The sequence below is a fragment of the Eptesicus fuscus genome, chromosome 5 (assembly GCF_027574615.1).
Source record: "Eptesicus fuscus isolate TK198812 chromosome 5, DD_ASM_mEF_20220401, whole genome shotgun sequence".
NCBI classification, from domain to species: domain Eukaryota; kingdom Metazoa; phylum Chordata; class Mammalia; order Chiroptera; family Vespertilionidae; genus Eptesicus; species Eptesicus fuscus.
In genome coordinates, this window is record NC_072477.1 from 3,325,284 (window position 1) to 3,610,852 (window position 285,569).

At 48.0% G+C, this 285,569-nt stretch overlaps 6 protein-coding genes and 1 pseudogene across 17 annotated transcripts in view; 5 read left to right on the top strand and 2 right to left on the bottom strand.

Annotated features, from left to right (window-relative positions):
* BDKRB2 (bradykinin receptor B2) overlaps positions 1-15,832 on the top strand; it is a 21,859-nt gene extending 6,027 nt beyond the window's left edge. Inside the window, exons 1-3 of one of the 2 annotated variants that reach the window (XM_054715743.1) lie at positions 4,085-4,268; positions 11,750-11,866; positions 14,723-15,832. In XM_054715743.1, coding sequence (XP_054571718.1) covers positions 4,168-4,268; positions 11,750-11,866; positions 14,723-15,830 — 1,326 coding nt within the window. In that variant the 5' untranslated portion in view covers positions 4,085-4,167 and the 3' untranslated portion in view covers positions 15,831-15,832. Of the gene's footprint in view, positions 1-4,084; positions 4,269-11,749; positions 11,867-14,722 lie in introns of those variants that run through there. The other variant, XM_008154790.3, reaches the window with a different exon arrangement.
* A 365-nt stretch (positions 15,833-16,197) lies between these two features.
* Positions 16,198-37,025, top strand: BDKRB1 (bradykinin receptor B1). Of its 3 annotated transcripts, none has more exons than XM_054715745.1 (2): positions 16,198-16,245; positions 35,488-37,025. In XM_054715745.1, the coding sequence occupies exon 2, from the start codon at positions 35,498-35,500 to the stop codon at positions 36,563-36,565; it is 1,068 nt and encodes a 355-aa protein (XP_054571720.1). In that variant the 5' UTR covers positions 16,198-16,245; positions 35,488-35,497; the 3' UTR covers positions 36,566-37,025. The 3 variants fall into 3 exon arrangements, with proteins under 3 accessions (XP_054571720.1, XP_054571721.1, XP_054571719.1); XM_054715746.1 differs by lacking the exon at positions 16,198-16,245 and adding an exon at positions 27,751-27,851; XM_054715744.1 differs by lacking the exon at positions 16,198-16,245 and adding an exon at positions 27,783-27,970.
* An 8,921-nt stretch (positions 37,026-45,946) lies between these two features.
* On the bottom strand, positions 45,947-116,807 carry ATG2B (autophagy related 2B). Of its 2 annotated transcripts, none has more exons than XM_054715748.1 (42): positions 116,235-116,807; positions 108,424-108,586; positions 104,779-104,931; positions 103,802-103,904; positions 102,396-102,558; positions 101,013-101,136; positions 96,593-96,607; positions 95,454-95,639; positions 93,765-93,919; positions 93,572-93,677; positions 92,626-92,887; positions 90,966-91,116; positions 90,137-90,229; positions 89,817-90,005; positions 87,914-88,187; positions 86,706-86,808; positions 84,980-85,175; positions 84,553-84,695; positions 79,363-79,520; positions 78,799-78,971; positions 78,237-78,387; positions 76,735-76,934; positions 76,494-76,574; positions 74,452-74,558; positions 74,201-74,293; positions 73,317-73,387; positions 72,870-72,946; positions 72,422-72,592; positions 70,369-70,510; positions 67,660-67,862; positions 66,061-66,287; positions 64,999-65,107; positions 64,004-64,198; positions 62,828-62,929; positions 56,661-56,739; positions 55,914-56,121; positions 51,584-51,653; positions 51,159-51,241; positions 50,413-50,534; positions 50,018-50,172; positions 48,520-48,669; positions 45,947-47,185 (listed from the first exon to the last, which is right to left on the bottom strand). In XM_054715748.1, the coding sequence occupies exons 1-42, from the start codon at positions 116,394-116,396 to the stop codon at positions 46,955-46,957; spliced, it is 6,099 nt and encodes a 2,032-aa protein (XP_054571723.1). In that variant the 5' UTR covers positions 116,397-116,807; the 3' UTR covers positions 45,947-46,954. The 2 variants fall into 2 exon arrangements, with proteins under 2 accessions (XP_054571723.1, XP_008153010.2); XM_008154788.3 differs by having other exon boundaries at positions 96,593-96,689; positions 100,957-101,136.
* Positions 116,808-116,947: 140 nt separating this feature from the next.
* On the top strand, positions 116,948-131,457 carry GSKIP (GSK3B interacting protein). 5 transcript variants are annotated; one of them, XM_054715749.1, is made up of 4 exons: positions 116,948-117,021; positions 122,642-123,030; positions 124,454-124,712; positions 129,695-131,457. In XM_054715749.1, the coding sequence occupies exons 2-4, from the start codon at positions 122,681-122,683 to the stop codon at positions 129,854-129,856; spliced, it is 771 nt and encodes a 256-aa protein (XP_054571724.1). In that variant the 5' UTR covers positions 116,948-117,021; positions 122,642-122,680; the 3' UTR covers positions 129,857-131,457. The 5 variants fall into 5 exon arrangements, with proteins under 5 accessions (XP_054571724.1, XP_054571726.1, XP_054571725.1 ...); XM_054715751.1 differs by lacking the exon at positions 129,695-131,457 and adding an exon at positions 128,454-128,574; XM_054715750.1 differs by lacking the exon at positions 129,695-131,457 and adding an exon at positions 125,752-125,848.
* Positions 131,458-136,148: 4,691 nt separating this feature from the next.
* On the top strand, positions 136,149-176,303 carry AK7 (adenylate kinase 7). Its single transcript, XM_054715440.1, has 18 exons — positions 136,149-136,294; positions 140,087-140,275; positions 142,274-142,382; positions 147,695-147,789; positions 149,359-149,469; positions 152,279-152,359; positions 152,887-152,975; positions 154,346-154,436; positions 155,870-155,947; positions 157,138-157,287; positions 159,082-159,210; positions 160,422-160,557; positions 163,915-164,043; positions 164,481-164,549; positions 166,706-166,903; positions 170,656-170,876; positions 174,428-174,586; positions 176,114-176,303. The coding sequence occupies exons 1-18, from the start codon at positions 136,193-136,195 to the stop codon at positions 176,150-176,152; spliced, it is 2,175 nt and encodes a 724-aa protein (XP_054571415.1). The 5' UTR covers positions 136,149-136,192; the 3' UTR covers positions 176,153-176,303.
* Positions 176,304-186,144: 9,841 nt separating this feature from the next.
* Positions 186,145-245,386, top strand: PAPOLA (poly(A) polymerase alpha). 4 transcript variants are annotated; one of them, XM_054715753.1, is made up of 23 exons: positions 186,828-187,061; positions 200,118-200,153; positions 201,816-201,989; positions 202,987-203,053; positions 204,138-204,219; positions 208,062-208,171; positions 208,619-208,672; positions 213,575-213,686; positions 214,323-214,412; positions 214,503-214,641; positions 216,639-216,711; positions 218,042-218,162; positions 219,089-219,173; positions 225,273-225,326; positions 225,851-225,970; positions 227,272-227,381; positions 231,283-231,404; positions 232,679-232,821; positions 233,917-234,038; positions 234,507-234,727; positions 239,329-239,391; positions 241,211-241,285; positions 243,231-245,386. In XM_054715753.1, the coding sequence occupies exons 1-23, from the start codon at positions 187,054-187,056 to the stop codon at positions 243,324-243,326; spliced, it is 2,277 nt and encodes a 758-aa protein (XP_054571728.1). In that variant the 5' UTR covers positions 186,828-187,053; the 3' UTR covers positions 243,327-245,386. The 4 variants fall into 4 exon arrangements, with proteins under 4 accessions (XP_054571730.1, XP_054571728.1, XP_054571729.1 ...); XM_054715754.1 differs by having other exon boundaries at positions 233,920-234,038; XM_054715755.1 differs by lacking the exons at positions 186,828-187,061; positions 200,118-200,153 and adding an exon at positions 186,145-186,290.
* LOC129149093 (60S ribosomal protein L19-like) lies at positions 198,905-199,458 on the bottom strand (annotated as a pseudogene).
* Positions 245,387-285,569: the final 40,183 nt, after the last annotated feature.

The following is a 285,569-nucleotide window of genomic DNA, read 5'->3' on the forward strand; positions in this document are numbered from 1 at the left end:
CATGCATTGGAGGAGGGGTCTCTCAGCCAGCCTGCCCCCTCTCACAGTCTGGGAGCCCTCAGGAGCGGGAGGTGACCTGGTGATCAGGGAAAGGTGACGCCCCCATCACACCTCTGCTGCTGCCACTGCTGGCAGTGTAAGCCTCGGCTGACCCTGGTTACCTGAGCCTCGGCCGGCCCTGGTTACCTGAGCCTTGGGCAGCCCTGGGTGGCTGGGCAGCTGCCATCCGAGGCTTGCCTGCACCTCGGGCCGGCCCTGGGCAGCTGGGGGCTGAGGGCGAGTCCGGCCACATCGTGTGCCTGCCACCCCTCCAGCGAGGCTGAAAGGACTAGGGGACTCTGGTGGGGCTGAAAGGACTGGGTGCCACCATCTTGTGGCTATGGGTGCCACCATCTTTGTGACGGCATGATGGTCAATTTGCATATTCCTTCTTTATTAGATAAGATTATATTACTTTGTACTTCACAAGGAATATACATGCTAAAGAATATATAAAACCTCAGTAAGTTCCAAATGTAAAATTCTTACAGGCTGCATTATCTGACATTACTATAGAAAATATCAAACATAGAAACTAAACATCACAAACCACTTGAAAATTTTAGAAAACAATCTTCCTCACAACTCTTCCATCAGAGATCATCAAAACTGAAATTATAGATATTTGAGAAGTGATTGACTATGAGAATGCTACAAATCAAATTCATGGGAGGCAGCCAAAGTTGTACTCATAGGACAACTCATAGCATTCATTTATTATTATTATTATTATCATCATCATCATCATCATCATCAAACAACAAAGATGGCCAATAAATAAATAAAATTTTCAATTTAAAAAGCTAAATAATAGACAAAAATAGTAGAAAAAAGAATAAAAGAAAAAGAGGTAGAAGAAAGAAGAGTGATGACAAAACAAAATGATTAATTAGAATCAGTAGTCCATCTAAGGAAAAACCGAGAGCTGGCTCTCTGATGCTAGGGGAGATGAAGGGAGTACCAGAAAGCGATGTGTGCTGCGCAGAGAACTACAATCAGATGCTGGACAGAGAGCTCCGGGCGGCCACTTTACTCGATGGTCAAGTGCCCCGGGCAGCCACAGTTGAGCCCAGCATCCCAGCCTTTTCATGGGCATGCTGTGGGGGGGAGGCTCCATCAGCCCCAGAAAGGTCTCCTTTCCTCCTGGCCCCAATTTCCTGGGTGTGTCCTGTGTCCCCGAGCAGAAGATGCCTCAGCTACATAAAGGCGGGTAGCATAGAGCTAACACTCCTGCCCAGGCCAGAAAAGAAAATCCCGCAGCAGGGAAGAGAAAGGCAGCCCCTCCGCACAGCCGACTCTGGGGGTCAGACTATAACATGGGCTGCAGAGTGCCTTAAAGACGGAACAGCTCCCAGGCCTGGAGCAGGGACATCCAGCAGTGCACCTGAAACCAGGAGGGAGGGCCGGACTCTCCTGAAAAAAGAAAGGAAAAGCCAGCATGAAACAGGACAAACTGAACGGCCAAAGGTGCTGAGCACACAGGCTCACACATATAAATACACACACATATACACACACCCATACATACGTGCATACACACATATACATCAATGCACATACATACACATACCCCATACACACATGCAGACACAGCACCCATCTAAATATATAAAAGCCTAATATGCAAATTTTCCCCTCGGGAGTTTGACCAGGAGACTGGGAGTTCAATTGCTCGCTGTGACGTGCGCTGACCACCAGGGGGTGGTGCAGAACGAAGGAAGGCCCCTGCTGGCAGCCGGAAGGCCCCGATGGGCCCTGATCGCAGGCCAGGCCTAGGGACCCTACCCGTGCACAAATTTAGTGCACTGGGCCCCTAATGTGTATACACACACACACACATACACACACACACACACACAGCCTCTCTGCAGCCTGCATGTCCCCATGGCCAGCTTGTGACACATCTAGAACGTCCACGTCCAAATTGTCTTTGTGGGCAGGTTTCGAGTTTTTTCTCCTGAAGGACCAGGGAAAGCGAGGGTGGGTCCAAATAGGGAGGGGGTGCAGTGGGGTGGACAGGGCGCGGGACTGCCCAGTGCACACAGAAGTCTAGCTCAGCCTCACCTCTGGGCAGCTGTGCCACCCGAAACTGCCCAAGTACCCTCTGACCAACCAGCTAGGCAGGGTGGTGTTCCCACGTGAGAGTCGAGGACATTGGCTCCAGGGTGAGACAGGGAGTCGGAGGCTGAGCTGGCCTGGGACCTGGGCTGGGTCTTCCCAGGAGGACACTGCACCTGCCCGACAGGTTACGGTGTAGCTGGGACTCCTGAGGGTGCTCAGGCCGGTGCGGAGAGCAGCCTGGCTGCTGCGGAGGGAGCAGGAGGGGCTGGGGCTGGAGATGCTGCGGGAGCCTGAGCTCACTGCCCGATGGACGCCTCGTGTGCCCCCGGCAATGGGTTTAAACGTGAGATAAACATCAGGCACTGGGACATTCCTTGCAAGTGGCCTGGGGATTTTTCCAAGAGCCTGTTTGGACTGTGGTGGCTGAGGGCCTGGGGTCACCCGGGGCAGTCACCCCACAGAACAGTTTGTGGGTTTGGGGAGAGTGGAGGTGACCGTTAATCCTGAGGCAGGGAAGGGATCTGAGGGCTAGCGAGATCCTGGGAGCCAGGGGGAGAGGGGTCTCTCGGGGTCCTGGCCACCACCTGCAAGCTGGCAATAATGCTCCCTGTCCTACAGGTGGGGAGACCTCAGGGAGGTGCCCCTCAAAGTCACGTTGTTAACCAATGGCAGCACCGGGATCTGAACGGCCCCGTGTGATGGCTCACCCAGGCTCTTTTGTTACGCAGCAGGCCTGACTGGGTGGCCAGGGAGGCGGCTGGATAAACCAGAGGTGGGGGGCGGGGAAAGCGGCAGGCATCAGACGAAGGAAGAAACACCAGCCGGCTTCGGGGTTTCTGCAGCAGCAGAGACTTCAGACCCCAACAGGGGCACCGGCAGGCTCAGCAGAGAAACAGGGGTGTCCCTGAGTGGCCCTTCGTGAGGGGGGCAGCAGAACGGTGCTCCCAGGGGAAAGGGCTCCAACCTGTCGTCTCTGTCACCATCAGGAAAACCTCTCGGGGACCGAAGCCGGGCCACGGCGGGTTGGCTTCTGCCCCTTCCTTGGTTTCACGGGGACCCCCACATCCAGCTCGAACCCTGGGACCAGGCGTGGCGTCTGCAGCCCCGCGGGAACCCGCCCCTCCCCCAGCTCCCTCTGCTTTCCCCCGCTGAGTCCACCTGCGCAGGGCCCGGGTGGTCCGGTAAAACAGAACACCACTGCAGAAATATTCATAAATACTTCAGCGTTTCCCCTGAAATGAAAACAGGATTGTGCAAATATTTACCGGTTTTTCCTGTAAGCAAGCCCTTTCTTGGCGCAGGAGTTGGCTGATTACCGTTCTTACATAAACGAGCCCATATTTCATTCCCTGTTCTCGAAAAATCGGAGAAAACACTTGGCTTATGTACACATTTTTATTACAAAAGTAATCCGTGCTCGTCATAGGAAAATCGGAGGCCACTGCAAAGAATTAAAAAAAAAGAACAACGAAAAGCCCCCGCCTCCCAGGCTCGAGGCGACCGGTGAGAGCAGTCCTCGGGCAGGCTGCCTTCCGGAGTTTTCCCTGCCTCGTCCTCCCTGTAGCTTGGTGCCCGGCTTTTTTTCACTTGACGCGGTACCAGACGTGTTCTCCGCCTTTTGGCGAATTCTTTGGAGCGTCATTTCCCACGTATGCAACCAGTTCCCTGGCTGCAAACATTTCGGGCTTTCTTATTCCCCTCATCTACGAGATGCTAAGCGGCTCTCCGCATTCCCCTGTCCTGTGGATTCTTTTCAGAAAGACCAGCCAAAAAGGAAGTGGCGGGTGTTTTTGTTGTTGTTGTTGTTTTGTTTTGTTTTTGAGGTCCTTGATTTGCTTCAGGGAATTATCCAAAAATTGAATTTTCTGGAGACAGTCTTGGGGGGCACTCCACCCTCCCCCGTCCGACCCTCTTCAGAGAGGACGCCTGGCAGCCGCCGCGGGCTCCGCGGGCTGTTCCGGCCCGTAGCGCTTGCTGACCAGATGGTTTTCCTGTTGTCTGGGTCCCGTGGGCTCCGGCAGGAACCGGGCTGGGCAGCCAGAGGCTGGAGCCCGGAGCTGGCGTCTCATGGGCCACAGGCTCCTACTAATTGTAATGATCCCTGACGTTGATCGGGCACCTGCGAACCATCTACCCATTTCGCCGCTAGGAAACGGAGGCTCCGAGAGGTGAGGGGCCCTTTCCCAGCTCCCCGCTTCCAGCAGAGCCCGTGGGAAGGGGAGCAGCTTGGCACGGCCTCTGCCTGGCACTGAGTCACGGCGGGCCAAGTGGGCCCCTCCGAGGCTTTTGTTTCTGGTCCCCAAACTGAAAGGCAGGAGCTCAGCAAGCCCGAGCAAGCCAGTTCTCCTCCACCCCCGCTCAGGAAGCGGGACCCCACCTGCCTTCGCACAGAAACCATCTCCCCGGGCCCTGCACCCCAGGCAGGTCCGTGAAGGCCTCAGAGCCCTGTGCCCGCGGGGCGGCAGCGGGGTCCTCTGCAGGGCACAGCTCTCCTGCCCCAGCCGGAGGAAGGCGGGGGGAGGGGGGAGGGTAGGAGGGGGCCTCCATACACACCTGGGCTGAGGCCAACCCTGCGCTGCACAGCGGGCTGGCCTGCTGGCTCAGGGACCTTCGGAACTTCACTTTCCAACCTGAAAAGGGAGGGGCCCCGCCCAGTAACCCTCGTGCAGTGCTGCCCGGGAGTGAGGGGTTCTCGGGTCTGTAGGGCTCCTGACAGGCAGTCGGCATCTCCGGTGCCTTTGCATCAGAGGAACTCAGTATTTGTGTCCCGAACCAGGAAGGCTGAGGGGTGAGGTGGGCAGCCACATAGAGGCCTAGGCCTTAAATCCGGAGGATTTAAGGAATCTTGGTCCAAATTCACCAGAAACATAGCCCAGACTCTATTTGAACACTTCCGGTGACGGGGAGCTCACTACTGCAAAGCGCACGCGATCCAGCGGCCATGCAATGAGCAGCTTCGCTGGGCCGGGTCCTCAGAAGAGTAAGGACCTCGCCTGTGCCCGAGGGACCAACACTGTGGCAACCGGGGTGGGAGTAGAGAAAAGAAACGTGTGTGTGTGTGTGTGTGTGCATGTGCGTGTGTGTGCATGCATGTGTGTGTGTGTGTGTGTGTGTCTCTGTGTGTGTCTGTGTGTGTGTCTCTGTGTGTCTGGTGTCGGTGTGTCTGTGTGTCTGTGTCTGTGTGTGTGTCTGGTGTCTGTGTGTCTGCGTCTGTGTGTGTCTATGACTGTGTCTCTGTGTGTATGTCTGTCTGTGTATCTGTGTGTGTGTATCTGTGTGTGTTTGTGTGTGTATCTGTGTGTGTGTGTCTGTGTGTGTTTATGCTTGGTGATCACACGGGTCCCCATTTAGGAGTCTGTGACCTTGGATGAATCGCTCTCTGACCCCTGGTCTGTACAATAGACATAACAGGCCCAGGAAGGACAGTCACCTCGCCCTCCGTCCCCAGCCCCCCCTCCCCGCACCCCCTTCCTTCACAGAAAAGATGAACTCCATTTTGCCCAGCGGCTGAGGCGCCTGCCCCAGCCACCCAGCCAGGGCCCGCCCTGCGGGGCTCCCGGTCCAGGCATGCTGTGGGCCCCTGTGCTGGGACTCAGGGCCTCCGCTTCTCCGGTCCTGGAGAGTCCGGCCCGTCCCTGGGCAGGTCAGCTCTCAGACACACGCGCGCCCCCCCCCCCCCCCCCGCTTCCTGGAAAAGGCAGAGTGTGGGCAGAACCGAGAGCTCTGGAATCAGAAGGATGACTCCCTGGATCCCAACCAGCTCACCTTCCGCGGCAGAGCTGGGCAGAGGCCGTGGCCACGGGGCTGCTTTGACTTGACTGTGGCTTTGACTCGGGCAGGCCTGACCGGGTGGGGCCGGGACCTGGGATCCTTGGAGCTTTCGGGGCGCAGGGCAGGGAGGCTGAGCCACTCCCCATGAAGGGGAACGTGCTAAGACGCATTCCGCCCATCTTAAGAGTCTCTGGGTGCCGGTGAGAGAGGACATGAACCCCGGGAAACACAGCACGCCAATCCCATTGCTTCTGCTCGCGTGCTTCTCAGGACGGGAGCTCGCTGCTTCCCCGTGCAGCGTGTTTTCTCTCCAGGGACCTGCTCGGGCAAAGGTCTCCAGCACCAGCTGTGACAACTGCTCCTTCTCCCAGTGACGGCCCCGAGATGTCGAGGCCTTTATCCGGGCCCCACCTGGAACTCAGTGATGGAGGCAGGCCTGGCACCGGGGCTCTGAAGCTCAGACAATACTCCTTCCACCTCTTTGCTAGAGAGTCTCAGACGAGGGAGGGATCTCTGCTAGCCGAGAGGTCAGGGAAGGCTCCCCAGAGGAGGTGACAGTAGAGATGGCCCTTAATGACGGCACTAGGATGTGGCTTGATGGCCCAATTCGTTGTGTCCAGCCCGCCACGTCTGTGCTCTTTCCTGCTCTGCCTCACAGTGAGCATGGCAAAGGGGAATATACGCTAATTGGATGGATGGATGGATGGATGGATGGATGGATGGATGGATGGATGGATGGATGGACGGACGGACGGACGGACATGTGGGTGGGTGGATGGATGGATGGATGGATGGATGAATAGATGGATGGATGGATGGATGGATGGATGGATGGATGGATGGATGGATGGATGGATGGATAGACGGATGGATGGATGGATGGATGGACGGACGGACGGGCAGGAAGGCCACCCCCAGAGGCGAGCAGGCAGTGGGAGAGGTCCCTTCAGAGCCGAGGGCATCTTGTGAGGAGTCTTAGGTGCCAAACATTTCTGGCCCCACGGCTTGTTTTGCTCTGCAGCTGGCTCAGAGTCTCCGTTTATTGTGTCTTCCCCTGTTGTGTAAACCAGGCTGGGTGACCAGAGGTCACGGCACACACTTGCGTGTGGCCGAGAAGCCGGGCCGGCCGCCAGCTTGGCGGAGGCCCCTGGCCGGCTGCCCTCTCCTCCCACCCCAGCAGGGCCCGTGCCTCCCCCGGCCCCCCGCCCTCCAGGGAGCGGGGCATCTGCGGCTGGGGCGCGCGCTCTTCAGCACACCCAGGCCTGCGGGTCCCCAGCGGCCTCTTGTCTGGCAAGCACTCCCGCTGGACCCGTGACTTTGGCTTTTGCTCCTTGCAAGAACATTTTTTTTTATTGTTGTTGTTTTTTTTTGTTTGTTTGTTTTTTTTTTTGATATTTTTATTGATTTCAGAGAGGAAGGGAGAGGGAGAGAAAGAGAAACATCAATGATGAGAATCATTGATTGGCTGCCTCCTGCACGCCCCCTGCTGGGGATCGAGCCCACAACCCAGGCATGTGCCCTGACTGGTCCAGGAATCGAACCATAACGTCCTGGTTCATAGATCGACGCTCAACCACTGAGCAATGCCAGCTGGGCACAAGAATTTCTACATCCTCCTCCTTCTAAATTATTTACTTGCTTGGGACAGAAACCCTGGGGCATGCAGGAAAGCGGGAAGAGGACATCTTTGCCATCCACCCAAGGCAGAGGCTCTGAGGGTTTCAGTGATGCCCACCTCGGCCTGGCATGGGCGGCGGGCATGGCGCTTGGGGTATAACCACGTTTATAGCCGGATGTTAGCACACGGCTCTGTCTTCCGCACGGGATGGGGGCAGGTGTAGGATGATAAAATGAAAAAAAAGCAGGGGGTCTGGGTACCAGGATTCCAGGACCTGGGCTCAAGGCGGGGCTCTGCCACGCGCTGGCCGTGTCCTGGGAGAATGGCCACCTCTCTGGGCCTCGGCGTCCCCATCTATGAGGGAACTGATGCAAGTGTCCAGAGCTTCCCAGGTGGCTACCCAGGGTCCTGGCAGGGTGGCCAGGGACAGCCCTCAGGCGAGAGGAAGAGGACAGTGCCTGGACAGGAACCCCACCCTTCCCTGCCCTTACGACGGCCCCTCGCGCTCGGCCCTCAGCCGCTCCAGGCCTGGAAGTGCCCCCCGACCCCAGTCACCTCTGACCTGGACCAGAGCCGACTAACCACTGTGCTACATCGGCCAGGGCAGAACTCTGGGAGATTTTAATATGTTTAAATGCTCTTTAATGAGGTCATGTTATCTTTTAAACCCAAAGGGGAGACGTTTTTTTTTTTTTTAAGGGGAAGGAGTGGTGTCAGGGTGTCAGATAAAGTTGCTCATTCATTAAAACTACAGAACCCAAAGCCGGGACAAGACACAAAACACACTGAACGGAGTAGCCTACCCACAATGCACAGGGACGAGGGACAGGGGACGAGGGGCCCGGGGTACTGAGGGGAGCAGGTCGGGGAGGCTGCTCTGACCTCTGGTGGGGAAAGCAGGTGAGTGAGTGGCTCTGCCCGGAGGTCCCCCCGTGCCCCCCTGCAAATGTTTCCAACACCCCAGGCTCCTGGTGTCCAAATGCTGGAGGGCCCACGCGTGTGGGAGGTGGAACGGAGCCCAAGCTCTCGGTTCCGGGACCCGAGCTCACGTCCCAGGACCCGCCCCCTCCCCAGGCAGCTCAGGTCTGTTTGCAGAGCCAAGGACCCCGGGGAGCTGCGCGGAGGCCGCACTCCCCCTCCTGAGGCTGATCCGGGACCGGGGCCCCTCCCTGCCCCACCTGTACTCGCTGTGGCCTGAGGGTCACCCTTGTGGCCACCCACAGAGAGGGGTTTTAGAGCAGCCCCCACTGGCCAACCCCCACGGGAAGCCAGGTGGCAGAGAGCCCAGTGGGGCCCCCGCAGGGTCCGCGGGGCGCGGCCTGACCAGGGGCAGCCCTCAGCAGCTCTCCACGGAGGTCCTGCCCCGCGCACCCACGCAGGCAGGAAAACATTTATCCTGGGAGGCGTTGGGAAAGGGTCCGGAGCCATGAGACAGCTCCGCGGCCCCGTGTTTATGTGAGCCCGCGGAGGGAAGCGTGTTTAAGTGAGCTTCTTGGACAGAATTCCGAGGGAGGTGGTGTGCAGTGAGTCAGCAGCTGTGAGTTCCTTCCAAAGCATCGGCTTGAAAAATGAGAGGGAGGACCGGCTGGGGCCACCGCCTCCCCACGCCCACCCCGGCCAGGGCTCCGGCCAGGGCCTGCCCAGGCCCGGTGGGTGCGGAGAGCCAGGGGGGACAAAGGGGCTCACTCAGGGTCACACACACAGGCCCCCCTCCCGACCACCGTCACCCCACTGTGCCCGTGTGCCCGCCACGCCACGCCACGCCACGCTCCCCCGCCAAATTCCTTTAAATGCTTCTCCTACACCTGACCTGATAATCCCAGGATGCACGAGTCAGGGTCCCAGGAGGAAAGAGAGGCACCCTGGGTCCTGTGGCCGGTGGTCACAGAGGGCCTGCTGGCAGGTGCAGACAGCGGGCGGGCAGCCCAGGTCCCACTCCGCCCACACTCCCTCCCGCCTGAGGCCTGAGCTCGCAAGAGGTGGCCTCACCAGCCCGACAAGGACCCTGACAGCCAGCCCTGGAGGCCCCAGGGAGGGGGCTGAGAGGCAGCGGCCCTCCTCACTCTCCTCCCTCCCTCAGCCTCCGGCCGGGCCCCCACTGGCCAAACCCCAGGGGAAGCCCAGTGGCCCTACAGGGTCTGCAGGGAGCGTGGCCTCAGCAGCTCCCACAGAGGTCCTGCCCCAGGGCACCCACGCAGGCAGGCAGGCATGCACACACGCACATGCACAAACACGCACATGCACATATACACACACGCGCACACACGCACATGCACGCATGCACGCACATACCTCCAAACAGACACAGAGAAACCCTAGAATGGCCTCCGCCTCCCACTTCCCCGGGTCCTCACCCCTCCGGCCTCTGGGCAGCTGGGAACTGAAGGCCTCACCTCTGCTTTGAAAACGAGAGCCATGTTTGCAGCCATTCGCAAGCAAGTAGGGGCCAGCTCGGCTGATTCCCCAAATCTGGGGTCCCCCCGCCAGGTCCACCCCGTGGGGAGCCCTGGGCTCCTGTGGCTCCAGAGCAGTGTCACTGTCCTCGAGGGGACGGGAGGCCCTGCCAGCAGCTGAGGCCCGTGGGCCAGAGGGGAGCCCCAGGGGGGCCGGGAGGCCTGGCTTCCCTCCGCCCCCTGGACCTCAGCACCCAAAACACTCAGTCACCGTCACTGAGGAATGAGTGACCACAGCACCTGACCCCGAGCACTTCCTCTCCGGGGGCAGCCCGGCCCCCCGAACGGTGACACCTGCCGGCCTCTCCCTCCGGGGCCGCCTCCTCGGGGATCAGGACGCGGCTCTCAGGCGTCCGTCCACTCCCAGGCGTGACCTCGGCCCGGCTGGGGGCTCCTGCCGACGTTAACGAGAGCCCACTGACTGCGTTCCCTCACTTCCTGCGTGCCAACCGGGCTTTCTGTTTCTGACGAGTCCCCATTTCCTGAACCAATTTCCACGGCCTTATCGCCTCCTCCCACAGCTGAGCTAGGACAGCTGTGCGCGTTCGCAGACCCCTCGCCGAGGAGGGCTGAAGGGGGGCGGCAGATCGGGGTACACCCGTGCACACGCACGTGCGCCCTTGCACCCAGCTCTGCACACCGCCCAGCTCTGCACACGGCCCCGCGGGATCCTGGCGAGAGCCCCAGGTGTGGCCCCGGGAGGGGGTGAAGCCCCCCTCCAGGTTTGCCAGCAGGGGCTCGGGGCAGGAGGCCGCACCTCTCTGCACCCCTGTCCTCCTCGGTGGGGCCGGTGTGCGGCGTGCCTCCCTCCCGGGGTGCGGCCAAACGGGGGGGCAGAGACAGGCTCTGGCCCCGGGAGCCCCACTGGGCAGAAGGGCTTACACCTGTGACTGGGACGCAGGTGAGGCACGTGGTGGCGGCAGCCACAGGTTGAACCCACCTCTGCACCCACCTCCCTCCTCACACTCTAAGCGCCTCGTTCCGTCAGAGTTCCCGTCTAATTCACCCCCGTCACATCCAGGTGAGCCTGCGTGCACGCCAGGCCCTGCCCTGCGCACAACTCACACCCGCACCTGCCCACCTGCCCACCTGCCACACCTGTCGCACCTGCCGCACCTGCCACACCTGTTGCACCTGCACAGAGCACCTCACACCCGAAGGGCCAGGTCTGAGCGCCTGATCCTGTGTCTCCACGTCAGCCACCCCGTCTCCCCTTCCCAGGAGAGGGCAGCCCCTGGGGGACAGGGCGGGGGCTGGGCACCTCCTCCCCCTCCTGCCCAGCCCCTCCGTTTCCAACCTGGCACCGGGCATGTCAGTTCGTCTCTAAACGCCCCTGGAAGCCTCCTCCTGGGCCCCCCCACCTGGGCCTCAAGGAAGGGCTGCGCCCACTCCCGGGTCTCCCTGCGTCCACGCTGTCCCCTCCCACCCACTGCAATCCCGACTCCCGCAGCCACGGGCCCGGCAGCATCCACACCGGCTTCTTCCTGCCGGGCCTCTGCTGGGGCTCCTCCCGCCCAGACATCCTCCTCGCACCCAGTGCCGCCGTCACCGTCCACTCCGCCACCCTCGGGTCCCGTCATCACCGCCGCGTCCCCTGGGCCCGTGCTGCGTGCTGTGCTGGGGCCTTTAGATCATGGACTGTTCAATGACGATTGAGTAATATCCGCTTCTCCAGGCGCTGGGCTTCCTCGTCCCCGCACCCAGCGCGGGGCAGACCTGCTGCGGGGAGGAGCCCGGCTCCCGCCTCAGGGAGTGTGCGTGTGTGTTCGGGTCCCCCGCCTGCCACTTACCCCTCTTTCTCTTCCAGTCGGCACAGGCGAGGCCTCGCTCACGTCCCGCTCGGAGCCCAAATGTTCTCTCCCTGGAAGAGGCCCGTTTTCCTGTCTGTCCATGACGACCCGGTGCCCACCACGGCCTTCTTCAGGTGAGTCAGCGACCCCTCCACTCCCATTCCCCGGGGGCGGGGTGCCCCTGGGGGACGCTCAGGGCCGGACAGGGCAGCCCTCCTCTCCTGGACCTCAGGGGAAGCAACAGGTGTTGCAAAAGCCAAAGGAACCCCTCCCGGGGCTGGGAGGCCGGGGATCGCCTCCCCCTGGGCCTGCGGGGGTGGGGGGTCAGTGGGCGGCTCTGTGGGGTGAGGGCAGGGGTGTGCAGGAAAAGGACCCATTTCTGGGGGTCATGCGTGAGCTATCCTGGATGAACTTGGACATGAAGATGGTGAAACTAAAGTCAACACCCAGGAGTCCCAAGGAGATGCGCCAGGTCGCCATGGAGACGGGATGTGGCCAGCACCTGGCTGGCATCTGGCGGAAGGCCAGGACCCTCGAGAGAGAGGACATGGGGGAATCTGTCCCGAGTAGAAGCAGCAAAAAAGGAGGGTCAGTCCTGAAGGGGAGAGGGCCTTCTTGGCCGGGGCCTGTAGCTGACTCCCACAGACGCCCTCCAGGCCACCTCCTGACCGTCCTGCAGCTTCCCCGAGCCCGCCCGGCCAGGGCCCCCCTGCTGGCTGAGGCCTGTCTGTGGAGCGCTCACAAGTAGCCTCTGGGGGACCCATGTCTGAGCTGGGCCTGGGGAGCCCACTCCCTGTGGGGCTGCTGGGGAGGCAGGTCCCCGTAGCTGCAGGGATGGGCCACGGCTGGACCGAGGGGCTGTCCCCCCGGGAGCCTGCCTGTTTGCCCAGGGCAGGAATGTAAGGACCCGGTGACCCTCGTCCCTGCTCCCTGACGTCGGGGCCTCAGCCGGAAGGCTGAACGGCCGGTGTTCCCGGGGTGAGCCACTGCGTCCACGTGGAACCGGACAATCCACTACTCGAGCCAATTCAGCAGAGACAGGGTTGAATCATTCTGAGCGTTTATCCCAATCCTGCGGGCAGCATGGGAGCAGCAGGTCATCCACAGACATCTGCTCTGCATCCCCCCCCCCCCGCCCCCCCATAAGCAGCTGCTTCTATTGGGTAGAAGGACAGAGATTCCAGAGGGAAGGAGGCAAAGGGTGTGCCACATGGGCAGTTTACAGGGAATGGGGATTTGCAAAGGCCTGTGGGTATGCAAGGCCGGGGGTGGGGGGGTCTTCAAAGGGCTGGAGGCTCTGGTTTCTGGTTTCCTTGAACATAGGCAGGTCCCGGATGAGGACAGATGGGGAGGACAGGGTGCATGTCCAGGTGAGCTCCCCGGTCCAGGCTAGAATGCGCCTCCTCTAACCAGAACAAAACCATCGTGGCTCACAGAGCATGGCTGATATTTCTTACCATCACAGCTGGCTCCCAGTGTTCTAGCTCTGGCCCTGTCGCGAGGATGGGTCTCTGGTGCCACGCACTGTCCCACCTCTGCCACCAGGGCTGGGAAGCCGGTCTGAGTCCTGTGCCCTCACGGAGAGAGAAACTGGACCCCCCTTGAAGGAGGCGTACCAACACATTGTCGGGCTATGAAAACCGCAGGGACAGTCTCCCCAGGGCGCATGTCCCGCCCCCTCCCTTCCTCAGCGCCCGCTGTGGCCCCCTCGCTCGCCTCTTCCCACCTCTAACAGCTAGTCTGCCTTCCAGAACATGCCAGCGGCTCCCCCTCTGGCCTCGGCCTGGCCTGGCCTCTCTCCTTCCTGTCTCCTTCCTCATCCCCCGACACCCAGCTTCAGAGTCACCTCCAACCTGCTCCCCTGCCCCCGTGCTGTGTCCCATGCCCCTCGTCCCGCCCCTGGGCACTCATCCGATCCCCTCTGGGCTCCTACAGCCGGGGCAGGGCATGGCTCAGAGAAGACACTCCAGACTCGTGGAAAGGGGAGGTGCATGATGAGTGTCAATCACAGGTCTCCAGTCCGGGAAGCAGAGGGACTTTTTCTGGGAATCCCAGAGCCAACCAGCAAGCTCTTTCCCAGGATCTGTTGCTCAAGGCCTCCCCCTGAGCCTGCCCAGCAATCACCCGCCCAGGAAAAGCCCCTCTCCTTCTGCCTTCCCTCCCCACCCCGGGGCAGTAGGCACAGGCCTCATTAGTCCTGCCCTCTGGGCTGTGTGTTCAGCTTCCCAGCGGGTCCTCGTGCCCACGCTTGCATTCGAATCTTGCAACAGCCGTGCAAGGCAAAGAGCACAAACTGGAAGCTCAGGAAGGTCCACAATGGTAGGTCGTTGAGATTCAGAGAGGTTAATCCACTTACCCAAGGTCACACAGCTAGTGAATGAGCCAGGATTTGAACCCGGGAGGACCGTCTGGCCCCCACCCCCTGCCCTCCCTCTCTGTTACGTAAGCTCCGGTCACTATCAGCGCTGATGGAGGAACGGCAACCTGATGTCCCCTCTACCAGGAGAAAGGGCGGGCAGAGGGGCTGTGGTCTGAGCCCGGCTGGACTCCCCCTGTCTGGCATGATATCATGTTTCTGTTCTAATAAACTAATTACCTGTGGCCAGACCACGCGAGGCTGAGCGGTGACCGGCCTCTGGGAAGGGCCCACGCAATACGGAAGGAATGTGCTCCGGATCCTCCCATCACGGAAGCTCCACGGAGGCCCCGGTCCAGGCCTCATGATGGTTGGTGCTGGGGATGGATGCTGGCCCAGGAAACATCCCCTCGGAGCCGCGAGACCAGGAACAGGGGCCGTCCGTTTAGGCGGGAGGCGCCCCCGAGGCCCGGGAGTCTGAGCATGGTCGGCGGCAGAGAGGGCCCCATTCACCCCAGACTGCGCCTTCCGCCTTCCGCAAGCTGTCCGAGGACTGCCCCTCCTCCTGCGTCCATCGTCCCTCCTCCCTCCTGTGACCTGGAGGTGTAACCGCCCCCCCTCTCCTTTCTTCCAGCGCTGACATGCTCAACATCACCTCGCAAGCCGTGCTGCCGGCCAACGGGACCCCCGCGCAGGGCGGCGGCTGCGTGCACGAGGAGCTGTGGGGCTGGCTCAACAGCATCCAGGCGCCCTTCCTCTGGGTCCTGTTCGTGCTGGCGCTGCTCGAGAACGTCTTCGTGCTCGGCGTCTTCGGCCTGCACCAGAGCCGCTGCACCGTGGCCGAGATCTACCTGAGCAACCTGGCCGCGGCCGACCTGATCCTGGCCTGCGGGCTGCCCTTCTGGGCCGTCACCATCGCCAACAACTTCGACTGGCTCTTCGGGGAGGCGCTGTGCCGCGTGGTGAACACCCTGGCCTACATGAACCTGTACAGCAGCATCTGCTTCCTCATGCTGGTGAGCATCGACCGCTACCTGGCCCTGGTGAAGACCATGTCCGCGGGCCGGCTGCGCGGCGTGCGCTGCGCCAAGCTCTACAGCCTGGTGATCTGGGGGTGCGCGCTGCTCCTCAGCTCCCCCATGCTGGCCTTCCGCACCATGAAGGACTACCGGGACGAGGGCTACAACGTCACGGCCTGCGTCATCACCTACCCGTCGCGCACCTGGGAGGTGTTCACCAACCTGCTCCTGAACCTGGTGGGCTTCCTCCTGCCGCTGGGCGTCATCGGCTTCTGCACCGCGCGGATCATGCGGGTGCTCCGCCACAACGAGATGCAGAAGTTCAAGGAGATCCAGACGGAGCGGCGGGCCACGGTGCTGGTGCTGGCCGTGCTGCTGCTGTTCGTGGTCTGCTGGCTGCCCTTCCAGGTCAGCACCTTCCTGGACACGCTGCTGCGCCTGGGCGTCCTCTCCGGCTGCCGGGACGAGCACGTGGTGGACGTCTTCACGCAGATCTCCTCCTACGTGGCCTACAGCAACAGCTGCCTCAACCCGCTGGTGTACGCCATCGTGGGCAAGCGCTTCCGCAAGAAGTGCCGGGAGGTGTACCAGCGCCTGTGCCGGCGCGGCGGCTGCGCGGCCCAGCCCAGCCCGACCGAGAGCTCCATGGGCACGCTGCGCACCTCCATCTCCGTGGAGCGGCAGATCCACAAGCTGCCACGCTGGGTGGGGAGCAGCCAGTGAGCGAGGCCGCCGGGGCCGCCGTGAGTGGGGGAGGGTCTCGGACAGTTGCTCCTCCGGGATGTGCCTTGCGGGTGGCAGCCACCTCGCCCGCCGTGAGCCGGGCAGCGGGCCGGTGTCCTGGCGGCCCCGCAGGGAGCGCAGCTGTCAGGATGGGCGACCCCACCCACCCGCAGGCCTCCGTGCACACGACGGCATTACCGTTCTTCCTCGCTGCACCCCTGGGCCCGTCTGCTCCTTCCCGGGAGTGGAGGGGCCCGGGGCCAGGACAGGGGTGCCTGAGCTCTCCTCCCTGCCCCAGCGTGACAGCTCGGGGCTCCCGGAGAACCGGTGCCCGGCTGAATTCTTGTCTGGGCTGAATTCTTGTCTGGGGTCTCTTTCGCCCACTCGGCTGGGACTTCGCAGGAGGATTTCTCAGGTTAGTGAAGGTGGACCTCGGAGAGTCCCTGGCGAGGCCCCGGGAGTCAGGACTCGGTCACTCCCCTTGCCCGTGGACAAGGAGGCCTGTGCCCTAGAAGAACCCAATAAGCGCTAACCCAGCGCCTACTGTCTGCGCGGCTTGAGCCCCGCAGCCCCGGGGAGGACGGAGAAGGCGTGGCCTCCCTCTCAGAGGAGCTCACAGCTTCGCGAGGGGACCACTGAGCACTCGGCCACCGCAGGCTGCTCTGCGGTGACGGGGTCAGGCAGAGCCCGTGGGCGGCGCAGAGAGGACAGGGAGGAGCCTGGCGCCCCAGCGCTCCCACCACCCGTCACCCATCCCCTTGTCCCTGCCTCGGTTTCCCGCTCTGTGACACGAGGTGGTGAGGATTCAAGGAGGGGACCGGCACAGAAGGACTTTGGAAAACAATGGTGCTACGTAAATGTGAGGTGTCGTTACGCACAGAGAGCGGGGTCTGGGGCAGCCGGAACCCGGGGGGCCAGGAGGATCTGAGCCCACAAATCCTGCGCCATCCAGCTGCAGACTTCACGACATGAAGGACCAGAAAGATTCCCTCCCCCTCCCAGCCTTGCCCCTGCCGGCCGCCGCCCTCTGCCCAGGAAACATACGCACTTGTAAATGGAGTGAGAAGGAGCGACCATTCTGTTAGCGTGACGCTAAGCCACGCGTGTATTGCGAGTGGAAGGAAAGGAGACCGTGCTTGGCCAAGCGTGGCCCCCACGTGTCCATGGGTGCGTGGTGGTCGAAGGGGCTCCTGTGAGCAGAGCCGCGTCACAGCCCCGGGCCCCTAATGGACAGTTAGACCACGTGTGGTCCGAGCAGCGGTCATCCTACGGGAGGGAGCCGCCCTGAGGGGCGTGTTGCTACCTCGCTAAAGAACCTCTGTCCCGGGAGAGGCCCCGAGAGCCGTTAGTTTGTAAAGAGGCGCATTTCACACACAAGGAGAGAGGGGTGGGCAGTGTCAGCGTGTCTGTCTGTACGCGTAATAAATGGAGCAGTGTTTGCAGAGTTCTTTCTTTCTTTTGTTTCAGCTCCCGAGCCCCTGAGCTTCCTCGGGGACACAGGCGGTCGGAAGGAAGCCGTGGGGTTTCCATCTATTTCCGCCGAACCTACTTTAGGGCGTTCGTCCTGTAGATCAGCTTTTGAGGTTGCATATCCTTATAAGTAAAAGAATTTTAGTTACTTATACCCAATACGTACACTTATGAACACATATTACAATGTACACTCTGAAGTACACTCAAGTAGAAATTTAAGGGAGCCTAATGGGATTGGGATATTGGCCCCATCCTGCATTCCTACGCTGGTGACTCATTACCAAGCTCCTGCCAGGTGTCTGTGGGGCCCGAGAGGCCCCAGAATCACAGAGATGCAGTGACGCCAGCGTTCATGTGTGTAACACCTATTTATATTATATAAATTTTTGTATGTATTATATATTTACTAGAGGCCTGGTGCATGAATTTGTGCATGGGTGGGGTCCCTCAGCCTTGCTGGCAATCAGGAGGTTGGCCCACCACTGGAGGTTGGCTGTGGGAGCGCAATGACCACCAGGGGGCAGCTCCTGCATTGAGCGTCTGCCCCCCGGTGGTCAGTGCGCATCACAGCTATCTAAGTGAGCTGGTCGCGGTCACTTAGGCTTTTATATATATAGATGCCTTTCATGTAATCTCCCTGTCACATCAGGAGTGTCCTCTACATTGTCCAGATTACACAGTTGCCTAGCCACTACTTGCACACTCCCAGTGATGGGGAACTCATTATCTATTCCATTTGGGGACCTCTTCATTATTCATGTATTCATTCATTTGCCCATTCATTAAGTGAAACCTGCATTTTGTGTCTACAGAAACAGCACTGCCCCATCTACACATCCATCCCTCCACCCACGCCAGACACCTGGGCTCATCGGGGCAGGCCCCTCTCCTGCATCCCTTTCCCCTAGTACCGTGGTCAGCAAACTCATTAGTCAGCATAGCCAAATATCAACACATTTTTTAAACTTAAACTTCTTCTAACACCACTTCTTCAAAATAGACTCGCCCAGGCCGTGGTATTTTGTGGAAGAGCCACACTCAAGGGGCCAAAGAGCCGCATGTGGCTCGAGAGCCGCAGTTTGCCGACCACGGCCCTAGTAAATCTCAGATTCCACCTGTTGCCTGAGGCATCTTCTTTTTCTATGTCTAGCCATCATCTCTATGTGTCTCCCCACCTCCAGTGTTAGCCACCCCCGTCTCCCAATGCTCAGTCTCTACTCGGCAGCCAATGACGTCCTTGAAGAATGCAAGTACCACGGTAGAGCGGCTTTCACTGTAAAAAGGCCGTGTTTAGGAGCTAAGGCTTTGGGGCCAGGCAGGCCTGGATTCCAGCTCTGGTTCTGGCTCGGGCTCTGATTTGCTGTGTGGTCTTAGGTATCTCACTCATCCTTTCTGAGTCTACATTTACATCTGTAAAATGGGGATGGTAACAATGGCATCTACCTCAAAGAACTGCTAACAGAATTAGTGTATGAAAGTGTTTGGCATCGTGCCTGGTACAGAGTTGGCACTCAACATGTGTGAGCTGTCATGATGGTGATGACAATGGTGCTGGTGCTGGTGATGATGACGATGGTGATGATGGTGATGGTGATAGTGGTGATGGTGATGATGATGATAGTGGTGATGGTGATAGTGGTGATGGTGATGGTGGTGATGATGGTGATAGTGATAATGGTGGTGATGGTGATAGTGGTGATGATGGTGATAGTGGTGATGGTGATGGTGATGATGATGATGATGGTGATAGTGGTGATGGTGATAGTGGTGATGGTGATGATGATGATAGTGGTGATGGTGATAGTGGTGATGATGGTGATAGTGATAATGGTGGTGATGGTGATAGTGGTGATGGTGATGGTGATAGTGGTGATGATGGTGATGGTGACGATGATGATGGTGATATTGATATGATGGTGATAGTGATGATGGTGATGTGATAGTGGTGATGATGGTGATAGTAATGGTGGTAGTGGTGATGGTGATGACAATGATGATGGTAATAGTGGTGATGATGGTGATGGTGATTATGGTGATGTTGATGGTGATTATGGTGATGGTGATAGTGGCAATGATGATGATGATGATGGTGATAGTGTTAATGATGTTCATAGTGATAATGGTGATGATGGTGATGGTGATACTGGTGATGATGGTGATAGTGATGTTGACAATGACGATGGTGATAGTGGTGATGATGGATGGTAATGTGATAGTGGTGATGATGGTGATGGTAATGGTGGTAGTGGTGATGATGATGATGATAATGATGATGGTGATGGTGATGATGATGACAATGATGATGGTGATGGTGATTATGGTGATTGTGATAATGGCATGATGGTGATGGTGATGATGATGATGATGGTGGTGGTAATAGTGGTGATGATGATGATAGTGATAATGGTGATGGTAATGGTGATGGTGATGTTGACAATGACAATGATGATGGTGATAGTGGTGATGATGAATGGTGATGATGAAGATGACGGTGAGGGTGGCAATGGCGCCCTCTAACAGGAAACCTTCAGTACTGCTCCACTTCTCTTGAGATAAAGTTCCACAGCCACAACGTGGCTTGCAGGAGCTGCCATGAGCTGAGCCCTGCCTGTGTCTTCCCCTCTCTCCGCTTCCTGGCTCATGCTCTCCCCCCAGCCACATGGACACAAACGCCTGGACAGAGTCCGGCAGAGATTCCACTCCGCTCCCGTGCCCCACTTCCCACCAGCTGCGCCCCTCAGCATCAGCCTTGGGCTTGGAGAAAGTTGCCCACAAGGGCTCCAGGGAGCCCACTCCTCAAGGGACTTTGTTCACAGCCACGAGACTTTCTCCAGGGAGTCTGCAGCCCAGAGGGAGCTGCGCCTGGGGGTCTGAGCAGGTGGGAAGGGCTGGGAGGGCCTCCCTCTCGCCTCCCCCACCCCAGCCAGGCAACATTGACGGCCCGCGACTCCGGCCCCTCTTTGGTCCCAGCAAGCTGGTGCGATGGGAGAAGCCCAGGTGGGCCTCTGGTGGACTCAGAACCGAAAATGGGCCCAGCTCCCGGGTCTGCACCACTGGAGCCAGCGAGGCCTGGGCAGAGGTGCAAACTGAACACAGGTGACCCGAAGGGAACTGGCGAGTGACGGGGCTACCGTCCAATCACGAAGCCCCTTGGCACAGTCCCTGGGATTCGGGAGGTGACGTCTCTATGCATCACCCCAGCAGAGTGCTTCCCCATCTCCCGTTACTCAATCCCTGAGCCGCTGCAGAGGCTCAGACAGCTCTGGCCTCGCGCCACCCCCGGGAGGATGTGGGGATCAGGGGTGAGCAAGGAAGTCGTGGTTTAGCAAGAGCCATGATTGAGTGGTTAATGGTTTGTTTGTGGGTTTTGGCTGCGGTGAAAGGGGCCCCATCAGAATGTCTCACCCTCAGCTGAGCTCTTTTAGTCTTGACCCCCACAGTCACTCGGGGGGGGGGGGTAAGTGAGGCCCAGCGAGGGTGCCCTGGGAGCCCGCCTGCTCTCAGAGGTCGTGCCTTACCAGAGGGACGTGAACCTCTGAGGCAGCGCTCCAGGTGCCCTTCAGCTGTTTGCACCCCGACAGGCGGACTTGGCATCTCCTGGGCCTGGTTGAGCGTGAGCGCTCGCTTCCTGCGGAGCCGCCTCCCCGGAGGCTGCGGCACCCCCGACGCTGAGATTTTTTAAAGGCGCTTCATGGCGCTACGAGTCATAAGCGGGGGAGTGCGCCAGCGGCGTTGAGGATGCACAGGGCTGTCTCGCTCCAGGACACATCCGTCTCCCCAGGCGAGACCCCACAGCCTTCCACAGCCACTCCATTCCTCCCTCCTCACCGCCTCCTCTGTCTCCAGCTCCGCCTGTTCTGGACGTTTCACGTTGCTGGAATCACTCCCTCTGTGTCTGGCTCCTTTCCTCCGGCTTACACCGAGATGCAATGTTCGATGGCGGGGGAAGAACCCTGGAGGCCAGGCCTTGAGTCCCTCCCATGCCACCTACTCACCATGTGATCTTGGCCAGCCACGTGACTCATCTTCCCCCACCCCTGGCCTTTGGCCTCCGTTTCCTCATCTGTAAAATGGGCAGATGATACAGTACGTATGCCTATCTCACCCGGAGCTGATGGCTCTGGAGAGGGGGCTTCGTGAACTCCCAAGACAACACCAACATGACCGGCTGCCCCGGGCTGGGGCCAGGTGCCCGCTCTCACCCCAGCTCCGCTGGTCCTGGCTGTGGGGATTGGGACAAGGCCAGTTAACTTCCCTCGGCGCCTGGTGTCCTGCCTGTACACTGAGGATCCAGGTGTCAGGAAGAGAAAGTGAGATAGAGGTGTTCTCACGGGTTGGATACTGCTCCCTCCGCCCCTCCCCCCACTCACACCCACGTGGAACCTCAGGATGGGCCCTTATTTGGGAACGAGGTCTTGGCAGAAGTAATTAAGCGAAGCTGCGGCCACACTGGATGAAGGTGCACCCCCAATCCCATGACTGGGGTCCTTGTTAGAAGAGGGGAGGCACTCAGAGACACGGGGAGAGATTGGAGGGCGCTTTTCCCAGCCAAGGGGCGGAAGGGCTGCTGGAGCCCGGAAGCTGGAGAGAGCAGGGACCCAGGCCGCCCTCGGGCCGCCGGGAGTGTGGACTTTGGCCTCTGGCTCGGAGAGTGAATGCCTGTGGTTTCAAGCCTCCCCATGTGGCCCTTTGAGACCAGGCGGTGTTTTGCTAGTCTCGGGTGCTTCCCCTCCCCCCAGGTTGCCACCTCCCCTCCCGCACACACACCCCCCCCCCCCACCCCTCTTCCCCGTGGAGAGAGGCCCAGTGCTCCCTCAGGTCCCTGACGGCCACAGCTGCCAGCGGGGCAGGCGACTTCCTGGGAGAGAGCGGAAGGGCATCTTACAGGGTTCCAGAGAATTCTTTCAGGAGCCACGGCCTCTCTGAGGTCCCGGGCACGTCCGGGCCAGGCTCTCGGAGGGTGCACCACAGGCCGGGGCAGCTCACCTGCCATCTGCTGTCCGGCCGGGCTGCCCTCCCTCTTCCTCCCCAGGCCTGCGAGCCAGGGAGACTCAGACAGGTTCGGAGGAGGCCGCGGGCCCAGCTCCTGCCTTCCGGACAGCCAGCCACAGTCCGCCTTGGGAGGGTTGTCTGTAGACCGCCCTGCGAGCCGGCTCCCTCCACGCTGAGTCACCCGTGTGGCCCCTCAGGGGGCCAGCCATGCGCCTGCTTCCTCTCTCCAGGCCTGGCCACAACAGAGGGCGGCGTAATCCCACCCTGATGACCCCCACCCTCCCGCCCGCTGTGTTGTGGGGTTGAGTGCTGGCTGCTGGCCTGGCCCAGCCACAGCTCCCAGCATCCCCTGTGACCCCACTTGGAGAAGGTTAGGAAACTAGGGATCCACGAGGTGGAAGGAGACCCTGTGATGGGTTTAAACCCTGGTGAGGTGGCTCTGCGGCCTAGACCTGCCCACTGTGACGTCCAGACCAGACCAGACCCTCAGCTTCCTGCTTTGGAATCTCCAAGAAACGGTGGAAATCATCATGAGCGTGTTCAGCCCCTGGGCCCAGCCCTGCGCTCCTGGCCGCGCTCCCGATCGTGGGCACCAATGTGACTTACGCTCACGAGGACGGACGCGCAGCCGCTCCATCCGTGAGCTGCTGTTTCTAAGGAAAACTAACTTCAGTCCTTCCCTCCATGTTTGCTGTCCGCACGGGCCAATGAGGCCTCTGAACAAACTGATAAGAGGTTTTCCATGGGGCCCCGTGCGCCAGACTGCACAGAGAAAGGCCACCAAACTGGGAAAGGCTACCTCAGCACACACATGCTCCTGCTGTCCTGGGAACCTCTGCGTCCACACACGTACTTATCTCCTCAGCAGCTCACAGCAGGCAGGGCAGGTGCCCGGGTGAGGAAGCCGAGGGCACACGGAGGTCAGAGTACTCCCAGGACTGCCTGGCCCCAGCGCCCTCTCCGAGTGCCATATATATATTAGAGGCCCTATGCACGAAATTGGTGCAAGATAGGCGTTCACAGCCGCAGCTGCCTCGGCCCTCGCAGTCACAGCGTGCAGCCCCGGCTTTGTCCAGAAGGTCGTCCAGAAGGTTGTCTGGACGGTTGTTCTGCTGTTCAGTCAATTTGCATATTATGCTTTTATTATTATACTAGAGGCCCTGTGCACAAAATTCATGCACGGGTAGGGTCCCTAGGGCTGGCCGGCGATCAGGGCTGATCAGGGCCTTCCATCTGCCAGCCGGGGCCTTCCTTCATTCCACGCCGCCCCCTGGTGGTCAGCACACATCATAGCGAGTAATCAAACTCCTGGTCTTCCAGTTGAACTCCTGAGGGGACACTTAGCATATTAGGCTTTTATCATATAGGATATATGTTGTTGATTTCAGAGAGGAAGGGAGAGGGAGAGAGATAGAAACATCAGTGATGAGAGAGAATCATGGATTGGCTGCCTCCTGCACGCCCCCCATTAGGGATTGAGTCCACCACCCAGGCATGTGTCCTGACCAAGAATTGAACTGTGACCTCCTGGTTCATAGGGAGATGCTCAACCACTGAGCCACGCCATCAGGCTCTCCGGGCGTCTGACAGACGGGCCGGCTCCCTCTCTCCACACCGGCCTCTCAAGAAGGCCTGGCTTGCGGCTGGAACTGAGCCACCTGCCCTGGCCCCAGCTCTGTTAGCTCAGCACTTTCCTAGGAGTGGGGTCTGGGGAGGCCACTGCCCGGCTGAGAAAGCCTTCAGCTTCCAACACATGGCCCCGTGGGGACAGAGATTACAAACCCTCCTGGTCCTTGGAAGCGCGGGCCCGGCCGAGAAGGCCACCCAGAGCCCGTCTCGCAGTGAACGGCCGCGATGCCGCCGGGCAGCGCCCGCAGCTGCCTGCATGCCCAGCTCTCACTCAGGTCGGCCACTGTCCCCTGCAGACGGCAGGTGTCGGGGCGGTGTGAAACCGTCCCTTAGGGTTTTATTTTCATCCCCTCGCATCTTGGCGCCTCCCTCGCGCCCAGCCTGGCCCGCCCCTCCGTGCGTGCTCCTCCACGGTGGCCTTGCACACTCGGCTGCGAATGCTTGCTGGCTCTCCTGCCTGGGCACCAGAGTGTGCACAGCCCCGGGCGTACCCCGAGCCTTCCTCCTGCCCCAGGCGCCCAGCCCTCACCTGGCCCACGCAGGTGCTCCCTCCGTGTTCGCAGAATAGAGGGATGCCAGGGACCTGGGCTCCGAGGACAGAGGGGCACCCCATGTGGGACGGGCGTGGTGGGTGGGCATTCGGCGGGGAGAGGAGCGGGCAGGTCGTTCTAGCCAACGCTCTCAGGAGGGCGGGTGCGGACGCCTCGGGAGCCCGGGAGCCACCCTCTCGGCCGGAGCAGAGGACCCAGGTGGAGGGTGGCTCTGGGGGTCACAGCAGGGCCCTGGAGGAGTCTGGGAATTTGCCATTGTCCTGTCAAATGGCAAAATCCAGGGGCTTCTGGACTATTAATCCAGCACAAGGACAGACTGAGGGGAAGTCACAGAGCAAGGAGATGGGGCCCCGGGCCAGTCTGGCTCAGTGGATGGAGCGTCGGCCTACGGCTCAAGGGTCCCGGGTTCGGTTTCAGTCAAGGGCATGTACCTTGGTTGCAGGCTCCTCCCCCACCCCGGCCCTGGCCAGGGCTCAGGCAGGAGGCAACCAATCGATGTGTTTCTCTCACATCGATGTTCCTCTCTGTCTCTCCCTCTTCCGTCCACTCTCCCTGCAAATCAGTGGGAACGTATCCGCGGGGGAGGGTGAGCAAGATAAAGCGAGCGGGCGGTGGGGCTGGAGCTCTGAGCAGACCCACTTGTACGCGCGTCTAGAACCTGCGAGGAAGGGAGGCCGGACAGGCGCAAGGGCGCGAGCTGGGCCGAAAGGAGAACGCAGCCTCGATCCTCAGAGAGATGGCCGCTGGGCCCTGCCTGTCCCGAGCCCTTCACACTCCAGCTCAGCTGCCCTTGAACACGCGTGGAGCACAGTCCGAGGCAGGCGCCGGGGGAGCCCCACGCCGTAGCATTAAGCACAATCCCAGGGCAGCGGGCTGCCCCACCCAGCTGGCCGGGCGCCCTCCTTCCTGGACAGCACCCCTGGGTCCCCCCCCCCAGACCCCCTTCCTGCCTCCTAACCATCTCTGAGCTGCCGTGTTCTCCTCACTCGCTTCCCCCAGGCCCCCGCGCCCAGGGGACTTCAGTCACGGTTGTCCCTCGTGGACAGGGGGCTGTCGTCCTTCAGGCCCCAGAGTGCAGGTGCCAGCTCCCCCTCCCGCCCCCGCCCAGGTCTGCTGCCCATTCCCCATCCCCGTGAGCAACCGTGGGAGCATCCGTGTCCTTACTCATCGACGTTCCTTTCCAGTCCTCCCACGGGTGGGCCCCCGCGGCCCTGGCCAGGCTGCCACAGAGTCATCTCCCCGAGACCGGCTGACTCAGCCTCTCCACCGGCCAGGGGCACGCGGGCACCCACAGCCCCGCACACGGCCGGCCTCGCTCACGAAGCCCAGCCCAGCCCTGCACCCCGGCCTCCTGGCAGCCACCCCGTCCAGCAGCAGCCGGTCCCCGGTCTCTGCAGGGAGTGCTGCCTGGGAGGTGGGTCCCCTGATTTCCCTGGGGGGAGTGCGTGCCTGGGAGGTGGGTCCCCCGGTCTCCGCGGGAGTGAGTGCCTGGGAGATGAGTCCCCCGGTCTCCGCGGGGGAATGTGTGCCTGGGAGGTGGGTCCCCCGGTCTCCGTGGGGGAGTGCTGCCTGGGAGGAGACACCGCCTGGAGCAGCACCTCCCGGATCCCGTCCAGTGTAAGCTCACGTGGGAGGCGGAAAGCCCACCGCCTTCTGCAGGGGCTGGCTGGCAGGACCCCAGCCTCCCAGCCTGCAGTGCTGACTAGGAAATCCCGGGGTTCAGAAACTTTCTCCGCTTAGAATCAGCCCCTGCAGGATGGCTGGCACTCGCCGAGCATCTGCGTGACCACAGAAGTCCCAGGTCGCTCCTGGCCTGAGGGACCTTCTGCAAAGAGAAGTCCCAGTTTCCTTCCTAAGTCACATCTGCTGTGGGTCCTTGAAATGCTCCTTCCCCGCCCGCGCCCCCCACCCGCCCCTCCCCTCCCCCCGCTGCCACAGGAGAAAACGGCTAGAAAATCCAAAAGTATAATCTGTGCCCACGGGGGTGTCGGAAGAGGGAAACGCCACGAGAAGGCCCGATTCTGGGACACAGGGGACATTTTCTGCTCCACGCATGTTGGGGTCACAGTGACACCAACAGTGCAAATCGAGGGTCCCGGAGTCAGGACCAGGTGTCGGGGACCTGAGATTTGGGGGCATCACCTCTCCGGAAGCCCTGGTGTGGATGCCTCTGCATTAAGGAGGAAGCTTGAAATGTCTTACTCTTTTTTTTTTTTTTTTCAAAGTGGGCTTATTTTTTATATATATTTTTATTGACTTCAGAGAGGAAGAGAGAGAGAGGATCATTGATCGGCTGCCTCCTTCACGCCCCCCACTGGGGACTGAGCCCGCAACCCGGGCATGTGCCCTGACCGGGAATGGAACCGTGACCTCCCGGTTCATGGGTCGACGCTCACCCACTGAGCCACACCGGCCAGATGAACCGTCTTGCCCTTTAGGAGCCAAAAGAGAAGGGGTTCCGTGAAAGGATCTCAAGGCTTGGCCCTCAAAAACAGCCCGAAATGTCTTACTGCCCCGGACACGAGGCCTTGAGTAGCTCAACTTGAAGGATGGATGTGGCCTCGCCCGAGGGCGGCGTGCGGCTGCCAGGAGGCTGGGGAAAGCGCATCTGATCTTGCTCAACCGGCGTGAGTCAGACCGCCCCGGGCTCGCGGTCTGTTTGAGGGGGTCCCACGGATGGATTCCTGGCCTGGATCCCGCCAGCCCCAGTGCCAACGGGACTTTCCAGTGGGCGCCCCCCCCCCCCCCCCGACGCCGCTGCAGAACCCCAGCCCTCGGAGCCACCCCTCAGCGCCCGCGGACACCGGAGGCTGGCGGGCCCGCGGAGATGCCAGCGTGCCGTGTGGTCGGCGTTTGGGGAGTGTGGTGTCCTTGCCTTTTTAAAGGTGTTTTCCATCTGTGTTTCGGTGGCAGTTGGCATCCAGTATTCCAGGCGGCCACATAGGGCTTCGCCATGCGCATGCCTGCCCGAGCGAGCGCCCCAGTGTGGCACCGGGCACAGTTGTTACAGGATCGCTGACTCTGTCCCCGGCGCCCGCTGAGGGCACGCCGGCCAGTGCGCCCTTCGTGGCCAGGGTGGCGGCCGCCCCCGGGGTGGGGGGGCAGGAGGTGAGGAGAGAGAGGGAAGCTGAGTCATCTCTCGCCAGCTCCGAAGTGCAAAGCAATTTTTCTTTCAAAACCACAGCTCGCTTCCCCCGTCTGAAACACTCACTTTTTTCGGCAACCCCTCCAGTGACGTCACCCGAGGGAGCAGAGGTTATATAAGTTGAGGCCACCCCGTTTCCAAGCGCTTCCCAGAACAGACAACACCTCCGGAGGCAGCCGTCGCCGTCCGTCGGAAAAGCCAGCTGAAGTCGCGCTCCGGCTCTCTTCCTGAGTAAGTAAACGCCCAGCTTTCTTTTCCCGACGAGAGTGACATGTAGGAGGAGACGCACGTCTCTTAGAGGAAAAAATCGTCCTTTTACAGCTAAATATTGGCAACATTTTCAGCCTTCTGTAAGTGTGTATATATTTTTTTAAAAACCACGTAATTCTAAATCACTGTAAGAGACTGTCTTCCATGCCTATTTTGGGTTTTAGTTGCTTTGCCAGAGGAGGGGGAGGAGGAGGGAGAGCGGTGGGAGGTGCTGGCAGCTCTCTCTGCCCAGGTCCTAGATGAGGGGCCTGCCCACGGCCCTCGGAGCCCCGCGTGGACGCTGGCCCGTTCCCGCCTGCAAATCCGAGTCTATTCAATCAAACCAGTCCCGTCGGGCTCACGTACAGGGTCCCATAAGGCCCACACTGGCTGGGTGCTTTGTGGTTGAAAACGGCACGTCGTTGTGGGACGGGCGGACATTCCTTAATCTATCCAGTGCCTACCAGCACCTCACGTGACCTGCGATTCCTGTGAACGGCGCTCGTTTGTTGGAGAAAGTCCCCGAGTGCCACGTGCCAACGTCAGAAACGACCAGAATCCAGGCGGTGCCACCTGGAAAGCACACGTGGCGTCTCGAGCAGACTCACCTTCGAGTTTTTCCAACGGGACCAAATGTTACTAATGAGAACAGCGGCTGCTGTTTACCGGACGCCGACTCTGTGCCAGGCGCATATCAGAGCTGGAACGAAGAGCCGGGAAGGAATTCTCTCCTCTCTGGCCAACTCTGTGTAAAGGCAGCCGCGGCGTCAGATCAACCCCTTTACAGATAAGCCCGCTGGGCAGGCCCGTAGGTCCTTAACGGAACCATCTGCAAAGTCCCTTTTGCCATGGAAGGTAAGAGCGCACTTACAGGTGCTAGGGCCTGGGATGTAGGCATCTTGGGGGGCCATTATTCTGCCGCCCCTCAAGCCCACAGCCCGGCTCACCCTTGGGTCCCGTGGTGCCTGGGCAGCTTCTGCCTGTCACGGACCTTGGGGTCTCCTAGGAGGACACGGGAGCCAGGCCTCTCGGCTGTCTACCAAGAGCCACCCTTTCCTGCCCAGGCACCCCCACTTCAGAGGGGACATAGATCCCCTCCCCGAATGGCCAAGGATCCCGGAGAAGGAAAGGGAGAGGAGCTAAGGAGACATCCGTGGGCTCTCGCGGCCTCCATCATGACTCACCCCCTTTCTGCGGTCCCTCTCACACTCCTGGCGGTTACGCTCCCCGGTGGCAGATAAGAGGGAATCCCGAGCCCCAGGCCCTCCCGGATCCCAGCTTCCGGAATTCAGGGCCTGTTCCCCAGTGCACCGGGTCCCAGGGCATCCCGGCCTGCTCCACAGTCAGGAGGAGCCACAGAGGGGTCTCCTGGCACCTTGCAGCCTCCTGGGGCAGCACCGGCCGCCTGCCCGCCCGCCCGCCTGCAGGGAGCAGAGGCTGCTGTTATGCCCCTGTTACTCCTGCTACGGCTGCTGCCTTTGCTGCTGTGGCGCTGGCCATGGTGGGAGCCTGCGACTCGACACTTCACAGCCCCCGAGGGGCCTTCATGCGAGATCTCAGTCAGGCCTCACGGCAACTTGGCAACACGCACCCTTATTCCCACTTGACAGGCGAGGAAAGTGAGACTCGGGAAAGTCCCTCCCCTGCCCAGACTCACAGAGGCCGGTTCCCGGGTCCCCTGGCTCCAGGCCCCGTCTCTTTAGAGTCTCAGCATGAGGTGTACAAGGGGCCTGGGCCCTGCGGTGGGCCGGGGAAAGCTGTGTACAGAGGGCCTGGCTCAGCTTGCCTTGTGGACTTGGGCAGGTCATTTCACTTCCCTCGCCTCAGTGTGCCCACCTGTACAATGGGCATGAGGACACTCAGCCTTCCTCCCAGGCACGTCGTCAGGATCAGTTACCCAGAGCCCAGCGCAGTCCCCGAGCCTCAGCACATCCACCCCAGGTGTGTCAGGGGTCAGGTCTGGGCCCCGGAGCTCATCTGGGGAGGACAGGGGCTGAGCGAGAACTTCCCCGGCCCGGGCAGAGGAGGGCCTGGAAGGAACGCGCGAGCCCCATGGCAGTCTCCGGGAGCAGCTCGCACCCCTGTGTGCAGCATAGGGGGCTGCGGGCACCCCGGCATGTGAGGGGGTAGGTGTGCTGGTGTATTTGTCTCCTGTGGCTGCCGTCACCGATGACCACAACCTGGGTGTCTTAAACAAGTGGGCTGTGTCATGTTGATGGAGTTGTAAAGTAGTTCAAGTCAAAAACTACTTTCAAAAATATCATCTATTTAACTGTATATACATATATACACGCCCCAACAAATTGGTTACATTATATTGATAGATTTCTAAAGTAGTTTTGGTCTACAATTTTTTCAAAAATATTATGCCTCTAAAAGTATATGCATCCACATATATTAAACAAAATAAACCCTTTTCTTTTTTTTTTTTTATATTTTTTTATTGAGGTATTATATGTGTACATATCTTACCATTACCAACCCCTACCTCACACCCACACATGCCCTCCCCCCCCAGAGTTTTGCGTCCATTGTTTATGCTTACATGCATGCATACAAGTCCTTCGTTTGATTTCATAACTCCCCCACCTCTCCCTAACTTTCCCCCTGTAATTTGAAAGTCTGTTTGATGCTTTACTGTCTCTGTATCTATCTTTTTGTTCATCACTTTATAATGATCTTTACTATCCCTAAATGAGTGAGATCATGTGGTATTTTTCTTTCATTGACTGGCTTATTTCACTTAGCATAATGTTCTCCAATTCCATCCAGGATGCTGCAAATGATGAGAATTCCTTCTTTTTTATGGCAGCATAGTATTCCATTGTGTAGATGTACCACAGTTTTCCGATCCAGTCATCTGCTGATGGGCACCTAGGCTGTTTCCAAATCTTAGCTATGGTGAATTGTGCTGCTATGAACATAGTGGTGCATATATCCTTTCTGATTGGTGTTTCTAGTTCCTTCGGATATATTCCCAGGAGTGGGATTACTGGGTCAAATGGGAGTTCCATTTTCAGTTTTTTGAGGAAACTCCATACTGTTCTCCACAGTGGCTGCACCAGTCTGCATTCCCACCAGCAGTGCACGAGGGTTCCTTTTTCTCCGCATCCTCGCCAACACTTGTCGTTTGTTGATTTGTTGATGATAGCCATTCTGACAGGTGTGAGATGGTACCGCATTGTTGTTTTGATTTGCATCTCTCGGATAATAAGTGACTTTGAACATGTTTTCATGTGTCTCTTGGCCTTCCTTCTGTCTTCTTTTGAAAATATTCTGTTTAGGTCTGTTGCCCATTTTTTTATTGGATCATTTATCTTCCTCTTATTAAGTTGCATAAGCTGCCTGTAGATGTTGGAGATTAAACCTTTATCAGTGATAGCATTTGCAAATATGTTTTCCCATGCAGTGGGCTTTCTTGTTGTAGCCCTTTTCTTTATGTTAATTAACTGAACAGTGAAAAGTGACATAAGCAAAATAATTGTCCTTGGTCCATAGCCACGGCCATAGTCGTGTCTGAGGCGTGCACTGACGCTGTGTGTCCCTGTGTTCATGGCCATAGCCGTGTCTGAGGCGTGCACTGACGCTGTGTGTCCCTGTGTTCATGGCCATAGCCGTGTCTGAGGCGTGCACTGATGCTGTGTGTCTCTGTGTTCATGGCCCATAGCCGTGTCTGAGGCGTGCACTGACGGTGTGTGTCCCTGTGTTCATGGCCATAGCCGTGTCTGAGGCGTGCACTGACGCTGTGTGTCCCTGTGTTCATGGCCATAGCCGTGTCTGAGGCGTGCACTGACGCTGTGTGTCCCTGTGTTCATGGCCATAGCCGTGTCTGAGGCGTGCACTGACGCTGTGTGTCCCTGGCATCTTCCTGAGGGTATCTCTTTCTTTCCTTGCGATTTTGTATTTTCAGTTGTTCCATGTAATTGCTGAGGTCTTCTTCAAGCTTACAGTTAACACATTTAAATCAATGCCTTCCATGTATGCTTTCCTAGACCAGAATATATTTAATTAAGAAAGTGTTCCCTCTGCAGATGCCGAGGGGCCTGGTAAGCTCTGAGCAAATTCTGGGCAGAGATGCTCAGGCCCAGGGCTTTGCGTGTGGAATTATGTAAATACTAGAGGCCCAGTGCATGAAATTCGTGCACTCGGTGTTGGGGGCGGGGAGGGTCCCTCAGCCTGGCCTGTGTCCTCTCATAGTCCGGGAGCCCTGGGGGGATATCCGACTGACAGCCCCGTGGGGAGCGGGCCTAAGCTGTCAGTCGGACATCCTTAGCACCGCTTCAGACTCCCGCCACCGCCGCTGCGCTTGCCAGCTGGGAGCCCAGGTCAGGGCTTCTGGCTGAGCGGCACTCCCCCTGTGGAAGTGCACTGACCACCAGGGGCCAGTTTCTGCATTGGGTGTCTGCCCCCTGGTGGTCAGTGTGCATCATAGCCACCAGTTGTTCTGCCATTTGGTCGATTTGCATATTGGCCTTTAATATATAGGACTAGAGGCCCAATGCTCAAAATTCGTGCAAGAGTAGGCCTTCCTTCTACTGGCTTCCCTCTGGCCACTGGCAGGCACCCAGGACCCAGGCTTCCCTCACAGCTCCAGCTTCATCTGGAAGGTCATCCAGAAGGACGTCCAGAAGGATGTCTGGTCTAATTAGCATATTATGCTTTTATTATTATAGACTAGAGGCCCAGTGCATGGATTTGTGCACTGGTGAGGGGCATGGCCTGTGGGGATGGCCCACGGTGGGAGTGCCACTCATCCCGGTCAGCCAAGCGGCTGTAGACCTGCCCTCTAAGTGGCTGCTCCTGCTGTGGGAGCAACATTCATCCCGGTCAGCCAAATGGCTGCTCCCGCTGTGGGAGAGCCCTGACCACCAGGGGGCAGCTCCTGTATTGAGCATCTGCCCCCTGGTGGTCAGTGCACGTCATAGCGACTGGTCGACCGGTCGTTCTGGTTGTTCCACCATTCGGTCACTGGGCTTTTATATATATAGATTTCAGTCCAGATGTGGTCACTGGGAGCTGCCTTTACGCCTTAGTTCAGAGTTCCTTTCTTCAACAGATAGATTTACCAGAGGAAAATCTTCAAATACGTTGTAGCTATCTATCATTTTTTAATGCTTTATTGAATTTGGATGCCACAAATCACAGACTTTCTCAATTCCGTCTCTTTTCTGTGTAGCATACGAGTGGATCCCATTGAAAAAATTCTGCCCTACAAATGGAGCTGTTCCAAAGCTCATTAGGGAATTTGATTACAGGATTTTAAAATTAAATCTTGTGTGCCATTTGGGCTCTCATCACTTAATTTGATCATTTTCTCCCTTGCTCTTCCGGCAAAACAAAATTTTAATTATTTTCTACCTAAAAGCGTTGTTTCCGAGAGCGGCGATCTGCTAAGAGCCCTAAGCACGGGGCCTTGGCACTGCGGTCACTGAGGACCTCGCTTAGAGGTTTCCGGTTGATTTGGAACGAAATGCAGCTACTTAGAGATCAGCTGGAGCAACCAGTCTAATCACTTGGTAGGGCTCTCAGCCTCCACGCCTCCTCACACTCACTGAGGATGGGCAGCGGGAAAGGAAGCGCATGTTGTGTTTCTCTTTGAATCCGCCATCGACTTCACCACAGAAAGGCTGCCGTCCCGGCGCCGTGCTTTACCATGTTGTCACGGTTGGCCACTCCAGCCCCCTCTCAGGCGGTACCATATCGAAGCGCCTTGGTGTGCAGTGACGACGAGTGTGCGTGCGCCACGGCCTGTTCCAGGCCCATGGTGCGTCATCGCTCTCCTGTGTCAGCAAGCACAGCAGTGTTCCTGTGACACGGTGCCCACCAAAACGTGCGTGTGTGCGAGCCCCACAAAAGACAGCCCCAGCCCTGACCCATTTGGCTCAGTGGATAGAGTGTCGGCTTGTGGACTGAAGGGTCCCGGGTTCGATTCCAGTCGGGGGCATGTGCCTTGGTTGTGGGCACATCCCCAGTGGGAGGTGTGCAGGAGGCAGCTGATCGATGTTTCTCTCTCATCGATGTTTCTGGCTCTCTATCCCTCTCCCTTCCTCTCTGTGAAAAAATCAATAAAATATATTTTATAAAAAAGACAGCCCCGTTATCTCCAGTGTGGACAATGCTAACTGGCCTTAGACCAGCAGCCCCAAAATCTTCGCCAGAATAAACTTCTGAAATTTTGCTTCAATTCCATGAACCGGATGAAAGCATTGGATCACGGTTGCAGTTGACCCATTATTTTTTAAATATGTTTTTTATTGATTTTAGAGAGAAAGGGAGAGGAGAGAGAGATAGAAATATCGATGAGAGAGAGACATCCATCGGCTGCCTCCTGCATGCCCCACGCTGGGGATTGAGACCACAAACCGGGCATGTGCCCGGGCCAGGGAATTGAACCGTGACCCCCTGGTTCACAGGTCAACGCTCAACCACTGAGCCACGCCGGCTGGGCCAGTACTTACATTTTTGTTAAGCCATCCAGTCCTGTGGCTTTAAATCCCACCTATGAGATTACAGCTCCCACCTGTGTCTCTGAACACCTAACCTGTCTTGTGTATCCAATCGCCCCCTGGACATCCTCACTAGATGTCCGACACACACCCCCACCCAGACGTGTCCAGAAGGGAACTCCTGACTGCTCCCCCTCCTCCCCGCAAAGAAGCCTCTCCATCCTCTCTCTGGCAGCTCCATTTCAGTGGATGAGCTTTGTACCTCCCGGTGCTCAGACCCAACATCTCCTCCTCGCACAGCCGATTTCCAATTGAAAACCACGGTGGTACCACCTTCGAAATACATCTAGGCTCTGACCCCATCTCGCCATCTGCCCCACTCACATGTTTCTTCAGTGGGTGCACTGTTATTGACCCTCTCCAGGTCTGCGTCTAGGCCGTGAGCACCTTCGGGCTGGGGCAGTGGTCAGCAAACCGCGGCTCGAGAGCCACACGCGGCTCGTGAGCCGCAGTTTGCCGCTCTGTTGACGAATGAGTTTACTAACCACTGTCATAAACTACCCTTTACCTCTTTGCACACAATATGCCACAATTGCCTAATCCTCACAGCTTCCAGCTACACGGTAACATTTAGTCTAGTCCAGTGGTTGCCGACCACTGGGCTGAGGGCCGCTCTGTCCTGTTCCCTGAATCCCCAGCACCCGGCAAAGTGCCTGCACAAAGGTAGACGCTCATTTAATGTTTGTTTGACTGTGAATAACAACAACATGGTTGCTAAAAAGACTAATTGCCACCTTCCGTGGAGTGCTTCCTCCAGGCCAGGCAGCCGTGCTAAGCAGGATGCAATGAGCTCTGGTTTTCAAAAAGAAAAAGAAAAGTCAGTGGGTCTAAGTGGCCCACACCCAGGGGTGGGTGGTGCCAGGATTTGGACTCGGGTTTCAAAGCCCTGGTCCTTTCCTTTCTGCCAGGAGTTGGAAAGCTTTTCCTCTTAAGGGAACAGGTGATCATTGTGTTCAGCGCCGCGGGCCTCGCAGTCTCGGTTGTAACACAATAAGTCAATGCATGGGTGTGGCCGTGTCAGTGAAACGTTATTTTCCAAAACCTGGGCCAGCTGGCTGCAGCCGGGAGCTGTTGTGGAGGCTCCCGCGTCAGCTCCGTGCTGTTCCTTGCAGGTCCCTGTGGATGGCATCCCGGGCCCTCCTGGCGCTCCAGCCCTCCAACCAGAGCCAGCTCCTGCCGCCCAACGCCACCTCCTGCGAGGACGATGCTCGGGAGGCCTGGGACCTGCTGCACAGGGTGCTGCCCCCCTTCGTCGTCACCGTCTGCTGCTGCGGGCTGCTGGGCAACCTCTTCGTGCTGTCCGTCTTCCTCCTGCCCCGGCGGCGGCTCTCCGCGGCCGAAATCTACCTGGCCAACCTGGCCGCCTCGGACCTGGTCTTTGTCTTGGGCCTGCCCTTCTGGGCCGAGAACATCTGGAACCAATTCCACTGGCCGTTCGGGGCCGCCCTCTGCCGCGTGGTCAACGGCGTGATCAAGGCCAACTTGTTCATCAGCATCTTCCTGGTGGTGGCCATCAGCCGGGACCGCTACTGCGCGCTGGTGCACCCCATGGCCAGCCGGAGGCGGCGGCGGCGGCGGCTGGCCCAGGTCACCTGCCTGCTCATCTGGGCCGTGGGGGGCCTCCTGAGCGTCCCCACCTTCCTGCTCCGCTCCGTCAAGGTCGTCCCAGACCTGAACGTGTCGGCCTGCGTGCTGCTGCTGCCCCACGAGGCCTGGCACTTGGCGAGGATGGTGGAGCTGAACGTGGTGGGCTTCCTCCTGCCGCTGGCCGCCATCGTCTTCTTCAACTACCACATCCTGGCCTCCCTGCGCGGGCGGGCCGCGGTCATGGTCAGGGGGGCGCGCTGCGGGGGCCCCGGGGAGGGCAAGCCCACGGCGCTGATCCTCACGCTCGTGGCCGCCTTCCTGGTCTGCTGGGCCCCCTACCACTTCTTCGCCTTCCTGGAGTTCCTGGGCCAGGTGCGGGCCGTCCGCGGCTGCCGCTGGGAGAACGTCACCGACCTGGGCCTGCAGTGGGCCAACTTCTTCGCGTTCATCAACAGCTGCCTGAACCCGGTCATCTACGTCTTCGTGGGCCAGCTCTTCAGGACCCAGGTGTGGGAGCTCTATAAGAAGTGCGCCCCGGGGAGTCTGCCGGCCATGTCCTCGTCCCAGAGGAAAGAAATCCCCCAGCTCTTCTGGCGGAATTAAGGCAGCCGGGAGCCGAGAGGCGTGGCTGCCGGACACCATAGCTACTGTTGTACGGGGCTGGCAGGGGCCCCCACGTAGCCAGGGCTGCGGTCCCGGGGCCCGGGGAGTGCTTTTATGGGAACAGGGACTTTGCAGACGCAACTCAACCACGGGTCTTGCGATGGGGCGATGGGCCTGGATTATTGGGGATGGCCCGGTGTAATCACGAAGGTCCTTTGAAAGGGAAGCGGAAGAGTCACAGAGGGCGATGTCACAACAGAAGCCAGAGGCTGGGCCAACGCAGGGAAGGGGCCGCAAGCCAAGGGCTGACGGCGCCCTCTAGAGGCAGGAGCAGGCCAGGGGACGGATTCTCCCTGGAGCCTCGGGAAGGAAGCAGCCCGGCTGACCTCCCTTCGACGGCCCCGTGGGGCTGAGGTCGGATGTCTGGCCTCCAGACTCATGAGATAATAAATGTGTGTTGTTTTACGTCAAGGAGTTTGTGATCCTTTGTTCCAGCAGCAACAGGAAACGAACACACGTTTCTGATAAGGATCTCGCGCTGCCTTCCCGCAGTTTCCTAGGGTGAGCACTAGGCACGCGGAGAGGCTGTAGCTAGGCAGCCTGCCCCCGGGCACGTCCATCGCGGGACATAGTTACAGTGTGATGAAGAGAAGGAGAGCGCACATCCGCACCCTGAGTCCTCCGAGGGCCGGAGGAGGGTTCCTCCTGAGGGTTGTCAGAAGGATGTTGTGATGGAGAGAACGGTGAGCCGAGTTGCACAAAGGGCGGGTCTGGTGCGTGGAGAGGGGAGAAGGGCCGGTGGAGGCCTGACCGAGACACACGGTAGGAAAGCGTGGGCTACGCCTGAGAGAGTGCTTACGGAACTCCGTGCAGCGGCGTTCTTCTCGCCGCGAGACCCAGTGGTGAAGCTGAAAGTCTGCCTTCAAGGGGCTCAGGGCAACAGGGACAGTAACTAGGAGAGTGTCCCCATCGGGGCAAGAGCAGGTGAGCTGAGAACACAGAGAGGGGTGTCCAGCCGGGTGCCTGGGAGGGACGTCAGAGAGGTTTCCCAGAGGAAGAGACGTGCGCGCTGAAAGGAGCGGTCCAGGTAGAAGAAACAAGCCAGAGGCAGGCGAGCTCATAGTCAGGAGGGGGGAGGATGAAGGGAGGTGTAGTATGAGGCAGCGGTAGAGGATGGAGGATGGAGGAGAGTGGAGTTGTTGGGAGGCCCGACAATGGCCAAGGGCAGAGAGGGAAGCAGGGGTGTCCCGGGGGCTTTGAGGGCCCGGCTGAAGCTAGAAGCCATGAATTTGGTGTGTGAATTGCTCAGTTCACACTGGTGAATCTTGGGCTATATTAATAGGAGTAGAGCATCTAACATGAGGGAGGTGATACCCATGTAGCTTAGTGTTGTACAGGGTACCTGAGGAGTATTGTGTCCATCCCTTGGCTGACTCAGAAGAGGTTTTTCCAGGTGGAAGGTCATAGCTCAAGGCTGTTGGGGTATCGGTGAGCCTATGAGGAATGGCTGGATATAACGCTGGTGGGCTTGATCTGGCATCTAGAAGGGTTCAGGAACCTGGAGAAGGGGCTGTGCGTAAATTAAACAAGAGTCCAGAGATGAAACATAATTTTGAAAGGCATTTGCAGGGGGAGGGGCAGAGGAGCTTGGCTGAAGAAACCAAGTTCTCCTCGGCTCAGGACCCCTTGCTTTTTATTAACACAAATTGTCCTAAGGCAAGGTGGAGATATACACATCAAAGGGTAGGGTTTCGTACAGAATCCATTGTCAGATTGGGGAATTACCTCCGGCTGTTCAGGTGTTTGGCCAGGAGGAGGCAATAACATGTAGATTAAGATGCCCTGAGCTGTCTGGCAGCAAGCAATCATCCTTTTCAGTTTGGGGAAATGCCTTTAGCCATTCCCAACAGGCGATAACATATGTGTCTCAGCCCTTGTTGAGTCCCCAAGTTCCATCAACCTTTCGATGAAACTCTTGCTGGAATTGGCTTCCGGCATGGATGAGGAAAGGAAATGGACATTAGGAGGTGAGGGAAGCCGAGTGACGCTAATATGGTTGAAAAACAGGCGTAGTGGGAGCACCTAGGTCCTAGGTGCTGGAGCAAGGAAAACAGGAGGGTGTGGCCACAGAGGAAGAATGTCTGCCCGGAACCCTCCAAGGTGGAGCCATCCCAGCAGGGGACAGGGACCAAGCGTGGCCATGGCATTGGGTGGGTGGGGTGGAGGGAAGGAGAACGTCATTGGAGACAAGACAGTAAGGAATGGAAAGGTGGGGGATGGGTGTCCACTGGCGCCCTGCAGGCAGGCAGGGCTGGAAAGACCTGGTGAGGAGAGAGCCTCGGGCCAGGGGCCAAGGTCCGCCTCCAGGGAGCGGGGGGGGGGGGGGGGGGATGAGCAGCCTCTACAGCTGAGTGGGAAGGGCCGGTCCTCACGGGAGAGCAGCCAAGACCCAGATTCATTCGAGACACGGGAAGGAGGCAGCGTTCCCGGGGCCCGCTGATGGGTCTGAGAGGTGGCAGGGGCGGGGCCAGCAGGTGACAATCTTTGGGTCAGCGCTCCAGCCCCACAGGTTCCCTGGAGAGCACAGATGTCCAGACGGCCCGGGCGCAGGTCCACAAGCAGGGTACGGCCTGCGCACGTGTTCAAATTGGACCTCACGGGGTTGGAAGGAAGTGTTTGTGAGGTGGCCACCGATATTACATCTCACGTAAGAATCCAGATTCCGGACTTCCCTTGAACATTTGGAAGCTCTAGTAACAGAGTCTGCTGCACCCTCCTGCTCGGCCCCTGGCAGCAGACCCACCAGCTGGCTGGCTCCGGACAACAGGCGCCTGAGTAACCCCAGCCCAGCCCCGCGGAAGAGCCGCCCCGCTGAACCCAGCCAGCCCAAGGGGCCATTACAGAGCTGGGAGCTGAGGCGGTTCTACATCACCCATCCATTTAGCTGGTATTTACTGAGCATCTACTTGGTGCCGAGCGCTGTGGTCGGGACTGGGCACACGGCGCCTGGTCCTCTTGCAGGCGACCTCCAGGGCACCGGTTAGTGGGCGCCGAGTAGCTGTGCCCCTGCCAACAGGACAGGCACCCCTTCACTGGCCACAGCCCCCTCCCCGGGGACCGTGGCTGGAGTCACCCGCTTGCTTGCCCCCACTGCCTGGGAAGAAATCCAGTGAGCAGTGACCCTGTCACAAAGTGGCCAGACAGGCAGGAGGATGAGGCAGGGAGAGAGGGTTGGAAAGGGACAGTCACGCCCAGTCTCTCCCCTGCCCTGCATGAGCTGACCCCGACGCGCCCTCTTTCCTCCTTCCTCGCCGCCGCATTGCATTGTGGTTTACAAAAACCCCTTCTGGGGTTGCCAAACCCCCACATGCTAGCCAAGTGTGCTGGCTGGGAGCCAGAACATTGCTCAGAGCTGTGGTTCGGCAGCAGATGGCCACCTGGCCCCTGATTTATGGGACACAGTGACATCACCAAAGCCCAGCGGCGGCCCCACGGCGGGAGAGAAATTGGCACCACCCTGACCCCCCGCAGCAAGGATTCTGTCCCCCTTCTCTGGGTAGGTAGTTACTCATGTGCAGAGGGGAGCTCTGGCTTTGGTTAAAAGGATCGGTGCTGTGGGAGAGGTTAGTATTTTGAGTCCCCCCGGGCCTGGTAGATGTGCCCACCTGACGGAGGTCACAGCTGGGGCCAGGCCCAGGCCTGCCTCGGAGAGCTGAAACGTGGCGGAGGTCACAGCTGGGGCCAGGCCCAGGCCCTTCTCGGAGAGCTGACACCTGGCGGTGGTCACACCTGGGACCTGGGGCCAGGCCCACCTTGGAGAGCTGACATGTGGCAGAGGTCACAGCTGGGGCCAGGCCCAGGCCCTTCTCGGAGAGCTGACACCTGGCGGTGGTCACACCTGGGACCTGGGGCCAGGCCCACCTTGGAGAGCTGACACCTGGCGGGGGTCACACCTGGGACCTGGGGCCAGGCCCGCCTCAGAGAGCTGACACGTGGCAGAGGTCACAGCTGGGGCCAGGCCCAGGCCCGCCTTGGAGAGCTGACACCTGGCGGAGGGAGCAGTGAGCAGAGTCTCCCAGCCGCCCGGCTCCAGCGCGCACATGGGTTTCCATTTCCTCTCTGAGATGTGAAGCTCCTTCTCCCATCCCTTCCCAGATCCCAGCCCGTTGGGTGAGCCCACAGCTGCCCGCCGCTCCCCACATCCACCTCCCCCGCATCCGTCACGGGCTCTCCAGTGGGGAGACTCCGGGGTGTTGCAATGGACGAGGCAGCCTCGTGTTCACCGGAGATGAGTCACGGGCTTGATGAGGAGCAGGTGGGAGTCTTCTCCTCCGAGCTGGAAGAGGCTCGAAATGTCATCAGAATGCGTGCGTGCCACGCGGTGCCGTCTGGATAAAACCTGGAGAATCACACCCGTGTCCGTGTCCTGGCTGTGATCTCGTTCCATCCTTATGCCAGACGTTACTGTTGGGGGAAACTGAGTAAAGAGTACAAGGGATCCTTCTGGGAATCCAATAAGAACAGTTTTAAAAAGAGAAAACGTGCCGAAACCGGTGTGGCTCAGTGGATAGAGCGTCGGCCTGCGGACTCAAGGGTCTCAGGTTCGATTCCGGTCAAGGGCATGTACCTTGGTTGCGGGCACATCCCCAGTAGGGGGTGTGCAAGAGGCAGCTGATCGATGTTTCTCTCTCATCGATGTTTCTAACTCTCTATCCTTCTCTCTTCCTCTCTGTAAAATTCAATAAAATATAAAATAAATAAATAAATAAATAAAATAAAAAGAGAAAACGTCAGGCTTCGTTCCTGCATTCTACAGATGAGGAAACTGAGGCTCAGAGATGGGCAGAGTTTGACCAAGGTCACCCAGGGAGCTGGACTCGGGCAGGGCTCTGGCCAAATGCAGGGCTGCTCGCTAGAATGTGAGGTCAGGGAAGGGGCCTGCGTGCCAGGGATCCCACCTGAGTCCCCTGGAAGGTGGCAGAGATGCCCGGGGCTGGGGTTGGAGTTCAAGCAGCGAGCAGGAAGCCAGGCCCCCTTTCCAACAGCTTCAGGGGACAGAGAAGTCTCCGAAGGGATGGACAGGGCTCAGCAACTATGATGAGGAAGACGCTTCAGGGTTTTAGTTGACAGGGAGCTCAGTGTGGGCTCTGGCTGCCAAAATAGCTGCTGGCTCTAGGGCCACATTAATAGGAGCATAGCATCTAAACTGAGGGAGGTGATATCCCGTTCAGCCTTGCGCTGGACAGGGTACATGAGGAATATTGTGTCCAGCTCTTGGCTGATTCAGAAGAAAGGAGAAGGAACTCAGCATCATACCCTCTGTGACCCACTTGGGGCCCGAGAGGGCTTACCTGGTGAAAATAAGACTTGCGGGGAGAGAACAAATGTATTTTGTGTGGCTCCAGTAGGACCAAAGAGGGGAAAAGTCCTGAGAACCACATCCCGGCTTAATTTGAGGAGGATCTTCCTCATACGCAGAGCCGTCCCACAGAGAACCCCAGGAGTGTTGTCCCAGGATGGAACTGGGGGAAGGTGGATTCCCTGCCCCTGGAGGTGTCCCAGCAAAGCTGCGGGGGCTGCATCCGGGATTCTAGACGCCTCTTCAGCACCTAATCTCCCCTTGAACGCACTGCAAGCCGCGGGGGAGATAAGGAGAGGTGACTTCTCAGTAAGAGCTGCGTTGTGTAATCACGGCTGACAGAGTCCGCCAGGGAAGGGTTCAAGAAGGAAGGGGGAGCAGGGGAGGTGGCCCGCGCTGGGCCTTGGCCTGACCCAAGTTCTCAGCCGGTGAAGTCCAAGGCTGGACGGATAATGCCCAGGCTCAGAGGTGACCGGTCCCGATGGGCCGCGGGAGTCAGCCAACTCAGGTGGGAGAGCAGTGTCCTCGGAGCCCTGGTCCTCCTCCCTCACTCAAGGCACTCGGATTGCAAACAGCAAACGCAAAAGCTGGACGGTGAGATGCCAACCCGATTCCTGGGAGAGTTTGCACAAAACCCTTAGTCACGTCTTGGCGAGCTCGGAATGGCGGTTCTTGGCGCCGGGGACACCCGGGGGCAGGCAGCTCTTTGCTGTGGGGCTGGTCCTGGGCACTGCAGGGCGCTCAGCGGCCCCGGTCTCCACCCCTGGACGCCAGGAGCAGCCGCTCTCCTCTGGGGATGGCGACCAGTGTGCCCCCTGACGTTACCTACTGTCCCTGGGAGCAAGGCCGGCCCACCCCCGGCTGAGGACGCACTGTGGCTGGTCTGGCCTCCAGGAAGGCCGGGGTCTGGGGACTCCTCGGAGGTGGGGGCCTTCGGCCCTGGAAGGGTTGAACATAACGGTTCGGGGAAGCCCTGGGGCTGGGGAAGCAGGCGCTGCAGGAGGCGTGGAAGCAGGACACAACACGGCGATGGCAGCGGCAGACGGCACAAACCGCAGTTGCAATGATTGATTAGCCAAACAGAAAACCACCCCAGCCACCGCTGGACCCACAGGCACCCTGTGCTGGCATCAGGACAGCGGTCTCCCCCCCACACACACTCCCGCCGCACCCCCAGGCTGGATGGTGACATCCGTTTGAGCAGCTGGCCGCTGTTGACTTTGGCGCCGTTCCCTGGTGTGTAACAGCGATACCTCCCGCCAACGCCTGTGGCTCCTCCCGTGGTCATCCCCCTTCCTCCTCCGGTAGCCAACCTTGTGATGGGGGGGGGGGGGAATAAGGTGGGAAAAGGCTGAGCCAAGGAAAGGAAGAATGAGATGCATGCACCATGAACAAACAAAGTGTAGTATGCAAATTGTCCCCTCAACTGGGAGTTTTCCAGGAGTTCGACCAGGGGGGCAGGGCCGGCTGGGGTAGGGAGGGAGTATCCGGCCGGCGGCCCGCAGCACTAGGGACCCTACTGGGCCTCTAGCGAACAAATAACATTGTAAGTAAAAAAAGAACCAACAGGACCCGACTGGGCGGCAACTGAGCTGCAGGGTGGATCCCATCTTTATTTAAAATATTGATGTTTTGCCCGGCCGGCGTGGCTCAGGGGTTGAGCGTCAACCTGTGAACCAGGAGGTCAATGATTCAATTCCTGGTCGGGGCACATGCCCAGGTTGCGGGCTTGATCCCCAGTGTGGGGTGTGCAGGAGGCAGCTGATCTATGATTCTCTCTCATCATCGATGTTTCTCTCTCTCCCTCTCCCTTTCTCTCTGAAATCAATAAAGGTATATTTTAAATGTTGATGTTTTGTTCAGCTTGGGTGTTTTCACATCAACTTTACTTTTTAAAAAAACATCGCATTGTTATTGTTTCTCTTGATGACTGATGCGCCCGTGTCCACCCTCCTTTGATGGGGCCCAGGCCGGGGGCTCCCTCGCCTCACCTGGCCCGGCCCTGGGTGGCAGGGCTAGGGCTGGGGCTGCCTGCCTGCCAGCAGAGAGCTTCGTCAGGCAGAGCCGCCTAAAGCGGTTCTGTGTCAGACTCACTTTTAATTACCCCACGGGGAAAACACAACAAAAGATCTCTATCTGGATATAAAGCACACTCCTATCATCTCACGTCCCAGCTATTCCATTATCAGCGTGCTGTGAGAACCCGCCAGGAGCAACTTTCACTGGCGTGTGTTACCACCCAGACCAGTAATTACAGGAAGACATTAATCGTGAAGTAAAGCAGCATTTTTAGTTTGAACGTAAGCAGTGTCCTCGACTAAGAGGAAGCCGCCACAGGCCAGTCTTGTGAAAAGGCTGGGACAGTTAGGATTTTCCCAAAGGCTTCCCACAGTGCGAGAGGTCAGACTTTGCGCAGGCTCAGTGTGCTGCCTGGGCTCTGTCGGGGCAGGGGGCGCGTACGCCAGAAGGAAGTTCTGCTCAGGAAGGGAGCGGCACCCCCTGCTGACACTGAAGAGGGACTGCTCATCCCCAGAAAAGATCCTACACCAGTTTCCCAAACAAGCCTCGACACGGGTGACCACAGATCTGTCCCAAAGGGTAAGAGAACGTGGGCCAAGGCAACGACCGCTTGCCGGTGGGTATGTCGGTACAGCTCCTACGAGAAGAGAAATGGCAGGAGCCACCGCATTTTAAATGGGTGTCACGTACCATTGTTCGGCGTCTCCCTGGGAGCAACCTATCCAACAAGCAATCACTGAAAAACAGCCGTGCAGCCAAGGTCGGCAGCTGCCCAAGGTCAGGTTTGCCGAGTAGTTAGCTGGGTCCCTAGGATCACACCTACAAGGTGTGTTTGCCACAAGGCTACATCGTAGGGATACGATAATAACGCAGGATAACTAACGCAGTGATTCACATCCAAAAGGGGGTCGGAGTGGCACATGCTAACCGCGCTCACCTACACATCCCGGCAGCTGGGAGCAGGCAGATACACCTGCCATCAGCGGGCCGGGGCTGTAGGAACACCATTTCCCAACAGCAGGATCTGACATAGGCCGGCCTCTCACCCCCCGAAAACAGTGTGTACTTGGGAAGCGTTCTTGGTGGACAATGGTGTTTAAAGCCAACTCCAAAGAGTAAATATTTTCATTTTCTTACAAGAGTATTCTTCATTTCATAGCATTTTACACAGTCACACTGACAAGCTACATGTCCACAAAAACACCCGCACAGCGTCAGTACTCACAGCCAGAACGGCCTGGATTCGGGAGATTAGGAACCAGAGCAACGATGGGCTTTGTCGTGAGGAACCCCTTCGTTCACGGAGGGACACGGAGGTTGGAATGTCCTGGCCCAGGTCCCCGCTTGGTAAGTCACAGGCCTGGCAACCCCAGGGTCCTGCCCGACTCCCTCCTACTCTGTCCCTGCAACATAAAAGTCTGACGGGACACTTTCAGGAAAGAAAAAAATTAAGGATACTAACAACGCGGAAGTGCTCAAAAACAGACTCATAAGCATCTGCAGGGCAGAGCATCTGTGAAACGGCCCGGGACACGGGCTCTTCCTGCAGCAGGCGGCTTCTGGGCACAGATCCCGCCACCAGCGGCGCAGGGGCAGGGCGGGGCAAGCCGGCGTCACACTGTGAAGGGGCCCAATGGGCTTATAAACCTGGCTTGTCCGATGGGCCACCTGCAGCTCATAGTGTGGAGATTATTCCTCCTGAACATCAATCATCGCACTTAAAGAATCAGTGTCGCTACGGGAGACATATTTAAAAGCGAAAGATTTGTACTTTCCGGTTTGAGCAAGTGGTTTTTCAGTCTGATTAATCGCCATGGATAACATAGGTGGTGTGATCGGCGGTTAATCGAGATGGAGACGGTGCCCACCCAGGTCCTCCACTCCCATAGCAACCAAAAGTGATGCTGAGAAAGGCTGCAAGAGCATAAGGGGTAAGTCATGGGACTGCACCCGTGAATACCGGTGTGCTCGAAGAGAACCAAAACATTCATGGAAGCATGCAATTTCACCTTTAAATAAAAATACTTTATTCATTCCTGACAGGTTATCAAAATGTACACTGTTCACCAGGTAAAAACGGTACTTCCAAGTCACTGAGCAGGGCTACTTAGAGGACGTTTGGTTAATATGAAAAGCATAAAAGCCACTTCCAACCTCCCTTCCCACACACCCAACAGGCTTGCACTTGCCTGCTAAAACGGAACACATGAACACTTATGTGGGCCCCAGCTCATCACAGAATGCACATTTTCATTTACACTTCAAATAAATGGAGATTATTATACCAGAATTACCTTCTTTTGCCAAAAACTTTCAGACTGACTCTTTTTGTATGTTGTATGACTTCGTAAATTACATAAAGAAGACAGCACATGACTCGTATTAATCCAAACACACACATACACATACACGGGATAAAGTGCAACATAACGGGACACGTCTGGACATCCCCGTGCTCGGCTCCCACGGGGGACTTTCTGAGTATGTGGGAACAATGTGTTCTCAGGGCGTGAACACGCAATCCCCAGGCTGGGTGACTTATGCCTCATAAGCACATGGACAACCCCGTTGGCTTGCTTGGCCTGCGGCTGGCGCGCTCTCTCTCTCTCTCTCTCTCTCCCCGGGAGGGTTTGGAAGCTGGGATTCTCTCTAAACCTCAGCGCTCCCTAAGCTGAGCCCTCTCCTGCGAGAGGTTCCCAAGGACAGCGCGCCTGGACCGGGAGCAGCAGAGTCGGGGTAACAAGAGCAAGCATTCCACTCACTTGGCAGCAACTGCTTTAGAGAGCTTTGACCCCAGCCACCAAACACTTCTATAGGCAAGTACCAAACTAGCCCTGAAGTGACAGAAGTTTTGGTTGCATGTTTTTGTGATATTAAATTATTTAACTAAGAAATGCTTTTGTTCCTGAGATGAGCACAATAAGATGAAATGAGTTCCCTCTCCAACGGCCCAGGGACACTCAGCCCCTTAGTCCCGCCCTCATCACCGTGGAAGAACCGTGTCTGCAGTGTCAGTCTTCCCCGTGGCGCCACTTCTGGGACTCGTCTTGCCGAACATCCGGTCTAATTTGGTTTCTCATGCCTCCCAGCACGTTCGATGTTGCCTCTGTGGCAACGATCAGCGGCTTCACCACGGCCGGAGGGATCTGGCGCAGGACTTCGCCCACCGCCCCGGTGACCCCCCGGCTCTCGTGCTCTCGAGCTGCGGTCTCATAAATGGTGTGAGCCGTGTCCGTGATGCCCTGAGAGGGGAGACGGCGGAGAAGGGAGTAAATTACTAAACCACCCTACAATACACACTTCAATACAATTACTCAACGTTATGTTTGTAAGTAGACAAACAACTATGCTTTTGAGATAACCCAGGATAACAGGTCTACTGATAACGGCCCAATCCACTGTCTGCAGGGACAGGTCTGACGGGCAATTGTCTCTCTTTATTCTCCCGACTCCCTTACTTTTTTAGGGTGATCAGCGGTGTCGCCTTGATTTACCCACTAAACATTTCTCGGGGGCCCTGCTCAGTGGTCTTCCACTGTTTGGGACCACAGGGGCTACTCCGCCGCTGAGAGGCTGCCCTAGGCACTTCTGCGCACCAGTATTTGTGGGATATTTTTAATGAAGTTCTGGTAGGAGAATCGTAAGTAAATGACCTCAAACTTAGTGTCATATTAAAAAAGAATGTCAAAAATGACTAACACCGGGAATGGCCTGACAGCCACAGAACCAGGGTCCCTGTGCAGGGCTCACTGTGCAGTGGCAATGGTTAGCAAATGTCAAGGTTACAAATCACCAATCCCACCTTCACAACCTGCACATGTGAACAAAGGGACTTTTACATGAACACTCCTTTTACATGTCCAGCTGATGGCTTAGGCCCGTTCCCCCTGGGACATCCCCTGAGGGCTCCTGGACTGCGAGAGGGCGCAGGCCAAGCTGAGGGACACCCCCCCGCCCCAAGTGCGGTGTTTTAGGGAAGAATGGAAAGTGTCCACCAGTAGCAAAATAAGTAAACAGTGAAACACTATTCAAGTTACATGTACATACATCAACATGGATAGATCCTGAAAGGCATGTTACAGATCGATGCACATACCATTCATGCTAACTTGTAAAATACAAACAACAGCATGTGTTGCTTATGAGTACGTATTTGTCCAGCAGAACTAGGAGACATGCACAGAAAAGGCTGCACCACCTTCAGGACAGTGACGGCAGGGAAATGGGATTGGGGGAGCAAGCCACCGGAAAACGTGGATTTCTTAACAGATCTGAGGCAAATGCAGCAAAGCACAGCCACGCACTGGACCCAGTGGGTGAGTGCCTGGGGTCTATGTCACTCACGTCTGCGGGGAAAGAGAGTCCATCTCCACTGGATCACTGCTCCTCCCGGAGTCCACCAGTCCCCACACGCCCTGTCCTTACCCGACGCACCCATGTGCCCCCGCTGCTGGGAGCAGCCCCAAGCCCACTCCCAGGGCCTCCTGGGGATGAACGACAACCACTGAACGCTCTGTGGGTGACAGCCAGGAAGCACGGGAGGAGTGCTGGCTCGTCCCACCCGAGGACCACCTACCTCCTTCACGACACTGTAGGCCTTGGCCACACCTTCCCTCAGGTCGACTGGCTGGTGGGCTGAGCGATGGTGAGGAAACCTTCTGCTCTTCTTGGGCTCAACAGAAAGGGGACCAGGGGACACCATGTCGTAAGCAGTCTCTGCCGCTGCCTGGCCATTTCACACAAAGTAAGAAATGAATCAGAAGAGAGTCTGGGGTTTGCCCCAAGGTACACTTCCCACAGGGACTGAGGAGAAGCAGAGGGACTCAGGTGCCCAATGTGAACTCCTTACAAGAACGTGTTACTTTTACAATAAGAACATGAAGGTGTACGTTCAAAACTAGCACCATCTGATCGAGCTGATTTCCTCAGTCCCTCCTCAGTCCTCTGAGGACATTCTCCACGTCACCAGGTTAGCTGACAATGCACAGAACTGTGGGAGCTTAACACTTCGTACAACAAACCTAACACAACTACTGTTTGATCTGCAATGCTTTCTTTACATTTAGCTACGATCTTTTCATATAAATGTGGTGAAATAACCCTTGGGTAATTTAATGGTTATAATTTACCTGAAATAGGCAAACAAATTTGACACTGGATTCCACTGCTTTATTCTATTAACTATAGGCTCAGTGCACAAAATTCGTGCACTTGGGGCGGGGGGGTGTCCCTCAGCTTGGCCTGCGCCCTCTCGCAGTCCAGGAGCCCTCAGAGGATGTCCCAGGGGGAACGGGCCTAAGCCATCAGCTGGACATCCTTAGCACTGCGGTGGAGGCAAGAGAGGCTCCCGCCACCACGGCTGTGCTCGCCAGCTGTGAGTCCGGCTTATGGATGAGCAGCGCTCCCCCTGTGGGAGCACACTAACCACCAGGGATCAGCTCCTGCGTTGAGCGTCTGCCCCCTGGTGGTCAGTGCATGTCATAACGATGGTCGTTCCACCTTCGGGCCGAAACCAGCTCTCCCACATCCCCCGAGAGGTCTCGAAATGCAAGAGGGCACAGGCCAGGCCGAGGGACTCCACTGGTGCATGATCAAGGCCAGGGAGGGACGTGGGAGGTTGGCCAGCTGGGGAGGGACCGCGGGAGGGTTCGAGGGCGTGTCCGGCCCGTTTCACTCAGTCCCGATCGGCCAGACCCCAGCAGCATGCTAACCTACCAAAGTGTCTGCCCCCTGATGGTCCGTGCACATCATAGTGACTGGTCGACCGGTCGACTGTCTGCCCCCTGGTGGTCAGTGCACGTTATAGCGAGCAGCTGAGCAGCCTTAGCGTATCATTAGCATATTACGCTTTGATTGGTTAAACGGCTGACTGGACAACCAGACACTTAGCATATTAGGCTTTTATCATATAGGAGGATTACTTGACAGTGGATAACCAATAAAAAAAGCATGAGAGTATGAATAAAATAGCTTTCCTCAACATTTTCACAATATCATTATAAAACAAAATGGCTGAACGATTCTGCAACAGCTCGTCCTCTCTGCATAGGTTCAGGCAGCCTACAGAAAGGTACCTGTATGGTTTGAACCATCCTGTTGGTGAGTTCCAGGGCAGCCATGGCTGTCGAGGTGCCAAAGGAGGCAGCGCCCCTCTGAAACCCTCTGACGATGCGGCCATCCTTCCGGTACTGCTCTATTGGCAACCAGACCAAGTCCTTCAGGCCTTGCACTAGAACAAGTCAATACAGAGAGGTCAACAGCGGTGCTGGAGCTCAGGTCTCGGCTCCATTCCAACCTGGGGCTTTTAACCCCTGAAATGGGAAGCAAAGTTTGTGTGTATGACTGCCAATGTAGGTTTTCTAGAAAGATGGTCCTCACACAGACTCTAAAGGCATCCATAACCCAAAAGGGGTGAAGAACCACTGATGAGGTAAAATAACTTACATTCTGATTAAAAAAGAAAACTCACCTAATTGCACTAGTGAGTGCATAGGCCCAACACCTCCCAGGATTCCTGGTAGCTGGTTCTTCTTAATGTCAGTAAGCCATTCAGTGATTGCATAGGAGAATAATTTGTCAACACCTAGCAAACTAAGCAAATGACTGTTAGTATACAGGAAGGAGAAAGATGTATAGCTTTAGGTATGTTTGGGGAATTTTTTACTTAAGACAAGAGAAAACTGACTACAGCTTAAGGATAAAATATTATAGATGTTCAATCTGAATATATACATACATGTAAATATAAATAAATGTACATACATACATATGTGTGTGTGTGTGTGCATCCCAGTTTGATGTTAATAATTTCTATAAGGCTTAAGCAGTATGTATAAGTTGTTTTAACACTGCTCTTATTTCTTGAACATCTAAAGCTCTGGCATAGGATTAACTCAATGTCTACAAATTGCCACACAGTTCTTAGCTACTTAGTGAACTTCCCGTTTTCACTAAATAAGCTGATTTACAACTTTGGGAAATTATTACAAATATCATCACGATATTTGAAAAATACTACTCTGTTCCAATTACTTCTACTTTCTCTGAATCAAACCTAGCCCTAGTCAGTAAGGATCCTCTGAAACTAAGTCCCAATGGTCTGCAAACAGTGCTGTCCATGACTAAGATGCGCGTGCTTGCTCAGAAAACCCTGCTTATATTTGCTGTACTAACTTCAGTGACCACAGCGTAAGGCCTCCCTAATGAATGGCTCACCCGTGCCGATAGAAGAGCCTCTTCAGCTTCAGTTCAGAGCAGTTCAACTGGGCCAGACCAATCAAGATCCCAGCTAGTGTACCCTTAAAAAAAAATAAAGGCCACATTAGTCTGTAAATTGAGAGACTCGTCATTTAAAATAGTTATTGTCTGGGAAAGTCAAAGCAATATTCACTAAGGAAGCTAAAACAAAATATTTACAGCAAAACAACACATATTTTATAATAGGTAGGACCCAATTTATATCAAATTTTACTCATGGGGTCTTAAGCAAATGGTATTCAATTTACTTTAAAAACAATTACACTTTAAAATCTTGCACTTTCATATATAAAACTATGACAAAAAAATTTTTTTAATTGAGTCCATTAGAAAAACCAATGAGATAATTTTGTGGAGAGTATATTTATATAAAATTTCCAAACCTGATCCATTGATACGTGTTTGCCATGATAATCAAGCCGAATAGGAACTTCTGATGTGAATCTGAATTCCCTGAAGATAAAGAAAGGAAGGGATATTTATATTCAAATTACTAATAGTTGAAATTAGCTATAAACTAATTAGTTAAACTGGAGAATAAAAACAAAACCACAAAATGAATAAAAGAGAATGACTTAGCATTATATTTTCTAAAGATAATATAACTAACCCAAATGTTAATAATCTTATAAATTTTATTTATTATATTTAAAATTTCTCTCAAAAAACTTTTCCTAGTTTACTTAATAATGTTCAACTTAAAAAATTTATTCAGGCAGATATTTCTCAGTTATATAGGATGCAATTACAGGCAAGTCACTTTACCTCTTTCGGTCTAAATGTCTTTGTGAATAAATTTTTAAAATGCCACCTGCACTGGTGAATTTTAGTGAGCATTCCTGAGATGAATGCTTGTAAGCAGGATATCGGAACACAAATATTGGGAATTCTTTGAGGATGGAATTACACACTGATGGCACACATCACACACAGGAGCTCCCAAAGGCTGAACTGCAAACGGAAACCGGAAACACATGTGTTCTACAGAATCAATGTTGGTGATCATAGCCTAAGCCATCCCACAGAGACCACGTAACCTCAGTAAAATGAAAATGCTGTATTCACATCATCACCGCAAGAAGGTCATCTTCCATCTTCTGAACACTATCTCCATTTGATTCTCTGGGCAACAGCCCCTCAACACCTGCCGCTTCCTTTCTTATGTTTTTTTCTCCATGGCACAAAATAGTATCCTTTGGTTATTTTTAAGTTCGTTTAAAAAGGGATTTTTCTCTACTTTGTTCACTGTGCCAAGAATAAAATGTGGTATATATATATAGCAAATGTTCAACAAGTATTTGTTGAGTAAGTAAATGTTGAGCAAATATTGGGGAGAACTTATTAGGCCATCACTTGGAAAAAGCACTGAGTTCGGGATTAAGACCTGTATTCCAGTCCTGCCTCAGCCACTAACTGTGTGGTTTGAGCAAGTCAACTCACCTCCCTGGGTATTAGCTTCCTCTTTTCCACAGTGAGTAACTGGACTCTACCACTAATTCCCATCCCAGGGCCCTGGACCCTCTAGGAGCTTTTGAGAGTAGAAATAGAAATCTATAAGCTATCTGACACAGTCTAATGAAAAAACAAACATTTACTGGGTAAGTAAGGCTACTTACTATACTGCGGGAAGCCACAGCTTTCCAATACCATCATGAGAGTGCACCAAGGAACGAGGAAGGCTGATGGACCTTGAGCGTTACCAGGGCTGACGCTAAGCACTGACTGTTCGTGCTGAGATAGTGGTGGCTCGAAGCAATTTCCTAACCTGATAGCCTCCAAGTAAATGTTTACTGGACTTTACTAATCTTTACTGACCTTAGAGACGGTCTGTCTGTTTGCTGTGCTTTACTGAGAGCAAGATGTGTATCTAAAACTGAATAAAAAGCAGATAAGCCCAGGTTTCAGCGTGTCTTTTCAAGAAAGAGGCTCTAAATTCATATTTCTTGTATAGTACTTTCATTTGTGCATCGGCCCCTCCTTCAGATCCTGAACCCCGCCACGAAGGTCGCGGCATCTGGTGCCATGAACAGAGCCTGGAGGAGAAGATTCGCCTAAGCGAAAAACTAAGTGAAAAAGGAAAAGTGGAAATTCACCAGAAAGGTGGGAAGTTCACTGCGCACAAAGCTTGTGCCAGCTTCAGAGTCGAGACCATAAGTGGATGGGGATGTTTTTAATCAGCCAGGTTATAATGGGGAAGAATTCGAGTAAAAGGCAAAAACATCACAGTAAATTTTTAGCTTGCACGCTCAAGGATAAAGGAATTAAGGTGTCAAAAAGTACTCTCTTAAATCAGGCTCAAGGAAAATGAATGCCCTTGTCATCTTTAACTATGTGGGCTCTTGTTCGAACTGCATTATGCCCACTTCGTATTGAGGATCAAAAGTCTGTAACACCTAAGGCCCTGGATCCTCCACCTCTAGTGTGGGAAGGCTCATCAACTAGAGAAAATGAGGCTAGCAGTTCTTTTACAAAAGGACTCTTTAATGTTTTGTCTGAAAATTACCATATGACGCCTTGGGACTGGCAGATTTTAGCTAAAACAACTTCAGACGCCAGTCAGTGCTATGGAGAGCAGAATACAATAAGATCTGAGAATAACAGGCTGAGATCTAGACTGCATTCTGGCTTTAAGTCCCAGGCAATGTAAAACATCTGAAAGATCCATGAAAAGAACTCTGATTTATTAAGTCTTGTCTATGTGTTATGCGCTCTTGTAAATATTGTATATAGGAGTGTCTGTTAATTGTTGTTTTATCTGTCTTTGTTGTTTGGTTTAATTTGTTTATTGTTAGTCTATTAAGCATGCCTTCAATTTATTTTAATAGAAAAGAAACAGTAGATGGCCAGGCCATTACTAAATTTCCCCAGAACAAACAGAATGTGGGGGAGGGGAGAAAGAATATGAGCAGTACACGTGGCCAATAACACAGGTCCTAGGAAAAATCCTAGACAAAGGGAGGTAACTAAAAAAAGCCCCGGGAATTAATTACTAGGTCTCTTGGTGATCCTATAAAATGGACGCCTGCTCTCGGGAGTGTTCTTAAGTCTCATTTTTGTCATGTTTTTGTTTCCCAGTCCCTCATTTGAAATTTGAATAAACCAAGCCATTTATCACAGTTTGGAGACTTCTATGGGACTTCTATACCCATGAAGAGAAAAAGGCTAGCTTAAGAGAAGGTGCGCTCCATCTGATTTCGGGTGGCCTCTTGGCCTAAGCCCCATCTCTTCATGGATGCTATAGAATAGGCCCCAGAATGTTTTTCTTTGGGAGATGGTGACAATGACACAAGGAAAATATACAGGCTGGGTTTGGGCGACAAAATTAGTGTTTCCATAATAATGGGTAGTTCTTGAATAATAATAGACCACATTCCCAGGTTGCCTCCCAGGTCCTGGGGGCGCTTCTGTTTTTATAAAAAAATAATAATAATAAAATAATACTTCAACATTAAAGCCACTGAAAGCCAGTAAGTTATCTCTGTTACAGAATTTGACAAGAAAAATGCCTTGGGTAATAATTGGCTTTAAAATCTCAAAGTTGTTAAGGCAAAATATATATAACTAAAATGAAGAGTATATGGTAAAAAATCTTTTTCAGTAGTAATTACATATTTGTTCATCAGCCCGGCACTATACAAGCTAAAAAGTGTCAAATTGCTTTCAGTCCAGAATTTTAACAATTCAATTTCTTTTATATCCATTATCCAGTATTCACAAAAACAGATAGTTTACATGTGATTCACATAAAATGAGAATTCAATTTATTACTTAGAATACACAAATTTTAGTAGAAAAGGTTTTTTAAAAGATCAACGTGGGAAAATAACAAGTGAAGTCATTGTTTTGTGGTGGAAAGGTTTGGAATCAACAGAGATCTATTCCTGGATCTTCCCAATTCCCATATTCCATTTTTTTTTAATCTTTCAGCAGTATACATAATATTTAGAACATGAAGTTTAATCTCAGAACTCAGAGAGAAAGACAGAGTTTGGGGGCCACTGAAGCCATGGGAGAGGAGCACAGAGAACCAGGGAAGGAAGCTCACTGTGCCTCACAACACAGGTGGGTTGGATCTTCACCCTTCTTCCTTCCTACAGAGCCAGGCTCCTCCCTACCATCAAGGGTCAGGAAGGAAGGAAGATGGGGAAATGAATGGGTCTGGAAAGGAGGGACACACTCCATATGTACAGCAGGGCAGTAGTCCGAGCAGACAGCAGCAGCACAGGGACCTGGGCTTCCTGGTAGTGCCAACTTAGCCAGGAAGGGCAGGACAGGAAAAGACACAACAGTGATGGGGGAGGGCAGACAGAGAAAACTAGATAGAAAATTCCCATAAGGAAAAGGGGAGGAGTGTTGGAGTCGAGGTGAGTAAAGGAAAAGAGAAAAGGACAGCACCGTGTTTGAGAAGGAAGAAGCCATTTGGTGACGGGAAAGAGGGACAGGAGGAAACGAGGAAGAAGCTAGGAGGAAAAGGAAACTCCTGCTACAGAACCAACAGAGAGATGACTCCTGAGCCAGGGTTACCACATGTAAAATGGGAGATGGAGGTTGGTGGGACAGAGATAAATAAATACACAATAAATAAATACACAGCTGATGATTTGGCAGTGAGGAGAGAAGCTGATTCAACCTCATGACTACCCTACACAAGCGTATTAAAGAACCATCTTCACAACTCTAGAAGAACTTTGTTATCAAAATTAAACGACTTACCTAAAAAACACAGGCTGGTCACTAAATGACGCTTCTTCAGCCACGAAGTCCTTCTCTTCCTCCCCGTTCGCCACTTCCGCTGAGTTGGCACTGTCGTTTGGGGAAGGTTGCTTTGGCCCAGAGAAAGAAAGCACGAGACTTGGCTCCTTGGAGGTACTTAGGCGCCTTGGCACACTGCAGGTGACGTCAGCGCCGGGAGACTTCTTCACTGAAAGTGTAATGCGCACATTGGGAACATTGGGTATGCTTCCGTGGAGCAACGGTACATCAATCTGGCTTTAACTTGTTTTGCTACATTTCATTTAAACCTACCAGACCTGAGGCCCTGAACCTAACTGTCCCCTATACCTGGGCTCCTGAGCATTAAAGAGAAAAAATCAACATGATATAGAAAAATGTTAGTTACATGCAAACAAGTGGTTAGAATAAGATGGAACTTGGAGACATTGTAGAAAATAGATCTAGGCAAAGTACCGAAAATTAGGAGTCACCAGAGATTCGGAAATTACCGAAAAATCGGTACAGCAGTCTGGTAGGGTTAATGAACACAATTAACTGCTACAGAGAAAAATGACTTTCACCTTTTAAACTACTTTTACATAAACTACATTTGCATAATTTAATAAAAAATAAACACAACTCATTTATATAAATGAAAATGAAGACTATATAAGTACATTCTCAAAAAGGCCTCTTAACAGTCAATCCAAGTACTTGTTAGAGACTTTTCAACTACACGTCTAGTACCTTCTGGATCTGGAGCCATTAGAAGCTCTACTTCTGCAGAAAGACTTGTGAAGAAATCCTTCAGGAAGAACAAGGCATCCTAAAATTGAGAGGTGTAGTTATAAGTAAAAGGAGTGGAAAAGCTACATCTATTTCTAAATCTTTGAAACAAAGGATCTTAAAATCCCATACTTTAACTAATTATTCATATACAGCTCTAATTACTGAGTCCTTACTATATGTTCCTATTCTCATTCTCTCTCTCTCTCTCTCACACATTCCCACACACTTCCTTGTTAGTTCTCACAACTCTATTAGAAAATAGTTGTAGATGTGAAAATTAAGACACAGAAGTTAAATTGACATAATGACTTCTAAATCAAAGTACATTTTCTTTTTCTTAGAAATACAGCATCCTCTCATTCCGCATCAGTTCTCACTCTACATTGGTGGTGGTAATATTACTATCAATAATACCAGCAGCAGCCTGTCCTGGATACTTACGCATACCTTAAAAATTCTCATTGTCTTATTTCTACTTTTACCACTATGTTATATTGGTTAATACATTTTCTTCATTGGGCATGATATTCAAAATTAAAATGAAATAAAATCACCCATTCAGTTTGGTCTCTTCTGAAATTATAAAATTACAAACTACAATGTATGAGTCTAACTTGATGCTGTCTAGGCAAGCCATATTTGCCCATTATCAGCAGCTTCATTTTGCCTACCTCATTCAAACTGACAAATCCATATTGAAGATTAAAATTAAATATCTCAGCTGTTTTCCTTTATCCTTCCCTTCCACTTAAAAAATTCAAAATTAACATAAAGTTTTAATGTGGTACCAAAATTAAGTATGAAGGTAAATTACAGGGTTACAATATTTGGTAGCACACAAAAAATTAGACTGGCAATTCCAAAGAATCTGACTGACTACAGATCACACTTGTAAGAAGTCTAAATAACCAAAGTTAGGAAGATATTTTTCCAGGTAACATGGCAGATGGGACTGAAGAACAAGCAGCTGGTTCAACAGAACTGGAAATAGCAACACTCTGGTTCTGCAGTAGGGTAGTGGGTTCATGCATTGTTCATTAGATTATGCATTACACTTACATATTTTATACATTATTTACAGGACATATACTTACATATTACTATATATGTGTATATCTCTATATCTCAAGTATTAAACTGTTAATAGTATATGAAATTTATTCCTAGGCCACTAGGTGGGGATATTTTAATGCTATAATTTTTAAAATATGACTGCCTTCAAAAAGCAGAGAAAATTAATAAATGTGCTCTTTAAAAAAATAAAGACTAAGAGACAGTGATTTACCCATTTTTACTACAAATGCACAAAATACCAGACAAAGGGATACTAATCGAGTCTTTTAAAATGTCCTCAGAATTTTTTTTAGTTATTTATGCTAACCTCTCTAAAATTCGTAAGTCAAACCACCCAATTTTATAACTAGCAACACAGGCCCAGGCCAGGTGGCTCAGTTGATTAGAGTGTTATCCCGTGCACCAAAAGGGTTGTGGGTTCGACTCCCAATCAGGGCACATACCTAGGTTGTGGGTTCGATCTCCGGTTGGGGCATGTACAGGAGGCAACCGATTGCTGTTTCTCTCTCTCATATCGATATTTCTCTCTCTTGCTTTCTCTCTTCCTTTCTTTCTAAAGATCAATAAAGACATATTCTCGGATGAGAATTAAAATTTAAAAAAAAAACTAGCAACCTGGCCTTGGAGCCCTCTGCTGGTGGGGCACCTCATCCTAAGCCGACCTTTATCACCTGTAGTCCCCACAGGTGCCAAGTCATAGTTTATGTTGGTCTCGCCATACCACACAGAGACCTTTGGGAATAAGATGTTTGTTCATCTTTGTACTCCCGGCATCCTAGTACAGAACCTGGGACGAGGCTACATTCAGCAAATGACTTGGAATTAATTAGCAGATTTCCAGGCGGTACAATACTAAAATGAATACTAGACTAAGAGTCAGGAAATCTGGCCCCTTCATATTTTGGACGTCAAACTGCCTACTTCTATAACCTTCATCATCTATTTACCCCCCTAGATGGAGATCACCCCATCTGCCTAATTTCCTGCCTACCCCATGGGACCACTGAGCTTTGGAGGCAATTGCATTGAACTCCATCAGCAATGCAGCTTTTTATTTTTATTTTTTAAATATATTTTTATTGATTTCAGAGAGGAAAGGAGAGGGAGAGAGAGATAGAAACATCAATGATGAGAGAGAATCATTGATCAGTTGCCTCCAGCACGCCCCCTACTGGGGATCAAGCCCACAACCTGGGCATGTGCCCTTGACCAGAATTGAACCTGGGACCCTTTAGTCCACAGACCAACACTCTATCCACTGAGCCAAACCGGCTAGGGCAGCAAAGCACCTTTTTAAAAACAGGAGAAAACAATGTGTTGCTTTCATACTTACTATCTATGAGTCAGCGAAGATAAATAAAAGAGATATGCTTGGTAAGAAAAATATTACTCAAAGCATTATCATTCATCAACTGATTTGTTTTCAAAAGGAAACATGAAGAACACAAAGATTTGGTTTTCTATTCCGACGATCATTTGCTATCTCAAAATACAGTGTATCAATCTTAGAAGCTGCAAACTAGGAAGGCTTTTTTTAATCAATAACATACCCCCTGAGGCTTACATATTTGTAGCATGGCTCTGTTTCCCAGGCTTCAGAGCTTGGGGAATTATTCCCCATTCCTACTCAGTTTAGTTATAGCATTTATTTCCCTGACTGTCTTCTCTAAGATTAATATTTGCCCACTTTAAAATCATAATGCATTACAGTTCTAAAGAAGAAATTAAGCTCAATATTAAAGAGAAAAGTCTATTAAAGAAAACTGGGCGCCGAAACCGGTTTGGCTCAGTGGATAGAGCGTCGGCCTGCAGACTCAAGGGTCACAGGTTCGATTCCGGTCAAGGGCATGTACCTTGGTTGCGGGCACATCCCCAGTAGGGGGTGTGCAAGAGGCAGCTGATCAATGTTTCTCTCTCATCGATGTTTCTAACTCTCTACCCCTCTCTCTTCCTCTCTGTAAAAAATCAATAAAATATATTTAAAAAAAAAAAAAAAGAAAGAAAGAAAACTGGGCTTGCTAAGTCTGGTGAAGTCGTGCCAGAAAGATGTACCTTGCTCAAATCCGTGCTCACATGTGATTTCCATAGATGAAATTTCCCATAAATACTTCATCATATTCCTACTAGTCACTGTATAGATAAGTTAAATTAAAATATGGGTACCAAGAGATATTATTCTCATAATGAGAAAGCATAAATCTAAAGTTCTCCTTGGTAAGTCTGACCCAGCTCAGAAGCTATAAATATTAATGAAAAGTTATGCTAAACATATGTTTCACATTTCCTCTAAGATATGTCTATATTTGGTTTACAATATAAATATTATTTAAGCTTATTCCTAAATACGTTACTTAAATTAAAAAATCAACATTACTCAGTCAATATTAAGTGAACAAATAATGCTACCATCCCACACATACTCTACATTCAAACCTGAGCTTAACCCAATACAAGGTATAAAAGGAGGGTTTGGCTAAGTGGATAGAGCGTTGACCTGTGGAATGAAGGGTCCTGGGTTTGATTCTGGTCAGGCACATGCCCAGGTTATGGGTTCAATCCCCAGTGTGGGATGTGCAGGAGGCAGCTGATCAATGATTCCTCTCATCATTGATGTTTCTATCTCTCCCTCTCCCTTCCTCCCTGAAATAAACATACACACACACACACACACACACACACACAAACACACTAAAAAAATAAAAAGGAGGGTTTGTTACTTCAGAGGCAGATTCTTTTTGAAACCCCATTTATTTTCTTCAGTTGTTATATGATCTTTAACATTCTGTGCCAGGCACCAAGCAAAGCATTTCACATGCACTAGTCTCATTTAATCCTCTTTGTTTAAAATATGAAGCTACATGTATTACTATTGTATTACTATTTCTTCAGTTTTATTAATGAAGAAAATGAGGCTTGGAGAAGTTAAGTAGCTTAGCCAACGCCACACAACAGGTAAAAGAGAGCTCAGATTTAAACCCAGGTCTGACTCCAACCCTATGCTCTTCACCACTACAATGCACCACTACAAAGCATCATTTTGTTGTACTACAGGCCCAGGACACAAAATTCGTGCACAGGTAGGGTCCCTAGCAGCTGCCGGCTGCTGGCTGGAGCCTCCCTTCATTCCATGCTGCCCCCTGGTAATAAGCGCACGTCATAGCGAGCAATCAAACTCCCGGCCCATCGAACTCCCGAAGGGACACATTGCATATTAGGCTTTTATATATATAGACTAGTGACCCAGTACACGAAATTCGTGCATGGAGGGGGGATTCCCCTCAGCCCAGCCTGCACCCTCTCCAATCAGGGACCCCTTTGGGATCAGGCCTAAACCAGCAATCAGACATCCCTCTCCAATCTGGGACTGCTGGCTCTCCTAACCGCTCACCTGTCTGCCTGCCTGCCTGCCTGATCACCCCTAATTGCCCTCCCATGCTGGCCTGATTTCACCCCCAACTGCCTCTGCCTGCCTGATCACCACTAACTGCCCTCCCCTGCCGGCCTGATCTTGCCCCCAACGGCCCTCCCCTACCGGCCTGATCTCGCCTCCAACTCCTCTCCTGTGCCGGCCTGGTTGCACCCCAACTGCCCCCCCCGTGCTGGTCTGATCTTGACCCCAATGGCCCTCCCCTGCCGGCCTGATCTCACCCCTAATGGCTCTCCCCTGCCGGCCTGATCGCCCCTAACTGCCTCTGCCTGCCTGATCACTCCTAACTGCCCTCCTCTGCCGACCTGATCTCGCCCCCAACTGCCCTCCCCTGCTGGTCTGATCTTGTCCCTAACTGCATCTGCCCACCTGATCACCCCTAACTGCCCTCCCTTGCCGGCCTGATCTCGCCCCCAAATGCCTTCCCCTACAGGCCTAATCTCACCCCCAACTGCCCTCCTCTGCCGGCCAATTTGGTTCTGATTGGTCTGTTTCTACGACAGTCAGCATAAAAACGCTCTGCCTCCTAGGCAGCCATTGGCTCCTCACAGTTCATCCAGATTTGGTTCTGACTGGTCAGTTTCTATGCCAGTCAGCGTCAAGAGCTCCACCTCCTAGGCAGCCATTGGCTCCTCACAGTTCACCCAGATTTGGTTCTAATTGGTCAGTTTCTATGCCAGTCAGCGTCTCCAGGCCTATCTCCGGGCCTGATCAGAGAGGCAGGGCTGATCAGCAACCCCCGAGGAGGCCCAGAGAGAAACAGAGGCATGGCTGTTGGCAAAGCCCGGAGAGAAAGAGAGAGGCAACGGCTGATCAACAGCTGCCACGGAGGCTGCAGATCAGATCCTGCCTCTCTCTTCGGGCCTCTCTCTGGGCCTGATCCGTAGCCTCCTCAGCAGTCAGTGCTGGGTCACTGTGCCTTCAGTGATGGCAGTCAGTGCTGGGTCACCACGGCAACCCAGCACTGACTGCAGGACTGACTTACAGTGTTCGGTCGAGCCTTTGGTCGAGTTGTTACAGACCCTGGTTTTTTATATAGTAGGATACCTTGAATAAAGTCTGCAGAAGAGGCACCAACTATGTTTTTAACAGCAATTTGGCCGAAAGCAAAACCTAGAATAATTTGATGGGATGCTTGTTAGAATATGGGAAAGTGGATTTACGTCTTTCCATCAATCTCTGTTGTCTGTGACCTGTTTAGGTGCCAATTTACTAATTTGTCATTTTACCCAGAGCAGAGGAACTGTCTTCCAGGTTCTGCGAGTAAAACACAATCCTTTATATCTTTCAGTTGTATCTCAGGGCTTCCTTTAAGACTCTCTGAAAACACCTGCACATCTGAATTAGAAGTGTGTCCATAACAATTAGAGTAAGAAGCAGGTTCAAGGGCTATGTCATGCAGACTCTGAGGAGGAGACCGGAGATAACATCTAGAATGATTACACGCCAACAGTTCAGATTCCAAAAGCCTAATAAATCTGCCCTGTTCTTTACCAGCAGAAGTCTATATTAATTATCCAACTTTCATAAACGTTAAATAAAAGGCATTTGATTCTTAAGTCTCTCATTCCGAATGTGGGATGTGTATTTCACTGTAGTCCCATGAATTGAGTGTAGTACGTACCTGGTCGATATTGAGGCGAAGTGGCATCAGTGACACTCTTAAGCAGCACTCCTGAGGTGACCTGCCTGACTCCGGGCGCACGTGTAATGCTTTAACTGTCAACTACAAGAAAAAAGGGAGAGAATATCCCCAATGAGATTAAGACATTGCTCTCACTTTAAAAAAAAGAAAGGAAAAAAATTATATTTCTAGAACAGAAAGTGGAACTGTTTACCCTCTTTCCTTAAAGCCTGAATCAAACTTTTCTGGGTCACACACTCCCTCAAGAATCTGAAAGGTATGGATGCTTTTTAGAGAGAAAGAGCACATGGTGCTGCTGTGCAGTCACAGGAGGCTACAGGCCCCGGAGCTCAGCCCAGTCCATAGTCCAGAGCCGGCTCCATGACGCTTTCTCCCAGGAGTCCTCACTCATCATTTCTATTCCACTACACCTTTTAAAGTGTTAGAAATCTGAACCCTTCAAGCAATCCTAACTACTCTGCAGATCGCTAGGGATTTCCGGTTTCCCTCAGCTATCATGATGTTGACAATTTTAGTGAATGGACTCTAGAAGTAACAAGCAAAATAATTTTTAGACTAAAACTTTAAGCAGCATATTTAAAAGGGGTTTTCATATTAAATTGGGTAAAGATACCCGGTAATTTCCCCCAATCTAAATCTTCTGCAGTTATCTATATAATAAAAGCCCAGGACCATTACAGTGGAATGACAGGTCGCTATGACGTGCACTGACCACCAGGAGACAGATGCTCAATGCACGAGCCCTGGTGGTCAGTGCGCTCCCACAGTGAGAGCATCGCTCGGCCAGAAGCTGGACTCACGGCTGGCGAGCTCAGCAGCGATGGTGGGAGCCTCTTCCACTTTCGTGGCAGCACAAAGGAGCGGCGAGCCAAGTTTTAAGGAGCAAGCAGGCGGGTGGTATGGAGCGGGCAAGTCAAGTGGTAAGAAATGAGTGGGCAGGTGGTAAGGAGCGAGCAGGCAGGTGGTTAGGAGTGAGCAGGTGGGCAGTTAGGAGCAAGGGGTCGGATATCCCCGGAGGGGTCCCGGATTGTGAGAGGGTGCAGGCCAGCCTGAAGGCCCCCCCAACACACAAATTTTGTGCATCGGGCCTCTAGTATATAATAAAAACACTTTTCTAAACTTCAGATAACAAAAATATCAGGTTTCCAATCTTACCATGTTGGAATGAGCTTTGCGAGGCATTTCCTTGCTGCAATACAGGTACAAGAACTTATTCATCTGTGACGTGGCCAGCCGGTCTCGAATCTCAAGGTCCTGCACAAGGAACACCTGCCGGGAGACTGGGTGCTCTAAGAGGCTGGGGTCGCACTCCGGCTTGCATGGCGGGTAGACTTCATGCTGAAACTTCACCTTCACAGACAGAAAAAGGAACACAGGGCCATCTTGACATTTTATTTAAATTAGATGTTCTCTTTGCAATGCAAAATACCACTCATCTTATTCTTTGAATTTTCAGCTTTCAATTCCACTTTCATAGAGTGTCCCGTTCCTTCATTTATTTGCTCACTTATGTACCGATCTGTATGTACCCTACCACACAAGGATAAGCTTGACTGACATTTCCTATGTGACCTTGGCAAAATCCTCATCCTTTCCAAGCCAAACTCTCAAGAGGAATAAGGCATACAATTATCATCTTGTGCTTATGAAACTGCCTGAAAAGGATCAATGGCAGCAGAGTTGAAGTTCCAAAGCGGGCAAGGATACAATTAGACACATGGAATTGGCATCATTATATATCCACGTAAAGCACCCTAATATATGACACTCAGCACAATCCCAGACAAGCTGACAGAATTAAATGCATACAGTCATTGGGGGCCCGGCCCTACTGTGTAGGTCCAGACGCTCACAGAGGACCTGACATGTGCTACCCAACGCAGGCCTTCTCAGATAGAGACTCCCAGTGTGGCATGGCTCCCAGTGTGGTCCTGGGGAAGCAGATCAGATTCCCTGAGAACTCATTAAAAATGCATGTTCATGGGCCCTACCTCAGATCTACCAAAGCAGAAACTTTGGGGCCCAGCAACCTGTTTTAACAAGCCCTCACGGGGGTTCTGATGCTTGCACATGTGGGGCCGGGGCGCACTAATGAGCCCTCGCTAATGCTCCCACTCGAGTGGAACTTTCCCTTCAAAATGCCATCTTACCTTGCTTAACTGTATTTCCATTAAAAAGTCATGGTTTCGTCCTTTGCCCCCACATACCATATTACGTCCATGTCTTGTGGGCGTGTGAGAAGGTGAACTGTGGGGACTGCTATAATTAAAAAAGAAAAACATTCTGTTACAGGAATATTCAAAGAAAGATAATGAATAACCACAGGAAAAATAACGAGCTGAACAGAGAGTAAGATACACAGCTGCCAGAACACTGCCACACACTGTGCGACTATAAACCAGAAGCACAGCTTTTATACTCTGGAGACTGCGAACATGCACTTTATTGTACTGCCCTGACGGCAGTCGTCTGCCAGCTAAACAGGAAAACCTAACTATGATGCTGGTGTTCACATCACAGGACAGTCTTGGAAATGAGACTTCCTTATAAGTTCCTGGTCACTTCAGAAACCCCTGACAGTTAGAGTACAAGTCCTAGAAATCCCAATGAATAGACAAAAGAATTACAGTAAATTCACAAGTGTTTAAAAATTACCTTTAAATAGAAACAGTCACTACACTGTTGTGCCAAGGTTACCACCTCCTGGCGCTTTTTCTCTCCTCCCGCCCCATGAGCATGCCTGCCCGCTACCTAGTCCTCTATGCAGTTCTCTAGCTCGACCAACTGATGCACCCGTTTAACAAGAACTCAGGAGCATCGACACCGCTGTGTCCCGAGCTGGGTGCTGGAGATTCAGGGGCATGCACGGTCCCTACCTCCTGATGCACACCCTTCACTGCCTCAGTTGCTCACACAACTATCTCTCCATTTCGAACCCAGGGCAGGGTCGGGTCACACTCATTTTAGTGAGCGTGCCCCTAACACAGGTTCTGGCACATGGGAGGTGCCCGAAAAATTTTGCTGACTGGAAAGCACTTAGGTCACCACATTTTAGTAAATATACGAACACCGCATAAGTTTACAAAATGGCAAACTCTAACACTACCATTTACAGAGTAATACAAATTGAAGATTTTTAATACTACTTTATTAATAATTCTTCAAACGATAATCCTGCCAAACAAACTTATGTAGAAATGAATTTAACTTACGTGTAACTTTTAGCTGGAGAAGTAGGAGGGGCTGTTCCAAAATCCTTTCCTCCATAAAGATGCCAAACAAGAGAGACTTCTTTAACAACGTACCGGACGACGGGAACGGGGAAGTGCAAGGGGGCTCTGCTCGCATCTGTCTTCTTAACGGGCAGACTGAAGTAATTATCTCTTATCACAATTGCATCTTCAGCCATTATTTTTACAACTGGCTCTTCTTCCTTCTCCTGGAACAAAGAAACAGATAACACATATTGTATTAGCCAAGTAAAAACCACTGATTATGCTGCCTGTCTCAAAGGGATGTGTTGATCTGCATCCTTTCTAGTGATTTCAATACATAAAACAGAATAACAGTCCTGACATTAATCATCACAGAAGATATTTTGCATTATTATCCATAATGTGGACTCTGTTCTATGCAAAGTACTCCATAGGATTTTTTATCTTCTATACTAATAGAGGAATATGCAAATTTCCCGGGACACCGTCACAGTAACAGTAACGACCGAACAGCAGGCAGCAGGCTGCATGGGGCAACAAGGCGTCAGGAGGGGGGGGAGGGGCAGTTGGGGGTAATCAGGCCAGCAGGGGTTGCAGTTAGGGGTGATCAGGCTGGCAGGCAGAGGTGGTTAGGGGTGATCAGGCTGGCGGGGGGGGAAGTTAGGGGCAATCAGGCAGGTGAGTAGTTAGGAGCCAGCGGTCCCAGATTGTGAGAGGGATGTCCGACTACCCACTAAACTGGTAGTCAGACATCCCCCGAGGGGTCCCAGACTGGAGAGGGTGCAGGCTGGGCTGAGGGGATGCCCCCCTCCATGCACAAATTTCATACAGCAGGCCTCTAGTAATCTATAGTTTGGCTTTTACTATGTGACTGGCAATGAAAAGGCAGATTGTGTGTGTGTGTGTGTGTGTATAGTTCTTTAATTCAGAGTCAATATTGCATTCCAAATCTGACCTACTTCGACATCCTGACCAAATTATTATGTTCCTCATAATGAGATTATCATGAATTTGACTGCTTTCACTTTTTTTTTAATTCCCCAGAACTTAGTCAAATACACTCACCTACTAAGTTATTAGTAGGCAGTTTAAAACCTATATGCACTAAATAGTGATGCATTTTGAATGGGGTTCAATTCTAGCACCAATGCTTAACCATTTTGGTTAGTGAACTGTGGATTCAGTAGAAGCAGACCATGCTTTTTAAATGTGAGCATGACTCTAACATGGAAATTACAGCAACCAACCACCAGCCTTCACACAAAGCACATCTGACCTCTCCCAGGTCTTGGACTAGCAACTCTGTGCAGCACCCCTTTCTGCCATGAAATTCCCCAGCCTTACTACACATGACATCTGTAGTTCAATTAACTATGGAGGAGATTTTGCAAATATAGAGCATTCTTCTCTGAGTCCTTGAGAGATGTGTCCCAGAAATAGTAAAGCATAATAAACATTTACATAGCAGAAATAGTAAGTTACAAACCAAAGTAATTCTGAACAATAAAGTTAAAATCTAAAGAATCTTTTTGGGCCTTTGATCAATCTGACTTTTAGCGCTATCTTAAAGCCTCAATTATGCTATCAATTTATTACCTGAACAGTTGCCCTTGGTGCAAAGAGAATGCAAAAGTCGTCGTTTTCAGTGGGCACGCCTGGCACTGTGTCACTAATCAAGTGGTGGGTGAAGGAGGCATAAGTGGGGCCGGGCTCCTGGGACACATTCCCACTCTCATCTGGAAACAGGAAGAGGTCTGAACAACATGGCTCCTGAATATGACATTTTTCATCCAAAACACCTAGGCAGAAAGATTACAGTGCTCAGTTTTGGCACATTCTGAAACATCAATAATAACAACAAAAATAAGCATTTTAACCGTCAGAGACGCAGTATGTTGAATGCTTTCACCTGCAAAATCTCCTTTTTTCTTACAATTACCCTGTGACTGCTGATAAAAAGACTAAGAATAAGTTTGAAGCTCCCTAAGAAAAGAGGAAACGATGGGCTCATGAAGCGGCAGTCTCCTCCTAGCTACCTGTGCTGGAGAAGCTCAGGAATTCGGCAGCAGGGTTCAGTGGTGACTGGAGTTTGGTTTTAGCCAGAGTCTCATATTGACAATTCTGTCCTGTGGGTAGAGCTCTGCAAGAAACCCATCTGACAATATTGCAAGAGCAGGGAAACCAATGTACCCAGCAACGTCACCTAAAACTACAGGAACTCTCTGCTATGGACGGGCGGGGGGAAACAGCAGTCAGGCAGGTCTCCAAGTGACTCTGAGCCACAAAAAGACAGCTTCTTGGGGTGCCGGACACCCACATGGGACACCTGTTCTCAGGTAGCTCTTGGTATGAAGTTCACAAAAGAGTGCATTTGCACCAAAATCTCTATGTAAACATACATTTTTATACAATTTATTTCATATTAGAGTCACCAAGTCTTTCTCTATTCAGTCATTCAAACCAACCATTTAATATGGACTGAGAACACTAAGATGGATAAAGGGACATTTAGCCTCTGGAGGCTCACAGACTAGACTTTAAATTCTTCTATGGCAACCCCTTGAACTTACACCTCCTTGAGTGCCTAGTACGGAACCTTGTATATTGAAGTTGCTCAGTCTTTACATATCCATTCCCACATTAAGGTCAGCTGCTAATATGTATTACACATAATGTAATAGGTGCTAGGAAGCTGAAGGTTCCCATTTGCTTCCTTAGTTCTAATTTAGAATGAAAGCAATACGTAATGCTAAAGACTTATAACATCATAAAGTTATTTTTAACAATTAAGAGTTCACAACATATAGAAACAGTTAATTTCATCCAGTCAGAAAAAATGTATTTTTCAGAGACATGCTTCAAAATATTTAGATGCTTCACATCTGGTTCCTCCTTCTTGCCTATCCAACTTTATCGTTTACTTCTTTTCAATACTAGTGACCCGGTGCACGAAATTCATGCACATTAAAAGGGAATTAATTAGAGGAAATATTTTAATATTTCTATTTGCCCTTTCTCTATAATAGAAGTGTCAGAGATGAAAGCAAATTAGTAAAATGTATATGAAAATCTTCCTCCTGTCAGAGTCTGGGGTGTGCCAAGGGAACCAGAGTCAAGTCCCCGCCTACCCACATGCGTCTCAAAATCACACGAGACCCAGACCCAGCCAGCCCCACCCCCATTGGGCTAGATCCAGACCCAGCCGGCCCCACCCCCTTCAAGCCCTGCTGGGTAGAGGGCGCGGCCTCAGATCACCTGGCCTGGTGCCGGGGCGTAGTGCACAGCCTGAGGTCCCCCATCAAGCCCTGCCAGATGGGGGGGCGTGGCCTGAGGTCCCCTGTCAAGCCCCGCCAGGCAGGGGGCACAGCCTCAGGTCCCCTGGCCTGGCACCGGGGCAGGGTGTGTGGCCTGAGGTCCCCTGTCAAGCCCAGCTGGGTGGGGGGTGCGCCCTGAGGTCCCCTGTCAAGCCCTGCCGGGTGCAGGGCGGGGCCTCAGGTCACCCGGCCCAGCACCAGGGCATGGGGGTGCGGCCTGAGGTCCCCCAAGCCCCACCAGGCAGGGGGGTGCAGCCTCAGGTCCCCTGCCCCGGCCCAGCACCACACAGCCTAAGGTCTCTGCTAACTGCTTAAGGCTCATTACGGGAACTCGGCCTCTGCTGTGGGCGAAGCCATCTTGTGTTACGGAATCCCTGCCTCCACTGTGGGTACAGCCATCTTGTTACAGTGTGACAGTCAGTTTGCATATTCCCTCTTTATTAGATAGGAATAGGGACCATTTGCTACATAGTAGCCTGAGCTGCTAGGTGGGCAGGGCTCCTCCGCCTTTGTCAGTGTCTCTTCATGTTAATGACCTTGCCAAGATATCTTCTCTCTCCCTTTGACATACCTAAGTCCTACCCACTGTTTGAAAGCCAACTCATCACACTTTCACTGAAGTCTGATGCACCGATTCCAACCCGTTCTGAACAATATTTACAGTACGTAACACATTCTGAAGTGTTTCTTCCCGTTATCATTTCTGAACCACTCTGTCCCATTTAGTGCCAGTTTGCTTTACTAACCTATAAGCTCCCAGAAAACATGGCTGTGCCTCCCACTTGATCTGCATCCCCCCACAGCATCCTCGTCGGTGTTATTTATCCACCAGATACTCTATAAACAAAGCTGACTGACTAATAAACATCCACCAAAACTCAGACTTGTTTTCTCTTTAAGGAGTTCCTTGTTGAAGAACTTACAGGAACACAAACAATGTACGCCTCGGGGACAACACCAGGCTTCCAGAGGAAAGCCCCGTCTGCCTTACCGTTAGGCTGTGGTTTCACGGAGGAACTGGCCTGGTGCACTTCAATCTCCTCCATAGCATCGCTCATCAAATCTCGTAAAATCTGCTGATCTGCTTCAGGAAGTACCGGGCCTCGTGAGGACGACTGACCACCGAAATCTACCTACAGTCAAAGAAACTAATTAAAAAGAACTGAAATCGCTCTACAAAGCAAGCTATTTAACATTCTTTTGTCCCAGAAATACACTGCATTTTACAAAAACACCAGCAACAGGAACATACTAACTTTTCAATATTCTGCCCAGCAGCGGCTCCAATTTAAGTTTTTAGTGTCATCGTCACCCCAACAACTACTGGCACCACCTCAAAACCAGACCAGAGAACTGGGATCGTGAAGAGGCAACACGGGAGAAGAGAGAGAAGGTGGGCAAGTGCCATAAAGCGGGGCGGGGGGGATCTCGCTCTGCAGAGTCTGATCTGGGCAAACCTGCCGGCTGCCAGGGCTTCCACGCCTTCGAGACAGTCGTGGCTCACAGCTCACTTCTTAGAATGAACAGATCCATCAGGGCAGTAGGGGAATGCACAAGAGGGAAATGGGGCTTCATAGGTTCAATTCCAGCCCTGATACTTAACCACTTCGGTCTGTGAGCTGTGGATTCATTAAATCCACACTATGATTTTAAATGTGAGCAAGACTCTAAAATGGAAAGATCCTATGGCAATTACCAGAGGGAAGGGGTATGGGGTGAGGAGAAGAGGGTAAAGGAGAGAGAAATGGTGATTGATGAGGGAGATCTGACTTGAGGTGGTGAACACACAATACAACATACAGATGATGTATTATAGAATTGTACACCTGAAACCTATGTAATGTTATTTAGGTTTGTCACCCCAATAAATTCAATAAAAAAGTAAAAGATAAAAATAAAACGAAAAGATCCGATTTGAAAGGGACAATTTAAAATAACTTTTCATGAACTGGAGAATGTTTCCATGAAGAGTCAACAGTAGAGAGGGAGTGTCGTAAGTCACTTATTAGCAGTAAGAACAGCGCAGCAGGAAGGAATCAAAGCGGCAGTGTAACACGAACGAGTGTGAGATGGTCCTGAACGGAGGAATGCCAGCCAGCCCGCCCTTCTAGAGGCTCCTAACCTAAGGGCGCTGAGAGCTCTGTTCACAGAAGAGGTGTAAAAACACAGTGAAAAATTTAAAAGAAAGCTAGACAAAGTGGACACTGGTCAATCTGGACATAAAAGAGGGCAAAGAGGTGGTCCATTGAACCAAAATAGCTTAGTTGTATAGCCGTTTCTGCTATTAATGATGGCAAATCACCTCAATTCTCTGGGTCTTATTTATTCACCAGTAACACTGATAATAATCTCTAACCTCTGTATCGCACTGGTTAATGAAATCACCTGAGAAAGTATCTACAGTATCACCCCGTTTTCAGTATAACAAACACGGGAGTTAATATTATGTAAGTGCTGTAAGTCTCCTGGTAATAATCTGTTTTCTCATACAACTTTTTACATACTTGCATATAACAAGCTCTTACATGACAAATGTTTTCTTTCTCTCTCCAGGACAGGTGAAAATAACAAGTTAAAAAAGTGTTATGCCAAAACTGGTCTGGCTCAGTGGATAGAGCGTCGGCCTGCAGACTCAAGGGTCCCAGGTTCGATTCCGGTCAAGGGCATGTACCTTGGTTGCGGGCTGTGCAAGAGGCAGCTGATCGATGTTTCTCTCTCATCGATGTTTCTATCTCTATCCCTCTCTCTTCCTCTCTGTAAAAAATCAATAAAATATATATTTTTTTTAAAAAGTGTTATGTTGGTTGAGAAGATCAATAATGTTCTGAAACAAATAATATCAAGCAGTAAGATAATTTTCCAAAAAAATCCATGGAAGCCCCTTTCCAGACCCCATCCTGTGAAGGTAACTAATAGAGAGATGACGTTGTGTTTCTTTTCTGCCTTATGCCTGTCGTGAAGGCCTTGCTGATGTAAACATGTCACTCGTGCGACTGGAATGGGGCAGAAGGAGTTCGTTCTAAAAATGGCGTGGCTGACTGTACCGTGGTCTTTCTTTGCGGGGCTCCTGGCTTCACCTCCGCCTTGTTGGCTGCATGTAAGTCGCCGTAGCTTGCAATGTACTGAATGAGATTCATTAAAGCAGCACAGGAGTCTGAGCACGTTCTGATATGGACAACGTCACTGGAACAGTGTAACTCAAAGCGTGAGTCAGTCTAGACACGGCACAGGAAAAAAGGATGAAATGTTTTCCAAACAAGAGGCCAAATTTTCCTTTTTTGTATAGTTTTACATTAAATAAAATATAACAATTTGTCTTATCAAAGGAAATGTGTACTTATAATAACTCAGTCTTCATTTTAAAATATTTTATCTACTTTTGTCCAAAATTAGGGTACGTGAAAAAATAATTCTACAGCAAAGTCAATGCTCTTTCAGTCCCTCCTATAAAAAACAAGACAACTAAAACTTCCAATTATTTTAATAACTTACTTTCTCTCCATCAGAATCAGACTTCACTGCAGTTATGGTTAATTCTAAAAGCCCCATATCCATCACACGAACATAATCTAAAGTTTTAAAAAAGAATTAACAAAATGTTTGAGTATAGCTTTTTAAAAATGCTTACCCAACACCTAATAAAACTAGCATCTCTATAATTCATGGCAGGCAGTGCTAAAAATATTTATAATGCAACAGATATATAGTTCACCCTACAAAAATCCTATAACTTATTTTAGTTAGAAACAAAATTTCTTATATTAAATAGAGTATATATAATTTGATGAACTTAAGGACATTACAACTTCAAACTGATATTTAATAAAATCCTTAGTTCCCTGGCATTTTCCCCAAGTTAAATGCTTTAAAATAGTCACACACAAAAAATGAAAATAAAAAAACATTCCTCTATTCCATATTTTGCTTTTTCACTGTTACCTCTATTCAGATTTACAGTGACAGTGTTACACTTGTCAGACAGATGTAAAGCAGCTTCATCCAAGATTATTCTGAGGGGGGAAAAAGATAAACTCAGTATCTAAAACACTAACCTCAAATATATGCACTTGATCACTATATATGTTAGTTGTATCAATCTTTCTGACATAAATATTATCAAAGTCACATGTAGCTTCTAACTTAATGTCATGTCACTTTTTTTTAAAACTCAGTGCCAGAAATATTTAAATGGTGTAAAGAATGAGATTAAATCATCTGCTCAAATTAATTCTGAATTTTTTTTAAATAGATGTCCAAATTCACAAGTTTCAAATTATGAAAATGAAGTGTACCCGGTATTATGGGAGATTTATATATCTACTTTAAAAATTAAACTAACAATCTCGAGAATTATTTTCTCCCTGAATAGAAAAGGTGGGACAAGCCCTAGCTGGCTTGGCTCAGTGGATAGAGCATCGGACTGCAAACCAATGGGTCCTGGGTTCAATTCTGGTCAACGGCACACACTTCGATTGCAGGCTGCTACCCGGCATGGGCCCTAGTCAGGGCTTGTGCAGGAGGCAACCAATCAATGTGTTTCTCTCACATCAATATTTCTGTCTTTCCCTCTCTCTCCCACTCTCTCTAAAAATCAGTGGGAAAAATATCCTTGGGTGAGGATTAACAAAAGAAAAAAAAGAAAGAAAAGGAAAGGTGGGATGAATCATTTGAGAAAAAACTGAAAACGGGGAAAAGGGACATGACTATTAGTAAAAGAATGCTGATTTTAACAAAAAACTGAGAATCTAATCAAAGGGTTTACATAAAACAGTCAGTATGTTTTGAACAGCTGCATTTAGTGACAAAGAAGTTCACACAGGTACCTGAGTGTAGAAGACGATTTATCCAAGGCAACACTACTTGAAACGCTGAATGTTTCAACAGTAAGAAGAGACCGGATTGGCAAGTAAAGAGGCCTACCACAAAAAGAAACATCAGAACATCAGTCTGCTGCAACAACAGAAACTCCTCTTAAAGAGTATTTTGAACCTTAATTCTACTGAATTATGCATTTTTCCCAAAACTTAGTACATATTTGAAATAAAATTTTACTTTGTCCCATTTATGAACTAACCTATAATCAAGTGCACAGCTCCAGAGATGAACATGAAAAGTTGTAAGCGAAGTTGGAGGATTATATCCCAGAACAGGTTCATCAGCAATGTTCAGGAAGTATAAAATCTATAATCACAAAAATATAAAATTCCCTGCTTTAGAAGAAAAAAAAGTGTCGATATGGTATCATTAAGACCAATGTAAGACAAAATATCTCACACAGAAAGCAACCATATATTGGAAAATCATAATTCTAAAAGGAAAAAAATCATCATTTTGAAGAATTTCATTTAAAAATTATTTACAAAACTAGAATTTGAAGTAAATAGGCCCATCCAACAACAGCAATGCTACAGAAATCTTAGGAAAATCATATCTTATGAAACTAACGAAGCATGTATAAATTGCTTTCACATTATTTTGTTTGGAACAAGTCCTGAAAAAAATTTTTTTCCTAAAGACTGCTTAAAACTGTCCCATCTGGTTTTCTAAATAATCCATTGCTAGGAGAAGTTTTTTATCCTTAATTTATACCTAGCTGAATCTGAAAACCAGTCCCTCTCACTAATATCTTTTCTCACATATTTCTAATCTAAGAAAACAAGGAGGTTAAGGCTAAATCTCTCCCTTACAGCTAGTTCAGTGTTCATACTAACCATTTCTCTACCCGCACTTTACAGATGTAGATAAACAGATGTAGAATAGATATTCTAAAGAATATCTCCTCATATTTCTATAGATAGATAGGTAGATAGACTATCTTATTTCCCATATGCTTTTATTAAAAAAGCCTTCTATAAAAACATTCAAGTTTAAAATAAAAAGTTCCCCTTTCTAAGAAAAATGAACAGGAATAAGTACACTATTTTTTATTCTCACAGAGTTAACTTCTCATCCCAAGTTTCCTATGAAAAAATAATCAACTATACTTCATTAAGCATATACAATTATTAAACTGGAATTACAGAAATTCTTATAAATGCCTCAAGCCATGTTAATTGACTTAGAGAATAATTCTGAAATTATGGCACTTAAAGGACACATGGTTATACGTGCAAGTCAACACATCCTTTATTGATCCACTAGTGGCTTGGTGCACGAAATTTGTGCACGGGGGGGGGGGGGGTGTCCCTCAGCCCGGCCTGCACCCTCTCCAATCTGGGACCCCCTCGGGGATCGGGCCTAAACCAGCAGTCGGACATCCATCTCGCAATCCGGGACTGCTGGGTCCTAAACGCTCACCTGCCTGCCTGCCTGATTGCCCCTAATCACTCTGCCTGCTGGCCTGCCTGCCCCCAACTGCCATCACCCCCTCCAGCCTGCTCGCCCCCAACTGCCCACCCTGCCAGCCTGGTCACCCCGCCTGCCCTCCCCGCCGGCCTGCTTGCCCCCAACTGCTCCCCTGCTGTCCTGTTCACCCCAAACAGGCCCACCGCCCCTGCCCTCCCTGCCGTACTGCTTGCCCCCAACTGCTCCCCTGCTGGCCTGCTCACCCCAAAGAGGCCCCCCCCGCTGGCCTGATCGCCCCCAAATGACCCCCACTGATGGCCTGCTCACCCCAAACAGGCCCCCCTCCGCTGGCCTGATCGCCCCCAACTGACCCCCACTGATGGCCTGCTCGCACCCAAGGGCCCCCCACCGGCCTGATCACCCACAACTGCCCTCCCCTCTTGGCCCCTAACCGCCTCTTCCTCAGCCCCGCCACAATGGCTTTGTCCAGAAGAATGTCTGGAAGGTCTCCCAGTCTAATTAGCATATTACCCTTTTATTAGTATACATGTGCCAGGCGCTCTACAGGTCCTGGGATGAAGGGTCCCTTCCCTTTGATGGCGTAAAGGATAATTCTGTGTTTGAAATGTTTGGGGACCAAACTTTGAGGTAAAAGACCAATCACATTCTGGAGTGCTGACAATGTTCTATTTCCTACCCTAAAAGGTGGTTATGCAGGAGTGTTCGCTTCGTGATAATTCACTGAGCTGAACATCTGTGGTTTGTGAAATTTTCGGTACACATATGCCAACATAAAATAAAAAAGACTGCTACATGTACACAGCCTCTTACCTGCTCATGCCAGCTCAGCCCGGAGGGGAGTACTCTGTGCTGGAGAGTGGCTCCTTTCAGCCCCACAGCAATGAGAAATTCCTAAACAGCAACACAAAGAGTTACACTCACCACCTGCACACCCTCTAGTTCAAAACCGGAAATCTTCCTCACAAAATCAATGTGTTGCCTTTTATGCAATCATTTTAGCTAGTACTCAAACCAACAGCAAGTATTTGGTATGAAAGTATAAAATACAGACCTTTGTATTGGACTCTGACTTATCAGACAGTATTTTAACAGCAGCAGAGAGCATGTTCAACGTGTCTCCTCCAACACCCTCTGAAGAAGCTCTACTGAGGCCATTTTCTTCAGAGCAATAAATGGTGGGTTCCAGCCAGTGTGGGCGCGTGGCACTGGGCAGCCGTACTTCTGTAGGAAGAATCACTCCATCCACTATGCCTACATCCAAAGGGAAGTGAAAACATAAAAAAAATGATTACTTGAAATTAGCTCACAGACTTCTGTAACTGAAAACAAAAGCCATGTACTTCCACTGAATACAACATGATTCTGGAGGCAAAATGAGCAAGAACCGACTTGGCATTAACAACCCATCCCTCCTTACTAATGTTCATATGCCTGATAGTACCCAACTTCAAAAACATTAAGATTTAAAACGCTAGGATAATTCAATTTAAATGGGAAAATCTGGTAAACGTTAAGAATATACAAGGATCTCATGTCTATTTACAAGGGAACACAGGAAATGTGCTCAAAGAATGGTAAATTCTGTGTCTGTTACCAAAAGGAAATACTGCTTGAGAATAAAGAATGCAAAGTCCCATCAACTGATCAAAAATAGATAATAAGATATGGTACATACACAAAATGGAATATCATTTGGCAATAAAATGAATGAAATACTGATACACCTTGATAAACCTTGAAAACATAATACCACAGTACGTGCTAATCATATATTGTAGATTTGATTCATAGATAACATCAGGAATAAATCCATACAGACTAAGTGGAGTAGTGGTTGCTCAGGGCGGGGAGATGGGAGCTTCTGGGGGTTCTAGCTAAAGGGTACAGTTTCCTTTGGGGGTAATGAAAATGTTCTAAAGTTTATTGTGATTATGGTCATACAACTCTGTGAAATATTAAACACTACTGAAATGTATACTTTAAATGGGTGAATTGCATATGATATGTGAATTATATCATACTAGAGGCCGGGTCCACGAAAATCGTGCACTTGCAGGGGCGGGGAGCCCCTCAGCTTAGCTTGCGCCCTCTCAGTTAGGGAGCCCTTGCTCCTTACCGCCCACCTGCTCACTGCTCCTTTCCACTCGGCTCACTGCTCCTTAGCACTGCCACGGAGGCGGGAGAGGCTCCCACCACCACAGCTGTGCTCCCCAGCTGTAAGCCCAGCTTCTGGCTGAGGGGCGCTCCCCCTATGGGAGTGCACTGACCACCAGGGGGCAGCTCCTGCATCGAGCGCCTGTCCGCTGGTGGTCAGTGCGCATCATAGCGACTGGTCATTCCTTCGTTCGATTTGCATTATTATTAGCCTTTTATTAGATAGGATTGCAAAAAAGAACAGTCAACTTCTAATTCACAATAAGTATTACTTTGCCAGTGGAATCGAACACCCCACAGAAATCATTTCTAATATCAGAGTTGTGTTCTCAATAGATTTTCATTAAACAAAATTTGAACATGTCTAAACAGAAATGAAACGCTTAACATTTGTCCTACCTTTGTGGTACAGACTGAAGGTGCTGGAATGAAGGCAGATGTAGTGCTTGTCATCAAAACCTTCATATTTTGTAACACAAAATAATGTACCACTACTGAACTCTAACCAGAATTCACCATGCTTGTTTTCCAAAATATCTCCATTATCTTGCTAATAAAAAGATGGGAAAACACAAATGTCATTATTTAAATACAGAAACCCTCGGACAGAATCTCTCAGGATGCAGCCAAGTGGTCTGACTCTTAAGCCATCTGACATGGTGATGTGAAAAACTGAACAAGGAAATGGGCCTCTTCTGTCAAACGAGCCCCCTGTACTCCCTACTCCTTCACAGTGGACAGATTACTAGTTATCATCTCGGGAGCAGAACAAGCATGTTGCCCAAAAGAAGGGGTATATAACGTTTGTCTTCAGAGTCGCTGTCACCAGGACCTGCCTCAGAAAGCGGGTCTTCTTCAGTGGCTGAAACCACTCCCAACTCCCTCAATTACAGGATGTGTCATCGTGGCAGATTTAAGTAAGGTGCACTTGAAGGAACACTTGATATTTGTAAATCTTTACCTTTACGTCTGTAAACACTGCCATTAATCCGTGATTAATACTCAGAAGAACGGAGAGAAAACTTTGTGAGTTCTTATTCTGAGAGTCAAGTTTTTTTTTCCTACGGGAACGATAGTTGGGATCAAGAGTAGAAAAATACTGCAAAGTCTCCTCCTCTGATCCACTTTCCTCATCTGTGAGAAATAAAGGTCACAATTACATGGTTCTGACAGCTTCTTTAAAAAAATAGCAACCTGAACATTATCATAAGAATATTTATTTTACAGCCTGGTCCTTTTTACTCAGAATCTGGTATGACAATAAAAATGTACATGCTATGTTTTTTCACTTTATCACTGAACTTCAGACAATGTATATACTATCACTATAAAGATAATATCATTAACTAATAACAACATTCTCAATATACAGAGAGAAGTGGAAAAATATAAATTATTAAAAGATATTATAAAATATAAATGAAAAACATCATCAAAGAAAGATTTTTTTAATCCATCAACTGAAAAGGCTACTACTTTATTGCTAACCAGGCAGTGACATCAAAACAAATTTAAGACATATTACCATAGTGAACTGTAGATCTGAATGGACTAAAACTATCCTTGTTGAAGGTATTGATCAGTTGACTGGCTACTGACAGCCCAATACCATACGAAATATTTTCAAATGTCTCCACTGGTGAAGGAGCTGTTGGTTCCCACAGTAGCAAGTCATTAAAGATCCTATAAAGACAAAACTGGAAAATAAGTACATAATTCCTAGTTCAACTAAAGGCAATCTAAACTACATCCCTTTAACAGGTCGCATGAATAAGAATTTTCTAACTGCTGAAACAGAAATTAAATCTTACAAAAGTTTTTACTTAAATATCAATTATGTTCCTAAAATGGAAAAATAACAGACATGGCTATAATGCAGGGCATTGAGAAAAGAATCTGTACAATTAGATAGCTAATTAGGTGCCTGCCTACTTTTACCTGTGTTACATGCATTAAATAACATACATCTAAGTGCACTTTAAAGAAGGAAGTTAAAATTTTTTGAAAAAACATGAGAACAGAAAGAAGACCGTTCACACACACGAGAGTACTCTGTGAACTCTAACAGATCATGCATTGCCTCACTTGACCCTCCCACTAATCCTGTGGGCAGCCAAGGGAGACTCCTTACTCTCATTCTGCACCTGAAGACCTGCCTCATAAAGGCTAAGTGACCTGCCAGAAAGCAGATTCATTGGGAAGATGGCGTGAGATGAAGAATGCATGTGGAACAGGGAACAGAGAAAGGAAATCTTTCTAACTAGCAGGCTAGCCAAGTCAATACTGGTGACTAATGGGGTGACTGATGTCAAGCTAGGCTACTACAAGATCCTACTTTTTAAAGAAATATGTGTCACTACTCAGATGTCCTTCTGCCCTTACCCTCCCCTCATCACCATGTCTATGTTTTTTCATGCAAACAAAGACTTCACAGAGTCCTCTAAGAGGCCTCTGGTTAGATTTGGACCTGCAGCATCTCCTTCACACACACGATTCCAACGCAGCACTTATAACATGCTACTGTACTTTCCTGTTTCCTAGCGGTGGCCCTCAGAGAAGGGCCTGTGTCTTGGTCATCTTCATACATGCCCAGCACAGTGCTCTCACAGAGCAGACAGTGCTGATGAAGGGACCAGTGCGTGACTCACAGGGAAGGATGCCAGAGGCAGCCTCATCGTAAAGCCTAGTGTGAATTCCAAGCAAGGTGCCAAGCGATGAGGTAGCCCGGGCCCCCTCCTGTGAGAAGCCACTTGTCTAGGAACGTCCCGGGCCAATTCCCGAGCTTCTGAAGTCCTAGAAAGTATAAACCAGGACTGAGCGCTGTGGCTCACAGGGCCTGGAATCCCCACCCAAAAGGACCCTTTCTGGAACATCTCTAGGTGGAAGACACCGGGGACAGCAGACAGAACTATCTCAGACACACTGACTGCTGTGCCCCAGAACTGTGTGGGCTCGCGGCTTCTTGGGCATATTTATTTAAACAAAAGAGTTTAAATCCAGACCTTATCTACACTCCTATACGTATAAATAATGAAGGTATAAAGTGAATTTTCTCAGGAAATGGTCTTCCTTTCCTTATTCCCTACAACTATTCTCTTATCTGCATAGATTAAAGAGAAACTATTACTTAAAATAAAACCTGGAGTTCACAGTATATAAATAAAACTTCATAAGATTTTACTGTTTTTCTTATTTATATTTTGGTGGTGTTTTTAATAACAAGGAAGAAAACACAAGGTATTTAAGGATACATGATTCTGTGGCTATGAGCCTGAGATATAATAGAAGCTCAATAAATACTTAATAAAACCAGCTAGAATTCTTTTTTTTATTCTACTAGAGGCCCGATGCATGAAGATTCGTGCAAGAATAGGCCTTCCTTCCCCTGGCTGCCGGCACCACCTTCGCTCCGGCCAGAGCCGCCTTCTGCCTCTCACCTTGTCACATCAATTTGCATATTCCCTCCTCATTGACTGTGGGCGCCGCCATCTTTTGTCGTGGAGTTATGGTCAATTTGCATATTCCATCTTTATTAGCTAGGATTCTAAAGGACTATTAGCACAGAAAAAATTCTCACGTACCTCAGACTGACACTATCTTTTTTAAAAAGAGCTAGTTGACCAAGGTATTAAATGAATAAACCAGTATTTTAAATGTATGAAGTAAAAATACAGCTGGTTATAACTCCGGTTCAGAGAAATGTTTTTAAATGTTATATATATGTTATATACACATAGACATATATATGTGCATAAGGGTGTGTGTGTGTGTGTGTGTGTGTGTACATTATGGAGATACTGGCAAGCCTTGAACGGGATCTGAGGACTAGATGGTAGCAATGTATACTATATATGCCCTCGTTTTGGTTGGTGAACTGTGGTTATGAAGAAGATGTCCTTGTATGTGGGAAATATGCACTCAAGTGCTCAAAGTTGAAGGGGCATTAGGGCAGCAACTTACTCTCAAATGGTTCAGGGAAAAGTGTTTTCCTGTACTTGCAATTTTTCTGCAAGTTTAAGAATGTTTAACATTTTAAAAAATAATATTAATTTTTAAATGTATAAATATATGCAAAGCTAAGTAAGGGGCAAAGAATTCACACCCAAGGAACTTCCATGTCTGACTTACATGATCCACAGGGGGGAGGGGCACTTGGAGTTTACCTAATCCTAGGGCCTGAGAGGCCAAGTGGGCAGAGTAAAATAGAACAGAACTCTCTTAAGTAACCCTCATTTAACCCACTCCCAGATGGACAGGTCCTCTCGAGTTCCCTATTTAAGCAAGTCCTCTGACACACTTATGATGGATGTCCCACATGCTGACTGCTGGCTGCTGGGACAGACCACTCCCTAGCGCAGCTGAGAGCTTCTCCCACCAGTTGAGCCCTATGTTTTGTCTCTTCACCACAGGTCAGTGGTGTTTGGCCTCAAGTTTGCTCATCCCAGCTGTATTTATTATTATAAGTACAGTTTAGTTAAATGTGCTAACTGATGACTTTTAAGTATACAGACTGAGGTGGAAAAACTCAAAACCTAGAAGGACTCTGCACTAAAATTGTTTTGAAACTATCTTTTTTTCACTCCACTTCAAAGAAACTGAAACTGAAAATTGTAGACAAAGCCTTCTGGGTACACATTATGCAAAAATTCCAATCAGTGACTCATACTAATAAGCCTTTTCCTATATTTAAAAAGAAGTGGTAAATAAACATATATTTATAAATTGCAATTTAAGGCATGTATCACGGTTCTAATGTCCCAATTTAACCAACAACCAATTAACACCGAAAGGAAAAAAAAAAGTGAATTAAGCCCTCTGCCCTCCGGGCTAGGCTTGAGCTGGTCATTTCACTGTGCTCAGTTTAGCCTTGCACACTGCAGGCTCTCAGAAGACATTCCTCAAGTATAAAATAAGAACAGTCTAGAGATCAGTAGTTTCCAAACTTCAGATCATCTGTAAACCCTACATTAAAAACATTAGGAAAGCTCTCTAATGTGAATTTATAAGTTATATGCAACTTTTTATAAATTATGCATATCTAATCTAATAATAGACAAATATGCAAATTGACCGCACCTTCGCTACACCTAAGCCACGCCCACCAACCAAGCCACTCCCACCAACCAATCAGGACGAGTATGCAAATTACCCCAACAAAGATGGCGGCTAATTTGCATAACAAGACAGTGTCGAAAGAAGCCAAGAGCTGCAAAAGGGAGTAAAGCTTCGAAGAAGCAAGCAAGCCAGGGGGGCGGGGGGAGGAGAAGGGAGGAGCGAAGTCAGGGCCATGGGCGAAGGGAAACGCGGGCGGGCTGGAGGAGAAGGTGGGGCCGGCGGCAAGGGCGGAGCGGAGGCGGGGCCGGGGGCGAAGGGAGACGCGGGCGGGCTGGAGGAGAGGGCAAGGCGGGCGGCAAGGGAGGAACGGAGGCGGGGTAGAGTGCAGCAGGAAATCCTATTGCAGGATTTTTCCTGCAACGGGAAAGCTAGTTATAAAATAAATATAACATAAAGTTTTAACCGTTTTTTTAAAAATTAAATAGAAGCACTAGTATTTTCTTCCTATAGTCAATGGACTGTGCTGTGAATCTCATCTTCAAGACAACTGAACTACAAAGGTCATTCTGAAACTTAATTTTCTGATTCTAAGACCAAGAGTCCTGGTCACTGGTAGTCAGTGAGGAGAACCAGAGCTTATCATTAACAGTTCAGGAATAAAGAGCCAGAGATACTTGATACCAAGCAAATCTACAGCTGAAACAACAGTCTGAAGTTTCTGAAGATGAACGGAAATTAGAACCAGGTGGTTCCATGTGGGAAGCTAGTGGTGATGGACACTGAGACGTCTTCCTCCAGAACCCGACGTGACCACCTGCAGGCGAGCTACAGAAGAGATTCCTCAGGAAGGGGAACAATGGCATCATCATCATCTAGAACCCCACGTGACCACCTGCAGGCGAGCTACAGAAGAGATTCCTCAGTGGGCAGGAAGGGGAACAATGACAGATGACTACTGAGTGCTTTCTATGTGCCAGGCACTGTTCCCACCACTTCCCAAGTGTTGTACCATTTAATCCTCCCAACAACCCACTGAAGCCGACACAAGTATCACCCTCATTTACAGATGAGGAAGCTGAGCTCATGACGCTAGGTAAATTGTCCCAAGTCTTCATAGTCTATGACCTTCAACTCTAGAATGCCATTTATTTCAACGTATTTTCTGGATATATATGTTTAAGAGACTTTAAACATAATACATTTTAATTTTCATACAGAAGTTTATGTGAGAGTTGATCATTCTAACAAGACCCTGTTTTGGACTTTGAGAAGGGATACTTCTGAAACAAAGACTCTAGGATTCTGACTCCACCTCAATACTGCTGGCCCTCTAGACAGGTATCTCCCAGCTCTTTTCGTGTCACTGCACACACAGAATGGCATTTGCTCAGTACCTATGGTAAGTGACAGACGGCAACCTGCCAACGTGAGGGCAAAGGGACTAAATATCTCACACACAAGTGACGCAGCTGCCAGACACACTGGCTAGGAAACTGCTGCGACGACAGCACACCCTCACAGTAACATTCTACAAGCAGCACCACACAAGGTTCACCGAGGTGGAGACAACATTAAAGCCAGGAACGGAAAGGGGGAGCAGGGAGGCAGAAAGGCAGTCAGGCAAAAGATCCATCCCATTCAACTAGTGTGCTTCACTCACCTATTATAAAGCTTCTCATAAAAGCTTCTATTAGGTAGTGTCATGTGAACATTGGGTAACGTCAGTTCCAGGACATAGTGAGAATTGCTGATTGCTTTATCCTGAAATTCTGTCATTTCTACAGGGTCTCCTGGCATCACCATCTAAAACATGATAGTTTAATACAAAAAAATGCATTAAATAACCACTGTACGTTTAAGATAGTAATTGCATCTTCTTACTCTAAGCTTAGGACTTGGTATGTCAGCAAATAAGTAAGCATATAACTTTTCATTTTAACCAAGGAGGAAACAAAGATATGATTCAACCGTGGAGTTAAAAACCTAGCACAAACAGTATATTAAATATTTCTTAAAGAAAAAGAATTAAAGCATTAGTACATGATCAAGGATAATTTCTTCATGGTTTGCTCCCACTTTTATTTTACCTGTTCGTTTTCAAACATTACTCTCCGAGAAGAAAAGGGAGAGGGGGCGGGTCTTCTCAGATCACACACGTCTTTCAGGGAGTGAGCACCTCCTTCTTCCTCTTCCTGATAGTGGCCATCACTCTCCTCTTCTTCCTCCGCTGCTATTCTCTCCAAAATGGAATGCATGGCTAGTGGATTTATTTTCAGTACAATTCTGATACCAAGGACAATTTTAAAAATCAAGATCCATGTATAAACTGCAAAACTTTAACTTTTATGTAAATTAATACAAAAACCACTGACTGAATCATTAATGGTGGGATTTACCTTGTCTACAAAGTCTAGTTATATCTAATCTACCCCATTTCTCAGCATCTTATAAACTTAAAAGTGTAGAATTGATAAAACAAGTAAACCAAAGAGAGGGATTAACATTTTATTCTTAGCTAACTGAAAATCTGACCTTTTGAGGATACCAAGATTTGTTTTTAATTTCACTAAGAATTCTATTTATTCTCACTAACCCTAATTATTCTGCACGCAGTCTGTTTTGCCATTATGGAATACTTGCATATCTAGGAAACCTTGTGTCATAAAATATGTTCAAATGGAGGAGGAGAGATTGGCTAGGGAATATTTTCAGAACTGCAACAACAAAGTCATCTTCCCTTTGGGATTTTCAGTAATGAAAGGATTGTGTTCTCCTCTGTGGGCCATCGCGCCAGCACAAGGCTGTGCAGCCTCTCCTTTGTCACATCAGCCCACTGTCACGACGAGGCATGTCCCCCAAACAAGACAGGCATCTGTGTCCCATCCAGAATGGCTTTTTCTTTTTTACTACGTATGTAGGTGGTACCAGTTGGTTCTAGTTATAAAGTTTCACAACTATTTCCTAATTTATAGTTATCCTAATGGAAATTGTGCTTCCAAATTACATAACTGAAGTAGATTCATTTCTTATGATGAAAACTCATGCCCTAAACTCCTGCGGCTTTGCAGGCTGTACTGATAATGTCAGTCCTAAGAGTCTGACAGGCCTGATACACAGGTGGTGGCGTGTAAAACAAGGCAGGAAGGAAAATGGCACCAAAAAGATCACCTTTAGCGAGGCTTCAAATACTTACTTTTTAATATAATAATGGATCATTATTTCAAGTAAATTATTTCAAACATAATCCAAGCCCACTATCAGGCTAATTTAAACTAACGAATGGTCACCCAGCCTAAGGAATCCTGAAGCTGTGGTTCTCTAAGTCCACCTGCACACTGGGATCACCTGGTGTGTCTTTTAAACTACACTGATGCCCGGGCTCCAGCCGAGGATCCAAGGGTGGGGCCCAAGAACCAGGATTTTGTAAACGCCCCCCAGATTTGAAAATCACTCCCCCAAAGCATCAGTGACCAGAAAGTTCACTTGACGACTAACCAAATGGTGCCCTACGACCTCTCTTCTACTGCAGCCTTGAACTGTTTTGAACATGGCCAATGACTCTTTGGTTCTTCCACTTAGACCAGAGCACATCTTACGCTTCCACCTCTCACAGTACCTAACAGACACTTTCATAGAACAGCACTCAAAACACAGTTTTTATTTCATTTGTCCATCTTCCTCTGCGTTCGCTCATCAAGGCTGGATATTTTTAGCTTAAATTTAATAGCCAAAATGATGGTTAAAAAGAGCACAGTAATTTTTTTAAAGGAAAATCTCATTAAATGTATGTATCATATCCATCTGCTCACTCACCGTGGCCAGTCAAAGTCATCTGACGATGTTGTATCTCCATCTACTCCACCAGACACGTGGAGAAACTTAATAGATGGCTCTCCTTTATCTTCCTGGAATGACCCTAATAAAACAAGACTGATTAATCGAAATGCATGTCTTCTCAAGGGCTGAAAGGTGCTGTCCTCCGTAAGGGAGCAAAGATTCTCTACATCAGGAACATGTGCAACATTAAGTTCTACAGACGGCCAAGAGACATATGAAAAAATGCTCAGTCACTAATCATCAGAGAGATGCAAATTAAAACCACAATGAGATACCACCTCACACCTGTCAGAATGGCTATCATCAATAAATTAATGAACAGCAAATGCTGGCGAGGATGGAGAAAAGGGAACTCTAGTACACTGCTGGTGGGAATGGAAAACAGTATGGAGTTTTCTCAAAAAATTAAAAATGGAACTTCCATTTGACCCAGAGATTCCACTTCTAGGAATATATCCTTAAAACTCCAAAACACCAATCAGAAAGAATATATGCATTCATATGTTCATAGCAGTGTTATTTATAATAGATTTGGAAACAGTCCAACTGCCCACCAGTAGATCAATGCATAAAAAAGCTGTGGGACATTTACACCATGGGATACTATGCAGCTGTAAAAAAGAGGGATCTCTTCAGGACTGCATGGATGGACCTGGAGACTACTATGCTAAGTGAAATAAGCCAATCTGAGAAAGACAAATATCACATGATCTCACTTATTTGTGGAATCTAATGAACAAAATGAATTGACTAACAAAATAGCAACTGAAGCAATGGAGGCATAAAACAGACTCAATGTGGGGGTGAGAGGATGAGGAGAGATAAACCAAAGAACGTATATACTTATATGCATAGCCCATGGACACAGAGGGTGGTAAAGACCTGGGTGTGTGTGTGTGTGTGTGTGTGTGTGTGTGTGTGTGTGTGTGTGTATGGTAGCTGGGCAATGAGGGGGTAAAGGGAGACATCTGTAATACTGTCAACAATAAAAATATATACATTTTAAAAAACTGACTTATCTTACATATTTGTATACAATACTGGGAAAAGGTTGTTACTCTTGTTCTCTAACATAACGTTGTTTAATGGTATGTTTTGCAGTGTCATGTACTTTTTCACGCTCTAGGCTTCAGCAGCAGTTGTCTGTTTACAGTCTGTACCTTTACAGGCATGTGCAATCTTACCAGATAGTTCTCTAAAGGTAAGTTCCAATTTAATTTGTTCTGGGGTTGATCCTCCTATGAATTCAGTCTTAAATTCTAGATCTGTGAATGCTAAATGAAGAATCTCCTTCTGAAGTGACTTCTTAAACCACGGTCCTCTTTCCTGATCTGATCGAAGATCGGGTATTGGGAAGCGAACAGAAAGGTTTAATGCTGGTGTGGCAACTTGTACCGATATTCGACAATTAGCAGGATTATGTGAGTCATCTAGAAACACTTCAGTGAAAGCCTTGTGCTAAAACAAAACATCAAAATATAGGCCAAATGTTAAATTAAGTAAATAAACAAGTGACATTAGTATTCAAATATTCAACATTACAGTATGTATAATCATATTTCCTCATTCAGTATAGTACATTAAAATACAATTCAAAATAACCACTACCATATTAGTTTAGTGTAATGAAATTCTGTAATCCAATAGCCACTGATAAAAGCCAGAATACTGGCAACAGGTAAACCCTCATATAAAATAAATAAAAATAAAAACTGAACCAAAGTGAAAACACAGTCATATATATTTCACTACAGGATTAAAAAGAACATGTAAATTAGCTCATCAACAAATTCAATAGTTAAAAATCACTATAGTACCCAGTATTCAGTTTGAAGGATTTACCTACAAATATGCTACTTTAAAGACTCAATATGAATGTGAAATCAAATGAATTATGCCAATTGCAAAGGACCATCCCTGCCTCATTTCCTGGACTAAGCCCAGAGCCTGGCACATCACAGGTTCTAGATAAATATCCAGTAAATGACTCACTCTGTGTTCCCATCCAACCCAAGGATATGATTCCAACAAATGGCTCTTAGAAACCAAAATACACATGCACCATTTACTGAAGCCATGTTACAGTAAAAAGTCCAAAGAACATGCCCTTCAGATAAAAGCCTGTTTCTTAGTCCAGGGTGCACCATCATGAATCAGTCTCTAATCTCCCAGATTATAAAGTTCCCTTTTATGCTAGATTTGGATTTTTAACAAAGCTATTCTTTCTCTTCCCATTTGACTTTCCAGTTCTAACTCTTACTTCAGCAAAAATAATACATCTATAGCTAACAGCAAATAGAGACATTAGTCCCACAAACTTAAAATAACAAGCAACTGGTGACAAAAATAAAGAATGCTGATTTAATCTGAATACCATCACTAAGTGAGGGAGAAGGAAATAAAGAAAAAAATAAAATACATTTTCCTTTTCTTTTCAACCAAAGTTATCTCTGTTCCTGGTCCTACAGCTCCCAAATTCCTAACAGATTTCTTGCAAATCTAACTTAGTTAATTTGCTTTTGAAAAGACACCTGCAACCAGATTTAGGTACAAGTCACATAATGTGATGCTCAATAACACTATGAAATAAGTATGTTCCCATTTTCAAAAATATACCTTATCTTATATGGGCTACATTTTATAGGTGGCTCAAGTACTTTGTGAAATGTGTGAGTAGCTAAAATTTTGTGAAGATATTATAATCACAGTTTGTAAAATTAAGAAAAGGAAAGGAAATCTAATTCTATTCCTCTAACAAAATCAATACTACCAACTGGTGTATTTCCCTTCACTCTTTTTCTATACATCAATTTTATTCACACCTTTGTAATGCAAGTTTACTTCTTCACGAGCCTTCTTCACATTGCTGACCATCTTCACAACCATCATTTAAAATGGGTGCATAGAGTTTCACCCAGTATATTAGCAAAACTTATTTAGCTATCTAATATCGACATAAAAGACGTCTCCATTTTTCATTATTACCAATAATGTTAATTTAATAATACTTAAGTTCAGAAATAATCCAAATAAGCCTATGAGCTTATTAATAATTCTGATTAGCATTTGCAACTTTTGACTACTTACCAGACTAATATGCTTATTATATGAAGTATACATGTGGGATGCCATCATCTCTACTGTAGTAAGTTTCTGTGGTTGAAGCAAGGAATTTAACCTGTCCACAATACTGATATCCAGCTCACAAAATACAGGATTTAATTTAATTTGTAATTCTGCCTTCTGAGGAACAGAACTAAGTCTTGCTTGATTACCCTTTTAAAAGAAGAAAAGCATTAATGTGATCACGAACGATACTATAAAACTAAGCTAAAACCTTCCATTTGTGACAAAATATATGTCAAATAAAAACTTGCAGGTGGTAATCACAGAAAAAGATCTCTTACCTGGGGCCCTTTATTCTCAGAATGCTTATAATGAAGCTGAAGACACACGGGGGGGTGGGAATCAGTTTGTTCTTTGGAATGGAACATTAAAAGCTTAAAAGACAAAGATGAAAATAAATTAAAGGCCTGATATCAAGCTATAATTAATCACATGAGTTAACAGATGTGCTAACATACTGGGAAGAAGTTTTTGGAGTCAGAAAACTTTGTTTTCATTGTCACTTACTACCAATGTGAGTCTTGACAGGTTAGTTAACTTTTGTGATACTTAGTATCTCTCATCTGCAAAATGTAGGGGAGGACTCAAGTAAATAAATGTCCAAGAAAGTGCTTTGAAATAAAATAATACATGAGGGCAAAGTAAAAGCAACACATGTCACTCTGATAGCTTAGAAAAGTGTCTCTAGGACACACTATTAGGATAGGAATAAAAACAGATTAATAATAAATAAATACAAGACATTGCACTTGTCTTCAGCAGTGACTGAACAGTGCTTAGCACACAGCAGCTATTAGTTGAATAACAGAATTCTCCTGAAATTAAGAGTGCTTAGAAAATGAGTGAAATGAAGTCATTTGCCCATAACCTGTCAACTCTAAATTAAACATTTTAACAGACCTTTATTGCCATGAAAGCCATACTTAAAAATCTGTTTCAACAAAACACAAATGTTCACACACACACACACACACACACACACACACACACACACACACCTCTTCCTATACTACTTCCTATCCCTCAAGAAAATCACTTCTGTTCATAAAATTCTTAAAGAGCAGGACAGACTTAAAGAATAATCATTAAGGGAAAGTATTTAGCATTTACCTCTGTATAGTGAGGAGAAACAGAATGAAAATCAGTTGGAAACAGGCACTCCAAAAGTTCCATTTGACCAATAGACATATCAGTACTAAAATACCTGGAAGCTGATCTTTGTCTCTGTTCATAGGATACTTTGATGCCAGTGCCTATGAATCTATGATAAGAAATGCAGCATTTGAGAGTATGCATTAGATTCTAGATTGAACAATGTGTCAAACAGTACACAAGTATTAATGAAGTATAACAATGACCTACCTATTCTGATAAATTCAAATTGTAACTAATATTCCTAAGGATATTAACTAGAAATAATATTTAAAATTTCCCTGATATAAGATAAAGAAACCAGTTCGGTTGACAGGAAATTATCCAGGATATATTTATTTCCCAACACCACCCTTCCTTCCTCCACATTTTAAAATGCACACTGCAGTGGATAAAATCTTTAAAACTATAAAATACTGTACATGTATGTAATAAGTTCTTAAAATTATCTAAAAGCATCATGTAATATTTTTAAAACTTCAGTGGAGCTCAAATGAAGGTATTCCTCTAGTTTTTATTGCTTTTGTTGTATTTCCTACTGACAGATATTTGAAACCTTATCAAAAACTGGAAGAGCCCTAGCCAGTTTGGCTCAGTAAACAGAGCTTCAGCCTGCGGACTGAAGGGCTCCGGGTTCGATTCCGGTCAAGGGCCCATGCCTGGGTTGCAGGCTCAATCCCTAGTTGGGGGCATGCAGAGGCAGCTGACCAATGATTCTCTCTCATCAATAATGTTTCTAACTCTCTCTCCCTTCCCCTCCCTCTCTGAAATCAATAAAAATATATATTTTTTAAAAACAAAACAGGAAGAAAAAAAATTTTTTTGTAGTCTGTTATAAATAGATACTATGGTTCTAACTTGCAGAATTTCTTTTGCTAGGTTAAAAGCTAATTTGCATATTAATTTTAATACTTAAAAAAATTACTTAAAATAAAAGCCCAAAATATTTTCTAAAAAAATTAATATATTGCATAAATCATTGTATAAAATAACATGACTCGATAATTTACAGGTCACTTTCATGTTAAAATAAATAGCATGTACACATTAACAATATTATACTTACAAATTTAATTATCTCATCTATTAGAACTCAACCCATGAAGAGATCATTGACTATTTAGACAGTTTTCTAGGTAGAAGGTGAAAATGTAGCTTCAAGCTCCACCAGCCTCAGTATCATTTCCTCATGGCCAGTGGCATATGGATCATTTCCAAGTTCCTTCTAATAAGTTTATTCTACTCTCACCACCACTGCCATCTCTGCTAAGCCAGTAAAAAAAACAACTATTTTTATTATTGTAATGGTGTCAGTAGGTATGATGGCATAATGTGGTCAAATAAATTTGACAAGAGCAGGGCAGAGAGCTAAACAAAAGATAATCTCCAAACTCCAGATTATCTACAGCTTATATGTGAATGTTTCACATCCTAAATAACCTGACTGAGAGAGTCTGTGATAAACATCTTTGCAGCAGTGGAGGAAAATCTCCTTCATTCCACTCATTTACAAATAAAATGTGAATTAGAAAAACAAATGGAGTGAGGTAGACAGATAAAAACAAAAGTCCACTTTGGTTCTTTTTCAAGGATTGTTAATAAACATGAGAGCATTTACCTAAGGTGATCATGTGAGCAAGCTTCTGCAAATACTGTTCTGAAAGATTTAAAATCATCTGTTGAAAATCTCGCTGGATCTATCTTTTCTATACAAGAAAAGAAAGCTATCGCCAGAGGTGTCAATGGATTAAGGTTCAATGATGTTTCAGGTGGAGACAATGGATCAATGTGAAGCACAGAGACTGACAAAGTTCCCACAGCTAGTCGAAAAATGAGCTCAGGCCTGGATTCATCCATTGAGACAGATCTAGAGGGGAGAGCTGAAATGCATGTGTTCTAATTATACACATAAAATTTAACACTTAAAAACAATCTATTATATCAAAATTATAAAACACTTATTCATGTATTCATTTTCAAAAACACAAGGTGATTACACAATAGTTTGAATGATATTAAACAAGTAAAATAAAATAAACTGTTATCTTTCTGCATTTCACATGCAGGATCCTTGGTCCCTGAAGTACAAAGAAGTATGCTACAATAGGAAATGTGTGAACAAAGCTTGCATTAATAAAACTGTACTGGAAAAGTCAGAGATGAACCCAAGCTGCTCACTAAATTTTCCTCCAAGCCTTGTGTCTACTCCAATTAAATTTTTCAGGGAATAAACCTGAGGTTCTCTTTCAAGGAAAGCATAAACAGTGAAACAAGAATCAGATGGTTGGTTGAGACTCCTCAACTGCAATAATATGAAACTTATGGTGAACTTTTTACTAAAAATATTTAAGTACTTAAATACCCAAAGAATACAGGAAATGTACAGCTATATTAAACACTTCACAGTGAATTGTTCAGCAATGCTTCATATATATATATATATATATATATATATATATATATATATGGAGGAAAAGAAAAGAAGCAGGATGGCATTTTTTTTAATTTTAAGTTTTTTAAAATCCTAGCAGAAACCATCGACAACGATCTTATTTGTCACTTACAAGTCTTCTGTAGAGACGATGGGTGAACTAGGTTGGAGGGCAGTGTTGACCCTCTTACTGGCTGTTCTTTATGATGATCAAGGAAATTTCCCCAGGTTGGCTGAAGCTGTAAAAGAAATGTTTAAAGCAGATGCATAAAATATTGAATTATAGAAGATTTCAAGAATAGAAGAAAAATTAAGTAATACTTTACCACAGTAGCACTTAATGGAGATCCTGCTGGGGTATTTGTATATGTGCTAGTTAATGATAACTCAAGGTCCATATTTGGGGGGTCCCCAAGGGGTGGAAGAGAAGAGAGACTATGGGACATGTCCATATCAGCCATGGAGAAGAAAACTTCTTCTTCTAGAGAGAATTAAACTTTGTCAATTGTATTGTAATTCCACAAATCTGCATCTTTAAGTTAAGTACATATACACTTAATATAGTATTCTTCTTTCAGATTACCTGAGATACAGGATACCCTAAATGTTATGTTACTTCCAGTGAGGTAATTTATTTGGATCTAAGACATAAATTGCATAGTAAAAACTCAACTGAACATAAGTCAACCAAAGGTTATGCTATACTGTTGGTGAACTTTTTAAAAAATATATGATGCCCTAGCTGGTTGGCTCAGTGGGTAGAGCGTGGGCCTGCAACTGAAAGGTCCCAGGTTTGATGCGGGTCAAGGGCACATGCCCAGGTTGTGGGCTCGATCCCCAGTGTGGGCGTGCAGGAGGCTGATCAATGATTTTCTCTTATCATTGATATTTCTATTTCTCTCTCCCTCTTCCTTCCTCTCTGAAATCAATAAAAATATATTTTAAAAAAATATATATATATGATATGTAGTGTTACCTGGTATGTTTTTAAGTGCTGTATTACAATTTAGAAGTTAAAATCCAGTTGTTAAAATTATATATACAGAGAGTGCCCCAAAAAATGTATACACACATCAATTATAAACAGTGTTTATTAAAATATATTTTATTTTCAAAATTGAGCTGTCAGCTGTTAAACTGTGTATACATTTTTGGGGGACACCCTATATATATCTTGCAACCTCTGGTATCATATGGATACTGCTATTTCTTTAAAAAGAAAAAAGAGTGACATGTATTATTTCAAATTTATTTACATTTCACTTCTATCTTTCTGGAGATTGTTTTACCTTCATGCAAATAAAATTTGTCATAACCAACATTTCTTAAGTTGACTTCAATTTTTTATTTAGTTCAACATCCCATACTTAAATTGATTCTTATTATTTTGGATATTAGTACTCATACATTCTGAAACACCTCAAAATGCCAAGTAAACTGAATAAAGATTACATTTAGCCCTAGCTGGTTTGGCTCAGTGGATAGAGCGTCAGCCTGCCCACTGAAGGGTCTCAGGTTCAATTCCAGTCAAGGGCACATGCTCGGGTTGCGGGCTAGATCCCCAGTAGGGGGCATGCAGGAGGCAACTGGTCAATGATTGATTTTTCTATCTCTCTCTCTCCTTCTCCCTTCCTCTCTAAAATCAATAAAGATATATATATTTTTAAAAAGATTATATTTACATATAATTGATAGATTAATAGAGAAAGGTTCCTATTTAAAGTAATCTATAAACTATGTGATCACTTAAGAATTTGACAGATGAAGAATTATCCCCCCTTTAGTTCTCAAGTAAATGGATATTTTTATAAACTGACTTTCCTTAGAATAAATCATGATTTATGTAAACTACACAATCGAAAAAGGATACTATAGCATGTCACTATAATGGTGTGGTTAGAAATTTAAACCTTACAATAAGGATCTTTTGTTCAACCCCATTTACAGCAGCCAAAGTTCACTTTGCCCTACAATAATAACATATGATTCTGGTGTCAACTTTTTGAGTTGCTTACCACGGCTAGAAGGTGTACGAGCCGTTTCTGACTCATAAAAGCTTTGCTCTGAAGATACACCCACAGAAAGGGAATCTTTTCTCAAATAATAGCGGTTTAATTCCATCTGAATGCGATATTCTTCTTCCTGCTGCATGGGTCGATTCTTTCTATCTTTATTAGCTAAACCTAATTTGCTAGAATTTTCTATAAGTATACAAAAAGAAAAGCAAAATAGTAATTAAACTTGGAGTTACTTATCATTTCTCTCCCAAAACACACTTATCCAATACCAATGGCCACATTTTTGTAAACTGGCTTTCATAGGAATAAATCATGATTTATAAAACAAAAGTACAAAATCAAAGAGCGATTCTATAGCATGTGTACCACTACTGTGGTTATCACTGTAATGCAGTGGTTCGATCAACTTAGAAATGTAACCCTTCTCACAGGATCTTTTGTTCTTTCCTTACTAACTCCATTTCCCAGCAGCCTTCATACCACAGCAACGCGATGACACTGCCAGTGTTAAACCACCTGTTTTATATGAACTGGAAATCTAAGCAATAACTTCAAGCATATAGTTAGAAATTACAAAAATCTTATCTTTGAAAAATAAGTCATTTAAAATGTGTGCTACTTACTGTGTTAAAGAACTATACTTTCTCAGTTATGTGAAATACTATCGCCAACCAAGGAAGTAAGCCAGACAATTTTTAATCTGAATGCTAATTTGTGCCATGGTAACACAATTTAAAAGATCCAATCAGCCCTGACCAGGTGGCTCAGTTGGTTGGAGTGTCGTCCTGTACACCAAAAGATTGTAGGTTCCGTTCCTGGTCAGAGCACATACATAGGTTGAGGGTTCAATACCTGGTAGGAGCACCTAAGGAGGCAACTGATGATGTTTCTTTCTCATTTATTTCACTCTCTCTATTATCAATAAAAACATACCTTCAGGTAATGATTTAAAAATAAATAAATAAACAAATAATCCAATCAAGTTTAACTGTTTAGGATTCTTACTTACAATACATCTTTCTTATTTACAATACATTCACACATTCCTCTATAAGAGAATGCCTTATATGTATGTTGTATATTTTAACTAAAAAGTTTTAAAGAATTAAAAATAATAACAACAGAGTTCTACTTGCCTGGTCCAGCAATAGCTGCTAACATATCCAAAAGCAAGTGTACCTGTCTTGGAGACAGGAATAGATGAATAGAGTCTATCTGTCCATCAATATCCAACTTCAAAAAAAAAGAAAGAAAAACATTCAGAATGAACACTGTCTATAATCTTGTCACCACAAATCCCAGTAAACTTTAATACACTGAGATGGATACTGATTATTTAGTCTTGGATTTCTTCACCTAAGATTCTCTCAACTAATTCACACAATCTACAGTATAAGATTTAAAGATTGCCAGACTTGTTCTATGAGGGAAAATCCTCCTGAAAAGTTCGTGTTGGCAAGTCCAATGTCATACTTTTTGCCTTAAGTTTCGAGTATTTAAGGTATTTGAGGCCTTAAGACATAGTCTCCAAGAAAGAATGTTAAGACAGCAGTAGTATAATATTCATTTCCATCATGGCTTCAAAAAACTCCAATCATAATCCTTAAAGCTTGATTTAAATCAAGAGCAAACAGAGTTGGCTTTCATGAGTTTGCCTGTAGATAACACTCCTTAGTAGCGCATGTAGGAACTTTTCCTGCCAATGGGGTGCCTCTCCAAATGCCCACTGTGTTCCACAAAGCCCGCTCCCACCTGGGCATGGGAGTGAAAGCCACATCAGAAATGGCAGTAGGCCCAGCCAGCGTGGCTCGGTGGTTGAGCATCAACTTATGAATCAGGTCACAGTTCGATTGCCAATCAGGGCACATGCCCGGTTGCGGTCTTGATCCCCAATGTGGGGCATGCAGGAGACAGCCGATCTATGATTCTCTCTCATCACTGATGTTTCCATTTCTCTCTCTCCTTCTCCCTTCCTCTCTGAAATCAATTTTTTTTTTTAAGCCAGGGCTGTCTTTTTTTTTTTTTTAATATATTTCATTGATTTTTTTTTTTTTAAACAGAGAGAAAGGGAGAGGGAGAGAGTTAGAAACATCGATGAGAGAGAAACATCAATCAGCTGCCTCCTGCACAACCCCCACTGGGGATGTGCCCGCAACCGAGGTACATGCCCTTGATCAGAATTGAACCTGAGACCCTTCAGTCCGCAGGCCGACGCTCTATCCACTGAGCCAAACCGGTTAGGTCAATAATTTTTTTTTAATGCCGATGGAAGGATGCTTATGTGGACTTCCCTTCTCTTTTCCAGCTCTCTAATTTTCCTTCTAAAAATAAAAGCCCCATCCCACTCTCATCCTGATTTCTTCTGTGTTTATTCTGAAGAAAAAAATTATTCTACTCTGCATATCACATTCTAAAGAGTTGAATACGCCTGCTTTACTTTTCATTCACCTCCTCAGTTCTAATGCTAACACTGACTCCTACTGCAATTTTATAATAAAACATTTATATTTGGAAAATGGCATCTTCCCCAAGAGAAAAACAAATTTCTTCTGATTCTAGAAATAAAAGGAATTACACAGTGATTTTGAGAGATGTTCATGATCTAACCAAGAATTCTCCAGCCCTAGCCAGTTTGGCTCATCGGATAGAATGTCAGCTTCGGACCAAAGGGTCCAGGGTTCGAGTCCAGTCAAGGGCATGTACCTCGGTTGCAGGCTCCTCCCCGGCCCAGACCCTGATGGGGCTCATGCAGGAGGCAACCCATGGATGTGTTTCCCTCACATCGATGTTTCTCTCTGTCTTTCCCTCTCTCTTCCACTCTCCCTAAAAATCAATGGGAAAATGTCCTCCAGTGAGGATTAACAAAACAAAAAAAAGAATTCTCCAATCATCATCATCATCATCATCATCATCATCACCTCCCTTTGTTAGCATCAGGGCACTATCCTGGGTGTTTTTATTGTATTTCCTCTAATTCTTAGTACTCCTGCTGCTTTACAGATGAGGAAGCAGCTCACAGAGATCAAAGGATTTTCACAAGGCTATCTAACAGATCCAGAGCCAGGATTCTAACCTGTGCTGACCCAGATGGAAAGTCCCCATTCCTTCCATTCTGTCCATAGAGGTGTGGACCAAAATGGGGTTCTACAGAAAGTGAACTCATAGGGTGTACTGATCATAAACTCCTAACTGGGCAGGTCATGGTGGGCAGTCACACCCGGCCATGTAACTTCTTTACTGAGAGCATGTAATCTTAACTATCTTGTAATCCAATCCCCACCTTCATATAATCCTTAGTTCCCTCAATTTCAAATGTACAAAAGAAACAAAACTGCCATTCTCAGAAGCAGTGGACACCTCCCTTCCTGGAAACTGCTGTCAGTTTTGGCTCAGATAAACTCAGAAACTCTACACAGGTTTGGAAGTTTCCTATGTCAACAGAGGACTTGTTTTATGGAGCTCCTTACTGACTGCTGACATTGCAGGCCATAAATCAGCAAGAAGTTCGGTCTGGGGGCAGTGGGGAAAACTCTCTTTCTGATTATATACCCCATTTTTTAAAATTGCTTAATTTGTTTGTATTGAAAATGTTATTAAAACTATAGAATGTAACACTAAAATAAATTTCAAGCTCAATATAACATGGATATGGAAACAAAATGTGTATAAACACAACAGGCAGTTCCCTGTTTTCATATATAATGCATTCCTAGAAAACATGCTAAAACTGAGTATGAGAAACACCAGATTCTACACTATTTGAGGTGGACACCAGTCTCAGAACTAAAAAAACATGAAATCTTTCATAACATGTTGAACCCACAGTGTGAAGTCTAATGAACATCAGAAAGAGACTAAAGATACAACACTTTGAGCATCCTAATTAATGCCATCTGGTCTATACTAAGTTTATGAGATCTATGTTTCTCAATGCTAATCTAGAACTTTTATTTTTCCATTTAGTATTCATTTTCACCACATAAGAACAAAATAAAAAATAAAGAAAGAAAGAAAGAACAAAATATACTCAAATACTCAGTTATTACACAAAAACTAACACCTGGGCAAGGACAGTACTATTTCCAAATATTAAATACTGGCTGGCAAACAATGCCACCATGCAAAAGTTCCCCATATTCATTTGTCACCTCATACACAGATGTCCAAAAGTAACATCAGAAAGGCATTTATGCAAATCAGTACGTAACGTGCAAAAGTTTGGGTTAACACTAATATCAAATACACCAATGCTGAGGGCTATCTGTAATTAGTCAGAACAGAGCCATAAAAGTTATTGCGATGGTTCGTGGAGAAACAGCAAAATTCCCCAGAGGCATGTGTGTACTGGTTTCCCAAGCATGTTACCAGGCAGGGGATTCCCTACAGTGTCCCACATACCGATGGCTTTCTGCTGCATTAACACCCCCTCCTGCTATTTAATAGAGAGGCTTAAGACCTAATGAGAGGATTTCGAACCACCCGAGGTAGGACAGAGCAGTACACAGAAGGCGAGGGGACAATCAATAACATGGGTGCTGCCATTCTAATCACTACCCTCCTCCTCCTCCAATTCCAGTCAGGTGTTCCAATCCAAGGAAGGACCTCTGGGAGCCTTCAATCCTCTGAAAACCTTTCTGTGTACACTCACGTGTACTCAGGGGCTCCCGCCTCCATGTTCCCAAGGCAATTTCTATCCCCCAAAGCATAGCTTTCATTAAAAGGCAAAGACTGAGTTCTACTCCTCTCTGCACCGATCTCAAGAGCTTGCCAGCCTGGCACAGAGCAGTCACTCAAACGTCTGGAGCTAGACAGACCAGTGAGCACACCAATGAGAAAGTCCCCATATCTTCTCAGTTGGAACTACATTTTATAGAGATTATACAGAAAATGTGTTTCCAAAGTCTGAAAATAACACTTGACAAATACATGTTTAACTGACTGAATAAATGTATGTTTCCTGATTCTCCAACAGACTGTTCAATATTGTTCCCTAAGAAACGAATTCAGTTGTCTTTACAGTCTTCAAAAAGCCTGAGACAAAAAAAAAAAAAAAGCCTGAGACATCATGAAAAAAATCACTCTTTTCATAAATATTATACAGCTATAAAAACAGTCATCCAGTTAAAAATATACATCAGCTGAATAGTCTAACATATAATTAAACATCTTCAGTCAGCTGGCTTTCCAAATCTCTCCTCCTTTAAACTTTATTTTGTGAAGCCAGAAAGGTATTCTTGCATAGTCCATTCCTAGTTATCTGAACCAATGAATGTTTCTGAGCTGGGAGAGTGGGGGAAAGCGAGTGTGAGCTACAGCAGGAGGGCACAGGTATTTGTGACCTAATTGCACAGGCACAGCTGAGAGCAAAAATGCTGACTCCAGGACAGTAGGTCCCCTAGTTCCAGAGTCACCTACAATAACCATCAGGGGGTCACTGGAGAGACTACAGAATACTTGTTTTATTTCATTTCTTACTACAGAAAGTAAAACAAATACTAACCTTAGCTCCAGGAAGCACTTCATTTTGTTTCAGCGTGAGACTCAACTCCAACCTACCAATTAGCCCTCCAATCTGCACTGGGTCAGAGGGTGCTACTTCTGGTAAAGTTCTAGTTAGCTGTGGGTGTGGCTCATAAACAATTTTAGGATTCCAGCTAGGTGACAGCTTTGGCTCAGTTTCCTACAAGAAGGTGATAAGAATAAAGTACACTGTAAATAAATCAAACTGCAAAATACAAATGTCAATTTAAGAAGAAAATATTTGACATGCAAAACCGTATTACGTTACAATAGATAAACTGGAATCTTATAGCTATTATGAAGCACAGTACCTTGGTAATGAAGACTAATAATGGGAAAGGACTTTATGAAAAAAAAAAAGCACAGCATCTGTTCAAATTACAGTAATAAGAAAATTTAATAGATGGTCTATAATTAAGAAAATCTGATTTGTGAAATAACGAAAGATAAATTATAGAACTGATTTTGATACATAAAAGGAGGAATAAAAAACTCCTTAACTATAAACCTTCTTTAAGATACAATTTGTAAGATAAATTTTCAGCAATACAATCACTATGTAAGGTAAATGTGAACATTGCTTGATTTCCTGCATTTATTGTATAAGGACAATAGTTATTAATATACCATTGCTCCCCAAGACACAGTAGCCAATGTTTCTCTATCTAATTAATACACAGCAAAAAGGAAAGGCATCTATAATAATAAAAGAATATGCTAATTAGACTGGACGTCCTTCTGGACAACCTTCTGGACGAAGCCGGGGCTGCAAGGGAAGCCCAGGTCCCAGGTGCCAGAGGAAAGCTGGTGCCGGCAGCCAGGGAAAGGAAGGCCTACTCTTGCACAAATTATGTGCATCAGGCCTCTAGTCCTATATTATAAAAGGCTAATATGCAAATCGACCGAACGAAGGAATGACTGGTTGCTATGATGTGCACTGACCACCAGGGGGCAGACGCTCAATGCAGGAGCTGCCCCCTGGTGGTCAGTGCACTACCCCAGGGAGCACGGCTCACCCAGAAGCCAGGCTCACAGCTGGCGAGTGCAGCAGCGGTGGCGGGAGCCTCTCCCACCTCCTTCGCAGTGCTAAGGATGTCCAACTGCCAGCCCCCTCACCCCGGGGAGCGGGCCTAAGCCATCAGTCGGACATCCCCTGAGGGCTCCCAGACTGTGAGAGGGCGCAGGCCAGGCTGAAGGACCCCCCGCTCATCCCGAGTGCACAAATTTCATGCACTGGGCCTCTAGTTAATTATAAATATGAATGTTTTAAAACCTCTGAAATATGTCCCCATTACTCAATATTTGTGTTAACTTCCAGATCGAATGGAAACTCATTAACACATTATATATTCTAGCAAAATAGCTCCCATTTAAATCTTTGAAAAATCTATGATTTAGTTTTGGTTTTGTTTTCCTTACCACTGGTGCAGTTGAACACACTGGGGAAGATTTTGCTGATGCAGAAAACTCATCCCAGAAGAGAGACACTCCAGAGAGCTGGAGTAACTTGTGAGCAAAAGCTGTAGGCTGATGGACATTAATTCCTGAGGACTCGTCTGCAGTTTCGTCACAGTATACAGTTCTGAAAGTTAACACCAAAAAGGGCATTAGCGTAAAACTCCTAGGAAAACCTACTTGTAATGATAAGAAATTCACACAGCTTTTTAAGTTAAAGGGATTTTTCAAGTGTTAGCACCTTAGGATGTGTCTATAATGTGGGTGAGCATTACCATGCTTTACCACAGTAAATATTTCATGAGGAGACCTTACCCCCCAGTAAGGATAACTTTATGAGGCTCCTAAATTTGGGGGGGAAATCAATAACTTTCTAAAGTTAGCTTCAAGGAAAACAGTTCCTGAGTACCCTCCAAACACCTCTGGGGAACAGTGAGACGGCATTTGACTCCCGGTCAAAAGCCTGACATAAATGACATGTCTTGAATTCTTATAACTATGCTATAAATTCTTGATTAATCTTCAGTTTAATCAAAATAAAGTAGTTCTAAATGCATGAGATTTTAGATATTATTTAACATACCATTTAAGGTAGGGCAACCTAATTTCAAAAATCTTTGAACAATAACTGATAGGTATGTTTTGTGAAAAGACAGAACCCATAATATATCTGCTTAAAATTTGGCAAAGGTCCCTCACAGATCCATATACAAGTATCGTTGGAGCTCAGTGTACATACTTCATTCTGCTTATTTCTGCGGGCAGTTCTCATGGCACTACGACAGGTGAACAGTCAGTAACTCTAATCAACACCCATGAGATGTAAGTCAATCCCTGCTGAGAGCTATTTACAGGGTCCAAGTGGGCATACACGGAAAACCAAAAGCGATGTTTATATCTGTTTACGTAAATCACTACTACACATGTTGACCTTGTAATACCCTCATAGAATCCACAAAGAAAACAGAAGTCTTACCTTTCTCACCAAAGCAGCAAAACTGCTGCTCACATTAATGAGACGCACCTAACGAGTGCACTGCTTATGTGCAAAACCGGACACTCCCCAGCGGGAGTGCCTTACGTTTAGCAGCCCATTGTTTTGACTTGACAGTAACTAAAAGAGAATTCCTTGCTTTGAATTGGACATAGTATTATATATAATTATACCCCAACTGGTACTTTACGTTTTCCATAAAGGGACCGGAACATAGCTTGGAGAGCAGCACTTTACTCCGAAATCATGCAATACATTAATTAAATATCATTACTTCTCACCTCCAAAAGCATTCTGAAGTCTAATAAGAGTTAGAGTATGTTCTTGATTAGAAAACAGAATAGGGTCATATTTTTTCAGGTATAAAAAGTCTTACCTTTCTATTCGAATTTCAAGTGCAGTTCCAGTTTTGGAGTTTTCTGGCACATGTTCAATTCTCAAGACGGTGTCTATAAAAGTGACTTTTACTCTTCTTAGAACTAAAGTAAATAGGTAACCATCAACATAAGAGACAAATAAAAACTTCGAATGAAAGAACAAATACTAAATTTATTTAATATAAACTTACAAAATAAAACTGAACTCCTTTCCTTAAAAATCCCAAACTCTTGAGTTCTGAGCGCTTCCCCCTTGTTACATCTCATGGATACTTGGGCAGTGACTAACACTCTCTGTTGAATTCAGTCCCAATTCTAAGCATAATAAAGTAAACCCAAGGAGAAGTAGACTACAAAAGAACATGAAATTAAATTGAATGCAATATTTAAATAACCGCAATTCTAAAGTTCTGAAGGGAGAACAGTTGATTTAAAAGTCACTTCAGCCCTAACCGGTTTGGCTCAGTGGATAGAGCGTCGGCCTGCGGACTGAAGGGTCCCAGGTTCGATTCCGATCAAGGGCATGTACCTTGGTTGCGGGCACATCCCCAGTAGGGGGTGTGCAGGAGGAAGCTTGATGGATGTTTCTCTCCCATAGATGTTTCTGACTCTCTATCTCTCTCCCTTCCTCTCTGTAAAAAATCAATAAAATATATTTTGCCGAAACCGGTTTGGCTCAGTGGATAGAGCGTCGGCCTGCGGACTGAAATGTCCCGGGTTCGATTCCGGTCAAGGGCATGTACCTTGGTTGCAGGCACATCCCCAGTAGGGGGTGTGCAGGAGGCAGCTGATTGATGTTTCTAACTCTCTATCCCTCTCTCTTCCTATCTGTAAAAAAAAGAAGTCAATAAAATAAAATATATTTTAAAAAATAAATAAATAAAAGTCACTTCAATGACTTTTCCTTACACAAGGCTTACTAAACAAAGGTACTAAATGAAATCGATTTTTAAAAAAATACTCAAAAATACCAAACCTGTTTCAATAGTTTCAGCAAACTTTTCAAGTCCTTCAAAAGGCTGGGATCCTTCTCCTTGTTCATCTGTTAGTTTCTGGCTAAGACATTCTTTCGCCAACTGCATACTGCTGGTCATGAAACTTGACCAATACATAGGCTCAGATCCAGTTGCTGCAGAAAATATAGATTAATCCTAAATAATTTTTCATTGTTACCACAATCCATTTCTTAAAATAACACATTTCAAGTAGATAAATTATTAATCCTCGACAAGATATTTAGCATCAGGGTGTTGCGTAGGGATACAATATTCTACAGAAATTACCCCTTAGACTTAAACACCATCTTATAATGACTGAGGGGAGGGGATAGAGATTTTTGCTCTGGTCACATGCTATCTATCTGCCAAATACTAACTCATGTGCTCATTCAATGGGTACTTTACACACCCAGGAGCTGTTCCGAATACTGGAGAGCAGGAGTTGACAAACTTTCTGTAAAGAGTCAGATAGTAAATACGTTAGGCTTTTGGGGCCATGTAGTCTCTATCACAACTACTCAACTCTTTCACTCCAGTACAAAAGCAGCCAGAGAGAATGAATAAATGAAGGAATATGTTGGTGTTCCAATAAAAATTTATTTACAAAAACCAGATTTGGCCTACCGGAATTAGTTAACTGACCTCCAATACGGGTAGAAAAATAAAATAATCATTAATTCTGCCCCCAGAGAGCCTATAGCATAATAGAAGAAATGAGAGAAGATTAAAAAGAATTAGTAGGCAACTATTAAGTTTCAACAGAAAACATTATGACAACTAAGAGGTGAATTCCTCTAGCTGAGGGAATTGACAGGAAAACAGGTGCAGGTAGAGTTGACGTAGGCTTTAGAAGGTTAGTATAAATGTAGACAAAACAAAAGAGCAACCTTTGAGGAAGAAACACAGGAACTGAAAAATCCTTTCTAGCGCTTCCCCTCATGAGAGGATTCCACCACACTTCCTTTTGTTATTCAAAACAACGGGCAGAGATTACTAGAATTACTGTCTTCCAAATCAATGGTAAAAGCCCTTCTAATAGAACGTTTTTAAAGTAAGAAGAAAATATTTGACTTTCCATCAGAAAGTATTATTATATGTACTCATAGTTAAAAGATAAAATATTCTTGTTAATTAAATACCGGGTTATTAAGGAGGATTTCCATGCATAGATTACCAATTTTCAAAATACAGGCATTATAATTCTACTAAGCATAATTTAAAATTGGTGATTCAGACAGCACTGGAAATTATGATTCTTCAAATATATGCTTAAAAACATCACTTGTCACTGAAAAAAGGAATTTAAGTTCATAATTTAAGATGACTTACCATCGTAACTTAACTGGTTCTGAAAATGTGCACACACATATAAATACACACTTTGTAGTAGAAAATCTGAGATACAACATAGCATTGTGGTTAAGAACAAGGACTCCAGAACTAGACTGGCTGAATTCAGATCCTCTCTTTTCCACTTAACTAGCTATGACCTTGGATAAATTATTAAACTTATATGTGCCTCAGTTACCTGTTCTGCAAAATACAGATAATAAAAAAATATCTATTTCAAAGAGCTATTGTGAGGATAATATTTGTAAAGCACTAAGTATAGTATCTGGCATGCAAGAAGCACTATATATGCTTGATTAAGTCAGAAAACATCATGTGCAAGTAAAGCTACCACACACATATACTTGACTTGTAAACAATTACTTACTACAAATTTAAAGCTTTTCCTTCCAAAAGTTTTTGCCCACTTACCCAATCCTAGGAAAGAGATGAAATAATTGAACAATGAACACCTGCATGCCCTTCACCTAGATTCATCAAGATTCTATTCTCTCTCTCTCATACTTTTGCTGAACTATCTGAAGATAAACTGTAGACATCATAACACTCACTCCTAAATACCTCAGCATGTAACTCCTAAGAACAAGAACATCCTCCTGCAAAATACACCCAAGAAATATAACATCTATATATAAAAACCAAAGCAACTGGCTGACCGGCCTACCGGCCAGTAGCTATAACACACACTGACCACCAGGGGGCAGGTGTTCAACACAGGAGCAGAAACCACAGGCATGGAAATATGGAACAGACTGTTGAATCTCATAGGGTAGGGGAAAGGGGGGAGGGCAGGAAGAGATTAACTAAAGATATTATATGCATACTAGAGGTTCGGTGCACGGATTTGTGCACCAGTGGGGTCCCTCAGCCTGGCCCGTGAGGACAGAGCCAAAACTGGCTCTCCGACATTCACTGAGGAGTCCAAGATTGCAAGAGCATGCAGGACCGGCCAAAGGACCCCACTGGTGCACGAGTCTGTGCACCAGGCCTCTAGTTAATATATAATAATCTTATGTTTCTTATCCAAATTTCCCGCTATCCTGATAACATCCTTCATAGAAGCAAATAAATAAACAAAGACACGATTATATACCAAAATTAGTTATTCATGTCTTTAGCCTCCTTTAATCTGGAACAGTTCCTCCATCCTTCTCGTCTTCCATTACATTGACATTTTTAACAGTACCAACCACTGACTTTATAAAATTCCCCTTATTTTGGATTTGTCTGACTGCTGCTTTATAATTTAGCAGGAATAGTAAGTACAACACTGATGTGTGTCCTTCTCAGTTGATTACATCAGGACACACATATGCAGTCAGTTATTTGTGGTGGTGACTGTCAATTTTCTCCAACATGAAAGTAACTTTTGCCTTTGTAAAAAATATGTAGCCCTGGCCAGGTGGCTCAATTGGTTGAAGCATTGTCCCTTACACCAAAAAGATTGTGAGTTCGATTCCTGGGTCAGGGCACATACCTAGGTTGTGGGTTTGATCCCTGGTCAAGGTGCTTAAGGGAGGCAACCAATTGATGTTTCTCTCTCTTCCTCTCCCTATACATAACCTCCGGTGATGATTAATACTAATGATAATAATCTATAAGTCAGTGGGAGATAATCTGATACTGTCTAAATATTAAACTCCTCAACAACCCTTCACCAAATGGTATTAGCATTCATTGATGATTCTGTTCTGTATCAATTTTTATTATGGTGGCCAAAAGAATGGTGAATTCTATTTTTGTTGTTTATAAGTAGGTATTCTACTGCAATAAAGATCTTTCCCTTCTCCCTATCCCCATTACATATTTATTTATTTGCATCAATATGGACTTAGGGCATTTTTTTTAATTTAGCATGTTATAATTCATTATTGTTATCATTATTTTTCATACTCAAGCTTTCTCAGATCTGGCTAATGGGAGCCCCTTCAAGCCTAATCTTGTGTCCTTTTAACAATTCTCCATCAATTTTTGAGCACTTGCTTGCTTTCTGGCACAGTACTTTGAATCTTTAGAACACAGTAAGTAAGTGGTAATAAATAATTACATCAACTATCTACATACTAAAGTTCCTGTGGGCAAATAGGCAGAGAAATAACATTAAAGATACAATCACACACACACACACATACACCCTACACTGACACATTTTATCTACCTCACAAATACAATGCAAAGTAATAAATTAAATACTAAATATAATGCAATTAGATTACTTTCCCAATCTCTGGAAAATAAAATAGAAACAATCAGAACACATGAGATACACCTACCTAGGCGAGGTCTAGGTCGGAAGACCATTTCTAGCCCTTTCACTTCCAGTGCACAATTATCCTGTAGCAAGGAGCCCCATGGAACTGACAGAGAAATTGACTGTATGAATCCTTCAGTGACTTCTAAAGGCGCATCTGCTGACTCCAGGATCTCATTGAGACACTAAAGAGAAAAATCAAGGGCAATTTTAAATCACGAGAACTTAAAATTGTTAGCATATTCAGATGCTGAATATGCTCCTATCTGTGTCAGGCACTAGGATAGAGGAAGCAGAGACCTAGTTAAAGACATCCCTCGTCCTCATAAGCTTACAAAGATAGCTTACCATGAAAGACACACGTAATTAAAGTGTGATAAGTTGCACCCAGCCGGGGTGGCTCAGTGATTGAACATGGATCTATGAACCAGGAGGTCACGGTTCGAATCTCGGTCAGGGCACATGCCCAGGTTGTGGGCTCAATCCCCAGTGGGGGGGTGCAGGAGGGAGCCGATCAATGATTCTCTCTCATCATTGATGTTTCTCTCTCTCCCTCCTTCTGTGAAATCAATAAAAATACATTATGTTTAAACAGTGAGATGAGTTACATGACAGAGGAAATGCATTGTGCTATTTGAGCAGGTAAAGACCCTAACCTGGAGAGTCAAGGCAGGCCAGTTGAGGAAGTGCTATTTAAAGCTGAGACCAGAAGGCTGAGGAGTTAACTAGGCAAAGTGTTCCAGGCAAAGACAAAGATGTGTGGAAGGATTTAAAAAAAAAAAAGCAGAGGTCAGAGAGGGCAAGCACACGTATTTGAGATGCAAGAGTACCTGAAGAGAAAAGGCACTGTAGCTTTAGTGTACTGTGTCAGGGTGATGAGCCAGAGATAAGGCTACAGAGATAAGAGAGAGGGGCATCCAAAAGAACCTTGTAATTCATGTTAGAGTCTGAAATTTATCTCAAGGGCAAGCTGAAACCATTGAAAGATTTTCAGTTTCCATGCCATGACGGGACTGGAAGGTTTAGAGGGCCTCTCCTGCAGCCAGGTAGAGCATGAATGAGAAGAAAGCAAACTTCAAACAGAACGGTCGTTTTGAGTAGAAGCTAGAAAAATTGGTTTGGCAAGGAGAGCAACACTGAGGACAGTGAGAAGCGGATGGATTGTTGCAATATGTTAGAAAGCAAAGTTAATGGCCATCAGGAGGAATGAAGAATGACGACCGGTTGCTGGCTTGGGCCACTGCTTAAACATTTACTGAGAGAGAGAAACCTGGAGACGCTGGTTAGGCGAAAGATGAGGCGTTCAGACATCCAGGTGGAGATGTCTAGGAAGCGGCTGGAAATTCCGGTCTAGAGCTCAAGAGAGTCATCTGGGCTGGAGACAGAGAAGAGCATTGTAAGCTCAGAGGGTAAATGACGCCCCAGGGGTGAGGAGAGACGACCTTTAGGAACTTATGTGGAGGAAAATAACAAGAGGCCGAGGACAGAACCCTGGTAAACACCAATATTTAAGAAACACATTAAGAAAGAGGAACCTGCAAAAGGCAGAGAGGAGAAGGAAAATCAAGAAGGCTTCATTTTCCAGAAAATCATGGAAAGACAACATGAAAGAAAAGAGTGGGCAAGTGCAGCAAAGGAGTTAAAGATTTTTAAGTGTCCCCTGGACTTTAAGTGATATTTAGGGTATAGGTGATGCCATTGAGAGAGATTTCAGTAGAGCGGGGAGGCAAGCCAGATTATAACAGAAGGTTGACAGAATGGATGTAAATACAGTTAGCAGAATAATTAAATGCATTTTTGACAATGTATTTTTAAACTAGAATAAGTTATTAAATGCCAGTTTTGTGTAGGGTACTTCCTGAAGGCCATGTTGCATAAGGGTGGAGTCATAATTCTTGGTCTACAAGCCTAATGCTGAGTATTCAGACAGATGGAGACGGGCTCAGTTTTACCAGGTTACCACTGAAAGGCTTTCTTCACGCTGGGGCTTGTGTAATCATTCAGACTTTCTAAAACGTACAAGGGCACGGGTGGTCTCAAGGTACAAACACGCAGATCCTCACTCTATAAAGATATTCTTTCCCCAAATAGACCTTCCTCAGAAGAGTACTTAACAGCAGTGACGTCAAGTTGGGTCTGCTTTCCCATAGCCCTTCCTGTAACCCACTTCTCCCACTTACCTTCCTGAATCCTCCCTTATACACTACCTAGCATATAAAAATCTCCAGGCAGGGCCAGAAACTTAAGTTTTCTGGTCTTTCCCTATCTTACACATATTTTTGACATAACACCAAAGAAAAGCAAAGAAGTAAGTGATATTGCTACTGCAAGTCCCTTCGGTTCTCATCCACTTATTTATGATATCAGTGTTTCTCAAGCTTATAACTATTTTAAAAATTTAGAATGAGCCCTGGCCAGCTGGCTCAATAGGTTGAAGTGCTGTCCCTTATACCAAAAAGGTTGAGGGTTCAATTCCTGGGAAGGGCACATACCTAGGTTGTAGGTTTGATCTCCAGTTGGGGAGCATACAGGAGGCAATTGATTGATGTTTTCCTCTCTCTCTCTTTCGCTCTCCCCTCCCCCTTCCTCTCTCTCTGAAATCAATAAAACATATTCTTGGGTAAGAATTAAAAAAGGAAAATTTATATAAAAGCACCCAGTACTATATACACATACACACACACGTGTATGTGTGTGTGTATGCATGTGCGAGTAGTGGTTAATAAATGGTCACTATTATCTTCAAAAGCAAACTGAAATCCCCTACCTTGATGCCATGCCCCTCTAGTCATCAACCTCATTTCTCTTTCTTTCGTCAAGGGAGCTATTTTCTCAAACCACAAACTACTATCTGCCTTCTAACACTCAGCTCCTTTGAAACTGCTCTTAACTGCCAATAAACTGACAAATGCAATGAAAAATGTTCGGTCCTCATCTTCCTTGAATTCTCATCTAATTCCTTTTTTGAAATGTTAACTTTTCTTGGCTTCCATGACACACTTCACGCTGAGTCTTTTTTCCCAATTCTTTACCACTTAAAACGATGATACTCCTCTAAGTTTCATCTTCAGCGTTTTTTGTTTCTCAACTAATCTACAACTGCTCATGCACTTTATGCCATTCCAGTGTTTCAGTTACCACTGATATTCTGAAAACTCCCAAAACTTATCTCCAACTCCTCCTCAAATCCAATACTATATAGCATACAGCATTTTGATCACTTCAATGGGAAAAGAACTCATGAACTCCTCCCTCCCCTTCAAACCCCTTGAAGTAGTAATCTCTAAAATGTATCTATCCCAGAGATAACAGATGATCCAATAGAGCAGAAAAATTAGACATTCTATATTAAATTTTTCACATTTTTATACAAAGGGCATGGGCACCCTCACTCCAGCCATATATCAGACTGTACAAAGAGAAGACCAGCCCTAGCAGGTTTGGCTCAGTGGATAGAGCATCGGCCTATGGACTGAAGAGTCCCGGATTTGATTCTGGTCAAAGGCACATGCCCGGGGGTTGGGCTCGATCCCCAGTAGGGGGCATGCAGGAGGCAGCCGATCAATGATTCTCTCTCATCACTGATGTTTCTATTTCTCTCTCCCTCTCTCTTCCTCTCTGAAATCAAAGATATATATATATATATATATGTTCAAAGAGAAGACCAGTAGTTATACAATGGGGAAGAGTTAAGAATGGTGCCCTCAGTTGGATGTTCCATTTCAACACAATGAAACTTACCTGAGCATCATTCTACACAATAAAAACAGACCTGTATCCCTGGCGGGGTGGCTCAGTTGGTTGGAACATTATCCCATACACCAAAAAGGCTGTAGGTTCAATTCCCTGTCAGGGCACATGAGTAGGTAGTGGGTTTGATCCCCAGTTGGGGCTTGTATGAGAGACAACCAATGTTTCTCTCTTTTCCTTCTTCTCTAAAATACACACACACACACACACACACACACACACACACACACATATATATATATATATATATATATATATATATCCTTGGGTGAGGATTAAAAAAACCCAAACAGACTTTTAAGCAACAGAATCTTTGTAAAAAGACAGAAAATCTTTCTGATTTCCTGGCTTTTCTTATGGCCAAATATTTAAGAGATGATTTTAAAGATGAAAAGCAATTTTCTTCTGTACAGAGGAATTCTAAATATGTGATGACCACCTATGTGATGACAAATAGTTATCAGTAGTATATGCTACCAGGCAGGTATATTCCAAAAACCAAAACATACTATATATTTTCAAAGTAAAGATACCATTTTAGTAATAAGTAAAAAAGTAACTACTTTTCAAAGGATACTTGTACTATGGGGAGAATGTTTTGAAAAATCATATTTGGGCCCTAGCCAGTTTGGCTCACTGGACAGAGCATCGGCCTGGGGACTGAAGGGTCCTGGGTTCAATTCTGGTCAAGGGCACATACCTGGGTTGTGGGCTCGGTCCCCAGTAGGGGGCCTGTAGGAGGCAGCCGATCAATGATTCTCTCATCATTGATGTTTCTATCTCTCTCTCCCTCTCCCTTCCTCTCTGAAATCAATAAAAATATATTTTTTTTAAAAAGAAAAATTATATTTGGGAATGTATCTGTCCTACCTAATAATAGACAAATATGCAAATTGACCGCACCTTCGCTACACCCAAGCCACACCCACCAGCCCAACCATGCCCACCAACCAATTAGGATGAATATGCAAATTACCCCAACAAAGATAGTGGCTAATTTGCATATCAAGACTGCATAGAAAGAAGCCAAGAGCTGCAGAAGGGAGCAAAGCTGCAGAGAAGCAAGCAAGCCGGGGGCGGGGGGGGGAGGGAGGAGCGGAGGCGGGGCAGGGGGCAAAGGAAGGAGCGGGCGGGCTGGCGGAAAAGGGAGAAAAGCAGGCAGGCTGGCAGAGAAGGCGGGGCGGGGGAGAAAGGAGGAGAGCAGGCGGGGCGGGGTAGAGTGCAGTAGGAAACCCTATTGCAGGATTTTTCCTGCAAGGGGAACACTAGTTGTTACATGATTTTGTTGCTGAAATAATGTCTATTAAAAAATACTATCTTTTTTAAAGTCATTATCTATACAAGTTATAAAAGATTTGAACATATAGAAAATTATCCCAATGAATCTAAGTCTTGCTTAAGAGTTTTTTGAATTTATATATATATAAATATGCAACACCTTCCAATTAATTAGCAAGAATAACTGATTGAGATCAAGGAAGAAGGGAATGTCACTGCCAATTTCAGCATAACCCTGAGCAGAATTGATGGTTGGCAATTGAAACATTAGTGATGTCGCCAATTATGCAATTCTTCCATTTGTATCTATGATTCTGTGAGGTATCTTTTTTTCAGTAATGAAAGTCATTCGAATGAAGTGTCAAAAGTAACTGAATTTGGAATCAGAAGTTTGAATAGCTATATTTAAGTGTCATATCAAGATTTATCCTCAACAATGCTAGCCAGTTTGGCTCAGTGGATAGAGTGTTGGCCTGTGGAATGAAGGGTCCTGGGTTCAATTCCAGTCAAGAGCACATGCCCAGGTTGTGGGCTCACTCCCCAGAGTGGGGAGTGCAGGAGGCAGCTGATCAATGATTCTCTCTCATCATTGATGTTTCAATCTCTCTCTCCCTCTCCCGTCCTCTCTGAAATCAATAAAAGTATATATATATTTTTATAAAAAGAGTGATTATTAAAATAGCTTTATTAAAAGATTTATCATCAACAGAAAACACTATAATTAATAAATAAATAAACAGCCCTAACCAGTTTGGCTCAGTGGATAGAGCGTCGGCCTGCAGACTGAAAGGTCCCAGGTTCCATTCCGGTCAAGGGCATATACCTTGGTTGCGGGCACATCCCCAGTAGGAGGTGTGCAGAAGGCAGCTGATCGATGTTTCTCTCTCATCGATGTTTCTAACTCTCTATCCCTCTCCCTTCCTCTCTGTAAAAAAATCAATAAAATATATTTTAAAAATAAATAAAAAGTAAATAAATAAACAGTAACAGCAAATGTTTACTGGATGCTTTATTTGACATTATCATTTTGGCTCGGCATATCCCTTACCTTCAAGGAATAGGACAAAAAAATCTTCAGAGTAAGTCTAGCCATAAATCACTCTACCAATGATTCTGAAGTCAAGCTGTAAAATTAAATATCACCACCTTTGATTTTCCATGAGGATTACATAATCCACACAAATTAAGAGTGCCTAGCACAGCATCTTTAATACAGAAGATGCTCAATAAACATTTACTTTCCTTTGAAGCCATAGGATTCATAAAGAAATAATGGCCTTAGGAATTAGACAGGTTTGAGTTCTCACTGTACCACTTGTTGGCCGTGTCACTTGGGATATTTAACTCCATCTGTAAATGGAAATAATAATATCCACCTTATAAGGTTAAGGTGAAAAGCCATTAATGAATAATGTATACAAAATCATTCAACCCACAAAAGACAGTTAATAAATATACAACCCTCCTCCTTCAAGATAGCCTATTCATAACTGTACTGAAAGTAGGGACTCATGGGTCATTAAATTTATTTTATTTTTTAATGGGTCATTGAACTTTAAAATACCCACCACAATCCCTATCTTCTGGTAAGAATTACAGTAATACAGTACCCTGCCCAGTGCCTGACATGGAGTGGATAGATACTCCATTCATGTTATTACGGGTATTCATTCTAGTGCAAACAATTTAAGGGTCATAATGCAGAATTGTCATTTTGAGCTTTTCGAGTTTCTATGGCTAAGAAGTCATTACTTTGTTAAAATGCTTTTACATAAAAGGAAAAAGCACAGCTTTTTACACAGCTTAAATTAAGAGAAAAAAAGGTTTCCTTTTGCTCTTGCACAACTATCACAGGAAAGTCATCTACATTTATGATGCCCTACATGGAAACCGTTTAGGATTGCTTTTAGAATAGTAAAACTCTAGAACGGTACAACCAATTCAAACTGTAAGCAGCGGACTCTGGCGCCTTAAGTAAATGGCTGGGGGCAGGGGAGAGGGGAGAGCCACTTGTCAAACCCAAGGCGGCGTGTACTACTTTCAGTAAAACACTACTCAGCGAGCATACAAATGCAAGTGCAACTGCATGTGCTGAGCTGAGATGCACCTGAGGCACCTGTAAGACGCAAGGAGTCGCCTCGCAGCCTCTGGATGGCAAGCAGGAAACAGGACTTTAAATGCCTGAGAGTCGCAGCCTCAGCGCTTTTGCAACACCTGCGTTGACGCTCGGTCACGTGAAACCACCCGCGCTCCCGGGGCCATTCACAGGCTGGCCTTGCAACATGTCAACAAGCAAAAGCAGGCAAACCGGCGGGGGCGGCCCTCACCCAACTTTCCCCGGCTGGCAAACGCTGTTCGGAGTCCACGCTGTGAGAGGAGCCGACCCCCGATGCACAGCCGAAAGCCTAAGGGTGCAGACATCCCAAAGGTCCTCCCCTCCTCCTCTCCCCCGGGTGTCACCCCCTGAAACGGGGTCTGTTTGCCACAGCACCCCCGCGACCCCTTCGAACTGAAGGGGCAGCACGGGTCACCTCCCTCCATGGACCCCTTCCCAGACCCCAGCCACCGACCCAACCGATTCCCACCGTGAAGACTCCAATCTCTCCGTTACGTTTCTGGGACACGTGCTGTGAGGGCGCAAACTTGCTAGAAAGAGATGAAGCAACCCTTTCAACACATTTATCAGAGCCCTCAGCACTGCCCAGGGAGGGGCCGCATGTCACCAATGTTGGGTGACAGTCCTTCAAATCGCCCTAAGCAGGGGACCGAGGCCCGCCCGGCCGGCCGCCCGCCGGCAGCTCTTACCCATTTGTCCAAGGGGACCTGGGCGAGGGAGCCGGTGCCCTGATACAGGTCCAGGCTGAGCTGCTCCAGGCTCAGCTTCTCCTGCAGGAAGTGGCCCAGGTACCTCTGCAGGAGGTACCGGCAGGCCCTCTTCTTGATGGACTCTGAGAACGGCCACGGCATGATGAGGGCTGGCGGCGGCTGCGGGCGGCGGCGACTCCGGCCTCGCGGCTCAGGCTCCGGCTCCAGGCCGCGGCCGCGGCGCCTCGGGTTCCGGCCGGCGTCCCCAGGCCGCGGCTGGGCCTAAGCCCGGGGCGACCCCTCCATGCCCGCTGGCACCGGGCGTCCGTCAGGGCGACCCCATCTCCCGCGCCACGCCGCTAGCTCTAGGCCCGGCGCACCGGGACGAGGGGCGGAAGAGTCCTCGTCGCCCCTGACCCCGCGGGGTCCGGGGGATCCCCGTCCACACAGGGAGAGGGTGCCGGAGAGGCGGCGGGGAGGCAGCGAGGCCTGAGGCAGGGGCTCAGCGGACACCTCCGCCGCCGCCGCGCGACGAATTTGTTGTCATCTGGGGGCGCGCTCCCGGCTCTGGCGACGCTCCCGGCGCGTTCGCGAGACCTGGACTCCCTGCGCGCGGCCGGACGTGTCCGGAAGTGACGTCACACTGGGACTGGCGGAGGCGGGGAGAAGGGCCCGGAAGCGAGCGATTCCGGCTCCGAGGGGGCGGGGCGAGGGGCGGAGGGGACGGCGCCGCAGGTCGGCTCCTGACGCCCGGGGTGGGGAGACCCGGAGGACGGCGGGCGCGCAGGTGAGCGGCCGCTGGGATGGCTGCGGGCGGGAGGGCGGCCGCCGAGAAGAGCCACCGGGAGGGGAGGGGAGGGGAGGGCAGGCCGGGGACCCTCCGAGCGGGACGCGGCGCCGCGGGCCGGGCCGGGAGGGGCGGTGGCTGGAGGAGCCGGAGACGGGTCCGGCCTGGGCGGTCCCGGGCATCTCGGACGCCGGCCCCGAGGGGAGAGCTGCGGCCGCTGTCTCGCACCCGCGCCCGCCGCCCCGGGTATTGCCCGGCGTTGGTCATGGTCAGCAAGTTCATCGTCGCCCGACTCGTTCAGGTATTGTTTCCAAAGCTTCCTTTTCGCTCCCGTTGGGCGGCGGGCAGCCCGCGGAGCGCGCTCCTCGTCCTGGGGGCGCTGCCCCGGGACCGGGAAACTTGAGTTTTCGAGGCATTTGTGGGCAGAGCTGCTTTCTCTGACCGGTCCCTCCCGACCTCGCGGGAACGTGGGCGAAGTGCTCGGTCCGGAATCTGCGCCGTCGTACGTCTGCCTTGGAGGAGGCAGCTCCTGCCGAGGCGGCACTGGCTCGTGGGCGCCCCGAAAGGCCTGCGCGGGGGTTCGCCGGCCTGGAAGCCAGGCGCCCTGGGTTGCAATCCGGACGCCGCCGCCTAGCCCCGCCACGGTGAACCGGCACTGCCCTTTGCGCCTTTGCCAAATGTGAGCCATTTGACATCTGCTCTCGAGGATTGTTGTGAAAATTAAACGTGACGAACGAACCTAAACAGAGTCCTGCTCCTTATAGTTTAATTAAGGTAGTAAACGAAGACGACCTGTTTAAGGAGATTTTATTTGTTGGCAACTCATGAAGGCCTTACAAATACTAGCACAGCCCCCCAAAAACTGTCAGGTAGAGGGAGCTCCGGTTCCCTTTCACCTTAGAACCCGTGTGCCCTCCGGAGTGTGTAGTTGATCGGATTGTTGGTGCCCCGCTTTCCTTGCAGACTTGTCCCAAGCGTCCTCAGTGTCTTCCAACTCCCTTGCTCTTCGTTCATGCAAAAATACTGGTTCAGGGTCCAGGAAGTGAAAGTGTTCCCAACTGGAAAGGCGAAAATAAAGGTTAAATAAGAATGAGGCAGAACCTTCAAGGAACTTAGGTTCTGCAGTGAAAGAGCCAGTCCTTGACTCAGTAAATCCTTACTGATTTCCCGCTTGAGCCAGGGACTGTTCTAGGTGCTGGGGAGACAGCACTGAGCCAGCTAAGGCCCTGCCCTCCTGGAGCTGGCCTGTCATTGAAGGCGGAGGAAACAAACAATAAATAAATAATGTCCCTCGGCGCTCTCCCTACAGGAAGCATGCCCATGCCATTCCCTTCCCCTCTTCTTCCCCCACAGGCACCTATCCCCTAACTGTCTAAGGGACCCCATGGTATTTTTTGCTACAGTCAATACTTGCTTGCTTTTCTGCAAATAATGTGCCAGCCCTGACCGGTTTGGCTCAGTGGATAGAGTGTCGGCCTAGGGACTCAAGGGCATGTACCTTGGTTGCAGGCACATCCCCAGTGGGGAGTGTGCGGGAGGCAGCTGGTCGATGTTTCTCTCTCATCGATGTTTCTGGCTCTCTATCCCTCTCCCTTCCTCTCTGTAAAACATCAATAAAGTATATTTTTAAAAATAAATAAATAATGTGCCATATGGTGATATGTGCAGTAGGAATAAGTAAGTAAATAGATAAATAAATAAAGCAATGTAACCCTGGCTGGAGTGGCTCAGTTGGTTGGGCGTCATCCCTTGCGCCAAGAGGTTGCCAGTTTGATTCCCATCAGGGCACATGCCCAGGTCATGGGCTTAATTCTGGTAGGGGGCATGCAGGAGGCAACTCGGTGGTGCTTCCATCTCACATCGATGTTTCCCTCTCCTCCTTTCCTCTCTCTCTAAAAATCATTTTTTTTAATCTTTAAAAAAGATAAAACAAGATAAAGAGAATGGAGAGGAAAGAGATTTAGCACTTATATAGAAGAGAAGGGTAAGGAACGACCTCTTATTTAATAGGGTGACATTTTAGCAGAGACTTGGAGAAAGCTAGGTAGCAAGGCACATGAGTACCTGGAGTTCTTTTCCAGGCAGAGGAGCAGCAAGGGCAAGGCCCTATCCCGAGGGAGTGAAGGGCTGAGGGTCAGGTCATGCAGTGCATTGTAGGCCATTATAAGAACACTAGTAGCCCTGCGCACCAATCCGTGCAGAGTAGCTTGCTGCTGCTTGCCTCAGCTGGTAGCTCTCCGCCCTCCTGGAGCTCCCCCTGCCCCCACTCTCCCCCCCATAACTTGCTGCCCTGCCCCCTCCTGTAGCTCTCCGCCCCCTGCTTGTAGCTCGCTGTCCCATCCTCCTGCTGATCCGTGATCTGGTCATCATTCCATTGGTCGTTACACCTCAGGGCGTAACGGATAATTAGCATATTCCTCTCGTATTATATAGGAGGATTATATAGGATTGGCTCTCTGGGTGAAGGAGTTTGAGGAGAGGAGTGACCTAATCTGGCCTGTCTTTACTAACTGCTGTGTTGAGAATAGACTTGGTGTGGAACTAGAGTGGTGGCAGTGAGGATGGTAAGAAGCAATTGGATTCTGGACATATTTTGAAGATAATAAGACATGTTTGTGAATAATAATAGTAATACTTGCCATAAAAGGAGTGTAAACAGAGTGGTATGGAAAGCTGTCTCATCTGGCAGGGAATTAGAATAGGCCTTGGGAGGTTTGAACTGAACTCTTGAGTAATAGGTACTATTGACTTATTTCAGGTTCACATGATAAGTAGTAAGTGATTTCTTTTGAAATATAGAATTACATTTAGGCTGTTTATAGAATGCCTGAAATTTCAAATATCAGAAAAGGAAAATAAAATCGGAAGATTTTATAGCAAACATACTCCTTTCACTGATTTTGTCTCTCCTATATACAGTACTACATCAACTTGAATATCTTACTGGTTCCTTCATTCATGAGTTAAATACATTTTGACAACATGATTACTATAGGTATGTGTCAATTAACTTGTATTGTTAGGAGTGACTAATTCTGCAAAGGAAAAGATTAAGTGAAGTGGAAGACACAACAATAGAAACTATTGAAAGTGAAACAGAAAAGAAACTGAAAAAATTAACAAAGCTGTGAGGAATAGGGTAGCTTCACTTGGACTCATATTCATAAAATTGGAGTCCCCAAAGAGTGGAGGGACAGATAATAATAATGACCAAAATTTGTTGAAATTTATTGAAAACTATAAACCCACAGGCAAGTGGTTCAATGAACCCCAAGCAAAAGAAACAAGAAAAAATATATATACCAAGTGGAACAAAGATAATGGCATCAGGTTTATCATAGGAAACGATGCAAGCAAAATGGTAATAGAGTCTTGAAAGGGGGAGGCAAACTGTCAACCTAAGGTTTTTATACCCAGCAAAAATATCTTTCAAAATAGAAGGTGAAAGGAAGTCTTGTTCAGATATACAGAAGCTGAAAGAATTTAACAGCAGCGGATTTATACTGCAGGAAATGTTGAAGGAAACTTGAAATAACAGAAGGAAAATTATACAGGTTATAGACCCAGATGTAGATCAACACAAAGGCATGAGGGGCACCAGAAATGGTAACTGTATGGTTAACTATAAAATGCCTGTGCGGTGATGATGGTGCTGGAGTTACAAGCATGAAATCTATTGTTAAGGAACCTTTCCAAAGGAAACAGTGAACTTGACAAGTACTCTGGGCCTCCTTTTAATAGAACTATGTAAACTGCCTGCTTATATTGCCCATCCAATATATTAATTGACTTTTCCAAAAAGCAGAAAACGAAGTCTCTTCAGCTATCTTAACACTGTTTTTCCTGCCGATAGAATATGGACACTGTGGTAGAGAGACTGTGCCTTCCACCAATGTTGCCCATGTCCTAATCCCCAGAAACTGTCAACATGTTACCTTAAATGGCAAAAGGAACTTTCTAGATTTCTCACCTCCAGAATTGTAAGAAAATAAATTTGTGTCGTTTTAAGCTACTACATTTGTGGTAATTGGTGACAGCAGCAATGCAAACTAACATAGAAACATATTAATATTCAAATTCTACAAAGCTTTCTACAACACTTTCTATATGACAGGTACAAAAATATCATTAGGTTCCATTTTTTTTTTTTCCTCATCCTCTTCTATAAAGCTGTTGAAGAGCTAGACCAATCATTGCCTTATATTTTGGGTCGTCTCCTAAGTCAGTTAGGATACTTTCAGTTGCCAGGAAAGTAGCTGGAATTTATTTGCTCCAATGACTGAAAAGTGCAAAGGTTAGGCAGCCATCAGAACTCTGGCAGCGTTTCTCAGTCAGCCTTTTGGCGCTGTTCTTTTCCCACTTTCAGCACTGTCTTGGCCCAGTTTCTCCCATCTCAGGATGACTGCCAGGAGGAGCTGAGCTCTGTGCTCTCTTCTGGATTAAGGTGACCAGAAAGAATTTCATGTATTGTTAGTTTAGGGCACTCTGTTACTGGGCGGGGGTCAGTCTCATCCAAATTACTTTACTCAGTAGGAGAAAGGGGCATTATGATTCACCTTGGAAAATCTGGGTGCTATTAGGACGGGGAAAGGATATTGATAAATAAGAGCATGTTATAACCAACAAAAAAAGAAATTACAATAATATCTTTTAAAAGTAAGTCTCAAATGTTATCAATTTGTGTAATGCTTCAAAAATTCTTTTTTTATTTGTGTATCATCATCAAAAGTTCTGAATGTCTGCTTTTTTAATCTGTTTTCAAAGACATTTTAGAAAAATAATCTTCAGTCTTAGGTGTCTTTCTTTTTTTTTTCTTTCTTTTGCCCCTTGATGCTAATTAGTACACAACAATTTGATGACCTACTTCCTGACCTGTGAGAATTTCTTCCATCCTAGTATTGAATTCTTCATCTTTCCTTAAGGTCCTAATTGCAATTAACTAGACTCTTGCTTTAAAAACTTTATATACTGCCATACTGTCTCATATAAGCATCTTTTTCACGTAATGGTTATTATTGCTTCTGACATCCCTAATTGAGATACTGGATTGAAGCCAAATAAAGATGTTTGGTATTCATGATGTTAAGAGATTTATAGTGGACAGTCATGTTTCGAAGTCTTCAAACTAGCTGTAAATAAATAAAATGAGCTCATTTTCTATATATAAAACCAAGCATAAAGGAATATAATGATTGTTTTTAAAGTAGAAATTTTAGAAAACAAATATTTTCACTATCTCATACAGTACATCAGTATTAGATTTCAGTTATCTGACAAATGGATCCAACAATAATTGGTAAATTTATAATTAACTTGTATTGTTAGGAGTGACTAATTCTTAAAAGTTCTATACGAGACTAAATAAAGGATCTTTAAAGCATATCATCTATCTTATATCTATCTCCTATCTTATTATTATTTATTTTTTATTTTATCTAAATAAAAATGTAAATGTTCGTTTGTTCAAAATCTTAAATCTCCGAAAGTTCTTCACCGATTGCTTTGAAATTTTGACACAACGTTGCATTCGAATACGCGCGTGTTTTTATATACCTTATACCTACTATTATATAGATGTCACACCTGTGACAGGTAAAAACATGCTTTTTTTGAAAAACAGCGCCATCTGTTGGACGATCTGCTTTAGTTCATCCAAGTTATGCCTCGCAGAAGATCAAACCTAGGTCGTCGTACTCGCGGAGCGGAAGCAGTGCGACGAGTAATTGCACATCAAACTGAGGAAGAACGGGCAGCAGCGAACGAGCGAAACAGACAAAGAATGGCTCAAGTACGTGCCCAGGAAACAGCAGAGCGACGTGCAGCCAGACTTGAGGATGCACGGCTGCGAGCACGGCGATCGCGTTCTGCAGCGTCAGGTCTGCTTCGTTCTCAGCAGAATGAACGCGACAGGCTCAGAGTGGCTGCAAGACGTCAACGAGAAGCAGCAGATCAGCGTCCAACACGACTCCGTGCTCAGCAGTCACGCGATTACAATCGCCTTGCATTCCGGTACAACCCAGCGGATGATTGTAGTCTGAGCCGGCATGTTCTCATCGGCACTATTAGGAACGTGCGCTTTCTCTTCTCTTTCTTTTCCATTTAACCAGACTGAGCCACAGCAACGCCTGGCGGGTACAGCTAGTTAGTTTCAGTAGGACTGAAGGGATGTATTATTTGTACATTTCTGTGTGAGTTTTTAATAGCTTTACATAGTTTATTATAAATTGCCTTTGGCAAATAGTTTTGACTTTTTAAAAATATATGTTTTTCTTGCTTTTTTAGAGAGAGAGAGAGAAACATCAATTAGATGCCTCCCGTACACATCCCAACCGGGGATCGAACCCAAAACCTAAGCATGTGCCCTGAACTGGTATCAAACCAGCCACCTTTCAGTGCCTGGGACAGCACTCAATCAACTGAGCTCACCGGCCCGGGCATAGTTTGGACTTTTATAATAAATGACAGCAGCTATAGGAACTCTAGCTCCTTAAGATTGTTGCTAATAGTTTAGAGTTGACTGTATAGTGGAATGACCCAGAAGCTCTGAAAAAATACCCAAAATAATTACCCAGATATTTTTTATTCAATATCTCTGAGGTGGGGGGGGAGGAGTGAAGGGGTGTCAATGGCTGAGGACATCCTTCTTTGCCTCTCCAATTGGCAAATATTAAAAAGTATTGAAAAGAATGTGGAAAAAACAACAGAAGATAGCCCTGCATAGTCTCTTGATGGAGTTTAAATCAGTACAGCCTTTTTTTTTTTTTTTTTTTTTTGAAGGGTAAATCAGCATTATAGCATTATCTATTGAAAGTTAAAATGAGCATGTGCTTTGACTCAGCAATTACAGTTTTAAATATCCTAGAAAAGTAATTACACATTTAAAAAGATGTACTAAGCCATAGCCGGTTTGGCTCAGTGGGTAGAGCGTCGGCCTGCGGACTGAAGGGTCCCAGGTTTGGTTCCGGCCAAGGGCATGTACCTTGGTTGCGGGCACATCCCCGGTAGGGGGTGTGCAGGAGGCAGCGATCGATGTTTCTCTCTCATCGATGTTTCTAACTCTCTATCCCTCTCCCTTCCTCTCTGTAAAAAATCAATAAAATACATTTTTAAAATAAAAAAGATGTACTAAGATTTTTACTGAGGCATTGTTTGAAATAACTAAAAATTAATATTCTCAATTCTTATCGATATGGGAGCTACCTTTTTGGGAAAGTGGAGAACAGAGGCTCTTTTTCTGAAAATCTATAGGTGCCTGTATAATTTTGCTGTGAAAAACTATTAGAAATGGTTTTCAACAATATTTTCCAGAAAGTTGCTGACTAGTTCATGCTTTCTACTAGGTAGCAATAGTGAGGCATGTCAGGCATTGTTTTAATCAAACAATAATATCTGGAGTGTCTTTCTGTAAAGATTTATGTCTACGTTTTTGCAGGATGGAGACGGATTGTAATCCCATGGAGCTAAGCAGCATGTCAGGATTTGAAGAAAATGCAGAGCTTAATGGTTTTGAAGGGACTGACATGAAAGACATGAGGCTAGAAGCTGAAGCGGTTGTAAATGACGTTCTCTTTGCCGTGAACACCATGTTTGTCTCAAAAACCCTGCGCTGTGCAGACGATGTGGCCTATATCAACGTGGAAACGAGGGAAAGGAACAGATACTGCCTGGAGCTCACCGAAGCAGGGCTTAAGGTGAGTGCCTTTTCTTTCTGGAAAAAGAGCGTATATCATTTTTAAAATATATATATATTCTTATTAATTTCAGAGAGGAAGGGAGAGGGAGATAGAAACATCAATGATGAGAAAGAATCACTGATTGGCTGCCTCCTGCACACCCCCTACTGGGGATCGAACCTACAACCCAGGCATGTGCCCTTGAGAGGAATTGAACCGGGACCCTTGAGTCCCCATAGGCCGATGCTCTATCCACTGAGCCAAACCAGCCAGGGCAGGAATTATTTATATCTTTACCACTTTATCAAAGAGGGGCCAGGGAGTGGGAAGGAGTGTTAAATGAGATCTCAACACTCAGCAGCTAACAGGAGTTTTTAAAGGAAAACTTTTATCTAGGAATTTTTAGTAATACTCAGGTCTTTCACTAACATGCGGAAATGGAATTTTTTTTAAAATTTGATTGGCAGTATTATTTGTGTTAATGATCACCCCCAAAATTAAATTATTATCTATGGTTAAATATGTGCACCAGAATTAAGCATTCCCTGCATTGGCTGAGTATTAGGCATTGTATTGAGAGGATCTTCTTCCACCTCTTACAAATGTCTCTTCTACGAAAAGAACACACTTGACTCCACTGCTCCCTAGCTGTTAAATCAAAGTCACATCACAGCAGACAGTTGCACCTCTGAATCTATTGGCTCTTTATTACATGTGAGCTGTTCTAGGCAGTGACCTTAAATCCTTTATACCAGAATCCTGAGTTTAGAATGGTAGAAAGTACCACCTAAAACAAACTTTTCATTAAAAAAAGACACACAACTATTATAAAAATTTTGACCTGCTGAACAAAGGAGTAGTATTAGAAACTCCAAAATTTAGTTGTAACTTGACTAATTAATTAATATTCAATCTCAATCAAAGATCTCTGACTTTTCTGTTTCTATTCTGTTTCAAAAGTTGCACAGAATCATAAAGTAGAGGCCAAAGCCTAAGCAGGTGAGAATGTCATGTAATGATATGTTCAAAGACTATATGAACCGCTCTATTTCACTAGATTCAGTTCCTTAAGAAGCAGATGAGCCACGTGTTCCGCGTACTCCTTGTTAAGGATCACTTGTACTGAAGCAAATTGCAAAGCCAGAAGCTTGACTACTCTCAGTTCCCTCAAGCTGCCATGCAGGTAGCTGCTTAGCTTAGAGAGTGAAACTTGAATTAACTAATTTTGTACACTCTTTTCCCAATCCCTAAATTTGTACCAAAAGCTTATACTCTTCAGAAATGGATCCTAAATAGAAGTAGGTAAATCAAAAGTAGAGATATATGACCCTGGATAAGGTAATTATATTTTACATTGATAATTCTAAGGTAACTGTGGTGAAGTACAACCGGTTCTGATCAGAGTCAGAAGTCTTATATGTGAATTTGAATGATTTTGGGTAAGTTAGTCAACCTTTAGGAGTTTGATTCTTTATCTGTAACCTGGAGATTAAATTTAAAAACCACAAGGGATTGGAAGATGATTATATGAATAAAGTATAGAGAAAGAACTATGTCAGTTATAAAGCTTGACATGTGGGTACTTAAATATTTTTTCAGTCTCATTCGGTTAACATTCATTGAGCAACTATCCTGTGTCAGGAATTGTAAATGAAACTATGAATAAGATATGATCCCGCCCTAGCTGGTTTGGCTCAGTGGATAGAGCGTTGGCCTGCGGACTGAGGGGTCCCAGGTTTGATTCCAGTCAGGGGCACATGCCTGGGTTGCAGGCTTGATCCCCAGTGTGGGGCGTGCAGGAGGCAGCCAATTAGTGATTCTCTGTCATCACTGATGTTTCTATCTCTCTCCCTTCCTCTCTGGAATCAATAAAAATATATGTTTAAAAAAAAAAAAAAAAAAGATATGATCCCTATCCTACTAGGAAGACCAGACTTACAGGAATCTGAAAGGGGCAAACAAAACTGTAATACAGCCCAGCTGGTGTGGCTCAGTAGTTGAGCGTCGCCCCATGAAACAGGAGGTCACAGTTCAATTCCTGGTCAGGGCACATGCCCAGATTGTGGGCCCAATCCCCAGTGGAGGACATGCAGGAGGCAACCAATCAATGAGTCTTTGTCATCATTGATGTTTCTCTCTCTCCTTTTCCCTTCCTCTCTGAAATCAATAAAAAATATCTATACTAATAATAGATGAATATGCAAATTGTCCAGGATGCCATCACATTAACAGTAACTACTGAACAGCAGGCTGCGTGGGGCGACCAGGCCAGCAGGGGGGTTAGTGAGGGATGACCAAACGACTGACCAGCAGGCTGCGTGGGGTGACCAGGCCAACAGGGGTGGGGCAGTTGTAGGTGACCAGGCCAGCAGCGGGGCAGTTAGGGGCAACCAGGCCAGCAGGGGGGTCAGTAAGGGGCAACCAGGCCAGCGTGGGGGGGGGGGGGGCGCAGTTAGGGGCAACCAGGCCTGTGGTGAGGGGTGGGCAGTTAGGGGTGATAAGGCCGGCAGGCAGAGGCAGTTAGGGGTGATCAGGCTGGCAGGGGGGGCAGTTAGAGGCCATCAGGCAGGCAGGCAGGCAGGTGAGTAGTTAGGAGCCAACAGTCCCAGATTGTGAGAGGGATGTCCGTCTGCCGGTTTAGGCCCAATCCCTGGGATCAGGCCTAAACCGGCAGTCAGACATCCCCTAAGGGGTCCCGGATTGGAGAGGGTAGGCTGGGCTGAGGGGACCCCCCTCCCCATGCACAAATTTCAAGCCCCAGGCCTCTAGTGTATGTGTGTGTGCATATATATATATATATACATATGTATATATATATATATATATATATATATATATATATATACACACACACATATATGTATGTACATATATATTTATTTATTTATTTAAAATCTCCTTACCTTTAAAAAAACAATTATAATACAATGGTCCCCCCTTATCCACATGTTCATTTTCCACAGTTTCAGTTACCTGTGGTCAACCATGGTTTGAAAATATTCAGTGGAAAATTCTAGAAATAAAGAATTTATAGAGGGGTGGGCAAAAGTAGGTTAAATTATCAGCCATCATTATGTAAAAGATAAATTATAATTAAGGATACAGCCCTAGCCAGTTTGGCTCAGTGGATAGAAGGTATGCCTGTGGACTGAAGTGTCTGAGGTTCAAGGGCACATGCCCGGGTTGTGGGCTCGATCCCCAGTAGGGGGAGTGCAGGAGGCAGCCAATCAACTCCCTCTCATCATTGATGTTTCTATCTCCCTTTCCTTTCCTGTCCAAAATCAATAAAAGTATATTTTTAAAAATATATAAATAAGTAAGGATACAAAATAATAAGAACGAGACAAATAATACAAATAAATTAATAATACAAGAATAAACTTTCGGGTACTCACAGCTGTGAGCCTACTTTTGCCAACCCCTGGACATTTTAAGTTGCACACCTTTCTGAGTAGTATGGTGAAATCCCGTGCCATCTTGCTCCGCACTGCCCAGGACATCCCTTTGTCCAGCACACCGTGCTATATACACTACTCGCCCGTTAGTCATTTAGTAGCCGTCTCAGGTACTAGACCGGTTATCAGAGAGAGCACACTTACACAACCTTAACTACAGTATATTGTTATAATTGTTCTATTTTATTATTAGTTATTAATTTATCTCTTACTGTTCCTAGTTTATAAATTAAACTTTATCATAGGTATGTATATATGGGAAAAACAAAGTACCTATAGGGTGTGGTGCTATCCGTGGTTTCAGGCATCCACTGGGGGTCCTGGAACATCTCCCCTGCGGATAGGCGGCTGCCGTGCTCTGTGAAAAGCGCTGCAGTAACGCATGGTTCTGAAGAGGCGTGTCATCTTCCTCAGGCTGCTGCCTCTGCTTTTCAGTAATCTCCCCCCCCCCACTTCTCCTTCTAACATAAACTTGCATCTTCTACGGTTTGAATAGATGGCACAACAATTTAGCGCTTACAGAGGGAATTCATAAGCTTTAGTCAAGTCAACAAAAACTAAAGTAGCCTAACCGGTTTGGCTCAGTGGATAGAGCGTCAGCTTTCGGACCGAAGGGTCCCAGGTTCGATTCCGGTCAAGGGCATGTACCTTGGTTGCAGGCACATCCCCAGTAGGGGGTGTGCTGGAGGCAGCTGATTGATGTTTCTCTCTCATTGATGTTTCTAACTCTCTCTCCCTCTCCCTTCTTCTCTGTAAAAACATCAATAAAATATATTTTTTAAAAAAAACAAACTAATTTTGCCCTGTACTGTGCTGGCGAACTGTGACATGTCTTACATAATCTTGGTGGAGAGAAAAGCTTTAGCTGCATTTAAAGAAAAATAAATAAAACAGTAACATTCCCTTTTATCTCACTGAGTTGTGCATTCATTTCCCTGTTAGATAAGTAATGTATTAGTAATGTGAAATGGCCTTTCAGATTACTAATCATAAAGGAGGATTAAAAAAAGGATTAATGCTATAAATACTTTCTAGAATTCTTTATAAAGAAAGAGTTCAAAGGATTAATTCTAAGGGAGCTCTGGTGAAGTATGGCCGGTCTAATCAGAGTCAGAAGTCTTACATATGAAGCTAAGTAAATAGTGGCTATATTATCTATTATAGTGCTTTTATATAGCGGGCTTTCAATACATGTGGAATTAAATTGAAGCATGTTTTATTTTTTTAAAGCATGTTTTAAATTATGAAAATGGAACACTGCTTTTGATAGCTTTTTAATTTTTTTCTCTATTTTACATTTGTTTTAGGACCAGGAGTTGGTAAATCAAACCATTAAAATTCTGAAAAACAAAATTATAAAGAGAGTGTTTTGCAGGGGTTATTCCTATAAGTTGTAAATTGCTTAAATATTAAAAAATTATATTAAAATATGCACATTTTAACTATTTATTGAAAAAAGTGTCATTAGAGAATGACCCAGGTAAACCATTGGTTTTTGCACTGTCATGATGAAATCTAATTATTGGATTCCCTGTTCTCTTGTAGATAGTAGGTTATGCTTTTGATGAGGTGGATGATCATTTACAGAGTCCCTACCACGAAACAGTCTACTCCCTGCTGGACACGCTCAGCCCCGCCTACCGGGAGGCCTTCGGAAACGCGCTCCTTCAAAGACTGGAAGCTTTGAAAAGGGATGGACAGTCATGACTAAGCTTTTTCCTTTTAGAGGGCGTGGCTGCTGATACAAAATGTTGATGTAAAGCTTGAAATTCTTGCATATGGTCATAGAAAATGCATCTTTGATTTTGTGTCTTTATCTTTTCTTGCTTCAAATTTGGCTTTTGACTTAGAACATTTTTGAGTAATGAATCGTCTTTCTTAGTTCCTGATTCATGAAGGGAATTGCTGTGATACCATCATTAAGACTTTCCAATTTCTTCATGTAGTATCTCTGCATTTCAAAACCAAATCAGTGTTTCATTTGTTACTCCAGGACTTCGATTGCTGCCAGCACTCTCTATCACATGGGAACTTCTGGATTTGCACAGAAATGTAGGATTTAAAAGACCTACATGCAAACTTTGATTCAGCTCGCTAAATCAGGGGTTTACTCCTAGCTTGGACTAACTTTGTAATAATTATTTTGGTACTAGCCTTACTGGAAACAAATTATCAACCAGTTTCCCCTGCACAAAATTTGAAATTCACGGAATCACTTAATCTATTTATATTACTGATATGGACTGATAAAGATGAATTAAATATATATTACTTAGCTAGTATTCAATGAACAACAGGGACTGAGATAGCTCTGTATTCTTTGTTTGCAACAGCCAGCGAAGTAAGAGGACAACCGTTAGCAAATGAATGTAATAACTTTTTCCAAGGTGTTTAAGCACATAAGCAAATATAGGAACAGGCTCCATTCTTTTTCTTAACAAAAAGCATCTTCAATGTGTGGGATTTAAAAGAAAGAAGATTCTGATTTCCTAAACGATCTTTTGGCCTGTGTTGACTCTTATTATGAATGTTTGTTTACATGATGTACAGTATATATTCAGAAAGTATTTTTGCCTCAGTGTTTACTTTCTATACTGTAGTACTTTGGTATTCCCACAGCACCCTCCTTTCCCAGCAGATGTGCAGTGTTTTGTCTCAATGCTAAACCCACAGTGTAATCTGAGTGCACTGTGTGGGTTTGAAAACCAAAGGATGAAGGAAGCATTCCGAGACTTCATATTTGAAAAAGGGAGAAATCTGTATTTTATATTTTATTACAGGTACTAAGGTTTATAAACTTAGTAAACTATACCATGCTGCTATGTGTTTTCAAGAACATGTTGAATAGTAAGGATTGGGGAAGTTTTTTTAATGCTAACAGTCAAAAGCAGCAGCTGTTAGAAATGTTGAACTAGAATTCTGCATTTAAACACTCCTTCGGAAATTTGTCATTTGCAGGCTTTATTTTCTGTCATTATTAAGTAATAAGTACTTTCAGGCTCTGAAGTTTTTGTAGACCAGAGCGAGTTAGAGTTTGGTTCCAGTCACTGTTTATTGCAAACCTCATTGGAATGCTTTCATTATAGTTGATAATGCATATTCATTTTCAGCTTTGCTTTCAGATGCTTAACTGTTTGGGCAGTGAAGTCTAACTTCAGGTTGAACAATCTCAGGCTAACTGTAAAGGATCTTTGTAAAGTTTGAATAAAATTCTATCTGTTCATTTTGAGTTAAGTATGCAGAAAACAAATGATTGTATGTTTGAAAGTTGAAATTGTTCATTTTGTGATAAATGATTGATTTCAAGAGCTTCTGTTTCTTTTCTTTTTTTTAAATAGAATTAGAAGAGTTTATAAAACCTGGACTTTTCACTCCAAAGTCTTGCCACAATGGTGTTGCTTGAAAGGTTAATCAATGCTTAGTGACATAGAGCTCTTAAGCTGTGACCTTTTGCAATGAGATCTGGGGAGTAAGCCAGTGCAATATCATTTCCATTTTTGAATTCAGTATTGTTACATTTTAATGTGAGGTGAGTTGCTCTTTTTATTACTATGAAAGAGGAACAGGAAGAGAAGACTTAGTAAAACACTGATAATAAAACCTCCACTAGATTGTGAAACCTCAATTTTACCTAGATTGTTTAAAGCAGATAACTTAAAGCCTTGATTACACTTCCAAAGGAAAAAGGAAAAATAACTCTAAGTAAATTTAAAAAAAAAATGAGAATGGGCAAATGATATTAAAAAAAAAAAAAAATACAGATGTCCATTAGTAACTACTTGAAAGATATTCAACCTGACCAGTAATTCAAGAAAGGTAAATAGATTTGGCTATGTTGGGCCATTTCACCTAATCATTTAATAATTTCTCTTATCTATATAACTAGAGGCCCGGTTTACCTCAGCCCCCTCCCCCCCCAGTGCACGAATGTTGTGCACTGGGCCTCTAGTATAGCATAAAAGCCTAAGCAACCATTACTGCGGAACAACCAGAATGACCGGTCACTATGATGCGCACTGACCACCAGGGGGCAGATGCTCAACACAGGAGCTGCCCCCTGGTGGTCAGTGCGCTCCCATAGGGGGAGCGCCACTCAGCCAGAATCCGGGCTCACAGCTGGCAAGCACAGCGGTGGTGGCAGGAGCCTTGCCTGCCTCCACAGCAGCGCTAAGGAGCAGTGAGCTGAGCCGTAAAGAGCAGTGAGCAGGCAGGCGGACATCCCTCAAGGGGTCCCGGACTGCAAGCGGGCGCAGGCTGGGCTGAGGGACCCCCTCCCCACTCCAACCCCCAGTGCACAAAGTTCGTGCACCGGACCTCTAGTTTAAATATAATGATACCAGTAAGGCTGAAACCAGTTTGGCTCAGTGGATAGAGTGTCAGCTTGTGGACTCAAGGGTCCCAGGTTTGATTCTGGTCAAGGGCATGTACCTTGGTTGCGGGCACATCCCCAGTAGGAGGTGTGCAAGAGGCAGCTGATCGATGTTTCTCTCATCGATGTTTCTAACTCTCTATCCCTCTCTTCCTCTCTGTAAAAAATCAATAAAATATATTTTAAAAAAATAATGATACCAGTAAGGATTTAATGAGAGGGCACTCTTACCTCTGTTGGGGGATATTCTGGCACAACCTTTCTGGCAAACATTAGTAGTAGAGCCTTTACAAAGTTTATAAATTCTGTTCTGGTGCTATCCTAGCCAGTTAGCATGGTGAGTGATTCCCAGGACGTATACTGCAAGGATGTTCATTTTCTCTAATGAACCATTGGAATGGCTCTAAAAGTGATTAAGTTATGCCACATTGATGGGAAAATGTACAGCCATTAAAAATCATCAGGCGGGGGTTGGGGGGCGGAATGACAATAGGGAAAATTAAGCTATGTGAAAAAAAATGAAACTAGCCCTAGCCAGTTTGGCTCAGTGGATAGAGCATCGGCCTGCAGACCAAAGGGCCCCAGGTTTGATTCTGGTCAAGGGCACATGCCCAGGTTGCAGGCTTGATCCCCAGTGTGGGGCGAGCAGGAGGCAGCCAATCAATGATTCTCTCTCATCATTGATGTTTCTATCTCTCCCTCTCCCTTCTCTGAAATCAATAAAAATATATTTTAAAATGAAACTAACTTATTTTGGAAAACACTCATCTATGTGAACAGGAAAATGAAATAAAATATTCTACATGTTCATAGTCGTCAGCAGGTGGTAACATAGGTAGTTTTCATTTTCTCTATACTTTTTCACATTTTCTACATTTGCTTGTATATACTAACTAGAGGCCTGATGCACGAAGATTCATGCAAGAATAGGCCTTCCTTTCCCTGGCTGCCAGCACCACCTTCACTCCAGCCAGAGCCGCCTTTCCACCTTCCCACACTGCCCAGAGGCCTGGAGCGGCTGGGGTGGTGTGGATTGCCTGAGTCCCACCCCTGGCCACTCTGCACCTGTGTATGCAAATTAACCTGTCATCTTTGTTGGGTTAATTTGCATACTCACTTCTGATTGGCTGGCAGGCGTTGCGAATGTATGGTCAATTTGCATCTTTCTCTTTTATTAGTGTACATTGAAGGGGGAAACAATAGATTTGGGATTCAAGCTAGCTGAAGAACCTTTCTAGGAAAAGCACCAAACTGTGTTAAGTTGTGTGTTCTCCGAGGATCCTCATTCCCCGTGGTGACCCCGTTCCCCCCTTTCCCCTGGGTCCAGAATCAATTGTTACACTTCCAACAGAGCGAATCGAATCAGTGTGTGTGGGATCATGATCATAGCTCTTCCATCGCACACTGCACCATTCTCCAGTATTCAAAAACAAAATGTGTTGATTATCACGGGAGAACCGGTTAGGAGAACACTGAGAGTCTACGTGACATGTTAACTTGGGAACTCTGCCTTCCACCCCTGGGTGATAACAGAGCTGAGACTTAGATGGAGGGACGTGGATAGCAGCCCACCTGTGAGCAGTAGAGTTGGGGAGAACACGGGTCTTCTGACTCCACAGCATAACCCACAGTGCATGTTAATAAAAGCAGCTCTGAACTCTGGTTGTACGAGAGCTGGTTTTAAAAGAGGGAAGGAATAACAATAAAAGATGTGTTAATTGGTATAACAGAATTAACAGAACCTCCCAACCTACCGTATGTAAAATTCTCTGGAAGCAATCCCCTTATAACTCTGACACTAACACATTGACCCGTTATCAGTAGTGTGAACTATGAGAAGGAAACGAAGGTGAGATATTTTATAGTAGCATGACCAGTAAATAACTTTCGAAGTACTTACCTGTTAAATTTCATATCAGTAGGGACAAACTAAAAATCTGGAAATGAGGCATCTAGGGAGTTCTAGAATATTTGCTCTAACAAGCCATTTGAAAGGATGGTGGAAAATATCCCATCGAGTTTTGCACTGGTCGTGCATGAATATTTTTATATTTAAGTTGACAGCATTTTACTGATAATCTTTTAGAAAGAATGTTACTATGAGCAATCTTTTCCAAAATTGAGTGCAAAATGTCAGAGAGTTAATTATTTTATCAAAACAGAAGCTTGAATGAAACATATAAACAAGAAACATAGGTGAGGACCAAAAAAAAGGAATGAAAAGCTCCTATTTGGAACAGTGAGCCTTAGGCTTACAGAACAAAAGCAACCGCACCTTTGGAGACCGGTTCAGAAAATGCTTTCATGCATGTCTTATTTAATCCTAACAGCCCTGCAGGCTGGTGGTTTCACCCCTGTTTTACAGCTAATTAAACAGTTTGGGAAAGGTTAAAAGATGGGTCCCAGGCTCCAGCAAAAGGCTGCAGAGCTGTAACTCAGCCAAATCTGAGTGCCTGACAGCCCAGAGCCTCCCAGTTTCCTGGCGCTCCCCGGCCACCTGCATTTTTTGAGGCAAGCAGTATTTTAAAAAAATAAATAAAAATTGCTGCATGTGTTAAGTATTTACTAGTACATTTAGCAAGCCAATGTTTAAAGCACAAAAATAGTCCAATAAAATCAGGCTATTCCAAGATAACAAATGGCAAGATGTAGTTGTCCTAAGTGGAATGTCACCTTTTCACTTGTCAGTTTATGTTGGCAACTGCATGTGCAGTCTTATTTGGAAAGGTCAAAACCTGAATTCCATCCCTTAGTGAATGTGGGCGATTGGGTCCCCAGCCCATGGCCTCGGGCTGCCTCCACCCCACCCTCTTTCCGAACTGTTAGGAAATGACCCCTCAGCCAGCGGAGCCCCACGGACCAAGCCGCACTGGCTGCCCCCGGGGGTGGGGGTGGGGGAGCACCCTTGCTGTCCAGAACCCGAAACTCCAGGGCAACGGCTTAATCCTCGTCGTTACAGTTGAGGATTATGCCAAGTCCTCCTGGTCAGACCATTTCACATTAACTCCAACATTTCAGGGGAGGCCTAGGCCAGTGGTCGGCAAACTGCGGCTCGGGAGCCACAAGCGGCTCGGGAGCCGCGGTTTGCTGCTCTGTTGACTAATGAGTTTGCCGACCACTGACCTAGACTCTCGATTCCAATAATTACAGGCTGTCGTTGTTCCTTGTGATTAAGCCCCTATGCGGCAGGCTTAACCTTCTCATCAGGTTAATTTTAGGCTTCCTAGGCCTCCTAGTCCTCCCTGCCAAGTGGACACTGAGCGTGTGTCGGAAAGAAAGAACAGAGGTCGCGCCCTGCCCGAGGGCACACGGCGTGCAGCGGGGCTGAGGGGGACCCGGGCTGCAGGCACAGCGCGGAGAGCTGGCTCCCCAGCGGGGCAGAGCCCAGCGAGCGTGGGGACCCAGGGCCCCGCCCACCCGTGGACGCCCCGCCCAGCGCCCTGGGCTCCGCCCCCGGAGAGAACTCAGCGAGCGCGGGAACCCAGTGACCCCGCCCACCCAGCGCCCTAGGCCCCGCCCCCGGAGAGAGCCCAGCAAGCGCGGGGACCCAGTGGCCCCGCCCACCCATGGACGCCCCGCCCAGCGCTCTAGGCCCAGCGAACCGGAGGCCTTGACCTCGCCGCCTTGGCAACCAAAGGGACGCTTTCCCCTTAGCTACCAGAGCGGCCCCCGCCATGGCTGAAGACGAGGAAATTGGCCGGGCAGAGAAAGTTATCCGGGTCCAGAGGGTGTTTATAAACCTGCTGGACTCCTACAGCAGCGGAAACATTGGGAAGGTGAGCGGCGGCGGGACCCTGGCCCCCAACTCCATTCCACCGCCCCCGGTCCCGAACCCTGAGAGGCCCTGTGCCACGGGCTTGCTGTCCGGGCCCCTCCTAAGAGAGGGTCCCTCCTCCTGGGCACAGCCAATGCCCCCAGCACCCCAGTCCGAATCCAGGCTAGACAGCCACCCCACCTGGAAGTCCTCTTCCCCACCCCCACCCCCCGAGATCGCGGGTCCAGCCCTGGGTCCTCCCCTGTGAATGAGGGGAAACTGAGGCTCAGCGGAAGGAAGGGACCTGCCCAAGATCACATAGTGAGTTGGAGGCAGAACCTGGAAATAGAACCCAGGTCTCTGACCCCTTAACTGGGGTCTGTTTCCACTCCACCACCGCATCTGAAGCTAGCAGCTGATAAGAATATAAATCCGATTAGCCACGGGGACGGGGGCACAAAGTACCCAGCATAGGGATTACAGTAAAAAATACTGCAATACTATGGATGGTGCCAGGTGGGTACTGGAAATGTCAGGGGAACACTTTGCAAAGTATATATTGTCTAACCCCTATGCTGTGCACGTGAAACTAATACAAACTAATATTGAATGTAAACTGTAATTTAAAAAATTCACCCAACGGTTATATCACCCGCAAAGTACTTTCCATTCAGCCATCCTTCAACCTACGGTTTGAGCGTCGGTTATGTGCTAGGCACTGTTTGGGGTCCTGAGGGCCACTAAGCTTTTTCACCCTTTTCCATCGTTCACCGCTGGGACATGAAGACATGCAGAAAGAAAGACATGCTCAGCCATAAAAAGAAAGCCATGATTGTGTCGTTTCCCCGAGGAGGTCTTAGTGATTTCCTAAGACTGTGGTAACAAATGACCACAAACTGGGTGGTTTAAAACAACGGAACTCCTTCTCTCCCAGTCGGAAGTCCAGAAGTGGAAACTCAGCGTCAGCAGGGTTGACTCCTCCCGGGGGCCCGAGGGAGGGTCTGTCCCGGCTTCTCTCTCAGCTCCTGGGGCTTCGGGGTCCTGGCCATCCCCTTGGCTTGTAGGATGGTCACTCTGAACTCTGCCTCCATCTTTGCACAGTCTTCCCCCTTTAGTGTCTCGGTGCCCAAAGTTCCCTCTTCTGATTAGGACACCAGTCACTGGATTAGAGCCCACCCTAACCTGGCATAAGTTCATTTAACCTGATTACACCTGCAAAGAACCTATTTCCAACTCTGGTCAGATTCACACGTTCCGGTGGACAGGAATTTGTGGGGAAGGGGACACTGGTCAGCCTGGTACATCATCTAAAGTGGATCAGGCAAAAATATATAGACTTAGGTATACAATTTATATGTAAGAATAGTATCTCTTATACAGCACATCATTATCTATGATATACAATGTATTGATATTATATGTATTTATATAATAGACTAGACGCCCGATACACGAAGATTCGTGCAAGAATGGGCCTTCCTTCCCCTGGCTGCCGGCACCGCCTTCACTCCAGCCGGAGCCGCCTTTCCTACTTCCCATGCTGCCCAGAGGCCTGGAGCGGGTGGGGTGGTGCCGAACACCTGGGTCCTGCCCCCTGCCACTAGGTACCTGTGTATGCAAATTAACCCACCATCTTTGTTGGGTTAATTTGCATACTCACTCCTGATTGGCCAGTGGGCGTCATGAAGGTATGATCAATTTGCATCTTTCTCTTTTATTAGTGTAGATATGTCCTAGAAGAGACTGAAATCACATGACCAGAAAAGGGGGGAAAGAAGGAACAAGGACAAACAAAACTAAAAAAAATACAATAACCAAATTTAAAATATATATATATATATATATATATATATATATATATATATATTTATTGATTTCAGAGAGGAAGGGAGAAGGAAAGAAAGATAGAAACATCAATGATGAGAGGGAATCATTGATCACCTGCCTCCTGCACAGCCCTACTGGGGATTGAGCCTGCAACCCAGGCATGTGCCCTTGGCTGGAGTCAACCTGGGACCCTTCAGTCAATAGGCCATCGCTCTATCCACTGAGCCAAACCGGCCAGGGCTAACCACTTTTTTTTAAAGAAAAGAAGGATTGAAAAGACATGTAGTATGTACTTCTGTGTTTCTTTAAAAAAAATAGATATAGAAAAGATCGATTGATTGATAGATATTCTATACACAGAAAATGTCTCAAAGGATACACAAGCAACTAGTGTCACCTCTTTGGACGGGATTCACTCATGCTCACCTACACAATGGCAGGCAACAGAGAATATCACAATGAATAAGATAAAAAAAAAAGATGGTTGCCCTCATGGGCCCTGCATCTCCAAGAAGACCATCACTAATATTTAGAATAAACAAAATATTTCAGTGCATGATAAATACTCTGCAGGCCAGAGGACCTCACACGTTGACTGGTGGGCGAGAGCAGCAGCTTCACACAGAGTTGCACGAAGGGGCTCTTTAATCTGGCCCAGGGTGAGGAGCAAGCTCCAGGAACTAGTTCTCAGAGGTCACGACAAGGGCAAAGGCCCTGAGGTGGGTCAGGTTGGCCTTCTCAGAGGACAGAGTGGCCCGGGATGGGCAGTGACCCGCAGCAGCTCCAGGGTTGACTCATTGGTGCAGCAGACAGTCCCCCCAGGAGACTTTGGGGCCCACAAAAATGTCCCCATTTCTTTGAAAATCAGAAGGAAGCAGCTGAAATTTAAGGGTCAAATATTATGTTTGTCTTTATAGCAACACACATGTAAAGTCTAATTTTTAATGTTTTTGTTTATTTGTTTGTTTTCAAAATCCTTCAGCTCAGAAGTAGCAGAGTTAAAATTCAATCCCAGGTCTTCTCTGAATCCAAAGCCTGAGCTCTTTTTTTTTTTTTTTTTTTCTTGTTTATTGATTTCAGAGAGGAAGGAAGAGGGAGAGAGAGATAGAAACATCAATGATGAGAATCATTGATCGGCTGCCTCCTGCACGCCCCCTACTGGGGACAGAGCCTGCAACCCCAGCATAAGCTCTTGGCTGGAATTGAACCTGAGACTCTTCAGTTCGCAGGCCGACGCTCTATCCACTGAGCCAAACTGGCTAGGGCTTAGTGTTTTTTTGTGAAGGACATCCCTCTCGCAGTCCGGGACCCCTCGCTCCTTACCACCTGCCTGCAGCAGAGGCAGGAGAGGCTCCAACCACTGCTGTGCTCGTCAGCCATGAGCCCGGCTTCTGGTTGAGCAGTGCTCCCCCTGTAGTAGCACACTGACCACCAGGGGGCAGCTCCTGCGTTGAGCATCTGCCCCCTGGTGGTCAGTGCACATCATAGCGACCGGTCATTCCGCCATTCAGTCGATTTGCGTATTATGCTTTTATTATATAGGATTTTTTAAAGTCAAGGAAAGAGCTTCTAGACATGCAAATAAGCTAAGTTATTCTTTAGCCATACATGGTGATGCTCATTTTAAAGAATGTACTAGTATTTTCAGCCCTGGCTGGTTTGGCTCAGTGGATAGAGTGTTGGCCTGCGGACTGAAGGATCCTGAGTTCGATTCCAGTCAAGGGCTCAATCCTCAGTTGGGGAGCAGGGAGGATGTGTAGGAGGCAGCCAATCAATGATTCTCTCTCATCATTGATATTTCTGTTTCTCTCTTCCTCTCCCTTCTTCTCTGAAATCAATAAAAATATATATTTTTTAAAAATGTATTTCATTTTCATGTGTGGCACCTCTAGCAACCCTAACTAAAGGAGGTTCTTAGAATCATCATTCATTGACTGCCCTTACTCCAAGGTGTTCTTAGCATTGGGAAATCGCTCTTGTCTTGCAGTTTCTATCGAACTGTGTGGTCGGGGCTTCACTTGAAGAAATGACAGAAGAAGAGGAAGAGGATGATGAGAGTAAGTCAGCTATGCCGGATGCCTCCTCATCCAAACTGAAGGAAGGCACGTTCCAGATCGTGGGCACGCTTTCCACATCCGGAAAACCCTCGCCCGACTTTGCCCTGGAGACGTACTCTGTAAGTCCTGGTGGTTTCTGCTGAGAGCAGTCAAAGGGAAGCGTCACCTACCTCCCCACAAAACCCCCCCTTAGCACATGTCCGTGCTCTGCTTCTCATTCCCCACCTCTGCACATGTGTGGGGCCTGGGAAGGTGAGGGGCAAGCTGGGGGCTGGTCTTTGTCCTTTATTTTTATTTTTATTTATTTATTTATTTATTTTTGGTCTTTGTCCTTTAAAGGAAATTAACTACCATTGTTGAGACTTTAACAAATTTAAATTAGCCCTAGCCAAATTGGCTCAGTGGATAGAGAGCATCAGCCTGAGGACTAAAGGGTCCTGGGTTCGATTCCAGCCAAGGGCACATGCCTGGGTTGTGGGCTCATTCCCCAGTAGGGGGCGTGCAGGAGGCAGCCGATCCATGATTCTCTCTCATCATTGGTTTCTATCTCTCTCTTCCTCTCCCTTCCTCTCTGAAATCAATAAAAATATATTTTAAAAAATAATAATTTAAATTAGATATTCTTGGAAGTATGAGCCTCATTTGGATTTTCAGACTCCTCAAATTCTCTCTATAGACTGTATTTAGAATGTACTCTGCCCTGCATGATCCCAACACACCCCGGGCCATGGTGGGCGCTATCTGTGAAGGGAAATCTCCTTTGGAATAGCGTGCCATTATATTGCTGTCTTGTTGGGAAACACTGTTGCCCCCACGTGGCAAATGCAAGTGCTGGTTTGGAAATGCATGGTCCTTGTGGTTATCTTATTTTATTTTTTTTTAATATATTTTATTGATTTTTTACAGAAAGGAAGGGAGAGGGATAGAGAGTCAGAAACATCGATGAGAGAGAAACATGGACCAGCTGCCTCCTGCACACCCCCTACTGGGGATATGCCCGCAACCAATGTACAAGCCCTTGACCGGAATCGAACCCGGGACCTTTCAGTCCGAAGACCGACGCTCACTTGTGGTTATCTTAATACCCACTCTGGATATTGCTCTACTCCGAAATGCGCTATGTGTGGGCAGCCACACAGCGAGGAATAACGAGTTACAACACGATGATCACCCTGGCCCGTGTGGCTCAGTTGGTTGAGCATCGTCCTCTGCACCTAAAGGTAACTGGTTCGATTCCCGGTCAAGACACATGCCCAGGATACAGGTTCGGTCCCCAGTCAGGGTGTGTATGAAAGGCAACTGATCTCTCTCTCTCTCTCTCCCTTTCTTCTTCTTCTTCTTCTTCTTCTTCTTCTTCTTCTTCTTCTTCTTCTTCTTCTTCTTCTTTCTCCTTCTCCTTCTCCTTCTCCTTCTCCTTCTCCTTCTTCTTCTCCTCCTCCTCCTCCTCCTCCTCCTCCTCCGCCGCCGCCGCCGCCTTCTCCTCCGCCTCCTCCTTCTCCCTTCCTCTCTTTCTAAAAATCAATAAAAACATGTTAAAAAAACAAACACATGATCACCCCAGTTACTTTTGTCTAATCTAAGAACTTTATATTTCTAACCATTTAAAGTTTTTGTATTTTTAAAATATTCCCAACAGTCAACTGTAATAAGATACCTTACATCTAGAAAGAGAATGGATTGGTCCCATCTCGAGGATGCTGAAACAATCCCCATAAATCACTCATCAGCACTTCTGAGTGACTCAATATATACAATCACTCAAATAATCTTGCAGAGAGTTTGAGTGAGTTTTAAATGCCTCCCCCGTTTCCCCCCCCCCGCCCCCTGCAGTGTGTGCTAATTCTTCCCTTCTGAATTGGGGTGTAAACAGCATACCTAAGATCATTCTGCAACTTTTTAATCATCTGTTCCCAGCTATTTCCATAAGCGTCTTTGTTATTTGAAAACCACCCACAGAAGAGAGCCAACATTTCATTTGAAAAGGAACCCTTCTTCTGCAAATGTTTTCCGTGGGATTCTTGCGCGCAGGATATCTCATTGGGAAAGTGTCATTCCGTCTAAATATCACGGATCCTTTGTCAGCTTCTTGAACAAATGACTGCCGGTTCTCTTCCCAGGACATTTCTCGAGAAGAACTCCTCATGCGCCTGCTGGAGTGCGATGTCATTATTTACAACATCACTGAGGACCCCAAGCAAGCGGAGGAGGCCCTCTGGGCAGTGTCTGGTCAGTGAGGGGACCCTTTTATCTCTGGGGACACCGCTTTGGTGTAATTTACTTAAGAGGAGTCATCCAATTAGGACCATTAGAAGAAGTGAGACCTACTAAACACAGAATGAAATCAGGCTAATGGATATGCCTGTGATAAGCAAAGGCATATTAAAATGTGTAAGAGTTTGAGCAAAAATCAATTCAAATTAGGTAGTGCCAACCTGGAGGCGGGCAGGAGTGCTCCATCCACAGGAGCTGGGGGAAGTCTTGTATAGAGAAAAGCAGGAAGCAAAGCAAAGAAAGTATCCTATCCCAAAGAACAGAATAGTCTTAATCTTTATTTATTTTTTTTAATATATTTTATTGATTTTTTTACAGAGAGGAAGGGAGAGGGATAGAGAGCTAGAAACATCAATGAGAGAGAAACATCGATCAGCTGCCTCCTGCACACCCCCTACCGGGGATGCGCCCGCAACCAAGGTACATGCCCTTGACCGGAATCGAACCTGGGACCCTTCAGTCCACAGACGGACTCTCTATCCACTGAGCCAAACCGGTTTCGGCTAGTCTTAATCTTTAAAAGAAAGGAAGCATTAACTTCCAGAATGTGACCTTGATTCATTCTGCGGGCACTGCTTAAGGAGGTGCGGTTGCCTGTATTAGGCAGATACGAAACAAATAAGAAAAAGACTGTGCCCACCAGGCAGTGGGAGGCCTAAAGAGAGCTGAGGAACACACGAGAAACTCTACCTCGGGATAGGGAATGGCACATTCACCAGAAAGGTACCACAGGAGGTGACTTTGAGAGGAGAGGAATTACTTCTAACTGTGAGGGTTTGATTCAGGCCAGCAGCTGTCCCCTGAGGGCAAGAGGTAGGGAGGGCTGCGGGGAATGCTTGCAGCCTTTAAAATGCTTTGGGAAAGTGATGAACTCTGGGGGCCTCAACTCTAAAAGGACGAGGTGCTGTTCAGCAATTTGGTGCTTTGTGATTTATCTCCTCATTAAGTCAGGGGCAAAGGAGAAAGCAGATCAGCTCATCTAAATGGTTGTTCTAGACTGGGACTGCCAGGAAGACACAGCACACCTTTCTTTCCAACGCTTTTTGCACCGCGTTATCTTTGCTTTAGACTGTTTAGATCCGCGGTCAGCAAACTCATTCTGTGAAGGGCCAGGTAGTAAACATGGCTGGCTTTTCAAGCCAACTACTCTGCCGTCACAGCCAGAACATAGCATAAACGATATGTAAACGAATGGTCTGGTTCCAATTAAATTTTATTTTATTTTTTAATGTTTTTATTGAGTTCAGAGAGGAAGGGAGAGGGAGAGAGAGCGAGAAACATCAATGATGAGAGAGAATCATTGATCAGTTGCCTCCTGCACGCCCCCCGCTGGGGATCAAGCCCACACTGGGGGCTTATCCTCGTCCCCCGCCCCCCCACTACCACTGGGAATCAAAGGTGACTTTCTAGCTCATAGGTCGATGCTCACACACTGAGCCATGCCAGTTGGGCAATACAATTTTGTTGTAAAAGCAGGCAGCGCTTTTACCCATCCCTGATCATATCAACAGCAAAGCCACACGTTGGCTTAAATGAAAGAAATGGAACAGAGCCTCAGGAATGAGTCTACCTATTCGGGGAAATCATGATGAAAAAGTGCTTCCGTGGGCGCATGGGATTCTTCGGGAGCTTAAAATGATTGATTTCCCTCCCCTTTATCACTTTGGGCCTACATTTCATTCCCTAAGATACAAATCAAGAGCGTGAACATTGTGCCATCTTTCAGGAACAGAGCTCTCTGGAAGCCTGCTGTGGGCACATTGTCCCTTGGCAAATACACACAGATGATGGATAACGGCACCTTCTGAAGTAATTGCACCGCCTACAGTAGCAATCAGAGATAATGTGTGTTGAGTTCTTATTTTGTGCCAGGCTTTGGAAATTGATTTTTCTGTGTAATGAATCCTTGCAATTTTCTTAAAATTTTTAATATTTCTCCCCCCTGAAGTTAAACCGAGACATGGTTTGAAAGTTTAAGCCAAAACCTGTTTGGCTCAGTGGATAGAGCGTCGGTCTGTGGACTGAAAGGTCCCGGGTTCGATTCCGGTCAAGGGCATGTACATTGGTTGCGGGCACATCCCTGGTGGGGGGTGTGCAGGAGGCAGCTGGTCGATGTTTCTCTCTCATCGATGTTTCTAGCTCTCTATCCCTCTCCCTTCCTCTCTGTGAAAAATCAATAAAATATATTAAAAATAAATAAATAAATAAATAAATAAAAGCACAGTCCTGGCCTGGTAGCTCAGTCGGTTGGAGCATCACCCTGATATGCCGGGGGGGCGGGTTCCATGCCGGGTCAGGGCACCTACCTACAAGGATCAGCCAATGAGTGCATGTGTGGGTGGAGCAACAAATCAAGATTTCTCTCTCTCTTTTCTTTTCTCTCTCTAAAATCAATAAATAATCTTTTAAAAGGAAAGGGAAATTAAAAGGCGCAGGAGGGCTTAGAATAAAAAGCAACATTTCCCTGCATTTTCTTCCCATCCTGTCCCTACTCCCTAAAAGGAACCTCTTTAACTGCCGTGTTCCTTTTAATACATAAAAATGCCTGCACTGCCCTGGCCGGTGTGGCTCAGTGGATAGAGCCTCGGCCTGCGGACTCAAGGGTCCCGGGTTCGATTCCGGTCAAGGGCATGTACCTGGGTTGCGGGCACATCCCCAGTAGGGGGCGTGCAGGAGGCAGCCGATCGATGTTTCTCTCTCATCATCGATGTTTCTGACTCTCTCTCCCTCTCCCTTCCTCTCTGCAAAAAAATCAATAATAAAAAAATTGAAAAATGCCTGCACTGATGTCCTGTGATTGTGAATTTCAGACACTGACCACTGACTTCCTGCTATGACGGGTGACCTTTGACCCCTCATAGGGCTCCCCAACCAGTGCCCCTCAAGGGAATGTAGTTGGTTCTTAAACTTTGATCATGGCATTTTCTCTCACGGGGTTCAAGTGCAGCGTATGTTTTATGGATCCCTTCTTCATTCTGATAAGGAGCTTCATATAAGTATGAAAATATTACCTCTCTATTGAGTAGAAAGGTGGTGACAGTATTACCTCATTTTTGAGATATAGAGTGATTGTTTCTGCAAGGAGGTATAGTCAGAGGCCCTTGGACTGCCTTCAGGGTCACCTGGGGGCAGGGGGTAGGTGGGGCTGTGGAGAAGGGGGGGTGGGGGTGGGGTGGGACTTTGTTGGTTTACCTGAGGCACATTCTTAGATTTGAGGGTTTTGTTTCATTTTGTTTTTGCAATGGATATGTATTACTTCTTAATAATGTTTTATTAAATTACTAGAGGCCCGGTGCACGAATTCGTGCATGGGTGAGGTCCTTCCACCTGGCCGGTGATTGAGGCCTATCGGGGAGCCAACTGGCAGGGAGGAGAAACCACGGGAGGTTGGCCAGCGGGGGTGGGGGGGTGGGGCGGGTAGGGGCTGTGGGAAGTTGGCCTGCCAGTCCCCACAGCCCCCCAATCGGGGTCCGGGGGGAAGGACTGTGGGAGGTTGTCTGGCTGGCTCCCCAATCGGGGCTGATGGGGGGAGCTGGCGGGGGGACGGGAGGTTGGCTGTGGGAGTGCACTGACCAGCAGGGGGCAGCTCCTGCATTGAGAGTCTGCCCCCATTGTGGTCAGTGTGCATCACAGTGATTGGTCGTGGTCGACGACCAGTCATTCCGGTTGTTCCAGTCGTTCGATCCTAATGGTCACTTAGGTTTTTATACATATAGATGTGAACATTTTAATATAAAAGAATTCTCCTGCCTTGCCTTTCAGATACTGTCAAAGGAAGGTAAAAGGACAGAGGAGAAAGGAAGACAGTGTTAGAAATGAGAGAAAGCATTTGCGCACGTGGGTGAAATGTGCTTGTCCACAGCGACCACGCAGATCATTTTGACCCATTAAGATGATAAATCCAGGCGACAGCCCAGTTAGGGCGGCTCTGAGGTGCCGGCATCCACAAAGTAGGCCAGACGAAACCACCAGAGAGAGAGGCTGAGAGAGCAAACGGAAGAGGCCGTCTTTGTTAATAAAATCAAGACAGGAGCTGAAATGAACACCCTCGTGGGATTAACGTGCGGACCCGGCACGCTCTTAGATTTAATCCCAGGATACTTTCTCATTCGGTGGGAATCCGCCCACTTGGTAAATTCAGGATGTGGGCGGTTCCTCGTTTTGCTCGTCGTTTAAGGAATCAGCTCGTGAGAGGACACCATGACTGATGGTGTCACTTAGGTCCCCTGACAATTTAATCAGCCTTCACTTTAGATTTCTTTTCTGGGAGTTTACACACCATCAAAAATATTTTAGTGGAGCATATGAGCCTAACCAGCGGTTAAGGACAACAGGGGGGTGGGGGCATGTGTGGGGAGGGGTGTGGGCTGGGAATGGGGGGATGAGGACAAATATGTGATACCTTAATCAATAAAGAAATTAAAAATAAATAAGTAAGTAAATAAATAGAAATATTTTAGTGGAATGGCATGCGCAAGGTATCCAAGGAGAGTCGGTGCTTAGATGTGCGGGGAGCCCCCCCCTCGGAGAGTGGCAAACCCTTTGGAAATCAAATGCTCCCCCTCCGCCCACCGTGTCCTAAATCCGCATCCTGTACCCCCACACCCCCCCAGCCCCCAGGGCATGGCGCTCTCCCCCACCCAGGGTAGTGGGAAGGGCTCACACCCCAAATTACTTCCTTCCACAAGGGCTGAGGCTACATCGGGCTGCTCTGTGTGAGTTCCCAAGAGGGCCTTCCCTTCTGCTTTGGGGCGCCCACAGCCCCCATCCCCAACCTTGCTGGGGCCTCCCGCTCCTTCCCCTCGCAGCTGGGCCCACAGCCTAGAGAGAGAGCACAGGCCTTGCAGCCAGGCGGCCTTCCTCCCATGTTCTGGCACACGGGACCTCCGTTCCCTCCCCTGTAGAGCAGAGGGCAGGGCAGTACCTATTTCATATGGGGAGCGTTCCACAAAGCCCAGGAGTCGTGCCCATCCACGTCCGCCATGGCTGTCTCCATCCCTGGTCCTCCTAACAGGGGAAGGCACACACCTGCCGGCTCGGGGAGGGAGGGAGGGAGCGCAGGTTCTCAGCTGGGCGCAGAGGAGGTCAGGGGGCTGCAGGGAGGACGCCAGGGATGGGACACACAGCCGAGAGTCAGAGGGGACGCCACCCTGGCGTTAAGCTGGGAACAGGAGTAGCTTCCAGTCCCGCTAACAGTACACACGGCTTCGCAAGTGCACACGCTGTTCTGCGTGGATCCAAGTAACGCTGGCTTTTTGGCCCCACAGCACTGAATGAGGAAGTCGGCCACTTTGAGAAGCGAAAGGTGTTCATTTTGGTTTCCACGGTGATGACCTGGGCACGATCCAAGCCCCTGGACCCTGTAAGTAGTCTGTCTCCGTCTCCCTTCGCGCCCGTTCTCCTCCGAGTGGGCTTCTCCCCTCCTTTGGGTCCTGATCAGCTCCCAGGCTTACATCCTAGTTTCTCCTTCAATCCGCTTCCCCTTTGGCCAGATCCCGTCTCGGGGCTGCAGTGCGCTGTTTGTCCAGGTCTGCGGTCACTGTGGCCAGCGGAATGCAGAGCTCCGATTGGTCACACTGGGATCACATACCCACTTCTGGAGGGATGATCAGCCCCGTAAACTAGATGGGCTGAGGGTGGAGAAGAGGCGGGGCGATGGCACTGGTGTTAGCCCCTGCGTCCTGGCGCCCCCCATCCTCTCCCTGAGGTTTTAATTTGCATTTCCCTCACGGCTCACGGTTATTTTAAGTCCACGATTATTACGGTGTCATTTACACACCGTGAAATTGGCCCTCTTTATTGTGTGGGTCCAATGCACCCCATACAGTTGTGTGGCCACAGCAATCAGCTACAGGACATTTCCCGCATCCCCTAAGATTCCCGACCTCACACCACACGGCTCTCAGGGCTGTGCAACTGGTACCTGTCATCACCTCCGCCAGCCCGTCTCCAACCCGCCTCCAACGAACCGCCTGAGTGGCCTTGTTCCGAACTCACACCGTCTGATAGTCCTGCTGGAAGCCCCAAGGCCTTCCCACGCCCCTAGGATAAACCTGAAGTCCTCCACGCGGCCCCCAAGCCCCGATGACCCGCTGTCCCCCACCTCAACCTCGGCCAGTTCCCAGCCTGGCTCCAATCCTTTGGGGCTTCTTCCCATTTTTCAAACCTGCCAACAGTTGTGCTTCCTCGGGGCCTGTTCCCTCTGCCCCCTGATTAATTTCACGTGAGCCTTGTACGCAGCCACTGTGGGCTGGTCCTTTAACGGAGACCGACTGGGTGTGAGTGCAAGGCTTCTCACCGAACACTACATTTTATTTATTTATTATTTTACCAAGGAGGGAGAATCTCCTTTTATTTTATTTTTAATTCTTTATTGTTTAAAGTATTGCCTAAGTCTCTTTTCCTCTCCCCCGCTCCCCATTGACCTCTCCCCGGCCATCCCCACCCCCGAGCAGTGAACACTGCATTTTAAAATCCTACTTCACGTAGGGCCTCTAAGTCTGATGGGCCTGGGGGAGATCACTCTGAAATAAATAACCTAGAAATAGAAAGAAATGCAGCCCTAGCCGGTTTGGCTGAGTGGATAGAGCGTCAGCCCTCAGACTGAAGGGTCGTGGGTTTGATTCCGGTCAAGGGCACGTACCTCGGTTGCAGGCTCAATCCCAGGCCCGGTCGGGGCGGGGGCAACCAATCATCGCTTTGTCTCTCTCACATTGATGTTTCTCTCTCCATCTGTCTCGCCCCCTCTCGTCCACTCTCTAAAAATCAATGGAAAAATAACCTCACGTGAGGATTAACAAAAAAAATAAATAAATGAGAAGCAGTTTTCAGAATACTTTATTTGGGCTTAAAGGAACAGTCAAGCTACCAGGTCTGGGCTGAGTTCCCCGTGGCTCTAACACATCGAGTTTGGCCCTGTTTTCTTTCATAGGAAGATTCTGAGATTCCGTTTACTGAAGAGGATTATCGAAGAAGAAAGCACCATCCTAATTTTCTGGATCATATAAATGCTGAAAAAATGGTCCTCAAGTTTGGAAAAAATGTAAGTCTAAAGTAGTAGAGCATTTTGGGTAAGAAAAGTTCTGGATTTTGTACACATTTCAGGCCACACTTTTAAAACAAAACAAAACATGCTTTTATGGATTTCAGAGAGAGGGAGGGAGAGGGAGAGAGGGATAGAAACATCCACGATGAGAGAGAATCATTGATCAGCTGCCTCCCGCACGCCCCACACTGGGGATCGAGCCTGCAACCCAGGCATGTGCCCTGACCAGGAATTGAACTGTGACCTCCTGGTTCATAGGTTGACACTCAACCACTGAGCCACACCAGCTGGGCAAGGAAAGTTGTTTTTTGAGGCAGCGTGCAATGGGCATGGCCAGGACCGGCCCGCGTGCTTTTTATACGTCATCTCAACTCATTCAACATCTGTGTTCCGTCTCCTCGTCCTGACACCCGCAGATTTCTGAGCTTCAGGCTCCCCCCAAGATGCACCGTCCTGACCCAGGTTCTGGTCCAGCCCCCTAAGTTGGAAACTTGTATGGGGTCCCCACAAAACGCAAGCTCCTACCCACCAAGGAGTCTGTAGGTCCAAAGGGCTGCTCAGCCCAGAAGCAGCAGATAGCTCAGAGCTGGAGCGGGGAGGGAGGGGATGGTTTGTTTCGGACAGCTCTGCGGAGTGCATATTAACCTGGTGTGACAAATGAGACAGGCCTCCTGGGGGTAAGGAACTTGCTCAAGGTCACGCAGGCAGGGTTGACTGAGCACCCTTCTGAGCACCGCCTGGCCTTGTCTGACCCGCTCCTCACAGCAGAATTGTAGGCGTGCGTCATCCCCCCCATTTCACAGATGTGGACGCCGGGTAGGCGGGGTCAGGCGCCGGAGCTGTGATTCAAATCTAGATCCATCGGCCGGCAGGTTGGGTTGGGTTTGGTTTCTGACTCCAGAGCTCCATCGTTCAAGAAAGTTGATCTCCGCACATCCCGGCCCCCGGTTACCAGGACACACGCATAGCTGGGAAGTCCATGTCAACAGGAACAGGAGCTGTATTGGCCGCCTGTGGCAGCAGCATTGATCATATATATAAATGAAATTATTTTGTTTCTCTTCTAGTTTATGGAGATAGATGACAGGGGTGTCCTGCTGTTGAATACATAATCTAACAGCTAACATGGCAGGCTTGTCAGTGGTTGCCAGGAACTGTGCTGTTTTACTTAGGGTACCTCATGCCATCCTCCTGTATCTCTCACATATAATCCTCAAAATTCGGGGAGCTAAGTGCTCTTATCAGCATTCTCACTGAGCTTACTTAGGACTTAAACTAGAGCCCTAAACCCCTAAAGATTCCTTCCACTGGCTTTTCCCCATTAGCTGAAGACCTGCCCAAGTGGTATATAATAATAGCTCTAAGGTGACACCTAGTGGTATTAGGGGATATTACATTAGGAACTTGGTGTCCAAGTTCAAGGTCTGTCCTACTATATTATATATATACTAGTAGCCCGTTTGCACGAAGATTCGTGCAATAGACCTTCATTCACCTGGCTGCCTGCACCAGTTTTCTGCCGGCACCAGGGACCCAGGCCTTGGCTGTGGCCACCGCCTTCTGCCTTCTTTCAGGATCCGGGCTTGGCCCTGGGCGGTGGCCTTGGGCTCGGCTGCACCCAGCGTCCCTGCTACCCGATCAAGGCTGGGAAAGCCTAGGGCGGCTTTCCCCGGCCTTGGGCTCCGCCATACCCCAGCTTCCCTGCAACGGTTTCCTGGTGGGCGTGGTTGATGGGCGTGGCTTGGGTGTAGCGAAGGTGCGGTCAATTTGCATATTTGTCTATTATAAGGTAAGATATATATATATATATATATATATATATATACATATATATATATATATATATATACATATATATATATATATATTTTTTTTTTTTACTTTGGCAATACAAACACTGTGGGCATAAAATATCTGAAGGAAACCACACGGGATTAGAATTTATAGCCACTTTCCTACCCATTAATGTATAACCGTAGCCAAATTATTAAACTTTGGGGGTTAAAATAAATAAAATAAAGGGGTGAGATAAGACGGGCTAAATTTCTTCCAGTTCCAAATCCTATAACTGTAGTATTTTGCTAAACATTGGACATTCCCGCCTAATAGAAAAATCCATGATTTTTAAAAATTATTATTTATATGATTCACTAATTGAAGGGTCCTGGGTTCGATTCTGGTCAAGAGTATATTCCTCGGTTGCAGGCTCAGTCCCTGGCCCCAGTCCGGGCATGTGCGGGAGGCAACGAATCGATGTGTGTCTCTCACATTGATGTTTCTCTCTCTCTGTCTCTCCCCCTTCCCTTCCACTCTCTCTAAACACCAATGGAAAAATATCCTCATGTGAGAATTAACAACAACAACAAAATCTCTCTTTTTTTTTTAAATATATATATTTTATTGATTTTTTACAGAGAGGAAGGGAGAGGGATAGAGAGTCAGAAACATCGATGAGAGAGAAACATCGATCAGCTGCCCCCTGCACACCCCCCACTGGGGATGTGCCCGCAACCAAGGCACATGCCCTTGACTGGAATCGAACCTGGGACCCTTGAGTCCGCAGGCCGACACTCTATCCACTGAGCCAAACCGGTCAGGGCAACAACAAAATCTCTTATTCTTCTACGTAAATCTCAGACAATTCTTCTTCTCCAGATAGCGTAAGGACTCTGCCCCCAGCACTCGGTGGGGAAAGGGACATGACGTGAGCCTTCCTGAAGTGCTCATTTTTAACCACAGAAACAACCCGGTTCAATGGGATTGATAGTATCACACCTCGCTTTTTTCCCTGTATTTTGCCTCATAGATCAAAAAATTCGCGACGTACGTAGTTGCTACCGGACTTCAGTACGGAGTGGAAGGAGGCATCTTACATTTCTTTTTCAAGGTATGACTTTCAATGACTGTGAGGATTTTAAAAATTCCACGGGAAGGTGACACCATTGGAAGATATTCCTGGTTGCTTCTGGGCGTGGCCGTGCCAGTCTAGTAGCCGAGAGCCCGGGGAGATAAGGGTGTGGACCATAGCCACCTGCTTTTCTTTCCCACTTGGCCCTTGTGGTCACCACCCTCAGGACAGTCAAGAGTGAAGCGGATCGCCTTCCATTCAAAGACAGGGTGCTCGGGTAGGCATTTCTCTGCACGCAGGCCACAAGCGGTTGACTATTAAAGACAGCTGATGGGATTGTGGGTGTTTTTGAAAAGTATTTCAGCTCTTCAGTTGCACTTTATTTCTCTTAAATGGGATTTGATCAATCTCATCAGAACTGATCGACCAAACCTCTCCCTGAGGCTTCCTCTGAGGACCACGGCATCAGGCAGACGGTCCCTCGGGGGCCTCTGGCTGCAGCGTGCGGGTGAGCTGCAATAGCCAGGTGCCGGGGAAAATATGCTTTGTGCTTGTCTTCCTTTCAGCTGGCTTGGTTGGGCGAGGTCCCTGCATTGCCTGTTTTTGGAGATGGAACCAATGTAATCCCAGCAATTCACGTGCTTGACCTAGCCGGGTAAGTATTCGCCTCCCGGGGGCACCACTGCCCTCGAATCCACGGACGAACATGCTGGTTTGTGCGCTCATTTGTCGAGCACTCACCGAGGGCTAAGACCCGGCCATGTGTCGCCGTGTTTATTCTTCACAACAACGCGGTGCGGGAGGTTCTGTTGTTATCGCCATGTGCATCCGAGGAACCAGTGTCCACCCTCTAAAAGCCACACGCTTCCCCTGCCAAGTTCAGGTTCACCCTTTCAACGCCCGATCGGCAGGGTGAACATCTCTGGAAAAGGAAGAACGTGGCATGGGCATTCTGGGGGCCTAGTTCCCTCTGCTTTTGTCCCAGGTGAGAGGCCCAGCCCACCAGTTTACATCCCAGGAGTCAGGTAGCAAACGCTAAAGCGGAAGTGGGTTGGTTTTGGCAACTGCAGGTAAACTGAACACATGGGTGTGTGTGCGTGTGTTTTTCAAATATATATATTTTTATTGATTTTAGAGGGGAAGGGGGGAAAGAGAGAAACAGCAATGATGACAGTTGGCTGCCTCCTGCACGCCCCCCACCGGGGATCAAGCCCGCAACCTGGGCGTGTGCCCTGCCCGCAAATGGAGCCGTGACCTCCTGGTCCGTAGGTCGATGCTCCACCACTGAGCCACGCGGGCCGCGCTTACCGTGTTTTTCACACTCAGAGTTTCCCAGCTCTGTGCTCCAGTCAGGCCTGGAGACCCGCTCCAGCTTTGCAGGCCCCGACTTAAACACGGGCCAAAAGATGGCTCACTTTATTTGTGGTTCGTCGGGTTTTCATGTTGGGTTCCACGGCCTTGATCCTGCCACCCCTCTACTCATCCCCCTGCCCCCGCACCTCTTCCCCATGAAGGGACAGTTACAGCTCTTCCCTGAGGTTCTGGCTTCCAGATTGCACTCTCACTCTCATCCACTGGCCACTAGAGAATTGGTCCCAATCCCAGATTTACTGGGGGAAAATGAAGCTTTAGGACCCCTCCCGGCAGGGGTCTCCTCCAAGGCCCTAATCTTTTTTTAAAAATATTTTTTCTTTATTGATTAAGGTATTACATATGTAATTGCCCCATTGCCCCCCCCCCCGCCCCCCAAAGGCCCTAATCTTAAGTTGTATTATTTTTCTAAGAGAAGCATCCCCTGAATCCTATAAGCTCCTACTCCCGACAACACCTCGCCAGCTGCAGCCAGCGTTTACGCCAGGCGCGGAGGGCTGAGTGCGCCCGTCCGTCCTGCAGAGGTTTTACCTGGCTGCGTTATCGGTTCTAAAGATGTGAAGGAATGTTCTACATCATTTGCACGAGCCCGGCTGGCCTGTTTACCGCCTCTCTTGTCTTTTCTCCCCCGGGACGACCCCTGGCGCTCTGCAGCGTGATCCAGAACGTGATAGACCACGTGCCGAAGGTCCGTTACCTGGTCGCCGTGGACGACTCTGTCCAGACCCTGGAGGACTTGGTCAAGGTACAGCCCTGGTGTCCCCCGCCTGACGGCATGTGATTTCCCACGTCCCGCGTGGTTCGGGGTTCAGGGTTCGGGATCTGGAGAAGGGGCCGCATGCAAATAGAAGAGACGAGACAAGAAACAATAATTTGGAAATATTGGGGGCCAGGCGGGAGCCCAGCTCAAGAGGAAGGACTTCACCTGAGCTCCAGCCTCGCCATCCTTTTATTCAACATGGGACACACCTATAGCCCTTAGGCAGGCGATTTCCAGTAACAGGCAGACTATCTTATCAGTAAGGATTTACACGACTTTGTCTGGTGGGGAAGTTGTTTCAGCTGCCACTGTCTGGACTAAACAGTGGGTGTACAGCCCTGACCTTTGCCAGGGCTCAAGGGTCACCAGCCTTCCGGGCTCCTTGTCCACACCTCTCTGCTCGTGAAGACAGTGGGCGGTTTCCCACAATGGCATTTCCTATCCCAGGCAGGGCACACGTCTTACCTCTAAGTATAGTCAGGGAAGCAGGTGTGCTAACGAGGCTGGGGCCTCCTCATGTAGAGCACCCTTAAAACCCAGCCCCCCGCCTGCACCTGCGGTCCAGGTGCTGGGGAGACACAGCCAAGTGGCCTTCCTCCAGGAGCTGCGTGAAGGGCCGCAAGGAAGGCCACTGTGGGCTGGACACACACAGTCACTCACGAGAACACGGACATGTGTCTGTGGACACGCGCCTCATCGATGTATTTTTAAAAAGTACATTTTTATTGATTTCAGAGAGGAAGGGAGAGGGAGAGAGAGATTGAAACATCAATGATGAGAAAGAATCATGGATCGGCTGCTTCCTGCATGTCCCACACCGGGTTGGAGCCCACAACCCGGGCATGTGCCCTTGACCGGGAATCAAACTGTGACCTCCTGGTTCAACCACTGAACCACTGAGCCACGCCGGCCGGGCCGCCTCAGTGTATTGAAGGTCACGTTCTCCAAACCTCCCGGCCGCTTCCAGGAGCTCTGGGTCTGTGGAGCCTCCCTCCCTAGTCCGGGCTGCCCCTGCCAAAGCCACAGGGCACCTGGGAGCCATGCCGGCCCGCTCCCCGCGCCCCCCACCTTTAACATCCGGCTCAGAGACCTTCCTCTGCACTCTCCCCGCCTCCTCCCTGCCTCCCTCACAGGCCAGAAGTTTCCCCAGCACCCCCTTTGCCAGCTGCAAACAGTACACATCCGTGCACACAGAGCCGGGCCTTTCCCATGCTCTTCTCCATCCTGGCATGCCGCGGGGATGGTGAAGCACACAAACAGAGGCCCCCCCCCCGTGCCGCCGAGGGGTGCCCTCCGTGCACGCCCCTCTGTTGTGCAGTATTTTTTTATGGGCATTCGGTCACGTTTGCATTCATCTGAGGACTTGTATATTACCACCCGGCAGGTAAACCAAATAACACGTCCCCTTTCTCCCGCAGTGCATCAGTAAGAACACCGGCCCCGGGAAAATCCAGAAAGTGCTCAAAGAAAACGCTTTCCTAACCAAGGACCTGACAGTCAGTATTTGAGGTTCTCTTTCTCTCCCCCTTTCCTGGGTGGCGTGGTGCCTGAGGGGTTTGGGATCAGGATGCCTGGCTCCCAGGCTCCTCCCTCTGGGCAGCCAGCCGTCTGCCCTAAAGCAATGCTCTCCCCTCCTTCCCCTCCCCTCCCCTCCCCTCCCCTCCCCTCCCCTCCCCTCCCCTCCCCTGCCTTCCCCTCCCCTCCCCTCCCCTGCCTTCCCCTCCCCTCCCCTCCCCTCCCCTCCCCTCCCCTCCCCTCCCCTCCCCTCCCCTCCCCTCCCCTCCCCTCCCCTCCCCTCCCTTCTCCTCCCATCTCCTCCCTACCCGAGCCTGTTTTCTGTCTTGAACTCTCCGAGGCCGTGGCCAGGAAATGTTCGCCAGGGGCAGTGGTGTTCAGACACTGGGGTCACCCTCTCTGGCCTCTTTCTAAACTTCACGGGAGGCGGCGATTCTGATTCCACCCCCGCGGGAAACAATGCAGCTTCCGCCCGCAGTGGGCTCTTCGGATGCAGCTTTAGGATGTAACCTTTTAGGAATGAATGGATCAAAATCGCCTTTGAGGGTGTTTCTGAAGCGCTGGCATCACTGGGGGAGCAGAGGTGGGTGGGTGGCCACAGCGCCCAAAGGGCCATTTCCCTCTGCTTTTGTTTTTGGGGAATTTTTAAAAATGTATTTTTATTGACCTCAGAGAGGAAGGGAGAGGGAGAGAGAGAGAGAGAGAGAGACATAAATGATGAGAGAGAATCATCGATCAGCTGCCTCCTGCATGCCCCATACCTGTGATGGAGCCCCCAACCTGGGCGTGTGCCCTGCCTGGGAATCGAACCGTGACCTCCTGGCTCACAGGTTGATGCTCAACCACTGAGCCACGCCAGCCGGGCTGTTCTCAGGGGTTTTGGAACGATGGGATTGCACTGTTCAAAAAGGAGGGGCAGTTAAACATTCTTACGGAGAAACTTTGTGCTGGCCCTTTCAGCATCTTCCTGCTCCGAGCGGCTCGCGTAACGACAGGCGGCTGCCGGTCAGGAGCGGGCAGGCAGGCGGGCGCTCCTCCGTCCATTCCCAGCGCGGCGGGGCGGGCTGTCCTGTGTGGTGGGGTACATGTTTTGCTCTAATAATAACAGATTTGGGCCTGTTAGAGCCATCAACAGAAAGAGACAAACCTCTAATGTGCCTTTATCTCCCAGCAAGACAGCATTGACCATCTCCTGGTCAACCTGCGCATGGAGGCGCTCTTCGTGAAGGAGAACTTCAACATCCGCTGGGTGTCCCAGGCGGGCTTCGTGGAGAACATCAGCGGCATCCTCAAGGAGTACAAGCAAAGCCGGGGACTGCTGGTGACTGCAGCCGCGGCCACGGCCGGGAGCCTGTCCTTCCTCCCGCGCCCACGTTTCTCAAGTCGAGTTCTTTTTCCAGTGTTGACCCGTTTGTCCAGGTCTTAGCACCTACATGTGCATTATCTCAGTCCTGTCAGCCGGATAGTAACCATTTTATTATTTTTTATTTTAAAAAATATATTTTATTGATTTTTACAGCGAGGAAGGGAGAGGGATAGAGAGTTAGAAACATCGATGAGAGAGAAACATCGATCAGCTGCCTCCTGCACATGCCCTACCAGGGATGTGCCCACAACCCAGGTACATGCCCTTGACTGGAATTGAACCCGGGACCCTTCAGTCCACAGGCCGACGCTCTATCCACTGAGCCAAACCAGTCAGGGCCAGATAGTAACCATTTTATTTTATTTTATTTATTTATTTTTTAAAAAAATATATTTTATTGATTTTTTACAGAGAGGAAGAGAGGGATAGAGAGTTAGAAACATCGATGAGAGAGAAACATCGATCAGCTGCCTCTTGCACACCCCCTACTGGGGATGTGCCCGCAACCAAGGTACATGCCCTTGACTGGAATCGAACCTGGGACCCTTGAGTCCGAAGGCTGACGCTCTATCCACTGAGCCAAACTGTTTTCGGCCAGATAGTAACCATTTTACAGTTGACATAGATGATGACTGTTATGCTCGACGCACATGGAACATGATAGTAAGTTCGAGACTGACTGCCACAGGGTTGTCTTCGTCACGAAAAGAAATCTAGTGTCTTACTGTCGGGCTGCTTCAGTCCCAGGTGTACATATGGGAGGGGGAGGGGAAGGAGGAGGGGGGGGAGCAGGGCGGGGGGGAGGTGGGAGAAGTCTGATTCTCACTTCCATCCTATTGGCCAGGAGCTTGGCTGGTCATTTTCATCATCACAACTGTTGAAGGAAGATATTCTTATCTCCATAGTATGGATGTGAAAACCTAGGCTCTGAGAGACAAGCAACTTCTTCAAGGTCACATGGCTAGTTAGGGATTCATCCGAGCTGGGCCGTGAGCTCAGCTAGAATGGCCTACGGACCATCCGCCCTCTCTGAAGCAGCACATTTATTCCCTGGAATAAAGCACTACAAAGGTGACAGTGAACATTACATGAGAAAATGTTTTTTTTTGTTTTTTTTGGTTGTTTTATTTTTTAATCCTCACCTGAGAATATTTTCCCAGTGATTTTTAGAGAGAGTTGAAGGGAGGGGGAGAGACAGAGACAGAGAAACATCAATGTGAGAGAGACACATTAATTGGTTGCCTCCTGCACCCCCCGCCCCCCTCCCCTTACTGGGGATGGAGCTCACAACCCAGGCATGTGCCCTGACTGGGGATCGAACCGTGACCCCCTGGTTCATAGGTCAACGATCAAGCACTGAGCCACAGCTGGCGGGCTTAAAACTAGAGCAGATTGTGTGTGTGAAAAAGGAACGTATGATTAAAGACCAAGCTCAGTCCAGACACAATACTCTCGAGGCAATGACCTGGGCACTGTGCACCCGAGAGCAGAAGCTCGGCCCTGTCTCTTGTCTTCCCCGCACAGCAGCACAGCTGTGAGACCGCAGCGGGTTACCCGCACTTTCTCCCTCAATGCTCAGGGCCTCTTCCCGCGCACGCACCTGAGTGTCGCGCTCCCCACGCCCGGTCATGCTCACTCCGCACGTGGAGGAAGGGCCGGAGGGTTAGCCTCGCAGGGTCCGAGACTCTGAGGCCCTCCCTGGCGGGACCAGTGCCCAGCTCGCGAGTGACCCTCCCTCTCCTCTCTCAGCCCATCAAGGTCTGCATCCTCGGCCCTCCCGCCGTGGGCAAGTCCAGCGTCTCTGAAGTGCTGGCCAAGTACTACAAGATCCATCACATCAAGCTCAAGGAAGTCATCTCCGAAGCCATCGCCAAGCTGGTACCGCTTTTCACGACCTTCCGGGGAATTGCCCTGTTTTAGAAAGCGCTCCCCTTAGCCGTGCGCTAAGGAAGCCACTGGGGGTGCATGACAGTCCACACAGGGGTCTGTTGCCCCCCGGGGCGGTTGTCATCGGCCGGGCTGTGAAAACTCCGAGGCCCACGGGCTCTGCTCCGAGAGACGGAAGCCACTTCCAGGGGTGGCCCTGGGGTGTAGTCTGTCCCGGCTGCTGCTCAAAGTACATCTTCCATTCTCCCTGTTGAGTGGGAACTTTATTTACTTCCTTACTAAATTGATTGGGGTGACATCGCTCAACATGAACATACAGGTTTCAGGTGTGGGTTTTTTAAAAAATATATATTTTATTGATTTTTTTAGAGAGAGGAAGGGAGAGGGATAGAGAGTTAGAAACATTGATGAGGGAGAAACAACATGAGAGAGAAACATCGATCAGCTGCCTCCTGCACACACCCCCCCACCACCACCACCACTGGGGATGTGCCCAGAACCAAGGTACATGCCCTTGACCGGAATCGAACCCGGGACCCTTCAGTCCACAGGCTGATGCTCTATCCACTGAGCCACACCGGTCAGGGCTGGGTGTGGGTTTCTATGTTACAAGAGCTGCGCCCTGTGCCATGGGCCCACCCCCAAAGTCACATCTTCTCCCATCACCGTACGTTAGGACCCCCTCCTCCCCACCCCTTCCCGCGGGCAACCACCACACTGCCGTCTGTGTTCTCGAGTTTCCGCTTTATGTCCCACATAGGAGTGAAGTCCTAGGGTTCTCAGCCGTTTCTGACTAATTTCTCTCCGCACATGCTCGCAGGGCCCGTCCACGTTGCCGCCAATGGCGCTGTCCCACCCTTTCCCACCGCTGAGTCGTGTTCCCCCGCTCCTGCAGCGCCTCTCCTTTACCCGGTCCTCCGTCCCGGGGCACTTGGGTTGTGCCACCTTTTTAAGTTTTTTCTTTTCTTTTATTCTTGATGGATGTTTCTCAGGGCATTATCAGCTTATGTACTGAACGCGCTTTTAAAGGAAGGCTTTATTTCCTTGGAGCAGTTGTAGGTTCGTAGCAAAACTGAGAGGGAGGTTCAGAGATTCCCCATATGACACCCCCCCCCCCAGGACCCCGCCCCCCCGTGGCAGGTGAGTAGTGAGTAGCAAACCAGTGGAGGGCACCGGCCAACCGAGGGCCCTGTGGTGTGCAGGAGGCCATCGTGGCCCCCAAGTTCGGAGTGGAAGGAGGGGAAGAAGACGACGAGGAGGAGGAGGAGGAGGAGGAGAACGTGGACGATGCGCAGGAGCTGCTGGACGGCATCAAGGAGAGCATGGAGCAGAACGCAGGTAACCCGCCCGCACGGGGCCGCGGGCCTGTGGACGGGGCTTTTTTGTTCGCTTTTCCTCCAAGTAAACAGCACAGCATTTTAATTAATTAATTAATTAATTAATTAATTTTTCTAATTTGGTCTGGGAGTCTTTCCAATTCCCTTTCTTTGTAATAAGAGACGATTTGTTTGCTATTATAAGTTAAGTATAGAAATCATGAGAACCACAAAGAAATTTCATTTATAATCTCCCCTCCCAGGGGGGAAAACAAAGTCACCACTAATATTCTGGTGAGTGATCGTGAGATGGGAAGGGCCCTGGCTGTGTGGCTCAGTGGTTGGGTGTGGTCCTGTGCACGGAAAGCCTTCCCGGTCAGGGAACATGCCCAGGTGGCAGGTCCATCCCCAGTTGGGGGCGTGCAGAAGGCAGCTGATCGATGTGCTACCCTCACATCGATGTTTCTCTTTCTCCCTCTTCCTTCCTCTCTTGCTAAAAATCAATAAAAATATTAAAAAAAAAAATAAGATGGGAAAGAACTATCTATGTTTAAAAAAATGAAACGTATAGTCATAAATCTTTTATAAGCACCGAAAATCACTGATTAATGGGCAAAAAAACAAACCAGGAAAAAAATACTTGCCACCAATATGACAGAGTTAATAATCTTTTTTAAAAATATATTTTTATTGAATTCAGAGAGAAAGGGAGAGGGAGAGAGAGATAGAAACATCGATGATGAGAGAATCATTGATTGGCTGTCTTTTGCATGCCCCCTTTTCACGACCTTCCGGGGAATTGATCCCCTACTGGGGATCAAGCCTACAACCCGGGCGTGTGCCCTTGACTGGAAAATAATCTTTAGTATTTAAAATACTCAGGCAGCCCAGCCAGCATGGCTCAGTGCTTGAGCATTGATCTATGAGCCAGGAGGTCATAGCTGATTCCCGGTCAGGGCACATGCCCAGGTTGCAGGCTTGATCCCCAGTGTGGGGTGTGCAGGAGGCAGCCCATCAATGATTCTCTCTCATCATTGATGTTTCTATCTCTCTCTCCCACTCCCTTCCTCCCTAAAATCAATAAAAATATATTTTAAAAAAATAAAAACATAAAATAAAATACTCAGGCAAACTAGTAAGAAAATCATTAAATCCTTAGTAGAAGAAAATGGATGAACGAGGTGGACCCATAGTTAATGCAGGAAGGAATACAAATCAATGGGAAAATATTCCTACTCATGTTTGGACATAAGAAACATCCAAACCTGTGGAGAATTTTTATGAGTCTGAGCCAAACTCTCATGAGGCCATATGCCGAGGAGCAAGACCTCACATGCTCCGGAGAGGAAGACACCCCAGAGAAGGTATCCCACGGCGGGGACCCCGTGGAAGGAAATCGGACCGGGCTGCATTACAGGGGGAGGAGCATTTGAGATCTTGCTTCCTGACATGGCATCCGTTTGGCTCAGATAAACTCATAAAATTTTTCTAAAAAATATAAAAAAATGAAAGGTGGGAGACCTGAATTTTTAGGAATCCACGGGTGTACGTGGCCATGTGTACACACACTTGGAGCCCGAGGTGTAAGGACAGAAAGAGAACGCTGGGACTGGTGATGGATGCCGCCCCCAGGAGAGAGGCAAGAACTGCTGGTGTACAAGCTCAACGATGAGACAAGCCCTGCGCGGTGTTTGCAGACGGGGACTTAGATCACAGGTCCCCACGAGGGCCCCGCAGTCTGGTCCAGGACTTCCTGTAACCGCACGGTGTGAGGCACCAGCCGGGCTCTCTCCCTGCCCGCTGGGTGACCGTGTGGAAGAATTACAGCGGAGACAGCGCCAAGTTCAGAACAGTCACTGCATTGCCGAGCTCAAGAAGGGCCTGTCCTTGGCCTTGGCCTGAGACTGTTCCTCCCAGATGCAAGAGGCCCGTCTGGCTCAGCAGCCTCCATCTGGAGGCGCCCTGGAGGAGGGCAGAGGGCGAGTCTGCCCTCTGGGGGCGGGAAAGTCTTCAGAACAGCCAGCCTCCCCTTCCCTCCCCCCTCTCCCCAGCCACCCACCCACGTCCTACAAGATTGGAGATTTCCTCAGTCCCCTCTAGTTTGTCCAAGAATCCTTCCTCGTCGTATTTATCAGAAACTAGAACGTGGGCCTTGATTATGTTTGAACAAAACAAGACCTTGGAGCGCACGGCACAGACCCACATGGAAATTTCGCAGCATGGGGACACACAGGTGAGCGCGCGTGTCCCTAACATGACCACGTTCGTGACTATATGACTCTAATGATTCCAGCATGACAGATGTCGCAAACCCCGCCGTGAGGCAGCTCCACGTCCTGTTCACACATAATCCCGCCCCCCTCCTCCCTGACAGTGCAGCCAGGTCGGGGACATGGTTAAATCTCCGGCGCACCAGTTAGATTCCTTTTGCTCACTTCATATATTTCAAGTGTTGGGGGGTAAGAAGGTATTTTTATTGATTTCAGAGAGGAAGGGAGAAGGAGAGAGTTAGAAATGATGAGAGAATCATGGATCGGCTGCCTCCTGCACGCCCCCTACTGGGGATGGAGCCCGCAACCCAGGCATGTGCCCCAACTGGGAATCAAACCGTGACCTCCTGGTTCACAGGTCGAAGCTCAACCACTGAGCCACGCCGGCTTAAAAGAGAAGGGTGCCTTTGAGGCTCCGCTCAACCTTGATTTTTATTCAAATGCAGCAGCTGTTTACTGGGCACCGAGGAGTGATAAGTCACGTGCTAACAGCACACATGAGTACCATGTCAATTCATACAACAGACGCGTGTACCAGTCTGTATAAGGCTACCGAAGTATCCTGTCCAAATAGAGCTGAGTAAACCCTCCTGGTAAATGGGAGCGCCCTGGGTTTCTCCACTCACGTCATGTCCTCCTACACCCGGGAGCTGTGACCACAGGAACATTCTGGAAATGCCAGCATCCGCATCTGCCTCTGTTCTTTCTCGGCAGCAGGCTCACCGGGTGCTCCTGTTTTATTGCGCGTTGCAGTTCACGTGTCGTGTTCGAAATCCCAAACCACCTGTTTTTCACTTGAATGGAAAAATAAGGGGCGGCACCAGGGGTCCTCAAACCTTTTAAACAGGGGCCAGTTCACTGTCCCTCAGGCCGCTGGAGGGCCGGACTATCGTTTAAAAAAAACTATGAACAAATTCCTATGCACACTGAACATATCTTATTTTGAAGTAAAAAAAACAAAACGGCAAAAACACCCGCATGTGGCCCGCGGGCCGTGGTTTGAGGACGCCTGGGCTGCACGATAATTTCTCAGGTGACGGTAGTGTGTAACCCCTATGCAGAAGGTGACCCCACAATCATATATGTGTGTTTTTTTTTCTTTTTATTAGGCCGCCTGGAAGATCAATATGTAATTCGATTTGTAAAAGAAAAGCTGAAATCTATGCCTTGCAGGAATCAAGGTTACATCCTGGATGGATTCCCAAAGACCTATGACCAAGCCAAAGACCTGTTCAACAGTGAGTCCGCGTGCGCCCTCTGCTTCCAATGTCCACATTCAGCTTCAGACAGGGCGCAAGTCTCCTGCTCAGAGTAATAGCCACTCAATTAAAATGAGTGACTGCTAGTTACATTTTTGAACAATAAAGATTTTTAAGAAATAAAAAAAATAGGGTTTTTTTTTTTTTAGCTACCCATAATAATAATAATAGGTAGCAAACACGACGATGTATTTTTAAAATCTTTATTGTTGAAAGTATTACAGATGTCCCCTGTTGCCCCAATGACCCCTCCTAGGCCCCCCTCCCCCACCCCCCTGCCCCAGGCCCTCACCGCCCTATTGCTGCGTCCCTGGGTTATGCATACATGCACACAAGGTCTGTGGTTGGTCTCGTCCCACCCACCCCCGCCCTCCCGTAAGTATGACAACGATGTATATATTTTTTTGTTTTATTAGAAGACGAGGAGGAGGAGGAGGAGGAAATCAGAGGCAAAATGTTTCCCTTTGATAAAGTAACCATCCCCGGTAAGTTTAAAACATTTCTCCAGGGTCACATTTAAAGGAATGCCATCGGATATCTCTTTTGAACCAGAACAACCTTTTTGATGTTAATAAAGTAGGGTTTTCTTCTTTTAGAGAAGCAGTCAATTGATACACTGAACATCAAATTTCCAAAAGGAAGACTGCATTGGGGGTGAATATGAGGGACATTCCGTTTCTCCGGGAATGTTTATTTCCGCTGCTCGCCCCCCACCCCCACCCCAACGAAGCCGCCAACGTGGCCAGTCTGTTGATGCCCAGACTCCCGAGTCCCTTGGCGAGCCCCCAGGGACCGGGTCACGGCCGCTGCCACCAGTTTCCGGGGCCAGCGATGCCCTCACCTTCTCCAGGAGACATGCAGAACCCAGCTCTGAGCGGGGCAGGCAAAACGCCTTCCGGTTCTCAGCGAACTCGGCTGCTAGTCTGTCCTATCAGATATTTGCCCAGAGATTTCACATTGTGCTCTTGAAAGAGAGGCATACACAATGTATCCCAAGGAAAACGAGTTGCTGAGCAGCTAGCAGCCATTTCTTCTGACCTTGCCACGAACTTGAAAAGGTGTTATTTTTCTCTCTCTCTAAAAAAAAAAAAAAGAAAAATCAGTTTGGCCCAGCCTGTTTGGCTCAGTGGTTGAATGTTGACCTATGAACCAGGAGGTCATGGTTTGGTTCCCAGTCAGGGCACATGCCCCAGGGAGGGGTGTGCAGAGGGCAGCCAATCGGTGGTTCTCTCTTATTAGTGATGTTTCTACCTCTCTCTCCCTATCCCTTTCTCTCCGAAATCAATAAAAATATTTTAAAAATAAAATAAAAATAAAAACTCAGTTTGTATGAACTGTAATCATAGGAGATCATTGTTGGCCAAGTGGTAAAGACAAGCTATTTTCAACAACTTGGTACAAGGGTTGTGTCTCAGAGGGTGAGAATCCCCCCACCCTTCTTTAGTTCTTACAGCTGGACTAATCCTATATAATAAAAGCATAGTATGCAAATTGTCCCCTCGATGGGGAGTTCGTCCGGGAGTTCGACCAGGGGGTGGGGCTGGCCAGAGGAAGGGAGGGAGGCCCAGACGGCAGCTGGCAGTCACTAGGGACCCCACCAGTGCATGAATTTCATGCACTGGGCCTCTAGTAATAAAATAATAGAATGGACACAGACTAGATTAACAGGAGAAAAACCAATCGAATACACTAGCATGGGGCTGGGGGAGGGGAGGGGAACTCACAATAAGATGCCCAGAACATAAAATGAAAGTCAAAGAAATGATCTAATACTTTTTAGACAAAAAAAAAAAAAAAAAGGATGAGAAATTGGCAGAAGAAAGAAAGTGCTCATTCAAAAGGAATCTACGAGAGTTTTGGGTTTGAGCAGTAAACTGGCTCTCACAGGTAGGAGTTCCCATTTATGTTGATTTGGCGAATCAGCCACTAAAGCGTTTCTCTCGTAGTCACCGGTCTCTCTGGGGCTTGACGGGGAAGCTGATGATGGGTACCACAGGGTTAGTAGAGATTTGCTATTTACAATCTCTGCTGCTTTCATTTTAGTTTACTTATTTATTTTTGTTGTTCATCTTCACCCAAAGGTATTTTTTTCCATTGCTTTTTTTTTAGAGAGAATAGAAAGGAGAGTGAGAGACAGAGAGAGAAACATCGATGTGAGAGACACATCGATTGGTTGCCTCTCACACTCGCCCCGACCAGGGCCTGGGATTGAGCCTGCAACCGAGGTACCTGCCCTGGACTGGATTCGAATCCATGACCCTTCAGTCCGAGGGCCGAAGCTCTATCCACTGAGCCAAACCAGCCAGGGCTCAGCTGCTTTTATGAAAGGAAGGAAGGGAGGGAATGAGGATGGAAGGAAGGGGGAAAGGAAAGGAGGAAAAGAAAAATAATAGATCCTTCAATTACCGGCTGGTTGGACCTCGCAGGGTAGTGTCTGAAAATGTGCCTGGTTTGCATGTATTCAACCTCCAGCAGAGGCAGCAAGAAGCCAACTTGCCAGGCCATTTGCAGCAACAGGAGGTCTGAGCTGCCAACCAGGCGTTTTCCTGTCACCCTCCGCCCCCCCTCGCCCCCCCGCACCTGCTGGTTGGGTAACCTGGGCAGCCACGGGGTTAACCCCGGCGCCTCTTCTTCCCCCCAGAATTCGTCTGCGCACTGGACGGCTCGGACGAGTTCCTGAAGCTGCGGGTGATGAACCTGCCCGAGAGCGTGGTGGCGGGCACCCACTACAGCCAGGACCAGTTCCTCCGGTCGCTGAGCAACTTCCGCGACCTCAACACCGAGGACGAGACGGTCTTCAACTACTTCGACGAACTCGAAATCCACCCCATACACATCGGTACGAAAGGAGCCCCTGGAGGGGATGGGAGTGGAGAGCCTCTCCAGGTGTCGGACCCCCCAGCCGACCCCCCGCGCAAGCCCACGGCAGGGCTGGGGGGGATGGCGGGTGGCAACGTCGCGGGACAAACAGGCCCTGCTCCTGGGGAGTCCTGCGTGAGGATTTGGCGGTGGAGTGTAGTTATGTGAAAACACATGGGTAGGTTATGAAGTGGAATACCACACTGTTATTTATTTTTTATTTATTTATATATTTTTTTATTTATTTTTAGAGGGAGAGGAAGGGCGAGGGAGAGAGCGAGAGAAACATTGATGAGAGAGAAGCATCATTGATCGGCTGCCTCTTGCACACCCCCTACTGGAGATCAAGCCCAAAACCCGGGCATGCGTCCTGACCAGGGATGGAGTCAGTGACCTCTTGGTTCATGGGTCAGCGCTCAACCGCTGAGCCACACGGGTCAGGCTGGAATACTAATTTTTTTTTAAATATATTTTTATTGATTTTTTTTACAGAGAGGTAGGGAGAGGGCTAGAGAGTTAGAAACATCAATGAGAGAGAAACATCGATCAGCTGCCTCCTGTACACCCCCCCACTGGGGATGTGCCCGCAACCAAGGTACATGCCCTTGACGGGAATTGAACCTGGGACCCTTGAGTCCGCAGGCCGACGCTCTATCCACTGAGCCACACGGGCCTGGCTGGAATACCACATTTTTAAAGGGCATTTCAAAGACATGTGTTTGCTGCTGGCTGCTGGGGGCCGTTTCCCCAGCTGCCTGGGGGCCGGCGTGTCATCACAGGAATGCTGTGGCCACACAGCTAGACCGGCCAGCTGAGCCCCGTGGCTACTCAGCAAAGCAAATAGCTCTTCCCTGCATGTCTGTGTTTCCTCTAAACACGACTCGGAGCTCAGCTCCCAGCAAACACCCAGGAACATGCTCTCATCCCCCTCCCCCTCCCCATCACGGTGCGGGCTCCAAACCTCAGCTGGCACCGCTGTTTCCACCCGCCTTGGCTGGGGGAACCCCTAAACGTCCTTTCTGGTTTTCTGGGCACTGATACTTCCTCTTTTGGGGAGAAAGCCTGAGCTGGGTGGGACCTTAGTGGCCAGGCCGACCCCTTGGGCCTCCCGAGGCCTCTTCTTCACCCCCAAGAGCCAGACGGGGCAGCATTCGGACCCTGGAGTATAGGGAGGCTTAGAGCTACTGTCGGCAGGAGAGCCCATTCCAGTTCTGAACCCGCCTCAGTTTCCTCATCTGTGAAACGGGACAATAATCCCTGGCTTGTAGAGTTGTTCCAAGTAGTAGCCGTAAGAGATAGGAAGTATCTGGCTCATTGAAGGAGTTCTAAAGCGGTAACTTTGTTTTTACTCCCAACGCTAAGCCATCAAATGGCCACTAAGAAATTAAAAGGTGACACTGCTTACAAATCTGCACCCCTCTGTTGCGCATCCTCGGAAGGGACTGGGTTTTGCCCTCACCGACCTGTGTCTGTGCATATTGGACGTATTTCACATATTTCATACGTAAGGACTTGACACCTACTAATTTGGAAAGGCCTCTGCCCTATTTATTAGAGAACGAGGGAAAATGGCGCGCACATTTCACAAAAACAGCCATTGTCTTCTCCGCAAAACCCCAGAAATTATTTATGGAGAGATCAGGAGAACCCCAGGGAGAGACCTCGAGAGAGACACAGTGATGGCGGGGGAGGGAGTGAGCGGCCATCGCGTTCCTGTCTGTTCCTGTCTCATTCTGTGCCCGACACGCTGTCCCCATCTGCACGCCGACAATCAGGAGATGGGGACAGCAAAGGGGAGAGGCGCGCCGCCTGGAGGGGCGCGAGGCGGTGGCAGGGTCCCGGGAGCAGCCTGGCCTCGGAGGGTCTGGCGGGGCCTGGACAGATGCTGGCACCGCGTTCCGTCTCTGCATCTGCCTCCCCTTCTCGCTCATGCCCCTTCCCTCTCTCGCTCTTTGGACTAGAAGCTCTCTCTCCTCTGTGGCTCCCGTGGCGGCCGTGGAGGCCAGAGTTTCCGGGTCACAAAGGAGCCAAGCCTAGAGCTGGACGTGACTCTCAGTCGCGATCCACATTCCAAGAAGGGCACGTCAGAGGCCACGCGGTGCCCCTGTGCCAGGCGCCCCTCCCCGCCCAGCCGGCAGTGCCCGGGGTCAGGGCAGAGTAGCGCTGGGGGCAGCACTGTCCTCTGTGAGCCTCCCCCCCTCCCCTCCAGAGGGAGCCTTTTCAAAGACGTCGCCTCAGGCACAGCAAGGCTGTGATTGCTAGAGGAATCAGGGAAAATACATTTAAATGTCGGCGTGTGGGCACCGGCACACGTGAGGTTTTGTCTCCTTTTAACGTACTTTTTTTATTGATTTCAGAACGGAAGGGAGAGGGAGAGAGAGAGAGATAGAAACATCAATGATGAGAGAGAATCATGGATCAGCTGCCTCCTGCACACCCCACACTGGGGATCAAGGCCGCAACCCAGGCCTGTGCCCGGACTGGGAATCGAACCCTGACCTCCTGACTCAGGTCGACCCTCAACCCCTGCGCCACGCCGTGGGGCTGCCTTTTTCCTCTTTTGGTTTGTTTGTACCCACTAACTGATAAACTGTCCCTGTCCTGCCCCTCTTCCCAGGCCTGCACCGGCGGTGCCTCTTCCCCAGGTCAGGGGGACAGTGTGTAACCATGGGTGGGGCGGGGCCATCACCGGGGTGTGCGTGGGGGCAGGGTGGGAGGCTCCCCGGGAGGAGGGTGTGGAGGGCTGAGTAGTGAATGCACCCACGGCGCACCCTTCGGGGCAGACACCTCCCAGGAGCACCAAGAGCAGGCTGAGGATTGGCTATGCAGTGACAGGGGGAGGCGGGGGGGGGGGGGAGACTCGTATTTACTAACAAGCCTTTCTCTCTCTTTTTCTTTTTATATTTTATTGATTTTTTACAGAGAGGAAGAGAGAGGGGATAGAGAGTTAGAAACATCGATGAGAGAGAAACATCGATCAGCTGCCTCCTGCACACCCGCTACTGGGGATGTGCCCGCAACCAAGGTACATGCCCTTGGCCGGAACCGAACCTGGGACCCTTCAGTCCGCAGGCCGACGCTCTATCCACTGAGCCAAACCGGTTTCGGCTCTCTCTCTCTCTTTTTCTCTCGGTCCTGATATCAACCTTAGTCAGGCAGTCCGCAGTTGGGACGTTTTTCCTCCTCTAGTAGGCTAACTGAAGTGGTTTAACTTTTAAAATCCATGAAAAACATGTCCCGAAAGAACTGAGTCTCAGAAACAGAAAGCAAAGGGAACCTGGAGGTCACCCAGCCCGGCCTCCAGCAGAGGCAGGACTTCCTTCGGTGGAACCCCCGGCCCGCGTGCTCCCGTCCTTGAGGAAGTCCACCCCCCCCCAGCCACCCCCACCCCACCCGGCCACCCCCCACCCCCCCTGTCCACCCCCCCCCCCCCGCACCCGGCCACCCCCCCCCCCCCACCCGGCCACTTACATCGGCAGTGACTGTCGGAGGCCGGCGGGAGCCCCCTCTCCCGCCCTGTGTGTCCCAGGACCGGCCTGATACTGGCCAGGGAGACAAGAAGTCTGCTCTGTGCCGGCCACTAGAAAAGGAGGCCCCAGGTGGTCATTCACTTAACTTCCCCCCACACGTTTACGGCTGAAGAATTTTCCCGAACACGGGCTCAGAGCGTGCTGCAGGTGGGCCCAGAAGGTCGCGTGTGCTGATCGCCTTCCTCTCTCCCGGTGTTTAAAGATGTAGGAAAGCTGGAAGACTCTCACAACAGGCTCACTATCAAACGGCTCATCAAAGAGATCGGGGCGCCTCGAAACTATGGGTTAACGGACGAGGAAAAGGCCGAAGAGGAGCGCAAGCTCGCCGAGGAGCGCCTGGCCCGGGAGGCTATGATGGAAGCGGACCGGGAGCACAAGGAAGCCGTGGAGACGGCGGAGAAGATTGCTCGCTGGGAGGAGTGGGTGAGTGTGTGTGTGTGCATGCATGTGCAGGCTTGTGTGTGCAGGTGCATGTATGCAGGCTTGTGTGTGTATGCATGTGTAGGGTTTGTGTGCATGTGCATGTATGCAGGCTTGTGTGTGTGCGCAGGCTTATGTGTGTGCATACGTGTGTAGGCTTATGTGTGTGTAGGCTTGTTTGTGTGTGCATGTGTGCAGGCTGGTGTGTATACATGCATGTGTGCAGGCTTATGTGTGTGTGTGCATGTGTGCAGGCTGGTGTGTATACATGCATGTGTGCAGGCTTATGTGTGTGTGTGCATGTATGCAGGCCGGTATATGCGCATTCCTGTGCAGGCTTGTGTGTGTGTATGTGCACGGGAACCTGTGTAGGGGGCCTCTGGCAAAGCCATTTAGGCCAGTTGCACTTCCAATCCTGCTAACAGAGAAATGTCACAGACATCCCCAAGTAAGCTTTGTTTATTAGTTTATGTGTCATATGTCCCATTTAAAAACGATGTCCATAACCTTCTGCTCAGTATAAATCACAACAACTATAACGAGCCATCGCCAGCAGTATTAACAACACACATCCTGCCCCGTAACGTTCTGCTGCGTGGCCACCTTGTGGTTTCAGTCATTTCCCTCCATTTCCCCCCCTGCCCTGGGGGTCAGCCTCATTCCACCGTCCTCGTTCCCCACTCTCACCGACGCTGCTCTGACAGCAGCTCCGAGCCTCGCAGCTCTCACTCCTCAGGGGGCAACGTGTCCTACCTGGGTTGTGGGCTGTGCCTTCCCGCTGGTCTCCCCAGCTCCGCAGGCGACCTTGCCTCTCCATCCCTTCAGGCAGCCTCCTGAAGTGCAGGTGCTCGGGGCCATGCTCCGCTCCCCCTCTTCACAGGCTCACCATCGCCTGAGACGAAAGTCCAAACTCCTATCGTGGCCCCCAAGGTCCTTGGGGCCCGGCTGCTTCTAAGATTTCCCAGCGCATCTAAACACGCGCCACCCGCACGACACACTTCTCACCTTTTAAAAAAATCTCTATTCAAAGTCATCTTTCCAATGAGCCTTTCCTGGACACGAGCCATATTTAAAATTCAACCCCTGCCCGGCCCTGGCCGGGTAGCTCGGGTTGGAGCATTGGCATGCTACACCAATGTTGCAGGTTCAGTGATGAGAGAGAATCACTGATCGGCTGCCTCCTGCAAGCCGCCTGCTGGGGATGGAGCCCGCAACCTGGGCAGGAGCCTGACCAGGAATCTAACCGTGACCTCCTGGTTCGTAGGTCGATGCTCCACCACTGAGCCACGCCGGCCGGGCCATCGGTTGATTCTTGTACGTGCCCTGGCCTCCAAGCCTGCTTTCTCGATTCTGAGCACACACCCCACTCTGAGAAACAAAAACTGATCTCATTGTTCATGTCTCCGATCACCAGCTTAACGACTTTCCCTACGTGAGGACGTCACATTCCTTCTTACGTTGCACGCTTTCCCTGCCCATGCTTGAGCTGTGTGTCTTCTCCTTATTATTTTGCAAGAACAACTCCTGATCAGGTTGTGCGAGAGAAACAGGAATGGCCCCGGAGACACCGGTATCCACGTTGTCCGGACCCGGCTCCGCTCTCTGTGGGTGGCCCTGTGCGTGTCGCTCTGTGTCCCAGTCTCTCCATGTGGAAGATGAGGGTGGTGATAGCACCTGCTTCATAGAGTCACGGTGGTGATGAGAGAGTTAATATGTGTGCAAAAGTGCCAACAATTGCCTGGCAAACAGTGTGCACTGCACTGCCATCAGATCTAGCTTTTTATAATATGTTGCAAATAATTCTTTCTCAGCTCATCCGTCATTGATCTGTTAACATCATGTACAGTGTTTCTTCTGGTCATAAAATATTGATGTTTAGCCTGGCCAAGGTGGCTCAGTGGTCGAGCTTCAACCTATGAACCAGGAGGTCACGGTTTGATTCCCCGTCAAGGCACATGCCTGGGTTGCGGGCTCGATCCGCAGTGTGGGGTGTGAAGGAGGCAGCCGATCCATGATTCTCTCTCATCATTGATGTTTCTATCTCCCTCTCCCCTCCTCTCTGAAATCAATATATGAAAAATATAGTGACAATATTTATGTTTAGATGCAGTCAAATCCATTAGTCTTCTCCCATTTTGATTCCTGGGTTTGCTATCTTGCTGGGAAAGACCTCTTTAAAAAAAAAAATCAGTTGGGATTCTTTACCTTGCAGGTGACAGAAAAGGGAATTTAAAATGTCTTAGCAGCCCTAACCGGTTTAGCTCAGTGGATAGAGCAGGGGTCCTCAAACTTTTTAAACAGGGGGCCAGTTCACTGTCCCTCAGACCGTTGGAGGGCCGGACTATAGTTTAAAAAAAACAAACTATGAACAAATTCCTATGCACACTGCTAAGTCGGCTGCTAAGCAGGACAGGCAGCGGCGGCAAAAACACCCGGCGGGCTGGATAAATGTCCTCGGCGGGCAGGATGTGGCCCGCGGACTGTAGTTTGAGGACCCCTGGGATAGAGCATAGGACTGTGGACTGAAGGGCCCCAGGTTCGATTCCGGTCAAGGGCATGTACCTTGGTTGCGGGCACATGCCCTGTAGGGAGTGTGCAGGAGGCAGCTGAATCGATGTTTCTCTCTCACCGATGTTTCTAACTCTCTATTCCTCTCTCTCCCTTCCTCTCTGTAAAAAATCAATAAAATATATTTTTAAAAATGTCTTAGCAATAGAGAAAAGGGATGGATTCATGTAGCAGAAAGCCCGGGGGAGGGCTGGCTTCAGGCGACGCTTGGTATAGGGCTCAGAAGGCACCAAGGACCTCGCAGCCCTCTCTCTGCTCCCTGGTCCCTGTCTGTGTCACCTTGGGCTCTTCCTAACGTGGCCCATGCACAGGAGGGGGGCTGGAATGATGGGCTTGCGTCCCATCTAAACCACTAGGCCCGGGGTCCTCAAACTTTTTAAACAGGGGGCCAGTTCACTGTCCCTCAGACCGTTGGAGGGCCGGACTATAGTTTAAAAAAAACTATGAACAAATTCCCATGCACACTGCACATATCTTATTTTGGAGTAAAAAAACAAAACGGCAAAAGCACCCGCATGTGGCCCGCGGGCCGTAGTTTGAGGACGCCTGCACTAGGCTGAGAAGGAAGGGTTTTCAAAGGAAATATGGAATCATTTTTCCCAAGGGAGGGTGGCTGTATGCTGAGCACGGAATAGCATGTCCACCAGACCAATGCCTTCTAGATCTTCTATTGTCACTTCTAGGACCCTCCCTCCTTCTCTCCCTCCCTCTCTCCCTCTCTCCCTCCCTTCTTTTCTTTATCTAGACAGCTAGACATGATTTCTGTTTAAGAAGTGAGGTAGAGACCCAGCTTGCTGTTTCCTAAATGACTGGCCCATTGTTATTCCACCGTTTCTATCAATGCTCTGCCGGTTGGAAGGCCACCTTTATAATAACGCGGTGAACATTTCTAGCATGCTCCAGATCTGATGCGTTGTGGGGTGAGTCGTGTGACAGTGTTCTCCCATTTCTGACTCTCTACCCCCACCCCCATGTTCTACTTGTAGAATCGACGGCTAGAAGAAGTGAAAAGGGAAGAAACCGAATTGCTCGAGGCCCAGTCTGCTCCCCTGAGAAACTACTTAATGACCTACGTTATGCCAACACTCATGCAGGGTCTGAATGAGTGTTGTAAGGTCAGACCAGAGGACCCTGTGGATTTTCTGGTAAGAGATTGAGGGAGTTTGTTTTTTTACTATCAATTTGAAAATAAAATATACCTGCATCTAAATGGGGAGCCAGTTGACAGAGAGAAATTGTGTGCTGGCATTTGGGAAGCCTCTAATGCCTTCGCAGTTTATAGTAAGATTAGAGGCCCAGTGCACAAAATTTGTGCACGGAGGTGGGGGGGGGGGGCGTGTCCCTCAGCCCAGCCTGCACGCTCTCCAATCTGGGATCCTTCTCACAATCCAGGACTGCTGGCTCCCAACCTCTTGCCTGCCTGCCTGCCTGCCTGATTGCCCCTAACCACTTCTGCCTGCCAGCCTGATCATCCCCTAACCACTCTCCTGCCAGCCTGATTGACGCCTAACTGCTCCCCTGCCGGCCCAATTGCCTCTAACTACCCTCCCCTGCCAGCCTGGTCACCCCTAACTGATCTCCCCTGCCAGCCTGGTCACCCCTAACTGCCCTCCCCTGCAGGCCTGGTCCCCCTCCTACAACTGCCCTCCCCTACAGGCCTGATCGCCCACAACTGCCCTCTCCTGCTGGCCATCTTGTGGCAGCCATCTTGTGTCCACATGGGGCGGCCATCTTTGACCATATGGGAGCAGCCATCTTTGTGTTGGAGTGATGGTCAATTTGCATATTACCTTTTTAGATAGTATTTTTTAAAAAAAATTTATTGAATTTATTGGAGTAACATTGGTTAGTAAAATTGCATAGGTTTCAGGAGTATAATTCTAGAACACATCATCTGTATACTGCATGTGTGTTCCCCACCCAAAAGCAGGTCTCCTTCTGTCACCATTTATCCCCCTTTCCCCTCATCTACCTCCCCCACACCCTGCCCCTCCTGTAATCACCATACTGTGGTCTGTGTCTATGAGTTATTTTTTTCCTTAATCCCTTCCCCCTTTTCACCCAGCCTCCCAGGCCCCCTCCCTTCTAACAGCTGTCAGTCTGTTCTCTATCTATGAGTCTGTTTCTATTTTGTTTGTTTATTTTGTTCATCAGATTCCACCTATAAGTGAAATAATATGGTATTTGTCTTTCTCTGGCTGGCTTATTGCACTTAGCTATAAGAAGATTTTTATTACTCATTTGGAAGTAAAAGGTTTGTACACTTTTATTTTTAAACTAGAGGCCCGATGCACAAAGATTCGTGCAAGAATGGGCCTTCCTTCCCCTCGCTGCCAGCACCGCCTTCGCTCTGGCCAGAGCCACCTTTTTGCCTTCCCACGCTGCCCAGAGGCCTGGAGTGGCTGGGGTGGTGCGGAATGCCTGCGTCGTGCGTCCCGCCCTGCCCCTGGCCGCTCAGTGCCTATGTATGCAAATTAGCCCACCATCTTTGTTGGGTTAATTTGCATAGTCACTCCTGATTGGTTGGTGGGCGTCACAAAGGTACGGTCAATTTGCATCTTACTATTTTATTGGTGTAGATTGTACACATTAATAGTACAAATATATGACCCATAAATATCTTGAAGTACCTTCTAATTGCTGGCTTGCCTTTATTCTTTCTTCACTTGTAGGCAGAGTATCTCTTCAAGCACAATCCCGCAACCCTGTGAAGCTGGACGGACCCCGAGCCATAGCCCTGCCCGGAGCTGGAGATGACGCTGACATTGTAACTGACATTGCAGTTTGAAAAATTGTTTTAAGATATGCTTCCCCAGTTTTTGGAAAATTCTTTACTCCCCACCCCCCCCCCCCCAGAAGCAAATATTTTATGAAGTAAAATCATTAGGAAAAGCTACATGGCAATGAGCGACTCCTTCATTAAAATGGTATTTGAAAGGTGCGTTTGGTCAGGTGTCTGTGACAGAGCTCACGGACAGGCAGCGATTTGGGAGTTCAGTCTTAGTCTCCGCAGTCTGCACGCTGCTGTTTGTAGTGACTGATAGTGTGGGGAACGTCAGACCACCTACTATTTGCATGAGTAGGCTGGTGAATTTACACAAGGTGTTATGTACGGCCCAAGCACCAGTGGCGCTGGACACGGAAAGGGACACGGAAGTAGTGAGGACGTGGATGCTTTGTGAGTCGCAGTGAGTCAGAGGGGCCAGCCTTCCCCCAGGCTGCTTTCTGAGATCAGGGCCAGGGCCCGGCCAGTGAGTCGGAGAGCACGAGGAACCTCTGCAGAAACACTCGTGTAACTGAACAGATAATTCTATTATCTGTGATCACCAGAAAGTGGCCGAACATTTTTAACCAACTCACTGTACCACGTAGGCCTGAGCAATCAACCGTCCGGGCTCTTCCCGTCCCAAAGGCCCTGTACTTCCCAGAATTACACCGAATGAGAAGTTTGTTTGGGTTGATTTTAACCGTGTATCTATTTCATCCCTTTAGATAATGTAATCTGAATATAGCCGGGCTATTTTCTTACTGTGATAAATACACAGAACATAAAATGTATCATTGTAACCATGTTACCGTGTACAGTTCAGTGACACTAAGTATGCTCCGTGTTGTTCACTCACCACCACTGTCTAGCTCCGGAACCTTTTCCTCACCCCAAATGGAAACCATGTCCCCATGATCTCTCTGCCTCAGCTCCTCGCACAGGGTTAGGGAACCTTTTTTTCTGCCAAAGGCTATTTGGATATTTATAACATCATTCACGGGCCATGCAAAACTATCAACTTAAAAATTAGCCTGGCCCTAGCTCATTTGGCTCAGTGGATAGAGCATCAGCCTGTGGACTGAAGGGTCACGGGTTCGATTCCAGTCAAGGTCACAGGCCCGGGTTGCGGGCTTGATCCCCAGTGTGGGGCATACAGGAAGCAGCCGATCAATGATTCTCTCTCATCATTGATGTTTCTCTCTCTCTCTCCCTTCCTCTCTGAAATCAATAAAAAAATATATATTTAAAAAAAATGTAGCCTGCTATGTTTGGTCAAAAATTTAATTAACTCACACCTGATGCCTTGGCAGGGCCAGACCAAAGGATTTCATGGGCCTTATACGGCCCGTGGGCCGATGTTCCCCACCCCTGTCCTAGCAGCCGCTAATCTGCGGTCTGTTTCTATGGATTTCTCTATTCTGAATACTTTATAAAACAGACTCATACAAGCTGTGCCTTTTGGGTCTGCTTCTTTTACCCGCCATGTGTTCAGGGTCCGGCCAGGTGGAGCAGGCGTCAGTGCTTCATTCCTTCTTATGGCTGAATGGTATTCCAGTGTGGATTCACCATACTCAGTTCAATCATTCACTTGCTGATGGACATCTGGGCTGTTTCACCTTTAAGTGTTGTGAATACAGTACGGCTGCGATGGACATTTGTGTACAAGTTCTTGTTTGGACACCTGTTGTCAGTTCTCCTGGGTAGGAATCCAGGAGTAGAATTGCTGTCATATGGTCACTCTACATTCGACTTACTGAGGAACTGCTGAACCGTTTTCCACAGGCCCGCATCGTTTTACATTCCCAGCAGCAATATCTGAGGATTCTAATTTCTCTGCATCCTTATCAACACTGGTTATTGTGTGTGTGTGTGTGTGTGTGTGTGTGTGCTGCCTAAGCCAGCAGTCAGACATCCCCTGAGGGCTCCCAGACTGTGAGCGGGTGCAGGCCGGGCTGAGGGACCCCCCTCCCCGAGTGCACGAATTTCGTGCACTGAGCCTCTAGTATATATACATTGCTGTTGGGAGTATAAATTGGTACTCTCCCTTTGATAACCATTTGGGAGTATTACCAAAGCTAAATATAGATATACACATGATCCAGTAATTCCACACTTGGGTATATACCCAAGAGGGATGAGTGCTTATGTCTACAAAAACACAGGTACAAGAATATTATTCACAGCAACATTCCTCATAAAAGCCCCAAACGGGAAACAACCCAAATCTCCATCAATAGGTGAAAGATACATTGGAGCAGTGGAGAATACTACGTAACTATAAAAAAGAATGAACCATTACCTCTGTCCACATGAGGACTGATTATCACAGACACAAGGCTGAGCAAAAAAAGTTGGGTGCAAAGGTAAATACTGTATGACTCAAGGTACATGAAGTTGAAAACAGACAACTAATATAGTGATGGAGGTTAGAAAAGCCGTTACTGGGTGATGGTGGTGATGGTAGTGGTGGCGGTGGCAGGGCTGACAGTGATAGAGGGCTGTCCACTGGAAGGAAGCCTGCCTGGCTACTGGACATGTTCTATATGTTCATTTAAGTGACAGTTACATGGGAGTACACATAGATAAAAATTCCTGCAGCTCATAAGGAGTGTTACAGCAGTGGGAGACAAGCATAAGGCCTTAATGTTTGTATATTTTACCATATAAGTTGTACTTTAATGATCTTTTAAAAATAAGCTGGTAGTCTACCTTAAAAAATAGTAAAGTATACCATGTGTCTTTAAAGCTAAAAAACCTCCTTAAAATGTGAAACTGTTCATTGCCATAGAAAAGAAAATTACCATTTAAATTCCTATACAAAGTGTAGTTTTTTATGTTAAAAAAAAAATCAAGGGGGGCGGGGGTGGCCCTGGCCAGCATGGCTCAATTGGTTGAGTATCTTCCTGTGTCCTGAAAGGTTGCCAGTTTAATTTCTGGGCAGGGCACATGCCCAGATGGTGTGTTTAATCCCTGGTCAGAGTGTGTGGAAGAAGCACCACTTGATGTTTCTCTCTCACATCAATGTTTCTCTCTCTCTCTCCATCTCCTTTTCTCCCTCTCTCTAAAAAACAAAACAAAAACAAAAATTAAGGGGGATGGTAGGAGAGGATAAAGGGGGAATAATGGTGATGGAAGGAGAGATGAAAGGAGACTTGACTTGGGGTGGTGAACACAATATGATATGTAGATGATGTATTATAGAATGGTACACCTGAAACCTGTGTAATTTTATTAACCAATATCACCCCAATAAATTCAATTAAAAGTGAAAATTAATCAAAATGTGATCCAAAGTCTTTATTTAGTGTATGTGGGTATAGTAAAATATTAGGTGTTACACAAGATTTAGTTGGTGTGGTAGGCCACCTGTAAGATGGCCCCCAGTCATTCCTCCCTGCTGGTACCTTTGCCTTTGAGGGTAGGCGGAGCCCATGATCTGCTTCTACCCAATGGGATTCAGCAAAGCTCAGGTCACGTGAGGCTGTAGATGAGCTGATGGGAGCAGGCTCTCGTTTTCCCCACTTACATGCCCTGATGAAGCAAGCGCCTATATTGGAGAGGCCCCCTTGGCCAGGGACTGAGAGACCAATTAGCAAATGGCTAGCAAGACACTGACACCTTCAACCCACCAGCTTCCAGGACCTGAATCCTGCCCACAAACCGGTGTGGAAGGGAGTCCTTCCACAGCCCAGCCGTCAGAGGAGACCCCGTCCTAACACCAGGAAGGCAGCCTTGCTGAGAGACCCTGAAGTAGAGGAAACACCTAAGCCATGTCCGAATCCCTTACCCACAGAAACTGTGTGATGATAAATGTGTGTTGTTTTAAATAGCTTAAAGCTTGTGGCAGTTACACAGCAAGCAATACATAACTAATATAAATAAATAACTAATAGGCGTTATTACCTCCCAGGAGTTAGCAATCTGGGAAGATCACTGTTACGGACTGAATGTTTGTATACGCCAAAATTCATATTTGGAAGCACTAGCTTCCCCCCCCCCCCCCCGCCGCTGCCATGTGACTGTATCTGAAGCTTCTAAGGAAGTAATTAAGGTTAAGTGAGGTCATAAGGGTGGGGCCCTGATCCAACGGGATCAGTCTCCTTTTATGAGAAGAGACACCAGAGAGCTTGCGCAGGATCAAGCGTGCAAGACACAGTGACAACGCTGCAATCTACAAGCGAGGAAGAGTCCTCACCAGAAACTGGCCATGTTGGCACCAAGATCTTGGGCTTCCCGGCCTCCAAAACGGTGAGAAATTAGATATCTGCTATTTAACCCACCCCACTCGTTCTGTGCTATTTTGTTACGGCAGCTCATGCGAAGGTAATTACCAACTGTTATCTTGTTCCTTTTAGCCAGATTAACAGCAGAATTGAAATGACTGAATGGAAATACTGAACCCATCTAAGTTGTCTTCAAAGAATCAGTAATGGTTTCATTCTTTAAGGGCCAATGTGTGCCAGGCACTGTTTTGTGCTTTGGGCTTTGACTAGTATTAACAATATAATCAGGGCCCCTACCTTCGTGCAGCTTATATTTTAGTGAGGACGACAGAATAAATAATTTAAAAAAAATAAACAGAAAGTTCTGGTTACGTGATAAGGACTACCAGTATAATGTAAATAAACCAAGATTAGATAAGTGGTCTGGGAAGGCCTGTATGAGGAAGGTGACATGGAGCTTTTGACTCACTGGAGAATGAGTCAGCCATTGAACTAGGCAGTACCGCAGGCTGGGACGAGAGTGGAGGCACAGAGGCAGCAAGGAGCTTTGCTTGTGGAAGGAAAAGAGAGGCCAGGCCCGGCTGGCGTGGCTCAGTGGTCGAGCGTCAGTCTGTGAGCCAGGAGGTCACGGTTTGATTCCCGGGGCATATGCCTGGGTTATGGGCTCAATCCCCGGTGGGGTGTGTGCAGGAGGCAGCCTATCCATGGTTCTCTCTCATCGTTGATGTTTCTGCTCTCTCTCCCTTTCCCTTCCTCTCTCAAGTCAATTAAAATACTTTAGAGAAAAAAAAGAAGAAGAAAAAGAGAGGCCAGGAGGGCTGAAGCAAGCCAGGAAGGTGAAGAGTTTGAGATGAGGCTGGAGAGAGAACTAAGAGCCAGATTATGCAGGGCAGGGTCTTATAAACCTTTGTTAAGCTTGGTTTTATTCTAAGAGCAATAGGAAGCCATGACATTTGGGTTTAATGCAGGGGGTGATAAATCTGGAGCATGTTCAGAAAACCCAGCTACTATATGGAGAATGGTCTGGAGAGAAGCATGAGAGCAAGTGGGAGGGGTACCGAGCCTCAGTAACGGTCTAAGACAGTGGTTGGCAAACTGCGGCTCTCGAGCCACATGCGGCTCTTTGGCCCCTTGAGTGTGGCTCTTCCACAAAATACCACGGCCTGGGTGAGTCTATTTTGAAGAAGTGGCGTTAGAAGAAGTTTAAGTTTAAAAAATTTGGCTCTCCAAAGGAATTTCAATCGTTGTACTGTTGGTATTTGGCTCTGTTGACTGATGAGTTTGCCAACCACTGGTCTAAGAGAAGACAGTGGCTGAGGTTGGGGTGGTGGCAGAGGAGGTGGAGAGAAGGGAATGGATCTCAGAAGGATGTTGGAGGTGGCATCAATGGGACTCGATCAGAGTTTGGCTATGGGTAGTGAGGGAAGGAAGGAGTCACGGAGACTGATCGGTGCTTTGGCTCGACTACTGTGCTGTTGACTGAGAGGCAGAAACTAGAGGAGGCAGAGGTTTGGGGCAGGTTCTGATCCACATGCTATTGTGGTTCTCTTCTCTTGCATGCAAATGGCGGAAGGCACATCATCCTTCAAAGCATAAACACACATCTAAAAGGGGAATGAGAATTTAAAGAAAAGACTGCTTACGAGTAGCAGTACTCATTCGATGAACGTGCTAATGTTATTTTTACTTTAGTGACTCACAAATCTGGTTTTTAACTAAACTATTTTACAAAGTGTGTGCCAGTAAACAGCCAAATGAATCACTGTGCTTCATTATTGGGCTGAGAATCTCCATCTCACCCAGTATCTCCAATGATCACCCCCTCAGTGACACTGAATCACAAGCCAGGTCGCTCCCAGCACGTGAAGAGGTTCTGCCAAGAACCATGTGTGCATTTTTTGGATTCGAATGCACTGTGAACCTGAGAACCAGTTTAAGAATTCTTCCCTCTATGGACGACATTGCAATCGGAACGAAACTTAAGATGCTGGTTGAAAACATCTCCCCGCTTCTGAGCAGCTGGTAGAAACGGCGCTGGGGTGGGCCAGGGCTGGGGTGAAGGGCAGGCAGTGGCAATGGAGACAGGAAGCAGCTGGAGGGAGTGGGCAGAGGCTCTGAGAACAGGCACCGCAAGGCTACACTGTCTTAACCACAGACTCGTAATTGGCTTTATCTCACTCTCCACTTCCCTTGGCTCAAGTTTTATCCTTACTTGGGACCTAAAAGTTGGGGATGTGTGAATACCTAGCTCATTACCCATGTGTAAAATTTTAGTTGCACTAGAGGCCTTGTGCACAAAATTCGTGCATGGGTAGGGTCCCTAGGCCTGGCAGGCGATCAGGGTCGATGGGGGCCTTCCAGCTGCCAGCTGGGGCCTTCCTTCATTTCGTACCACACCCTGGTGTCAGCTCACGTCATAGCAAGTGATGGAACTCCCAGTCTGCAGGTTGAACTCACAAGGGGACACTTTGCACATTAGCCTTTTATATAGATAGATTAGGTTGCAGTGACTGGGTGTATGTTTAGATCCTTTCCAGAACGGAAACATGATTCCAAAACAGCATTCTTGCTTTCAGAGTTCATAACCTCTATCTCCAGCCCCGGCTTCTCACCTCAGCTCCTAAACCATGTTTCCAATCGCCTGTAAGACCCAGTTATCTTCCTGTTTCTTGTTTCATTTACTGGTAGCTCCATTCATTCTGTCACCCTCCCTGGAACCTTTGTAATCATTTTTGTCTTCTTCCACTTCATCACCTCCCACAACCAGGATTAACGACCCTGCCTAAATCTCTCTCAACCTGGTTCCCTCTTTACTCCTTTATTTCAAGCGTCATCATCTTCTACCTGAACCCTGGCAAGACTCTTCAACTTGAAAATCTCTCCCAGTTCAAATTCATTCCCTATCCTTTTGAGTGATTTTTCAAAACATATAAATGTAATCTCGTTCAGTTTTAAACTTTCAGGGCTTCCCCAGCTATATAAAGATGATAAAATTCAAATCTCTCAGAATGGCTTCAGGCCTCTCAGCTCAAAGGTCAGCATCTCCAAGAGGGCTTGTCTGGTCACCCTTTTTCTTTTCTTTTTTTAATATATACTTTACTGATTTTTTACAGAGAGGAAGGGAGAGGGATAGAGAGCTAGAAACATCGATGAGAGAGAAACATCGATCAGCTGCCTCCTGCACACCCTCTACTGGGGATATGCCCGCAACCAAGGTACATGCCCTTGACTGGAATCAAACCTGGGACCCTTCAGCCACTGAGCCAAACGGGTCAGGGCTGGCCACTCTTTCTAAAGTTGACCTCCCCATAATTCTAACACCTAATTTATCTCTTTCATGGTTCTTTTTTTTTTTATTTATTGATTTTTTTTTTACAGAGAGGAAGGGAGAGGGATAGAGAGCTAGAAACGTCGATGAGAGAGAAACATCGACCAGCTGCCTCCTGCACACCCCCCACCGGGGATGTGCCCGCAACCAACATACATGCCCTTGACCGGAATCGAACCCGGGACCCTTTAGTCCGCAGTTCGACGCTCTATCCACTGAGCCAAACCGGTTTTGGCTCTTTCATGGTTCTTAATCACAAACTGTAACCCCCACCTCTGATTATGGGTTTATTATTTGGTCCAAACCCCCAGAATGTAAGGTCTAAGTGGGTCAGAGATCTTCACTGTATTTTTCATAGTGAAAAGTAACCCCAACTTAGCACGTTTTTGCTTTATAATTTTCCCTCTACCTGATATGCTCATCTACTAATCAAATATTGTTTTCTATCAAGATTTCTTTTCCTTCCCCTTCCTGTTGTCATCTTTTTAAAAAATATATTATTTTTAATTTTTAAAAATATTTTTTTAGTTATTTCAGAGAGGAAGGGAGAGGGATAGAGAGATAGAAACATCAATGATGAGAGTGAACCATTGATTGCCTGACTCCTGCATTGCCCTTATTGGGGGATCGAGCCTGCAACCCAGGCATGTGCCCTGACCAGGAATCGAACTGTGACCTCTATAGGATATTTTTCCATTGATTTTTAGGGAGAGTGGAAGAGAGGGAAAGACAGAGAGAAATATCGATGTGAAAGAAACATCAATTGGATGCCTCCTGCACGCATCCTGACCAGGGCTGGGGCTGGGGAGGAGCCTGCAACCGGAATTGAACCCGGGACCCTTTGGTTTGCTGGCCAACGCTCTATCCACTGAGCCAAATCATCTAGTCTTAACTTTTCTATCAGGATATTTCTAAAGTCACCTCCTATGTAAAACCTTAACTCCATCTGCAAATACAGTTCCTTTTAATTGTCTTGAGCAAGCAACATCTATGATAATAAAAGCATTATATGCTAATTAGACCAGACAGCTGAACGACCTTCCGGACATTATTCTGGACGTCCTTCTGCATGAAGCTGCTTCGGCAGGGGCCAAGGCAGAGGCAATTAGGGGAGATCAGACAGGCAGGTGAGTGGTTAGGGGCAATCAGGCAGGCAGGCGAGTGGTTAGGAGCCAGTGGTCCCAGATTGTAAGAGGGATCCCGGGTTGTGAGAGGGTGCAGGTCCCGCTGAGGGACCCAAACCCTCCCACCCCCGCCCCCGTGCATGAATTTTGTGCACTGGGCCTCTAGTTACAAATATTCCTCAGTTGTGCTGCCTTAGCTGCATCAGTCTATGGAAGGCTGAAACCAAAGTGGTGCGGGGCAGCTCCAGACTGATGTCCAGCTGATGTCCATCTCTCCTTTTCGCTGAGATGCCCGGCAGAGGACAGCCCTGTGCTCAGGAAGTTTCCATTCTTGAATTCAAAAAGCCCATCATCAGTGCCATCTTTATGAGCGAGTTTTAAGACCACTGCCTTAATATTTTATTTGTTTCTCTGGATCTCAGATTTCCCAACTTTTAAGGACACGTTTGCTCTTGTGTCCTTAAGCAAGGTGACAAGAGGGTAAGAAGTAAGCAGAAGACTTGAGAATCAAATGCAGGTCTGTCTCCAGGCAGTGCTGTTCAGCAGAAATGACGGACGCACATACAATTTAACATTTCCTAGTAGCCACACTTTAAAAATATGGAAAAAGGAACTGCTGAAATTAACTTTCCCAATGCTTTCTTTAATGCCACACATCCCAAACAATATGAAATAGCATCAATGAGGCAGCTCACATTCTTTTTTCATACCATTTCGGAAATCTGTGTGTACTTGGCGGTTACATCACTTCCTTGCGAGCACGCAAAAGCCCCAGGTGGTAGGTAAATGGCTATCATATTGGATGACGCAGGTTTGGACTCTGCATTTTTCCCACTGAGCCGTCAGTCCTGGAATGCTAGCCCCACTGGATGTTCTGGGGGGGAGGGGTAAGGGGCATCCTTTGTTAAATTTCCGCTGTATAGTTAAGGAATTTAAAACTTTTTAACTTCAAGGGTTTTAGTTCCTTCCTGCCCTGCCCTTCCATCATAAGGCGTTCCGATTAGAAGATGGGAGGAATATTGGAGTCGAGCCTGGCTCAGGCTGGGTTTCTCACACTTTTGCTGGGGGTGGGAGGGAAGGATCCCATCCCCCACCCTAGGGAGGAGTTAGGGCTGGGACGCACAGCCTCAGGGAAACTGAGGCGGATTTGATAGGATCAAAGGGCAACAGGATCCGCTTATAAAGCCAACGGTTGTCACCGTCCAATTATCTTCTGAGCGACAGCTTGATCAGTCCGTTCCGTCGCTCGTTGCGGAGTAAAATGAGCTCGAGTAACAGAACGGGCGGTCACCGTCCTGCCCTGCGACCTTATTCATTCAACAAACACTTCTCAAGAGCCCGCGTAGGTGCATCCGTGGACAGAAGAGCCGAAAAGCGCTGGGTCCGGGGAACTCCGGCTAGGGGAAGGTGGGTCCCAAAGACACCTCTGCACCCCTCTTTGCACGACCACTTTCAACAAGAATGAGGTTGGGTCTCACTATGCATAGCAGTAGGAAGCAGTTGGGTAACTTGTTACAACCGCAAGGCATCCCCCCACGTGGCCGCGTTCTGCGCCCCGCGCTCGCTCGGTACACAGGGCACCCGTGGGCGCCTCGGTCCCCTCCCAGCGCCCCCACAGGCACCGCGACCTCGGGCGACGAGAACCGCGGGACCTCACAATGCGCCGGAAGCGGCCCCTCGCGGTCCCGGTGTCTCTCCTCGCCCCTCCTCGCGCCGTCCGGGCCGCGTCGCCCCCGTCGTCCCCGGGAACATCTCCGCTAGACAGACCTCCCGCCACCCGGAGCCCCCGCACCACTCCCTCACACACACTGCACTGCTCGCGGAGGCGTGTGGGGATTGCGGCGGAAATTGCTCGGCCGTCCGCCGCCTCAGGAACTACACTTCCCGTGAGGCTTCGCGGCGCCGGGCGGCCTCTGCGCAGGCGCGCGCACGGCGTGCGTGGCGGCGTCAGTGGTTCTAGAACGTTGCTGTGGTAGCGCTCGGGCGCCATGTTAGGACGAGGGGGAAGGAGGAGAAGCGCTTAAAGCGGCGGGAGCGGGTGCGGGAGTGGGGTTGGACCCTGGGCTGCGGCAGGCCCCCCCCTCCCTCCCGCCTCAGTGGATCATGCCCAGGGCGGCAGCGGCGGCGGTTGCGGGGGGGAAGTGACTGGGCGGTGCCGGCGCAGGAGACGATGCCGTTGTAAGTCATTTGTGTTCTGTTTCCTTTCGCATGCTGGCGGGGCCTTGGGGGCGTCGGGGCCGGAGGGGAGGGTGGCGCGCGAGCCGGGCCCTCGCCCCGCGGGGGAGGTCGGCGGGACTGGGGTTCTTCCTGTTTCCTCACCCACTCGCTGCCGCACTTCCCCTGGTGCTCGGTCCCCACTTCCCCCACCCCTTCCTGGCCTGGGTCGCCGGCGGGCCGGGGCCTTCCCCTTCCGGGAGAGCCGGGAATCTAGCCCCACCACTCCCGCTTCTCCGCCCCGGCCCCCAGACCCAAACAAAACCCCAGCGGGGCCCGCCGGCGGCGGCGGGCAAGGGAGGCCCTGCTCGCCGCGGGTCTGCGCGCGCCTCCGGAGCATTTTGCTGCTCCTGGTCCCCGTCTCCCTCCGCTGCGCCCCTCTCTCCGCGCTTCCTGGATGCCCAAGCCGTGCCCCAGCGTTAACCCCCTTTCCACGTCGGAGGTTGCTGGGGCACGAGTTCAAAGCCCGGTTTGGAGCGTGGGGCCCCGCTGTTTGAACCCCGCCTCCCCCGCCCGCCGCCGCCCGGAGAGGGGCGCTAGCCGGGGTGCCCTCCGACACGCGTCAGCTTCCGTGTCGCTCGCCCCGGTTTGTTTTGATGGGATTTGCACGGGCTTGCAGCATGCTTCCTTCTCCCTCCACCTCTTCGTGATACTTTGTGGTTTCCTGATTGTAGACCTAAAACAGTCCCTTTGTGCCTTCTAATCTCGTAGGCCTGCCTTTTATACTTTTAGAAAGTTTCCCCCTTCTCATGGAAAGAAGGAGATGTAATCTTAGAAATCGTGGTTGGGATAGAAAGGTTACAGCTTATTTTCTGCGTTTAGACAGCCGTGTCGAGGCCTAAATAGTGAGACTGCATTTCTTCCCGTTTTGAAGACTTCAGAGTAAGAGTGCCCCTTTCAGACCGGGGAGGGAGGAAGGTTGTTTCTTTGTAGCGCCAAAACGAAGTATGTCATTGACACTCGAATTTTTACTTAAATGCAAAATAATGGTTTCTAGACACCTATGTTTAGAAACGTCATGTGTTTTTTTTTTTTTTAAGTAAAGACAGTTTCTTTTTCGCACCTATCAATGATAGTTTTACAGTTTTATTTAGATAGGGTGGGGCAAAAGTAGGTTTCGAGTTGAGTATGAGAAACAGTTTATTCTACAGTTTATTCTTGCATTATTATTTATTAATTATTGTATTCCATACAAACAACTGTAAATCTGCCCCCTCTCCCTGTATGTGAGTGTATGTATATGTGTGTGTATATGTGTGCATGTCTCTCCACAGGTGAGGCTCTACCTTTGCCACAGGCTTTAAAGACAGCTGCTGCTTTTGACACAATAGTTTAAAAAGGAATTGCATACTCCTTTTTTCCCTCACACACTCATTTTGTTAAGAGGCTTAGCAACATATTTTGGAATGAGACTATTTGTTAGTTTTAATTAAATATACAGACCTAAGATCTTAGAATCTGCAGGATCCCTAATTGATGCATCCTTTCCTGGAACGGTGAGAAGAGGCGCCAGGAGAACCGCGTCTGAGCAAGGTTTTTGTAGCCTTCAGTTCAGCAGCACTTAAACCTAAGTGTTCGCAGCGATGTCCTGTGACTTCTTTGTGTGAGCTCACATTTGGTTGCTGCTTTTGAAAAGGGACTTCTCTGATAGTCATGTCTGTATTTAAAAATTGATCAGTGATAGGATATGTATGCATTAAAAGGCTTTAATGAGGAAATAGCTCAAGTAATAATTTGTCTTTCTAGAAAGGAAAAGTCCATTTATACCTACTTTTCCCAAACTTTCTTTGAGGAGGGATGTATACATTTCCTTTGAAAACCTAGGTGCTTCAAATTCTTTGACAGTAGTTCAAATGTTTAAGATGGAAGACAGAGTCAAGACAGCAAATTTATACGGGGTTATTGCCTTTCCAGTGTGCTGCTTGAAATGTGAACAATATGGCACGTTTTTCATTAGCTAACCCTCTCATTTTTAACCCTACGTGTACAACAAAAGACCAAATCTGCCTAGTTAGATAGACCTTTTCCCTCATTAATGTGCTTTGTTTTTCATGTTCTGGTGTCAGCTGTCTTTAATTTTTGTTCCTTTGAAGTTTTGAATTGTGATTTCTAGGCTATATTAGGTTTGACTTTCACTTTAATTTTTGGTATGCCTGTCCTGTGTATATGCCTTGGGTGGGTGGGTAGGGTTGAGGCATAGACCACTGGTGAGTTGTCAGACTGGACCAAATCAAAATAAATTATTGAAGTTTAGGTCATTATACAACATTGTGAACAAGCCTATGTTTTGTCTAAAATACGTATATAATTGCATATATATAATTTTGAAAGGTTCATATGATTTAAGAGCCATGGTGATGAAAGCTTCCAACAATTTTGATGGTAATGGGGTTCATTAATAGAGTTTCTCACATTTTGGGCTGTATAATTGCTTCCATGGGGCTGTCCTGTGTATCTTAGAGTGTATGACAGCATTCCTGCCCCTCTACTTGCTAGGTTTCAGCAGCCCCACCTTCCCATCTTCCTAGTAGTGACAACCAAAAAAAGACTCTAGATGTTGCCATATGTACTCTGGGGCAAAATCTTTTTGTTGAGGACCACTGCGTTAGTACAGAGTATAATGCCCTCATGGAAACTATATTCCAATTTCTGTGCTGGTCAGATCATTATTTGCATCAGCTCAATTCTGGCTGTCACACTTAAAACACTTCATGGAGAGTCACCAGTATCAGTGACCTAGCATTTATGCCACATTCATAGACTGTTGTGAAAGTTACTGGAAGAGATATTTAGCAAGAAACTTGGAGGATACAATAGCTTTTCTCCCAAATATGTGTGGGGCTGTCACAAAAAGGGATTGGAGTAGTTTCATGTGGTCATCGCGGTTGGAACTGGGACATGTCGGTGGGTACTAATATTGTTTGTAGCAGTGGTTCACAGAGTGATCTGTGGTAGCCTTGGGGTGTGGGAGTTCCTGAGATCCTTTTAAGGAGTACATAAAATCCAAACTTTTCATAACAGTGGTGAGATATGTTTTTATACTCTACTGACAGTTGTACCAATGGTGCAAAAGAAATGATTGCTAATTATTGAGGACTTGGGAAGAATCAAGGCAGAGTTAGCATTGTACTAGTAGTCATTGTATTTCTTCAACGTACACAAGTTTTTAAAAAGTCCTTGATGAATCAGTAATGTTCGTTTTATTAAATCTTTACCCTTGAGTTTGTCTTTTCAACATTCTGTGATAAAATGGGAATTACACATAAAGCTATATCTAAAAAGTACAATAGCTGTTTTTTGAGAAGGACACATGTATGATTGTTTGATTTGTGAAGCACTAAACTAGTGCTTTTCTCATGAACCTCTGTTTTAACCTGAAAAAACAAAAAACAAAAAACAAGTGATGAGCTGTGGGTAACCATACTTGACTATTTAGCATTTACTTGAAAATGAAGTGAGCCTGCCTTTTTAAGGAAAATAACAGTATTTGTGGTCAATGATAAAATTTGAGCTTTCAAGCCAAAATTAGAATTTTGGAAAGCTTGTTTCTGCCATTGTGATGCTTGAGAGCCTCTCAACAATTAAACATGTTTCTGATTTGATTAGTGGTGATATTAATCCGTATAGTTTTTTGGATAGTGTGTAATAATGTGTCAGCATCTGGAAGCTATGTACAATTCAGTGAGCCCACATTTTCCAAATCACCAATCATGGTGTAATAAAATCACTTGTGGGTAAAAGGTACATTCAAAGTGCAAGGTAGACAAATGGATTTTAATGCAACGAAGTACAAAGGATTTATTGGTCTGGTTTCAGCTTTCATACTATAATATGAATGAAATAAGCACTTGTGGAGTTTTGGTGTAGTATCCAAGAAGAATATCCACAATTATTTGAAAGGTTACTAAAAATAATAATCTCCAGTTATAATGGTATGATGACAGGTTTTCTTCATATGTGTCTACAAAAACAGCTTATTGAAAGGGATTGAATGCAGAAGCAAATAAGGGAATCCAGCTGTCTCTGATTAAGCCAGAATTAAAGAGATTTGCAAAAATGTAAAACAGTGCCATGCTTCTAACAATTTTTGTTTTGGGAAGCAGTTTTTTTTTTAAGTTATTTATGTTAACATGCGATGCATCTCTTGTTACTTAAATGAGTAAACATTAAAGAAATTTCCAATGCAGTAAATACTGGGAGACAAAATCCATATAAACAAATGCTCTTTGGGGTCCTCAGTAAATTTTAAAAGTTATAAAAGCATCCTAAGACCAGCAAGTTTGAGAATTACTGCTGTGTAGTAACAGCTAACAACTGCCCAAGCTGCTGTTTTCAATGGTGGGGTCAGTGCAGCAGCTCTGGTGGTTTTTAACATAGTGTGGAGGAAAGGACACATGATTTAAAGACATTTTTTCTTTATTTAAAAAAAATGTTTTTACTGATTTTTAGAGCGAGAGGAAGGGAGAGGGATAGAGAGATAGAAACATGGATGAGAGAGAGAAATATCATCCATCTGCTGCTTCTTGCATGCCCCCTACTGGGGATCGAGCCAGAAACCTGGGCATGTACCCTGACCGGGAATCCAGCTGGGACCACTTGGTTCCTAGATCGATGCTCAACCACTGAGCCACTCCGGCTGGGCTAAGTGAGAGATTTTGATTCACAGGTTTTAGGATTTGGAGATTTTGTAATGAATTGTTTGCTGCTTAATGAATGTTGGTTATGGTTTTAAAATGTGGTATTTTACTTTAAGCATATTTTCAGTTTACGATTTTTCATGGAGAAGTTGGGAGGGAAGATATTTGAGTTGAGTACATTTATGAACCTACTAGAGGCCGGGTGCACGAATTGGTGCATGGGTGGGGTCTGGGTGCTGATCGGGCTGGTGGGGGTGGTGGTAGAGGGGATGTGGGGGGTTGGCCGGCCGACCCCGGCCCTGAACAGGGTTTGGGGGCTGATTGGGGCCCCAAGCCAGCCAGTTGGCTGCCACAGTGACTGGTTGTTCTGGTCGTTCTGATGATCCGGTCGCTTGGCTTTTATATACTAGTATATATAGATTCAGTTCTATTCCCCATAACTCCCACCGTCGCTTAGGCAAAAGCCTCTGACTTGATTATATATAATCTTTAAAATGTTTAGTTTGATTCATTAGAACATTACATTATTTGGTAGCTAAGCCATCTTTAAGTTAACATTACAATTAAATTTCACCTTCACTTGCATGTAGGCAAGTTTATAAAGGCTACTTTCAGGCAAAATGAGGCCATTTGGATTCTGTTTATTGTTTTGAATATTCAGCACCTTTTAAGTAATTGCACAATCTCAGTTTACAGTTAGAAAAATATCAGCATTGGAGGAGGCATTAGTTCTTCTTAAAGTTGGTTAAATTGAGGCTCAAAGTAGTTACATGTCCAAAGAATTAAGGATGCTAAGTTGTAGATTGGGCCTTAATTCAACTCTGGGTGCCATGTTCCATTCTCATTCTACTACTGTACCACATCACCTGTGAACCTTGTTGGGAACTGTTTGATCAGCTCAGTTGGAGTCTGTTACATGTCTTAATAGAACTAAATTTCAATATCAAGTTGTTTTTAGAACCTTTGAATATTAAAATTTTTATTGGTAACACTTATTATATACTTACTAGTGACCCGGTGCACGAAATTCGTGCACATTAAAAGGGGATTAATTAGAGGAAATAATTTAATATTGCTATTTGCCCTTTCTCTATAATAGAAGTGTCAGAGATGAAAGAAAATTAGTAAAATGTATATGAAAACCTTTATCCTGTCAGAGTCTGGGGCACACCACGAGACACAGAGTCAAGTCCCTGCCCACCCACATGCACCTCAAAATTGCGTGAGACCCAGACCCGGCCAGCCACCCCCATTGGGCTAGATCCAGACCCAGCCAGTCCCACCCTTATCAAGCCCTGCCAGGCAGGGGGCGTAGCCTCAGGTCCCCTGGCCCAGCACCAGGATGGGGGGGGCATGGCCTGAGGTCCCCCAGCCCAGACCAGGGCGGGGGGCGTGCCTTAAGGTCCTCCATCAAGCACCGCCAGGTGGGGGACACAGCCTGAGATCCCCTGTCAAGCCCCGCTTAGTGGGGGGCATGACCTGAGGTCCCCCATCAAGCCCCGCCAGGCGGGTGGGGGGGGCGCAGCCTCAGGTCCCCCATCAAGCCCCGTTGGGCAGGGGTGCGGCCCGAGTTCCCCCAACCCAGCACTGGGGGTGCAGCTTGAGGTCCCCTGTCAAGCCCTGCTGGGTGGGGGCCATCGCCTGAGGTCCCCTGTCAAGCCCAGGCAGGCAGGGGTCGTGGCCTCAGATCCCCTGGCCTGGCACTGGGGTGGGGGGTGCGGCCTGAGTTCCCCCAGCCTGACACCAGGGCGGGGGGTGCGGCCTCAGGTCCCTTGTTAAGCCCTGCTGGGTGGGGGGCGCGGCCTGAGGTCCCCTGTCAAGCCCCACGGGGGGAGGGGAGGGCGTAGCCTCAGGTCCCTGCTGATTGCTTGTTAAGGTTCCTTATGGGAACTTGGCCTCAGCTATGGGTGCAGACATCTTTGTGATGGAGTGATGGTCTATTAGCATATTCCCTCTTTATTAGCTAGGATAGTATATATGAAAGTATAACATAATATAGAATTTAAGAGATTAGTATGTATTTTTAGTGACTTTTATTTAAAACTATGTATAGATTTACCAGTTACGAAGTCCATTTTGTGACCACTGCTTTCTGTGGAAAGGTGTTTGTCACTTTGTAATCTTTGGATTGCGGCCCTCCAGAATTGTATAGCATTTTTATTTGTGGAAATTTAAGGCTGGGGAAAGAAAATGTAGGTTTTGTGTTTTTTTTTAAACATATCTTTACTTTCTTCCTCTTCTGTCACAAAATTGTCTTTCAAATTTATATTTCCTCTATATTTTGGCCACAAACCAGCTTCTTGCAACTTATGATAGTTTTTATAGTTTGGGGTTATGAATAATATTCCTGACATTTTGGTCATCAAAACCTCTTAAATTGCACTTCCTGGAGTTATTGTGTATAATACTGTGGGTTAATATATTTTTGACTATTTCTTTGCAATCCATTTTTATACTTTTTCAGAGTCTCTACGTTTCCTTCGTTTTCAAATGTTCTTGGCAGATTGATTCAGGAGTGCTGTGGTTGTGTGCTTTAATACTTCTAGTAGTACAAAATGAGAAAACTGATAATCATGTCAAGTATTAAATATTGGTCAGTGATAGGAAATGTGTGTTTTAAAAGGCCTTAATGGGGAAATAACAAGTAATAATCTGTCTTTCTAAAAACTAAAAGTCCTTTTATACCTACGTTTTTCAGACTTTCTTTGAAGAGAGAGGTATGCATTTCTTTTGAAGACCCTCTGGAGAGAGAACAAAGGGGCAGTTGGAAGAAAGGAAAAATAATTTGGCCATTATTATAATTGAAGTACAAGTACCTTTCCCTGCAAAATTAATGTTAAATTTCCAAAGTGTGGCCTTGGGATTCATCATAATTTATTCCCCTTCAGCATAAACTTAGTTCATCTGTGTCTGAACTTCTGCTCCTGCTTTCTAAATATTGGCTGGATGATCCACCTGGAATACAAATTTTAAGAAGATAATTAGGTTCTAAATGTATTTATTTTAGTACCATTTACACAGAACACATGGCAGGCGAATTAGCCATCCTTAGAATAATTTCATAGTTGTCTTGGCTATATGCTAACTCTAAGCTGTTAATAAAATTAAAATAGGTTAACCTATGTAATATTTCTGCTAAAAATCCTATATAATAAAAGGCTAATATGCAAATCGACCGAACGGCAGAATGACTGGTCGTTACGACACACACTGACCACCAGGGGGTAGACGCTCAATGCAGGAGCTGCCCCCAGATGGTCAGTGTGCTCCCACAGGAGGAGCACCGCTCAGCCAGAAGCCTAGCTCACAGCTGGCAAGCGCAGCAGTGGTGGTGGGAGCCTCTCCCTCCACAGCAGCGCTAAGGATGTCCAACTGACGGCTTAGGCCCGCTCCTGATGGCCTTCCAGACCTGTGAGAGGGTGCAGGCCGGACTAAGGGAGACACCCCCCCATGCACGAATTTTGTGCACCAGGCCTCTAGTTAATATATAATGCACATTCACATAGTTTAGAGAGATCCCTATTTATTTTCTGTCCAGTATCCTTTTTTTCCTGCTTAATCTGAATGGGCACATTATGTTTAAGGCCTTTAAGCAACAGATTATACTGTGGTGAATTGTTACATTAAATAAGTTATTGTGACTTTTCTGATTGCTTTCAAAGAACAATATCAGACTTTCAGTTTTGACTAAAACTACAAAGAAATGATAAAGTGTTTTCTGTTGGCTAGTAGCTGCGTAATCTGAGGCAATTGACCCTGTTAATACCATGGGCCACAGCATATACCAAATGCCCAATCTGAGGAGGCAGGAATTCACCAGTAGTATGAACTTTGTTTAGATTGGGATACAAAGGTACTAAACATGAACTGTTTGGGAAAGCACCATTGTTGATTTGTTGTGCTTTTCTTTTGTCTTAGTCCTCTACCGAGACTGCACTTTCCCCCTCCCTTCCTGTCACTCAGAGCAGCCTTCGACAACTGGAGACCACTGATTGAGAGGGCACACCTCTCACTTTTTCCTCCGGTTGATTTTTTTGTTGCTGTAGTATTTATTTTAAGCTTTTACTTTGCACGTGTGTGTGTGTGTGTGTGTGTGTGTGTGTGTGTGTGTGTTTTTTATTATTTATTGTTGAAAGTCTTACATTTGTACTCTTTTTCTCCCATTGACCCCTCATAGCCAGCTCCCACCCCAGGCTATCTGTTAAGGATCTGAATCTCAGACCAAATTTGAGACTATCACTGAGAACAGACTCTGTCTTTGTATTACTGATTTTAATGGTGTCTTTCATATGTATTTAGGAGTTCAGTAAATTTCAGCTTAAGTATTTATTATACTACTAGAGGCCTGGTGCACGAAAATTCATACACTCGTGGTTCCCTCAGCCTGGCCTGCACCGTCTCGCAGTCTGGGACCCCTTAGGGGATGTCCACCAGCTGGCTTAGGCCCACTCCTTGGGGGATCGGCCTAAGCTGGTAGTCAGACATCCCTCTGGCAGCCCGGGAGCCCTCAGGGGATGTCCGACTAATGGCTTAGCGCTGCCATAGAGGCAGTACTGCTGCTGTGCTGGCCAGCCATGAGCCAGCTTTTGGCTGAGCGGCGCTCCCCCTGTGGAAGCGCACTGACCACCAGGGGGCAGCTCCTCTGTTGAGTGTCTGCCCCCTGGTGGTCACTGTGCATCATAGTGACCTGTCGTTCCCAGTTGTTCTGCCATTAGGGTCAATTTGCATATTACCTTTTTATTATACAGGAGATTATATAGGATACTTTTTGGCAAAAATGAGTTAAATGAGAAAAAGGTGATTTTAGGAAAATTGGATTGAAGTTTGGTCACTTTGGATGCCTTAGCAGTTTTTCTGGAGTGATTAATAAAGCATGATGTTGCTTATATTTGCTATTTCTTTTAAAGTATATTTTTATTATTTTGGAGAAGAAGGGAGAGGGAGAGAGAGATAGAAACATCAATAAGAGAGAATCATTGATTGGATGCCTCCTGCATGCCCCCACCAGGGATGGAGCCTACATCACAGGGATGTGCCCTGACCGGGAATCAAACCCTGACCTCCTGTTCATAGGTCAATGCTCAACCACTGAGCCCCACCTGCGGGGCTTCTTTCTTTCATTCCCCTCCCCCCCCAAATATGTTTTTATTGATTTTAGAGAGAGAGGAAGGGAGGATAGAGAGAGAACCATCGATTGGTTGCCTTCTGCATGCCCCCTGCTAGGGATTGAGCCTGAAAACGGCATGTGCCTTGATCGGAATCGAACTGGTGACCTCTTGCTTTGTGGTTTGATGCTCAACCACTGAACCACACCAGCCAGGCCTGTATTTGCTATTTCTAATAAGTACTGCACTGAAAAATTCATTTTTAGAATCTTACTTTATTTTACTTCTTTAAAATAATGCGTTTGATTAGCATAAACTGGGTTTTTAAGCTACTTAATTGTTTTAAATTGACCATTTGTTTGGTCTACCTTTTTGCCAGGTGATGATTTTAGCCTCTTACTGTCACTAGCTTAATTTAATGGTGGATAGTAGAATTAGGTTTTCAACTTTTATATGATATCATTAACATTTGTTAAGAATAATTTAATAAATTGAAACAAATTTATAAAATAGAAAATGAAATTTTCTCATCTCATTTCTGCATGTAGGCATACTACACATAATTTTTAAAAATATAAGACTGTATAGTGAAAAATGCATAGAGACACTCTAGCCTCTATACAATAGAGGTTATGATTATAATCAGATGCCTGGTACCATAGATCAGTGAATTTAGGTAAGTCTTTTCTTTTTCTCTAATTTTCTTCACCGTTAAGTGGAGAGAGTTAATAGAATTGTTAGGAACAATTGGGAATAATGTAAAGTGCTTTATACACAACCTGGAATATATTTTAATAAATAGTAGCTTTTATCATAATTATATTCAGCAGCCTTTTACCTGACATTGTAGGCATCTATCCGTGCAACCTACACGTAATAACTACCTTATTCTTTCAAAAAAAAACGAAACACAAAAACTTTATTGTGGAATTTATTGGGGTGACATTGGTTAATAAAATTATGTGGGTTTTAGGTGTACAATTTATAATACATCATCTGTACACTTATTGGGTGTTCACCACCCCAAGTCAGTTCTCCAACCATCACCATTTAGTCCCCCTACATAGTAAGTTTTTAATTTTTATCAGCTACCCATCAACTTTGTTTTTCTCCAGTCTGGCAGAAAATGGTTGTCTTAATTTGTTTTCCTGATATGCACTGAAATTGTGTGTGTGTGTGTGTGTGTGTGTGTGTGTGTGTATTTATACTATTACTATTTTGGCAGAGGTTGCATGTATTTTCCTCACTTACCATTTGCTTTATCTTTGTTTATGATGTATTGTTGCTATTTAAAAGTTGAGAGTATTTTCATTTAGGCAAATCTGTTTTGTGTATGGCTTTTGGGATTTGTGTCTTGCTTAAATGTGGTTCTGAAAATTGTGTTCATTTCCTTTAACATATCTAAATAGCTATAATTTTTTAAATGTTTTGAAATATATTATGGCATCTGCAATTTAAATTTTACTATATATACTAAAACCATTTGAGTATTTTAAACATTCTTCACTGACTTGGAATAGGAATAATTATTAGTAATAATATATCCAAAGATTGATCATACTTTGTTTGAATGTATGGCTACTAAACTGCAGTTCACAAATCATGGGAACTTGCACTCTTTCAGTTAGCTTTGTAATTAGTGTACTTGATATTGCAGAGTGTATGTATTGGTAAATTGGATGCCTAAACCTTTTTTGTTTGTTTTTTGTTAACCCTCACTCGAGATTTTTCTCATTGATTTATTTTAATTTTTTTTAGAGACAGTGGAAGGGAGGGAGGGAGGGAGAGAGAGAGCACGAGCGCAGGAGAAAAACACGGATGTGAGAGACACATTGATTGATTGCCTCCAGCACATGCCCTAACCAGGGCTCGGGATTGACAGGTGTGTGCCCTTGACCAGGAATCGAACCCACCAACCCCTGGTGCACAGGCTGAAGGTCTAACCACTGAGTATGCTGGCCAGGACTGGATGCCTAAATTTTTTTTTTGGTAGTTGAAGGCTATGTTCATTAAATGATTAATGCAGTTGCCAAAGCCACTCTGTGTAGGTAAGAAAGGTGAAGCTTTATTTCTTGTTCTCTTCCTCCTTGGGCAGAGTCTTGATGATCTCTTCCTTCTTGGCTTCGCAGCGCTTGTTGCTTCCCTGGTCAGACCTGCAGGCCTCGGCCTGGTCAGCCAGAACCTTCTCGGGAGCCTTGTCTGCCCTTCAGCTTGTGGATGCTTGTTTTTGAACACATTACCCTTCACTTTCAGGTACAGGCAGTGGTACATGTGGCTGTCAATCTTCTTAGATTCATGGTGTCTTCTAAGAGCTGGCAAAGAATTCTCATCCTCCTCATCCGAGTTACTTTGTCAGGCATTTGAGCATGGGCAGTACCCTTTCGCTTACCTATGCCCATGTGCCTGCCCTTCCTGTGGGCCAAGGTGTTTTCCTGGCATTGAGCCTGGGAATGGACAGTCACAAGCTTTTGGATGATTAGCCCATCTTTGATCAGCTTCCATATGTGCTGACTGGAGTTGGCATTGGCGATTTCATTGGTCTCATTGGGGTCCAGTCTTCTTTTTGCCACAGCAGAGGACACTGCAGACAAGCCTCTTTTGAAGCCTGAACATACTCATGGCTGCTACTGTAGTGGTGAAAGGAAAGCTGGATGCCTAAATGTTTGAAACAAATATCTCGCTGTAATAAGGAGTCTACTGTGCTAATTGTACAAAAATGTTGCTATTCTAAATACCTAAATATCTTAATTAGAGTTAGGTCTTGGGACAGCCTATTACGGGGAAAGGATGGAGCTTTTTTTTTTTTTTTTAATTCTTTATTGTTGAAAGTATTACATATGCCTCCTTTTCCCCCCATTAACCTCTCCACCCCCCTACTGTCTGTGTCCATTGGTTATGCTTATATGCAGATGGAACTTTTTTTAAGCATTGTGTTAAAAAAATGTTCTATGTTTGGAAAACTCTTTAATGTCACATGTGTCTTAGTTTTAATATTCCTAGCTTGCCATCTAACTTAGAGAAGAGATGTAATAAATTCTTTTGTAAATCCATAGAGATAAAACTTACCAAGAATAATATAACTAGTGGCCGAAGTGAAACCAGAGACAAATAGGCCTGTTTTTTCTCTTTTATCAGATTGCCGCAGAGTTGAGAGTAGACTTGTAGACAGTTTTGAATGCCATTACCAGAAGTCATTGAGGTTGATGAAAATATACATTATTAATCAATACATTATGAATGCACTTAAACTTAGGTTAATTTGTATATTTTAATCATAGGAGATACTACATAAATTTGAAAAGTAGAACATTAAGGTAAGATATTTAGTCTTCATTAGTGCTTGGTGCTCATGTAGATCCCCAGCTCTGAATTAGCATCACAGCCTTGTAAAAACTATGCAATTTAGATTAAAGGAGTAGGAGGAGGAAGTGATCAGACAGGAATTAACTGCTGCAAGAGATAATAAATCTGATATTTACTTAGTAAATGTTACTGTAAAATCTGTTAAAATCGAGACAGTTTCTGAGTCGATCTGGACACATTGATTAGATGATACACAGCCCACTGCCTAATTAGTAACAAGCAGTATGGGCTTCCTGGCATTCATAGGTCCGTGTTGATTTTCAGAAGACAAAATACAAAACACAGTGTAGTGGTCACAGTATAAACCAGAACCCAGTGGATAGGTAGTAAATGTATTACGGGACTTACCTACGTAGGGTTCTTGGATTTGGCCTGTTATTGCTTAAGTAGATTATTGCACTTTAAAAATGAAGTATGTATTTAGAACTTAAAATAGGTGTGCGTGTGTAAAACAAATACTTTATTTGTTAAAGAATAGTTTGGAAGAAATAAATGATCCAGATGTTTGGTTCTTTCCTTAGTCCCCACCTGATTTTGTATGTTTTAAAGCATGCTATATCAAAATCCTATTATTTGTAAAAATCTGCATTTCTTTTAAAATGGAAAAACTTTTAGACTAGCATCATTGTTGTGGTGTATATCTCTTACTAAAGCTCTGTAACAAGCTTAGTGTGAATATAGTCCCCCTCCCAAGTTATGTTTATATTATATGCCCTCTTCATTTATGAGTTTTATTCATTGTGAGTCAGATGTTAAGTTGTATTTGGGGAGTCTCCTGTATTGTTAAATAGTGTTTTTGTAGTATGTTTGGCATTGCTTCAGAAATAACAGATTTTGGCTCTTTTAAAAAAATCCCCATCCAAGGACATGCTGAGGCTGGGAGGGAGGGAGGGAGAGGGAGGCATTGATTTGTTGCCTTCTGAACATATTGATTGACCCTGGGAATCGAACCTGAAACCCAGGGATGTGCTCTGATCAGGAATCCAACCTGCAACCCTTTGGTGCACAGGATAATGCTCAACCGAGTCACTCTGGCTGGGCGGGGCTTCTTTTTAAGGAGTAAAATTTCTCAGTTTTCTGTTATTGTAGATTGCATTTTTTTTTTTTGGCATTATATTTGATCTGGATTCTTATAGTTTTAGATATTTAGGTAGTAACAAAGTGAAACTCCTTGGAGTGGGAGGAGAAATAATGTTTTCATTTGCTCACTTTTGTTGTAATGCAAGTAAAAGGTCTTTTAAAAGTAAAAGTGTCTTGGGTTTTGGGGTATTGCAGGGAACCAGCTATGTTTAGAAATGTGTCTTACTGACACTTTTTTCTAGTTATGCCGATTTGGGTCAAGTTGTAGAAATTTAAAAAAAAATATTTTTATTGATTTCAGAGAGGAAGGGAGAGAGAGATAGAAACATCAATGATGAAAGAGAATGATTGATTGGCTGCCTCCTGCACACATCCTACTGGGGGTTGAGCCCCCAACCCGGGCATGTGCCCTTGACTGGAATTGAACTCGGGACCCTTCAGTCCACAGGCTGATGCTGTATCCACTGAGCCAAACCAGCTAGGGTTCATTGTAGAAATTTTTTGACAGTAATTTTATCCAATTTCATTTGTAGTCCAGTTACAACGCAGGGATCACAGCAAACACAGCCGCCACCGAAGCACTATGGCATTACCTCTCCTATCAGCTTAGCAGCCCCCAAGGAGACCGACTGCCTGCTTACACAGAAACTAATTGAGACTCTGAAGCCCTATGGGGTTTTTGAAGAAGAAGAGGAACTGCAGCGCAGGTAAATATATAAAAATTTATAATTTCTTATTAACATAACTAGAGGCCTGGCGCACGAATTGATGCACAGGTGGGGTCCCTCTGCCTGGCCGGCATTTGGGGCTGTCTTGCCCAGTCCAGGGGGAGGGACCGCAGGAGGTTGGCCGGCTGGCCCCGATTGGGGCCAGTTGGGGCCTGCCGGCCTGGGGGAGGGACAGCGGGAGGTTGGCTGTGGGAGCGCACTGACCACCAGGGGTTACCTCCTGTGTTGAGCGTCTGCACCCTGGTGGTCAGTACGCGTCATAGTGACTGGTCGTAATAGTCGCTTAGGCTTTTATATGTATAGATAGACTAATTTTGAGGCATTCTTGACTCAGAAAGTCTGAATTATTCTTTTAAATATCTCTGTTTCAGACAAGGGTGATATTTAGAAAAAAACTTTTACATAGAGCTCCATTCCCTTAACCTTTTGCACTCAGATGTCGAGTGTGACTCAACACGGTAAGCATTAGAATAAAGGAATCGAGAAAGCAAGCGAGTGCAAAGGGTTAATTTTGATTTTTGAGGTTTTTGGTTATAATAGTACAGAATTGTCAAGATAAAGAGGCATGCCTACATATTATTAACTACTATATACTTACTTTCTGATAACTTACAAACTTTTAAACTTAGGAAGCCACCTTTTGAAAACTGTTGCAGTTTAATAAGTAACTAGAGGCCCAGTTCATGAAATTTGTGCACGGGTAGGGTCCCTAGGCCTGGGCAGTGGTCAGGGCCGATTAGGGCCTGCAGGCTGCTGGCTGGGGCCTTCCTGCCAGCTGCTGGCCGGGGCCTTCCTTTGTTCTGTGCCCTCCCTCCCCCCACCCCCGGTGGTCATTGCATGTCATAGTGAGCGAGTGATCAAACTCCCAGTCTCCTGGTTGAACTCTCGAGGTGACACTTTGCATATTAGCCTTTTATATAGAGAGATAATTTAGAATAACAAACAACTTGTTGATTGATATTTGCTCTATCAACAGGATTTTAATTTTGGGAAAATTAAATAACCTGGTAAAAGAGTGGATACGAGAAATCAGTGAAAGCAAGGTAAGTTGACTTACTTGTATATGAAATAATTTGTCAACAGAACATAGCGGTTCTTTTTTAAGTAGATTTAGTCGTGATAACATAATTTATATTTTGTTTCTAGTTATTTTGAAAGCAGGAAAAAAGAAGTGAATTTAGTAATTTCTAAACATTTTTTGTTTTATTTTTATAAGCACTTTTTGGTTGCAACATTTCAAAGCTGAAACTAACATACTTTACTGAAATAGTAGATGTATCCCTGGAAAAGTGCTTTAAAAATGTATATTAAATACTTGAGTCTTGTTACCTTTTAAGGAATCCTACGACAATGAGCATTTTTTAGGTTTTCAGGTATTAGACTCTCAAAATGAATATTTAGTTTTTTAAAATAACATTCCCTGAGTTCCTAATCCTTAATTATGAAAAATCATACACACATTGAGGAATCCGTGACTGGGCTTCTGGTAAAGGAAATGTATTCTTAGAATTGTGTGTGGAATTCATTTGACCCATTTAAGAAAATATGGTGGGTTTTTTTTTCTTTTGTTTTTAAAGGAAAGATGATTTGTAATCCTTTCCTTTCTCCTATTTCTGGTGTTTCTATTCAAAGAAACTATCAGTAAGTTTAGTTCTGCTCAGAATCATCCACCAAAGTCTAGGAAATCAAAAAAACTAAACTATTATGGAGCAGTATTGGCCTCAACGTCAGTCACTTTGATCTGATAAATTACATTTTAATGCACTATGGAATATTTGGTATAATCATTGAATATAAGCAATGCTTTATGCAGTATCTTTGTCATAAATAAAAGCTGATTCATTGCTCCTGCATAATTACGTGATCTCCTTTACCACAGTCTTTAAAGCAGTCTCCAGAAATGTGGCGAGATTCTCACAAAAGAACACTCATGAACAGTTTAAGTTGCTTGCATTTCCAATTAGATCGATTGATCTATGGAGGCCTGGTGTTTTGTAGTGCTTATTAGCTTGTTTACCTTCCATATAACTTTGCACTGAAATCTTACTTTTTAATATACAATGTTATTTGAAAGAATTTTCTTTGTGTTCTACTGGGAAAATGACCATTTGTTGTTTGTTTGAACAGAATCTTCCACAATCTGTAATTGAAAATGTTGGAGGAAAAATTTTTACATTTGGATCTTACAGATTAGGAGTACACACAAAAGGTAAATATTGTTTTAATTATTTTGAGAAGAAATACCTTTTTTAGTTCTTAAAAAATTATAATGAGGTATCCATCTTAGTTGCTTCTGTATCATACAGCTTACATTTGCATTAAAGAGAACACTTCAAGGAGCCTAAATTTGGTAAGGAGAAAAAAAAAATGCATTCTACACCTGCACTGTTCAATGCAGTATTAACGAAAATTTAAAATTAGGTTCCTCAGTAGAAGTAGCCACATTTTAAGTGTTGAATATCCACGTATGGCTAGTGGCTATCATATTGGAAAGTGCAGACATAGAACATTTTCCTCATTGGAGGGTTCTTTTGAACAGTGCTGCTCTCTACGTCATTTCTTCTGCCTGAAGAATATCAGTCTGGAAATCAGAACAAAAGTGAATTAGTGTTTTAAAAATCCTATGGGTTTTCTTTCCCCCATGCTTTTATTATAGTTGTAAAATACAGGTAAGCAAAATAAATAAATAAATAATGTTTATCTGTAGCCATTGACAATCATTGTCAATATTTTCTTATTGACACTTTTTTCCTCTGTGCATATAAATCTGTATATATATATATATATATATATATATACACATATATACATATATGTATATATGTATACACACACACACACACACACACACACACACACACACACACTAGGGGCCCAGTGCACGAATTTGTGCACCTTGAAAGGAACTGTGGGCTGCGAGGCTGTGGTGGGCACAGGGGTGAGTCTCAGCCCATCCTCCGTGCCCCTACCCTGCCCCTTCCACCACAGCCCCAAGTCTCCTGTCTGCTGGCAGCCCCGCTCCCGCTCCCACGCTCTGACGGTGCCGACCCTGCTCACACCCGCTGACAGTGCGGAGCAATTGGGGCCAGCGCCAGCAGCGGGTGCGAGCAGTGGCTGCTGCTCCAGTTGCCCCTCAGGAGCAAGGGGAGGTGGAGAAGCCCTCAGGGGTGATCGGGTCTGGCAGCCACTGCTTGCACCTGCTGACGGCACCAAGTGATTCGGACCAGTGCTGGGTGCCGGCAGCAGGTGACAGCAGTGGCTCTGGCGCTGGCTGGGGATGCACGCGGAGCTGGCACTGGCAGTGGGTGCTAGCGACAGCTCTGGTGCTGGCAGTGGGGCCGTTGCCAGCAGTGGGTGCGAGAGGCAGTTGTTGGCCCCGACCACCCCTTAGGAGCAGGGGGAGGTAGAGCACCCGGTGGACCACAGTGTGTGGGAGCAAAGAATTTTCAGTAACCACCAGAGGCTTTCCCCAATGACAGCGACCAGTGCCCCGCCTTGGTCTGGCACCGCCACTCACCTGCTCCACCATCCCGCTGCAGCCAATGCCCGCCATGTTTTGCGTGCGCCCCCTGGTGGTCAGCACATGTCATAGCGACCAGTTGGTCAGTTCAGTCTTTTTGCATATTAGGGTTTTGTATATATAGATAATAGAGAAATATGCTAATTAACTGGGGCGCCGTAACGAGTCGACTGGACAGGAGGAGGTTGCGCGTGCAGCGTCGGGGGCGGGGCAGCAGGGGCCTCCATGCAGCTACGCTGGGGGAGGGCCTGATAAGCAGCGGCCGTGGCTGCTTCAAGGGCCGGAGAGGGAGGCAGGGTCGGACCGGCAGCAGCTGTGGCCGCTGGGGGCCCGGGGAGCAAGGCAGGGCCGGACCGGCAACTCGAGGGTAGGCAGTGCCGCGTGATTTTCGAATCGCGCGCTGGGCTCCTAGTATACAATAAAAATGTTGTCATGGTAGAGAACATATATGAGCCTTTTCTTTTTACTGAGCATGGCACGAATACGTTTTTGGTCTTCATTATCTTTTTTTTTTTTTTTTTTTTTTTTTTTTAATTTAAATATTTTTTTTTGATTTTTTACAGAGAGGAAGAGAGAGGGATAGAGAGTTAGAAACATCGATGAGAGAGAGAGACATCGATCAGCTGCCTCCTGCACAACCCCCACTGGGGATGTGCCCGCAACCAAGGTACATGCCCTTGACCGGAATCGAACCTGGGACCTTTCAGTCCGAAGGCCGACGCTCTATCCACTGATCCAAACCGGTTTCGGCTCATTATCTTTTTTATTTCTCAGTACTCTTTCTTTTTTCTTTTTTTTTTTTTAATATATTTTATTGATTTTTTTACAGAGAGGAAGGGAGAGGGATAGAAAGTTAGAAACATCGATGAGAGAGAAACATCGATCAGCTGCTTCCTGCACACCCCCTACTGGGGATGTGCCCACAACCAAGGTACATGCCCTTGACCGGAATTGAACCTGGGACCCTTCAGTCCACAGGCTGACGCTCTATCCACTGAGCCAAACCGGTTTCGGCCTCTCAGTACTCTTTTTCTTTAAAGCTGTGTAAAGACAAATTTTTTGTTTGTTTATATATTTTTATTGATTTCAGAGGAAGGGGGAAGGAGAGAGTAATAGAAACATCAATGATGAGAGAATCATTGATTGGCTGCCTTCTGCACGCCCCCTACTGGCAATAGAGCCTGCAACCCGGGCATGTGTCCTTGACTGGAGTCGAACCCAGGACCCTTCAGTCTACAAGCCAATGCTCTATCCACTGAGCCAAACCATCTAGGGCTATTCCTCAGTACTCTTATTCTCATGTAATATATGAGAGTCTGAGTCTTAAAGAGGCAATAAAGCTTAAATAATTTCATCCAGCCATCTCAGCAGAACTCAGATTCTTCTTGGGAATTCTGTGGCTGTACTTGTCAACCATTAACCACTGGCCTCTATGTTAAAAGTTACCTGCCAATATGCACTGAGTGGCCAGTTTATTATGATCTCTGAATGCATAATAATTTGGCCACTGTGTGTGTGTGTGTGTGTGTGTGTGTGTGTGTGTGTGTGTGTGTGTATCTGTATTAGAGGCCCGGTGCATGAATTCCTGCACGGGTGGGGGCCAGCCAGCCTAGAGGGAGGGGACATGGGCGGTTGGCCGGCCTGCCTGCTGGTCAAACTCATGGTCGAGGGAACAATTTGCATATTAGCCTTCTATTATATAGGCTATACACTGAGTGGCCAGATTATTATGCGTTCAGAGATCATCATAATCTGGCCACTCAGTGTATATGTGTTCTTTTTGTTCCAGCATCCTTCCTTCTCCCCATCTCCCACTACTTTGTGCCAATAGTGTACTACTAGTATGTGCTTTTCTACTTCAAGAATATGGTAAATAACAGCCTTCCTGGTAGTTGAGTCTTTTAGGAAAATATCTATGTTAACCTGATTACACATTTATCTCTCCCTTTTATGATCTCAGTTACTGGTTTTAATCATCTCTTTTTTTGTTGATGTTCTTCCTGTGTACTCAGTGCTGACCTGCTACCAAACACTAAATAACAAATATCTTACCATTCATTGTCTGCCTCATTGGATTTTTGCCAGTGGGCCTTCTTGATGTTTATCCTATTTATCCCATTTAGGGGATAGGTAGGAGCCTATAAGAACTAGTTACATTATGTGTAGAAGAAAACTATTTCTTTTTTTCACTAATGGACATGTGTATGACTAATGACATCAAGATGTTGGGTCTATTCTTGAATAATTCCTTCTCTTCATCATAAAAGTCCTATCTTAGTTACCTTTCTTTGCCTCCCATCTCACCCGGGCCACTGCAACTAGAGATGCTACAGGAAAAAACATATCCCATTAATTAGAATCATATTATTTCTATAATGACTGGTAATTTTTTTTTAAAGGGGAGGGGTGCATTTTTAGAGGTTCACCAATATAATGTTAACAGCTTTTCAACATCAAATACTGCCATGGTAAGACGAAAAGTAATTTTTTTGTAATAGAAATTAATGGTTGATGGTCTTAATCTTTTCTAGGTGCCGATATTGATGCGTTGTGTGTTGCACCAAGGCATGTTGATCGAAGTGACTTTTTCACCTCATTCTATGATAAGTTGAAATTACAGGAAGAAGTAAAAGATTTAAGAGTACGTAAATGTTCGGGGTGAAATGGGAAGAGTTATAAAAATTAGTCAGTTGAGAGAGTTTTATGATATAGACATCATTTGTTGAACTCTTAAAATTTGCCAAACCCTTTTAAGTACATAACATGTATGCTTGCATTTTATTCTTTGCAATAAACCTAAAATCATAAACTTGGTGTACAGAGTAGGAAATAAGACAAACAAAATAAATATTATGCATTTTGGTCACAATAACATATCTGAGTGGCAGAAGTCAAGGATTTCAACTTAAGCTTGTCTAATTCAAGATTCTATTGTGGTAAAGCTAGTTGCCGAGAATTTACTTTGTCAGATACTATGCTAAATTGTTTTCAAACAATTTCAAATATCACATTCATTAAAAAATACTAAAATTAGTGTAGATCTAATGTGTAGTTTCAGAGACATTAAACTTGTTGGATTTTCTTTCAGGCTGTTGAAGAGGCATTTGTGCCAGTTATCAAACTGTGTTTTGATGGGATAGAGGTAAGGTGGCTTTTGCTATATGTAATTGGTCAATGTAGGTTAAAAACTTGATTTATTTTAAGGTTTTATAATTGGTGAATTAGGAATTAAGTAGGAATTAAGGGTTTTTGTTGTTGATTTGTTTATCATCACCCAAGGATGTTTTTTCCATTGATTTTTAGAGAGGGAGGGGAGGAAAAAGAGATGTGAGAGAGACACATCAATTGGTTGCCGCCTGAGTGCTCCCTGACTGGGGCAGGGATTGACCTTGTGACCCTTTCTTGCGAGGGTGGATGCTCTAACCATTGCACAACACTGGCCAGAGCTTACGCTTTATTTTTTTAATTTTTTAAAATATATTTTATTGATTTTTTACAGAGAGGAAGGGAGAGGGATAGAGAGCTAGAAACATTGATGAGAGAGAAACATCGACCAGCTGCCTCCTGCACACCCCCTACTGGGGATGTGCCCACAACCAATGTACATGCCCTTGACCTGGAATCGAACCTGGGACCTCTCAGTCCGCAGACCTATCCACTGAGCCAAACCGGTTTTAGCTTACGCTTTATTTTTTTAATGAAAGTGACTGATTGTGCTTTGTAGAATAGCATTTTTAGTCTTTTAAAAGAGTAGTGAAATTAGGAGCTAAAATATAGGCAGAAGCAATGGAACTGACAATGAAATGCTGCTACAAAACAGTTTATTTGGTAGTTTTTCCATATGCAAATTTTGTATATATTTAGTCTCATTAAGACAATACAATGTCTTTTTGCAAGCAGAACCTCACCTTGACTTCATTTACATTAAATATTTGTCCTGGCCAGTATGGCTCAGTTGGTTGAGCATTGTCCTATGGCCCCATGCACCGAGTGTTTGCCGGTTTGGTTCACAGTCAGGGTGCGTGCCTGAGTTTTGGGCTAGATCTGCAGGAGGGGGTGTTTGGGAGGCAGCCGATTAATGTTTCTCTCTCCCTTTCCCTTCCTCTCTAAAAATCAACAAATACATATTTAAAAAAAATTTTAATATTTAAGAAGCTGAGAGAAAATTATAATCTGATATTATACACTGAGTGGCCAGATTATTATCTCTGAATGCATAATAATCTGGCCACTCAGTGTATATCCTATATAATAAAAGGCTAATATGCAAATTGTCCCCTCGACCAGGAGTTTGACCAGCAGGCAGGCTGGCCAACCGCCTATGTCCCCTCCCCCTGGCCAGGCTGGCCGGACCCCATCCATGCACGAATTCATGCACCAGGCCTCTTAACGCGCGCGCTCGTGCGCGCGCACACACACACACACACACACACACACACACACTGAGTGGCCAGATTATTATGCGTTCAGAGATCATAATAATATGGCCACTCAGTGTATATGCTGAAATATTTTCTGATAGGGGAGATGTATGAGCTCAAATTCTTGAGATGCTGTGCATTTCTTCTTGTTGCTTCCAACATGTGTCGTGAAAGTAATTGGGACAAAGCTGACAGTTAAGCAACTTTAGTTATGTTACCTCTCCCGTACATATAATGGTGCTGGAAAGTCACTGATAGAGTGCATATTATAAAATTTTGGAAACTTGAAAACAGTACCTCATTGTTTTGTATAAAAAGGTGGTTTCTATAATTATTGCATAAGGTCCCCAATCAATCTAGTCTGAAAAGTCAAGTGACTAATCTTAACATTTATATACTAGAGGCCCAGCGCACGAAATCATGCAGGTAGGGTCCCTAGGCCTAGCCTGCGATGAGCGCCATCTTCTGCCTGTTCGTCAGTCCCCAGGCCAAATGCTGCCTCCGCCGCCGTGGTGGGTAGGTTGCAGGCGAGCCCTGCAGCTTCTGTCAGCGTTGCAAGCCCCAGCAGCAGCTGCAGCAGTGGTGGTGGCGCCGTGTGAGCGGGCAGTGCGTTCTATCAGCAGCTGGCCCGGCGCACGCGTATGGAGGTGAAGTCGCTGGCACCCGCTTTCCTGCTGGCCTGAGCCCCCAAGCAGCTGGGGATGAGCTGGGGATCCAACAGCCTGACAGCCAGCCTGATCCTCCCACCACCCACCCTGGTTCCCCTGTTCACCATCGCTGATCCATAGGAGCCTGCGGGCTGGGGAGAGGGACCAAGAGGTCACCCGTTCAGCCCACTTGCCAGTCCCCAGTCCCACCCCACCGCCACCCACCTGCTTCCCTATGGTTCTTGTTTGCCTTCAGGCGGGGGTGGGGAGGTGGGGAGAGGAGGGACCTCATGACAACTGGTTGATCGGTCGTTCCGGTTGTTATGCTTATGGTCTCTGGCCTTTTATTATATGGGATATAAAAGCCTAAGCAACTGTCTGACCAGTAGCTATGACGTGCAGTGACCACCAGGGGGCAGATGCTCAACACAGGAGCTGCCAAGCTGTGGTGACTTGGGTGACGCACCCGGAACCAGAGAGGAAGGAGCCCGATTCCGGGGTGCATCATCCGAGAACCGCCCTCTCGCAATCCAGGACCCCTCGGGGGATGTCAGAGAGCTGGTTTTGGCCCTATCCCTGCAGGATAGGCTGAGGGACCCCCATGAATCTGTGCACCAAGCCTCTAGTGTAGATATAAAATGTGAAGTTTAGTAAAGGATTATCAAGTTGAGGTAGTTTTGATTTGCTGTCAATGCTTAAATGAATATAAAACCATGTGTAATGTAAGGTGATACCCCTTTTTCATAAAACAACATGACTGACAAAGGGGAGATTTTTTTTGCGTGGGAGACCCAACTCAATTGTATAAACTTTTCAGGATGGAGAAGAAAGCCAGATGGTAACTTGAAATATTTAATATGTTTTCTGTTTGTGCATTGTATATAACATAATACTATTTTAGGGAATGTTTTTCCATTTCAAAATAATTTTATTTATTTACTAGAGGCATGATGCACAAAATTTGTGCACAGCGGGGTGGGGTGTCCCTCAGCCCAGCCTGCACCCTCTCCAATCTGGGACATCCCTCTCACAGTCCAGGACTGCTGCTTCCAACCGATCTCCTGCCTGCCTGATTGCCCCTAGCTGCTTCTGCCTGCCAGCCTGATCACCCCTTAACCATTCCCCTGCCAGCCTGATCGATGCCTAACTGCTCCCCTGCCGTCTCGATTGCCCCTAACTGCACTCCCCTGCCGGCCTGGTAACCCCTAACTGCCCTCCCCTGCTGACCTGGTCCTCCCCTGCCGGCCCAGTCACCCCTAACTGCCCTCCCTTGCCAGCCTGGTCGACCCTAACTGCCCTCCCCTGCTGGCCATCTTGTGGCGGCCATCTTGTGTCCACATGGGGGTGGCCATCTTGTGTATTAAAATGACGGTCAATTTGCATATTACCTTTTTATTATATAGGATTTTTAATATATTTTTATTGATTTCAGAGAGAAAGGAAAGGGGGGGTGGGGAAGAGAGACAAGAAACTCAGTGGCTTGAAGACTTGCGTTGACCTATGAACCAGGAGGTCATGGTTTGATTCCTGGTCAGGGCACATGCACGGGTTGCAGGCTTGATCCCCAGTGTGGGGTGTGCAGAGGGCAGCCAATCAATGGTTCTCTCTCATCATTGATGTTTCTGTCTTACTCTCCCTCCTCTTCCTCTCTCAAATCAATAAAAATATATTTTTAAGAAAAAGAAACTCAGTTATGAGAGAGAATCATTGATTGGCTGCCTCCTTCATGCCCTGTACCAGGGATCAAGCTTGCAACCCGAGCATGTGCCCTGACTGGAAATCAGACTGATGACCTCCTAGTTCATGGGTCCATGCTTAACCATGGAGCCACACTGCCCGGGCAATTTTATTTATTTTTTAAATGTCAGTGTCTTCACCTAGTTGCTTTTTAGAGTTAGTATTTTTGTGAGCATATAATCTTTATTTTTGTCTAAGTTGGGGCTTTAGAATCTGTTTTATTAGAAAACATGCTACACCAAAAGTACTTTAAAAAAATTTTTTTTTATTGGCTTTTTACAGAGAGGAAGGGAGAGAGATACAGAGCTAGAAACATCGATGAGAGAGAAACATCGATCAGCTGCCTCCTGCACACCCCCTACTGGGGATGTGCCCGTAACCAAGGTACATGCCCTTGACCAGAATCGAACCTGGGACCCCTCAGTCCGCAGGCCAACGCTCTATCCACTGAGCCAAACCGGTTTCGGCGAAAAGTACTATTTTTATATGTATAGTTTTTTCCTATCACATATAGGTTCATGTGAATGATTTTTCATAATCTCTTAAAATACTTGTTTTTGAAGTGATCTTATCAAAGCCTTGTTTCAAGAAGCATTCAGAGTTCTGGAAGCATGAAATGGTACCCTCAGGAATAATGAATAAATCTGTACTAAGTTTCTTTGCACACCAACCTTTTGAAAAAAGAAACAGAATGTCACTTGTATTCTAAGAGCCTTCAAAATTAGCCAGTGTTTGTTTTTGCTTTCTTAGTCAAACTAAGTTGGAAAAACATGCTATAATATAATAGTATAGATATGTAAAGTTCTTAAAATAAAGAGCTTTTTTACTAAAAGGTATATTTGGGCTAAATCTAGTCTTATGTTTGTGTACCTGTTAGTGTGTAATCATTTTACAGTTCATATAAATGGAGAACGAAACAGTTAATTTTAAGTGATCCAGTATATGCATTTAGCAAACTTAGTAAATCCAGTAGATGCATTTTATAGGAAATCAAACTTGGTATGATTAAAATGATAAATAGGTATTTATGCATGTTCTGTTTCATATTGCCATGTTTTAACATTATCTGGTTAAAATACCTGTGATAGAATTAATACTGCTTGGGCTCTTGGAGGCATTGTCATGTTGATAATTGATGAGAAGATCCTGGCTTTACGGAGTATAAATGCTTTCTTTTTTAAAGAAACACCTAAAAATAGTTTGATAGATACAGAATGTTGAGTTTTGTTTTTGTTTCAGATTGATATTTTATTTGCAAGATTAGCACTGCAGACTATTCCAGAAGACTTGGACTTACGAGATGACAGTCTGCTTAAAAATCTAGATATAAGATGCATAAGAAGTCTTAACGGTATGTGAAAACCTACTTTCTTTTGCATAGTAGCAGTTTTTTAGTTATTCATATTGAATGTACCTTATTTATCAGACTGTAGAGGGTATTTGGTAATTTATTTTATTGATTTTTTAAAAATTTTTATTCATTTTCCACGTTTTTTTCTTTTTAATCTCCTGGGACATTAAAAGACTGTTTGACATTGGCACTCTATTGCTAATGATTTGGTTTTACAATATAACTCTAATTAATTTTGATGCTGATGTCCTTTGTAATGTTTTCAATTGTTGTATTTAAAAGATTGCCTTTGAACACTTTTGTATTTGCACTGCTTGTTACCATGCTCTTAAAGAACAATTCTTGGCCATTTAAGTGGCTCAGACCTTCCTCAGTATTTCTGGACTAGAAATTTTAATGATGAGTTGAAAGTTTGAGATGAAGCACATTACAGTTCAGATTCTTTGGTTGAGGGTACTGCTTTTGATAGGAGATGAAAGTTTTAGAGTTTTTTATTTGCCTTTTTATTTAATTAACATTACTGATTCTACCAATAAAGTTTTTAAGTTTGACATTAATCTCAGAAATTTAAAAGAAATATTATCAATAAATTTTTGATGATTCAATGTTTTGTTTTTTTTCACTCCTGTTAATCAGGTTGCAGGGTAACCGATGAAATTTTACACCTAGTACCAAACATTGACAACTTCAGGTTAACTCTGAGAGCTATCAAACTGTGGGCCAAACGTGAGTTCAGAATTTGTTGGCTAGCTTATTAAAACTATTTAAGCTCTTGTTCAACACTAACTTTTCTTTTTGCTTTTCCCTTATCAACAGGCCACAACATCTATTCCAATATATTAGGTTTCCTCGGTGGTGTTTCCTGGGCTATGCTAGTAGCAAGAACTTGCCAGCTTTATCCAAATGCAATAGCATCAACTCTTGTACATAAATTTTTCTTGGTATTTTCTAAATGGTATGTGTTTAGATTATATTAAAATAAAATTGATTATAGACACTGAAGTTCAGTCTTATTTCTATGACATTTCTGCAGCTGATTTCAGATTCAAATTTTAGATCATGTTGTAGCTACTTAGGTAGTCTTGGGGGGAGGTCATGTTGTATGTAAAACGGCAAACTTAATTCCATTCCTTTTCTCTAGCTTTCCCAGGATAGTAAGGCAGTTGCTATTTGTACCTCCTGCATAAACTTACCCTCTAAATAAACTCTGAATTTTAGCTGTACTGTCTGTAATTTAGTGACTTGATAGGCTGGGATATCAGCTACTTTGGATAAACTTATATATACCACCTTTTACTCTTTGAATTATTCTAAACCTGTAGTCCCTTAGTTTCTTGATTGTTTTTGCTTTCAGCTGCCATTAAGATGCAAACTATATAAAAAGCTTTTTTAAAAAATATATTTTTATTGATTTCACAGAGGAAGGGAGATGGAGAGATAGAAACATCAATGATGAGAGAGAATCATTGATTGGCTGCCTCCTGCACTCCCACCACCGAGGATTGAGCCCGCAACCTGGGCATGTGCTCTGACCGGGAATCGAACCATGATCTTCGGGTTCATGGGTTGACACTCAGCCACTGAGCCACCCCGGCCGGGCTATATAAAAAGCTTTTAAGAATAACTGATTGAAAAAAGGCAATTAATTGACCATCACTCTGAGATTATTCATTCACCCTGCAGAGATTTTTGTTTAACTTTCATTTCAGGAAGTTCACTATTTTTTTTTTATTTATTTTTTTGTTAATCTTCACCTGAAGATATTTTTCCATTGATGATTAGGGAGAATGGAAGAGAGAGGAAAAGACAGAGAGAAACATTGATGTGAGAAAAGCACATCGATTGGTTGCCTCCTGCATGCGCCCTGACCAGGGCCTGGGCCGGGGACGAGCCTGCAACCAAGGTACGTACGTGGGACCTTGACTGGAATCGAACCTGAGACCCTTTGGTCCGCAGGCCTGACACTCTATCCACTGAGCCAAACCAGCTAGGGCCATTTTTATTTTTATTTTTTAAAGAATAATAAGATAAAAGGTTATTATTAGTTGCTTTGGCCCAAAAGCTCAGGGTTTTTGGTTTTAATCAAATTTTTAGAGATTTGTCTTTCCTCTATGCCTGTCAACTCCTGTACCTCTTCCCTCTGGAACACAAAGAGTCTTTTCTATTTATGAAAATCAGAGGTTTATTTTGATACAGTTGATAATGTAAAGCATGTGCCACACTTTTAAAGACACATTCTGTTCTTTATGGTTTTGATAGTACTTCATAATGTATAATCAGGTTTGATGAGAATAACTAAAGAATGTCAGAATTTTTCTTAATGCTACACATCTATAGCAAATATAATGTTAAAGATGTTAACCTTGATATGAAGAATGGCAAATGTTTTCCAATTTTTAATCTCTTCCATAAAGGACTGAAGTGGCTAACTCAGAGGGTGCATCTTGAAAATAATGTGTTCACGTCACAAATTTTTATTACACATACTTATAACCTTTAGTTACGCAGCAGAGAAAAATGTCATAATCAATTTTTACAATTATTTTTGCTTTGCCTATAATGAGTTAACTTTTTCATTCTCAATTGTCTTTGGAATGAGCTAGTATAAAGATAGGATTTTTGTCTTTCAAGAGGATTTACCTATTAGGGGTTGAGGCAAACATGTCAGATGTCTTGGAGTAGTACTTTTTGATTTAAATAGTGCGTTATCAGTTCTTTGAGGGGCAGACAAGATGTTTGACTTCAGTCTGAGAAAGCTACCAAGTGGTTTAAGTTAATTTCATAGAGGAAAAGTGTTCCAAGTAGTTTAACGTCAACAGGAATAAAAGATTATGTAAACCAAAAGGGAAAAATGAATGAAGAAGGATCACATTCGCAATGCTGTATGTTTAACAAAATACGTTTAGATGGTAATATCCAAGTCTTATCAAGTGCTACAATCTTTTTAAACAGGGAATGGCCAAATCCAGTGCTATTGAAACAGCCTGAAGAATGCAATCTTAATTTGCCTGTATGGGACCCAAGGGTTAGTGTATTATTTTTTCCCCTACAAATTCACACTGTGCAATAACAAGTAAAAGTCATCTGCATAAACTTCAGGGACACTTTCCATCCTTTTACCTATGAGTGGACATGTTCGTATTACACTTTCTCTTAGATAACCTCAATTATAATTGTCTTCTGATGTGAGAAGCATAATTATGTACCCTGTAAACTACATTTAATTGTACATATTTATAATATCAAGTTCACTAACATTTTAATTTATTTTATATAGAACTACCTTGTAAGTCAAAGTGTGCGGGCATTTGTGCTTAAAAAAAAAATAAAAGGATACTAAAAATCCCTGTATTTTTTTATTTGATCTAAATATTGTTAAAATTGAGTTGTTATAGGAAAACTGTTGCTTAATACTTACCTGTGGCAGATACATTCTAAGCATATAACTTTAATTTCTATGATGTACTTATGAAAATTGGTTTGGGTGTTTCAGATTACAGAAACAAGGTTGTGCTAAAGAGCTTCCACTCTGCTTGGGAAGTTCCGGTCTTTACTGCTTACTCCATTTAAATGTTAACAACATGCACTTTTTTAATAGGTAAAATATTTAGGTTTGAATAAGGCTTTAGAGGTTTATAAAATTCTATTTTTCTACATTGTTTTGCTATCTTATTACAATATCAAAATTATTAGCTTCCAAGTTCTGTTAATTATTTCAAGTTGTATATTTTCAAGTTTTCCATACCCGAAGGCATTTTTGGAGAGATGTGAGTTTACAGTTTTCTTTGTGGAAATATGCCACTTAGCCGTAGTATATGGATTAAGATAAACAGTTATTAAATCAGTTCATTATCTCGTAAAAGGATACCAACATGGAAAACATAGTTTCACCATGTGTTAATAAATTAAGCTTACTTCTTTATATGTTGAGGGTATATTAAAGTATAAGTTTTTATCTTGTTTAAAATTTGTTTTACACAGAATATTGGAGTAAGACATTTCTGAAAAGTGTAATTGTGTGTGCATCCCCATTTCTGTTGTTGAAAAAAGAAAAACTAATCATCAATAGCCGTCCACGTAGGACCTTTTTTGCTCAGCAGGCACACTGTTTCTGTAGAGTGAGGTTACCAAAATAGTCATGCCTGAGTGATTGAAACAGACCATTAGTTTGACCAAATCCTGATTCTAGAAAGAATTCCTATAAAAACAATGTCTCCTTACATGGTTTTTCTTTCTCAACTCCAGCTATGAATGAAATAAAATTTAATCATTGGTTCAGTTTAACAAGGGGTAAAAAGTCCAAGTATCTGTTGCATATGTACTTGAAGAAACTGATTGGCTGTTATTGTATGTAGGTAAACCCCAGTGATAGGTACCATCTTATGCCTATAATTACACCAGCATACCCACAACAGAACTCCACGTACAATGTGTCCGTTTCAACACGGATGGTCATGGTTGAGGAGTTTAAACAAGGTAAGTGGTTATCCTTATGCTCTCCTTTATACACAAGGATTTACATAGTCATTGTAGACCCAGTAGTTGGGTATACAATTTAAATTGAAGAAAGCATTCACCAAGGTAGATTTTTGGTTTTTTTATTTATTGATTATAATATATATTTGTGAATTGATATGAAAAAGAAGTTTAATTCCTTTTAGGCAGGAATTTTTTATTTTTGATTATATAGGGACACTAGCCAGTATTTAAAGCCATATTCTTAGCAGGGCTTTTTGGGGTTGGTTTAGTGCCATATACGATTGCCATGTAAAATTTTAAATAATCTCATGAAATGAGATGTTTTTAGCAAACTATATTCTTGCAAAAAACTTTGAGCAGGATTGGGTTCAAACTGCCCATTATTTTGGAAGAAACTCTAAACTTGTCTGAACCCCAGTAGTCCTGTTGGTTTGAGAGTACAGCTATTGTCAGTCTTTGAGGAAGGGATTGTTTGATTGGACTGACAGCAGCCTAGGAAGTAGAATGAGCTGTACAACTTGCAGCCTCAAACTCCGAGGGGACCATGTTTTTCTGTGGTTTAAACAGCCTCCTCTGGGAAGATACGCTATTCTTTTAGAGTCAGCAGGAAGCATGTTTTTGAAAGACAAGAAACAAAGCTTTGGGGAAAATTTTCTTGAGTATAGTGCTTCAGTTTTTGAAGTCATTTTATGACCATGGAATTTTAGACTAATGGTAATATACCAGATTCTGGGCTCTCAAAAAAGTCCTCCAGCTTTTTTGAAAAGTATGTAAGAATTTTATGCTCTAAAACTATTGACTAAAATTGCTTTTTGTTAACATTATTTTAGGTTTTAGGGAACGCATGTGGTATGTTTAAAATCTTTAAAACTCTAGATTGTTAGACTGAACTATGCAAACATTTTAATATGTTTTTAATTTAGGTCTTGCTATCACAGATGAAATTTTGCTGAGTAAGGGAGAGTGGTCCAAACTTTTTGAAGCTCCAAACTTCTTTCAAAAGTACAAGTATGTATTTTAAGGCATGTCGGACATGTTGCTCTCTTAAGTAATGGTTCATATGTGCAGTCTCTTCTTGCTAGATGAATGTAGTTCTGAATTTTTCTTTAAATATCTTCTACAGTACTTGCCTGTCACAAAGGTTGCACTGTTTTTAGTTAAACCCCTTATTTTTTTATCTGTCAAGGTAAAGTATAGCCCCAACAGTTTTGCTGCCTTCTGTAACCGGACTCCTACATTTGTAGCAACTTCAATTTTGTAGATCTTGTTAGTCCTCACCAAACCTCAAAATCTGTATACCCTGGCAAAGGAGTGAACTGTTAAAATTTGTAGTTAATATTCTCTATTAAGAAACTAAGTATTTTCAGCTATTTCTGGAAACTTACTTATCATTAAGAGTCTCTATAACATAGGCAAAGCTAATAAAGTGTCATTGCAGTTAAATGTTTTCAATAGTTAGAGCATACAATTGGCCTACAGTTTTTCTCTAATGTTAATAAAGCCCCTTTAAATATCTCCACAAATAATTTTTTTGGAATCTAGGTTGGGGTAATAGTTTTTACTAATGGTTTTAATATAATGGTTTAACACCTTAGTACAGGTTAAAAGCCTAATTGTGTTGGTTTTGATGAAATTGTAAGTTACAATAAATCTTACTTTTAAAAAAAATGGACTTGCACTTTTATTTGCCCTGAGCTGAAAACTTGCCAAAGGCCCACTTAAATTTTTTTCTTTAATGGTTGAAACTTTCCTGACCATTTGATTTTGTGGATTGTGTTTTGTAATAATCTAAGTAAGATTGCTTTATGCTATTTCCCCAATTAAAAACAAGAATGATGACCTTCATGATGTCTCTGTGTTTTGTTTCTGTATCTTTTGCATGAAATAGCAGTGATGGAGCCAGCCTCATTGTTGTGTTCTGGGAGCACTACCTTGCCAGTAAACAGTTAAATAGCATAACATTGAATGTTCTTGTTTATTACTTATTCCCCATAAGTTGTGCTTTTCCATTTGGCAGATAATTTTTGTTCGTTTTTTATTTGAACCAGTGTTTAGGGAGTACTTTTGAACATTTAAGCTAATGAACATATATTCTGATACTTTAAAAACTACATAATAGAGTACATAATTACTTGTGTGGAGAGTAATAAATTGCTTTTGTAGACAAGTAGCAACATCTCTTAATCCCTGAGAATCAAAGATGAAGCTAGGTTCATTCTTTTTCCTATCTCATTTCCTCATAGGATGAGAGGTGGGTAGAATGAAGTTCTTGAAAGTACTTAAGTGTTTTTATTTACTTTAGGAAAGATTACTGTTGAAATTGAACAAAGCTTGATAGTGTTATCCATTTGAATAAATTTGTATTACTAGAACTTGGAAGGTTTTTTTTAAAGCTTGCTTAATCTTTCTCTTTTAAAACTTTTAGGCTGTCTTTTAATCTGTGCCAAATAGCATCTGTCAGCTCTTCAGTAGACTGATTAAAAGATTATAGATTCCTATCTTTACTGAATTCTCTTGAAACAGTCATTGTAGGTTATCACAAATGACTAAACTTAATTAGACATGAGGATATAGCAACAAACAGAGGAAATTATGTCAGGAAAAATAAAATTTCAGCTGTGAGTTCCTGGAAAACAGATTTAAAATCATGATAACGATGTCTAATTTTGTCTATACCAAATTGAATTTCTTCAAAAAATTTTCTCCAATTTCTAGTAAATACTCTGATTAGACTTTAGAGGTATTTACAGATTTTAATTAATTTTTTTAAGAGTGAGAAAGGGAGAGAGAATCATCGATGTGAGCCATACCCATCAGTTGCCTCCAGGGCACACCCTGAGTGGGGACTGAACCTGCAATCTGGACATGTGCTCAGATCAGAAACGGAACCTTCCAGTGGACGGGACAATACTCCAACCAAATGAGCCACACAGGCGAGCCTTGACTTTGTCTTTAACATATGGAGGAAGTTTTATTTGTCTTCTGAATACATCATTTTCCAGAAGAGATCAGTGATCCTTGTGAAAGGGATTGTGTTGTGAAATCTTAAAATAGTCCTAAGAAAAATTTCTTATGTTTTTTCCTTAAGGGATACTCAAATTGACACTTAAGTAGCAATAAAATAAGTTATTATTAACATAGTAACTGTGAATACTTACTTTAGGTGTTTCATTTCACTAGGAAACAAGGAAGGGAAGATACAGGAAAAAAGCCAGAATGTTGTTTAAGGTGTAAGATTAATAATTTGTAATTTCAAGGAGTACATATGTATAGAATACTTCAGCCTTCAAATGTTTTAAAAACTTTAAAAATAGTGAACTATAAGTCTTGGTCCAGAGTTACTTAAAGATGGAATAGCAAAGATTTTTGTCAAAGAGATAATTAAATTTTCACTCATTTGAGCTATGATCTACCCAGGTAAAATATTAATGTATGAAATAGGAAACCTACTTACAAGATACTTTTTAGGGGGTAAATAGTTATTAAGTAATAATAGCAACTAAATTAAATGTTCTTAGGAATTTTTAAATAGGGTTTAATTCATTTGGAGCACAATTTTATACTTAAATTTATTATGGGAAATAGACAAATTTTAAATTTGGGGAAATGTTAATTGCTATTACATTAATACTTGAAAGTGTCTCTGAAGGCATCTGAGTGCCTGAAGCCTGACAGAATGAAATAGGGGATTACATTTATATTTTGAACAGCAACAAAATAGTCTAAATTTAGTACTACTTGATCTTTGTGCTCTGGTAGGGATTTGAGGAACTGAACACCGATTCTGGTTTTTAAGACTTAACACTGAGTTGGGATTCTGTTCTTAGTTTCTTCCATGGGCAAGTCTTTGTTTTATAAATTAAGTTCCTTGATGGCAAGTTATTTCTGTTAAACTTAATTATTGTATTTTGTATCTACCACTTTAAATTTGCTTAACACATTAAGTGCCCTGTCAGTCACCAGTGACTGACACTATATTTTCCGTCCGGAAGACAAAACAGGCTGGCGCTTAACGTGTTAAATGTGGCTGAGTAAAGGACATTTAACCTCGGTATAAATATTTGTCAGTTATTCAACACTCTCCGTTGTGTTGAAACAAATGCATTTGTATTTAAACAATGTACAGAGTAGGTACCCTCCCCCCATCTCATCAAGAACCAGAGTCAACTCTTTAAACTTCAAAACATTAACCTTTGAATTGCCAACAAAATACGTTTAAATGAATTGTATATTTGCCTTAGTAAATAAAGAACATTGTACATTTTAGCTCTTGTTGAAGACTCAGATGGTCATTAAGAATATCCATTTTAATAGTGTGGTAAAGTGATTTAGAGATGGCGAGTTTTGTCCCTAAGCTAGGTGAACTCAGACAATTTTGCTTTTTTTGAGTTTTTATGTATGTTTGCTTTTTATACTTTGTTGTCTCCTGTTATAAGTTGTTATACTTTCTCAGAGAGCTATCTGCCTTTCCCTGTTTTTGTTTTTTAAATCTGCCCATTTTCAATTTCCTAGGGAACTGGAAATCAGGTTACTGATCTTGTTAGGATTTGTTTAAGAAAATTTAGGGCTCCTGAGAGTAGGGTTCTGTGTGCATAAAATGCATGAGCTTTTAAAAGTGCTTTCGTGTGACTTATTTATTTGGGCCATCTGTGCTTATTTTCTATACAGTTGACCCTTGAGAAATGCAGGGGTTAGCGGCACTAAAACCCCCATGCGGTTGAAAGCCTTTGTGTAACTTTTGACTCCCCAAAGACTTAACTACTAACAGTGTGCTGTTGACTGGAAGTGCTATTGATAACATAATTGAGAGACACAATTTGTATGTTATTTAAGTATTTCATACTTTGTCCTTACAATAAAGTAAGCTAGAGGAAAAAATGTTATTAAAATCATAAAGAAAATGCATTTACAGTATTTATTGAAAAAAAATCACATGTGAGTGGACCTGTGCAGTTCATACATACCTGTGTGGTTCAAGGGTCAGCTGTATTGGTTTGCTCCAAATAATGCTGAACAAGTTAAACTGGGAAAGGAAGTATTATTCTGTATGGATTTAGACTGTATATTCACATATCTAACTATATGTTTTCATATGTATATACATTACCTCTGTTACCATTAATTTATAAGTACTTGAGCTTAACTCATTTGAACTTCATAAGCCCTCCTCAGGTATTACCCATTGTACAAGTTTTAGGTCTGAGTTCCACAGCTATGAAAAACGAGAACTTTTTTTTTTTTTTTTTCAAATACTTCGTGAGCATAAATAATCAAATGGTCTGTTTTCAGGGAGTTTGGTTAAAATAAATGCTTAACTTTGCCAAATTTTCAGTATCCCTTGCCTCTAAATATCTTCGGGGGGTGGGTGGCTAATTTGACCTAGGGCTGGTAGTAGTTTCTTTTCTGGATCTCAGGCATACATTTGCTTCTGGCCAGAAATCTTTTTTGTAAAATGTGAAAGATAACATAAAAGTTTCAGCCTTTGAACGAATAAAGTAATTTTAAATTTTTGGTCACGCGTAAACTGATAATGTTAGTTTGCTCTTTGAGGTAAAGTGAGAAGTTTGGCTTCCAGCACCTGTAAAATGGATTCTGTACGAGAGTGTATAGGACTGAACTTCTTACTCTTATGAAATGGAATTGTATGAATTATGCTTCAGTTATAGTCTGTTTTAAAAATACTTAAAATAGTTATTTGGTCTTTTTTTTAAATATTTTGTTGATTTTTTTTTTTTACAGAGAGGAAGGGAGAGGGATAGAGAGTTAGAAACATCGATGAGAGAGAAACATCGATCAGCTGCCTCTTGCACACCCCCTACTAGGGATGTGCCCGCAACCAAGGTGCATGCCCTTGACCGGAATCGAACCTGGGACATTTCAGTCCGCAGGCCGACGCTCTATCCACTGAGCCAAACCGGTTTCGGCTATTTGGTCTTTTTTTTTAAAAAATGTGTTTTTTTTATTGATTTCAGAGAGGAAGGAAGAGGGAGAGAGAGAGAGATAGAAACATCAATGATGGGAGAGAATGATTGATTGGCTGCCTCCTGCATGCCCCCCACTGGGAATCGAGCCCGCAACCCGGGCATGTGCTCTTGACTGGAATTGAACCTGGGACCCTTCAGTCCACAGGCTGACGTCTATCCACCGAGCCAAACCGGCTAGGGCTAGTTATTTGGTCTTGATGGTGTTTTCTAAAAACTTGCTCTTTTTCTAATTTTTTTTTTTAATCCTCATTCGAGAATACTTATCCATTGATTTTTAGAGAGAGTGGAAGAGAGAGGGAAAGACAGAAATATTGATGTGTTTCTCTCACATCGATTGGTTGCCTTCTGCATGTGCCCTGACCAGGGTCTGGGCTGGGGAGTAGCCTGCAACTGAGGTACGTGCCCTTTACAGGAACTGAACCTGGGACCCTTCAGTCTGCAGGCCGACGCTGTATCCATTGAGCCAAACTGACTAGGGCGCTTTTTCTTAATTTAAATGGAATTGGAATCTGCATAGAAATCAAATTTCCTCAATCCTCTCACCTTAGTGATGTCTGCTTCTTTGTTACAGAAATGTATGCTGTTACTTGAAAAAAGTCATGAGGCCTAACTTCAGTATTAATTAACTTGGCTTTGTTTTTGCTACCTTTTATTTGAATTAAGAAGCATGATGTGTTTGATACTGCTTTTTGAAGTTACTGATGTAATATGCAATTTTAGTGATCCTGTTTTTGTGGCTACAACCTTGCTTGGTGCTTTATTTCCATTAAAATAATTTTGTTCTAATGTACTATATTTTAGTGAGCAGCTTTTTATAGGTAAAGTGCTCCACTGTAGTCATTGAACCAAATTATCAGTTAGTGTTTATTCAGCATTCTTGAATGAAGCTGCTTTTTGGGTAGTTATTCATAAAATAAAATATTACAGAAGTATTAAACTTGCCAGTGGTTATAGCAGCTTGGAAATTTAGCTCTTATTATTTTATGTACATTTTGAGATTGCAATTTCCCCCTTGCTAAGTTGATGCTGATAAATAACTCATGAAGCTTATTATCTTACGGTGTTAATATCCAGCACAAAGCACTTAAATTAAATAAATAGCATGTTGTCTTTATCTTCAAAGGCATTATATTGTACTTCTAGCAAGTGCACCAACAGAAAAGCAACGCCTAGAATGGTAAGTACAAGATTAGACTTTATAGAAAAAATAAACTTCAAAATGAATCAGATAGCCACAGAACGCAGTAGGAGAGGGGATGAAGTTCTTAAAACATCCAGTTTGGTTTTATTCATAAATGGCACTTTACTACTTATAATGGAAGTATAGGAATTTGGGGTTTTATATGCAACTTTTGTTTGCTTTAGATTCATGTATAATTTCCTAACTGTTTAAAGTATGTAAAAAAAAAATACTTTAATTTAGCATACTATTTTTTTTCTTTAAATATTTGTGAGGATATGTTCTGTAATCTTCCTAGTTTGAAATGTGGTTTGATTATCTTCTCCCCTGTTTTCTCTTCAGCATTTTTGGGTGGAGCATAAGGCTTTGTTTTATCTATGGGGGTCCAGACAGTTGAACTGACCCCTGTGTGTTTAAGTATGATCTTCAAAATACTGCTTTACATAAACATTTGGCTTTGTGTATTTTGCTTTATTTTTTAAATTTACAATTTTTATTAATACTAAGTGACATTTGTTTAGGGTGGGCTTGGTGGAATCGAAAATCCGAATCTTGGTTGGAAGTTTGGAGAAGAATGAATTTATTACACTGGCTCATGTGAATCCCCAGTCATTTCCAGCGCCCAAAGAAAATCCTGACAAGTAAGCAGTCTTCTATTTTAATTTCCTCTTCCCATTTTTAACTTTTACTCAGAGAAGCATTTATAGGCAATTTTTAATAACTGGAGTCACTTTTATTGATTATATGTGGCTCAAAACCAATTTGAGATTTACAGTTTAGGTTTTCCTGATCAGAAACACTGAAGAGAAAAATTATTCCTAGAGAAAAACTACCACTGAAATACATTGTTTTCTCTGATAATTGTAATGGTTAGGTGCTTATTAATGAATTAAGAATTAATGAATTAATCATGTTCTGCAGATCTGCCTTTTAGCACTCTTTCTTAACATCTTTCCTGTCCTGTTTTGTGCAGTGGTTGTCAGAATAGCTATTACAGCAAACATCAGTCTTTGCATTTTATCTTAATTTTTAAAAGAGAATTTACTCGGATTTGACTTGTGAAAATCTGACTTGTATTCTGGAACATTGAGAAGATATGATAAAAGCAGGCTCACTTCATATTTTAAGGGTTTTTCATGGGTTAATTTCTGGTTTGATTGATAAGATCCTAAATGTATTTTGTTGCATTTTGGAGAGTGAAGTGAGTTTTCATAATAAGCTTTTTAAAAACAGGATTAAAGAGAGATTGAAAATATAAATAATGGATCATTTAAGATTGTGCTTGTAATAGAATAGCTGTTATTCTGATTGCTTGTACAGATTATTTTCTTTTTCAGTCATATAAAAGAGTGTGATTTGAGCTTTGTAGACACTTTTTTGTTGCTGCAGTCTTAATTATTGAAAGACTACATGCTCCATTCAGTAGTATGTCATTAAATGTTCAAAGGTATGAAGTACCCTTGTTCCAGTTACTATGCTGTAGTCAATTTGTTCATGTGGCCTTTTCAATTAAGTTTTAAAAGTTAAAGTAATATATTTTAAGTTCTAGTTAAATTTTTATTTGAAGGATATCATTTGTTTCACATTTTTCTACAATATGTTAATTCCGTTCCTTTGTTGGTTTGAACATAATTTTTCTTTGTTTACAATGTCTCTGGTACAATCATCATTAAGAAAATTGGCTATCAGTATATAGATAATACACGTATTATTGTCCTAGTGCTCAGATGGTGTATATATTAATACTCTGATGGTGTATATATTAATAGAAAAGTAGAGGGCGGGTTTCAGGGGAGGACTTTGAGTTTTAATGGAATTTGGGCTTAGAACTTTACTTAATTTGCTTATACATTTATATTTCAAGTCTTTCTATATACCTCACTGTGATAACTATTTTTATGAAAGCTTGGTAAACTATATTAGTACTCTTCTTACTTTTCAGGGAAGAATTTCGCACGATGTGGGTGATTGGATTAGTGTTTAAAAAAACGGAAAACTCTGAAAATCTCAGTGTTGATCTCACCTATGATATTCAGTCCTTCACAGATACAGGTATAGCTCTACTTGGACAATCAAAACGTACTTGCATATTTGAATTTGTCTTCATATTTCATAATGATATTTGTAATAAATATTAAAATTTCCTGGAAATAGTGAACACTAATCATAAAAATAATCTTATTTTTTTGGTTTTATTTGTTTCCATTTTCTAATATATAAGTGATTTTTTTTCTATTATGGTAGACCTAAAGTTAAGTCAAACCATTTTAAATTTGATTTGTTCACAATTACTTATTAGAAACCACCTGAATATTTGATTGTCTAAGAGACCGACTCTGTGCCTGACTGCCTTAATTATCTTACACCGTAGGAATTTCTGAAGCTAAACTTTTGGTAGCCTTGGGGAAATTTATCCTCTCTGTCAAATATAGACTCAAGTGTTTATTCATGATTAGAGCTGCATTTCAGATTGACCTATATGTACCCTGAGATATAATATAGTATATAGGTTAAAGTCCAAAAGGGAGATATAGTGGACAGAACTAAGGCTGTATAAGCACAGCTTTTCAAGGGAGTGGTGAGTATGTGTAGAGACAATGATGAATGGCATCTTTTTTAGGGACTAATTTTTCTTTTCAAACAACCTCCCCAACCCCATTTAAAAAACTCTAGTATGTGTCATTTTCACTGTCCTCAATAAAGAGTTCCCCCAAGGACATTCAGATTTAACATTAGAAGGTTTTTTACATCCTTAGAGAAGGAGAGACAACAATTTTTCTAATTTGCTAAAAAGTCAGTATCATACACTAAATGTAAAGGAGAAATAAAGGTAAAAGAATATGTATTTCAGTATGCAAATGTGATTCAGAGACCAGCAACATTGCAATTGGTGACATAATAAAAGTTAATGTTTTAAATTGAACAAAAGGTGATCTCTTGATATATGTGGTAGTTGCATTCCTGGAAAATTCAGATTTAAAAATATATGTATTTTTTGTAAAATTGAGTTCAGTTTTTCAAATAATTGATAAGTATGTTTTTTATCTTTAGGAATGTAAGTAGGACATGGTCCAATTCTTCATTGTGAGGAACTCTGCACATTGAAGGATATTTAGTGTCCATATCAAGTAATAACACTTAATTATTGTGACAACAAAAGCACTCACACAGGCTTTTAGGAGGTGATTTGGAGGGTGCTGATGACTATTTGCTGAGCACCACAGAAGTGTGTTTTTCCAAAGTAAAAATTCTGATGTCACCTTAAACCATTTGTGAACTAAAAAATCATGTAGAGATAAGTGAATTAGAAAATTTGTTTTGTACTTTGCATCTAAGTTGAGCTGTTTATCAAAGATTGTATTGTCAAGATTTTCAAGGCACTTTCAGGTATTTTTGGGTAGCGAATATTTAGTTGTCCTGTATCTTGAACATTTTAATGGAATACTTTGTGAGATTTTTTAAAAAAAATAAAGTTTAACTTGTTCAAAATCCAAAATGTTACCTCCACTCTCTTCCAACTTTTCCATATGGTTTTTTGTGTCAAGTTTTGGCAACTGTTTTCTTGTAGTTGTTCAAGCTAAAAATCTTGGAGTCCTCCTCTCTTGTTTTTCTCAGATAGTAAGTCCTCACTTAATGTTATCGATAGATTCTTGGAAACTGTGACTTTAAGCGAAATGATATATATAACAAAACCAGTTTTGTCATAGGCTAATTGATACAAACATGAGTTAAGTTCATACTGTATAGTTCTGGTTTCAAAATCATCACCAAATTTCTAAATAAAGATCCCAAAACACATATAGTGTTGAACATTGAAATAAATGTGAGCTATACATAACATTTAAGGAAGATTAATAAAAAGTAGTAAGATAATTATTTCCACTTATTCCAATTCAAGGTGACTGGTGACTGGAGCCTCTCCTGGTAGCTCAGGGTACCAAGTGGGACCCATCTGGACAGGACACCCTTCTAGTGCAGGGCACACTCACACTCACTGAGCCTGGGACAATTAGACACGCCAGTTCACCTACCTGTACAGCTCTGGGATGTGGGGACACCGGAGTTCCTGGGGGAGACATGAGGAGAAGGTGCATACTCCACACAGGCAGCAATCCTGGCCAGGAATCACCCCCACCCCCACCCCACCCCTTTTACCAATGGTATAATGAAACGACGTTATTTGAGGAACTGCTGTGCTTGATATAAATCCATTAAAAAATTTTTTTTTGCCTCTGCTTTCAGAATACATTGCGATTTCTGCTGCTGTCAGCCTAAGTCTGGGTCACACTTACCACTTACTGCTGTTGCTATCATACCCTTGTACTGCCCTTGCCCACCTTCAGCTATTTCAGTCAATATCCAAAGCATGTCTCTCCTGTTCAAAACCTGTAATGGCTATCCATGCCGCTAGGAATAAAATCCAAGTCTTTACTGTGGTTTACAAGCCTTTACCTGATCCGACCTCTCCTTATGTCTGACCTCATTTTTTAGTATAAGTTCAGAATTCTTTATTCATCTGTCTTGGAGCCAGAAAGTAATAAAGTTAGTATCATTCCAGGGCCTGGAGCAACATTTTTAGCCAAAGAATTTCTACAGGGAACTATTTGCTAGTCACAGTAAGCACTGGTGGAGATCAAACAACCACAAATAGATCAGGTCAGGGTTTGTTGCCAGACGAGTTTTGGCGCCAATCTTATGAAAAACTTCTGTGTTGGGTGGGAGTTTTTGGGATTTTTAGAATTAGATAAAGGATTACTGATCTCTACTTTTCCTCCTTCCCTGTGGCCTTTTTGTTGTTCCTCGAACATTCCAGGTATGCTCTCCACTCAGGACATTTTGTCCTTGATGTTTGCTCTTCCTGGAATGCTATTCCACCAGGTACTGTCAGATCACTTCCTCACTCTCATTTAAGTCTCCACTCCATGTAATCTTAGTTTCCAGGCTGAGCTGCTTTTCTTCCTACTCAATTTTTTCCATAGCACCTATCACCATCTGATATGAAGTAGTTGACTTTTGAGCAACACAGGTTTGCATTGAGCTGGTCCACTTACACGATAAAGATCACTTGCCACCACACAGTTCAAACCCATGTTCAAGAGGTCACTCCGTGATTGGGAATCCACGTGTGGAGGGCCAGCTAGAGTTCTCTTTGTATTTTTGACTTCTGGGAGGTCACTGTACCTAACCCCTGTGTTCAAAGGATAACTGTTTTACTTAATTTTTCCCCCCTGTTTATTACATTTTTCCTACTGGAATGTAGACTCTGAAATTATTTTAGTCTCTTATTCCCTGCTATGCCCTGTGTCTAGAGCAGTGTGATACGTATAGCCACTCCATAATTATTTGTTGTTGAACTCAGTGAATGAATTTTTCCATTTTTGGAATCCTCTGAAACTAAATTATTTGGATTTATTTATTTTTAGCATATTGTTTTTGTTCCTATGACCTCTGTTGTTTGAGTTATTTCTGTAATAGAAAATGTTACTACTTGTCTTAAAATTTGATCTTGCAGATTCTTGAAAAGGTATCTTTAGGCATATTTAAATAAGTTTGACTTTTGTTTTGCTGAATTTGTTACATACTTAGATTAGAATTTAAAAATTTACTGGTAGCATTAAAGGGTATGGGCTTAAGAACCTCTTTTTCTCCAATCCCACTGTTTCTTAAAGAGCGACTCTTTAAAGTTACCACTTTAAGAGTTTTTGCACTGGAAGAATTCATATACCTTGTGTTTTGTTGTTTGTTTTTCATTTTGTAAACCTTCTGGTAAAAGGACTTAGTTTGCTCAGGCAGTGAATTGTCAGAGTAGAGATAGGTTTTCACCTGATTATTGTATACATATGAAGTATCGATGTATAAAGGATGATCCCTGCTTAGAATAGCCTCTCCTGGATGAGTTGAACTGCGTTATTAAAATGTTTTTATTTCTTGTAACAATTTCCTAATTGTGTAGTTTATAGGCAAGCAATAAACAGCAAGATGTTTGAGGTGGACATGAAAATTGCTGCAATGCATGTAAAAAGAAAGCAACTCCATGAACTACTACCTAATCATGTGCTTCAGAAAAAGAAAAAGGTAAATTTAAAAAGTACTCACAAAAGTATTACTAATATAATATTTTATGTGTTCAGGCTATCAGAACTTCAGAATGTAGGCTCAGTGAATAAGTTATATTTGAAATAGTCACAGCATTTAAAAATTCTGTTAAGTGGAGCAGTTGCATTATATGAAATCTTTTTCCTAACCAGGTTTCTTGCACACACTTGCTTCAGACTTTAGATAGATTAGTGGGGATGCTTTGTATCCTTATTTTATATATACTTAGATTCTCTTCAAAATCTTTTCTTAGCCATTTAATATCCCACATAAGTATTTTCCATTTTTTAAAAAAGTAAATTCAATTAGGTATTCTGTAGCTCAAGTAAATTAGAAATCAACTTTCATTCATAGAACCACTTACAGTTTTTTAGTTTTTGTTTGTTTTTCCTATATTAAGTTATTGTCTTTGAGTGCTTTGCTTTTTAAGAAGCAGGGCCACCATTAGGATTTACATGTGGGTATAAAGTTTAGTTTTCAGAAAATTATTCTTTTCCATAGGATAATTTACACTATTAAATTACCATGTTGAAATCCTAAGTTGCTTTAGAGCCGTGGTCGGCAAACATGCGGCTCTTTGGCCCCTTGAGTGTGGCTCTTCCACAAAATACCAAGGCCTGGGAGAGTCTATTTTGAAGAAGTGGCGTTAGAGGAAGTTTAAGTTTAAGAAGTTTGGCTCTCAAAAGAAATTTCAATCGTTGTACTGTTGATATTTGGCTCTGTTGACTAATGAGTTTGCCGACCACTGCCTTAGAGCATTAAGGAATCCTTTGCTTTGGAGAGGCTCATTGATTTACAAATATAATAAAGTTTATTGTAGGATAATTTAAAAATCTGTTAACAATTACTTCTAATCCCAATAGCTAGAGATATTCACTGTTAACATCGTGTTATTATTAGTAGACTTTTCTAATACATTTATGAATGTATATTTAAGCCCTCAGATTTAAGATCCATGTAGTTTCATGTACTTTTTAATTTGCAATGTGTTTTGTATTCAGTGTGTGTTTAATGTACCATTCCTTTCTCCTTATTTCTCCCATGGAAGAGCTATAGTTTGAAGGCTTCTTAGAAGTTAGGAGTACGTGTCTTTCAAATCTATGCCTTTTATAGTCAGCATCACACTTCTGATTTTGATAAATTTTGATTTGTACTTTTTAGTAGAAATCATATGTCAAGTAAAAGACATGTTCATGTTTCATAGATCTGGATAAAACACAGATGTATTTGGTTGAATGTTTTATTGATTGCAGCATTCAACAGAAGGTGTCAGATTGACACCTCTGAATGAGAACAGCCTCGACTTGTCTATGGACAGTGATAACAGCATGTCTGTGCCTTCACCTACTAGTGCTATGAAGACCAGTCCATTGAACAGTTCTGGCAGCTCTCAGGGGTAAGGAAAACAAGGGGATGGAAGTGTAGTGGCTATTTATAAACATATTCAATTGTTAAAATCATCTATTTAGAATATTAATTTTATTCCATCTTACAGTATTTTTAAAATAGCCATTTGACTTAGTTTTGCGGAAAGTAATTTGTCCTACCGTGTCATACTTGTGTTCCATATGTCTTGATACAAATATGACTATTTGTGCCATAACCTCTTCAATTTCATGTACTGAGACGCCGACTGCCTCCAGTGAGCAGTGTCATGTGCTAAAGAGAACAGACAAGAGGAACAAAATTACCTTGCTGTCCTCGAGCTGCTTGTGCCTATGTTGTGGGGGAACATATCTATGAAATATTAGGGACCTTCTAAAGAAGGTGAAGATCTATGTGGGCTGGCTTATGTTAGGGAAAACTTTTTTTTTATTATGAAAGAAATATATGGCTGTGGTACCAAAAATTAGAAAACAAAAGACCATATTTATATTTAACTTATATAAGTGTATCCTACAGACTTTAAAATATATATATATGTATATATAGATTGATTTCAGAGGGGAAGGGAGACGGAGAGAAACATCAATGATGAGAGATAATTATTGATTGGCTGCCTCCTACATGCCTCCTACTGGGGATCGAGCAGCAATCTGGGCATGTGCCCTGAGCTGGAATTGAACCAGCGACCTCTTGTTGCAGGTTAGGACGCTCAACCAAATGAGCCACACCAGCCAGGGCAGATAAGAACATTTTTTTAAGAACCGTTCTAATAGGGTAGTCACTAGTCATGTGTGGCACTTTGCATGTAATTAATATTAAATAAAGTTAAATGTTCTGTTTCTCACTGCCCATATTTCATTTGTGTAGTGACTACCATATGAGATAGCGTAGATAAAGGACATTGTTATAGAAAGTTCTATGGGGCAGCACTGCTTTAGAAGGTTTGTGTGCTTTTGATTGTTGGTTATATCTTATATGAAGTCAGTTACTAATGTATATATCTGAGAAGTAAATCTGAACAATTCTTTACTTTAGAAAATAATTTCACAAAATTTTGTGACTGGATTTTATGCTTCTCTGTTTACTTGTCAACGTTTTTAAACAGCAGAAACAGTCCTGCTCCAGCTGTGACAGCAGCATCTGTGACCAGCGTCCAGGCCGCCGAAGTTCCTGCGCCACAAGTGGATCCCAGTGAAAGCTCAGGGGGCAGGGGAATTGGTCTGACAGGTCAGAGGGTACTTACGCTACACGGAGTTTCAGCCTTTGCTTTTTGTTTCTGTGTTGGTTGTTAATCCTCACCCGAGGATATTTTTTCCATTGATTTTTTTTTTTTTTTTTTTAGAGAGAGTGGAAAGGAGAGGGAGAGGGAAACATCGATGTGAGAGAGACACATTGGTTGGTTGCCTCCCACCTGGGATAATACCTGCAGCCCAGGTAGCTGCCCTTGATGGGGAATTGAACCCACAACCTTTTGATACACAGGCTGACTTTCCAACCACTGAGCCACACCAGACTCAGCCTTTGTTTTGGAAGATGGCTTTATTAATTAAGTAGTTTGAATTCAGTTTTTTAATGCCATTTTAAATATTTGCATGCAAAGTTATCAGTGATACCAAATGTAGAAAAATAAAGCTTTATTTGTACCTTGATGCTGATGATTTAATTTTTATGTATTAATGTTTACTTATTACTTAGGTACATCGAGCGAAAGCATTCCTCAAACTGCCACACAGCCAGCCATTTCATCACCACCAAAGCCTGCGGTCTCCAGAGTGGTTTCTGCAACACGCCTGGTCAACCCACCACCACGACCTTCAGGAAATGCAGCAACAAAAATACCTAATTCCACAGGAGGGGTCAAGAGGAAATCTTCACCTCACAGAGAAGAAAGTCCCAAGAAAACCAAAACAGAAGAGGTACCTATATATTAGTTACCCATGAGAACACCAGCTTAACTGTTTGAAAATCCAGCAAAAGAAAATCTTTGTGAGCCAAAAATGAGAACAGGAAGGAGGAAAGCTTGTAGGAAATGTTTAGGGAGTGTTGCCTCTTCCTAAAGCTGTGCCTCTCATTCCAGCTTCTGTAGCATGTCCAGTTCATGACGACTGAGCGTGGACTTACATGGCACCTTCATTTATTGCTCTCATACAGCTGGCTTTTATGGGTACCGATTTAAACACACACACACACACACACACACACACACACGTCTTTATTGTTTTCAGTGAGGAAGGGAGAGAGAGCAAGATAGAAATATCAAGGATGAGAATTATTGATTGGTTGCCTCCTACACGCCCCCCACTGGGGATTGAGCCCACAACCTGGGCATCAAAACATGACCTTCTGGTTCATAGGTTGACGCTCAACTACTGAGCCGCTCTGGCTTGGGCATGGCTACTGATTTTTTCATAGCTTTCTTGGACACAGTTTTTGTTTCTTGATCCAAATGGAATTTTGGAGTTTTTATACTGTACTTGGTAATGATGGAGTGGTTCTAAGGGAATTTCCTAATGGAATGACTGACCAAAGTTGTAAAGTCAGATTCGTTTGGGGGCCTTGAATGATTATTTTCTCTTAACTCTTTAGGAAATTTTCTAGCAATACGAACTTTTTATAGTGAATAGTTTATCTCGTCAAAGTCTGAGATAGCTTTAAGAAAACCATTAAAAGTATACATTGATTTTAAGTGTGTACCTTAGGCTAGAAATAGCCTTGTTACACAATTTCATTGATCCCTGGAGTGACTCGTGTTGTTTCCTGTTAGTGAGGCTTTCACCATTGCCAGAGAGGTGACAGTTCAAATGTTTTATTCTCTAGGTTATTCTGAAGTTTTTTTGTTGTCGTTTTAGGAAATAGTCACTATTAATGAAATATGAATAATTTGATGAATTTTGCCACTCTTATGATTCTGTGAATGAAAAATGGTTTCAGTATATTTTAAAACATGTATTCTGAAAACCTGTCTGTGTCTGTTTAATGATCTCCAAAAGCAGTGGTTTTCAACCCTGACTGTACATCAGAATTACTTTTTCAGGTTTTTTGTTGTTGTTTTTCTTACCAGAATTTAGGGCCTTCTCCAAATACAGAGTCAGAAACTCTCCTGGAGTTTAGGCCTGGGAATTTCTTCTTCCTTTTTTTTACAATAAGGAAATATTCATTAATGTTCCTGTGTAAAACTTAATTTTATTTTTTTTTAAAAGAAAGAACAACCACCAGACGGGGATTAGTTTAGTCCAGTGGTCGCCAACCTTTCAGACCTCGTCCGCGGACCACCGGTTGGCAACCGCTGCTCCAAAGGTTTCCTTAAACCAGTGGTTGCCAACCTTTCAGACCTCATGGACCACCAGTGTTCCTCAGGCCACCAGTTGGCGGCCAAGGGTTTAGTCCATCCCTTCCTCAGTCATCTGTTTCCCACCTCTTCCAAACGCTCTATAAAACATTTGGAGGCAGGGATTGGTGGGGAAGCAGCCAACCTGAGTCCCTGGGAACCTCTGAAAAGCCCCATGCTACTGGATTGTGTTGTGCATCAGTCAAAGAATGTCCTGGTGTGGGTGTGATTATTCCACATTTTGTCTGTTGTTTGGTGGTGCCAGAGCATTTCAGAATTCACATTTCTTTTACCTTAGTAAAGTATGTGCAAGCATAGCTCTAGACCCGTGGTCAGCAAACTGCGGCTCGCGGGCCACATGCGGCTCTTGGCCCCTTGAGTGTGGCTCTTGCACAAAATACCAAGGCCTGGACGAGTCTATTTTGAAGAAGTGGCGTTAGAAGAAGTTTAAGTTTAAAAAATTTGGCTCTCAAAAGAAATTTCAATCGTTGTACTGTTGATATTTGGCTCTGTTGACTAATGAGTTTGCCGACCACTGCTCTAGACATGCCATTTCCTTAATGTTAATTGGTTAATTTTAAAAAATATATATATTTTATTGATTTTTTTACAGAGAAGAAAGAAGTGGGAGAGAGAGAGTTAGAAACATCGATGAGAGAGAAACATCAATCAGCTGCCTCCTGCACACCCCCTACTGGGGATGTGCCCGCAACCAAGGTACATGCCCTTGACCAGAATCGAACCTGGGACCCTTGAGTCCACAGGCCGACGCTCTATCCACTGAGCAAACTGGTTAGGGCTAATTGGTTAATTTTTTTAATGATTCTCTGTGAGCTCTAACCAAATGTGTACCAGCACAATATTTGTAATTTCATTTGCTTTTACCTTGCTAGAAAACACTTACGTTTCATGTCTAGTTTAGGGAAGTAATAGGAATGTAGAGTTTTTAAAATTTTAAATGTGCACACAAGAGAATCATTTCATGTATCCATGTACCCACTGCAGCTTCAGGTATGAGCACCTGGCCAATCCCTGCACCCTTAGTTCTTTCAGCCTTTTCCACTTCCTCCAAACATATCATTTCATTAGTTTTTTTTTAAACTCTTCTATCTAAAAGATAATGGTTACAAAAAAGAAAGTATAACAAAATAAGCGTAACCCACTTAGAAAAAAAATCAACAATTCATTAATATTAAATATCTAGTCAGTGCCCAAAGATCCCTGATTGTGTCATTGATTTGTGTTTTTTTAAAGTCTTTATTTGTCCAATTCTATATAATAAAAGGCTAATATGCAAATTCACAAACGGTGGAACAACCGCTGAAGGCAGGAGCTGCCCCCTGGTGGTCAGTGCGCTCCCACAGGGGGAGCGCCGCACAGTCCAGACATTCCCCTGAGGGCTCCTGGACTGTGAGAGGGCACTGGCCGGCCGGGCTGAGCCTTTCCCATCCTCCCCCGCCTTCAGTGCACAAATGTCGTGCACCAGGCCTCTAGTCTATAAATAAGATCCTTGTTTAGCAATTGATTGATGTCTCAAGTATCCTGTAAAATACAGGTTTCTCCCATTTTTTTCTTGCAATTTTTTTTTTCTGTATAATTTCTCAATCTGGGGTTTGCTTGTTGGCAGCTCATTTTTATTTTGACTAATAAAAATGGAATTTTAAACTGTAGAAGGGATCTTAGGATCTTAGTTATAAGTCTCATTTCTTAGAAGAGAAACTCAAGGTTCGTTGGCTTTTTTGTTTATAAAGCTAATGAAACTCAGAGACAGTATTAGAACCCAGGCCTAAAATCATGGTGCTAAATTTGAAGAAGATTGTTAAAAATATTCTAAATATCCTAATTTTGAAGCTCTCCTAAACTGGGTTTTTTATTCTCTGTTAATGAGTACTTGGCATTAGAAATTTTAGTAAATCGGTTCTGCTTAATTAATAATACACTAAGGTGTATGTAGGCAGGAGGGTTTTAGGTATTGCCAGGTAGTTTAGTTCTGCTAAATCTGCATCATATGCTAAAGCTTTTCAAATATATATAAATGGCAATAATGTAAAATAAAAATAGAAAAATCTGCCATATATATATATATATAAATATATATATATCTATATGTTTTTTTTTTTTTAATATGATGCTATAAATATTTTAAAAACTTACGGAAAATTTCAAACATGTTAAAATTTATAATGTGCAGTCATGTCTGTATCATTAGCAGTTAACAAATCATTGCCAGCCTTCTTTCATCTACACATCTGCTCACTTCCCATGTTACAAAGCAGATCCCAGGGCATATCATTTCAACCATAAATATTTCTAAAAATAAGGACTAATAAAAACACAGCTATAGTATATTTCACCACATATATATTTGTGTGTATGTATAAGTACATTTACCAATATTACCATAATGTCACATACCCAGTCAGAATTGAAATGGGCTCAGTAGGGATTTAAATTACTATTTGTTAAGTATGTATGTTTGAGGGATATAAATAAGGTTTTTATTGGAATTGGTTGATATTGCAATTAAATCTCTCCTACTCTGTAGGTTTATCCTGTGGTTTCTATGTCTTGTTTTGGAGCCAATTAAAATTAAATTTTAGTTCTGCCCAGTAAATAAAGCAGTGAAATTAGTGTCAAAATTATTTTTCTTAAGAAAGTGATGCTTATTAACAAGTCACTACAGGAATGGGAAAGTATAGCCATTTTGGGCTTCCCCTGTTCCCTCTTTATCAAAAATGCATTGTTTTGAATAGAATTATAATACACTTAAAAATTAAGACCTGAGGAGAGAGCATTTCTTAAACTTTTTATTCAGGATTTTAATAGGTCTTACTAAGGGATTTTGTGGTTAATTAACTTTGGGAAAATTAAAGGGATGTTCTTTTTGGAACCGTGTGTGTGTGTGTGTGTGTGTGTGTGTGTGTGTGTGTGTGTACTTTAGGTGGTGGTGATCAATAACAGTTTTCGTCATGTTCTTTTTAATTTTGGCAGATACTACAATTTAGTATACTAATTAAATTTGTTAATATGGAAAATAATTAAGCGAATCAGTAATTATTTTAAGGCCATACTTGATCTTACAGGTTAAATTATTTCATAACTTAAAAAAATTATGTAAGTTAAAGCATTGATTGGCAAATAATCTAAAATTTTCATTTTAGAGAATAAAGCTTTTCTTTTTAAAAACAGGATGAAACAAGTGAAGATGCTAACTGTCCTGCTTTGAGTGGACATGATAAAACAGAAACAAAGGTATACTAAATTTAGCCTTGGTGTACATACACAATTCAGAGGACGGAAGATGTAATAGGAATGTGTCTAGAATATTGTACTGTATTTTGTTCTATAGGTTGTTTCCAGAAGTGTCCCTTTTTAATGTTAATTTACAATGCTAAAATTAAATTCCTAGTGTTTGAGGCCCTTCTAGTTGCACTGTAATTTGTTGGGCACCTAACAGTATAGAGTGGTGAGTGAATTATGTTATGTACCTTTAAAGAACTTACAATTCTTTACATTAAGTAAAGAAAATAAAAGGGAGAAGCAATTCATTACATTATCAAAGTAATTGAGGATGGTGGGGTGGTGAGAGGCAAGAGAAGTTACTTGGTGGCTGCAGAAGTAATGTAAGGCTCCAGAAAAGGGAGCTGCAGTGTTTGAGGCTGATGGGCAGGCCACCCTGGGAAGATCACCTCGCTGCTGAGGGCAGAGTACGGTTTGTTTAGAAAACCAGTTGTTTGCAGAAGGTTCTGACTAGAACCTCAGGTTCGGGGGCTTGAAGCAGGGCAGACAGGCTGGGAAGAGATTGGTTTAGCCAAACCGTATTAGACTGGGAACATCATTTTTTCCCCCCAGAAATTGAAATATACTAAAGGTTAACTCTGTCCTTCTTATTGTAGAAAATTGGAAATCTTCTTTTCCAAAAATTATCCAGATTCCCATGATTGATATTTTAGCAAGTATTATTTTGATGTCTTTATAGCTTTGTCTGTGTATACTGCCAATGCCTTTTGCTTTTAAGTCTTTTTTTACTCTGTAAACCAAGAAAAAATTTCATGTCATTTTATAATCTAGAAAATGGCTGCATAGAATGCTATCTTAAAGCAGTTATAATTTTTTATACAGCCAGTTTCCTATTGTTAGCAATTGTTCCTGTTAAAAGAAAGTTGCCCTTTCCTGCTGTAGCATTGACTATAGTTAAATGGCTGCCATCATTTATGTTTATTTCATTTGGATAAATTAATTAAAAGAGGAATTACTGAGGCACATAGTATGCTTTCTTTTAAAACTTGATACATATTGCCAAGCTGTGCTATAGAAACACTGCACTTTTTCTGTTTCTTACGTCCTATTTTACCCTTTGTAATTTCAGAGGAGAAAATGGGTATTTCATTGTTCTCTTACTGTATGAGTATTTTTTGTAGAAATTCAGATTTTTGTGTGTTTTTCATTTGTGTGTAAATCTGTGCGTGTGTGTGTTCTTGTTTGTGTGCACTGCTTTGCGGAGTTGGAGCAGTGGGGTGACATGGCTCATTCACGCCTGGCTTGTGATTAACCTTAGAGCAGAACTGAGCGTTGATAACTGAGAATGGGAAAGAGAAACCAAAAGGAAGGAGGAATGTTTTAGAAACAGTTTCTACTGTCAGTTAAAGGCGTGGGAGAAATTTTTGTGCTTCTTAGTAATTTTATATAATATTGAATGGACTTTGTTTTTCACATAGCTAAGAGCTTGGGTTTATATTTTGTTAATCATTGTCTGAGCCACGTTTCATAATGTGCCTGAGCATGTCTTTAATTACTGTTTGCTTAAAATGTCCAAATTGGAGCTGGTTGGAAAGTCATGAGATATTCTGACCATGCCTTAAAAGATTAAAGTAGGCAAATAGAAATCTATGTGTACATGAAATGGGGTAATAATCTGCAATAAGCTTAATAGATGGTTTTGTAATGCAGTCGCATCTTTCTCTTAATCCTTCCTGTTTTCTAATATGTCTACTCTATTAGCCACCAAACCCCATTTTGTTCTTTTATTCTTTTCTAAGACTCTCTCGTCCCTGTCTTCTTTGTCTCACAGGAACAACTTGATACAGAGACAAGTACAACTCAATCAGAAACTGTTCAGACAGCGGCTTCTCTGTTGGCCTCTCAGGTACTAAGTGCAGAAAGCAAGGAGCGCTTTATACATGCTGTGGAGATTAGTGTGGTATAATGAATTAAGATGAGCGTGTACGGAAGACTGATGGAAGTATCTTTGTGGAAGTTACTCCCTGCTAGCCTGTCCATGTGTTTATTGTAGTTCAGAGCCCAGGACTTGGTGGAACCTTTTTGTGTGCTGTTCACTGACTCATCCCCTTACACACGATAGTGCAAATCATTTAGCTCCTCATTATCAGATGCAGTGTTCATATAGCGGCTTTATTTAGAGGTCAACGTGAAATTTAAATTATGACAACTAAAAACCATTCTTTGTGGATTTCATTTTTACGAGGTTAATATGATCTTTTTATTTTTAAAATGTGTTTATGCCTCACTGTTAATTTCTGATTTTTCAGTTATTTATTTAATGCACCCCATAGTTCTTTAAAATAATTTTTGCATTTGACATAGAAATTCTACTTGTGACAGTCCTCCCCCCCACCCCCATTGATTTGTGAACTTACATTTTGTTGGCGAAATGTTTTCTTGAATTCCCCAAATTGAATATATTTCTAAGTGTAGGTCAAACTCTGACACAAAGTACATCTTTTCTTTAGCTAGAGGTTAAATGGGTTACCCTACAAAAGAACTGAGATAGATGATGGCTACAGTTGCTGAACGATCCAGCGATGTTTGCTGCTCTGTGGTTCAGAGTTATTTTAATGTGACAGTTCTAAAATGTGGTTTTGCTGGCTGTTAACCTATGTCACAGTCCCTAAAGGCAGTCTGCATATTATGTTTGCTCTTCTGAAATGTCTTTTATTTCAGAACCTTTATCTGATAAGATGTATTGGGGTAACTCAAACCACATTAGCAAGTGTTGGGCTGGATGTTGATACATGGACACACCTGTTCACCCACCTGAAACTGTCCTGCGATGGGCCGCAGCCTGTCAGTGTCCACATGCTCCTCGGGGAACCGTTCCTAGTTTTGTCTTAGTGATTTCGTCCCAGTGGTGATCAGTGCCCAGGGGTGTTTGCTTAGTAGCTATTTTTATGAGGAAGTAGAATTTTCTTTCTAATGAAAAGATTCCTAGAGCTATTGAGAGGAAAATCACCCAGTTACAGGAGTGATTATGTTGAATGCATCTCTATATTTGGTGATATAAGGGGAATATTTGGGGTGGGGGTGATTAAAATATGGTGCCTGTGTTCAACAAAAAATCCTTATTGTTTGAAGATAAACTTGAAATATTTGCAGATGGAATGATAGGATCTCTGGGATTTGCTTCAGCATAACCGGGAGTGAAGGTGGGAGGACAGTGCACTCACTGGCTTTCATTTGACAGTTGATGAAGCTGCATAATGAACGCATGGGAATTCATCATACAGTGCTCTCTACTTTTGTGTATTTTCGGAATTTTCTATAATAAAACATTTAAAAATTCATCTCTATGTTTTTGAATGTTAAAGAAGGCTTGTGATTTAATTTATTTTTAATATGAAACTTCCCTGAAGCTTAAAATAATAAAATTATTGCTCAGTTGTATGGATAATTTACAGGGTCAAAAAATCTTAAGTTTACTGACAATTGCTGCTCCCTGTGTATAAGGTGAACCTGAAGTATTCTCCCACATGGGGGTGCTGCAGTACCAGGCAGCACCACAGCCGGTAGAGAGCGTTACTGCCCTGGTAATTACATGGTGGGCGATGGTTAGAGGAGTGTGTTTATAAAAGCTATGTTTGAAATTACTTACATTTTCTATACATTGCTAAAATGTTTCTACAAGTGTAAAAGATATAATTTCATAGTAATTCATATTTATTTGTATTGCGTTTTGAAATTTTTAAATTTTTAATACTTCTTATGCTAAGATCCCTCCATTTCTTAGGAATAAAGGAGTGGGAAAGTAAATCTCTGTTAAGTTACAGCGTTGTGTTCTTTGCTTTTGTCCTCAGAAAACATCCAGTACAGACCTTTCTGATATCCCTGCTCTCCCTGCAAATCCTATTCCTGTTATCAAGAATTCAATAAAACTGAGATTGAATCGGTAAAAACAACCTCAGGGGTCCATAAACAATATCTGCCAACTCAACCTGTTGTCTTCAAATGCTAAGAAAGGAGACTGGAGGGTACAAGACTAGACATGGCTGAACATGGATGTAGGTTTGTGTGACCTCCCTTACTGGGCTAATCAGCACTTGATCGGAAGTCCAGGTTAGTATGTGAAGCCAGGAGTACTATTATTATTGTGTTAGCAACAGTTGCATTAACTATTTTAAAAAATTACTGCCTTTAAAAAAAAAAGCAAAAAAAAAAAACACACACAACAACCCTCAAGCTATATTTGTATCCTTAATTGACCATCTGGATTGGGTATATGTTTGATGCATTGTTTGGAAAATTTGCGATACAAACTAGCATAAGAACTCCTTATTCTGATGATGCACTTTTATGTAATTTCGCTTTAGAAAGTAGTACTAATTTTAGATTTCAGCCTGATGGATTTCATTTTTTCTTGAAGAATTTCCTTTCTCATCAGTCTTCAAATCGGATGCCATTCTGCAGCGGTGTACTGCTGTACTTGAGAGCAAGGCTAAGAGTGTGTCTAGGTCAGTCCCTGTGAGGCAGCTGTAACCCTTCCGAAGGAAATGTCAATTCTAAGATATGTGTTTGACATTGAAAGAATAATTAGGAAATACTTGGTTTGATGGGGGTCATGATTAAGAAATGATATATTCATTTTATTTATAGAATTGTTCAGAGTGCAGATAAATCAGCGATCAGCCAGCAGATCTTTTTCTTTGAGCTTATTAAAGCTCGGTGTTCTTTTGCCTTTAGTCTGTGGTCTTTGAAACAGACAAAAGCATTTTGCTCCCTCCCCCTTGTTTTCCTTTTCCCCTTTCTGCTTGTATGCATAATGTTGGATTTTTTCCACACAAAACAAAATGCCAGTATTTTCTTAAGCAGTGGTGTGGAGCCAGTGACCCTGTGCCACGGGGCCCAGGACACTGAATGGTGGTCCCGTGGCCGGAACTGCAGGAGGACTAAGGACTGCCTGTGAACATGGGGTCCGTCTTGGACAGCACTCGATCCTACAAAGGAGGGATGTTGTACACTCCACACAACTCCGTCTGTAGCCAAGCTGAGTTTCAGTTTTAAACGTGGACAAAAAGGCGTTTTCTCCAAGAATTTTAAACTAATTTTTATTTTTAAATGGTTGACCAAATTTGTCAGTAAATTTTACATCTAGAAACATTTAAAAATCATTTCTAGCACTCACTTGACATCTAGTCAACTCTCTCTATGCCTTTTTCATTTTGTTTTATCCTGTCAGTAGATTAGGAACTCTTTAAAGAAGATAATTCCTCATAATTAAGCAGCGGAACAGCCATCTTCACGACTGTGAGGGATGCTAGATGTTGATAAACTTCTTTTTTCTTAATCTGGACGAAGCAAACCTAACAGATCTTTCTGATGAGCATGTTTTATGAATCCTCCATTGTGCTTCATTCTGTCACATGCGCATTTTCTTGTTAAACTGCAATTACTTAAACTCTCCCCTGTCCTTCTAAATTAATTTTCCAAAGTTGGAGTGTAGTCTTCCCCTTAGGCTATGCATTAATTGAGGCTTTCTTTTCACCATACTTTGTAACATCTGGGATACAGCATTTCTCCTTCCCACGTCTTCACCTGCAGTCACCGGCCCTGTCTCCACCACCAGAGGGAAAGGGTCGCACTGCCGGGGGGAGTGACAAGTGGCTGTGTGTTGGGTGTAGCTTCAGAGTTAGATTGAAATTCAGGCACAGATTTAGTCTTGTCATTTGTTTACACATTGGGGGGAAAAATTCAGTTTATTCAACGTTTCCTGTAACTGCACCCAAGTTTTGCCACGCTGGGAACTTGGACCTTTTCTGTGTAGTGACTTTTTAATTCTAGTTTCATAACCTGGAGATCGGACTGTTGCTTTCGCATGATGTACGTAGTGTCTCATGACTCGAGTTTGCTTTGTTTTATAGTATCTGTACTCCTTGTATTTTTCAAGAGCTATTTTGTAAACAGATGATGTATTTCTCCATTGAAAACACAATAAAAAAACAACAGCACAATCCTACAGTTGGCTGGTTTCTTTTGACTGACTTTGAATTCTTTTGTCTTTTCAATGAAATAATTGGTCCTACTTAACGTTTATATAGTAGAGCTCTAAGGGAAGATTTGCAAAAGAATTTATTGTTGTTACATGTAGAAAAGATATTTCTGGTTAATTCATGCCAATAGCAGCCTAATATGAATTGATAGCTCACACCAGCAGGGAGGAAACCGTGAATATAGTTGCTGTCATCCCCTTGCAGCTGTCCCACCCTCTAAGACCTCTATTCCAGGAATGTAGGCAGTGCCCTTTTCTGTGTGTGTCGTCCATGCGTGTAGACCCTGTGCCCTCCCTGATGTGCTTCCTCTCAGAGCTGCTGGTTTTCAAGCCGTTGGTGCTGTGTCTCTCAGGTCAGCAGGTGGCACTGTTGTCTTTCAGTGAATGTGGGATCATAGACCACAGCCAGCCAAGATCCTGCGTTTCTCATTTTACAAGCCCGAATCCTATGCTTTTCCTAAACCCCGAATGCTCCGCGCTGCATATTTAACTGGGGTTCGGAGTGAACTGCTCTGTGTGTCTGGGTGGCCAGCCCTTGAGTGTGGTCATCTTCAGTGCTTGGAGTGGAGGGAGAGACCTCCGTACGCAAAAGCCATTATTAGGGGCCGTGCGGCTGTGCACATTTCTTCACTCCTGAAATTCTAGTGCCTTTCCTGTGTATAAAAACATGACCGCAGTGTGGGGTAACGGTTCATTAAACATCCGAGACAGCTCATGAAAAGAGAAAGCCCTGTAAAAATCACCCGTGACTCCATGGGTCACACCCACAGACCTGCACTTCCTCCGCCTTGACACCTGCCTTGGACTGAGCGCCACACCCCGGAGCCGTGCCATCCACACGGCCGTTGGGCATTTCTCTCCTCTTGCTGAGTTAATAAAATGGTCATCGAAAGCGCTGGGTATATTCTAGAGTAAAGTTTGTACCTTTCTAATTGAACACACCTTTTTTCTCTCCACACAGAGAAATGTAGCGTTAATTCTGGCAGCACTCAAGGTGGCAATAAATGACCAGCAGTCCCCAGTAGTAGCGAGAGGACAAATCACTCGCACGCACAAGCTTGCAGACCAAGCCCCGGAAATAGTAACTTAGTGCACTTCAGTGCCTTTAAACAAAAAGAGCGCCTTCCTGAAACGGCATCGGCTGATCCTCGGGCCGTGGTTTGCCTACTTGAATCTACTGAGAGTGGCAGCAGGGAAGTGAGCTGCCCTTCATCCTGCATTTAATTCTCCACTTTATTCCTCTGTATTAGGTTTTCTTCTAACCGAAATCACAAGTGGATGCTGGGGTAGCTCCGACCTGAACGTGGGAGTGACGTGCTGCGTGTGCTGCCGTCATGACCTGCCCTCTGTAGAGACGGGAGGGCTTGGTTCTGTGTGGTACTTACTTGTGGAATCAGGTATTCATCCTCTCGCTGTACTTCCCAGTTTAAAAACCCGTAGGACATTTTATGTATCTTTATTGGCACCAAGAAAGATGGCACCAGTATTTCTTTTTTATTAAATATATTTTATTGATTTTTTTTTTACAGAGAGGAAGGGAGAGGGATAGGGAGCTAGAAACATCGATGAGAGAGAAACTTCGACCAGCTGCCTCCTGCACACCCCCCCCCCGGGGATGTGCCCGCAACCAGTGTACATGCCCTTGACCGGAATCGAACCCGGGACCCTTCAGTCCGCAGGCCGACGCTCTATCCACTGAGCCAAACGGGTTTCGGCGGCACCAGTATTTCTGAGCCACGGATCTCAGAAGTGATTGCACTTCCTCCGGGAAGTGGTTTCATATACTCGGAAGCCATTTCGGCGTCTGCTTTTATTCCTCAGACATGCTTCTGTCTCAAGTGTTGTGGGACCATCGCTGGGGCTTTTCAAACCATGGGTGTGTTTTGTTCAAAGGGATGGAATTTCGAGTACATTTCTTCCTTTCCTTGTCCGCGCCCAGTTCACCGGTCTCTCCCTGCAAGGGCAGGGTTAAGGCACTCCTCACGTTCACATTTCAGAAGAGCTCACATTTTGTGAAAGGAAGGGGTTGTAATGGTTTTTTTCCTTCAGTTATCTTTCTAAATGCTTCACATTCTCAGATAGCTAATGATCGTATTGATTTAGCGCACAGGGCAGCACAGTACTGTTTCAGAGTTGATGGAGTTGAACCTGTGATTTTTCTAAAATACAGCATAACACCCTTAACAGGAGTCCCATCTGGCCACCAGCTGAGAGTTTTTGTTCAGGTTTTTTAATGGGGAGAGTGGTTTTATGCTAAAGCCTCACAAGTCCTCTTACCGGTCCTGCGCTGGCGGGGGAGCCCGGGGTGCCTTGTTCTGTGTTACGTTGCAGAGAAAACAGCGAGTCTGTCCGGACGCCCGAGAGGACTCACCGGGGCGGGAACTGGCCCCTGGGTCTTCCTAACAGTCCCTCTCGCACCAGAGCACAGACCCCCGCCCCGAGACTTGCCCTGGGAGGCCATGCAGAGTGCCCCTGGAGCATGGACTTCAGCCAGGGTCCAGTCTTCAGAGCGTTGTGGGACGTTTTCCCTGTGGTTCCGAACATTTCAAACAGTTGCGTCAGTGGGTGGACATACAACACAGGTTAAAGGGAGAACCATTAGCCGTAAATCCTGCCCAGTGGCGGGTTCGTCTTGGCTGAGTGGAACGTAGTTAACAGTCACAGCGTCACACAGCACCTCCTCCGCGACACGTCTCCATGTTCAGGACTGTTCTCAGTTTTCATTCAGTGTCTCAAATTTCATACAAGTCATGTGTACAACCTGCTTTTTTAAAAATCTATGTCTCAATACGTTGTGAACCTTTTAGAAACATTTCCTTAATTAATTTGTAAGATGCTATTTTTGATCCAACATTTCAATCTGAAAAGAGGCATTTTGAATAACTGGCAATTTTGATTTCATGGGTTTCTTATGGCTCATTCCAGACATTTATCTCAGTCTTATATGTTTTCTCATAATGTCGTTTCGTCCTAAAATCAGTAAGTTTATTTTTGGCGTAATACAATACTTGCTCTAAGAAGACTTACATAAATGCAACCTAACCAAGTGGGTTCAGGGGAGTAAGACGGTCTTGCGCCTCTGCCGTGCCCCTCCCGACCCCCATGCGCACGCACAAGTGGGTAGTGGGTCCTCCCAAACTTGAGACATAACGCGGGGGCGTGTATTTTAAAATAATAACATGAAATGTCCCAACTCTGCTCGTTGCTGGTGGATGCTGTCTCTTGGCATCACACCCTTCTTACAAACTCTCACACCGCGTGGCGCCTGGTGCGCTGTGGTTTCCAGAAATCTGGCCCGAGAACCGGTCCTTGTTTGCGTTTCTGACTGCAGCGGAGCTGTTAATAAAGAGATTGATGATAAAGTTGTCAAAAAGAGACAGTTGGGCAGAACCGCTCCCTGTGAGTGACAGAGGGCACAATCCGCCTTCGCAGCCAAGAAGCCGCCCCCAGCGGGGAGCCACCGCGCCTGGACCCCGTGCCAGGCCCGAGAGGAGCCACCCGCCCCACTAGCTGCCGTGGCTCCAAGCTAGGCTGGTTTCACAGTCCGTCTTACGCCCAAGTCCACGGGTGCTCAGGACAAGGGGATGCAAACGTGACACCTTCCCAACAGTAACGTGCTTTTGCACATTTTAAAAAAAGGCCTTTTTGTTGCTTTCAGAAAGGGAGAGAGGAACATCAGTGATGAGAGAGAGTTGTTGACCAGCTGCCTCCTGCACGTCCCCTACAGGGGATCAAGCCCACAACCCAGGCACGTGCCCGTGACTAGAATCAAACTTGGGATCCTTCAGTCTGCAGGCTGACGCTCTATCCCATGCACATTCTTGAAAGCACTCATCCTTCCTCCTAATTTGGTTTAGTGAAGTTACGCCTAATTTAGAAAGCATGACTCCAGTTTTTATAGAAAGCGTAAGTTGGTTCTCCGCAGCAGCCTCCTCAAAGCCTTCAGGGAGTCACACCTGCCGGCCTCGAGCAGCGCCGGCTGCAGGGAGCATTGCGGTTGTTAAACGTCCGTCCCGACCTGTAATCGCGCCCTTTTCCTCTGCGCCGAGGCTGCCGCGTTCCAGGAGCTCGGCGCCCTAATGCTGAGTTCGGAGAGACTGAGCTCACTGTCAGTTTATCCTTCCTACGTGGCAGGTTTTCTACTCTAGTTTTCTTTCTTTTTTTTTCCTCAACCGAGGAAATTGTTGCCACTGAGTTTTTTAGAGTGGAAGGGAGTGGGGGAAGGAAAAACGACGTGAGAAAGACATATGGGTTGTTTGCTTCCTGCACACGCCCTTTCCGGGGTTAGGGAATGAACCTGCAACCCAGGTATGTGCTCTCGACCGGAATCACACCCATGACCCTTCCGTCCGCAGGCTGATGCTCTAGCCGCAGGGCCACGCCAGCAGGGCAGTTTTCTTGAATATGAGAAAGTTTTATTGGTCAGCTTTCTCTTGTGAGGAAACTACTTTATCATTGTGGCCTTTGTTTCATTAAATGATCCAAATGTGGACGTTAGTTTCTTGACAATGAAAATTATTGAAAGAACTAATTTTTCAAGTTTTTGTCATCTGCCCAAACTGTTGGATTACTCCACACCCCAACCACCACATAATCAGTCACAAGATTTTAAAATGACTTTAAAATCCTATATAATAAAACCCTAATATGCAAATTGACTGAATGGCGGAATGACTGGTCACTATGATGTGCACTGACCACCAGGGAGCACATGCTCAAGTCATTAAATTTATTTTTGATGCTGGTCACCCCACAGATCGGCCCTGATCGCTGGCCAGGCCTAAGGACCTTACCCTATATATTGGGAACAGTCTCTTAGATTTAAAAATTAAAACCTGGCAAGGCTACTCTAACACTGAAAAAACAGGCTGATGTAGCGATGACATGCGTGGACTCTGGCTTGCACATTTTGTCGTCAGCCCTGATTCTGACACTTATAACTGTGTGACAAAGCCAATTACTTCTCTCACAGTTTTTCCACCCATAAGATGGGGAAAATGCCACTACTGCCCGAGAAGGATCATGTTATGTACTACTTTTTATAATCGGGGCAAGAAAATGTAGCTGCCCATACAACAGCAAGATGCCTTCCACCTGCATGAAAAGTATGGTCACTGGTGCATGCAGCATCCCGGATTGCGAGAGGGATGTCCAAATGCGGGTTTAACTGGCATTCAGACAGCCCCTGAGGGCACAGGCCTGGCTAAGGTGCGCCCACCCCCCTGCATGAATTTCGTGCACCGGGACTCTAGTATGCTCACAAAATCTCTAAGTTAGAAGGAACCTAATGAAACATCCAGTTCACTGTATCCATGAGAGCCCCAGCCACTGATGGAGATGTTTCCTCATCTCCATTGCTAAGCAGTAGCTACAATTTTACTTATTTTTAAAAATACGTTTTTATTGACTTCAGAGAGGGGGGGAGAGAGAGAAATATCAATGATGAGAGAGAATCATTGATCAGCTGCCTCCTGCACACCCCCGACTGGGGATGGATCCCGCAACCCAGGCATGTGCCCTTGACTGGAATCGAATCGTGGTTGATCTCCTGGTTCAAAGGTCAACTGAGCCACGCAGTCTGGGCAAGTAAGCAATTTTATATCATGAGCATTCTCCCTACAAATCGAGGAGACTGCCGAGCGGGTACGGGGAGACCACACGAGTATCCTAAGCGCCCTAAGGAGCCAGCCTTCCAGTGGGACTGCGCCAGGAGGGGCCGCAGGGGAGGAGGAGCCGTGGTGAGACCCCGAGCTCCTTGAGGACCGAACTGCAGCAGTTGGCTGTGCCGACCGGCTGTATGGAAATGACTGCCCTGCCGGAGGGTTGGAAAGCCCAGCTCAGAAAGCCTTGATTTAGCCCGACACCCCCAGCCCCGTGTGTGCAGTGTGATTCTAGGGAGCACAGTCGCCTCCTGTGAAGGTTCATTCAGCAAATGCTCCCTGACCCTCCGAGCAGAGGCCTGGAGCTGCACTGGGGAGCAGGGCAAGGGGCGGGTTTGCTGAGCATCCGCAGTGGGGGTGGGGGGCACTGGTGACATCACGTGGCTGCTGTGACAGCTCCGTGTGGTGGTTACGTGGTGCGGCCAGCACCAGGCGGGACCTGGTGGTTCCGCAGCCCAGGCCTTCCCATTTGGAGACGTGGGTTCTTGCAGCAGTGGGGGAGAGTCCTGGGTGTCCTGGGGAGCCCTGGTATTCGTGAGGGTGCCCTGGGTGTCCGTGGGGAGCCCTGGTATTCGTGGGGGGAACCTGGGTGTCCGTGGGGAGCCCTGGTATTTGTGGGGTGCCCTGGTATTCGTGGGGGAGCCCTGGTATTCATAGGGGAACCCTGGGTGTCCTGGGGGAGCCCTGGTATTCGTGGGGGAACCCTGGGTGTCCGTAGGAAGCCCTGGTATTCGTGGGGGGAACCCTGGGTGTCCGTAGGAAGCCCTGGTATTCGTGGGGGGAACCCTGGGTGTCCGTGGGGAGCCCTGGTATTCGTGGGGGGAACCCTGGGTGTCCGTGGGGAGCCCTGGGTGTTCAACGTGAGCAAGGCGTGGTTCAAGCTCTTAGTGCGGATGGAACCTACGGGGGAAGAAAGAGGACAAGCTGAACACAAATGTGACACCGAGGCCGCTCTGCCCGGCTGCCCTGACCCTGCCTCCCAGCCGCCTCCTGCGCTCGGGTCGCGCTCCGGGTCAGCGGGCACCGGAGAACCAGCCCTCGGCCAGTGCCCCCCACACTGGGAGGGGCGAGCCCCTCGCCTCTCCTGTCCATGCTCAGAGCCTCCTCATTCCAGATCAGTGTCCAGCCCTGCGTGCTGCTCCTTCCCCACCCCCCTCCTCCCCGCACTGAGCGCCCGCGGCCTGTGCCCGCCCCTCCCCGCACTGAGCGCCCTCGGCCTGTGCCCGCTCCTCCCCGCACTGAGCGCCCGCGGGCCTGTGCCCGCTCCTCCCCGCACTGAGCGCCCGCGGCCTGTGCCCGCTCCTCCCCGCACTGAGCGCCCGCGGGCCTGTGCCCGCTCCTCCCCGCACTGAGCGCCCTCGGGCCTGTGCCCCCTCCTCCCCGCACTGAGCGCCCTCGGCCCTGTGCCCGCCCCTCCCCGCACTGAGCGCCCTCGGCCTGTGCCCGCTCCTCCCCACACTGAGCGCCCTCGGCCCTGTGCCCGCTCCTCCCCGCACTGAGCGCCCTCGGCCCTGTGCCCGCCCCTCCCCGCACTGAGCGCCCTCGGCCTGTGCCCGCTCCTCCCCGCACTGAGCGCCCGCGGCCTGTGCCCGCTCCTCCCCGCACTGAGCGCCCGCGGGCCTGTGCCCGCCCCTCCCCGCACTGAGCGCCCTCGGGCCTGTGCCCGCTCCTCCCCGCACTGAGCGCCCTCGGCCTGTACCCGCTCCTCCCGTCGGGTGTTGGGAGACAAGCTGCCCTCCTTGCGGTGGAAGCAGCTCCGGTTCGAGGGCCGGACTGGCCCTCCGTGCTGCGTGACACCCCCCCACCCGGCTTGGACCCCCATGGCAGCCCCATGCGGCCGACCCCACAAATCCCCAGCTTCTGGCAAAGAGCCCGGCTTTGGTGAGCTGAGCGCAGGGCTCCCTGGTTCTCCCCAGCGATGCCACCGCCTGCCTGTCTCCCCCTGGGGGCGCCGTGGGCCCAGGGCTGCTGGGGGCGCCTCTCTCCGGGCCACCGGGGCCCAGGCCCCTGGGACACAAGTCCGTTGGGCTGGCAGGGCGAGCGGGAGGGGACCATACGCCACGGAAGCCAGGGAGGCCGCGTGTGCCCTCACCTTCCGACATGTGGGGGCTCGATCCCGCCCTCAGGGTTGGGCCCACATCCCTGCGGCACCCCAGAAAGCCGTTCAGTCCCGACACCCTCCCTGTGGGCTCAGCCTGGCTCCCTGAGTGTTTACGCGTCTTCATTGCATTAGGGCCCATGGCCCCTCCTGGCCCCCCGGCCTCTGCCCGCGCCCAGGCCCAGCCCCCGGCCCCCGCTGGTCAGAGAAGTCGGGGCGATCTCAGCGCCCCAGTCATGGAGGCCAAGTGCGGGGAGGTGCTGGGGTTTGACTACAGGGCCCTCTAGTCTCGAGCATTTGGCCATGGGAACCCGGGTGGGAGACGCGGGAGGAAGCCAGGGTTGTGGCCAGGCTGTCCCTGCTGTGGCCTGTCGCCTCCCTTCCCTGCGGGAGGCCCGTGAGCGGTGGCCAGTGACGTCCTCCGCAGGGAGCCTCAGGGTGGCCGGGAGGCGGCAGCGCCTGGCCTGCCTGCCAGGAAGGGACGGGACGAATGAGGCTAATTCTTGGAGCCTTTGCAGAAGGAGGCAGGGGAGGGGGCCCTGGGCCGCGTGTGCCTCCGCCCTCCTCCCCCTCCCCTCCTCCCCCTTCCCTCCTCCCCCTCCCCCCTCCCCGCCTGCTTCCTCAGGTTCAACCTTGCACAACCTGGGCTCCAAACCCGAGCCCCTGGGCTGCACCTGCGGGGGCCCTGGGACCCCAGGGGCCTGGACCGTGGCCCTCGGCCACTGCTCACTCTTCCTCAGCCTAGAGACGCCCGCCCCAGCTCCGCGCTGGGCACCTTCGGTGCTTGGCTGGCTGTCACTCCTGCAGGTCGGAGCCGGCCGTCACCCCGAGACGGAGCCTCAGCGCCCGTGTGTTGTGCGTCGCCCTTGGGGAGCCGGGAAAGCTGGGCCGTGACTTGATCCGCGTCTGTAGCTGCGGCCCGTGGCGTGTGCAGAGGCCGGTCCGTGTGAGCCCGGGAATGAAGGGTGGCCTGGTCCTGCTCTGAGGAGCCTGAAGTTCGGGGGGATACCAGCTAACGCTTCACCAGGACCTGAGGTATCAGGCCCGGTGCCGAACCCATCAACTATCTCGTGGCGTTGCCAAGCCTTCCAGCAGGTGCTCCAGTTCCCGTTGTGTGGATGGTGACACGGGGGGTGGGGGACGGACGGACACGGGGGCACGGGCAGTTCAATACTCGTCGGGGTCCCACACCCGCGGGTGATGGAGCCAGCTGCTCTGATGGGCACGGTTGGGGCGACGGGGCAGGTGGAGGGGCACCTGACCACGTCCTGGGCGCTGGGGGCACTTCTGCATCTCGCGCAGTTCTCCCCGCGGCCCTGGGAGTCGCGTGGCTGCCCAGGACCTAAGAATCCAGAGGAATCGGTGACCTGTTCCAGGGCCCGGCCGGGCAGCAGCGGGCGGGATGCAAGCCGCTCACCATTCCTGCGCAGATGGACCCCGCGCGTCGAGGGGCCCCTCGGGGCAGGCGCTGTTTTCCCGCGGCCTCTCCCGCCCGTGGGGAGCGGCCTGCGGTGTGAGAGTCCTTGCTGTTGTTTTACTGCATAAACCCTGCCAGGGAGCCGGCCAACGGGTCCTCGCAGGTCTCAGGGGTCACCGTCAAACCCTCTCGGTGGACCAGGGCCCGTTGCTGGTGACCCTAAGCCTGGGGGTCACCACCTCACTGCTCTGCAGGTTTTGTGGATTGAAACGCCCAGGCCCACAAGCTCGAGTGTGGCCCACGCGCGGGTGAGCGCGGCCGGGCCAGGGCTGGGGAAGGAAACCCAGCCGTCACAAGCCCCATCCTGGCCCGCGGCTCATTTCCATAAAAAAGGAAAATGCGCCCTAGCCAGTTTGGCTCAGTGGCTAGAGCATCGGCCAGCGGACTGAAGGGCCCTGCCAGGTTCTGCTCCGGTCGAGGGCATGTACCTCGGTTACAGATTCCCCGACCCAGGTTGGGGTGCGTGCAGGAGGCAACCAATCGATGTGTCTCTCTCACCTCGATGTGTCCCTCTCTGTTTCCCCCTCTCTCACTCTCTCTAAAAATCAATGGGAAAATATCCCCACGTGAGGATTAACAACAACGACAGCAAAAGGAATAAGGCAGGGGTCCTCAAACTTTTAAACGGGGGGCCAGTTCACTGTCCCTCAGACCATTGGAGGGCCGGACTATAGTTTAAAAAAAAACTATGAACAAATTCCTATGCACACTGCACATATCTTATTTTGAAATAAAAAAACAAAACGGCAAAAACACCCGCATGTGGCCCGCGGGCCGTGGTTTGAGGACGCCTGGAATAAGGAGTTGCCGCCCGATTCTCATTTCTGTGCGTGGATGCTCGGAGCATCCGGGAGAGAGCGAGGCCTGGCTCACAGGAGCCTGCACCGTCCTGCATCCTCCCGAGGAGCGGGCGCGGGCTCGTCGGATCAGCACACACGGCGCTGAAACGGTGCAGGGGGCCTGGGAGGAGGGCAAGAGCCATGTGAAAAGTGAGAGCCTCGTTATCCGGGTGCCTGGCTGCACGTACCCAGCCCCTGGGGAACTCGCCCCGAATCTGTCCGTGGTGCGTGCAAAAGGCTCCGGGCCCGGGGTGAAACGCCGCCCGGCCGGCACCCGGCTGTGCCCTGTCCTGGTCAGGTGCCTGGCGAGGCTCCTGGTGGCTTCACGTCCCGACTTACAAGTCTGTCTTCACAGCCCCAGCTGGGACCCCAGCTGCCTCTGACTTGCTGTCTGCAGGGACGCTGACCTGGTCCCCGACGCCCACCGGACGGCTGCGAAGTGGCCTCGCGGAGGCGTCTGACCGGCTAGGGTGCTGGTTCAGAGGGGAGGTGGCCAGCTGGGAGGGGGCAGGGGTCTAGCGCAGGTAGCGGCTCAGCTCATCCATCTGCTAATTCCGCCTCAGGTGACTCAGACCCAAACATTTTATTTTTTTATTTTTATTGATTTCAGAGAGGAAGGGAGAGGGAGAGAGAGATGGAAACATCAATGATGAGAGAGAACCAGTGATCGGCTGCCTCCTGCACGCCCCACACGGGGGATGGAGCCCGCACCGGGCATGCGTCCTGACCAGAATCGAACCGTGACCTCCTGTTGCCTACCAGTGGTCGGCAAACTCATTCGCCAACAGAGCCAAATATCAACAGCACAACGATTGAAATTTCTTTGGAGAGCCAAATTTTTTAAACTTAAACTTCTTCTAACGCCACTTCTTCAACATAGACTCGCCCAGGCCGTGGTATTTTGTGGAAGAGCCACACTCAAGGGGCCCAAGAGCCGCATGTGGCTCGCGAGCCGCAGTTTGCCGACCACATGCCTAGGTCGGTGCTCAACTACTGAGCCACGCTAGCCGGGCTGCCCCGCGCACTTTGAACCCTTGCAGGCGAGGTCTCTCCACCACGTCTCCCTGGAAACCCGAAGTTTTCAGGGACTGGGGGTGGGGACTTGGGGGTGGGGAGCCAGAGCAGGGCTCAGAGCGAAGTGACCGGAGGCCCCTCCAGCCCCCCAGCCCCCCGCCCCGGGTGACACCAACCCCAAGGCTCCGGCTGCACAGACTGCGTGCTCGGGACGGGTTCGAGGACACTCAGGCTCCCGTCCCGGTGCCTGCGGCACGTGCTGTGATGCTCGCTGAGTGCTCGGAGGAGCAGCTCCCAGCGCTGTGTGCGCCTCCTGAGGGCAGGCCCCACCCCCGCTGCCCTCCACACAGCGCTTCCCGAGGAACATGACTTTCACGTGACCTTGACGTGATGACCTTCTAAGGAGCCCCGGGATCTTTCTTCACCTTCATGAACAAAACTTAGAATTAGACCCGGTTGCGTGTGCGTGGGACCCAAACACACGGCACCTGGCTGTGTGTGCCGGCCAAGCATTCTCCTTGCGGGCCTCCGTGCTCCCAGCCACACGTGAGGCCGGCTGGTTGGGGTCCTCGGGGGAGCTCCTGGCTCCCAGCTCCTTCGGGTTCCTAAGCCCCCTCTTTGAGGGTGTCTTCCCCCCCAAGGTCTTGGTCTCCAGGCCGGCCAGCCTGACCCCCGGGCGTGCCCACCCACCATCTCTCTTTGTTTGGAATCCCAGAAGGAGGGCCCCTCCCGCTGCCCCCCCCCCCCCCCCGCTTCCTTCCCCCCTTCCCGGAGAGAGCCCTGCTGACTACAGAGACGGCCTTTTTTTTGCCTTTTTTGCATGTTAGCACCGCTGCCCGCCCGTCTGAGCCCAGCTGTGTGCAACGTAAGGTGCAATGCAGGTTCCCGCCCTGGCACGGCTCCTCCGCGGCGAACGGGAAAGCGCGAGTGGGCGCGCTGAATATGCATCCGCTCTCCTTGGGCTGCGGGCGGGCGGAGGCGACGTCCCTCTTCCCGCTGTGTCTGTGCTTCCCGGGAGTGGCAGGCCATCTGGGCCCAGCAGCTCCTGCGAGTGGGACGCCGGGCCGGCCTCTGGGGGTCTCTGGGACTGTGGCCAGAACCGGAAGGCCCCTCCTGCCCACCCTCAGCATGGCCACGGGGGCCGCCTCAGAGGAGAGGCCCGGGGCCCGCACCTTCTGCAGGATGCAGATAAGGCCCTGTCCGGTCCCGGAGGCCCTGCCCCTCTGCTCCAGGCCCCAGGCCCCAGGCCCCGACCCTCCAGCCGCCCGGCCTTGCCCTGCCAGCTCCTCGGCCCCAGAGCCTTTGCACGGGCTGTTCCCTCTGCTCCTGCTGGGGGGCGGGGGGGGGCAGGGAGGAGGATGCAGAGCCCCTGTGCCCCTGCAGCCATGGTCTGCCTCCGACACGCCTGCCCTCGGACCTCACATCTGTCCCCTCGGCTGCTGGGCACCCCCGGCCCTGCCCCAGCCAGCGCCTGCCCTTTTAACCTCCTTTATCAAGAATTCCACTTTATTTTCTTTTTACACTATATCTTACTGATTTCAGAGACGAAGGGAGAGGGAGAGAGAGATGGAAACATCCATGATGAGAGAGAATCATTGATGGGCCGCCTCCCGCACTCCACACACTGGGGATCGAGCCCACAACCCGAGCATGTGCCCTGACTGGGAATCGAACCCTGACCTCCTGGTTCCTAGGTCGATGCTCAACCGCTGAGCCACGCCAGCCGGGCGAGAATTCCCCTCTAACACCTTCCTGAGTCCCGCCACGAGGGAGTGTGCAGGGGCCGAGCTCAGGGAGGAAAGCTGGTCTGAGGGGTGGTCTCCAGGCCTGTCGTGGGCAGCACCCACAGGGGGGAGGGCTGGCCGGGCAGGAGTAGCTGCTGTGGCTGCGGCTGCCGCTGAGGGCTCCGTGGGAGGGAGGCCCGGACCCCGTGTGGGAGGGAGAGGACGTCTGTCAGGGCCGGCTTGGTCCTGTGGGGGCGGTGGCGCTTGGGGGGCCACCCTGCCCTTCTCCTCCCGCCCTGCCCCTGCCCCGCCGCCCCGGGTGCCCCTCCCTCCACGCGGATGGCGGGGAGAGCGCGGGGCTCCGTCGAGCCTCCTAGTGTGTGGCTTCCCTGTGCGTATTTAGAGATAAGAAGTTCATTTAGGGATCAGGGCCGCTGCTTGTCTGGGCATCATTAAGCCACCGCATCTGCTCCTGAGCCGGCAATCAGCGGAATATTGAGAGGAGACATAAAGGAATCTTCCCTCGGTTCCTTCCCCCCTCCTCCCGCGTCCGGGCCTCCGCCATGGGAGCGGGTGCACGGGAGGAAGTGGGGCTGGGCCTGGTACAGAGGCAGCGAAGGAGAAGTCACTGGGCTGTGACCTGTGCCCGAGCCAGCATGGGGGGGGGGGAGAGGAGGGTCTGGAAGAGCCCCACGTGGCCGTGGGGAGGGCGCTCGGGGCTGGAGAGCCGAGGCCGGCAGTCCTGAGCACTGCCCTGTGGTCGGAGGCTGGAGACCAGACGAGGTGCCATCTCTCTGGGTGGCCTGGACCCAGCCCTCCCCTCTGTGGTCCTCAGCCTCCCCCTCTGGGACAGGAGGGTGGTGGCACCTTGCCGAGGGGCTCACCTGGCACAGAGGAGGCGGACACAGGAGCTCGGCTCCCCCTGTCCCCAGCCCAGTGTGTGGGGGCCAGGCCGGTCCGGCTCTGCGTGGAGGGCTGGGTAAGGGAGCCCGGGGGGCGGGGGCAGCCGGCCGAGTCCTTGATTCGGGAGGCTCAGAGGGGGCGTCTCGGGCTCCAGCACAGGGACATGAGAGCTGAGCCCCTCCCTGCCTCCGTGGGGACCCCTGCCAGCCTCCCCATCTGGCCAGAGGGCGGTGGTCATGTGCTGGCCCGAGGTCCCCTACCGGGTGGCTCTCCTGCAGTGTGGCGTGTGGCATGTGGCATGTGACATGTGGTATGTAGCATGTGGCGTGTGGTGGGTTAAACTGCAGGTGTCACTGTTAGCCCTGCAACGGGCCTCAGATGGTGGGTCCCGGGGAGGCCCACAAAGGAATCTGTCCGCTCCTGGCCCGTGGGCTCAGCGACCCGGCTCGGCGCGGCTCAGCTGGGACCCCTCTGCTCCTGCCGTCCCCCCGGCCACAGCCCAGGTGAAGAAAAGGCAGCACCGGTCTGCGCGGCCCAGCCCACAGGAGCACCGTGTCCCCACGGCACGCCCCGGCCTCCCGGCGCCTACAATTAGGAGGAAGATGCAAAACAGGGGTTTGTGGGATTGCACTTAACCCCGGTGGCCTCCCTGGAGGAGGGGGTACGGCAGGACTGGCCGGGGGAGAGGTGGAAAGGAGGGTTTGAGATGGGTGTTCCCACTGCTACTCAGGAGCAGGGGGCCGCACACAGTGCACCCCGCGCCCGGCCACCCTGGAGGCCTGGGGACGGCAGAGGGGCGTCCAGAGGTGGAGCCCAAACACAAGAGACCGAGCGTTTCCTTCCGGGCCACAGCGAGGGCGGAGACCGAATCGCCGGTGTTCCCGCCCGGGACCCGGGACCGCGGGGTGGCACCGCCCCTCCAGCACCAGCAATTCCGTGGTTCGGGATGATGAGGGCCCGTCTCAGAGTCTTTTTCAGAAGTGACCCGCCCGATGCTGATTTTCCTGGGAATTTACCCCAGAAACCACAGCCCCTGGTCCGCTGTCCTGCACTGGCTGGGCCCTGCCAGCCCCCGCCGGGCACTCTCAGGTAAGTGAGCCCCGCCCTGACCTCGTTGGGGTGGGGGGGGCAATTGAGCCCCGACATACCCCCCATTTTTCTTTCTTTTTTTTTCCCTGTCCTTTTAACTCTGCATTTCATTCTGGCCAGAGAAACCTCCTGGCCATGGAAATATTTATATCTCCGGAACCAGCTTTTGGGGGCGCTTATCTGGGAGCAGCTGCTGGAGAGGGGGCTGCAGGGCTCTGGGCTCCCTGCCCTTCATTCCTGTTTAAAGAGAACATAGAGACAAGGGCGCACACGTGTGTGTGTGTGTGTGTGTGTGTGTGTGTGTGTGTGGCAAGGGCACGGCATATTTCCAGGCCTTAAAAAAAAGAAGAAGAAAAATAAATTTCTGAATAAGAATGGTCCGTGTACGGTGACCGCAGGGCAAATGCAAATGCCCGTTTTCAAACACAGACGCGTGAATTCTTATTACGAGTCGGCGACGGCGCCCCCACGCAGGACATTGCATATTTATGAGGCGAGGCACCTGGCTCCCCCCCTCGGGGCTGGCCTTCCCAGCACCCCTGTCCCTCGCATCGGAGGGAGGAGAAGGACGAGAAGGAGAAGGAGGAGGCCAAGCCCCAAGACCGGCGCGCTGGCCTGTGACCTCCGGGCCCGAAAGCGCTCAGGGAAGCGGAGGGAAAAGACGGCCGCGGAAGCAGGAGCCGTCCAGCCAGCCCCCCGCGAAGATCTTTTCGGTGTCAACTCAAATGCACACAAACAGCGGATGATGGGCTCCTCTAGTGGACTAACGTTTATCCAGGAATACCCACACACGCTTAAAGCCGGCCGGGCGGCCTCCTCTTCAGGTGTTCATTTGAATAGAAATAGCTGAATGAGTGTTTTTATAATTGATCCCCCGAGAACTGAGTGTCTAGTGCTGCATAACCAACGTTTTCCCCTTGCTGGGTTTTCCTCCCCTCCCCCCCCCCACACCCCTAAATTGCCACTCTGCAAAATTAGGATTTTGTACAGTTTTGATACGAGAATTAACCCCCCACGTGCCGAACTCCGGGAGAGCGGCGTCAGCTTCCGCGCCAGCCGGAGCGCGTCGGGGCGCACTGGCTCCTGGCCGCGGGGAGAAGACTCCCTTGCTCCGGCCAGCAGAGGGTTAGACGGAGGCCACGGAGGCAGGGGGAGCGGCTCCCGCAGACGCCCATGGCCCCGGGCTGCGGACTTTCTCCTTTTGCATTCAGCGGGTGAGGCCTCGGACTCCCCAGAAACGCCGGAGGGTCAGCTCTGGCTTCGCGTCGGCGGATGGGTGCCGTGAGGACGGCGTGGAGAAGGTGGCCGCGGGGTCTACTCGAGAAAATGGCAATGACGACGGGTGGGGTCAGGTGGGTGCTGGACGGAGGGGGGACACTTCGTAAATGACGTGTGTACTCACTGCGTGGCACACCCGAGCCCAGTGTAATACGTCCACGGTCATAGAAAAATAAATGTAAAAACCCAAGCTTTTCTTTTCTCTCCGCCCGGGGCTTGGTCAAGTGCTTTCTCTTCCTATTCACGCTCGTCTTAGGGTTATAATCAGAGTATATGTTCAGGCTAGAAAATCTGAAAACGATGTAGAAATATAGAGTGGAGCCGGGCCGGCGTGGCTCAGTGGTCGAGCTTTGACCTAGGAACCAGGAGGTCACGGTTCGATTCCTGGTCAAGGGCACATGCCCGGGTGGCGGGCTCGATCCCCAGTGTGGGGTGTGCAGGCGGCAGCCGGTCCATGATTCTCTCTCATCATTGATGTTTCTATCTCTCCCCCCTCCCTTCCTCTCTGAAAGCAATTAAAACAACGTTGAAAATCAATGTTGCCCCCAATCCCTCACTCAGGGCCGGACACGCGTCGTGTATTTTCTTCCCGCCGTTTCCCGTGGGTGTGTGGGATTGGGATCATCCTGCACATCATTTCTGGCCCCTCCCCCCCTTAAAGCAGCGACGAGCATGGCGTCCGGTGTCCGTCTCAGCGTCGCGGTGCACGAGGCCATCCTGGCTGTGGTTGAATGGATTTAGTCACCGTGGTGGTGACGGTGATGGCGGTGATGGTGGTGATGACGACGGTGAGCCGGGAGTCGCTGCTTTGACCTTGAACAAAGGCCTGGCCCTGGCCCTTTGAGGGAGGCTTAGGGAAAACGTGCCCTTTGTGGGCGAGAAGCGACGGAAAAGCAGTCCCTTGGGGCAGACTGAGCCGTCTTCAGCCAGGGAGGCCCAAGGGGCTTGGGGCAGGGGCCGAGGGCGGGAGGCCTGAGAGCCGGGCCTGGTCCCCAGCCTCCCAGCCTCCCGGCCACAGGCTCTGAGTCCCTCCCGGCCACGCTCCCTTTCCCACTTGGACAGCCTCGTAGGGGCCGGCGCCCCCAGCGGCACGGAGCAGAGCACCCCAGCTCGAACCCGGACACTGTCTGTGTCACACGACAGGGGTTCTGGAGGCGGTGGCCCCAGGCTGGCTAGTCCAGCGACCACACCGTTAACAAGGCGCCACCACGTCCCGCCACCCAGCAGAGCAGCTCCGCACGCCAGCCACCCCGTGGCCGCAGGTGGGCAGGGACCGCTTCTTCACACGCGGTTTGGTCAGCAAGCACAACCTCCGCCGCTGGCTGTGGTCCCGGAGGGGAGGCCAGCTCCCAGCCGCCCCGGCCGAACCCTGTGTCCTAATCTCCCGGCAGCCCTCCTCCAGGGTGGGGGCCACCGCAGCCGGCAGGCACCTGCGCCCAGGGGCTCTTTGGGGCGGGGGAACCCCACTCTCTGCAGCCTCACGTCTGTAGCTCGAGGCCCGTTCCCTGGTTCTCTCTGCCTTTCCAGCGACAGACAGCGGCCAGCAAAGGGGCCTGCTCCCGGGCAGACGGCCCCACAACCACGGCGGCCAGCCCTCCGGACCAGGGCACGTGGCTCACCTGGGGAGTCGGCGCGCGAAGGTGAACTCGCCCTCTTGGCTCCGTCACCCCCTCCTCCCCCAGGTGGCGATGGCTTTGTGCCCGAAAGCCTCCAGCAGGATGACAAGTGAAACTGACTTTCTGGACACACATACATTTGTATCCATTCACTGAAAGCACAAAGCATAAGCAGACGGCAGGCTGGCCACGAGCCTGCCCAAGGCCTGGTCCAGGTGTGAGTGATGGAGGAGCCACGGTGAGTGCCCCGCACTGGCCACCTGGGCATCGCAGGGAGCAGTGCCGACAGAATCCTAAAGGCTCCTCGGCCTCCCGCCCCAGGCCCCCTCACGCCCGCGCTGCGCAGCAGGAGAGGGGGGCCCGGGAGCCCACAGTTTGACATCAGCCCCCTCCTGGGACCGTGACCGTGACCTCCCTGAGGTCAGTCTCCTACCCTGAGGGATGGGGAATGGCCTTCCCTCAGGCCTTTGGGAAGGTTAAGGTCGTGGCTTCAAGGGCTTCGCATGGTGCACACAGCAGGCGCTTAATGAATGCCCGTCCTCTCTCCCTGTCCCCTCCCCGTCCTCGCCCTTCTCTGTACTGAGAGGTGCCGCTCATGGCTACAGCCAGCCCGGGGGAAGCTGGGATGGGGCTGCTCCAGGCCAGGCCTGGCCCTCCTGGCTGCGCTGAGGCTTCCGGCACCTGGGCCTGGGCTGCCACCCCTCCCTCCTTTCCTTCCCACCCTCCTGTCCTCCCTCCTTCCCCCAATGACTCCCTTCTCCCTCTCGACACCCCCCCCCCCAAGCCTTCTGCCTGCTCCCTCTTCCTCTCCTTCTCCCCCTCCCTGCCTCCTCCAGCCTCCTGCAGGGTAGCTGAGCTGGGCCCCCATCCCAAAGCCCAGGCCTTCCGGGTTTTAAGATTTGGCCTCTCCCAGCTCAAGGCCAGGCTCACTCAATGTGAACTTCTAGATCCCCAATCTCGGTGCAGATGAAAAGGTGACGTTGCAAATTTATACCAGGAGCAGATCCAGGCTTTGGGGAGCCTGGAGCTTGTCCATTCTGGGGGTCCCTCTGACAAACTAGGAACTGGGCTCAGGGCTGCGGAGGGGTCTGGGCAGGGAGGCTTGGGCGGGAGCGTCATTAGCTCTGCACAAGCCCCTTTCCTTCCCTGGGAGCCGGGCTGGGGGCCCGCTGCCTGCTGTGCCTCAGGGCCCGGACCCCGCCGCCTCCTCCTTGGAGCCCTCCTTGGTGGCTGTCTGTCTGTAAGCCCCAAGAGCAGAGCCTGCGGAGAGGGAGGCAGCGGAGGTGGAGACCTCCGACCCCCTTCATTTGCACCAGGTTTGTCAGCTCTGGGCAAAGCCCTGCGCCTTGCCAGGTCTGCTCTGGAAATCTGGCCCGCAGCCCGCCAGAAGCTCCCGCTGCCAGCCTCTGCCCTGGGACTGAGAGGTGCCGCTCATGGCTACAGCCAGCCCGGGGGAAGCTGGGATGGGGCTGCGCCCGCCCGGCCAGGCCTGGCCCTCCTGGCTGCACTGAGGCTTCCGGCACCTGGGCCTGGGTTGCCACCCTCCTTTCCTTCCCACCCTCCTGTCCTCCCTCCTTCCCCCAATGACCCCCTTCTCCCTCTCGCCCCCCTCCCCCCAAGCCTTCTGCCTGCTCCCTCTTCCTCTCCTTCTCCCCCTCCCTGCCTCCTCCAGCCTCCTGCAGGGTAGCTGAGCTCTGGAATGTTCTCCCTCTGGACGCCCCCGCTCAGTCTGCGACTCCCCTGCCCCCCATGGTGCTGACCCAGCCGCGCTGAGGTGTCCTGGGGAGGATGGAGCCGTCCAGTTGCCTGGAAAGGGCTGACGGCAGACTCAGCCCAGGTCGGGGAGCGGGTCCCCGGCCAGCTGGTGAGGGATGGGCCCGCGCCAGGTAATTATTGCCGGTGCAGAGGTCGCCCGCGCAGAGCGCCGCGCGCACTAATGAAACACAAACGGGACATCTGTGTTCAGGAGTTCAGCAAACCATGGCAACCGACTTTGCCAGGAGTTTCTGCAGCACCGAGAGCCGCGCTCCTTCCCGCCGAGGGAGCAGTAAACACACCACAAACAGCCCCCCCCCCCACCCCGTTCTCCACCCGGGAGGCCTTGCAACTCCTCTGGTCCTGGGGGAACCGGGGAGCTGGAGGTGTGGGCTGGCCGGGGCCTTTCCCCAGAGGCTCTGAGCGCCTTGGGCGAGGGCTGGGGAGGGGGGGGGGAGGGGGGCTCAGGGGAGGGGCTGAGGGGCTGAGGCTGCTTCCTCCCTCAGGTCTCGTCAACCCAGCTGCACCCACGAGGTGGTGGGGGCTGTCGGAAGCCATGGGGGCCACGGAGGGTGCCGGGTCCCATGGAGTTAAGACCTTTTATCGAGTGAGGGGTGATGCCAGGAAGCCGGTGCCCTCAGACCTGCCATTCCCCGCTGCGCAGCCTCGGCCACACGCCTGATGCCCATGGAGCTGCCCGCGCAGGACCGAGGGGTCTACCTACCCAGCGCCTTGGCTGGCAGCTCAGCAGGCGCCTTCTCCAGGGCGCCCTTCCGGCCTCGGGCTGCGAGCAGCTCAGGGCGGGCCGCCTCCAGGGCTCCAGTGCCCGAGGCCCAGCACGGGGCCGGGCACACAGGCCAGGACCCATGGATGGTGAACGGATGAACGAGTGGCTGTTTCGGGGGCAGTTTTATGGATGAGACACTCATCCTGGACCCGCAGAGGCCTTCGACCCGAGACTCTCGGAGGACAGATGCCTAGACGACCCGGTGGTCTAAGGTCACGCCGTGAGTTGGGGACGTGGGGCCCGGACTTGGGCCTCCTGTCCTCCAGGCAGCTGTGGGCCAGGGGCTGTGTTTTATTCGCCGCTCACCTGGTGTCGGGTATGTGGGGAGGGGAAGGAAGCCGTGGGCCCGCCTGTCTGTGGGGAAGGAGATGAGAGAGAAGACTCGTTCGAGGGCCTCAGAGGAGAGCACGGACAGGGCTCGCTCGGAGCGGTGGGCCCTCTCTGCCAGGCTGAGTGGGGCGTGGCGGCCAGGGACCAGCCCCCAGGCCAGGGAACTGAGAACATGCCCGGAAGAGGAAGAGTCCCTGCCAGTCCCTAAATGGCCAGATCGTGGGGCCCTGGGATTGCATCTGAACAAAGAGAGGTCCCAACAGTCTTGGCGGGCGAGGGAGGGTGGGCTGGGACCGTGGGTGCGGGGTTCCCTGCCCTGGGAGCCCCCAGGATCCGCTGAGCTGGCAGGGCCGACGGGAAGGCTCCGTGGGCTCGGCGTGGCCCTGCCAGCGGTGATCTTTGCTCCGAGGCTCCAGAGACAGGAAGGGGAGATGTCAAGAGGCTCCCGCGCTTCCAGGATGCTGCCCGGGCGTTTACACTCACCGTGCCGGGGATTTGCCTGGTGACTCAGCTTCATACAGGTTAGTTCCCAAAGGAGACACGGGGTGCATGTTCCCTATGAACGGGGCTGTTTCACAATCTGAGGGTAGGAGGGCTGGGTACTGGGACAGGGTGTTCGGGAAGCGGCAGGCTCGGGGCAGCTTGCGCACAGCGGTCTGGGGTCTGGGCACACGCTTGGCATTTTGGCAGGAGGTGGCTGTGGTCCTACGAGACGAGGTGGGGGAGGTGGCTGTGGCCCTGTGGGACGAGGTGGGGGAGGTGGCTGTGGCCCTGTGGGACGAGGTGGGGGAGGTGGCTGTGGTCCTACGAGACGAGGTGAGGGAGGTGGCTGTGGCCCTGTGGGACGAGGTGGGGGAGGTGGCTGTGGCCCTGTGGGACGAGGTGGGGGAGGTGGCTGTGGTCCTACGAGACGAGGTGAGGGAGGTGGCTGTGGCCCTGTGGGACGAGGTGGGGGAGGTGGCTGTGGTCCTACGAGACGAGGTGGGGGAGGTGGCTGTGGTCCTACGAGACGAGGTGGGGGAGGTGGCTGTGGCCCTGTGGGACGAGGTGAGGGAGGTGGCTGTGGTCCTACGAGACGAGGTGGGGGAGGTGGCTGTGGTCCTACGAGACGAGGTGGGGGAGGTGGCTGTGGCCCTGTGGGACGAGGTGGGGGAGGTGGCTGTGGCCCTGTGGGACGAGGTGGGGAAGGTGGCTGTGGTCCTACGAGACGAGGTGGGGGAGGTGGCTGTGGCCCTGTGGGACGAGGTGGGGGAGGTGGCTGTGGCCCTGTGGGACGAGGTGGGGGAGGTGGCTGTGGTCCTACGAGACGAGGTGAGGGAGGTGGCTGTGGCCCTGTGGGACGAGGTGGGGGAGGTGGCTGTGGTCCTACGAGACGAGGTGGGGGAGGTGGCTGTGGTCCTACGAGACGAGGTGGGGGAGGTGGCTGTGGCCCTGTGGGACGAGGTGAGGGAGGTGGCTGTGGCCCTGTGGGACGAGGTGGGGGAGGTGGCTGTGGTCCTACGAGACGAGGTGGGGGAGGTGGCTGTGGCCCTGTGGGACGAGGTGGGGGAGGTGGCTGTGGCCCTGTGGGACGAGGTGGGGGAGGTGGCTGTGGCCCTGTGGGACGAGGTGGGGAAGGTGGCTGTGGTCCTACGAGACGAGGTGGGGGAGGTGGCTGTGGCCCTGTGGGACGAGGTGGGGGAGGTGGCTGTGGCCCTGTGAGACGAGGTGGGGGAGGTGGCTGTGGCCCTGTGGGACGAGGTGGGGGAGGTGGCTGTGGCCCTGTGGGACGAGGTGGGGAAGGTGGCTGTGGTCCTACGAGACGAGGTGGGGGAGGTGGCTGTGGCCCTGTGGGACGAGGTGGGGGAGGTGGCTGTGGCCCTGTGGGACGAGGTGGGGGAGGTGGCTGTGGTCCTACGAGACGAGGTGGGGGAGGTGGCTGTGGTCCTACGAGACGAGGTGGGGGAGGTGGCTGTGGCCCTGTGGGACGAGGTGGGGGAGGTGGCTGTGGCCCTGTGGGACGAGGTGGGGGAGGTGGCTGTGGCCCTGTGGGATGAGGTGGGGGAGGTGGCTGTGGCCCTGTGGGACGAGGTGGGGGAGGTGGCTGTGGCCCTGTGGGACGAGGTGGGGGAGGTGGCTGTGGCCCTGTGGGACGAGGTGGGGAAGGTGGCTGTGGCCCTGTGGGACGAGGTGGGGGAGGTGGCTGTGGTCCTACGAGACGAGGTGGGGGAGGAGGCTGTGGTCCTACGAGACGAGGGGGGGGAGGTGGCTGTGGCCCTATGGGACGAGGTGGGGGAGGTGGCTGTGGCCCTATGGGACGAGGTGGGGGAGGTGGCTGTGGTCCTACGAGACGAGGTGGGGGAGGAGGCTGTGGCCCTGTGGGACGAGGTGGGGGAGGAGGCTGTGGCCCTGTGGGACGAGGTGGGGGAGGAGGCTGTGGCCCTGTGGGACGAGGTGGGGGAGGAGGCTGTGGCCCTGTGGGACGAGGTGGGGGAGGTGGCTGTGGCCCTGTGGGACGAGGTGGGGGAGGTGGCTGTGGCCCTGTGGGACGAGGTGGGGGAGGTGGCCCAGAGACAGGCTGGGTGCAGAGGTGCTTGGCTGGAGTGGTCCAGCCTTGGTGTCTGTTTGCTGGTCTTCGGACAGGGGCAGACCGGCTGGGCATCAGGGGGGAGCCCTAGAGTTTGGAGCTGAGGCAGAGACGATCAGCTCTTGTCTGAAGAGTCCAGACCTGGCCCTGGCTGGCCGGCTTCTCCCCACCCCCCCGCACTTCTGGTCACAAGCAGTCTGCCTGGGAGGAGTGGTGTGTCCCCCCAGGACAGCGGGACCCTGGGCTGGGGCACCAGGAGGTGGTCTGGAGGCCCTGAGAGTCCTGCCAATGGCCCGCAGACGTGGGCGCCACTCCCAGCTCCATTACTGACGGGAGAGCGACTTAGAGGTTCATCCTTTTGAATCTTTTTTTAATAAGAATCTTAAAAAAAAACCCCAATATGTGTGTGTGTGTGTATATATATATATATATATATATATATATATATATATATATATATTGATTTTAGAGCGGAAGGAAGAGGGAGAGAGAGAGAAACATCAGTGATAAGAGAGGAATCATTGATCAGCTGTCTCTTGCACGCCCCCCACTGGGAATCGAGCCCGCAACCCAGGCATGTGCCCTGGCCGGAATCGAACCCAGGACCCTTCAGTTCGCAGGCCGACGCTCTATCCACTGAGCCAAACCAGCCAGAGCTAATCTTTTTTGAGTCTTGATGGTGAATTTATGTTCGGTTTTTCTCAGAGGAGGGGTGGTATAGGACATGTGAAAGCACGCGTGCAATGCCTGGCGCAGTAAATGCCTCTCCCTGAGCCATGTGCTCAGTTGTGTGGTAGATACTCAGGGCGATTCAAAATAAGTACTATGGGCCCAGTCGGTGTGGCTCAGTGGTTGAGCGTGGGCCCAGGAGTCAAGAGGTCCTGGTTTGATTACGGTCAGGGCACATGCCCGGTTTCGGGCTCCATCCCCAGGAGGGAGCGTGCAGGAGGAGAGAGAGGTTACAACCCTCCTCAGTTATGTGAGGGACCATGGAGGGGCCATGAGCTGCCTACTCCTGCCAGCTGGCGGCTCTGGGCTCCCTTTGTTGTGCCTCATTTTGGTCCTTTGGGCACACGGAGAGAGTGGCCTCATCCAAATCCGGGCTCTCGCTCCCCTTTCCGTGCCTGCCCACTGCCAGCCCGCCCCAGCATCCTGCAGGCCCTTTCCTGGCCCTGGGCCACTGGTGCCTGGTGGGGAGGGATCTGGGAACCCTCCTCCTGCTGCCCATGGATCTGGGTGCCATGGAGAATGAGGGGCCTCTGGAAGCCCCTCTCCCATCCCATCTCAGCCCTGTCCCCCACCCATCCCATCCCCCCTCCCCTGGCTGCTGGGCGCCTGCATATGCAAATTAACCTGCCATCTATGTTGGGTTAATTTGCATACTCACTCCTGATTGGCTGGTGGATGTCATGAAGATATGGTCAATTTGCATCTTACTCTTTTATTAGTGTAGATATTGTTGTGTTTATCATTCCTCATGTGTGTGCATATATATATCAATTTCAGAGATGAAGGGAGAGGGGGAGAGAGAGAGATAGAAACATCAATGATGAGAGAGAATCATTGATCTGCTGCCTCCTGCACACTTCCCACTGGGGATCAAGCCTGCAACCTGGGCATGTGCCCCAACCAGGAATCAAACCTTGACCTCCTGGTTCATAGGTCGATGCTCAACCACTGAGCCATGCCAGCTGGCCCATTGTATCTGAGATTGGTTTGTTTTCCTTTCCAAGCTGCAGGCTGAGGCTGCGTGGAGTTCTGTCCACTTTTTAGTAATTGGGGTGAGATTAGGGGTGGGGGATAGTTCCTCTGAGGGGCAGGAGGTCTCTGTCATGACATGGGGGCTCCCCTCCTGCACCTGAGGTTGTGTGAAAGTCCCCTGCCCGGGCGTGCATCTTTGGTTGTGGGGTAGATCTCTTCCCACGATGGGCTTCAGTGGGCCCTGAGGACTTCCCTCCTTGGAGTCGTGGGGCCCTGTGACACTCTTTCTGGCAGGCCATTAGGGATCCGGGTGGAGGATGGGAGTGGCCGGTGGGCCTGAGACAGGCTGGGGCAGAGACAGGACACAGGGCTGGGCATCTGGATATTTGGGCCTGGGGATGAAGCAGTGGCAGCATCCGCTCTGATGCAATAGTCTCACTATCCCCGGCTTGGCCCCATCATTGAGAATGGTCCGTGGTGGCCCGTGGCCTGGCATGTGCTGGGTCTGAGAGCATTCCCTCAAGGGCATCATGTCAATGTCCTGGGGCTGGGGGGAAGCAGGGACTGACCCCAACCTATGGCCAGGGCTGATGTGCTGGGTGCAGCGTGTGAGCCTCCCCTGGGCTTCCCTCCGGGGCTCTCAGACCTCAGTTGCCATGTCACCCATCGCCCAGTGTGACCCACCCAGTCTCTGGGACCCCGAGGCCTCTCAGGCCCCAAGGGGACCAGGGTCACCAATGGGCTGGAGGGAAATGACTGCCCACCTCCCATCCACTGGACCAGCCAGAGGAAGAGGGAGTGGTCACCAGGTGCTCCCCGGTACCAGCGCAGCTGCCCAGCTTGCATGGCCTGGGGCAGGCTCCCTCTCTTCTGAACTTGGACCCTGGGCTTAGATGCTTCTTCCATGGGAGCCCATGCCAGACCCTCAGAGTGAGAGGCACCCCTCCTCCGGCCTCCCCTGCCTCCTGCTTTGTCTCCTCCACAGCACCTATTGCTCTGGCTTAACTGCCAGTCCATGTGTCGGTCAACACCTGACCCACGAGCTTCTCAAGTGTAGGTGCCATATCTCACCCAGTGCCTGGCACATAGTAGGTGCTCACTAAATGCCATTTGAGCATGTGAATGGCTTCCTGGAAGACCAATAGACCTCCCCTTCCCCAATAGATCTCCCCTTTCCAATAGATCTCCTCTCCCCAATAGATCTCCTCTCCCCAATAGATCCTACCTTCTCCAATAGATCTCCCTCCCCCAATAGATCTCACCTTCCCCAATGGATCCCACTTTCCCCAATAGACCTCCCCTTCCCCAATAGATCCCACCTTTCCCAATAGATCTTCTCTCCCCAATAGATCTCCTCTTCCCCAATATATCTCTTCTTTTCCAATAGATCTCCCTCCCCCAATAGATCCCACCTTCCCCAATAGATCTCCTCTCCCCAATAGATCCTACCTTCTCCAATAGATCTCCCTCCCCCAATAGATCTCACCTTCCCCAATGGATCCCACTTTCCCCAATAGACCTCCCCTTCCCCAATAGATCCCACCTTCCCCAATAGATCCCACCTTCCCCAATAGATCTCCATCACCCAATAGATCTCCCCTTCCACAATAGATCCCACCTTCCCCAATAGATCCGATCTTTCCCAATAGATTCCACCTTCCCCAATAGATCTCACCTTCCCTGATGGATCCCACTTTCCCCAATAGATCTGATCTTCCCCAATAGATCTCCCCTTTCCCAATAGATTCCACCTTCCCCAATAGATCTCCCCTTCCCCAATAGATTCCACCTTCCCCAATAGATTCCACCTTCCCCAATAGATCTCACCTTCCCCAATAGATCCCAATTTCCCCAATAGATCTGATCTTCCTCAATAGATCTCCCCTGTCCTAATAGATCACCCCTTCCCCAATAGATCTCCCCTTCCCCAATAGATCTGATCTTCCCCAATAGATCTCCCCTTTCCCAATAGATTCCACCTTCCCCAATAGATCTCCCCTTCCCCAATAGATTCCACCTTCCCCAATAGATTCCACCTTCCCCAATAGATCCCAATTTCCCCAATAGATCTGATCTTCCCCAATAGATCTCCCCTGTCCTAATAGATCACCCCTTCCCCAATAGATCTCCCCTTCCCCAATAGATCTGATCTTCCCTAATAGATCTCAGCTTCCCTGGTGCCCCTCCTCACCCCGCACACCAGCGACCAGGCACACCCTCAGAAGGGGGCAGGTTTCAGGCGGGTAGGATCCATTCCTAATGACACAGTTAAGTAAAATTTACGTTTGGAGGAACCAGCCGGGCTCCCTGCGGGCAGCATAAACCAGGCAGGCGCTGCGTTTCAGGGTGCCCTCTCCCCACCTCCAATAGTTTGTCCTTTCGCGGCCCTGGCTAGGCGCTCCTGGGCGCGGAGGCTTCTTACTGATCCACAGATGACGGATGGCGCCCGGCTTTGTCTGGAAGGGAGAACGTGAACAGCTTGTCTGCACCTCTCCGCTCGGACATTAAATCAACATGACTCTATTAGTGGCCTTGGGATGCCAGCTGAGCTGTCTCTGAGCCTGTCACCATGATGTCTTCATCTGTAACCGGAGCAGACGTGAGCTCCTGGCAGCTTCGGGAGGTGACAACAAATCCAATTAGCTCCTCTCCACGGCGCCACAGGCCGCGTGGCCTGCCAGGGAGGGCGGCTGCGCACTGCACAGTGGGACTGGCACTGGGGGGGGGGGGGCGGGGGGAGAGAGAGGGGGGGGGAGAGAGAGAGAGAGAGAGAGAGAGAGAGAGAGAGAGAGAGAGAGGAGGGGAACAAAGGGACCGAGCTTCCTTGCTGGAGGGACTTTCTGTGCCCAGAGAGACCTCGTGCCAGCGGCCTGCCACCTGCCAGGGCCTGCCTGCCGACAGTCGGTCCCACGTTGAGACCTCGCTGACTCCTGCGGGTTATCTCAGGGCGCAGGCCCCTGCCTGGTCCCTCTCCCAGCTCCTCTGGGCCCCTCCGCCCCGCACCGGCCAGAAGCAGGCAGGCCTTCGGTGCTGGAGGGAGGGAACATTTGGTATTTCTCGAGGTCAAGCTGGCGCCAAGAGACAGGTTCTCCCTGGAAGCGCGTGGCAGTGGGCGGGAGTGGGGAGGGGGCAGGTGGGGTGACGGAGCCGGGAGAAGGGGCTGGAAGGACACAGGAGCCCTCACAACTTCACGGAGAGAGGAGGAGAGGCCTGGGTGGGGGGCTGTCTGCTCTGTGAGGAGATACTGGGAGGGGGAGGGGGGAGGGGAAGAGGAAAGAAAGGAGGGAAAGAACAACTTTCACCAAAAGCGCAAACTCAAACCAGCTGCCAGCCCGGGAGTCACGCACGTGCCGGGTCCCGGGAGGAACACGCCGGTAACGATGTCTCGGGTCATTTATTTCCTGGGAACGACTCTCCTCGGCGCTGGGGCACCCACCCTCGCCAGCCTGGCTGGAGGCAGGCATCTCCCTGCTCCCAGCATAGCCATGAAGTGGAGGGGTGGGAGGGGGGCTGGAACGGCTGGTGGAGGGGGACCCCTGAGATGGAGCTTGTGAGGGTTTGGTGGAGAGGGGCCAAGGGAAGGGGGAAGGATGGGAGAAGCAAGCGGGCCTCTGCCTAGTGCTGGAGACCGGAGACCTCAGCTCTGCACAGCACCCCTCCCTGCCCCGGCGTGAGGGAGGAGGGAGGAGCGACGGGGCAAGGGTGAGCAGAGGGGAGGTGTGCTGGGCAGGGGTGAGCAGGGGGAGGTGTGCTGGGCAGGGGTGAGCAGTGGATGTGCTGGGCAGGGGTGAGGAGGGGTGTGCTGGGCGGGGGTGAGGAGGGGGTGTGCTGGGCGGGGGTGAGGAGGGAGGAGGTGTGCTGGGCAGGGGTAAGCAGGGGGAGGTGTGCTGGGCGGGGGTGAGCAGGGGGTGTGCTGGGCAGGGGTGAGCAGGGGGAGGTGTGCTGGGCAGGGGTGAGCAGGGGGTGTGCTGGGCAGGGGTGAGCAGGGGGAGGTGTGCTGGGCAGGGGTGAGGAGGGGTGTGCTGGAGTCAGGAGGCCTCACCTGATATCATCAACTCGCTGGGGTGGGGGGTGTACACCCTGTCCTCACCCCTCTGAGCTCGGAGTTGGCTGCCTGTTAGCAGGAGTGAAGCCCAGAGTGGTTGCGAGGCTGCGCTGAGGCCAGCAGTGAGGCCCCAGCCCCCCGCACGTCTTGCCCTGTCTGCCTCTCCTCTTTCTGTTCTTGGGGAGCCCTGAGGGGAGGCAGGCCTGCGGCAGCGGCCAGGCCTCAGGAAGGCCCCGGAGTTGGGACCGCGCGAATCGGGCCCACGTCACGTCCAGGAGAGGGCTCAGCGTGCGGACCCGTCCCGGGAGGGCCCCGTGGGCGGGCGACCGGCACCTGCTGGAGCCAGCGGGCGGCGGCGGGAGCGGGTCCGGGTCCTCCCTCCGGAGCAGGTTGTGGGAACGTCCTCGTCACAGCCCAGCTCATCCCATCAATGGGCCGATGCGGAGGCATCTGGCTGTGGCAAGAGCGGCCGCGTCTGGAACCGGCCCAGCGCTGCCAGGCACAATTATGTCCACAATGTCTTGCTGCCACCGGAACTAGGGCTGCGGGCTGGGGCAGGCGAGCTGAGTGCCAATTTGCGAGCTCACAAATTGACACGATCTTTGATGCAAGATGCTGTACGGGGACCAAATGGCGGGGAGACGGCCCCTGCCGGCTGCCACGCGGTGGTTGGGCCTGTTTGGAACGCTGTGTGTGTGTGTGTGTGTGTGAGAGAGAGAGAGAGAGAGAGAGAGAGAGAGAGAGAGAGCGTGCCAGGGGCGAGGGGCCCGGGGATCGCCAGGGGCCAGCTCACAGAGGGCCGTGCAGGCCACTTGGGGCACTTGGACTTGAGCCTGGGCCAGTGAGAAGGACCTCACTCATCGCAGTGTCGTTCCTTCCCAAGAGCCAAGCACGGTCCCCTGGACTGTGTCACGTGACCCGCACCATTTGCCGCTGTAGTTTGTCATTTGCGTGGCAGCCCATCCTTGACCGGCCGCTGCATGAGACTGTGAGCTTTTGGAGAGAAGAACAGCGTTCGGCTCCGTCGACTCCCGACACCAGCACAGCGGACACGTTAGGTCCTGGTGGAGCAGGTGGAGGGTCGCCGGAGGCGGGAGATCCCGCAGGGTCCTCGGCCGCAGTGTGGGGAGGGCGGGTGGGAGGGGGACCTGGACAAGCCCGCCACAGCGGAGACACTGCACCCCGACAGTCCCGGCAGGAGAGGAGGAGGCTGGAGTTGGGAAGAGGTGGGAAGGAGGAAGCACGGGGAAAGGGTTCACACGCTGAGTGAAAGGATCGGATCACTCTTGTTTGTTATGTTTCAAATATGTTTTATTGATTTGTAGAGAGAAAAGAAGGGAGAGGGAGATGGAAACACCAATGGTGAGAGAGAATCACTGATTGGCTGCCTCCTGCATGCGTCCCCCCCTCCCCCCGCCCCACCCGGCCCAGGGATGGAGCCCACCGCCCGGACACGTGCTCTGACCGGGAATTGGACCGTGACCTCCTGGTTCATAGGTTGACACTCAACCCCTGAGCCACTGTGTCCAGGCAAGTCTTGGCCACTGTAGACAATGGCAGTAGCCCGACCTTTCTGGTGAGGGGGCACATGGCCAGAATAAGCAGAAATGAGCAACATGAAAAAGCAAAGCAAAGCCCTGAGAGTCCGTACCGGCGTGTGGCGCTCTCGGGGAGGCGGGGCCTGGCTCAGGGCGCGCTGCTCCCTCCACTCCCTACCCCGCCCCCTGGCCAGGTCCTCCCTTTGTCTTCCTCCTCGAGGCTCCCTCTTGGGAAGTTTACATTCTGCAGTGATTCTGTGTGTCGGGTCACAAGAGCACAAATTGGACCCATCTCCCCACTCATCTTTCTCCCCAGAGACCCTGTGTCATCATTCGCGCAGCCCCAGCCCACGCCTATGCCCACGTCTGCGGCCATTCCGCTCCCCAAGCCGCTGAATCTCATGTAACTAAGATGCATCTATTTAACACACACACACATGAGAAACGTATGTAAACATATGCAAGATATGTGTCATTATTTTTGCATTTAAAGTGTTTCATTAAAACCATATTCTACTGTACATTTAATTCCACAAGTTGTTGTTTTTGTTTTGTTTTTTACTCGTCAACATACCCTTTGAGTCATCCAAGTTGTAAACAGAGATCTAGTTCATCTTGCAAATTGCTGTCTAGTTTTCTAGGGCACAAACACGCCATTTTCCATCTACGTCTTTCCCAGCGATGGGTGCTTTTATGTTCGGTTTTGCCACAAGAGACGATGCTGTGAGGGACACTCTCACACCTGCGGGCCTGGGTAGGAGTCCCTCCAGGCCTAGGGTGTGGGTATGTGGCGGATGGAACACACGGCCACGCTGTGCCACGGAGCCTCCCGCCTCATGCATCTCGGCTGCCCTTGGGACTCGCTTTGACCGCTAGACTCCGCCTCTGGATGGGAGGAGTTGTGTCAGCGTGTGTGACCTTAAGCAAGTCACTTGCTTGGCCCACTCCAAGCCACCAGCAGCTTGGCCCCTCCCCTCCTGACGTCCCAGCCTGGCTTTAGGGCCAAAGGTCCCTCCAGCAAGAACGGTCCTCAGTCCGACAGCATCTCCCTGGACCACCCACCCAGCAGGAGGGAGGTGTGGAGGGGAGAAAAGAGGCAGAGCAGTTCTACAGCCTGCCTTCCCCCCTGCCCACCGCCGAGGAGAGCCCTGGTGGGGGGAAGGCCATGGGGGGGGGGGGGGGAGTGTGGCTCTGTCTGCTACTTCTAGGCCTGTCTTCTCCAGAGTTCTTCTGTCCTCTCTGCGAGTGGGTCCGTGATGCCCGATGGTGCTCCTGGGAAGGCAGGGACAGCCAGATCCATGCTCCCCATATGCGCTGGCCACCAGGTCAACGGGGCGCCGGTCCGCCAGGCGGGTAGCTAGGCACTTCCTGTGGAGAAGTTAGGGGCCTCTCAAAGGAGCTGCCTCTTGGAAGGTCCGTTTCTAACCTTCCTGCAGCTCCTCCCAGCGCCGCTGGGTCCAGCAGATGTGAGATGCCGCCTGTGGGGCCTTCCTGAGCGCGGAGTCGGGGCTGCCCCGGGAGCTCCGGAAACACGCCAGCCCGTGTGCATCAGGCATGCAGCCACGGCCACAGGGGACACCAGGCCCAGCCGTCACCCCCAAACCGGCTGCCCAGCTCAGATCGACCTCAGCAGACACGGTCCCCTCACCTGTGGCAGCAACGTGTCCCCCTGCGGCAACGGTACGGGCCAAGCCAGCCGCCACCCACAGCAGGAAACACCCAGACACCGGCCCGCCCGCAGCAGGGCACCGACAGCCTCTCTGTGGGAAGCGGCACCGGTGGCCGCCCCCCCCCCCCCCCAACACACACACACTGCCGTCACGTCCTACCCAGGGCTAGCCGCCGTGCGCGCACCTGGCATCGCCCAAGCCTGAATCTCCTGTTTCTATCCCATCGGATGAAGCGCGGCCTGGCCCGGCCCCTCCGCCTCCCCAGGGTCAAACGAGGGGTGAATCAGCTTCCTCTCAGCTGTCTCCAACGGCAAGTCCAGGGAGAAGGGCAGTGCCTGACGCCCTCTGTGGCCCCGCCCCTCGACTCTGTTGTCCCCATGCCCCCCGCTGTTGTCTCCCCCCCCCCCCCCCCCCCGCCCCGCGCCCGCACAGTTCCTGGACGGTAAGGCCAGCTGTGCACTACTTCGCAATCAGACCTGGGAGCCAGGAGGGCTCAGGCCGCAGCAGCGGGCCGTCTCTGGTGGCTCTGGACACGGTGCTCCTCAGTCGGAGCAGCCCCTCGGAGCCCCAGGGGACCATCTGGGCGGCCCTCCGGTCTCTGGCCACAGACACTGGGTTCCCGGTGCACCTGGGAGGAGACGAGTGGGCGTGGAGGGAGCGGATGTGGCCGAGCTGCACGCCAGCGGCTTCGGAGCCAGCGCTGGGCCTGTCCGCCCTGGGCCCGTCCGCCCTGGGCCCGTCCGCCGTGGGCCTGTCCGCCGTGGGCCTGTCTGCTTCAGAGGCTCAAGGGAACCCTGATGCTTCCACTCGGTGGGTGCTCCTCCCTCCCTCCCTCCCTCCCTCCCTCCCTCCCTCCCTCCCTCCCCACTGCCTCCTCCTCCCTGCAGTCTCCCATTGCTCCCGTGGAGGCCCCAGTGGCCCAGCATGGCTGCCTCTCTCCCCAAGGCCCAGGAACCCTGTGCCCAGCAGGCTTGGGGGACCCAGGACCCTGCCTCTGCCTCCTCCCCGCCTAACTCTCAGCCTCTCGCCACTCTTCCTCTTCCTCCTCCTTCCTGTCTGGATTGCAAGATGCAAAGCTCTTCTGCTGATTTCACGTCTCCTTGAGTTTCTGGGGATCCCTGCGGCCCAAGACCATGAGGTCCGGAAGGCGTGGGCTCCCGTGCACCGAGCACCGCTGTCCCCCTCCCTCCGGGGTCTTGGTGCTGACTGGGACACGCCCTGGACTTTGCAGCTTCCTGCCCGCCTTCCCGACCCCGTCCTTTCAAAGCCAAGCCAGTCTCCCTGGCAGGGGCCTCCTCCAGGCAGGGCTCTGGCTGCCGACAGAGTCAAGGTGACCTTCTGCCTCCCAGGGCCTTCTCCCTCCCCCATCGCTGTCAGCGCAGGCCAGATGCCCAAGGAGGGAACCTGGAGCAAACACAGGCCTGACTGGACCAGGAGGGCGGCAGGTGCACCTGGAGGAGGCCTGGAGGGGTGTGGGGTGGATGGGTGAAGCCTGGAAGGGTGTGGGGGTGAAGGGTGAGGCCTGGAAGGGTATAGGGGTGAATGGGTGAGGCCTGGAGGGGTGTGGGGGTGGAGGGGGTGAGGCCTGGAAGGGTGTGGGGGTGGAGGGTGAGGCCTGGAAGGGGGTGGGGGTGGAGGGGTGAAGCCTGAAGGGGTGTGGGGGTGAAGGGGTGAAGCCTGGAGGGGTGTGGGAGTGGGAGTGGAGGGGTGAGGTCTGGGAGGGGTGTGGGGGTGGGGGTGGAGGGGTGAGGCCTGGAGGGGTGTGGGGGTGAAGGGGTGAAGCCTGGAGGGGTGTGGGGGTGAAGGGGTGAAGCCTGGAGGGGTGTGGGGGTGAAGGGGTGAAGCCTGGAGGGGTGTGGGAGTGGGAGTGGAGGGGTGAGGTCTGGGAGGGGTGTGGGGGTGGAGAGGTGAAGCCTGGAGGGGTGTGGGAGTGGGAGTGGAGGGGTGAGGTCTGGGTGGGGTGTGGGTGTGGGGGTGGAGGGGTGAAGCCTGGAGGGGTGTGGGGGTGGAGGGGTGAAGCCTGGAGGGGTGTGGGGGTGAAGGGGTGAAGCCTGGAGGGGTATGGGGGTGAAGGGGTGAAGCCTGGAGGGGTGTGGGAGTGGGAGTGGAGGGGTGAGGTCTGGGAGGGGTGTGGGGGTGGAGGGGTGAAGCCTGGAGGGGTGTGGGAGTGGGAGTGGAGGGGTGAGGTCTGGGAGGGGTGTGGGGGTGGGGGTGGAGAGGGTGAGGCCTGGAAGGGTGTGGGGGTGGAGGGGTGAAGCCTGGAGGGGTGTGGGAGTGGGAGTGGAGGGGTGAGGTCTGGGAGGGGTGTGGGGGGGGGGGTGGAGGGGTGAGGCCTGGAGGGGTGTGGGGGTGGAGGGGTGAAGCCTGGAGGGGTGTGGGGGTGAAGGGGTGAAGCCTGGAGGGGTGTGGGGGTGAAGGGGTGAAGCCTGGAGGGGTGTGGGAGTGGGAGTGGAGGGGTGAGGTCTGGGAGGGGTGTGGGTGTGGGGGTGGAGGGGTGAAGCCTGGAGGGGTGTGGGGGTGGAGGGGTGAGGCCTGGAGGGGTGTGGGGGTGGAGGGGTGAAGCCTGGAGGGGTGTGGGGGTGAAGGGGTGAAGCCTGGAGGGGTGTGGGAGTGGGAGTGGAGGGGTGAGGTCTGGGAGGGGTGTGGGGGTGGAGGGGTGAAGCCTGGAGGGGTGTGGGAGTGGGAGTGGAGGGGTGAGGTCTGGGAGGGGTGTGGGAGTGGGGATGGAGGGGTGAAGTCTGGGAGGGGTGTGGGGTGGGGGTGGAGGGGTGAGACCTGGGAGGGGTGTGGGAGTAGGGGTGGAGGGGTGAGGCCTGGGAGGGGTGTGGGGGTGGGGGTGGAGGGGGTGAGGTCTGGGAGGGGTTTAGGGGTGGGGTGGAGGGGTGAGGTCTGGGAGGTGGGGGAGTAGGGGTGGAGGGGTGAGGCCTGGGTGAGGTGTGGGGGTGGGGGTGGAGGGGTGAGGTGTAGGGAGTGGCTCCTGGCTCCTGCAAGGCCAGGGAGAGCACAGAGGATGGAGTCCGACAGACAGCACCCTGGGTCCCTCTGAGGGGGTCCAGCCGCGGCTCAGGTCAGGGAGTGCGCGCCCACACCCCCGGAGCCGCGGTCCTAGCCACAGCGTGGGAGCGGAGCCAGCAGCCGGAGGACAGGAAGAGCCCCCCTTGCCAGGACTGGCCCTGCCCGGGCTCACACGTCGCCGTCGCCGTCTGGCTCTCTGCTGCGCCCGCCCCCAGGCTCCCACCTTCCCGGAGGGGCTGTTTGCTGCCAAAGCCGGGCTCTGGGGGAGCGGCGAGTGGCCTGCCACGTGGGAACTCGGGAAGTCGGGGAGGCTCCCCAGATGGGCCCCTGGCTGGCTCTGCCGGCTCCTGGGATGGTTAGGCCTCGGTCCCCCCCAGAGCCTGGTCTGGAGCAGGCGGATCCCATCTCGCATCTCAGCCCAGGGGGGCCCTCTCGGCTGCCCCCCTCCCCCCAATGCTACCATCGCGCCTCAGTCTGCTGGGAGCACACTCAGAAGCCCACCTCCTCACCGCCAACAGCTTTTACGGACGGCCTCCTTCCCCTCCCTACACCCCCCCCCCCCATTTGCATGTAAGGAAATAGTAACAACAGCAATTAGCGAGTCCTCTCCAGGTTCCAGTAGAGGAGTAACGTGAAGGACAGCCAGGCCGGATGGCTCCTCCATCCCTGCTTGGAGGGGGCGGGAGACAACTTGGCAGGAAGACAGCCCACCCAGGGCGGGCTTGGGGGTCACCCTTGGGCCTCTGCTCCGAGGCCGCTGGGGCCCTGAGCTCGGGGGTGGCCGGGCGGGGTTCAAGCGCACACCCCAAAGGCGGGGACATAAACATGGACAGACAAGATGACAGAGCAAACACGACCTTCAAAGAGAAGCAGGCGCAGGAGGGCGCTGGGCGAGCGGCTCCCCGTCCCCAAACCAGGACCGCAGGCTCCTCCCTGCCCTGCGCCGGGCTGGGCCGCCATCCACGTCCCAGCCCAGAGCCCAGGACGGCCTCAGGGACCACATGACCAGTTACTGCACTCTCCGTGCCCAAGCACTCACAGGGGCTAATTAGCGCTTTTAATATGCAAATCAGAGCCGGGCAGATTAGATCTAGGAGAAAAAAAACAACCCAGCTGGTGAATATGTTATTTTAATTATTACTCCAAAGAAAATATGGGCCTGGCTTAAGAGGATAGCAGGCAGGCGGTGGAATGAAGGGCCTTGGGGAAGGGGAGAGACCCTGCTGGGAAGGGACTGGGAGACCGCTGGTGGGGGTGAGGGCCCAGGAGGGGGCTGGAGACTTTTTCCCCTGGGGCCTCAGTTTCCTCATTGATAATATCTGGAGCTTGGATAAGATAACTTCACTCATTCATTCATTCATTCATTCAGCAGATATTTCCTGACCATCTGCCTGCCGCATGCCAGGTGCTATGCCAGCAGCAAGGTCTCTTTTAATTTTATTAAAAAAAATTATATATATATATATATACACACACACACACACACACACACACACACACACACAGACACTGAGTGGCCAGATTATTATGATCTCTGAACGCATAATAATCTGGCCACTCAGTGTGTGTGTGTGTGTGTGTGTGTGTGTGTGTGTGTGTGTGTGTGTATTAGAGGCCCGGTGCATGAATTCGTGCATGGGTGGGGTCTGGCCAGCCTGGCCAGGGGGAGGGGACATGGGTGGTTGGCCGGCCTGCCTGCTGGTCCAACTCCTGGTCGAGGGGACAATTTGCATATTAGCCTTTTATTATATAGGATATACACTGAGTGGCCAGATTATTATGCGTTCAGAGATCATAATAATCTGGCCACTCATTGTGTGTGTGTGTGTGTGTGTGTGTGTGTGTGTGTGTGTGTGTAACGATTTCAGAAAGGAAGGGAGAGAGATGGGAACATCTATGATGAGAATCATTGATCTCCTGCCTCCTACCCCCTACCCTACTGGGGATTGAGCCCACAACCTAGGCATGTGCCCTGACCTGACCGGGAATCGAACGGTGACCTCCTGGTTCATAGGTCAATGCTCAACCACTGAGCCACACCAGCTGGGCACAAGTTCCCTTTTTTTTTTTTTTTTACAAGTTCCCTTTTTAATGGGACTTGCATTGCAGGGAGGCAGGCTAGCAGTCCACAAGTAATGCACATAAATGAAACGAGCCCAGCTGATGGGTGCTGAGAAGGAACCAGGAAGCTCCGGATCGGGTGGCAAGGAGAGCCTCTCATGAGAAATGCCGCCGAAGCCAGGCTGGAGGGCCCAGGAGCCAGGGGTGTGACAAACACAGTCCCCGGACACTGAGTGTCCCCGACACCGGGATCCCGGATCCCATCTTGGATGATGGGAAATAGAGGTGCCGGGAGACGCAGGACATCCTCGAGGTGAACAGGAAAATTCAGGTGAGTGGATCCTGACTCAGTTTCTCTTTCCCAACTAGATTAAGGACGGAAGACTGACTGGGTTGTCTGTTTTCCCTGGTCCTCGTCACTTTGGCTCCAGGGACACAAGACCCTGACCCAGTAAACCCAGTAGATAGATTGTCAGGGAGGCAGGTGGGCTCTGCATGGAATTTCCTTCCAGTGAGAGTGCATGCGTGTGAGTGTGTGTGTGAGAGAGTGTGTGTGTGTGTGAGAGAGAGAGTGTGTGTGTAAGAGAGTGTGTGTGAGTGTGTGTGTAAGAGAGAGTGTGTGTGTGTGAGAGTGTGTGAGAGAGTATGTGTGAGTGTGAGTGTGTGTGAGTGTGTGTGTGTAAGAGAGAGTGTGTGTGTGTGAGAGTGTGTGAGAGAGTATGTGTGAGTGTGAGTGTGTGTGAGTGTGTGTGTGTAAGAGAGAGTGTGTGAGTTTGTGAGTATGTGTATGTATGTGAGAGAGTGTGTGAGTGTGTGTATGAGTGTATGTGTGTGAGAGTATGTATGTGTGTGAGAGAGTGTGTGTGTGTGTGTGTGTGTGAGAGAGAGTGTGTGTGTGTGAGTGTGTGAGAGAGTGTGAGTGTGCGTGTGTAAGAGAGAGTGTGTGTGAGTGAGGGTGTGTGTGTGAGGTCATGGTTCAATTCCCAGTTAGGGCATGTGCCCAGGTTGTGGGCTCAATCCCCAGTGTGGGGCATGCAGGAGGCAGGTGATCAATGATTCTCTCTCATCATTGATGCTTCTCTCTCTCTCCCCCTCTCCCTTATTCTCTGAAATGAATCTATACTAATAATAGAGGAATATGCAAATTGTCTGGGACGCCTTCACATAACGACCGCTCAGCAGGCTGCGCGCGCAGTAGGCGCGGGTGGGCGGGGACTTGCAGCAGTGGGGTCTGGGGGTGGGAGAGGTGGGCCTGGCGGAGGGCGGCCTGTACTCCCCACATGGCGGTGGCGGCTGTGAGCGGTGCCAAGCAGAGCCTGCGGGCCAAGCTGAAGCTCCCGCCTCCTGGCCCAGAAGGTGCGCGATCGCAGGGACAGCCTCCGTGGTGGGCCAGATTGACGTCCTCCTGGCTGCACCGTGTGGGTTTGTGGATCTGTGCAGGCGCAGGCCTCTGGTGTGCACATCCTCCCTCCGCCCTCACGTGCAAATGTCCCCCAGCGCGCTGTCACCCACGTGCACCCACAACGGTCCCGGACCACGGCGTGTGCACGTTCCCCCCGCCCTCTGCCGCACTTCCATCAACCCCGGCGTGCCTACATCCTCCACACGACGTGCGCACGTCCCCTCTGGCACGCTCACGTCCTTTGGAGCGTGTCTGGGTGCTCAGGGTGGGTGACTGTGAGATGACAGTGAGAGGGCGGAGTGGTGACGCCCTGTTCCTGCAGAGTCCAGTGCAGCGATGAGATCACCTCTGTGGGGCTAATGCAGGTGCTGAGGCAGGAGCAGGTGCGGACAGACACACCTGGTGGGCGTGGGCGGCCCTCGCTGAGGTGCCTTCGGTCAGCGTTCGAGATCAGGAACCCAGAGGAGATCTGTCCTCTCAGTGAAATGGTGGGAGAGTCGGGGTGACTGCAGAGGAGGAATGTGCACTGGGGGTGCCGGCGCCCATGAGGGAAGGCCGCCCTGACTGAGTCTTGCTCGCTTGGGGCCTAGCGCGCTCCTGCCGGGCAGCGGGTGACAGGACTGCTTTTCCGAGTTAATGAGAGAAAACATTGATTCTCCCACTGCCCGCGAAGGTGGAAAGCGGAGTGGGGAGACACGTGGAGTTTGAGCGAGGTTCCCTGTCTGGGGGTTCCAAACCTGCTGTTGGTTCCTTTCGCCGCTGACTAGAGATATTCAGGGTGTCCCCCCAAAATGTACACACACTTTGAATACCTACTAATTCCAATGGGTTTAAGCATGAAAAGAAAGAAACAACAATGGAGCTGTCATCTGTTCAAAGTGCGGGCATAAACCGGCAATTGGACATACCCTGAGGGGTGCCGGATTGGAGAGGGTGCAGGCCAGGCTGAGGGGACCACCCCCCCCCCCCGTGCATGGATTTTGTGCACCGGGCCTCTAGCAAAAATATATTTAAACAAACAACAACACAGAGACACTAGAGAGGAAGAGAGAGCCAGTGTCAGAGAGGAGGGGAGCAGAGAGAAGAGATAGAGCGGAGGAGGAGGAGGAGGGGGAAGAGGAGAGGTGCCAGGAATGAAGGGATGAAGGAGGAGCGTGGGGAGAGGAAGGCAGAGAGCAGCAGGGGGGCGTGGGTGGGACACGCTGGTGCAGGCAGGTGGCGGGCTCCAGGGTCCAGGGCCAGCTCCCACCTACACGCCTCCATCAGCGAGGCAGGCTGTCCACAGCGCCCACGGCCAGCTGCAAGGACACAGAGATGCCTGCCTTGCAAGGAAACACGTTTGCAGAGCATATGTGTGCCCCTGGCTCCTGCGGCCCATCGGGAAGAAAGGCCGAGGGCCTGGCTGCACCCCAGGGCGGGACGGATGGCCGTGGCCAGAGAGCAGGCTCTGGTGCCCCAGCTTCATGCCGAGTGGCCCTGGGCAATCACACCTCCCCCTGCACAACCTCCCCTGGAGGAGGCACTGCTATGATTGGCCACATTTTAAAGATGAGCCCTCGCTGGTTTGGCTCAGTGGATAGAG

Excerpts from the sequence above, each read along its gene's own strand:
- BDKRB1 (XM_054715745.1), top strand. The coding sequence starts at position 35,498 with ATGGCATCCCGGGCCCTCCTGGCGCTCCAGCCCTCCAACCAGAGCCAG.
- ATG2B (XM_008154788.3), bottom strand. The coding sequence starts at position 116,396 with ATGCCGTGGCCGTTCTCAGAGTCCATCAAGAAGAGGGCCTGCCGGTAC. Across the intron at positions 104,932-108,423 it reads CCGACCTAGACCTCGCCTAG|CAACTGGATCTGAGCCTATG; the intron begins GTAGGTGTATCT and ends TATTTTCTGCAG. Across the intron at positions 51,242-51,583 it reads AACACGTATCAATGGATCAG|GGTACACTAGCTGGGATCTT; the intron begins GTTTGGAAATTT and ends TTTTTTTTTAAG.
- GSKIP (XM_054715749.1), top strand. The coding sequence starts at position 122,681 with ATGCCTCGCAGAAGATCAAACCTAGGTCGTCGTACTCGCGGAGCGGAA. Across the intron at positions 123,031-124,453 it reads TACAATCGCCTTGCATTCCG|GATGGAGACGGATTGTAATC; the intron begins GTACAACCCAGC and ends ACGTTTTTGCAG. Across the intron at positions 124,713-129,694 it reads TCACCGAAGCAGGGCTTAAG|ATAGTAGGTTATGCTTTTGA; the intron begins GTGAGTGCCTTT and ends GTTCTCTTGTAG.
- AK7 (XM_054715440.1), top strand. The coding sequence starts at position 136,193 with ATGGCTGAAGACGAGGAAATTGGCCGGGCAGAGAAAGTTATCCGGGTC. Across the intron at positions 142,383-147,694 it reads GGCCCTCTGGGCAGTGTCTG|CACTGAATGAGGAAGTCGGC; the intron begins GTCAGTGAGGGG and ends TTGGCCCCACAG. Across the intron at positions 152,976-154,345 it reads CACGTGCTTGACCTAGCCGG|CGTGATCCAGAACGTGATAG; the intron begins GTAAGTATTCGC and ends GGCGCTCTGCAG.
- PAPOLA (XM_054715755.1), top strand. The coding sequence starts at position 186,145 with ATGAGCTCGAGTAACAGAACGGGCGGTCACCGTCCTGCCCTGCGACCT. Across the intron at positions 201,990-202,986 it reads GAAGAGGAACTGCAGCGCAG|GATTTTAATTTTGGGAAAAT; the intron begins GTAAATATATAA and ends CTCTATCAACAG. Across the intron at positions 227,382-231,282 it reads TCAGTCCTTCACAGATACAG|TTTATAGGCAAGCAATAAAC; the intron begins GTATAGCTCTAC and ends CTAATTGTGTAG.